The 275,358-nt window shown below is 37.5% G+C and overlaps 10 protein-coding genes, 1 long non-coding RNA gene and 1 pseudogene across 21 annotated transcripts; 7 read left to right on the plus strand and 5 right to left on the minus strand.

The window, feature by feature from the left end:
- The first annotated feature begins 16,101 nt into the window (after positions 1–16,101).
- On the plus strand, positions 16,102–26,842 carry LOC132143556 (transmembrane protein 192-like). 2 transcript variants are annotated; one of them, XM_059553887.1, is made up of 6 exons: positions 16,102–16,325; positions 16,920–17,072; positions 17,406–17,667; positions 18,350–18,487; positions 24,138–24,240; positions 26,138–26,842. In XM_059553887.1, the coding sequence occupies exons 1-6, from the start codon at positions 16,317–16,319 to the stop codon at positions 26,259–26,261; spliced, it is 789 nt and encodes a 262-aa protein (XP_059409870.1). In that variant the 5' UTR covers positions 16,102–16,316; the 3' UTR covers positions 26,262–26,842. The 2 variants fall into 2 exon arrangements, with proteins under 2 accessions (XP_059409870.1, XP_059409869.1); XM_059553886.1 differs by lacking the exon at positions 16,102–16,325 and adding an exon at positions 16,368–16,412.
- An 11,072-nt stretch (positions 26,843–37,914) lies between these two features.
- On the minus strand, positions 37,915–40,592 carry LOC132143044 (uncharacterized). 2 transcript variants are annotated; one of them, XR_009434164.1, is made up of 4 exons: positions 40,333–40,592; positions 40,086–40,148; positions 38,921–39,052; positions 37,915–38,835 (listed from the first exon to the last, which is right to left on the minus strand). It is a non-coding gene; the product is annotated as an uncharacterized LOC132143044 (long non-coding RNA). The 2 variants fall into 2 exon arrangements; XR_009434165.1 differs by lacking the exon at positions 40,086–40,148 and having other exon boundaries at positions 40,333–40,576.
- A 4,830-nt stretch (positions 40,593–45,422) lies between these two features.
- On the plus strand, positions 45,423–59,338 carry LOC132143557 (E3 ubiquitin-protein ligase MARCHF1-like). Its single transcript, XM_059553888.1, has 7 exons — positions 45,423–45,867; positions 53,476–53,525; positions 53,614–53,695; positions 54,940–55,608; positions 55,685–55,865; positions 57,327–57,474; positions 58,688–59,338. Exons 1-7 carry the CDS (start codon positions 45,779–45,781, stop codon positions 58,999–59,001), a joined length of 1,533 nt encoding a protein of 510 aa, XP_059409871.1. The 5' UTR covers positions 45,423–45,778; the 3' UTR covers positions 59,002–59,338.
- Positions 59,339–63,349: 4,011 nt separating this feature from the next.
- On the minus strand, positions 63,350–65,942 carry tma16 (translation machinery associated 16 homolog). Its single transcript, XM_059553890.1, is given in 8 exon segments — positions 63,350–63,889; positions 63,892–64,016; positions 64,161–64,203; positions 64,871–65,019; positions 65,155–65,239; positions 65,453–65,490; positions 65,645–65,751; positions 65,831–65,942. Coding segments are annotated over 8 exon segments (579 nt in total). The 5' UTR covers positions 65,834–65,942; the 3' UTR covers positions 63,350–63,860.
- Positions 65,943–68,295: 2,353 nt separating this feature from the next.
- Positions 68,296–102,050, plus strand: LOC132143565 (folliculin-interacting protein 2-like). 3 transcript variants are annotated; one of them, XM_059553905.1, is made up of 18 exons: positions 68,296–68,551; positions 73,890–74,013; positions 78,471–78,563; positions 78,674–78,774; positions 78,865–78,939; positions 79,027–79,085; positions 82,880–82,942; positions 84,714–84,785; positions 94,906–95,041; positions 95,131–95,332; positions 95,476–95,564; positions 95,951–96,097; positions 96,360–96,529; positions 97,084–97,801; positions 99,537–99,693; positions 99,926–100,126; positions 100,390–100,505; positions 101,277–102,050. In XM_059553905.1, the coding sequence occupies exons 1-18, from the start codon at positions 68,466–68,468 to the stop codon at positions 101,353–101,355; spliced, it is 2,688 nt and encodes an 895-aa protein (XP_059409888.1). In that variant the 5' UTR covers positions 68,296–68,465; the 3' UTR covers positions 101,356–102,050. The 3 variants fall into 3 exon arrangements, with proteins under 3 accessions (XP_059409888.1, XP_059409889.1, XP_059409890.1); XM_059553907.1 differs by lacking the exon at positions 68,296–68,551 and adding an exon at positions 72,839–73,088; XM_059553906.1 differs by lacking the exon at positions 82,880–82,942.
- Positions 102,051–105,636: 3,586 nt separating this feature from the next.
- Positions 105,637–112,803, plus strand: LOC132143559 (zinc finger and BTB domain-containing protein 5-like). 2 transcript variants are annotated; one of them, XM_059553892.1, is made up of 3 exons: positions 105,637–105,796; positions 106,759–107,857; positions 110,538–112,803. In XM_059553892.1, exons 2-3 carry the CDS (start codon positions 106,769–106,771, stop codon positions 111,573–111,575), a joined length of 2,127 nt encoding a protein of 708 aa, XP_059409875.1. In that variant the 5' UTR covers positions 105,637–105,796; positions 106,759–106,768; the 3' UTR covers positions 111,576–112,803. The 2 variants fall into 2 exon arrangements, with proteins under 2 accessions (XP_059409875.1, XP_059409874.1); XM_059553891.1 differs by having other exon boundaries at positions 105,637–105,792.
- Positions 112,804–115,650: 2,847 nt separating this feature from the next.
- LOC132143561 (glyoxylate reductase/hydroxypyruvate reductase-like) lies at positions 115,651–119,303 on the minus strand. Its single transcript, XM_059553895.1, has 9 exons — positions 119,022–119,303; positions 118,274–118,404; positions 118,122–118,194; positions 117,936–118,052; positions 117,772–117,860; positions 117,572–117,676; positions 117,349–117,484; positions 115,922–116,052; positions 115,651–115,845 (listed from the first exon to the last, which is right to left on the minus strand). The coding sequence occupies exons 1-9, from the start codon at positions 119,171–119,173 to the stop codon at positions 115,724–115,726; spliced, it is 1,056 nt and encodes a 351-aa protein (XP_059409878.1). The 5' UTR covers positions 119,174–119,303; the 3' UTR covers positions 115,651–115,723.
- Positions 119,195–138,343, plus strand: LOC132143560 (ubiquitin-like modifier-activating enzyme 6). 3 transcript variants are annotated; one of them, XR_009434259.1, is made up of 34 exons: positions 119,195–119,323; positions 121,744–121,826; positions 121,945–122,039; positions 123,997–124,025; positions 124,285–124,379; positions 124,608–124,719; positions 124,865–124,945; positions 125,020–125,142; positions 125,277–125,400; positions 125,478–125,581; positions 125,663–125,725; positions 125,814–125,890; positions 128,211–128,277; positions 128,367–128,510; positions 128,987–129,054; positions 129,609–129,687; positions 129,841–129,921; positions 130,023–130,100; positions 130,202–130,383; positions 130,465–130,570; positions 130,677–130,766; positions 132,155–132,235; positions 132,331–132,459; positions 133,395–133,446; positions 133,543–133,606; positions 133,697–133,766; positions 133,879–133,950; positions 134,830–134,953; positions 135,066–135,259; positions 135,359–135,486; positions 135,582–135,669; positions 136,804–136,898; positions 137,054–138,028; positions 138,112–138,343. XR_009434259.1 is itself a non-coding variant. In XM_059553893.1 (33 exons), the coding sequence occupies exons 1-33, from the start codon at positions 119,225–119,227 to the stop codon at positions 137,202–137,204; spliced, it is 3,228 nt and encodes a 1,075-aa protein (XP_059409876.1). In that variant the 5' UTR covers positions 119,195–119,224; the 3' UTR covers positions 137,205–138,343. The 3 variants fall into 3 exon arrangements, 2 of the variants coding, with proteins under 2 accessions (XP_059409876.1, XP_059409877.1); XM_059553893.1 differs by having other exon boundaries at positions 137,054–138,343; XM_059553894.1 differs by lacking the exon at positions 119,195–119,323 and adding an exon at positions 120,868–120,972 and having other exon boundaries at positions 137,054–138,343.
- Positions 138,344–141,699: 3,356 nt separating this feature from the next.
- LOC132143562 (amyloid beta precursor protein binding family B member 2-like) lies at positions 141,700–190,810 on the plus strand. 4 transcript variants are annotated; one of them, XM_059553896.1, is made up of 19 exons: positions 141,700–141,787; positions 160,077–160,126; positions 162,640–162,770; positions 163,014–163,059; positions 164,394–165,350; positions 172,573–172,790; positions 172,900–173,091; positions 174,220–174,294; positions 174,554–174,607; positions 176,134–176,219; positions 176,329–176,389; positions 179,116–179,262; positions 181,372–181,499; positions 185,140–185,254; positions 185,484–185,571; positions 185,662–185,745; positions 186,406–186,521; positions 186,658–186,837; positions 187,988–190,810. In XM_059553896.1, the coding sequence occupies exons 5-19, from the start codon at positions 164,396–164,398 to the stop codon at positions 188,156–188,158; spliced, it is 2,670 nt and encodes an 889-aa protein (XP_059409879.1). In that variant the 5' UTR covers positions 141,700–141,787; positions 160,077–160,126; positions 162,640–162,770; positions 163,014–163,059; positions 164,394–164,395; the 3' UTR covers positions 188,159–190,810. The 4 variants fall into 4 exon arrangements, with proteins under 4 accessions (XP_059409879.1, XP_059409882.1, XP_059409883.1 ...); XM_059553899.1 differs by having other exon boundaries at positions 185,665–185,745; XM_059553898.1 differs by having other exon boundaries at positions 141,702–141,787; positions 162,645–162,770.
- Positions 190,811–192,876: 2,066 nt separating this feature from the next.
- On the minus strand, positions 192,877–206,409 carry LOC132143045 (putative methyltransferase NSUN7). Its single transcript, XM_059553208.1, has 12 exons — positions 206,304–206,409; positions 204,768–205,204; positions 203,081–203,139; positions 202,871–203,007; positions 202,332–202,484; positions 202,049–202,232; positions 201,758–201,971; positions 201,505–201,648; positions 201,276–201,377; positions 198,381–198,498; positions 198,037–198,136; positions 192,877–194,334 (listed from the first exon to the last, which is right to left on the minus strand). Exons 2-12 carry the CDS (start codon positions 205,201–205,203, stop codon positions 193,498–193,500), a joined length of 2,484 nt encoding a protein of 827 aa, XP_059409191.1. The 5' UTR covers position 205,204; positions 206,304–206,409; the 3' UTR covers positions 192,877–193,497.
- A 26,718-nt stretch (positions 206,410–233,127) lies between these two features.
- Positions 233,128–235,769, minus strand: LOC132143239 (N6-adenosine-methyltransferase non-catalytic subunit-like; annotated as a pseudogene).
- A 629-nt stretch (positions 235,770–236,398) lies between these two features.
- On the plus strand, positions 236,399–273,947 carry LOC132143564 (neurotrypsin-like). Its single transcript, XM_059553904.1, has 13 exons — positions 236,399–237,159; positions 239,055–239,193; positions 244,388–244,566; positions 244,646–244,796; positions 248,162–248,340; positions 249,824–249,965; positions 250,056–250,252; positions 254,486–254,627; positions 256,143–256,345; positions 259,711–259,789; positions 259,916–260,038; positions 270,248–270,546; positions 272,604–273,947. The coding sequence occupies exons 1-13, from the start codon at positions 236,853–236,855 to the stop codon at positions 272,909–272,911; spliced, it is 2,448 nt and encodes an 815-aa protein (XP_059409887.1). The 5' UTR covers positions 236,399–236,852; the 3' UTR covers positions 272,912–273,947.
- The last annotated feature ends 1,411 nt before the right edge of the window (positions 273,948–275,358 follow it).

Raw genomic sequence — 275,358 nt, forward strand, 5'->3', positions numbered from 1 at the left:
GTCTCTTCAGCTGTTGGAGTGTATGTGAAGAGCAGTGAGTCTCTGAACGTGGTGGCCAACATGGTGAACAGTAACAGAGGAGACGGCGTGTCTATCATTCAGAGCGCTCAGCTGACATGTTTGGTTGGAAACTGTGTCCTCTGTAATGGCTGGACAGGAGTGGCCGTGGACAGAGAGTGTCGAGTAGAGCTGCGTGGCAATGGATTTATGGCAATAACTGTCACGGTGTCTGCTTCCGAGGTGATGGGCTGAGTGTGGAAAACGATGTGGTTGGAAACAATGCTTTTGGAATATGAGTGATGGACAATGCAGATGTTAAAGTGAGTATGCTTCCATACATCAACCATGGCAGTGTCCTAAATAAAGTTGGTCACATCCTTTCTACTAATATGAGAGATTGACAGATACTGTTTTTAAGGCCAATATTGATCATATTATTAATTATCTGAGAACATATTTGCAGAACTGATTTTTAATAGTCTTATCTCTAATTCTTGACAATAATAATGTTAATAAAATAATAATAAACTACAATAAAAATATTGATAGCATTGTTCAGTATTAATAATACTACTACATGTATTATATTAGTAATACATGTGTATTTAATAATAAATATTAGTAATATTATTATTATTACAAAAAAATATATGCTTAGAATATTTTATTATTAAAAATACTTTTGCCTTTAGAAATTCTTGCTGTGTTAGGAATTTCTGTCCAATGTAAGGATAACAAGTATACAAAAGTACTGGCTGCGTAGTTATTGACTGACGGTAGTAAAGCCTTAGTTTCGGACACAGCTCATGTACTGTTGACCTACAGTCCCTGCGATCAGATGCTGACATTTGCTTTGTTCTGCAGGTGTTGAGAAATCGTGTTCAGGCGTTGCGGGGTTATGGGATTTCTGTAAAGAAGCGGGTCCGAGGTGTGGTTCAGGAGAATCTGGTTTATCAGAGCCACTCTGCGAGTACTAAAACCCCCATACGGACAAACAAACAGAACCTGGAGTGTGTTGTACTTAACAACTCTCTGCTCATACCCAGGTTAGATACACTCATGTCATAGGCACAAAACTCTATGCAGTTTAGAAGAATAGGCCAGTTTCATATATCTGCAAAATATACATCACAATATATAGTGATGCACTAAAATTAATATTTTTTTTTTTACCAAAATTAAAGTCATTTTGCTGAAATTGACAATGTTTATTTCATAATCAATTACTTAATCGAATGTATTTAATAATTGACACTAAAATAAGTTGTATATAAACATCTAAATTAAACATTAATCAGCTTTTTAATGATACAATTTTTTTCTACTCCAATCCGTCATTAAAATATAAACATTTGAATGCTGAATGTAAGAAAGTTTTCATGAGAGATTTATTCAAACATACATCAAATAATGAAAACAAGGTTGAGTAATAAAGTGCATATATTTAGCTTTTAGAGTTATTTTAGCTGCCTTCCAAGCTATGGACATTGAAAGGCTTTCCTGAAATAAAAGTGTCTTTACATGACATTGTTTACAAGCTGTTTTATCGATGTCTTTCTCTTCTGATGTTCATTCCTGTTTATTTTTGTGCTGTAACTATAGTAAAGGGGAAGAGATGATTGGTTACATTTCGCCCTTCCAAAACTGTTTCAGGCAAAATGAAAAATTTATTTTCTGCTTGATTTTCTTGACTTTGTGCATCTCTAATAATATATGGCACACTATATTTGATCTGTGTTACTCTTTCTGTCCTAGATCACAAGTGCTTTGGGCCTCGGATAATCCACCTCCTCGTCCTCACAACAGTAACCCTTCTAGTGTCACCCTTGCTAAACTTCCTGCTCACCTTGCCATCACCATGACAAACAGAATTACTGCGTCTGTAGAAAGCGGTTGCCATAACAACAGCAGCATCTTTTGCTCAATTTTCTGAGGTACATATTTCCTGGCTTTATAGCTCCACAACATCAGATGGATATTCCTACAATGTGAACCCTAGGTGAAGGAGGACACAGAGGAGGTGAAGGCACTGCTTCAGTGTTGGATGGATGATGAACAATCAGATTAAGCCTCAAGCACATAACGTTAAAAATTATCAAAAAACACTTTTTTAATATGGTTAACCAAAGGTAGGTAGCTTAGTAGTCCAATAATCACACTTCAAAGAAGTATGACCTCCTTTTTTATATACTTGGATCCAGAGGTGGAAAGAGTACAAAAATATTCTACTCAAGTAAAAGTACCATTACATTAATGAAATTTTACTTAAGTACAAGTAAAAGTACCAGTCTAAAAATCTACTCAAGTAAAAGTAAAAAGTAGCTCATTTAAAATTTACTCAGAGTAAAAATTACTTAGTTACATTTTAACAGTGGGAGGGAGTCAAAAATGGGACAGGCCAAGGGTGTCAAACTCAGTTCCTGGAGGGCCACAGTCCTGCACAGTTTAGATATAACCCTAATTAAACACACCTGATCCAGCTAATCTAATCATTTAGGTTTATTTGAAAACTACATGATATGTGTGCTGGAGCAGGGTTAGAACTAAACTCTGCAGGGCTACGGCCCTCCAGGAACTGAGTTTTTACACCCCTGGGATAGGTCTATTAATCTCAAACTACAACCCGAATTCCGGAAAAGTTGGGACGTTTTTAAAATTTTAATAAAATGAAAACTAAAGGAATTTCAAATCACATGAGCCAATATTTTATTCACAATAGAACATAGATAACATAGCAAATGTTTAAACTGAGAAATTTTACACTTTTATCCACTTAATTAGCTCATTTAAAATTTAATGCCTGCTACAGGTCTCAAAAAAGTTGGCACGGGGGCAACAAATGGCTAAAAAAGCAAGCAGTTTTGAAAAGATTCAGCTGGGAGAACATCTAGTGATTAATTAAGTTAATTGATATCAGGTCTGTAACATGATTAGCGATAAAAGCTTTGTCTTAGAGAAGCAGAGTCTCTCAGAAGTAAAGATGGGCAGAGGCTCTCCAATCTGTGAAAGACTGCGTAAAAAAATTGTGGAAAACTTTAAAAACAATGTTCCTCAACGTCAAATTGCAAAGGCTTTGCAAATCTCAACATCTACAGTGCATAACATCATCAAAAGATTCAGAGAAACTGTAGAAATCTCTGTGCGTAAGGGACAAGGCCGGAGACCTTTATTGGATGCCCGTGGTCTTCGGGCTCTCAGATGACACTGCATCACTCATCGGCATGATTGTGTCAATGACATTACTAAATGGGCCCAGGAATACTTTCAGAAACCACTGTCGGTAAACACAATCCGCCGTGCCATCAGCAGATGCCAACTAAAGCTCTATCATGCAAAAAGGAAGCCATATGTGGACATGGTCCAGAAGCGCCGTCGTGTCCTGTGGGCCAAGGCTCATTTAAAATGGACTATTTCAAAGTGGAATAGTGTTTTATGGTCAGACGAGTCCAAATTTGACATTCTTGTTGGAAATCATGGACGCCGTGTCCTCCGGGCTAAAGAGGAGGGAGACCTTCCAGCATGTTATCAGCGTTCAGTTCAAAAGCCAGCATCTCTGATGGTATGGGGGTGCATAAGTGCATACGGTATGGGCAGCTTGCATGTTTTGGAAGGCTCTGTGAATGCTGAAAGGTATATAAAGGTTTTAGAGCAACATATGCTTCCCTCCAAACAACGTCTATTTCAGGGAAGGCCTTGTTTATTTCAGCAGGACAATGCAAAACCACATACTGCAGCTATAACAACAGCATGGCTTCGTCGTAGAAGAGTCCGGGTGCTAACCTGGCCTGCCTGCAGTCCAGATCTTTCACCTATAGAGAACATTTGGCGCATCATTAAACGGAAAATACGTCAAAGACGACCACGAACTCTTCAGCAGCTGGAAATCTATATAAGGCAAGAATGGGACCAAATTCCAACAGCAAAACTCCAGCAACTCATAGCCTCAATGCCCAGACGTCTTCAAACTGTTTTGAAAAGAAAAGGAGATGCTACACCATGGTAAACATGCCCCGTCCCAACTATTTTGAGACCTGTAGCAGAAATCAAAATTGAAATGAGCTCATTTTGTGCATAAAATTGTAAACTTTCTCAGTTTAAACATTTGCTATGTTATCTATGTTCTATTGTGAATAAAATATTGGCTCATGTGATTTGAAAGTCTTTTAGTTTTCATTTTATTAAAATTTAAAAAACGTCCCAACTTTTCCGGAATTCGGGTTGTAGTTGTTTTTAATTAAAGGAATCAGTTATTTAGAATAATAAAACATTTGGGCTGTTGCCAGGGAAATCTGTATCAACAAACTCATCTTTTAATGCAGAGGAAATGCAGAAGATTCATTGGAAGTGGCATTTAGATGTATTACACTGTTTAGTGCTGGACAAGAATGCATTTAACCTGCAGTTACAAATGCATGAATAATGTTTTGATATACAAGACATAAAATGTTGAATACTCATTTGAAATGATAAGAAATTAATTATTTTAAAAAATCAAAAGATACTTTAAATGTGAAATTAAAATGGCCAGTATGTGTCAGCAAGTCACTGTTAATAAGTGAGTCATTGCGATTGAACCGAGTCATTTAAACGTTTGATTCATTCAGAAACGAAACACTGTCACGTTGCTCAGAGACGCAAAACTGTGCTTTGGTGGCTGTGTTTGGAATTATTTTCTGTTGTAGAAATAGAGCTAAAAAGGCAATATGGTGTCTAAAACGCAAGTCTCTTAATTAACTTGTTTACTGAACTGTTATATATAAGTATGTATATATTCATGATGATTTTTGGAGGAAAAGATGGCATTCTTTGTGTGATTTTGATTTAATATATGAAATTATATAAATATGTGAATTTTCTGCCCCTATATCTTCAATTTTGTGATCATTCTAAATGCATTTTAGGAGACTGAATCACACAGTGAAAGAACGCACTATAAATGCGCGCGCACATCATTAAAACAAAAATAGCACACTCCTCACCACTGTCTTTTTGGCTAATTTGTGCAAAACCTCTTGCTAAAATGTCAAAGCTTCATTTTAACCACCAATGCAACGATGCAATTATTTAGCTTACCTCTACATTCTTGCGCAGGGTTGATGTCTTGTCGAGATTTTATAAGCTGCTAGTTTGGTCTTCCTAAGCAAGTACAGCTCACACTGCATAATAGAGCATACATATGGCCAGGAGTTCACTTCATTTCCTTCAGTTAAACTTCAGAATATGACAGGGTTTCGTTTTCAGCGGTGTCTGCACCACTAACGCCTGTTTTTTCCGTCTGCATCTTTCTTGTGATTTTAGCGCCAGTTTGCCCTCCTGCCAGTGGCGGCTGGTGAAAATTATGTTAGGTGGGGCTGTCATATTCGGTTATTTTAAATAGCTTGGCCTTGGTAACCATGGGACACCAGGTCTTATAGCATTGTGGCTCCCAGGTTGTGGAATGCTTTTGCTCAAGACGTCTGTCAAGCATTCACCCTTTTCTCCTTCAAAACCTTTTTTTTTTTGTCTGAATATTACTCTTTAGCTCAGAATCTTTAAATTTTACCTTATTATTAATGTTTATGTTACTTGCTTGAATCTTTAACCTAACTTTGTAACTGAACTCTGTATATTTATATCTGCCCTTGGTATGTCTATCTTTGATGTTGAGGTTTATTTAGTTCAATTCCTTAACCTAGGCCTATATTGTAAAGCGACTTTGTTGGAAAGGCTATATAAATAAAAAAATCCTATTATAATTAATAACCACCCAGGATACCAGTGCTCTGTGAAAAGTAATTATTTAATGCCAATATTAAAAGGTTGAGGCATTTTTGCACAAAAACAAACATATTGCACAAACTTTCTATTTGCATTTGAAATTTAACTCAAACAAAATACTTAGTCATTAATTAGCTGATTAAATACAACTATTACCTGCAACAATTTTGAGTGATTTCAAACAAATGTGAAAGGGCCCTAGCGCCCTCTATTGGCCAGCCGCCCCTGCCTCCTGCCCATTATTTACTGCCGTTGTTTCCAGGGAGCGATTTATTTTTTTTATTTTTATTTTTTTTTACTCAGTAATTAATGTGTTTTAAAATTTAGCGAAGTACAATACTTCAATCAAAATATACTTAAGTAAAAGTAAAATTACAAATTTAAAAAATTACTTTAAAAAGTATTGGTACACAAAAAAGCTACTCAATTACAGTAACGCGAGTAAATGTAATTCGTTACTTTCCACCTCTGCTTGGATCTGAAATGAATCAGTCCAATCACTCTAAATTGATCAGTGTTTATGAGCAACTTGTTTGAGTTTGGATTTTATCATGTACCTGAAGTCTGTCTGGCCACCAATCCAGCTGAAAGCACTTTCAGGACAGTTTTTTGCTGGAAGCAAATCACTTCAAATCAAGCTTCTGTTTAACAAAATCAATTTAACATGAATCAGTAAGATACAAAGATTTAATTGTCCAGTGGTCCTACAGCCTGTTATTATCATTTTAGATGTGGCTTAATCTCTCTCTTCCCAAAAGACCAGAACTATTGCTGAAAATAGAAGATAAACAAATTCAGTGCACCTTGGTAATTGTAGTCCTGTTGGCTTCTGCTGAGATTCTGTAATGGACAAGAACAAACAGCATGTACTGGGTCGCATTACATCGAGCGGCAAAATTCAACTTTCCTATAAAAACACTCCTGTTTTATGTACATGTGCACATTATTGAAGGGTGAGACTGAAAAGTGCCCAATGGAAAGATGAAGATTTTGCAAGAACATTTTTAGAAAAGACAATTCAAAGATCCTAAAGGGATGGTCTAACCTAAATGTTGAAAATGTTGTCATAACCCCATGTCATTTAAAACCAGTATGTCTTTTTTTTATTTAATTTTTTTTATAAATATGAAGAAACTTAGAAGAATACTGGTAATTAAAAAGTTTTGGTTCCCATTGACTTCCATTGTAAGGAGAAACAAATACGAACAGTTGCAGAGCAACATGAGAGTGGGTAAATTTAAACTTAAAATTATCAGTGAATATCATTGAATCATATATTTGAACTGTAAAGCAGTCAAATGTTTCACTGGGTTCATGTAATGGAAACATTCAGATATGCAGTCACCACCATGATAGCTGTTTTACTATTTTGGAGACTGGGAGCAAGAGTTATATCTAGATTATCATAAATTCACAGCTAAACTCGAGCTTTTGAGCCCTGTTATAGTGTCAAAAAAACTTGGTTGTAAGAAAATAACAAGACTAATGATAAATATGTAACATGTAACTTCAATCAGATTTTAAGGTAGTTATCCTAAAGTAGTCACAAGGCTTAAAAGTGGTTGGATTTCTTAAGAGACCTTGCCTATGTTCAGAATGGAATACTTACAAACTACTAAACTTTGCAAAGTATATACACTTTAAATTGCCTGTAATTCTTTAAAGAGGATAAAACTATAGGTATAATTCTAAATCCACAAACACTGTTGTAATATGACCTCATTGTATGTGAGTGGCGACCAGTTGTTGGCTTGAATTTCAGTCAGTCTGATCAAATAAGATGTAATTTCTGTTAATTTATTATACAGGAATTTCACAAGTCATTGCTTGTAAATGCTGTATGATTCGGTATCGTGAACATTTGCACACTATCCATAGTATATACTGCAGGAATAGTATTCCATTACGAACATAGCCCATCACTAAAATAATGGGTCATGTAATGTGATTTAGTCCCAGAACAATAGACCTTGTTTATCAAAAGGTATCTTCTGTAAGATTTACAGCAGGCTGTTTTTATTTTTGTAATGTTCTCATACCAACTGCTGGTTTGATTTGTAAAGTGCAATATATATCTACTAAAATTTGCCTATTTTTACATAATTGTTTTTAGAACTATTGTGCAGTGTAAATATAATAGCTATCATAGCAAATTGGCTGATTTCTGCTATTTTTGTCTGTAGTTGTATAATGCATAGACAGATTTGATTCTTAATACCAAAGACATTTTTCATAATCCTTGTCCTTTCTTGCTATACAATAACATCAATCTGCATAGGTGTAATTCCAATCTCTTACAGTCATCTCAGGTATATGCAAATTTACTTTCAATTCAATCTTACAAGAACACTGTAATTTTAAAACGTTCAGTTAAAGTTTGTTCCCAGCTTAGAAACGTATTGCTGTCCACAGCTTAGTTCATCCTCTTGTGTTTCCTGTGTTCCATACGTCGATCGTAATGCACCAGCATTTGCATTTGTAGGCCCTCCTAACTAGGAGTGTTTACACACAACACCATTTACAACTAAAAATGGGAAACTTTATTTGGTTTGGCTGTAAATTTACATGACACCAGTGTTTTGGGGGCCTAAAAATGCTAACTTTTGAAAAAGATGGCATCATGAACATTTGTATTATGTGTTCAATCTATAGGTATGTGCACAGAGTTATTTTACAAACTGATATCGCCAACTACTGGCCTGGCATGCATAAGTGTTTTAGTCATTTCGGGGATGCATGAGAACGGAGACTGTTTCAACAACATTATCGCTTGTACACAAAACTTTTCAAAAGTGCAAAGAATTTTTTCCCTATATTTTTAGTATGTTGCTGTCATGTAAACATACCCTATAACAATATACTTATGTACATTTTAATTTAGATTACAGTAACCTTACAATAAGGTTATATTTGTTAATTACAAACAATAAAAACTAATAACTAACAGTATTTTATGGCAACTTCAAAATTTACCAATCCATTATAACATTCAAAAGTTGCATCTGTTAATATTATTTAATGGATAACAACAAACATTTTTAGTTTTATTAACTAACATTAACAAATTCTAATAAATACTGAAAAACTGTGATGTACCGCTCATTGTTAGATAATACATTAACTAAAGTAAACTTGGTTTACTGGAACCTTGTAATTTGTTGCCAAGAATACTTTAATATATTAAAATATTTTTAATACTTATAGAGCAACACCGTTTTAGACCATCACAAGAAAGAAAACACAAATTGTGAATATCTAGTTCCACAATTAGGGTGTATAATAATACATTTGATTTACTTTGCATCACTGATGCCCATATCTCTGTGTAGGAGTGTAAGGTTAGCTGTCTGATCACCCATGTGCAGCAGTAAAGCCAAATAGTGAGCAACCAGTTTCATACGCATAGACGAAGATACAGTGTTCCTGAGGCTGTTGAGACAGGGAAAACTTGCATTTATATATGCCAATTGGCTGAAATTTTTTAAGTAAAAAAATAAAATAAAAAAAAGGCAGCAAAAAATTAAGTCAGAAGAGGCTGCAGGATTGTGCGCAGTTAGGAAAATACACACCTGCCATGGTGGAAACTCTTCACTGTGAAATTCTTCAGCACTTTGTTCATAATGATCCGAGGACATCCATCCTCAATACCAACTGTAAATGACTGAACAAATGCTGTTTTCATAGCTTTTTAAATGCAAATGAGCTGCTGCCCTCTGCCTCCTTTTCCAGAATAAGACTGCCTTTACAGCTTGTAACTCAGATACCAAAAAACTTCTGTTGGGTTTTGATTAAGTCCATCACGCTGAAATCATGCGTTTTAAAGCATGATGCGAATCTCCCATTCCACCACATTCCACTACACCCGGTGTAGTCTTCAGCTGCTGTAGCCCATCTGCTTCAGGATTCGACATGTTGTGCATTCAGAGATGGTATTCTGCATACCTTGGTTGTAGCGAGTGGTTATTTGAGTTACTATTGCCTTTCTATCATCTCTAACCAGTCTGCCTATTCCCCTCTGACTTCTGACATCAACAAGGCATTTTCGTCCACACAACTGCCACTCACTGGACATTTTCTATTTTTCAGACCATTCTCTGTAAACCCTAGAGATGGCTATGCATGAAAATCCCAGTAGATCAACAGTTTTTGAATATATATATATATATATATATATATATATATATATATATATATATATATATATATAATCTTTATTTTCTTCCCCCTTGCATATCATGTGTGAGGCTCTGTACTGATTCTCCCTACCACCTGCAGCTTATGCAAAAACTCTGGGGTAACTTTGGGGCACCATTCATTTTGTGCCTACAATAATCACAGATATGTATATATATATACATGGATTTCTCGGCGACGTCATCACTGCTTGCGCACGCAACCAAGAGGCAAAAGACCCGCGCTCTTCGTACCGGAGTAAATGGTTTAGGTGGTGGCGTTGTCGCTAGTCAAAATGCCAAGGAGTTGTTGCGTTGTCAATTGTACCAACCGAGCCAGTGCTGGGTGTCAGATGTTCAACGTGCCACAGTATGTCCGGATTTTAATTCGTAAACAGTTGGACGTTTTACATAATGTTATATTAATAATATATTAATATGAAACACAAACAAACAGATCCAACTCTGAAATTGCAATTATTGAGTCAACAAGAAATTACAAACAATGCGAAATCTACGTTAATTACAATGTTCTTTTACTGAACTCGGCATAACAGATAGCAGTTTTCTGCCTCCTGGATGCACGCGCATCCGGTATTGTTTGTATACAAGAAACCCGTGTATTTACAGGTCCTTCTCAAAAAATTAGCATATTGTGATAAAGTTCATTATTTTCCATAATGTAATGATAAAAATTAAACTTTCATATATTTTAGATTCATTGCACACCAACTGAAATATTTCAGGTCTTTTATTGTTTTAATACTGATGATTTTGGCATACAGCTCATGAAAACCCAAAATTCCTATCTCAAAAAATTAGCATATTTCATCCGACCAATAAAAGAAAAGTGTTTTTAATACAAAAAAAGTAAACCTTCAAATAATTATGTTCAGTTATGCACTCAATACTTGGTCGGGAATCCTTTTGCAGAAATGACTGCTTCAATGCGGCGTGGCATGGAGGCAATCAGCCTGTGGCACTGCTGAGGTGTTATGGAGGCCCACGATGCTTCGATAGCGGCCTTAAGCTCATCCAGAGTGTTGGGTCTTGCATCTCTCAACTTACTCTTCACAACATCCCACAGATTCTCTATGGGGTTCAGGTCAGGAGAGTTGGCAGGCCAATTGAGCACAGTAATACCATGGTCAGTAAACCATTTACCAGTGGTTTTGGCACTGTGAGCAGGTGCCAGGTCGTGCTGAAAAAACGAAATCTTCATCTCCATAAAGCTTTTCAGCAGATGGAAGCATGAAGTGCTCCAAAATCTCCTGATAACTAGCTGCATTGACCCTGCCCTTGATAAAACACAGTGGACCAACACCAGCAGCTGACATGGCACCCCAGACCATCACTGACTGTGGGTACTTGACACTGGACTTCAGGCATTTTGGCATTTCCTTCTCCCCAGTCTTCCTCCAGACTCTTGCACCTTGATTTCCGAATGACATGCAAAATTTGCTTTCATTCGAAAAAAGTACTTTGGACCACTGAGCAACAGTCCAGTGCTGCTTCTCTGTAGCCCAAAGTGGCTTGACCTGGGGAATGCGGCACCTGTAGCTCATTTCCTGCACACGCCTGTGCACGGTGGCTCTGGATGTTTCTACTCCAGACTCAGTCCACTGCTTCTGCAGGTCCCCCAAGGTCTGGAATCGGTCCTTCTCCACAATCTTCCTCAGGGTCCGGTCACCTCTTCTCGTTGTGCAGTGTTTTTTGCCACACTTTTTCCTTCCCACAGACTTCCCACTAAGGTGCCTTGATACAGCACTCTGGGAACAGCCTATTCGTTCAGAAATTTCTTTCTGTGTCTCACTCTCTCGCTTGAGGGTGTCAATGATGGCCTTCTGGACAGCAGTCTTACCCATGATTGCGGTTTTGAGTAATGAACCAGGCTGGGAGTTTTTAAAAGCCTCAGGAATCTTTTGCAGGTGTTTAGAGTTAATTAGTTGATTCAGATGATTAGGTTAATAGCTTGTTTAGAGAACCTTTTCATGATATGCTAATTTTTTGAGATAGGACTTTTGGGTTTTCATGAGCTGTATGCCAAAATCATCAGTATTAAAACAATAAAAGACCTGAAATATTTCAGTTGGTGTGCAATGAATCTAAAATATATGAAAGTTTAATTTTTATCATTACATTATGGAAAATAATGAACTTTATCACAATATGCTAATTTTTTTAGAAGGACCTGTATACCCCCCCCCCCCCCCCCATCAGAAGGCTCTGTTTGAATAGGTGTGGCGGATTGTAGACTCAGAGGTAAACACCCACTGCTATGACTGGCTAACAGTTGGGTATGTTTGACAGCCTACATCCTACACAGATGGATGCTGCTGTAATTTAGGTTAAACATTCATAAATACTCAGTACATATCAAACAATCTGTAATAACAGACAAAGCAATAGTGACCACATAATACAAAAAGTCACTCACACTTGTGTGTGTTGCGACATTACTGTTGGATCCAAAATAGTCTACACAGCATCGTTTTTTTAGTTTCAATCTTTCTGAAAATACTGTCTCGAATTGTGTCTTGTTTGTAAATTAATCCATGGTAAAATGTAGTGATCAAAGAACCAAGTTCTCATTGATGCTGTCTGGATCTTCCTTAAAAAATAAAGTTTATTTACTCTTTTTACTAATGTTAGGATCACAAGAAAGGCAATGTAAAGATTGTGTTTTTCCACAGCTTGGCACTGCACAGCATCTTGTTGTTTTCGAAGCCATCTTTATAGTTTGGTTTATACGTAGATGGTTTATGGTTTATGCGTTTGTCTCTCGTTATTTACATTATGTGCGTGAATTGGTGGGCGGGCGTTTTTCTTCTTTTGCAGAAGTGGTGTTTAGCCACACTATTACATCACAAAGTGGCACATTCCACAATCTCTCATTTTGGCAGATCAACTTCAATATATGATGTTTTCAGACTAACAAGTTCTGAGTTCTGGAACTTACAGGATGTTTTCATAGTACAATGATCTCTTATGTGTCAAAAGATCAGGGGAATTTAGATTTCTCAGTTCATGATCCCTTTAAATCTGTATTATTGTCTTGTTGTACAAGCACAAAAAAATTATTATAATGTTGTTTATGCATGTGTGTTTTTCAGAATCTGACAAGTTTGGCTATGAAATGGGAATTGCAGCATCAGGAGGCTTTAGCACAGTGAATGAGGAAACCCCTTCACCTGCAAATGGGTACTCTTACTGAATTCAAAAAAACTATATTTATATTACATATACAAGTTGTGTCTTGATGAAAACATCTGTTGATGATTGGTTTACAGATTGTAGATCTTACATGCTTCAACATGCTTATAACACTAACTCTGTGTTTTGAACCCTGTTACAATTAGACAGAAGATGCTGTTTGCCTAGATGAGTGCAGCCTTAGCAGCGACACATCCGAAGATGGCTGTGGTGCGATTGTTTGTGGCACATCTATTAACTGAATGATTTTTGTTTTTTAAGAAAAAACATACCAGTTTGAAGAAGATGAAAGGGATTTCTACATTCTTCAAGAAAACATTTAAGGTTTTAAAGTGGCCCTCCTTCTGCTGCTGCTGCTGCAAGACCAGAGTTGAGCCATTTGTGCCTCTACAAGAGGATTCAGAGCCTCAGAGCCATAGCAAACTACTATATTTTATTATAACATTGTTTTTGTTAGTTTTTTATGTTTTTATGTATGTGTGTACGAATTTTTTTTTTTTGATTTTCGACAGTTTGACTATGAAATGGGAATGATAGAATTAGGAAGCTTTGGATTTCTGTGAAACGATTTCAACTAATGGTGCCACTGTGAAGGCAGCAGAAACCTCAAGCTCACCGCATCAGGATCAGAGGAGCTCAGACCAGCCTTCATTTGCCAGCCTGAACAAATTAATATTAATATTAATGATTTGTATACAGTATATGCACATGCACAAGTAGATTTGAACCTGAAGTAGCATAGTTGTATGGCCAAAGCAGTGCCAAGTTTCTAGCAGTATTTAGCTCTTAATATAATTTTGTTGTAATTATTTTAAAGGTAAAATTTGTTTTAAAGGCAAATTATGATGATGTTTAAAATGTAATAATAAAAATATTTATAAATGTAAAATCTCCCTTTCCCTCTTACTTTTGGCTGCTCCAAAAGGTGAAATAAATCTCACAAAAGTTGAAGTATAGATGAAAAATCAAAATTAAAAAGAGTATAACCATAAATCTATTGAGATGATATTTAGTGGTTTAGTTTAGCAAAAACATTTTTTAGAAATATAACTTTACCTAAATAGTATAAGATGTGGTGACTTTTGCTTACATTTACATTTATTCATTTAAGCAGATGCTTTTATCCAAAGCGACTTACAAATGAGGACAGTGGAAGCAATCAAAAACAACAAAAAGAGCAATGATATATAAGTGCTATAACAAGTCTCAGTTAGCTTAATACAGTACACATAGCAAGGGCTTTTAAATAATGAAAATAAATAAAAAGAAAACAGATAAAATAGAAAAAAGAATAGAGCAAGCTAGTGTTAGAGCTCATATATATGTATATATATATACACACACACACACAAACACAATAATTGCATAATAAATGAAAATAAAATCGAATGCATAAAGATTAGAAAGGTAGTTAGATTTCTTTAGGAATAGAATTCAAAGGGTCAAATAAAGATGGAAGAGATGGGGTTTTTTTTTTTTTTTTGCTTGTGACTTTTGTGGTAGGAATTAAAATGAATTGGAAAATACAGTTTTTATATTTATACAATAATAATACAAACACTGACACTAATCTGGCTCTATTTATTGGATTTTAAAACTTTGTGGTGCTTAACAGAATCTGCTGCGTAATTGTTTATAAATCTCAAAATTTATGGAAGACAATTTATAAAGCAGGTCTGTCTGGTTGGCACAAATCTTATTTTGTGCTACACATCTGTATGAAACTATGAAGAACAACAGACTGGAGATTTTTCTTTGTATTGAAAGCCTGTACAATTTCATTGACTTTCAAAAAATGGGACAAAATCTTTCAAAACACTTTGTCAAAATGTGATGAGGACATGTCCCACACACAAATTACACCTATGAGGAAAAGGATAATAGAATCATAATTAATGCATAGTTTTTAAAGCTGAAAATATATATATTAAATTTACAGTGAAAAACTCTAAATTGACATTCCTAGAATTCTCTTTATGACACCTCACTTTTTTTTTTTCATTGAGATTTTTCTTCACAGTTTTTTTCCCCTACCAGTTACATTAGAATTTTGTTATTTTTCGGATAGTTCACCTGAAGCTTAAAGTTCTGTCATCATTTAGCCTTTTTACCTTCAAGATTTTCCAAGCTTGCATGAAACCCATGAAAAAAATATCTTTAAACATAAAAGAGAATTTGATGAAAAAAAAAGTCTATTAGGGGGACTATTAATTGTTTGGTTACGCACTTTTTATGTTTAACAAAACCGTGTTTCTATGGTGAAATTCTGGCAACCACAGATTTCAGATTTTAAAGTGAAGTGAAGTGACATTCAGCCAAGTATGGTGACCCATACTCAGAATTCGTGCTCTGCATTTAACCCATCCGAAATGCACACACACAGAGCAGTAAACACACACACACACTGTGAGCACACACCCGGAGCAGTGGGCAGCCATTTATGCTGCGGCGCCCGGGGAGCAGTTGGGGGTTCGATGCCTTGCTCAAGGGCACCTAAGTCGTGGTATTGAAGGTGGAGAGAGAACTGTACATGCACTCCCCCCACCCACAATTCCTGCCGGCCCGGGACTCGAACTCACAACCTTTCGATTGGGAGTCCGACTCTCTAACCATTAGTTATAAAGTTCAACTAATTAGTTTGTGCCCTATAATGACCATGCACCGGGTTTAATATAAATAAATAATAATATTATTAATAACGGTTAATACTGAAGCCTGCGACTATATCGGATCTAGAATTGCTGAACAGTGACTATATAAAGGACAACTCAATACTGTAAACTAAACAAGCGAACCGTTCACACAAAAAGCGTTGTTCTTTTTAAAAACGCTAACAGAATAAAAAGATGTTATATTTGTTCAATTCATCATATTATAATTACGTTATTATCTGCTGAACTTAAAACGATACCTGAGGGGCGGCCTAATTGACTCCTCCCCTCAAACACTCGTTTACCATATTAGTTTTGTGTGTGTGTGTGTGTGTGTGTGTTTTGCTTTTGGTTTTTCAGTTATTTACAATCATAAATACTGATGCTGTTAAGAAAGACTACAGGGAAATAATTATTTGTCAGTGCTATATTAATATTCATGAGACATATATTTCGTCACGAACGTAATTAATATTCAGAATACAACCCTTAGGATCGGTCATATCCGCAACCAGGAAGTCTAATGTTTTCCGTGCGTTTGCCTTAAATCTGGACCTTTTGGCTTTATGTGTGATGTTCAGGCAGTGTGATGGAGTCTGTGCGTACGTCGGCTTATGGCGTGCGTATAAACATGTTGCTGTTTTTCTAGTGTAGGAAAACAGACATTTCCAAATGTCCCTGATGTGACAGACTGTTGCTTTTATGTGTACTAATAAGTAACAAACTTGTTTGTCTGTGCTGCTTTGGTCAGGGTATATTCTGACAAACCATGTTTTTGTGTGTGTATATTTGTGTTGTAGGAGAAGAATATACACTGTACTTGTAAACCTCATTTCAGTAACTCTTAGGTCTCTATTTCTAAAGTGGCTGCTATTGGTGTCACCAAATGTTTTGATAATGGCGCCATTCCCTAGGTCGTTTAACTGGTGAAAAGAGCCTTTTACAGAAAATTTGTGAAATAGAGAGTCATTATTAGGCCCTAATAGAGTTTATGCATTAGCACTTTGAAATGTATGACTTCAAAGTAGCATTTAATGCCTGCAAAGCAGCTTTCAGCTAATGGCTGTATGGATGACATGGCTATTACAATCCAACCTGTATGTGTCTGTTTTGTTTTTGTGGCCAGAATAACACAAATGTAGATTTTACACAAAGCACTGACGATGACCCTCTTATTGATGGACCACTGGTTTCCCAAGATGCACTTGTGTCAGTGATCAAGAGAGAGTTTCAGAAATTACCCACTTATTGGGCAGTGAGTGTCATCTCCTTTTTACATGTGAGTATAGCAACAGACAGTTTTCACTGCACTTACTTGTGAAGGAAAACAAGCATTTTTAGATATCGAAAAACAGGACAAAAATAGTAAGTATTGGTGGTGTTAAATGTTGCTCCACACAGAAAAAAATAACTTTAAGCATGACAGTTTTGTTATAATCACCCTCGCGTTGTTCCAGACCTTTAGTCATTTTTGTTTACAACTTTTTTTTTTTTTTTTTACGAATCTTTAAACTTAAATTAAGTCTTTGTACATGAACACTAGCACACACACTACACAAGTACCACATTTACAGTGTGCTTTTTGTGTAATTTCTCTGTTTCTGGTTTGCAGGTGGTTTATGTGGTTATATGCATTGTAATCACAGTATTTTGCTGGATATCTGATGAGCACACTCCTGAGTGCACTGCAGCATTGCAGGGCATCAACTCCAAGACTGTAATCTTACTGGGAAAAGTTGCGCTCTGGGTGATGGTTTTCATATATGATAGATTTGTCCAGCATCACCATAGCGCAGTGAGACGGAGAGGTTATCTGGACTTCTACAGACTGACCCGTGAAATAAAAAACCTTCCTCTACTCATTCACTCTGCAGGTGAAAAGATGTTTCACACTGTTAATATTCCAATCCTGGTTTTCTTTGCCACTTCATAAAGTGAAAAACTTGCTAATGCTTATTGAAGTAGTCACGTCCCCAAATACCTGTTATGTTTCACAAATGACCACTAGATGGCAGGACATAAGCTGTTATCGTAACTGTAAATAAACATTGATTTTGAAATGTCATAACTGATGCACAGTTGCTTTTATTTATAATCATAAATGACTGAATCCTAGTTTATATGTATATATTTCATTTTATAATATGGTGACATTTACTCTTTCATTTCATTTTTTTTACGAAGAAGCCTAAGAAGAAATTAGATTTATTTTTTAAATGCTGCTGTTACGTACTTATTATTAATTTAAGAATCCTAAAAAAGGTATCACACCTTTCCACAAAAATATTAAAGGACACAACTGTTTTCAACATTGATAATTACAATATTTAATGTTTCTAGAGCACCAAATCAGCAGGTTAGAATGACTTCTGAAAGATCATGTGAGGCTGAAATAATGGCTGTAGGAAAATATTCACATATTGATCATTTAGTAAATAAGCCTGATACAAATCCAAGCATAATTAAATATTTACACTTCTAACTAGTGAGTAACTGTAATTGATATTCGTTGCTAATATAATGCAGTATTGATCTCATTTTTTCTCCCTTACACAGGTAATGCATTGACCCTGATTGTAATTGCTTCGTCGTCTCTGCTGGATGCAAACGTGAAGAATCTTTCTGTTTATCTTCTGTGGGCCATCATCTGTTTGGAGCTACTGCTGTCGGTTATATGCTTGCTTAAATATACAGGTACTCTCACACAAGATTTGTTCAAAGTTCATTCTGAATCATATTTTTGTGTCGTAAATAACACAAAAATCATACACAAAACCTTCTGTTTTTTTCTCTATGCATTCATATGCACACACATGGGGTCCAGAATTCTTTTTTACCACACCTGCCATGGCCATTAAGTATATCCCACTGGCCTTGAAACTAGTTTTTGCAATATTTTATTTGAGACATGGATTTTTCCCCTCTTTTGACAGTGTAATTATGTTTTTTTTTCTGAATTTGAAGAAAACATTGGTTATTCTGTAGCTCAAATCATTTTATGTTTTAGTAAACATACCTCAAAACTGCTGCTGTTATTCCTGTTCTTAGCTTAGATACAGCAGATTTCACAAATTATCGGCCAATTTCCAATTTACCATTTGCTTCCAAAATTTTGGAAAAGGTTGTTGCCACTCAGCTACAGTCTTTTCTAGTTCTTAATGATCAGTTTGACGTATTTCAAACTGGTTTCCGCTCACATCACAGTACTGAAACTGCTCTAGTAAAGGCTGTCAATGTTATCTTACTTTCTGGCGACTCAGGTAATCTTTCAGTTCTCCTTATATCTGACCATTTGATACTGTCTGTCACAAGTTATTGCTCTATTGCCTTTCAGAGATAGGTGTCTCAGGTGCTGCATTATCCTTGTTGTCTTCCTATCTTACAGATAGACAATACTACATTGCTATGCACAATTATAAATCCCCCACTGCTTTACTCAGACTGGGTGTTCCTCAGGGCTCTGTTCTTGGGCCCTTACTATTTTTTATTTACATTATGCCTCTTGGACATATAATTCATTGTTAGGGTTTTGATAATCACTGTTATGTTTCGAGATATGCTGCTTGCCATACAGATTGTATCCAACAGACCACAACATTATATATGTGTGATAATGAGTTAAAGACATGGCTAAATTAAAATTTCTAAGTTTGAATTTGAGGTAAACCGAAAATTTGATTACTGAAATCTAACAAAAAATGTAACCAGTGTTCCCAGCTTTAACCTAGATGCTACAATAATTTTTGGGCATTACTCTTGATCTTTTGCTGACCCTGGTTGTTTACATTAGTAAACTTTCTAAAGTTGCATTTCTCCAGCTTCGCCATATAGCCAACTTCGGAATTGTGTCAGTCCAAAAGATGCTGAATCATTAGTGCACACTATTATTACATCGCACCTCATCTACGGGAATGCTGTTTTTGCTGGATTGCCAGTGCACTATATTTGTTGCTTATAATACATTTAAATACATTCAAAATTCTGCTGCAAGAATATTAACTCACTCTAAACAATCTGCTCATATCACAGCATCTCACATTATTTACAATATTCTTTAAAAAACCTTTAAACCAATCAAAGTTCTGATTTTTTGGAAAATATCTATTGCTACCACTCACAAAAATGCACTCATTTTTAATGGCTAAATGCAAGTAATAGTTGCCACAAGTACAGTACATGCACACCTCCCCCAGCATGCATTACAATACCCAAGCTTCTGTCCTTACCCCCTTTAGAAACACACCAGGCAGCTGTTGTCCCTCTTATCCTCTTCAAGTCAAATTTTGTGCTCAATATGATAAAATAATAGTTCTTTGCTCTCCTGTGGTAAGATTTGGAGAGAAGGGGAAATATTTTCGAGAATGTCTAAGAGAAAAGACCATATGTGGGGGTAAGAAGCTTGTTATGGACACATGGCTCATCTTTGCCAAAGGCAACCTGAATGCACCCCACCCTAATACACCATGGCATTGTCTTTAATGTTGACACACACACACACTTACACACATTCTCGTATCAGTGCCTGGATTCCAGAGATGATTAGTGAAGTGAAGCTTGACCACATGTTATCTATAGAGACACACCCTTACTCGCTCACTTTATTCTCAATGAGGTCTATCAGCAGATATCACCTCATGTCTCATATATCACTCTGAATTATGCATGAGGCCAGGTAAATGTTTTTGATGTTTATTTTTATGTTCAAAAGTTTGGGGTCAGTAACATATATATATTTGTATTATTATTATTAATACTAACAATACTTTTATCTTGCAAGGATGCATACAATTTATCAAATAGTAAGAGTAAGTATATTTATAATGTTATAAAAGATTTTTATTTCAAATAAATGCTGCTCTTTTTAACTTTTTATTCATCAAATAATTTCAATGTGTCAACATTTCCACAAAAGTTTTAAACAGCACAACTGTTTTCAGAATTGATAATAATAATGATCAAAAGAAGAAATGTTTTTTCAGCACCAAATCAGCATATTGGAATGGTTTCTGAAGGATCGTGTGACACTAAAGACTGGAGTAATGGCTGCTGAGAATTCAGCTTTGCCTTGAAGAGCATAAGAGACTTTTTTCAAAATCATTTTTAAAATCTTACCAGCCCCAAATTTTGAATGTATTTGAGTAAATGGTCCACAATCTGGAAATAACAATTTTAGGATTGGGAAAAAAATATTGATGAGGATAACAATAATACAAACACTGTGATGTATATTTAAAACTCTGCACGTTTTCTGTTTTTGATTCAATAGAAGCATAAGTTGCTCTTTGGAAAAACTTTGTAAAACGTTTGTAAGAAACCTTCCTGTTCTTTCCCACGTGAGATTATTCCCAAAATAATAACCCCAGGTCTCAATCCAGTGCCCTTTATTTGCCGCACATTTATTGTGCTAACGAGTGATCTCTATCCATTTAACCACCGTTTATCTCCTCCTATCCATATATCCATCTCTCTGTCCCCTTCCTAGAGGAAGGTGCAGTTAGGTCAGAGTCATGCTCCAGGGTCTTTGAAGTGACCTCTGTGATGTTGTATCTCTGCCTTTCTCTCTTCATTTGAACATGAATGTAGCGTTCTGTATGGGCCGTATGCTGCCTCTGCACTTCAAAGGAAGTTTAGGGCTCTTCAAAGGGGGCGAGGGAGGTGATTGGGACCTGCATTGTGTTACCGTGATGCACTGACAACATGCGCTCGGTCCCCGTCATGTCCAAATGTGCTCAAGGATGGCATTAGTGTTGGAATGCAGAAATATGATACTTTGAGGAACTTAAAGAGACACATCATTTTTTAGAGTTCTAGAATCAAATGCCTTTTGAGTTCTAAAAGCTTGGATATGTCGCACAAAAGTGCAGAAAAATTCTATGCATTGAACTTCTGTGCAACATTGTGTTAGAATGCAAATGTCATGAATCATTGACCGTTATTGTAATGGTGTTTATTTTTACGGTAGTCTTTTGTGGAGGGAAACACTACTGTTTAGCGAAGATATAAGGAATGTGACACGTATATATTAGAAAGACTGTCACTCTTTCTCTTTAAAAACATTCTTTAAGGCTTTTCTTGATGTGTGGTAACAGAACTGACAAATTACCCTTAATAACCTTCCAGCATTACATATCTAAACTAACATAAACACTGTATTTGTCTCAAATAACTGCTTTTGCTTCATTTAGTATTATAGATAGTGCTTATATGGCACTTCAGAGCGAGAGAAATGGTGTGCATTATCTCTAAAGAGGGATTGCCTGATCTCCTTCCTGCCCAACTCAATGGCCTGTTGGCCCCCATTTCCTGCAGGTGATTGAAGAAAGAGCAGTTTTATCTGATTGGTGTGTTTGTGATGGGTTGGCCAGGTGTGGGTCAGGAACAACGCTGAGGTGTTTGTGTATGTGCGTTACTGTTTTTGGTGATTATGGTCTAATTAGAATGTATTCAGACACCCTGAGATATCTTGGGATATTTTCCACTTTGATTTGTAGATTATCTTTTGACAGATATGTTTAAAAATGCATGCTCCTAAAGCACAGATTATACTTATCTTACTCATTATTTAGGTGAAGTATGTAATTTATTTAAATATTAGAATGCAGAAACAAGTATAGACTAATAACAATTTGTCATCAGTCAGAACTCTCTGACATATTGTTGCTCTAGACATAAGGCACCTATCAGTTGCTGTCAATTGCTACCAAATTTCAAGTTCAAAGGTTTTTTTTTTTTGTGCAATTTTGAACAGTTTGTGTATGCACTGTAGACCTCAAGTAATATTACATTTAATAAAAAAGTTGAACTGGCTACACAAGTGGATACAACATCTATTTTCATTTGCTGTTCATTTGCAAGTACGGATTTGTTCTTTTGAACACATGGGATGGAAATTGTGCTTTATTCGCAAATTCTATAAATTCAGATTTTTCTCAGATAGAAACAATGCTAATGACTCAATTTGGCACAATTTTGGAGAGATACTTCCCCATTTTGATTGACCAGTGGCAGTAGGTATGTGCCTATAATTAATTTTTATGTGCTTGAATAGAAGAAAAATTGTTGCCTGGGGACACTGCTTAACTCGACCTGCCTCAAAGAGACTTTGTCAAAGCTTTGTTTGATGTTAAAAGTACATCACTAGAAATACATCAGTTACACTACTGTTTAAAAGTATAGGGTTGGTACAATTATTTTTCTTTTTCTTTCTTTAGTTATGCTTGAGGCAGCATTTTATTTGATCAAAGCAATATATAGTTAAAAACAGTAATATTGTGAAATATTATTACAATTTACTTTTATATTTGTATATTTTTTGACAATACAGTTTATTTCTGTGATAGCAAAGCTAAGTTTGCAGTAGCTATTAATCCAGTCTTCAGTGTAATCATTCCAATCATGATCCTTCACAAATCATTCTACTTTGCTGATTTGGTGCCCAAGATGTCTTAATATCAATGTTGAAAACAGTTGTGCCTGTTTTACATTGTTTTATTTAATTTTATTTAATTTTATTCATGTATTTAAAATTTTGACAAGTGGAAAATTTAAAAGAACTGCATTTATTTGAAATAGAATTTATTTGAAAGCTTTTAAAATCTTTCTTTAAAAGCATTTTTTAAAATGCTGTCAATTTCGAATATTTTAATGCTTTTGAAGGGTAATGTGGTTTCTAGATATCCAAACAATTTTCACTATTTATTTATCCCAATCTGGCTTTTTATTTATATAATGCACATATTGTACACTCTAGAGTCTTTAATTCAGATCATGAATGAATTTGCTTGAACTAGCTGTTCTGTTGCAGTGTAGGAAGTGAAAGTTTGCTGATTGAGAGGTACATTAAAGGTGTGAGAGAGGAGGGAAGTGACGTGTGAAATCACACAGTTGCCCTGCGTTCTCAACCTCACAAAACACACACTAGCCATGTGTTTATTAGCACACCTTACGGTGAAGGATATCCGCGCTGAGTGTGACTTCTCCTCACACACGCTGAACGTGTGTCTTTACACACCTGTCCCACATTAAAGCATGTCTTGGACCGTCAGACACACACCACAGCTATCAACATTTCTGTCTGGCACACTTCTGCATGTGTCATTTTTCAATGGTCTAAACTTTCCCTGTTTATTATGTTAAAGGAGGAGCTGGAATAAGAATGAGACTGTAAATGAAACGATACATGAGGAAATTTTCAGGTTGAAATTGAGAAAAAGGATACTAGATTTTCTTGTCTAGACATTTTGTGGTATATTGAAATTATTGTGTAGAAGGAAGAGATAGGAAATTAGAAAACTACATTCTTGTTATTTCGTATATTTATCTCCTCGTATTCTGTGTGTTTTAGTACACGTGGTGAAGTTTAATAGCAAGAAACCACATCCTGATGTAACTGAAGAAGAACACTCTCATGGCTGCTCCAGCGAAGGACATACAGAGACAGGCTTCAGGTACATTGGTAATAGACCCATATATATACAGTATATATATATATATGGGTCATTTATTTTATATATATATATATATATATATATATATATATATATATATATATATATACATATATATATATATATATATATATATATATATATATAAATATATATATATATACATATATATATATATATATATATATATATATATATATATATATATATATATATATATATATATATATATATATATATATAATTTACTTTTTAATTATATCTGTCTTAAATTTTAGATTATTCATAAAATTTGTTTAACAACAGACTTTCTTGAACCATTGGAATATTAAAGGGGTCATGAATTGTCTTTTGTACAGTTTGAGGTCAACTTATAATGTTATCAAGATTTTTACAGAAATAAAACATAATTTAGAAGTAATAGGACATTTTCTGTCCTATTTTAGGACAGAAAATAGGTATGGCGTATTGTAGACTTGGAAGTAAACGCCCACTGCTATGATTGGTTAAAAGTTGTGCATGTTTGATAGCCTACATCTTTCACAAACAGACGCTGCAGTGATTTAGGTAAAAAATGCAAATACTCACATCCAACGGTCTGTTTAATAGTCCAAGCAATAGTGATTACGTAATAAAAACAGTTTCTCACATTTGTTTTTTGCGACATTACTGTCGGATCCAGTATAGCTGGCAGCATCATCTTTTAGTTTCAATCTTTATGAAAATTCCATGTTGAATTGGGCCTTGTTTGTAAATGAATCCACAGTAAAATATAGTGAGCAAAGGACCAAGATCTTCCTGATGTGGTCTGGATCTTCATTAAAAATAAAGTTTATCCACCCTTTCCTAACGTTAAGATCAGAAGGAAGTGTAATGCAAAGACTGTTTCCATAGCTTAGCACTGAACAGCATTGTCTTGTCTTCAGAGCATATTTATCATTTGGTTGCATGTGTAGACCTGCGTTCACCTCACCATATTTACAATAAATGGACGAATCGGTGGGCGGAGCTAAACAGGCAGCGCTGTAGAAGCAGGCATTGATCTTCTTCTGTGGAGGTGGTGTTTAGCCACAGTATTACTTCATACATTCCACAAGCTGTCGTTTTGTCAGACTGACTTCAATATAAGCTGTTTTTAGAAAAACACAGTTCTGAGTTTTGGAACTTACAGGATGCTTTTATAATACACTGACCTCTTATATGTCAAAAGATCAAGAGAATTTTGGTTTCTCAGTTCACAACCTCTTTAAAACATATATGATACTTTAAAAAAATAGTTTTTTAATACTTCGGCAATGATGCTTTAAATTGATCAAAAGTGATATTGAAGACTTTATTATAAAATATAGTATCAAATAATTTATTTTGATGTGCATTTCTTGACACCAAATCAGCAGAGTACAGTAGAAGAATTAATGAAGGATCATGTGACACTGAAGATGAATGAATAATGAATATTTTCAAGATTTAAATAAAAAAGAGTTGTTTACTCCAAGCCTGTCATTTATTTGGTCACACAGGCATTGTTTTTGTTGTTGTGGTATTTATTCGTTAACTTCTTAAGATTTTTTTTTTTAATTTGTGCCATAGGCATGTATAATTTCTTCCTTCCATTGGTTCATAGTAGGCCTAGATTAGTTAAACAGTTGTAATATAATATGGTTTTCTGTACTTGCATCTGTTTTCCACAGTTTTTTTCCTTCTCATACTGATCCATTTATGGTTATCTGTATTCGCCAAAACAGGCTATACTGGGGCATCCTTAAATACAACGTATTTTCTGTGTGACTAGTGTTTTCATAGGCACGCACACACACATACACACACTCACATTTCAATCCCAAGTGCTGTGGACAGATCAGACAGGTGCACATGTGTTCTGTGGTTTATTTCACAGGGACAGCTCCATTCTGGAGGATGTGGTGGAAAAGCAGGCGGACCTGATTGATTATCTGAAACAGCACAACAGTGTTCTGAGCCGGAGAATTCTCGCGCTGACCACTCAGCAGATCAGAGGCTGACACATGCAAACAGAGAGAGGGACTCAGGTCTGTTTGTGCGTATGATGGGGTTTGAAGCCTTGCGTGCGAGGGTGTGTGAGCGTGTCTATCTTGACTGACATCGGCAGCCATGGCTCACTGATCAGAAGGCTTTTGGTAGGAAACGAACCCTGGTAACCTCTCTAACGATGCTCTCATGTTTCCATGACTACAAGTCTGAGTAGACAATAGCTGCAATTAGGAAGTCAGAAACCTCTGCTGCAGAAATGTTCAGTAAATATGCTCATTATGAGTTGGGAATAGTGAGATCTAATCAAACTAAAAGCTTTATAATGTAACTTGTGGTTTTACTTGTCTGTGAGAGCATGGATACGTTGGTACAGCGATAGTTCATTAGTACTTAATTAGGTTTCTTTAGTGCATTTTGTTTTTCTGAGTCAGTGCTGTTTTTGTGTGTAAGAAATGTGTTGGACGGATGTTTGTTGTATGTATATGTTGGAGCTGTACTAAAATCGTGACCTTTTTAGTCCTGATTCTACAGATGTTGTGAACTACTGTCATTTTAAGTAAAATAATGTGAATAAAATGATTGAAACTTCTTTTTGGAATAAAATTTACACAGATTTTATTAAATTGGGTTGGTCAGTTTTTAATGTGCTGTTGGTTCGATGATTAAGAAAGTTTCAAGATAAAGAACGTTTTGATTAAAACACTCATCAGGTTCTTAGAAATATACTTTTTGTATATTAGTTATATACTGTTTTGGAAAACATGTATACCATGTTCAACAAAAATGTGTGTGGTGTAACGAAGTAAAAATTTTTACTTTTTAGACATTCCATGATAGTGTAAAGACTTTCAGTGTAACATCAAGATATTTTGTCACAAATGTTATTATTTTGTAATCATTTTAATTATAAATAATTTCAATAGCGTTGCTGTTCAGGACATTTTACAGTTAATAAAAGGAAAATGTATATTTTAAGACTCCGTAAAATATAACAGAGGGACACTTTTTTTTCGTTATATTTTGGGGATAAGTGTTAAACATTTTGACTAAATATATAAATCTGTTTTTAAGAATAGTAGTCAACCGAAAAGGACAATACATATGCAACACGTGCTGAAAAATACACCATCTGGGATCAGGAATGTTGACCTTTCTGAACACAGTTTTTTTTTCAAATTTGTCAAAACCAATTGTCAAACTGGGCAGTCTATTGATGCCAGTATAACACTTTTCATTCACTTTGCCCCCCCCCCCCCCCCGCCACCTCCCCCAAGGATTGTGACACACGAAGCCCACATGAGAAGACAATACACCTTTTATTTAATCAGGATAATAATAAAACATTTGAAGTGCATAACTTACATATAAACACATTTCATTCAGTTCTTACTATTTACAATGGTTCTGGCAAACTCAAACTGATTGAGCGATGAGTTTTCAGCATGTTTGGTTACAGTTGATGTCCCCATGGCTTGTTCACTTAACATTCATAAAACAATACACTTCCTTTAGAGAAGTGACTAGCATGGCTTGGTTACAGTATACGGGCAAATGAACAGTCCTCAGTGAGTCTGATATCAAACTTCTCTCTCATTTCCCGTCCATCACTGGTCTTTGGTTTTCTTAAGGCTTGATAAGACATCATAGCTGTGGATAGTTGAGGAGTTGTGAAACCTGAAGAAAACACAAACAGAGTTTCAATCCACAATCATTCAAGCCTATAGAATAGATATTTATTGTTCTTGATGTGATCTTTGTGCAGCTTTTCTTTTAGACATTGTTCCTATATATGTGTGTGTGCGTCTGTTTGTGTGTTTTGTTAACTCCAGACGAGCTCTGGCTCATTGTGTGGGGGTCATAGAGTAAAGGTTAAAGGTGACAACCTCTCCAGAGTGTCTGAAAACAGTAGGCGGCTCCGGTAGGGTGTCACAGTGAATCTGTGTCCCCACAAATACAGTGTCACATCATCACACACACATTTCAACACAAACAACCACACAAATTTTGACTATTGAATATTTTGAGAATAGAAAATGTGGCAGTTTATGTAAGAACCAACTATGACTTGGTATTCTTAAGTTTTGTCCTTCAAGTAGCAAAAAGGCCCATCAGCAGCCATGACACACAAACTATATTCACCTCTTTTTCACCTTATGACCCCTTTGTGTGCTAGTTGGGCATTTTTATACTCTTCGAATAGTATTTTCTCTTTACTGTATTTTATTTTATTTTATTTTGTTTTATGTCAGAATAGCTAATCTGCAACACTGCAAAGGTCTTAACTGTTAAACACAAAAATAGAATGGGGAAAAGATATTAATTGATAATCACACAATTTATTCAGTTTAAACCAGTTTTTATATTGATCTTGTATCTTTTCAGTTCTATTGGTAAACCATTCTATAAGTGTAGTACACCCTTCACTGAAATAGCCACCAGGTGCATTACAAGCCGTCCCACCCAGGTTTTACAGTGTGTGTGGCAGATAGTTAAAATGGGTTGTATTTAAGGGGGTAGGGCTTTTCTCGTCCGTCTGTGTGTCTCTGCTCGGGCTATGTAAGTTTCCACTCTTTTGTGTGTGTGTGTGTGGGTAGGTGTGGAGTGTTTGTGTTTACTCCCAGTCTGAGGGAAAGTCGCACGGCTATAAAGATCCAATAATTTCCCAGCTCATTTAGTACAGGGTATTTACCCAAAGTCTCTCTGTTTGTTTCCGCTGTGGCTTAAGGCCACTGAAGATCCAACAGCCGGTTTGTTAATTAATCTGGCCGTCCCTTTTCCAGAGATTACAATGGAGTGGTGCTCAGCTAACAGGGAACGTTCTCAGAACATTCTAACACAGCTCTCTCAGAATTCTTTCAAAGTTAACAAACATTCTTCCAGTAACATTATTAGAATGTTCATTCAAAGTTACCTGGCTTTTAATAATGTTCTCAAAACATTATTTATATGGAGTTTTAGTTGGAACTTTCTTTTAAAACATTACTACTTACTAGTTTCAGATGGTTCAGAGACCTTTATTGCTAAATGATTAAACGGATCATTCTTTTCATATTGTCCCTAATGTTAACACATAACCATTTTAAAACATTCAAAAATGGGATGTTATGAACGAAAAACATTCTTAGAGCATATTTTTATTATGAAAATGTATTTTCTTAAATTGGCTTCTTCTTAAATTGACTGCATGCACTTGTTAGGCAAAATTTGGTGTGTGTTGTCAAGGAGTCAAAAAAGTAATTTGAGGTATTTTGCGATTATTTGTCTGAAAATACTTGCATGGAATGTCAGAATTTGGATTTCCTAATGATGCTCCTCTTTGATAGCACTTTTTCAATATTTGCTCATTCCTTAGAGTAATAAAAGGGAATAAATAGCCAGTGAAGTGAAGTCTTACCTCAAGGGAATGGCACTCTGGAGTGTAAAGGCAGACAGCGTTTCTTTGGACAATTGTGTCTGCGATATTTCCGCCTCAGGTTGAGAAAATCTGGAAAGGGAAGTAAAAAAGAATTGTTAGGGTTATAGACTATTATTAACCTTTATGCTTATATTTAATGCCAAGTCATGTCACATTTGTGTAGCACTTTATACAATACAGATAGTTTTACAGCAGCTTTATAGTAATAAACAAGAAAATAATGTTGCTAAGTTCTTGAATTATGTAACAAACCATTTCAGGTGTAAAGCAGCTCTAAATAGAGTTTAATTCAATAACAGTCTGAATAAGCAAAATTCATTGCTGTGACAATCTACAATTTTATTTACAATTGTAAAACTGACAATTTGATAATTTTGGGGGTTGGGGAGATATGCATGCCTTGCCCCCTTCACCCCTCCCCTGACTTGGGTGTTGCCTGAAATAAACTCAAAATCAATGGTCTCCCCAGTTGGTAACAAACAATCTGGAGGGCAATATAACAATCAGAGGTTCTTGTGATAACGTTCATATCACTTCCCTCCATAAGCAGCTATTAGATCCTCTCCCAGAGGCGCAAGGACAATAGCACGGAGCGCACGGGAGGAGAAGCGGGTGCTTTTATATCTTGCTTTGACTAAAGCAATGCGAACTCCATGTACCTCCCTCTCTTTCTCTCTTTCACCGCAGTAACCCTATGCTAATGCATTACACCATTGTGCTCAACATCATGACTAACAATAAACTCCGGTGCTTGATCGCCCACGGGGACCCGATTAATTGCGCATAGCCGCCACAGCAGCGGGAGATGACAGTGTACACGTAGGCAAAATTACATTTAGTTACAGTATACGAATATAACTGTGTTTGGTATAAACTTAGAAAAACTACGTAAAATGGCGTGGTGTCGTGCGTATTTGTGTGGCGTTAGCGTAAGTAAAAAAAAATACGTTGTTTATATTTAGTTTAAAAGTGCAAAAAAAAACATTTATTCCCAAGTCAAGAGTCAAGTGAAGTCTTTGTGAAACCCGAGCTCGTCTCTGGAGTATGTTAAGATGCTGAGCTTTTCAGAAGCGTCAAGCGCCACTTAAAACCCACTCAGAGTCAGAGCACTGACCCTAAATCAGCCATGACTGAGCACAGACCACTAACCAGGATAGACCTAAATATGCCAACTAGATCCTTCTTTACTAATGAGGGGACGTTTATCAAAAGTGACTCACAGCAGAACAGTTGGATAGTTGAAACCGTTCTGGGGTTGAATTCTACAGGTAGCCTATACGCGAATAAAAAAAAAGATATATAATATATCATCGTAATTTATATATATATATAAATGTATATATATATATATATATATATACATATATATATATATATATATATATATATGCATTTAGTTTAAAACATAGCCTAGACCTAGTTTAATACGAAGTTTATCTTACTAAACTAACTACTTTTAACTTCTAAAACATCATTTCGAGACGATAACTTACAGTTTAGGCTAGTAAATAAATCAGATGTTGATTCAGATACCGCTCTGAGCACTCACTGAGTTCATTGAGGGAGCAATTCGTCAGACTGATTCGAACCATTAAAAAAGAACCTGTTCATAAGAGTGATTTGCTTGTGAATCAGTTGCACTGTATTTTTTTTCCATTACTTGCTGCCCGGAACTTAATGTTCTTTCTTTTGGCCTATTTTACGTTACACTTTTTTCTTATAACATTCACTTCAGACTACAAGCTCACAACTAATGACACACAAATCATGTTAATTATTTTAAGCAGTAAGGTGCTTCACACTCAAGTGCATCACTATTGCTTTAAAATGACCCGTGTAATTCAATACTAATGTGATTCTTTAGAATTTTAGGCATCTTAATAAAGTTGACTTGATATTTTAGGATAAATGAGTTAGAACTGCAGGTCAAGTAGGAGTCAACAAATGCATTTAGCAGAAGAAAAGGTAATTTCACTTTGTTGTAAGGTTTTGTTGCAACCATTTTAATCCAATGCTACACAACGCAACAGACTTTACTTTTTTCCCGAAACAAGCTCTTGAGATTATGTACCTTGTTTTCCGGCGCTGGCGATGAGCAGGAATGTGAGCAGCAGCAGCAGCAGATAGAGTGGATGGAAGAGTCTCATGGTGATGCTGCGTGAGGTTTGGTCCGCTGCAGACCCGTGTCCTGTCCTCCGATGTCTCCGGTATCTTCGAAAGCAAAGTCTGTTAATATTTACGTACAAATCATGTTATGTGTCTTTCGGTCACCGTAATTTATCCTCTGAGCTCGTTATAGTGGATGTGCAGCTCAAGTCAGTTCTCAAACTTTTCCAAAGTTTTAGATGGCGATATTCACTCTCTCTTCTCTCTCCCCAGAGGGATGGATAGATAGACAGATGACCTGATGAGTGTGAATGTCCAGTCGAGACAATGCAGCTTCACCCCCTCTTTATACAGACAAGAGAAAGGGGAAGGAGAGGGCACAACAGAAGGAGAGGTATGGAAGACCAAAAACTGGGTGGGGACATGGGACATCTCTTTCTTTCTCTCACACACTCACACTTTGCCTTGCACATATTGACACCACATGGTTAGGTAACAGAGCAGGCAGAAATAATATTTTTGGAGATCATACTTTATGTGTGCAAAATTTGTTTTGTACAGTGTTTTTCAAATGACATATAATGAGTCCCAAAATCTAATAATACTCCAAATTACTTCTGTTTTGCATTCTTTGTTTACGTTTTCCAATAATATTAAAATTCATACAGGTATAGAAACAAAAAAAAATGTGCATCACATTTACAAATATGATGCCAACAAAAACACACCAACAAGTGTACAGCAGAAATATATTTATTATTTTCAGTGATTTCAAGTGAAATCCAATGTTTTCATTGCAATCTCAGACTTTTGGACCCCACTGTGTGTGTATTTGTGTTTCTATCTGTGTGGATAAATATAGATTATTGAGACATGTTGTCTCGTAATATGTATGTAGTCAAGTGTTTCTGTTTTAGGTTAGAGATTAGCACTGGTCAAAGAGGTGTGTGAAATATTGGCTGGCCTGGTCAGTTAAGTGTGTGTGTGTGTGTGTGTGTGTGTGTTTGTGTGTGTGTGTGTGAACGAGCTGTAAAGTGCTGATATAGTGTAGCTGTTGGATCTATGAACTCTTCTTTACTAATGAGCTACTATTGTACTTGTACCTAGAACAAAACCTCACAACAGGAGAGCCAGACTGACACAAACTTTACACACTGGCCAAAGTCTCTTAGACCGAATGTCCACCTTTTTCATTATAAGTATGGATTTATATGGTTTAATTCTCAACTTGACTTTTAGAGGCATAACATGTTAGTAAATCACCCTGGGAGAAATAAAGGAAAACAGCAAAGCGACAAATCATAATGGCAAAGCATTATAGTTTACAGAGTATAGAGTATAGTTTACATTAGAGTTAAGCTAGGATTTAAACTGAGCCAGTGTTAATTCAGGAACAACCCCCATGTATCATTTGCAAGTAAACATTGCACTGAATGATGTCTATACAGGCTCCCTTAAAGGGTTATTCCACCCTAAAATGAAAATTTTGTCATTAATCACTTAGCCCCATGTCGTTCAAAACCCGTAAAAGCTTTGTTCGTCTTCGGAAACACATTTTAAGATATTTTGGATAAAAACCAGGAGGCTTGAGACTGTCCCATAGACTGCCAAGGCCCAGAAAAGTATGAAAGACATCGTCAGAATAGTCCATCTGCCATCAGTGGTTCAACCATAACATTATGAAGTGATGAGAATACTTTTTGTATGCAAAGAAAACAAAGATAACGAATTTATTCAATTAGTCTCTTCTGTGTCTCTCCACATCACTGTAGCACCATTTTGGAGAAAATCCACTGAACACAAACTGTGTACACTGCATACAAAAAGTATTCTCGTCATTTCATAAAATTCACATTGAACCACTGATGGTAGATGGACTATTCTGATGGTGTCTTTCATAATTTTCTGTACCTTGACAGTGTAATTTATTTGGCAGTTAATGGGACAGTCACAACCTCCTGGTTTTCATCCAAAATATCTTAAAGTGGGTTCCGAAGACGGACAAAGCTTTTACGGGTTTGGAAAGAGATGGGGGTAAGAGATTAATGACAACATTTTTATTTTGGGGTGGAGTATCCCTTTGAGATCAAGTACAAGTGCTGTGAATCTAAGTGCTGGAGATAAAGTTGCAAAGTGTGTTTATCCCAAAACAGACTAAATAATGGAAGAGTTACTTTCTGATGGACAGAAAGTGGGAGTTTTTGCTCAGAATGGCTTTTCTTTGTGTGCATGCTTTTGTTCAGTGATGTGATACTTAACTGGACAGATACCCCAGTGTGTTATGAGTCCAAAATGGTAATACTGTTAGATTTACAGATATCCCATGTGTCCCTTCGCGCATATGTGTTATAATGAGCTGGAGTTGTGAACGGCTTTACTGTGCAAGACAAAGCTTAAAACTAGTATATTATGCAAATAACGTAACAGCCCCATCAAGCAAACAAATGACATAGATATCAGATCATTTGTAGGCATATTTATGAAAAATGCTTGGTTAATATCATTAACTAGAATAAAAAATAAATTTTTTTTTGTTAATTGAAATAATGCTGAGATTAATTATTAGTATCAGGAAAGCTTAGTTAAATTAGCTTAAATTAATTAAACTGTTGCCTTAGCAACTAATTAAAAGTAAGTTAAATCTAAAGCACTAGAATTACTAAAACAATGGAAATACATAAACTAATCTGAATTTAAATTAATTAATGAAACTTAAATACTGTACAAATACAGTAAGTACAAATCAAAATGACTAAAAATAATCTAAAACTAAAATGAAACTAACCATGTTTATAAACAAAAATATATCTATCTTTAGGAAATTACAAAAAAAATATCTTTGCCATTATTTATATATAATATTTATCTTGCATCTTTAGCAAAATTACAGTTTTTTTTTACAAAAACTAAAATTTATATTAAAAAAATAAAAATAAATTCTTAAAATTTAATGTATTAAAATAAAAATTAAATGTATGTTTTATTTAAATATTGAAATGCATTTTAAAATATTAATATAAATCATAGTTAATGAATAATACTAAAACAACACTGTAATGAAGTGGCTTTATAAAGTGTGTAGGGGGAGTTTTAGGGATAGAATGAATGTGTGAGTGTGCCTTAGTTGACCTCTTGGAGTGTAAGTGTGTGTTTGTGTCCATAATGAAGTGCATATGTGTGTGAACCGAGTGTGTGAGCCATATGTGTGTCCACTCATTGACCTTTCTCATGTGTGTGTCCATTTATCTCAATTCTTCTTTGATATACTGGCCTGTCAGGGAGTTTTAGTGCGTGTTTTAGGTTTCTCTGATATAGTGCAGCTGTCATAGATTCTGCCTATCCTTATTAAACATCCATTTGTGCCAGCTGTGTCTGTGACTACACATCCTCTGAGCTTTTTTTTTTTTCATGTCAATTAGGCTTAGAACCCAGCATGTAGCTAATGGATGAGATAGACGGACCAACAACCGGACACTTCAGTCCTAAGACCAGCTTTTCACCCCCATGCCAGTGTGTGTGTGTGTGTGTGTTGACATGTACATATGCATATACACTTTTTTATAGCCTTTATAGCGTTTGCAAAACGCTTTATAGCGTTTGCAAAAATGCTCCTCATCTGTGTCCTACATTCTGTGTGAATATCTTTAATTTTCCCTAGTCATTCACATTGTGCCCACTGCTTTATTCCCTCAATTTGAATATGCTAACGAGGTTGTATTCTTATTCGGAGCCACCTGGTATCCATAGAGACTGATACCTAGAATGCATACGTCGCATACATGAAAACACAGATGTTGGGGTCAGTTTGCTCATTGACTCGTAATGAAATCACAGACGCAGCACGGTCTGGGTGGGTGTATGTCTGTGTCTGTGTGTTGTAATGTTTGCTTTATTAGGGATTAGATGTAATTACTTGGATTAACATGCTTGCTCAAATAATCCCTGTGCTAAGAGACATGAGTTACTGACTCCACCCGCTTTACCGACACAAACGATTTTGAGGAAGAAATTTAGATGCCTTAAGTTGTCATTTAGAAAATGTATTTTGGTGCATATGACACTGATTTGTACTGCAGGATAGAATTTTACAAATTATTAGTTTAAATGCTAAAGCAACAAGTGGCCTATACAAAGGTATGCTGCATGTACATTTGTAAAAATATCTCTGTGGAACACAAAAAGGATTCTTAAATGGAGCTTGTGCTACTTGATCTTTACACACTGGACCCAAGACTACACACACACACACACACACACACACACAGAGGCAGACACACACTGACCTTAAAACCTCCTCATACCAGCAGCCAGAGGTCGAGTCCATCTTTTAGGAGTAAGAGCACATGATGTGTAAATCAGTAGATAGACAGCCTCCCACAAAAATAAATTTTGTTTCATTTATTTTGAAAGAAAAAAAAAAACATTCTAACTGTCAGGATATTACAAAACTGAAAATCGCAAAAATACAGTGAAGTCTGGATAGGCAGTGAAAACCAACAATATTAAAATCTTATTAAAATGATATTGAAAATGTTTTACTTTGGCAATTTTATCTATTGTGTGTGTGTGTGTGTGTGTGTGTGTGTGTGTGTGTGTGTGTGTGTGTGTGTGTGTGTGTGTGTGTGTGTGTGTGTGTGTGTGTGTGTGTGTTGTCAAGGGAGGGTAGTAATCTAGTTGTGGAGAAAGAAAGGTTATAGGGAATGCCACTCTTATCTGCTATTGCAACAGTCAACAAAGCTACACACTGATAACACTTCCTGTTACACTGAACCAATCATATACAAACGCACTTGGCAGCAACAATCACACTCTCACTTTGAACTCAACACTGGGCTTAAAAACACGTGGCAAGAAAAAAAAATCAGGTAAAGAAACTGGACTTTTTAAAAATATATATTGAGTAATCTACTAAATTATTTATAAATAGAATAAAACACATTCACACCACACCACACACACACACACACACACATACACACACAAAATCAAATGTTTAATTATTGTAGTTTGTGTGTGTGTGTGTGTGTGTGTGTGTGTGTGTGTGTGTGTGTGTACATACTATTTCAAATTTTCCACTTTCAGGAAGCAAGTACCACAAATCTGCCTTTTTAGTCCTTTTTTAATTACAGTTTTGTTATAATATTTCATAGCCTAAATGTTTTTCTTTCACAACATTTTTTGGAACACACACACACACACACACACTCATGTTTGTTTTTGTGAAAAGTGGGGACATCCCATAGGCGTAATGGTTTTTATACTGTACAAACTGTATATTCTATCACCCTACACCAACACTAACCCTAACCCTCAAAGGAAACTTTGTGCATTTTTACTTTCTCAAAAAAACTCATTCTGTATGATTTATAAGCGTTTTGAAAAATGGGGACATGGGTTATGTCCTCATAAGTCACCCTCTCCTTGTAATACCTGTGTCATACCCATGTCATTATACAGAGTTGTGTCCTGATATGTCACAAAAACAAGAGCACACACACACACACACACACACACACACACACACACACACACACACACTAAGACAATACCACCTTTCCAGTTTACAACTCCAAGAAGTTACTGCCAGGATGTGCATACCCAAACTACTCCCCCATAATGCTCCCTTCCTCCAACTTCCAGTCATGTAGATTTTTCTCTATACATATACAGCTATACTGCAAAATGCAGACATCTAGAGTCCTCTGTTTTAAAATTCATTGCAAAAACAAACATTTATAATTCAATGCAAAAACAGACATTTAAATTTTTTTTACCCAGAAACAACAACAAAAGATGCTTCTTTTGGTTGTAATTCAATTTAGTTTTGTCTCAGATTGGTAACTGAATCTTACGTACATGCCTGTATTTCTCTGCATTAAGGAATATCACTATTGAGGAAAAGTAAGGAGAGAATGAATTTTTGAGAAAGTTATTGAGAATTACCCTGCATGATTAGCGATTTGGTGTTTTTGCTTATCACCATTAGAGGGCGCCCCATGTTCTGTTACCATGTTTACAGCAGAAATGACAATGGAAGTCTTACTTTTCTGTATAATGTCGATTTTATCAATGAAGATGCATGGAATTCAACACAGTATAGTTTAAAAATGTGAATCATGTAAGTGAACTTTTTTTTTCCTTTCAAACTGTTAAACTTGAAATTAAGTAGCTGTTTAACAATCAGGGCACATGGTCTTGAAACAGGACACTATGTAACCTCACTTTCCATACATAATTAGAAACAGTGTAAAATCTTCTCCAGATCCAGATGAGTGTATCTTAATGCCATAATCCAAAGTCAGCAATTAGTTAGCAGATCTTTTTGTGCAATGTAAATTACAGAAGACTATATGGTAGTTGTCCTGCAGCACAGTGGTGTTAACTGCCTTGTGTTAGGGCACAGCAAAAGGGACAGATTATAACAGAAAATTTATTCATATATATTTATATATATTCTGGACAATGTTCATATTTTGTAATATATAAAAAAAGCCAAAAAATACTTGTGGAAAAATAAATAAAATACAAAGGAAATGCATTATATAAATAGTACAACATCACTATAAATATACTATATGTATAAAATATTTGCACAATATACATTCAACAATATATTTTCCTATTTTTATTGCCAATGGCCACCACCAGCCAGAAACTTTAGAAGCAGTTTATCCACCAAAGCATAAGCTGTGTGAAAAAATAAAAGCTGCTCCAGACAGGATTTAAATCATTATATTACAAATGATAAGTAGATTTAGGCGGGGAAAGGGGAGGGGTTTCGATTTCAATAAATCCTCTTTGCCTTTCTTCACTGGTTAATAAATAGGGTCATGCATTCAAGCCAATCGGAGGCAGCTGGTCTTGAGGCTCAACCTAAAGATGGGCTCGACAGCAAGTCCATTTTCAGTGTCAGAGATCTTCATAAAGTGGTTAGCTGCATTTGGTGCACCAGGTTTGTTTGTGTGTTCATGGTAGCTCCTGATTGGTTTTGGTAATGCCTCGCTGTTTCTTCATTGAGTTACTCTTTTGTTGTATTATCTTCTGTTCTGTTTGAATGTAGTCATCTATGGGACACACACATACAGATGACATTTTGTTTTAGTCATTAGTTCAGTCAGTATTTGGGTGGGTAGATAAAATAGTATTTACCTTGATGATTTGTATTGTATGTGTAGACAGCAGCCAGGCCAAATAAGCACATAATAGTGAAAGCAATGATGATGAAGACCAACTCAAAACCTGAAAACAACAGATCCATAACAAACACACAGAATTCCACCTCTACATACACACACACACACATACAGAGTGAGAGAGAAAGGTGAAAGCATGATATGATTACACAGCATTAAGCAGTTTCTTATTACAGAAGATTTTGTATAGTAACAGAATATATAATAACAGGGCCCTGAAGATATTAATGTAAGAATGACTGAACAGAGAAAGTCCTTTAACAAGCTGCATGTGTCCTGGATCAGTAAACCACATTCAGTTGGAGATGTTTGTGTGTTGTTGTGTTGATGAAAAAAGCAAACGACTGTAGAAGAGCCTTGAAATATAGAGCTAGAAATATCTACCAGTAAATGCAACACTATAAGTGATAATGTACTGCCAGCCGGTTATTATTACAAATAAACCCCAACAGTGATCAGGTACAAAGTGAATATTGACTGCAGATGCTTGAAATATGAAATGAATGCTGGTATGTTACCAGGGCAGGGATGGTAAAATATACAGATGAGTGGCCATTAAAAAAATTATTTTCCATTCGGTGTGTGAATGAGCAATACGAATCAAGTATTTCAGATATTGAATCATATAAATGTATACATTTATGTATCAATGCTAATGCCTGTTAATGTTGCAGGACCAAAATTAGCTGTATTTGGCCCTGTACTGGAGAAATGAAATATAGTATTATATGATGATCAAAACTTTTGAATATGAAACATCCACAAATGTAAATTACAGTGCCATTCAAGGTCATAGACTAAAGCATTGAAACTTTAATCTAAACTAAATATATATATATTACAAAACCCCCATTAAACTTATGTTATTCCTGCTATAGCTGCCAAAAAAACATTAATAAATGTAATTGAATAAAAAAAAAAAAAAGCTTATTAATATTATAAAACAAATTAAGAATTAATAAAATAAAATGCTTCTTAATATCAATACTAAAATGACATCATCCAAACCTTCTATAGACTTTTAAATAGTAATAAAAAAACATTCTTCTGATGTCAGCAATTACTCTTATAGGGCCTTAACGTTGTGTGTAGCCAGAGAAAGAGAAAATGGATATAAATACCTTGTTTTGCTTTCTTTCTTTCAACAGGATTTAACCCATCGATAGTAGATCATTTAATTTAATCTGCACACAGTGAATAAAACATGCTTGTGTGTTAGACTTAGCTCTTACCAGCTTCTCACACAGAGTAATCATAGTCCAATTCTTCCTACTTCCTTACTGCTGGCTATAAACCACGTCAACGTTTAAACCCACTTTACAGACTTGAGGTACCTACAGACATACACTTGCTGTCTTTATTGTTTACCTGAGTTCGCAGCTGGATCCAGTCCAGGTGATGAGGTTTCAAGTGCATTTAAGGCAGCAGTATACAGGTCAGGTCATGTGCAAAGTATCCGTCATGACTGATCCTGGTCCACATCGCATGAAATCATTCTCGAGTATGGAGAGGCCTTTAGGTGGACTCAGACGATGAGTGGCTCCTCAAGTCTTTCTTTGATATCCTCATTGTCTTTTTAGTAAAATAAGAAGAGAACAAACCAAGAATGCCACGTCACTTTTGAAACTAGTTGAACCTGTTTTGTTAGGCTACAGCAATTATAGGCTATATGCAAATATTTGCAGTACTTGTGGATATTTGATAAATTATGATAATGTCCTGTCAGTGTTTTTATTACTTCTGAGTTTAAGATTTGGTTACCTATTTCTAGTATCTAGAATTTTAGAATGTATTTAGAGAATACAAAAATTATTTTGTATGGTTTTGTTTGAAGTACTTTTTTCAAGTAAAAGTTGGCTGTGTATGAAGAAGAAACATGTTTTAAATCGATGCTACACAATTAGAGAAAACAAAAAAGGGCTGAAAAATGAGTAGAACTTCAACACCCATAATGCACTGGGATCGATCACGTTATGCTTGAGCAGGGATACAAAAATGCGGAAGAACCATCTGTATAGTTTTTAAAAAAGCCCTGGAGCTGTTAAAAGTCATTTCACTTTTGCTAAAAAAAAACAAACATCTTGTTGCAGGTAAAACATAAAAAATGTACTTGTACTACTGAAATTGTTACAAGAAGCTCATTAGGTGGACTCAGTAGTTTGGTCCTAATTTAAAAAGTTTATGCAATAGTTATGTTTTGGTAAAGAGTAGGTGGTGTAGAGTAAAGTTACATGAGATGAAGATTATACTCGTACAGTAAATATTTAGATTCTTTAGATAAGCTAGTAGCGCAGTGTAGTTTGGCGATACAGTTACATTTTTTTGTAATTAAATTAAGTCATTCTGTTACATGTAACTAGTTACTCCTCAACACTGGTGAAAACTGGGAGAAAAAAAGGTCTATCTATTTCGAGTCTGTTTTAGTCATATGATAACTTTTTGTGACTAACAAAGCCAAATTAAAACATTATTAGTTATTTACTGATAATTATTTACTGACAGTCTTCTCTTCCAGTGAGCTGGCAGCCATAGCCATATCATTTGTGACACAGAACGATTGACTCATGAAAACCAAATCAGTCCAATTCATGAGTCAATTCACTGGAAAGCCTCACGAATCACTGATAAATTGATCTTTGCCATTTCTCACTATAAGGTGGATGTCAAGATTTTCTGTTATTAAGCACTTACGCTCTATTTTTTCACAAAAAAAAAGAAGCTATTTTACAACTTGATTGCAATATAGTGAGCAAGCTGGCTGTCTGACTGTCCATTATTGAAACATACTGGGATTGGACCTTGTTTGGACCACAGCCCAAGTTCTAAATACAGGCTTACACAATTTTCATATTGGGTGAATTAATAGAGATGTAAAAGTGTTGTTTATGTGTATTACTCATACCTGTAGTCACACATCTCCCCTGTATTAGGCCATACAGGGTAAAAAGACTGAACACTACCAGAGAGAAGAGAATAGTGTACCCCTCCATCTCAGTGAAGGGAGATGCCATCTTCTTCTTTTGAATGAACAAACATAAACTCAGTGCAAAATCAGGGCATCAATGATACTTCAGCACCACTGCGGCAGAAATACTATAGCAACACTGGCATATTATCAAAATAACACAACTGACACATAATCACACAAATTATGACACATAATTACTTACATGTACTACCGCACATACAGGTGTCCACTTTGAAGTCTTTGGCGCTGTACATTATTTTTGATTTGGTTGTGTGTGTGCACCTGTTTGTATACAGGTGATGCTGTAATATGATGAGGGGGTAACTGCAATGAGTGGCTCATATTGCATGGTGAGAGTAACGATGGTTGCACCCTGGATACCAAATACAAATGCAAGTAGACATAAACTCAGTCATGATCATACAAATCCCAGCCTGCCTGTCCCTTATCGAAATAGCAAGCATGCTAGGAATGTCATGTTGTGGAAATCCATGCAGACGGTCTCAGCATGTCCAATTATTTCTGGCCAGACTGGACATGAATATCAATATATATATCAATATATATATTTAAGTATATGATTTTAAGAGGTTTTTAGCCTTATCTTGAGCAATTTCCCTTTTCAATTAAATGTATTGTGATTTTAGAATGTTTAAAGGGGTCAAATGATGCAATTAAAAAATGTCCTTTCTCTTTGGAGTGTTAAAAGCTCTTGGTGGATAAAAAAGATCTGTAAAGTTTCAAAGACTAATGTCTCAAAAGATCTCCAATGAGATATTCTTTATAAAAGTTAAGACTTGTCTTGTTTCTATAAATGAGAGAAATTACATCTCACAGCATCTCTTCTTCTGAGTGTGATAGTAGTTTTATATCCAGGTTCAGTTAAGCATAACTAATGGACTATATATAGGTGCCTTTATTTGTTTTCTGTTTCAGTGTTTGCTCCTTGGGTTGATAATCAGCCATGGGTATAGTCAGATTATGAGATTTTGAGATTTATGTATATAAATTGGTTTCTACAGTAATAAAAACTATATTTAATTGAATATTTAATTAGGCAAGCAATGTTGTTTACAATTGGTTGCCTGCTGTTAAAGCAGACACAGTTTCTGAAAATCTCATGTTAATATTAAGTACCTATAGCATAGTATTGCATCCTTCATAAATCCAAAGACTCTTTAGTTTTATCAGATTTATAAAAGACAGATACAGCTTCTCTACAAAAATAGTCAGGCTACTGAAAGCATGCAATGGGCGGAGATAAAGAGTCACGAGTATGCTAAGCTTTTGCGTAGTAATTGTCTGCAAGGTGTGACATCAACATTAATTAAACAGGAACAAAAGCTTTATTGACTTAAATTAATTATGGCTAAAAATCAAATCCAGCCAATCCTGAATCAGATCCTGATGACTTCTGCAACCCAACTGAAGCACATTGTCTAGCTCTAGTTCTGGATGATGTGTGCATGTCGTGTTTTTCAGAGAGAAGGGTCTATAAGGAATTTACGCCATTTATGATGTCATACAGGGCCACACTTGAATAAAACTTTCCGAAACTTTTACAGATCCTGAAGGAGTGTCTTTGGCACAGAATTACTCAGTTATATGTCTAACTTGTTTTATTAAACTTTGGTCATGTTTAGCATGAGAATCCAATACTTTAACAGTGTAAATAAGTCAGAATACATGAAATAGCATTAAACTTCCCCTTTAATTTATGTGTGCTGTCAATACTTCTACTGACATGCTTCTGTGAGCATTTAGGAAATACGGCAGCTCCATATGTGTGTGTATATTTATATATATTCTCATAATAATTAACATATTTATATTTTCATTACATGAAATAACCCTCATATGTGGCCCTGGACCACAAAACCATTCATAAGAGTCCATTTTTGAAACTGAGATATATACATCATTGTTACGTTCTAGCTCCCTAAAGAGAGGGGAGCCTGACAACCCACTGCTCGGACCCACCGATGCCAGCAAAGGAGGTATGGAGTTGCGGTGCGAGAAAAGGACACAAACACCAAATACCGTAGAAAAACAAAGCTTTTATTTAGCCACGGTAATATTATAAATAAAAATAATATATTGTAAATAATAAATGATTTTTCTGGGAAAAGGGGAGGGCTGGACGGACCAAAACAAAGAAATAAACAAAAAGGGACCCCACCACTAACCTATACTAATCACAAATAAAATAAATACAATCACTATCTGGCACACGATCAGGGCGCCCTAACCAAACTTACAGCTGGTGGTCCACCCAGGTCTAGCTGGTGTTTCTAGATAAAAGTACACCTACGGGTGATATATGTATACCCCGGGGTAGCTCTAAATCTACTCCCCAACTCCCGATAAACAACAGAGAGAAAAGGAAAACAAAAATAATTAGTACAAATTATAAGAATCCACAAACACACAAGTGCTCTGTCCTTCTACTACAAGTTCCAAAAAAAAAAAAAGGAACACAAGTTAGGTTTACTAACACATAGAAATAGTTTAAAACTATTCTCAAATGTTTCAATCAAAAATGTCAGAAAACCACACACACACACACACACACACACAAACACAAACCACAAGCAATACCAGGGGTGTATTCCCGAAAGCAGGGTTAACGTAAACTAAACCCTGAACTCTCGGTTGATTAACCCCAAACCTTGCTTACTCGAGGTATGTGGTTCCAAAAATGCGTCCGGGAGTAAGTTCATTCAACTCAGGGTATGTTCCTGGTTAAGACTCAAGACATTCTCAATAGAGTGTTTCTTTCTTCTTCTTTTGTTCATTAGTTGTTTACATACTTAGTGCATATCGCCACCTAATTGATGGCTGTGCAATCATTTTTTTTCCATTTAATCTTTAATCCTTGAGAATGTGAATTATATTGTTTATTCTAATTATACATTAAGTCATATCAGATATACGTATTGTTGGCTATTGCTAAAAAATATACCCGTGCTACTTATGACTGCATACTTGAAATTACCCCATATCAGATCCATACAGATGGAGCTGGGGAAGGTGGAGGGTTTCTAAAGCACTCTGCAACTGCTACAGCAAGCACTAGCCAAGTATTTGAATGTTGCTCATTGGCTGCTGATGCAAGTAAAAACAATCGGCTCTACCATTTGAATAATGACAATGATTATATTAGAGTAGTTGGGTTTCATGGCAGAACTCCACATGTACATACATACACACACACACACACAGGCTGAGAAAGTATAACTCTCCCCAGCTGTTTTTATAAATTAAGCATTTAACAGTTCAAATGTTAAAAGCTAGTTTGTTTAGTCCAGTGTGTGTATGGTGTGAGTGTGTGTTCCAGTAGCTGAGGTTGTGTGCAGCCCCTGGGGTTGTAAGCTGATTAGCTGGCTGCTCCATCCCACGCTGCTCCTGGAGGGAGGAGATTTGGAGCTAAAATAACCTCTAAGTCCTCTCAGCAACATGTTTACAGGTCAGGTAAACACACACACACACATTCACAAAGTGAGGCATCACTGTAGCCCTCAGGTGGAGTATAATTTAAATTAGTTCTTTCTGTCAGTCTGTCTCTCTCTTTCCCTGTCACAAATCACTCAGGTAGAATGAGAGAGGTTGGCTTCAGCTTTTTTTTTGGGGAGGGGGGGGGGGGTGACGACCAGCTCTGCAGCTGAAGTCCAAGTTCTTAACCAGGATACTTAACCTGATTCATGCATGTGTCTGTAGGAGCGTGCATACGAGCTCTGGAACGGGTCTTATTCTTTGTTTCCATGCCGACCCTCAGGATGGTGTGAGTGTGTTGTCTTTCGTGGGCTGGAGGCAGCGAGGTATCCCGCAGTCCTGAGCACTGCTAGCATGCCTGTGCATCAGATATCCGTTGTGCCCATCGCCAAGGAGACTACCAATAGTTCCAGCCGGAATAGAGACAAGAGTAAAGAGAATGAGGCAAGTACAAAGATTTAACACAGAGAACCTGTGATGTATGTGGAGTTTTCAGAAAAAATAGTTTGTCTGATAGCAATTAGAGTTATGTTTATGATACAGATGTAGCCATCCATGGTTTTCCATGTGATCTGGTCTGAAAATACTAGTTAGTATTTTGATAGCTTCTGTGGAACAATAGCACATCATGGTGACTGTTGTACAAGTTGTAAGTTGTGCATGTTGTCCTATAATAAGATTTGTGATATTTAGTTTGCATAAATCAGTGAGATCTACTGTAAGTGCCAACGCAAGCAAATCCTTTTCAGAAGTGAGGGTAAAAAAATGACTCAGTCTTATGTAGCCTAGAGCAAGAGCTGGGCAGAGTTGTATTGGAAAATAAATTTATGCTATAAATAGGCAGCGTTACATATATTTCCCCCTCTTCAGGGTCATTGACATTTCTTTCAAGTGTATTGTAAATCAGACATGCTTTCCGTTATGTGGCTGCAGCATGTTTGCAGTTCAGTTTGTTTCAGCTGTGTGAGTGTTTCTAATATCCAGGACATTTTCTGATATTTGATGCATTATAGTCAAGATATTCTTAGGCTCAGATGGCACATCCACAGTCTGTTTGCTGACCGCTGGATGCATACAAATATGGCAAGTGCTGGCTAAAATCTCAGCTCCAGTCACTTTGAGGAAGTAATCTCTGGATTAGCAAAATATTTTCATTTTTAAATCTGAAATATATTCAGTGTCGGTTTAGACACTTTTAGCATTACCCATGAGCATAATTGTATAGTTTGTTATATCTGTGAAATAATTATCCAGATCCATAATTTATAGCCACTGAATAAACACAGATTTGTTGCAAGTATCAGAATACATTTCACTGGATTGCTCAGATTTTGATCACTCCTATGCAAATTAGTTTGTATATTGTGTAAACACTTTGTTCACCCAGTGGTCTCTCAGCATCTAAGATGTATTTAAGAAGGTCTCGTCCCAATGACCTGAACCTTTGTGTGTGTTGGTGTGTGTGAGGGATATTCATCACTGTACCCTGGACCATTTATCAACAGTATGGTCATAGATGGATAGTACTGTGAAAACATTTAGGGTTTATCATGCCAATGAAATAATGCAGCTTTAAAGGTATAATGGCCATTTTGAGTTTAACATCATGTGTTTATCATTTGACTAGCATGAAGGACATATTAAAAGATATAAGAATAATACATAAAATTAGATTTGAATGTCCTGAATGAAATACCATGCCTGAAATTGTGCAAAATTCATATTTTAAGAATTGGCTCCCTTAGTTCATCAGTGTGCATTTGAATAGAAATGAACACACTGCACTGAAGGTTAAATTGAAATTGAAGAATTAGATTGCACTGAATTATAATAAAAAAATTCAACACAGTATTCATTAAATAATTGATCATTCATTTAAGAGGTATATAGAAATTAAGTAAAATTAAGACTTAAAATATTTTTAAAGTAAAGGCTTTGTGAAGCCATTTACAAAGTTCATTTCAAATTCTTGAATAAAAATCACATTTGAATTTTAATTCTGCTTCATTTAAAATTCAAATTCAAGAAAAATCAATCTCAGCTCAGTTATGGATGCATTAAAGGCAAGGGAAGGCAAGTTTATTTATATAGCACATTTCGTACACAATGGTAATTCAAAGTGCTTTACATAAAAGAAAGTAAAATAATAATGAAGAAAAATAATAACAAGAATAAAACAAGCAATTTTAAAACTTTTTAAATTATTAAAAAATGTACTTATTTAAAATGAATTTAAAACAGTTAGAAAATGATTTTACATAATAGAAAAAAAAAAGAAAAAATGAATCACTAAATTTCTTTATGGCTCAAATTACATACAAAATAAAATGTGAATATATGGTGTTTGAATATTGAGCAGCTCAAACTCCGTTAAAAAAATCTAGAAGTTTAAGAAAGAAAATAATTGTGGTGCTTACCTGTGCAAAAGTTATCACCATGCTAATATGTTGCTGTGTTGTTACTAAGTTTTGTGGTCTTTATTTCACTGCAAGTGGAAGTCGATCTGGCTAGTGCTTACTAGGTGGTTGCTTACTGTTTCTAAGTCAAAAGAGCAAGTCTATAATATTCTGGCCCCTAAATTTAACTCTGTTCTACTTCAGTAATGGGATTGTTTTGAACCCATATAACAACTGACAGGCAGAAATCTTATCAAATGTAACAGCACACATTTTTTTGATCAAGTTGCTATTTTCATCCATCATTCATGTCAGCAGGCAGCAGCACAAACGATTACATGAAGAAATTACTTCTTAATGTTAGGGGGGTGTTCCCATCCTTAACCCTAAACACCAGAGAAAGTAACTCTGTGATAATAATGCCTTGCAGGCACTGTAACAGAAGAACTGAGTGCAGAGCAAGCACTTGTTCCAGTTCTTATGTTCTTTTGGATAGGGCCTTATTTAACTGTATGGAGACTCTCAGACTCACTTTTAAGTGTGTAAGTATGTTGTCTGAAAGAGTGGGATGTGCATTTATCGTGTTCCATGTCCATGAGTTAACAGCTGCCTGTCTAGCGGGAGTCTAATCCACTGTGCTCTCTGCTGGAAGCGTCATATTCGATCACTCACTAACACACATACTCACACACATATGCACATTCACTTGTGCACCGTGATGGGTACTAAGTGGGCTTCCCTGGAGGATTGTCCTGAACATTGATCTTTGAAACTGGATACCACATACTTCAATACACCAACAACAAAATTTGAAGTGTATTAATTATGATAAATGATATTGCTATTCAAAATTTGGGCTGGTGCTTTTGAAAAAAGTCTTTGATGAGCATCAAGGCTTTATTTATTTTAAGTCAAGAAGTTTACTTTTTCAGTAAGGACACATTAAATTGATCAACAGTGTCAGTTAAGACATTTATGCAATATATAAATCATTACAAAACAATTATATTTTAAATAAATATTGTTCTTTTGAACATTCTATTGATGCTATCACAGATTTGCAAAAAAAAAAAAGGAGAGTATGTGTTTAGTGGTTGGTAATCTGTGCTGAATTTGCATGCATGTGGAATTAGGTTCAGTGTTGTTGCTCTGTTTATATTGTGATTGATGGATGCATGGATATTAATACATAGATTAAGTTTGTCATATCAGGCACTTAACAGGTGATATATGAAACAAATTCAAATGAACAGATTATTGGTTGGTTATTTTAGCTAAACTGATCATGTCATTTCACTGAGTTTATTATATAATTTAGAGTTTTTTTCTAAAAAAAGAATCTGCTCTCAACTTCTATTCAAAGAGTTCTCCTTGTTGACCAGTCCAAATGCTATATAAGCAGGTAATAGCATCTATATGTTACTATCTTTAGGGAGATGTTTATGATTCCATGTGAGTAGTAGTTTGTAACCAGGTGTATCCCGTCAGCACATTATCCCATAATGCACCTGTGTCTATAGTTAGCTTTTGAATGGCAGCCGGAGCTTTAATCTCGGTCGGTGATTGGCTGAATGCAGGCACACTGTCTCTTAAACAAACAAAGATCTCCAGGGATGGTCACTATTGTATGTGCACCTGCATACATAAGATTGTATGAATTCAACACTGACAGGTTTATCTATCACATAACAGCTGCTCTGAAGCAGAATGGTGAGTGTAATTGTACTAAGCAGAACTCCAGATGGCAGAGCTAGAAATCGCTACCTCAGACATCAGAAAAAGATAGGTAGGGTAGGATCCTACTCAGAAACTGTGTGAAGCCAGTCCCTGTGCATCTAAATGAATGCACGATCAGAGATAGACAACCACTCACAAATTATACCTCAGAGAAGCAGCTGAAGCTAATCCAGCCCAGCCTAGAACATAGACATGCATGTGTGAGCTCTCGCATGCATCGCCCTTCAGAGCAAGCAGTGGTGCTTGGCAGATTGGTAGCTCATAGAACACACAGAGGGGGATTTATGGGTAAGTGAATGTCAGTTTGGATCTTTCTGCTTGTATTATTCTATATTTTTGTTTTGCGATTGTGCATGTAACAGAGATGGGTTTGTATAGAGATGAAGGACTTGCAGACTAGTAAACTATAAAGTATTATAGCATGGCTTTAAGTTTTCTTGACAGATAAACTGCTTGACAAAAATTGTAAATCCATTTAAATAGCCTAGAATACATCCTTTTCTGTCATTCAGAATTTTTGGGGTCAAATTTAATTTATTTATTTAATAAATGAACACTTCTATGCAGCAATGACACATTAAATTGATAAATAGAAAGTTCAAAATACATTTCTTTGAAACAGAAATCTATTGTAGAAAAGCGTTGCCTTGGAATTATAAGGTTCTATCTGACATTTTTGTCAAAATGGAGTAATTCATATATTCTGTGACAACTACATAATGTGATGGGTTTTTTTTTTGTAAGCTGTGTACATTTTGGGCCTTTTTTTAAGAAAACAAAAAGGGTTCTATCTACAGAAATCTATGGAACGCAAAACTTTTGAAGCTCAATATTTCAAAACTGTTCAGAATGCAGACAGAACCTTATAATTCCAAGGTGGCAAAGTGTATGTACTGTCAGTTTTGATCAAAGAAACCTGAAAAAAAATCACTTAAAATATTAAGCAGCATAACTGATTTCAACATTGAAACAGTAAGAAGTGTTTCCTGTGTACAATTAATCAGCATATTACAATTTCTGAAAATTCAGCTTTGTGTCACAGGAATTGCAATATTATTTCACAATATTATTGTTTTTGCAGTATTTTTGTACAAATAAATTAAGCATTGATGAGCATAAGAGACTTAAAAATATTGTCTGACTCCAAACCTTTGAATGATAGTGTATGAAATCTTAACTGGTTGAACGTTTAAATCATTATGAGATGTAAACTACCCTTATAAATCTTTCCTATTAAATTTGGACTATAAGGCAGTAAGGTATTATAAACATTAAATAAATTATGAATTACTGTGTAGCTGCCTTGAATCAACGTGAACTGTGAAAAGAGCTATACAAATAAAATAAAACTGAAATTGATCTTCCTTCCAATACTCTATGTCTGTATGCTGTATATGCTCTGTAACTGAGATTAATAAAAGTAAATCTTGTCAATGGTCAAATTTTTCATAAGTGTTTCAAAAATGTTTCAGTGTGATGAAAACAAGACCTGAAAATCGTGTTTTACTTTTTGTTTTACAAGTTCCCCGTTCATGAAAAGTGCCAGCAGTATTTACTTGCCTGCTGATCAAAATGACTTTTTATTTATTTTAAGTCGTTTTTTTTTTGTAATGATATAACACATAGTACCTTTTCATTTAGATTTGAGAATTTTGACAGAGACAAACAGTGGTGATGACCTTTGAACCTTGATCTTAGAACACTGACTTGATCTTTGACCCTAACTAGAATTAAGAGTCAAGGCTAGTATCATGTATATGTGTATTAGGACTTTCTATGTGCCAGAAACTAGACCTCAGCCTTTACAGGGATTTTAGAATGTTCTAGATTCATTCTGGTCAGCATTTACAGTGACCTGGATTCTGTAAATTATTCAAATTCAGGAAAGGAAAGGTTTAGGAAAAAGTAGTCCTTTGATGATATGTGTGGTTAGATTTGTTCTCAGATGTTGAAGCTAGAAATAGAAATAGAACCAGATATGACCACAGTTAATGCTCCCTGTTTCAAAGCTTCATTGAGATTTATATTAAGATACATTTGTTAAATAGAGCTCTGTGATAAGCAACCATATATATATTATTTTGAATACGACAGAAAATCAAATCAAACAGTCGAAAGAACGGTGATGCTATTTTACAGAGCAGACTGCATCAATAATGAGAAAATATCAATAAAAAGGTTTTTTACATGTATTGTCAGAGTATAGAAATTCTACACTAGATGAACGAGCGCTATTTTTTTCCAGCGAGGAAGTCATGTTATCATTCAGTACAGAGGCTGTGAAGAGTGAAAGACTTTTATGTAGAAAATGAATCCATAAAGTGCATAACACACCATAGCAAGTGTTTGAATCTAATTCTAAAGCCTGTGGAAAAGCATCCAGAAGAGTGTTATTTCAGATGGTTCTCCAGTAATGTCTATAAAAACTGACAGATATAAGAGACAACTGTTGACCGAGTAGAAATATAAAACTATAATGAATGTGCACTTTGATGAGAAATTTCAATTTCATGTGAGCACAAACATGATTATCATATGGTACTGATGTCAAACAATTGTAAAACCATGTTTATAATAATATAATATAATTTTCTCACAGAGGATGCAGTTGCACCTTATGCTGGCTAAAAGACACACAGTGGGTGTATAAAATATTTATGAGCTGATCAGATGTTGGTGTCTGGCGGCTTTCACATCAATAATTCAGGGTTATATAGTGTCACTTCAGGAGAGAGAGAACAGAGCTCAATACTGTCCTAACTAACTGCAGCTACACAACATATACATTTTTCAGCAAGGTCTATCGTTAAAAATATAATAATAAAAAATAAAATAAACATTCTATGTGTGTGCTTGCAATAGCATTCCTTAGCATACACCCAAGAGGATCATTTGTGTGTGTGCTCTTGTATGTTAGCTTACAAGGAATGATAGTTAAGTTAATAATGGGCCAGGTGAGGACCAGAGGCAAAGGTGGACCCACCAAAAGCCCAGAAGGAATCAGCTCTGCCTGAGGCACATGGAGGCAATAAATGCTAATACAGATCAGTCTTCACAAACTCCTGGCAAAACAAAGCATTCAGCATTGTTAAAAACATCAGGCAAAGGTCACCAATTCCCTTTTAACTAAAAAAAGTTATTTAGTTATTGGTTAATAATACTAATAACTTGTTTAGCAAGTTCACAAAAGAAGATACATTTTTGATTAAAGATTACTAAATCAAATGTTTTTATTGAGAATAACATTCACAGATGAACGGTCCACAATCAGACTTGTTAAGTATGGCATTTGAATGAATGAAGACCATATGTATTCCCTCTCCTTTTGTATTGCCATCTAACCCAGAGTCTTTAACAATCTTAAACAAAGTCTTTGTGTTTATTGGTTACCATGAACACGCACGCAAACGGGTCTTAGGATCCGGCCGTTATTTTTAGTAATAGGATTGGTTTGTCTTAAAGCCGCAGTCACATTAAAGATCTAATCAAACATGTGACAGAAACACTGCTTCAAAAGTCAGTTATTCTCAGTTGGTTTGAGTGATATGTAAAAGAGTGCTTGTAATTTTTGCTCTACTAGCATCATCACACTGAACAGCAAAAATACCAAACAGGTTTCCCTGTCTGCTGTTGGTCAGACAAACTAACAGACAAGTTATTGGTTGAGCCCAAAGCAGAGCAAAGTTTCAGATGGGTCATATAGTTGATTGTACACTTGAAGCTAGGATAGAAGAAGGTATTTTGTAGTACAACTAAGGTATGGCTTCAGTGTGTGTGTGTGTGTGTGTGTGTGTGTGTGTGTGTGTGTGTGTGTGTGTGTGTGTGTGTGTGTGAGAGAGAGAGAGAGAGAGAGAGAGAGAGAGAGAGAGAGAGAGAGAGAGAGAGAGAGCATATGATTAATCTTCTATGTTTGCTTTTGGGTGAGAAGGCACCTAGACGATCAGGGAGTCGATCCAGCAATATATCTATGCTAACACACCCACACCATCATTATTCAAAGCAACCATAATGACAAAAAATTGCATATTATTTTGTACGTTTGTCACCTGCTGTTTCAGGCGGGCAGTTCCACTCCAGGAGCCGTGCTGAACAGTGTCTCTCAAACATCAGTTACACCGTCCTCACAGGACATATGCAGGTGAGTGTGGTCATAGGCTGATGCTGTGGGTCACCATGATTGTGTTTGGTGCTTTGCTCATCTATATGTTTGCACATCATATGATTTTATGGAATGAGTTGTGGAATGTCGGTGTCTTTTTTCTATTTATAATCAGAAAATAAACCGACAGAGGATTTTGAACAATGAAAAGAAATGTTTAGCAGAAAACTGAGATTATGATGCATAACATTTAATGAGTTCAAATCCATTAGATTAAAGGCAGCAAAATAGAATAATGCAGTTTCTAAAACATTTGGTATTAAATTATAAAATTTAATTAAAGTACAAATACAAATAAAGCAATATAATTGATACAAACATTTTGTATTCAATTATAAAATTTCAATCAATTTAAATTACACATTCAAAATAAATAATATAATTTATAAAACATTTGTATTAAATTAAGTGTGTGAAATTGAATATAATTTATTATGAAACACTATTATAATAATATTATAATAATATAAATTAGAATAGAATAATATCATTTATAAAAGATTTGGTATTGAATTATAAAATAAAATTATGCATGCAAAATAGAATAATATTATTTATAATTATTTTATTAAATTACTATTTAAGAGTGCAAATTAGAATATAATGTTTTGAAATATTTTGTATTCAATTATTAAATTAGAATAGAATTATGATTTATAAACGTAATTAGGAAAGCAAAACAATATAATTTATGAAGAATTTTATTATAAAATTATAAAAAAATTAATTAGAACAGAGTAATATAATTTATAAAACATTTTCTAAAAAATTAGAAACAAAATAGAACAATATAATTTGAAATCATTTCTATTTAATTGTTTGATTTAAATGAAATTTACGCAAACTGGAAGAATAATATAAATTATTAATCAGTTTGTATTAAAATAATTCTATAATGCAATTTTTTTTTTTAATTTTATTAAACTTTCTAAGACTTTTATGTATAAATTTGATGCATACCTCTTAAGGTATGTTAAATTATTTGAAATTACATCTTGAATGCCACATTTTCTTCCTGGTTTTATGTATTAAAAAAATGAATGAACAGTGAATTGTTAGGATAAATGAGGCAAATGAGGGGATAAAATCCACCATTCAATAAAAATTAATTATTTTAATTTTATTTGTCCATTAAGTTTTTTACTCATTAATCATTTCACGCTCTGTTGTGTCTTCTTCATCCCTTTTGTTTTTATACGTCTGTGTGTGTATGTGTTGTGCAGCTCTAGTGGTCGAGCTAAACTTGAAGTAGATGGCTCAGAGCAGACTACACCTGTCATGCCCATAAACCCTACCTCCGACTCCGCCCCCACGGCAAAACGGCAAGTCAAACGCCGTATCCGTCGGCGACGGGAGAGCACCGGAAACGTTGGGTGTGCAACAGAGTGTGTGGACCAACCGAGACATTTACGGTTGCATAAGCAAACACACACACACTCTGACTCCTCCTCAGAGGACGAGCAACGCTGCCGAGAAGCTCGCTCCTGGAGCCGCCAGAAAGCACGACGGAGACGCAGTGGCAGCCGACACATGCAAGCACGTTCCCGTGGGGAACGGGACACCACTAAACTCATGTCTGTAAACTCAGATGAGGAACAGAAAGAGAACCAGCCACCACTGTGCAAGCGCCCCAACACCAGGGCCCATAAAAAGATGTCAAAATGGGAGGAGCGTGGGGGCCAAAACCAGGCAGCCAATCACAGAAAAGGGAATGAGCTTGGTAATAATAGGACCGCCAATGAGGAGGAAGAGCCTATTACAAAGACGTATGAGGAAAGAGGTTCAGGAGATCAAAATATGTCTGTCCCATCCCCTTGTAAATGCACTATTCCTATCAATCAAAATGGTGCCACGCAACAAGCATGCACTGATGATGAGCTAGAGGTGTGCAGGTGAGAGAGCGTGATAGAGATGGATGAGCGCGAAAGGTTAAATGAACGAGCAGCTGATGGGGTTTTGTTTGTGCAGGATCTGTCACTGTGAAGGTGACGAGGAGTGTCCGCTCATCACCCCTTGCCATTGCACAGGAAGTTTGCGTTTTGTGCACCAGGGCTGCCTGCACCAGTGGATCAGGAGCTCCGACACACGCTGCTGTGAGCTGTGCAAATATGACTTCATCATGGAGACACACCTCAAGCCTTTGCGCAAGGTAACACACACATCTCTGAACAGCTCAGATCCTGTTTTATTAAACATCAGTGGCAGCAGCATATATATATATATATATATATATATATATATATATATATATATATATATTCACCCTAAAAATGAAAATTTTGTCATCATGTACTCACCCTCACGTCGTTCCAAACCTGTAAATGTTTCTTTCTTATGTTGAACATAAAAGAAGATATTCTGAAGAATGCTGGTAATCAAACTGTTAATGGTCCCCACTGACTTTCATAGTATTTCTTTCCCTTCTATTGAAGTCTAAGGAAAGTCAACAACTGTTTGGTTCTTCAAAATATCTTCTTTTGTGTTTAGCATAGAAAGAAACTGGCCCATTATTAAAAAATACAGGTTTGTAACAACATGAGGGTGAGTAAATGATGACATCATTTACATTTTTAAGGTGAACTATTCATTTAAGCAGCAGCTATTTTCAACATCGATAATAACAGTGAAACATTTAAGAATATTAGAATTATTTCTGAAGGATCATGTGACACTAAAATTGGAGTAATGGCTGATGAAAATGCTGCTTTGCCATCACAGGAACATTTAAAAAATAAAATAAAATATAATACAATAAAGTTATTTTAAAGTATAATATTTCATAATATTACTGTTTTACTGTATTTGTTGATTAGACTTGGCAAGCATGATGGTTTAAAAAATCTTACCGACCCCAAACTTTGAATGGTAGTGTTTAATACGTAAAATGAAAGGAACAAGAATGTGATACTGTCCAATATTAATGATTATTTTAATGGCTTCTGATTTGAGGCATTATAATATTGGAAATACATTAATATGGTATAAACATGTTATTATAGAACAAGCTTAAAATGCAAATCTCATTTGAATACAATTTGTAACAGTTCTCCGGCTTGAAAAACAGTTTGATGACCCCTTCAATAAGACATTTCAGAATTTCAAAATATAAATAAAATACCCTTTGTATTTTGAACAAAAATAATTAAAAACCACATATAAAAAAAAAAACACATTTTCATCTCTGCTTCCCAAGCTTGATCACAACCTACTGTGCTGTGTTTCCATAGCGACACAGTGTATGGCGTGTATGGCTTTCAGTGACTTTCATCATTTTTAAGCATATTTATAGAGCACAAAGCTATAATTTAAAAAAGAAAATTAGATCATTTATTATGCCTACAGCAAAAATGATGTTTGAGTTACACACCAACGTTTAAATGATTAGGGGGTTGTTCAAAAGGGAGACGAGCAGCAATAGAAGCAATGCTTACCTTAGTCACTCATAATAACTCTGTTTATTGAGCAGATTATTCTGAATGTGGATGTATTGTGAAGGTCAGCACGCACATAGCCTGTGCTGCCACATAGTGGCTAAAATAATAATTTCAGGAAAGGAATGCATTCATAAAGCTCTGGACCCTTGTTGGTTTTTGTTTTGTTTGTTTTTTAGTGGGAAAAACTACAGATGTCTACAAGCGAGCGGCGGAAGATCTTCTGTTCTGTGACTTTTCACCTGGCTGCTGTGGTGTGTGTCATCTGGTCACTCTACGTTCTGATTGACCGCACCGCTGAAGAGATCCACCAAGGCAAGGACAATGGTAAACACACTCACACAGAAACCTATATTTATGCATAGGTTTTAACATTTGCTAGAGGATCCACTGTTATTATGTCATAGTTAAGTACAGCTGGAATGTTGTATTGAACAAAAATAATTTTTGGTCATCTAAATGAAGCTTAAACAAAATAAAATATAAATATTCAATGAAAAGATTAAAATTTTGCCTTGGCATCTTACTGAAATAAATCTAAGCTGATGTAAACATCAGTTTAAATTACTAAAACTAAAACAAAAATAAAGTTATGAAAAACAAAACTAATAAAAGTGACAAAAGCACTTAACAAAATTACTAGAATGTAAACTACAATTAATATTAACATTTAAAATATAAAAATTAAAAACTTATTTGAAATATGAATAAAATACTATAATAGATAATATAATACACAAGCAATAATAAATAATACTTAAATAACAGTAAATATATATATTAAAACTATTTATTTGTTAGTTGCATTCAAGTTAAGAATGTTAAGATGGTCAGCATCTAAAACCATTTTATTTGAATGAGACACTAATATAGTTTTGCTTAATGTTTTGAATTAGTTTTATATGGGTTTTATGTTATTTTTGTTACCATCTATTTTATTTAAAGAAAAAAAATGTTTTAGTTAACCCTGATCTGAGCTTAATTTATTGTTTACATTCAAATATTACTAGAATCATTTTCATACTTCCTTTCCATTGCACCAAAAATTTAATAGAACTTTATTTGCATAGAATCCAAGACGGTCCTTTTTTGGTAAATGCTGATCTAAAGAGCTGTTCAGTCATGAAATCAGTTGGTAGGCTGACTTGGTAGACTATTTTACCATGGGTGTCTAGTTTTTAAACAGAATTTATATTTTAGGTGCAATTTGACTGCATGTATTTCGTTCTAGAACAAAACTTATAAAGTCTCATAAAACTGAAAACTGTACAGCTATTCAATGTGAAGCAGCAGCGATTTACAAAGAATGAATTCATCTAGACCAGCAAGTATCAATATATAGTCCAAGACAAATGGAACAAATAAGACGCACCAAAAAAAATAAAAAATTAATTACTGCAGCTTTTAATGCAATGATGAAGTAGGCTACTGTAATTTTGGGACCGTATAGCCATGTGGTAAGTAATTCTACTTCAGAGTAGCTGTAAGATAATATAATATAATGCTGTAATTCCATGCCATGCTGTCATTGCACACACAGCCTTGGTGCGTTTGTCCACTCTCAATGCCGTAGGGGTGCTGGATTGGCCGTTCTGGACCAAGCTCATCGTGGTGGCGGTTGGCTTTGCTGGAGGACTTATCTTCATGTACATTCAGTGCAAAGTCTACCTGCAGCTCTGGAGGAGGCTGAAGGCTTTCAACAGGATCATCTTTGTACAGAACTGCCCCGATACCATCCGCAACGGAGAGAACAGGCCGCCCCCAGTCACCCAGAGCAACGGCACGCACGGGACAGCGGAGGCTCCCAGTCCTCAGACAAAAACAAACACAGGAGTGGAAATGGCCCCTGTTTGACTATGGATGCTTGCTACTCTGAATCTCAGTAGCTGAAAAGTTTAGGAAAGGGCTTCTGGTGTATTTGACCAAATTGATGTGATTTACATAAAACAAAACAAAATAAAACTTTTAAATTTTTATTAGAGGGTGGGTAAACTTATGTAAAAAGTTCATATAGGGCTGTCAAATTATAACATTAAAGGAATGGCTCAATGACAAAATCTTTATTTTGGGATAAACCATTCTTTTAATTGTGAGCAATTTGCTATATACAAAACATTATCACATTTGATCCATTCTTAAATAGTGTAATAAGGGATTACCCTATTATCTGAGCCATTTAAGCTTAAACAACCTTCAAGTTTTTTGCGAGTCTGCAGTCAAATCGTATCAAGTCGATTAAAAAGACAAGACACTATAGTCAAAAACATTTTTCAAGCACTGATCAATGCTGAGATTTTAACCTATTTGGCTTTCCATAATGTTTCAGAATAGTGTGACATCTGAAATACACAGTTCAGTGTTTATTGCACTTCCAATTACAAAACATATCTTTCAAGGCCTTTCAAGTTTTTTATGAGTTACTACGGGTTTGTTCATGTATCATTTGCCTGTATTTATACAATAATTTACTCCTAAAAACATGGTTAAAAACAATATTTTTCTGACTGTTGACAGTGTTTTCTGATTTATGAAGTGATAAATAGAGATATTCAAAATCCCCCCTGTAATCTTGTGTCAACAAAATGAAACAAGAACTTTGAACCTGGTTTTAGCTAATGTTTAGATTTCTATTCTGTATATTAGTTCATATTTAGTTACATTTGTATTTTCAAACATAACATTTCAGAAAACTTATTACAAAACATTATTTTTTTTTATGTAAACAATCAACGAGAAGTTTGGTGATATCTGTTTACAGCAAAAATTTACATTTAGTCACTCTCGGGTTATTCAAGATGTAGATTAATTTGTTTCATTATCAGAACATATTTAGAGAAATTAAGTGTTACATCTCTTGCTCTGCAGTGAATGGGTGCTGTCTGAATGAGAGTTCAAACAGCTGATAAATTTCTCCAAACCTGTTTTGATGAAGAAACAAACTCATCTACATCTCAGATAGCCTGATAATGAGTAGATTTTCAGCAAATTTGTATTTTGGGAAGAACTAATCCTTTAATTGTGTTATCCTATTCACCTGGGGTATCTTGCCTTAATCAATTGGCAGCCCTGTTCTAAAGCCTACATACTATATATTACTGGTAAAAAAATTGTATAACTAGTTCTGAAGTATTTTAGCTGTTCTCTCCTACTCCATAGATTAGTAAAATCTCAGTGACATTTGAATGTGACAGGAGACCAGGGGTGAACATGGCAGTTACAGCAGTGATTACTCAAGCTGTCTTTTCCTCAATCTCTTAAACTCTTGGATCAGGTAAAGATGAGGAGAGTCGCCTTACAAATGAATAGATTTAATTAGATTATCCCCCGGTTTCACAGACAAGGTTTAAACCTAATCCCGACTAAAATCTAAATCTGAGCTGTTTCAACTGAAGGAAACTTGCTTTGACTTATCTTAAAAAATATCAATGCCTTTATTTTGTCTGAAAATGCACACCTGTAATGATTTGTTTTCTAGAAGGCACGTTTATAAGAATTACTTAAATGTCCTAATTGAACTATGGCCTAATCCTGGCTTAGTCTAAGCCTTGTCTCTGAAATCAGGCCTGAAAGTCTTCAAGGAAACCAAAGAGACAGGTGTTACAAACTAGGAATCAGACAAGCACTGGTAAATAGCTTGTATTCTTTAATCATGTTAACATCATTCATTTTGTACGAAGCCCCGCACATGACATACAGGAAAAAATAGTAGGCTAAATCGTGCGCACAATTTACTAATTCGTTCCCTCAGTGTACTAAAACATGCACACTTACTATTGCGTTCCCTCGATTTACTATTTCGTTCACTAGATAGTAGTAATAGTGTGCACGATTTAGTACATTGAGGGAACGAATTAGTAAATCGTGCGCACAATTTCTTTATTTTTTCTTGCATATCATGTGCGGGGCCCCGTAATTGTGTTTTCAGTGATCTGTAAAAAGTTTTATAGTGTGTTTACAGTTGGCAAGGAAAACACCATACATCCATATCCTGGTTATCATAATTTCACCTTTTTATTTCAATGGGATATGATGAGATTTCAGATAGATATGGTGGCTGTGATGTGTGAAAAATATATATTCAGAATTATATATATATATATATATATAATCACTAGTCTCACTAGTCAACATCTGAAATGGATCAAAAACTTTCATCAAAGTTGTCCTAAAACCAAAATGTTTTCTTGTCTTAGAACAACTTTGAACTTTGATTAACTTGTTTGATCCACTTCAAATGCTGAAGTGTGTGTGTGTGTGTGTGTACAGGTGCTGGTCATATAATTAGAATCTCATCAAAAAGTTGATTTATTTCACCATACAAAAGTGCAACTTTTATATTATAGTCATTCATTACACACAGACTGATGTGAAATGTTTATTTCTTTTAATTTTGATGATTATAACTGACAACTAAGGAAAATCCCAAATTCAGTATCTAAGAAAATCAAAATACTAATTAAGACCAATACAAAGAAAGGATTTTTTGAAATCTTGGCCAACTGAAAAGTATGAACATGAAAAGTATGAGCATGTACAGCACTCAATACTTAGTTGTGGCTCCTTTTGCCTGAATTACTGCAGCAATGCAGTGTGGCATGGAGTCGATCAGTCTGTGGCACTGCTCCGGTGTTATGAGAGCCCAGGTTGCTCTGATAGTGGCCTTCAGCTCTTCTGCATTGTTGGGTCTGACATATCGCATCTTCTTTGTTACGGTCAGGTGAGTTTGCTGGCCAATTAAGAACAGGGGTACCATGGTCCTTAAACCAGGTAGGCCTACTGGTAGCTTTGGCACTGTGTGCAGGTGCAAAGTCCTGTTGGAAAATGAAATCTGCATCTCCATAAAGTTTATCAGCCCCAGAAAGCATGAAGAGCTCTAAAACTTCCTGGTATACGGCTGCGTTGACCTTGGACCTCAGAAAACACAGTGGACCAACACCAGCAGATGACATGGCACCGCAAACCATCACTAACTGTGGAAACTTTACACTGGACCTCAAGCAACGTGGATTGTGTGCCTCTCATCTCGTTCTCCAGATTCTGGGACCCTGATTTCCAAAGGAAATGCTAAATGTACTTCCATCAGAGAACATAACTTTGGACCACTCAGCAGCAGTCCAGACCTTTTTGTCTTTAGCCCAGGCAAGACGCTTCTGACGCTGTCTGTTGTTCAAGAGTGGCTTGACACAAGGAATGCGACAGCTGAAACCCATGTCTTGCATACGTCTGTGTGTAGTGGTTCTTGAAGCACTGACTCCAGCTGCAGTCCACTCTTTGTAAATCTCCCCCACATTTTTTAATGGGTTTTGTTTCACTATGCTTTCCAGGGTGCAGTTATCCCTATTGCTTGTACACTTTTTTTTTTTCTACCACATCTTTTCCTTCCCTTCGCCTCTCTATTAATGTGCTTGGACAGAGAGCTCTGTGAACAGCCAGCCTCTTTTGCAATGACATTTTGTGTCTTGCCCTTCTTGTGCAAGGTGTCAATGGTCGTCTTTTGGACAACTGTCAAGTCAGCAGTCTTCCCCATGATTGTGTAGCCTACAGAACTAGACTGAGAGACCATTTAAAGGCCTTTGCAGGTGTTTTGAGTTAATTAGCTGATTAAAGTGTGGCAGCAGGTGTCTCCAATATTGAATCTTTTCACAATATTCTAATTTTCTGAGATAGTGAAGTTGGGATTTTCCTTAGTTGTCAGTTATAATAATCAAAATAAAAAAAAAAACATTTGAAATATATCAGTCTGTGTGTAATGAATGAATGAATATAATATACAAGTTTTACTTTTTGAATGGAATTATTGAAATCAACTTTTTGATGATATTCTAGTTATATGACCAACACCTATATATATTTAAGGATTCAGCTGATACAAGCAATAAAATGATGATGATATGAGACAAACATTCCTGGGTTACTTTATTTATAGGTGTTAATTATCAATACATCAGTAATTTACTGTTATTACTATAGTAAGTACATGTAACAAGGACAATGTAAAATAAAGTGTTACCCATTCTTGTTGTATCTGACTGAAAAATATATATATATCTCACACACAATAACCCTTTGGCATATTTATCGATTTAAAATGGCTAAATCTATAAGAAATGAATAGATAACAATGGTAACCAGGATTTGTTTTCCTCCATGCTTTATGGCATGAAGGACTGGAATTTTTATTTTTGTTTAAAAAAAAAAAAAAAAAAAAAAATTCCGCAGCTTTTAAGGATGTATGTTTTGGCTGGTTTATGGAGAATTGTGTTTATTTCTAAAACAGAGATTTGTGTATTTGAAGGTTTGGAGTTGATCAGGTTTTGCTGAGTGGTAATCAGAAAGAAATCGTCTAATTTTTAAAATATTTTGTATTGTGATTTTCTGCAGTGACTTCATGTCTTGATATGTGAAAATAATAATAATAAACAAAATGTCCATAGGGCCATGTCAGGAACAAGTGAGATTTGGTGATTAACATCAGTGTTCACAATTCAAATGCAATTCTCAAAGAAACATGCGCAAATCCGTCAGTGCATTAAACCAGTGAATGTATCAAACTGTTTCAAAGTCTCTGTTTATTTATGGGTTAATAATACTGTTACCTGGGTGACTAAGTAACCTACTTCCTTACGACACATTTTTGCAAGCAGCCCAATACACTCTGGTCCTTTTCTTCTACAGTAAACCTTACTGTAGTAGAGCTGCAGGATTTCACAGTACTATAAGTCTGTGTTAGAATTCAGAGATGCTCTTCCTTATTCTCTTCTCCCATCTGTTTATCTTGTGAAACTGCAGGCGGTGCGCTGTCAGAGCCTTTGGCTGAAACCTTTCTCATCTTAATGTTAGGGAGTTTCTTGAGGTCACCAGTCCACTCTCTGTTAAACAAATGTGGCTCAAGGTTAGAAAAATTTGACATTATGTAAGGATTGAGTTGGACTTTACATGGTACTGTGCCAGAAGTTCTTTGAATCTGACGACTTGCTATAAAAAGTGTTTACATGCTTTTATATAGTAATTACCTAAATATTTTCAGATGCTTAGAATTGATGATATCAGGGATTTCTGTAAAGTGAACAAAGACAGACAACATTAAAGCATCTAGAACATGTTGCCTAAATGTAACAAAGGAGAAGCATAATTAGCCTTTTTATATACATTTAGTTATTTCGATCTTTTGCTGTAGTCTTTTTTCCAAACATTCATTTTGCCATTAAATGTAATAATCCAGTGAGATTTTTGTTTGCACAAGGAGTCTAACAGCAGCCAGTGCTCCATACAGTGATCTGATCTCACCATCATCAGTCTGTCTGGAATAACATGAAGAAACAAAAACTGAGACAGACTAAGTCCAGAAGAACTGGGGCAACACCTCCTTCTCACTTCTATTAACTAAATTAAATCAACATTTGGTGTGACCACCCTTGGCGTTTAAAGCAGGTTTTGCCCTAGGTGCACTTGCACATAGTTTTACAGGTAACTTTGCAGTTAGATCTCTTGAAGCATCTTGGAGACGTTGCCTCAGTTTTTCTGGATTTAGTCGGTCTCAGTTTGTTCTGTTTCTTCGTGTTATTCCAGACAGGTGTTTATATTTTCAGAAATAGTGTCTAATTATTGCAGGAAACATTTTATTCAAGCATTCTTAAACTTATCACATAAACCTTTTATAAGGCAGGAAACAAATAAAGATAAGAGACCCACACACAAGTTAATGTGAGTACAGGAAACATACCAAAGACATTGCCTTCATACTGAGCTCTCTCTCGTTCTATTGTTTGTTTGATGACAGCCTCTCTAGAGCCATACTGACGACCCTGGCGTCCTTTGATACTGTTTGCTAATTCAATTTGCTCCAGCTCTCTGTCAAACCGGTGAAGGTACCTGCGAAAAGAGGATATGAGCCAAGATGCCCGTTTTTATTATTGTCAATATACAGATTTTCAACATTTCAAGACAGTGCTATGTATGCAGAACCTTACAAGTCATAACAACATGTTTGCTCAGGGCTTGTAATACCTCTCAATTATTTCACAAGCATCATGTTTAGTGTATTCTGCTTTGTCAGGGTCCAGCTGGCTTTGGAACCACAAAAGTTTTTCACCTGCAGAAAATAAGTGAAGACAAGAAATAAGCTAACAGGGAACATTCCCAGAATTTTGGCTAACATTGTGGTAAGGTTCTCTCAAAGTTATGAACAAACACTTCACTAGTAAAGCTCATAGAACATTTGTTCAATTTCTAAAACATTATCACAAAAATGCTGTGGGATGTTTATCAAACGTTACTAACAACTGAATAAAAATGCACGACTCACCAATCAAATTTAGACGATGTGCCTTCTCACCTTTTAACCTAAAAGTGATTTTACAAATACTACATTTACAGATGTAATAAAAACATATAAAAGAATAACGCATAAAAATGTAACCGTGGCAATACAAAACCTTATTTATTCTCCTTTAAATGACATGAATAAGTATAAAAGTGGAGCAGAAACGAAACTTACTTTTCTTTCCTCTGTTGTTTGATGGCAGCGCTCGCTAAATACGCCGCTTTCCTGCTGTATGGGTGAATGGCCTTCTCCGTCTGTCCCTTTCCTTTGGCTGCCTTCGGCTGAAGTGACAATACGAATTATTAAACAAGCCATTCAAAAGTAATTCTTAATTAAATAAAGTTTTTAAACAGGATTTACCATATTTGCTGATATAAGTGAATGTCTGTCTGTGTGTCACACGTGTGACTAGTGAGGGGTAAAATTTAACGCACGGACCGCTGAGACAGTTCGACGGTATTTTTGTTCCGTGTATCATAGACTTTAGTCAGGAGTTCCGCTTATATATCATGTCGTTTTCTGTATTCACACGATTTAAGAAAATGATGTTTCATATGTTTCATTTCTTACAGACTTGTACAATCACTTTATGACAATGGAAACAATGTATATATAACTGCATTTTACGTATTAAATATAATTCAATATACTTGTTTTCAATAAAAACAACTTCACTGCCACAACAACTTCTATTTCACTCTTTTTTGTTTGTTTTAAATTTCTCTTTTCTATTAAATTTTTTATATATTAGTTGTCATTAATGTATTAATGTTTTTTCTAGTTAGAAGGTTTATTTTCGGAGAGAGAGAACAATATATATACAATGCATTGAAGAAAAAACATATTTAAACCATATCCTTTATTGATATAATCTTTAATTCAAATGTTATATTTAAATGGATTTAATTGGGGGGAAACAAGAAAAAAATAAAACTGATCAAAATGCTACTGTACAATCGTCTTTTTTTTATACAAATGACTATTTTATATTTCTTCCTTTTCTTGAAATTGTACATTCAGTATAACTTAATATACCTAAATAAAAACAATTAAGCTTTTTAATGTTAATTTCCCCCATTTCACTCTTTCTTTTTTTTCTTTTATCCAACTTTTTATTTTGATTAATTAATTCCGTTTCATCAAGATATTTTGTTATTACAAGGGTTAATTAAACTTCTTTTTTTTCTCAAAAAGAGAATATGATTCATTAGGCTACATTTGAACACTGTTGGGAACGTTACTTTAAAAAAGTAATTAGTTATAGTTACTCACTACTTGTTCCAAAAAGTAACTGAGTTAGTAACTGAATTACTCTATAAAAAAAGTAACTCGTTACCAGGGAAAGTAACTATTTGCGTTACTGTAAAAAAAAAAAAAAAAGTTGCTATATGTCAAAGAATTTTTTTTTTTTTTAGCAGTTTTCACAAGTCAGTTGAAATAAGTAGAACAGACAGATGTTCGTACATAACTTTCGAGATTTATTGCACGTCAACAGACAGCAAGAGTTTTATCCTGCACTCTTTGTAAGAAAAGTGTTTTTTATGGAGGTAAATCAGTAGCTAAACTTGAGAGGTTGAAGATCTGAATGTGAGAACTTGTCATATTAATATTTGTATTTGTAAGTTAAAATTTACACTCACAGCTCTGATGTGAAGAGTTGAATCTTTCAATTTGCACACACAGACAATGATCAAAACACCCGTGTTTTGAATTGGAAGTTGTAGATTAATAGTTACAAATGTGTAGAATGACATTCACACAAAGAAAATGACATATACACATGTTTACGACATATTTACTTTTGCACTTTACTTCAGTTTCGCTGCACAACGTATAAAATATAAAATATGTTGCATTATTTGTCTACCAGATAATACCTGAATGGCAAAATGAATGCAGTGTCTTAAAATCCTGTCAAAGCTAAGGATATTCAGTGAAAACAGTTGGCGTTGTTCATTGGTCGGGCATCGACCAATAAAATGTTCTCATTCGCACCAAAGCCCCGCCCCCAGCTCTGCTCTCTCACATCTGCATATACAAGTGCACAAGTGAGTTTTGCAACAGAATACCGCAAAAAGAGTAGCAAAAGTCAAAGCGCTAGGATTTGAACTTGTACTTCCAGATCTGAGAGGTTGTAAGTGCCGACTTGACGTTGTGCAGCGAAACTGAAGTAAAGTGCAAAAGTAAATATGTCGTAAACATGTGTATATGTCATTTTCTTTGTGTGAATGTCATTCTACACATTTGTGACTATTAATCTACAACTTCCGATTCAAAACACGGGTGTTTTGATCATTGTCTGTGTGTGCAAATTGAAAGATTCAACTCTTCACATCAGAGCCATGAGTGTAAATTTTAACTTACAAATACAAATATTAATATGACAAGTTCTCACATTCAGATCTTCAACCTCTCGAGTTTTGCTACTGATTTACCTTTATAGTTTTTGGCCACTAGCTTTGTAGATCCGTGTGTCACACATTACATGCACGTTCTTGCGTGTAACGTGTACGTTCAGTAACGTTAACGGCGTTGTAACGAAGGGAAAAGTAATTAGTTAGATTACCCCGTTACTGAAAAAATAAGGTCGTTACCTAACGCCGTTCTTTTAAACGCCATTATTCCAAACACTGCATTTGAATAAGCTATACTCAAACCACATTCTATATTGATATCATCCACTACATTTATTAAACGAATGATGTGTATTTTCAGTGTAAACAGCTGATATATGTGGAAATGACCAAAACGAAGAAAGGAAAGAAAACACTAGGCACGTCAAGACAAGCACGTGCCGCACGTTACTTGGACTGTGACGCCTGTGAGTCCGCGTGCGCTCAGTAGAGAGCGCCCGGGGGTTTCTGTCGTAGCTCGGCTCAGCTGCTGCAGATGTCACGTGACTTCAGCATGGAGGTCTGCAGACATGAGCGCTCGCTCGCGCTGATGGAGAAACGGGAATCCCAGATTGTGTGTTTGTGAAAAACAGCGCGCGAGCATGCCGACGCTGCTGCAGAAGCTCTTCAGTAAGAGAGCCGTCGGTAACGGCAACGCACGGGACTGCTCGACGGCAGCGGAGCAGTGGTAAGACCGTTAGCACGAGCAAATACTACACTACTCTCTGCGGCACAAAGCTGTTTTTGCTGCAGCAGGTGATGCAAATATGTGCGAGTTTATGATCGTCATTTTATTGTGTCATCTCTTGTAGGCCGTAGTGTTATTTGATCTATATGTGTGTTAATGGTGTTGTGGACACACACACACACACACACACACACACACATACACACATACACACACACACACACACACACACAGTTCTGGGTAGCTCGCGTCCAGTCAGCTGAGCCCAGGTCCGGATGTTATGTAACTCTTTCACTGCGTTAATGCGTGCACAGCACTTCCAAGTTTTGACAGGTATTAATTTGAGAGTACATCTATTCTATATATATGGCTTCTGCTTTGTTATGGGACAAAGTCATGTGGTTTACTGACACTACTTGTCTCATGTCAGGAGTAAACATTGGGAATGAACGGAAGTGAAACATTTATATAGAAATTGTAAGATGAAATGTTATGTTTCTAAAAAAGATATTTATTATACAACTCAATAGGCTTTCTAAGAAATGTGGAAAGTACTAAACCTTTTTTATGTTGTGCTGACACCAAGTCAGTGTTCTTTTAGTGTCATTTATATATTGACATTTATTAATGTTATGATTTATTTTGATTTTATTTTCATTTTTTTTATTGTTCTTAGGTTATTGGTTTAGTAATTTTGATGTTCTTTTAACATTTTATTAGTTTGGTTTTTAAGTATTTTTATTTAGTTTTAATTTGTCAGTTTTATTAAGTTTAGCACTTAAAGGGTTAGTTCACCCAGATAGCAAAATAATGTAATTAATAACTTACCCTCATGTCATTCCAAACCCGTAAGACCTCCGTTTATCTTTGGAACACAGTTTAAGATTTTTTAGATTTAGTCCGAGAGCTCTCAGTCCCTCCATTGAAGCTGTGTGCACGGTATACTGTCCATGTCCAGAAAGGTAAGAAAAACATCATCAAAGTAGTCCATGTGACATCAGAGGGTCAGTTAGAATTTTTTGAAGCATCGAAAATACATTTTGGTCCAAAAATAGCAAAAACGACGACTTTATTCAGCATTGTCTTCTCTTCCGTGTCTGTTGTGTGAGAGAGTTCAAAACAAAGCAGTCTGTATACCCGGTTCACGAACGAATCATTCAGTTCACCAAATCGAACTGAATCGTTTTAAACGGTTCGCATCTCTAATACACATTAATCCACAAATGACTTAAGATGTTAACTTTTTTAATGTGGCTGACACTCCCTCTGAGTTCAAACAAACCAATATCCCGGAGTAATTCATTTACTCAAACAGTACACTGACTGAACTGCTGTGAAGAGAGAACTGAAGATGAACACCGAGCCGAGCCAGATAACGAACAAAAGACTGACTCGTTCACGAGTTAAGAACCGGTTGCATCGGTTTTCGGATCACCAGTAGTTCTTTCGGACAGTTTGGTTTAATAAACCGGTTGAAGAAAACGGTTCACCGGTTCTTTTGCGCTTGACGTAATGACGTCATTGGCGATGATTGCCCTTGATTCAAGCCTTCGGTTTACCCGCGCTCATAACACTAGCACAGAATCAGTTCAGAACCAATCACCAAAAGAATCAGTTCGGTTCATGCGCTCTGTGTGTCAGTCTGTTTCACGCTGAATCACAAATGCGCAGTATCATCAGCTCCTCGATTCTTCTTATCTGGCTCGGCTCGGTGTTCATCTTCAGTTCTCTCTTCACAGCAGTTCAGTCAGTGTACTGTTTGAGTGCATGAATTACTCCGGAATATTGGTTTGTTTGAACTCAGAGGGAGTGTCAGCCACATTAAAAAAGTTAACAGCTTAAGTCATTTGTGGATTAATGCGTATTACAGATGCGAACCTAAAACGTTTAAAACGATTCAGTTCGATTTGGTGAACTGAATGATTCGTTCGCGAACCAAAGGAAGCATATGACTGTCTGTTTATTTGTTGCAGCATGCATGCTTAGTGTTAGTAAGGGAAATATGTTAGTTTGTTTGCTGAGGTATGCTACTTTGGCCATTGAGTGTCCTATGACTGTTTGGATCACAGGCTTTGTGAGAGAGAGAGAGAGAGAGAGAGAGAGAGAGAGTGTGTGTGTGTGTCATGTGATGTTTGAGCTGTATTCAGTCAGTCATCAGATAGATAGAAGTAGAAAGCCCTCAGACTTTGAACACATGCTACTCAAAAATCTCTCTCTCTCCATCATTCTGTTTTATACTCTTTTGATTTCATACATGTCGTTTGATTTAAAAAGCTTACTTCTAGACAAAGTAAGAACTCATTTTTAGAGAAGCTGGATGAGTGTATATGTGCACGTATGCATACACACACACTCTCTGTAGCGTACTGAGAGGAATATCTGTGAAGATGAAGATTAAGAGTCGCAAGAAAAACACTGCAAGGTGGTTGCTCGTTCCAGAGGATGCTTCATGGAACAGGTACACTGAGTGTGTGTGTGTGCACGTGCGCATACATGCACTTTTTGGGCCACTATACAAATACAGGAACCTTTTACTTTGCTTATGAAATTAATCTGCTCCAAGTATTAAGAGTTAAGACTGCTTTTAGCAGACTCTGTGACCTTTTCATATTCTGTATTAAACATGAACAAAAATATGTACTACAATATGCAGCTCTGAACCCAGACCACATTAGCTACTATCCAGAGTTATGATGTGGTGTCGCTTCTGTCTAGATAAAATGCAGCATCAGAGCAGCCTTAAATCAAATACATATATATAATAGTTTTTATAGTCAATTTTTATATTATTTTCATAAGGTATAATCATAAAATCTAATTTATAATTGTTATATCTATAATTTATATACATTTTAAAACAAAACAAATTTCTTTAATCTCTTTTTGAACTTTATTTCAGCTTTATTCATTTACTTCTCTCTATTTCTTATGCCAACTTAAACAATAAATTGATATTTTTATGGTAAATATGCTACTTCAGATGCAGTTTCTGTGCTGTATAGGTCCTTCATTTATGCTTGATCTTGAAGCAGTAATGTTGACATGAACATGCTAGAAAATGTTTAGCATATATATTGGTATAAACCATGTAAGTTATTTTTTTTAAATCTATATTGTATCTTTTCCTGCTTCAACTGCTGCTGAAACTGCCTGATGTGACCTTTGCATGGGGGGGGGGGTGTTCTACACGGATTGATTTTTGGAGGGAGCAATAATATAAAAAAAGTAAATGAGTTAAAAACCACTAGCATTTTTCTACACTTCTACAGTAAATGCATTATCAAATTAGTCCAAATATGTCCAATCATCAAACATGCAAGGAATGGTGGATATGTAAAATTTGTGAATGAGTGTTGACAGATTTCAGTCAGCCCATCTGAAATGGTTTTATCTGTCAATCAGTGTGTGTATGTGTACTACAGTGATCATATGACACAGCGGTTGCTGTTCATGTGACCTGAAGTATCAGGAAAATCCCAAAAAGGATGTCTCATAAAGGCTAATTTATTATTTATGAGTCATTGTTTTTTGCTTTTTAAAACTGGATTACTATTAGTTAAATGTGTGTGTGTGTACGGGTTTGGCTTCACATATGAGGGTCAAATGTTTGAAAAAGTCCTCAAATATACAAAAACTTCTTGAAACTGCTCTGTGAGGATATTTGAACTGGTTTTCACTTTTTAATAGGTTTATAATTGACAACTCTAATAACATAATGGGTTTCTGTGAGGTTTAGGTTTAGTATATAGAATTATTTTAGTATAAAATATCTAGCCTCGGTTTGTTTGTCAATGTGTAGTGGCAGTACCACCCCAAGAAAGTGTTTTTCTCACTCTTTCCCTCCATCCCACTGTCTCTCTCTTATATACAGACACACACACACACACACACACACACACACACACACACACACACACACACACACACACACACACACTAATGCAAAGTCTCAGTAGAAGAGGATAAAGAGAGCTTGTGCTCTCAATGTGTGTAACTGTGTGTGTAAAGGATAAAGAGACCCTGTGCATAGCAGTGTATTGTTCAACAGCTGTGTTAGAAAAGACTGATCAACATCAGCTATCGTCTAACACACAAACATTCTCACATTAACACTTAGCAGTCCATATACAAAGTCCATAAAATCACTGCAAAAAGATGCATAATGATTGCTAACTCACACATGGACACCGATTTAACAAACACACTGCATCATCTATGCAGTCATAGAGAAGGGGCGCTGCCGACACTGTGTGTGTGTGTGTGGTTTTGTGTGACTTGTGCACTCAGAGCTTGGACAAGCGGAGATGGAGACTGTGTGCCTGGGTTTTCTGTTGTTAGATTATATTGATCGTCTGATGTTTAATAGAAGAAACATGCAACTGTGTAAATGGTCCACTTTCCGTGCCTTCCGCCGCTCTCTTGGCCAGTTTCGGGAATCTTGTGATTGTTATTCATACCTATTTTGGATGTATATGTAGTGCTTGGAGGCTAGAAATGAGTGTCTGATCACTTTATCATACATCAGCATGGAAAGCAGGTAGGGTATGTCTATTTGTGAGAAGAAAATGTATTTTTGCCTATGGTGCAGTTATATGTGTATGGCTTTATTGAAAGTTCCTGCCGTTTTGGGGGTTTGATGAAAGGAATAGTTCACCCAAAAATGAAAGTTGGCATTCTTTACTCATGCTCATGTCCTTCCAATTTTTTTTCTGTGCAGCAAAAAAAGAAATTTTGAAGAATGTTCATGCTTCTCTTTTACATGCAATGTCAGTGAATGATGAGCAGGGAGTGCCAAGCTCAGAAATTACAAATATAGATCTATAAATATAGTCCAAAGGAGTCATGTGCTATATTCCAAGTGTTCCAAAGCCATATGATAGTTTTGTGTGAGGAAAAAAACTAAATGTAAAATACCATTCAAACGGCTTGGGTCAGTAAGAAAAAGAAAGAAAATAAATGACACTTTTTTTTCAGCAAGGATGGATTAAATTGACAAAGTCAATTTTTTTTTTATATTTTAAGTGAAACCTTTCAAAATCATTTAAAAATCATTTAAAAATCTTATAACCCCCAAACCATAATGGTAGTGTAAGATGTACTTCACTGAATATTCACTGGAACAGCATGTGGGTGAATAAATACTGACGGAATGTTTCCAGAAATTGAAGTTGATTTTTTTTGTCATAGAATTGGAAGTTAAATTCATTTTCAGACAACCAGAAGTCTTTTTTTTGGCTCATAGTTAGTTTTTTGTGACAGTCTAGAGGTTGAAGAGTAAGTTTTATTTCCTCTTTTTGAATGTTTTGATCACAGTGATCTGTTTTTCTCTCTCTTTTAGTTGGGCATCTGCTGAGTTTGATCTTGCTCAGATCAGATTGATCGTGTATCAAGACTGTGAGAGAAGAGGGCGCCAGGTTCTCTTTGACTCCAAAGCAATACATAAACTGGACGCATCCGAGCTGGTAAGTTGCTAATGGTGTGTGTTTGGGGGGGGGGTGTCTATGAGCACTGTTTTGGGAGGAGTCACATGCTCTGTAATCCAGCTTGCTTGGATCTCATGACAGGTGTGACTGCTCAGCTAACTGGGTCAAAGCGTTTAACACTCGTGTGTGGGTTGTATCTTGGATTGGTACTGTTTACCGACTTATGATTTAATATGAAGTGTGTGTGTGTGTGTGTGTATATATATATATATATATATATATATATATATATATATATATATATATATATTAGGGGTGTGCACGGATAGTCGAACATTCGAATATTCGTTCTGCTCTAATTATTCGATAAGGCCTAAAAAAAAAAAGTTTGGTTCCGGTTGGTTGTCAGTTGAGGTCATTGGTCGGTAGGGATTTATATATTTTTTAATTTAATTTTTTTTTTTTCTCCAGTGGCAGTTTTACACACACACACACACACACACACACACACGCGCGCTGATTTTAAATGTGTGTACCGGTACTTTTACGACAGTGATTCTGTATTCCCGTTTAAAGTCTGTTGTTGCCATAGACACGCAAAACGCACACACACACACACAAAAAGCCTTCGCGGAAGTTTGACAGGCGATCTCATAGTAGATTAACATGGAGGATTTGAACTTGAAAAACGGAGTGTACATACATCTTCATGATCTAACTTACAGCGATCTGTTCGACACATTCAAGAGCCACAAAACGTTATTTATTGTTTACATTTCTTTAAAAAATGACCACATTTGAAAGGTGAAATAACCAAATGAGACTTTGTTTCATATTAAAAGTAAGCTTAAACCTTAAGTTATAGCTCACTTTAGGAATTGACAGTTAAAGGGTTTTGATGCAATACTTAATGTTTTTTAACGGATTACTTAAGTGTAAAACAGCATTTAAAGGAAACTGTAATTTAATTAACGATGTGTGAAAGACCGTTCTTCCCCAGTCTCATAAAATAAATTTGGGTCGCACATAAATTGACAGGGTCGGTCGGAAACCGGAACCAAACAAATTTTTTTTTTAGGCCTAAGTAAAAATGAAAAAAAAAAAGTTCACAATAAAACCTAATTTGGTCACTTTCTGTGATTCTCCACGGCATATTTGAAGATGTATTCAAGCAAAAAATAATTCATGAATGAATAAGGGGCTGTTCACATATCGCGCCTAAAACGCGTGGAAAACGCTAGGCGTGCCGCTTTCTCCTTCTTTCCAAGGCGCTCGGGCAGAAGCGCTCCTGGGGCATCTGCCAATGACGCGCTCTCTCCATGAAGACTCAGAAATTTCAGCAAAGGATAAATGGATTTGCAGCACAAAAAAATCACTTTTAGTAGCTCTGCTACTAAATTTATTTCAAAATGGCAATCCATATACATCCATATATGATCAGCTGTTCCTTCATCTTGGCTGAGCTTTCAACGTTGTTACAGGAAAGGATGAAGCTGAATGTTTAGTTCTTGTCACATGACCTGCGGTACGCTTGCGGCATTCTGAAAAGTTGAGATGTTTTTAACTCGATGAAAAAACGGGCGCATCGCACCGCGAGCGCATCGCACCGCGAGCGCATCGCGACCGCGTCGCTTCCATTATGAGTGCGCATACCGCGTGCCTACATTGGAAATAACGAACTTGAGCGCGCAAAAGACGCGATAAGTGAACGGACCCTAAAGCCTGGAACGGAAAATCACGCGCGGTCCGGCGCCTGCCTGTTTACACCAGACGCGTATTCTCCTTGGCGGTCGACAAGCGCTTGCTCAGTTGTTGTTTATTCAGAGCACATCATGGGTAATAAGTAAATAACCTCATAAAATGAATACACCATGTTTCTGTAACCAAGAAGTTATGAAGTTAACCATGTGCGTGCGTGTGTGTGTGTGTGTGTGTTTTTCATCTTTCTAGTCTGTTTAGATACACAAATATGATCGCATTTGTCACTCGCGGTATTTTAATTTGAAAATTGCTTATATTTTGACAATTGACCGGATTGTCTTGTGTTTCTTGGTGTGACTTCCTGCCGGAATTGATATTGATTCAATTCATAATTTGTTAGTTTATTGGAGGTACAGAAAACGACACAGCAACTCTTCGACATGATTGTCCCGTGTATTTCAATTGGCGCCAAGGCAATGTTTTCCCCCACGGGCTAAATTCACATCACGTGACGGGGCGTTCCCGGGGGTGTTCCCAGACCAACCGTCTGTATCTATTGAAATACACGGGACAATCATGTCGAAGAGTTGCTGTGTCGTTTTCTGTACCTCCAATAAACTAACAAATAATGAATTTAAGTTCTACATCCTTCCTAATAAACATACAGAGCTGGAAAGGATGGCAAAATGGCTACAAGCAATAAGTTGTGAGGATGATCAAGGGAAGTTGTGGAATCCCAAGACTAAGCATGTGTATGTGTGCAGTCGGCATTTCATCACAGGCAGGCTATATTAACATCGTGTTCATTATTAACGTTATCAAAACTGTGGTTGTTTCAGAAAGTGGCATGCATATATAATTAGCCTTATCATTCTACCTGAAGCAAAACTGTGTAACGTTAGCCTAGTGTCGAACATAAACCCACTTAAAAAAGCGTGTGGACACGTAACAACTTAGTTTTTTTGTCAGAACTTTTACACTTTCATTTCATGTGGCACAGATAATGGCTTCAAAAATGAATAACAGACAAATAAATTCAGAATAATTCTGCCTGAATACTCGGCTGAAGCTGGCACAGTCCGGAGTTTGCTAGATAACAGTTGAGTCATGGGATCAGCGCAATATCATACACAGACTTCTAAAGTCACGAGTGTGAAGTGAATGAATGTAAACTTTATGAATGAAAAGAGCGCAAATCAAACACAACATTGCTGTTGTCTCTCTGTGCATCTCTCAGAAATCAGAGCTTTGCAAGAGTAATATCACCTATAATAATACATCATACACGTTCTAATATTTGTATATGTTTAATAGGCAATGATTTAAACCTTAGGCTACGATATGACACGAAAAGCCAAACCAGCTCTAGCAGGCTAATAATCAGCTTTGATACGGATACATTTTCTACTTGTCCTACGTGTTTGCATCTTTATCTTTTGCTGGTTTGCGTGGCACACATACATTTGTTTAGTGAAGTTCACTAAACTTGTTCAGTGATAACTATGAAATGAAAAAGATAGCCACAACGGTCTTATCAACATTGTATCAGAATGCAGATACAAAAAATGTTGTGATTGTTACAGACACACATACAGATACAAATATTGGCTGTTACATGAAAATTTAAATATTTTTTTAAATATTTATTTTAAATAGTTTTGACAATTTACATATGTAATTGTTGCATATGGCTATGAATTAATAAGCGTTTATTGATAAAAAAAATGATTTAATGTCTTTTCATTTACAGTAGCATGAACCACAAGTAGTCGAGTAACTCAAATATTTTTTAAATAAAAAATCGACTAGTAGAAATAAGTAGTCGTGCAACCCCTAATGTATATGCACTTCACGTTAAGGGTGTTTTAATGGGGTCATGTCTTTAGAATTTTCTTTAAGAAATCAGACTTTCAGACAGAAATCAGACAGCAATTCAGTCACAGTGATGTAATAAGGACATAGGATGAATTCTATAATAAGAACCTATAATAAGATTAAAATATGGAAAACCTTGAATTGTTTCTGACTGTGTAGCACCTGAAGCTCTGCCTGCCCTTCTGAAGAATGCCATCATTAGGAATGTCCTGCTGAAGTTTTTTTTATGTCTGCGATCACAACGGTTTGCCTTTAATGGTTTCTGCACAGCTTGTTTTATGATAGTGTCACAAGATTTAGCAAAAAGGCTATTAACAAAGAAAATGGTTCTCAGTTCACATGTGAAGGAAAATGGTCAAAAACAAGTCATTACATTTTGGCAAAATTACTTACTGCAGAATAGTTTTCTTGTGGAAACTGTTTTCTTCACAATATGCATATATTTTCTATATTACTATATTTTCTCTGTAGAGATATAAAATCAAAGCTTAATATTATGTCAACCCATCTATACTCATCCATTCTAGACAGTTAAATTAAATGTCTCTGGCTCTCTCTGAACAGAGTGTGATTTATTGTCAGTACGTTGTCACATGATTGGTCTGTTTATTCAGCTATTCAGCTTTTGTCACAAAGAAAGAGACAGAATAACAGTGTGTGTGTGCTCGTGTGTATTTCTATTGAATTGTGTCTTATGGTGGAATATTGCTGTTGCAAACCACTTTTATACACCGAATGCATTCTTGCTGAATCAATGTATTAATTTCTAAGAAAAAAATAATCTTGCGGACCTCAAACTTTTGAACAACAGCTAACATTAGTTTTTAAATATGGGTAAATGGTAAACATTTAATCCAATCAAATGGATTTTATAATCTAATTGATTCTGTAATGACCTGGAAGAATCTTTTATCTCATAGACTGCTGATGAAACCAAAACTCCCCCCAACCGGAGTGGTGCTTGCCATATCGGCAGCCAAGCAAGCGAGAAAGATAAGCCTCCTACATATCAGGTTTGTGTTTTAGCCGCTATCGAACTTTATCATCCAAAAATATGCTAAAGCATACACTGTGTGTTTATGGGTAATTAGAACACTTTTTTTTCACTTTGACTTGTGTTTAGTATACCAGACCGGCTTCGGATGTGAATATGCTTGGAGAAATGATGTTTGGCTCAGTTTCCATGAGTTATAAGGGCTCAACTCTTAAAATACACCACATTCGGTGAGTTTTTTGTGCAAATGTAATATATTTAGCAGGAATCAGGACCTTAGTGATGTATTTGTGCTAACAATTTTGCTCTGTATGTGACAGGTCTCCACCACAGCTGATGGTCAGTAAGGTTTTTTCTACCCGGTTTGGAAGCAGCACCTCTGGAAGTACAAATACGTATGTGTCATGTTTCCTCTCATCTGCAATCTGCTGCTACATGAGCCTGCTCTCTATCTCTCATTGTCTCCATTTTATTTTGTACAGGCTGCAAGACAGTTTTGAATCAATGAGCCAAACCTTTCCTAGTCACACCAGCAGCATAGGTAAGATATTATGTACAAAAACTTCTTCCTCCTTTGTCATTTTTGCACACCCTTTTCCAAAACATAATGACCTGCTGAGTGGCCGCTGTACATTTTAAGGCATCATAGCTTTACTCTTGCCACTTAAGGCTGTTCTAAAGGCAGGTATCTTACTGCTGTTTTAAGGCAGGATTTCATGTACCTTTTACAAAGTCCCCAAACAGTCCCGGAATACACTGTACCAAGACTAATAATGCCACTAACCCGCATTATTTAAACTTGTATTATTAAATAATTGTTTACCAGCAGAATTCTTTGTGAAAAACTATATCACCTATGATTTAAAGAAGAAATGTCCATGAATTAATTGCGACAAGCCAAAGTCATCCGCTGAAACGCCACTCTCTGAACACATAAACGACAGTTAGCGGAAGCTAGAGGTTTATAACAGTTTATAAAGTTGTAAATATGGATATTTTTCTTACAAAAATGCATCAAATCACTGCAGAAGGCCTTTATTAACCCACCGGAGCCATGTCGAGCATTTTTTATGATGGATGGACGCACTTTATTTTGCTTTAAAATCTGGACCAGTGCCATTATAGAGCTTGGAAATTATAGGGTGATTTTCATTTTTGGGTGAACTATGCTTTTAAATGTAATCGGCAGAAGTGAAACGCTAAACAACTCTTTCAGTCTGTATTTAAAAAAAAAAAAAAAAAATTCCTCAAAGATTGAGTTGGAATAGTTTGCAGGAGTGTGATTATAAAAACAGTGAGGCTGTGAAAGCAGACTAGTAAGTAGATGAGGTTTCCTGTTTGGTGTACTGATGTTTAATGTCCCTGAGAACATTTGTAGTCTCATTCAGTGTTGCGTGTAACGTGTTACTAAGTAACGCATTTCAGTAATTAAATTAAATTACCTAAAAATGAGCAATAATAAGTAATTGCCATTATTTATAAAGTACTTGCCTTACAGTAAATAATTTCAACAGTTTAAAATCAATATTGAATTTGAAATCTAAATTTACCTAAGATATTTTGGACTTAAACTGGGAGGCTTGAGATTGTCCAATAGACTGTCAAGTAAATAATAATGTAAAGGTCCAGAAAAGTATGAAAAGCATCGTCAGAATAGTTCATCTGCCATCAGTGGTTCAAACTTAACGTTATGAAGTGACGAGAATACTTTTTGTACGTGAATAAAACAAAAATAACTACTTTATTCAACAATTCCTTTGTCAACAGTCTCCTCCGTTTCTCTCAATATTATCATATCACTCAAATTGCCTAAGCTCTTCTGTGTCAGCTGCGCCACAAGGATGCGCTGTCTTCTTTCAAATCAAATCATAAATACACATAGAAACCGGGCATGTGTTTTATTCACATACAAAAAATATTCTTGTCGCTTCACAATGTTACGCTTGAACCACTGATGACAGATGTACGGAGCCCCGCACAAGACATGAAAGAAAAAATAAATAAATTGTGCACAGTTTAGAAATCGAGTGAACGAAATAGTAAATCGAGGGAACGCAATAGTAATCGTGTGCACGTTTTAGTACATTGAGGGTAGGGGTGTGCACGGATAGTCGAACATTCGAATATTCGTTCTGCTCTAATTATTCGATAAATAAAAATATTCGAATTTCGCAAAAAAAAAAAAAAAGCGCTCGGGCAGAAGCGCTCCTGAGGCATCTGCCGTTGCTTAGCAACAATGACGCGCTCTCTCCATGAAGACGCTGAAATTTCAGCAAAGGATGAATGGATTTGCAGCACTAAAAATCACTTGCAGTAGCTCTGCTACTAAATTTATTTCAAAATGGCAATCCATATACAGCTATGATCAGCTGTTCCTTCATTTTGGCTGAGCTTTCAACGTTGTTACGAGAAAGGATGAAGCTGAATGTTTAGTTCTTGTCACATGACCTGCGGTGCGCTTGCGGCATTCTGAAAGTTGAGATGTTTTTAACTCGATGCGGTGCGGACGCACCTGGAAAAAAAACGGGCGCGTCGCACATCGCTTCCATTATGAGCGCGCATACCGCCTACATTGAAAATAACGAACTTGAGTGCGCAAAAGACGCGATATGTGAACGTCCCCTAAGAACTGTAGTCTTCTACAGTACTTCAAATATGCCGTGGAGAATCACAGAAAGTGACCGAATTCAAGGACATTGTTGCGGCATCTCTTAAGCAACGAATAAACACCGCTAACTCAAAGAATGCAGTGAACACTCCTCTTCTCGCGTCTGCCCTAGACCCTCAGCACAAACATCTCAGGTTTCTCAATGAAAACATGAGAGAAGTAAGAAAAAAAAACTTTTTGGAACATTATCAGAACATTTTCCTTGTTGCTAGTGGTGTGGATGCAGCCGCTGTCACCAACGATGAAGAGGATGCAATGCCCACTCGTCAGAAAAGGCTGAGCCAGTTCTTCAGCGATGATTACACAGAGTCCAGCCGAGACGAGTGGGGACAGTTCTTGATGGAGCCATGTATTCCCCCAGATGAGGATCCCATTCAGTGGTGAAATGAAAACACGAAGCGCTTCACAAAACTTATTCGCTTAGCACACCGTTATTTATGAGTCCTGACCACGTCTGTGCCGTCAGAGCGAGTTTTCTCCGCGGCCGGCCTTATTGTTAACAGACTAAGAAGCCGACTTTCCCCCGATCATGTTTACATGCCCGTATTTCTTAACAAGAACATGTAAAACAATAGAAAAAAAAGCAATAAAAATAAAGATTGCTGACAGTTTAAAAGTTTCAAAGTTAATTGTAGGCTACCTTCTACAATAGCCTAATTGCTGCAGGCTGCTTTACGTTTTTTCTTTGTTCACTTTTTTTTTTTTTTCTTTTAATCTGTACTTTTGTTTGTTTGCACGCATCGTTAAAGGTTTTTAGCTACAAAACACGATGTGTAATGTTCAAGCTTATTGTGTCTAAGCTTGTTCAAAATGATGGAAACAATAAATGTTGCTGAAAAATAACGTCTGTCTCATCAAACTTAATTTAAATAAACGAATATTCGAATATTCGTTTTTTGTGAGCTCAAATATTCGAATGTGATATTTGCGGAAAACGCCCATCCCTAATTGAGGGAACGAATTAGTAAATCGTGCACATGATTTAGCCTACTATTTTTTTCCTGCATGTCATGTGCTCCGTACAGATGGAATATTCTGACGATGCTTTTCATAATTTTATGGGCCGTTACAGTGTTATTTACTTGGTAGTCTATGGGACAGTCTCAAGCCTCACAGTTTTCATCCAAAATATCTTAAATTGTGTTCTGAAGACGAAAAAAGCTTTTACGGGTTTGGAACAACATGGGGGTAAGTGATTAATGACAATTTTGATTTTGGGGAGGAGTATCCCTTTAAGCAAATGTCTTTATAAAGACAAGTAAAAGCGTCAGTTAAATGGCGGTATAACTGATGTATTTTGAAAAATCTTAAAATATCTTGAGTCTGACCACAACTTATTTTAGGCATTAACCAAAAACCCACTGACTTCAAGATGATGGAACCAGAGGTGCCAGAATGCTAACTTATTTCCAGGTGTTGGCATACAAAATACGTCATCCTTGCAGCACACTTGTTAGTGTGAGGGTGCCGTTTTCCAAACTGGTCCCTAATGAGCTTCCATTTTGGTCAGGATGCTGCCTTAGTAAGCAGTTGCCTAATTAGGCAGCACGGTAGCTCACCAGGTTTCCTGAACAGCACTTTCATCCGTTTATATTCTAAAGTCTTTGTCTGACTTTCATCCAAACATACTGTTTCTCAACCTTGCCATATACCACTCCTCTTTTCAGAAGTCTGCCGCGTACCTAGTGCTCCTCTGCTCTGCCTGGCTCGGAGCGCGTCTTTCTTTGCAGGTTTGTGTGGAATGCTGAAGCCACATGAGCATGTGTTGATCTCACATGCACACATTTCTTTTCTGACTGACAGAATGTTATTTACACCTACAACTGATATGCATCCTGTGATCGGATCGTGAAATATTTTGTACCCTATTCACATCTGTATTTAGCACTGTACACTTGTGATTGGATTAAATGGATGTTAGTACTAAGTGTGAACAGAGTCAGTGTCATTGTGGATCAGCATTGTTTTTACGGATGGGAATGCAAGGTTTCTAGGTTATGGAGTTAACTATAAGCTTTCAGATGGGTGCACACTTTGCAGGTGTTTAATGTGTGTGTCTGTCTCTGTGGGATACTAACCTGCATGCTCTTTTGAAATGGGCTTGGGAACTAGGGTGACCACCCGTCCCGCGTAGCGCGTGTGCGCACAGCGTTTGAAGCCCAATTCATGCGTCCCGCAAATTGAGACTGTGTCACGCAAATTCAATGCTTGCTCAAAAAAAGTTGATGGCTCTATATCCTCGAGCCCCAGGCAGCCAAACGAACATTACTTGTCAGTTCAGCACGCTACTGCGAGAGCGGGAGCGAGCGAGTTTGAATGAGAGATGAAGTTTACATCTTTATTATTTCTGTTTTAACGTTTTTCCTACATTATTTATATTAAAATATGTTATGTAGGCAATAACTCAGTTTACTATTTGACTAATTTACTGAGGTGGCATCGTTGTTAACTTACAAAAATGATAATTTGGTGGATAATTTACATTTTTCCATTAATAACAGGTAGTGTATTCCGATGTAAAATTAACAGTCGCCTGTGGACGCTCAACAACCATCTTATCTGAGCTCAAAACGCTGCTTGAGCAAGTGTCAAGATACTAAAAGTAATAAATACATAATTATGAACGTTTATGTGTGTTTATTTTTGTTCTCAGTACGTTAGTTTAATTTTAATATTTTGATTATGAACATAAAAGCATTACAATATATATATATATATATATATATTATTATTACTATATACTATCGATGAAACCACAAAGCTGACGCGGGAGGTATGTATAACTGCAATATAAAGTAATTTTGAGTATTATTGCTATTAGTATTATTTTCTAAAATTAGGTAGATGTAATATAAAAGTACACATGGCAATGTTTTTGCAACAGCTCCAAGTCTCACGCGCAGTGTAGGTTATACGTCACTGTCCGAATCTGTTCACTTATTTATTTATTCACTCCTTCCTGATATAGTGAACTCAACTGCCATACACTATATAGGGATTAGTGAATGAGTGAATTCCCTTCCCTTGAGTTGTGATGTCAGACTTTTTTTTTTTTACTTTTCCTGTGGTGTTGAGCAACTACAATTCATTTTAATCCTATAATTTTATATTATAATTTATTTAAAGTGAATAAATTGTAATGAAAAATTAATTAAATAGCTAAAGTAAATCGTAAGTGGAAGTGCATCTGTCAATTCTGTCATGAGCATACATCAGCAATTACACATGTTTAGGGGAATAGGGCATTATTAATATACCATGTAAGGTGGTATGTGCTAGAAATGGGTAAACCACTATCAGTGAGTCTGCCCATGGGGTGTCCCACATTGTCCCTCAGAAACGTACCCCTTGTCCCCCCTTGGGCTTATTAGCAGGTGGTCACCCTATTGGGAACCCAACACCTTCATCAAATCATCCACAATGCAAAGCAATGCAGACACACTTCTTAACATTTATCAGAATGCGGTTGAATGTGAGGGTGTAATTACTCTCTTTTTCTAGCCCGCAGTAATCCAGTGGACATGCCAAGCAGAGGACACAGTGAGGATGGAGACAGTGGCATCGCTCGCTCAGGTATGCACACATTTAAAAAGGACAAAGTCAGGACATACTTAATGCAGATTCAGATTGTCCAGAGCATGGCAAGTGAATGGTCCCTTTGAGCATACCTTACCATTCAAAGATTTGGGGTAAGAAATAATTTGTATTTTATAATAAATATTTTTATTTAGCAAGGATTTCTGTTTCAAATACATGTTGAAATCATGCAGCCTTGGTGAGCATACAGGTGCATCTCAATAAATTAGAATGTCATGGAAAAGTTCATTTATTTCAGTAATTCAACTCAAATTGTGAAACTTGTGTTTTACATAAATTCAGTGCACACAGACTGAAGTAGTTTAAGTCTTTGGTTCTTTTAATTGTGATGATTTTGGCTTACAATTAACAAAAACCCACCAAGTCACTATCTCAACTAATTAGAATACTTCATAAGAACAATAAAAAATAATTATAAGTGAATTTTGGCCTTCTGGAAAGTATGTTAATTTACTGTACATGTACTCATTACTTGGTAGGGGCTCCTTTTTTTAATTACTGCCTCAATTCGGCTTGGTATGGAGGAGATCAGTTTGTGGCACTGCTGAGGTGGTATGGAAGCCCAGGTTTATTTGACAGGGGCCTTCAGCTCATCTGCATTGTTTGGTCTCTTGTTTCTCATCTTCCTCTTGACAATACCCCATAGATTCTCTATGGGGTTCAGGTCTGGTGAGTTTGCTGGCCAGTCAAGCACACCAACATCATGGTCATTTAACCAACTTTTGGTGCTTTTGGCAGTGTGGGCAGATGCCAAATCCTGCTGGAAAATGAAATCAGCATCTTCAAAAAGCTGGTCAGCAGAAGGACACAAAGTTTTCCAAGATTTCTTGGTAAACGAGTCCAGTGACTTTGATTTTCAAAAAACACAATGGACCAACACCAGCAGATGACATTGCATCCAAATCATCACAGACTGTGGAAACTTAACACTGGACTTCAAGCAACTTGGGCTATGAGCGTCTTCACCCTTCCTCCAGACTCTAGGACCTTGGTTTCCAAATGAAATACAAAACTTGCTATCATCTGAATAAAGGACTTTGGACCACTGGGCAACAGTCCAGTTCTTCTTCTCCTTAGCCCAAGTAAGACGCCTCTGACATTTTCTGTGGTTCAGGAGTGGCTTAACAAAAGGAATACGACAACTGTAGCCAAATTTTCTTAACACTTCTGTGTGTGCTGGCTCTTGATGCCTTGACCCCAGCTTCAATCCATTCATTGTGAAGTTCACTCAAATTCTTGAATCGATTTTGCTTGACAAGGCTGTGGTTCTATCAGTTGGTTGTGCATCTTTTTCTTCCACACTTTTTCCTTCCACTCAACCTTCTGTTAACATGCTTGGATACAGCACTCTGTGAACAGCCAGCTTCTTTGGCAATGAATGTTTGTGGCTTACCCTCCTTGTGAAGGGTGTCATTTAGGGCTGTCAAAATAGCTGAAAAACTAAATTCGAATTTTGTACTTAAATATTATCAAAATTCAAATTATATTCAAATTTAAAATGTATAATTTCAGTTAGGGTGAAGAAAAGCTTTTGGCTTCTCTCCTGAGGCCACAAGAGGGCGCATCGAGCAAAATATTACTAATGCACGTTTATTCAAAGCATAAGAAAACATGACTGTGAAAAAAAAAAAACCAATATTTAAAATAATGTTTATAAACCAACAGTGTCCCTCTAGAAAATGTGCAAAATAATACGTGTTCTGTGTGAACGGCTTGGTTTCAGTTTTGATGTAAACAAGATCTTCTCCACATTATTGTTCTCTTTTATTTATTTTTTCTCTAGTGGCTTCAACTGAATAAGCTAACATAAACCTTTTAATGCAATGACACTTACATCATCATTGCATCTCATGCGCCGGTGATAAAGATCAAGTATACTTCGGCCGCCCGCGCACCGCCCGCATTGTCATTTTCATTATCCGCTTGAGGGCAATGTTTTGAGACAACGCGGACGGTGGTCGTACGAGATCAGACGAGATCTTATGAAGTATTCTAATTTGTTGAGATCGTGAATTGGTGGGATTTTGTTAAATGTCAGCCAAAATCATCACAATTGAAAGAACCAAAGACTTAAACTACTTCAGTCTGTGTGCACTGAATTTATTTAATGAGTTTCACAATTTGAGTTGAATTACTGAAATAAATTAACTTTTCCATGACATTCTAATTTATTGAGATGCACTTGTATGAGACATCTTTTAAAAACATCTTAGCACCCCCAAACTTTTGGATGGTAGTGTACTATTTTGGCATTCATTATTACATTGTGGGGGTAATACACTTTAAAATGTCTCTGCTATTAAACCAGATATGTTATTATTTAGATCGCTATAAACATGGCTCAGTATCTCTGTATCATACTTTTGTTATTTATTGCTTTTAAAGATTCATTGATAGTGGATATTTTATTGTGCATGGTAATTTTCCCTATTTATATATGCAAGTATATACTTATAGTATATGTGTGTGTGTGTGTATATATATATATATATATATATATATATATATATATATATATATATATACTATATATACTGTATATACTGTATATACTGTATATGTATTTATATATATTACATACATACATACATACACACACACACACACACACACACACACACACACACACACACACACTAGACTATATTGGAGTGATTAATATGCACGATATTGTTATCTTGGCCACTTCTAAATACCGTGAATAAATATACATTACAAATTATTTAGAATTTGGAATGCATTTTAAGAATAGTATTCCCATCAGCTGCTTAAAATGCACAACACCTGCTGTATGCTGCTTGAAGGAGCGCATGCGCTCTGATGTAAACAAGCGGCATGAGAAGCACATGGAGGAACACGTGAGAGACGCGCTGAATGAAAGCACATTCACTCTCTGACAGCAGATAGCGCTAAAATGCAGCCCTTACCCTGTAAACATAAAAATAATCTTAAATAACCTGAATCTAAAATAATCTGGACACAGACTGGATCTGGTGGCCACGGTGACCTCAGAACAAGAGAGAAACAGACAAATATTAGCGTAGATGCCATTCTTCTAATGATGTAGCAAGTACATAGGTTGTTATGGGAAGTGTTTCCGGTTCCGGTTTACCTAATTAATGCAGCCTAAAAATCCTTTAACGGATTTGGATAATAAAAGCATATTAGTATGTTATGTGTATGCCAGGTTAAAGAGATGGGTCTTTAATCTAGATTTAAACTGCAAGAGTGTGTCTGCCTCCCGAACAATGTTAGGTAGGTTATTCCAGAGTTTGGGCGCCAAATAGGAAAAGGATCTGCTGCCTGCAGTTGATTTTGATATTCTAGGTATTATCAAATTGCCTGAGTTTTGAGAACGTAGCGGACGTAGAGGATTATAATGTAAAAGGAGCTCATTCAAATACTGAGGTGCTAAACCATTCAGGGCTTTATAAGTAATAAGCAATATTTTAAAATCTATGTGTGACGAGTGGGGCGGGGCCGAGGGACATGGGAGCGAGGCCGGGGGAGTGATTGGAGATGAACTACACCTGTTCGTCCCACCGGTCTCGAGGCCCATGGAGGAGATGGAAGGATATAAAACTGGAGCGACGACAGTGAAGGACGAGAGAGGACCAGGCCTGGGCTTTTAGTTGTGTTTTGGGTTTTATTTGCGCGCACCAGTCGTCCGTGAGGGGCTGGTGCGCTGGTTTTGTGTTTATTTTGCTTTATTAAAATGTTGTTGATTGTCCGCCGGTTCCCGCCTCCTTCTTCCGGATGAATATGAAGGTTGATATCATTACAGTGGTGCCGAAGCCCGGGAGAAGGAGGGACGCGCTGCTGAAGATCCCTCGCCGCTGTGGTGAATCCGCGGTGCCATCGAGCTGGCGAGGAGTGTGCCGCCATGGACGCTCGAGGCGGTGGACTGGAGCGAGTTGCCGGGGACGGGCGAGCTCGCTACCGGCCGCCCACGATGTGGAGAGACGGCTGCCGTCCGTGAGGGAGCGGAGGAGTCGGCGCCGTTCGCCAGGTGGCCGGAGCCTGCTGCCTCCGCCGGAACGGGGAGGAGCAGGGAACGGGGGACTCCTGCCGGCTGCCCAAAACCGGAGGAGCCGTCGCCGTCCACCGGGCGGCGGAGGAGTGTCGTGCCGTCCGCCGAGGGCCGTCCAGTGCCACCGCCAGGCACCGCGGAGGAGATCACCCAGCTGGTGGAGGGCCGAGCAGCGGTGCGTCTGGGAACCGGAATTTTTTTTTTTTTTTTTTTTCCTCTCTCCCCTCTCTCGTCTCTGTCGCTCCTCCTTCCATCTCCTTTTCTCTCGCCTCGCCTGTCCTACCCCCAGGTTCCCGCAGGTCCCCGGGAGCGGCCCCCCGGAGGGAGGGGGGGGGGGGAGTAGAGCGCAGTCTCGGGAGTACCCCCCGGCCTGCGAGGGGCGATGGGGGTATGTGACGAGTGGGGCGGGGCCGAGGGACATGGGAGCGAGGCCGGGGGAGTGATTGGAGATGAACTACACTACTGCCCAGGCCTGGTCCTCTCTCGTCCTTCACTGTCGTCGCTCCAGTTTTATATCCTTCCATCTCCTCCATGGGCCTCGAGACCGGTGGGACGAACAGGTGTAGTTCATCTCCAATCACTCCCCCGGCCTCGCTCCCATGTCCCTCGGCCCCGCCCCACTCGTCACACTATGCAATGCTTGATAGGGAGCCAGTGCAGTGTTGACAGGACCGGGCTAATATGGTCATACTTCCTGGTTCTAGTAAGAACTCTTGCTGCTGCATTTTGGACTAGCTGTAGTTTGTTTACTAAGCGTGCAGAACAACCACCCAATAAAGCATTACAATAATCTAACCTTGAGGTCATAAATGCATGGATTAACATTTCTGCATTTGACATTGAGAGCATAGGCCGTAATTTAGATATATTTTTGAGATGGAAAAATGCAGTTTTACAAATGCTAGAAACGTGGCTTTCTAAGGAAAGATTGCGATCAAGTAGCACACCTAGGTTCCTAACTGATGATGAAGAATTGACAGAGCAACCATCAAGTTCTCTTTATGTATTGCACTGCATTTTATGTAAAATCATTTTCTATTTTTAAGCTGTCTTAAATTCATTTTAAGTCAATTTTTAAATCATTTTCAAGTTCCTAAATTGCTTTTTATTTTTGTGATTATTTTTCTTCATGACTTTTTTTTTTACATTTCTTTTTGAATTACCATTGTGTACGAAATGTGCTATATAAATAAACTTGCCTTGCCTTGAATGTTAATGCATTAACTAAGGTTAACTAATGAGGTCTTATTGTAAAGTGATATCTATTGGTTTTTATAGTTCTTTTGCACTGTAATGTGTAAAACATTTAACTTTTATATATTTTTCTGTATTGCTTTGTTTTAAATGTTTAGTTATAAGAAAAAAGTTATTTAACCTGTTATAATGTATTATGACCACTTTTTTTAAAACAAAATTTCAATACCGTGATAATACCGTATACTGTGATAAAAGCATTATCAATTAACCGCAACAGGAAAATTAGATACCGGCATATCCCTAACACACACACACACACACACGTTATAAATTGTATGATAAACTGATAATTAATAATTTAATATTACTGTTAAATGTAATCTGTATCATTTTTCATACTGCACGTTAGGGCTGCAACTAACGATTATTTTGATAATCGATTAATCTGTCGATTATTTTTTCGATTAATCGGTTTATGCACTTATATTTTAGTTTTTCCAATTTTCCCCCCAAGTAAATTATTAATAAAGGGTCTTTATCATTCAGCATAGATTTTTAAGAGATTTTAACCATTTTGCATTGTCATATCCTCATCAAAAATATACCTGGAGTTGTTTTATTATGTGTTAGTAATCCTTTTGTTGAACTCTTCTGCAATCAAAACACTGACCCATACTCTAGCATATTTCACAAGGATATTTCAAATGTTTTCACCATGTCAGTCCTTAGGGCTCCTAAAGTAGTTTAACATCCCGAACAAAGCTTAAGGAATCTTTCAGAACATATTTTCACGAACAATAAGGATAAAACAGAATAAGATTGCAGTGTGTTGTATTTTATTATTTACTGGGAAACAGCTTTATAGCTTATGCTGTGAAATTGTAAACAATCCTTCGAATAAAGTGACAATGGCATGAAACCTGAATGGAACTCAATATTTAAAGTAAAATTCATCAATGTTGTCCAGAAAAAAAAAAATCGGACACACACAAAAAACCTGCTGTGTGAAAAAAAGCAGTGAATACTTAGGAAAAAAAAGTGCATTTCAAATATCTTTAAACATTTACCTCTCTCATTCAGTCATAATTAGGCTGCACGACTAAATTATGAACTGGTAAACGACAAACTGATCACAGAACATGTTTGTAAAGCTTTAAATGTTAACTGTTAAAAAGCAATGTTATCAGCTTTTACGACTAAACATTTGCAAACAACATTGTACTGGAGAATCTGCACAAATAAAAGTCTTAGGGGCCGTTCACATATCGTGCCTAAAAACGTGTGGAAAACGCTAGGCGCACCGCTTTCTCCTCCTTTCCAAAGCGCTCGGGCAGAAGCGCCCCTGAAGCGTCTGCCTTTGCTAAGCAACCATGACGTGCTCTCTCCTTGAAGACGCGGAAATTTCAGCAAAGGATGAATGGATTTGCAGCTCTAAAAATCGCTTGCAGTTGCTCTGCTACTAAATTTATTTCAAAATGGAAATCTATATACAGCTATGATCAGCTGTTCCTTCATCTTGGCTGAGCTTTAAACGATGTTACGGGAAAGGATGAAGCTGATTAGTTTTTGTCACATGACCCGCGGTGCGCTTGCCGCATTCTGAAAAGTTGAAATGTTTTTAACTCGATGCGGTGCGGACGCGCCTGGAAAAACGGACGCGTCGCAAACGCGTCGCTTACATTATGAGCGTGCATACTGCGCGCCTACATTGGAAATAACCAGTGTTGGGGAGTAACTAGTTACATGTAACGGCGTTACGTAATTTAATTACAAAATTATTGTAACTGTAATTAGTTACAGTTACTAAGAAAAAATTAGTAATTAAATTAGTTACTTATGAAATTTTTTACGATTACAAAGGGGATTACATTTGAATATTTACACACATCCACATACAGATTTAACTGATTTCTTTCCCAAATTACACTGACTATTCTTAGACATACCGCCCTAATGATTTCCGGGATGCGGAAATACAGTCTGGTTCGTAGAATCCAGTCATAAAAACGAAATGCCTAGCGAGGACGGAATATGCCACATTTTGGATGACTAAATCAAAAGTAGGTCAGTACACTTGAATCAAAACATGACATCGACTAGTGTCTGTGAATATAAAGCCCCAAAAATGCAATATATGACTTGCACATTCTGCGTGTCTGTGGAAATCAGGCGCGGACTGGACACCGGGAGAACCGGCACAATTCCCGGTGGCCTGGCAGCCGATTTTGCCCCACTATTTAATATCATTATTGTGTAATTGCCTGCCGAATGTACTAAAGCGATCATTTGCGAATCCGCCATTTGATAATTAAATCTCTAATAAGTCATGAAGTGTTAGTCATGACTCGCGCGCTCTCCGCGCCTCCGCCAAACGCTTTGGATCAGACTCCGAGTAATCAACGCGAGAGAGAGAGAGAGAGAGAGAGAGGGGGGGAATAGAGTGATAACTCTGATGGAGTGTGGAAGCGCACAGCTGGAGCAGAGAAGCAGAACTACTGTTCAGGGTTTCGGGTCAGTTTCATCTGTAAAGATGCTTTTTTTGTCTTTGTTTTTTCATTTATTTAATCAAGCAGCAGTACGTTGCTCATCAGTCATCACTCAAAATACTATATAAAGGACATCATTATTATCAGTTGTAATGTTACAGTAGTAATTTAGCTGAAAAAAAAATCAGATTTTTTTATAGGTTTAGGGGGAGCTACGACAGACAACAACACAACCCTTACGAAAATTAACATTTTAATATTTGACTATAAATGAAAATGGTTACTATTGTTTAACTGTGATAACCAAAAATGTAAAATTATTTTACAAATGTATTTATTTAAAAATAAATACAAATCCATTTGCAAAAAAAAAAAAACAAGGTTATTTTACTTTTATATAGGCTAATAAAAGCACGGTAATTTTTTGTAAGGGAAAAACATGACTTGTGTTCAGTATTAGGATTTTTCTATAAAGATATTGTAGTATTGTAGAGTATTGTATTGTAAAGTATAGTTTTGTTCAATCTTGAGTATTAAAGTCATGAGAGAGATGGATAACAGGGCAAAATAAAGAGACTGAAGAGAAAAATGGAAGTGAAGGTGCAGTTCAGGAGAGAACTTTTAATTATTTTGCATGTCCCCAAATTAAAGATTTAAACCTTTTTTATGTCAGGTCCATACCAAAAAATAGTTTTGTCCATGAACTTGTTTGTATGAGTTTGAATTTTCCAGTCTGATTTTTATTCCCAGTCCGCCCCTCCTGTAAATTAATGGCAAAGACATGGTTTCATTTACTACACATAAGCCTACTGAAGCTCGCAGTGTTTTCAACCTCTGCCATCTCAATATAGGAGTACACGAGCACATAAACATAATTTCTAGAACTGCTCTGTGTCACTTCATGTGCATTTTACTTATTTTGAGAAAACTATCATCATATACAGAGACAGCAGTTTCAAAAAAACACCAATGTTTCAGGAGTTTATTACACAGAATACGTCACATGCTTATTAGATAACTGTATTTAAGTTGATGTATATGCTTTTATTTATTATTCTTTAATTTTCACAAATTTAGAAAAGTAATCAAAAAGTACTCAAAAGTAATTAGTTACATTACTTTAATAAAGTAATTGAAAAAGTTACACTACTATTACATTTTAAACAGGGTAACTTGTAATCTGTAACCTATTACATTTCCAAAGTAACCTTCCCAACACTGGAAATAACGAACATGAGCGCGCAAAGGACGCGATATGTGAACGGCCCCTTAAACAGTTCAGTAGTGCAGAGTTTACAGGTTAATCTTCTTTTTTGAAGGCTCAAAGTAAAGTACTCCCACATCCCGCTGAATGCTGCAGAGACGCTGTTTCGGGAAGCACGTGACATAAAACGAGGCCAGCTATTGGCTATTCGCTGCTTTTCCTGCTGTACTGGCTGAGTACAACCTCCGGTGGCTCATTACTGCCACACTTTGGTCACCGCAGATTTGAAATATGCACGAAATGAGCCGCTTACGGCAAATAAGTTATTTAGCAACGAATCGATGACTAAATTAGTTGACAACTATTTTAATAATCGATTTTAATCGATTACATCGATTCGTTGTTTCAGCTCTACTGCACGTTGTGATGTCTAAATTCATGTGAATCATTTAAAATTATTGATTGTTAGTATTGAGTGTTTTATTGTAAATTATTTAGACAAAGATATCAGGGTGATGTTGGCCATTTAGCAGTTTTGTGTTATGACATTAAAAAAATCGCTTTCACTTTATTTTTCACAAATATAGTGTTTGTGTGTGAATGTTGTGTTAATAATAATAATAAAATTATAAAATTGTTAATAATAAAAAATTCAAATGTTTATATAAATGTAAATAATCTGGTGTACTTTTTATTTGCCTCAATTAAAAGTATAGTTACGTTTTGTTAAATATGTCCTGACCTTCAGGCTATCCAAGATCAGTTTGTTTCTTTATCAGAACAGATTTGGAGAAATTTTGTATTACATCACTTGTTAAGCAAGGGATCGTATGCATTAAATGGGTGCCATCAGAATATAAGAAACAAATCCATCTTGAAGAAGTTTTTAACTTCAAACTGTCTTCAAATGATTTCCAGCTCTCATATGAGCCCTCTATCCATTATATTGCTTTCTCCAGTGAAAGCTGTTTGGTCTGAATCAGGAGATAAATATGCACAGTTTAAGCAGCTTTTACACACTTTTAAACAATATGATCTAGTGATGTAATGTAAAATTTCCCCAAATCTGTTCTGAACAGTTAATTTAGGCTGTGTTTGTCACATACCCGAAATATTAGTTGACCGTTATTATTTGCCTCATAAATGTTGCCTATGAACTCCCACTTTTCCATTCTGCAGCATCTCTGAGCAGTCTTTTGGCCACTCCCCTCCCATCACCTGGATCCTCCTTCTGTAGTGGCTGTGCCAGCAGTTATCAACGCCGATGGCACCGTAGCCAGGCCACCAGTCTTCAGCATGGCCCCATCCCTCGCTGGTAAGCGTAAATATTTGTACGAGTAAGAGAGCGATTCAGAATACAAAGGGGAGATGTTAGATATGTTTTTGTGTATGTCTGTGCATCAGGAACACTGAAGAAATGTTCAGCTTATCTGACGAGAGCTGCAGCTCCAACCCTGCGATGATCCGCAGGAAGAAGATTGCCATCAGCATCATCATCAGCCTGCCAGAGAAAGAAGAGGAAAACCACAATTTTCAGGAGTTTTTCTTCTCCCACTTTCCTCTGTTTGAGTCTCACATGAACAAACTCAAGACTGCCATCGAGAGGGTAAGTGTTGAAGTGCAGGAGAGGGATTTGTCATATTAACCAGTTTTAACCAGTCTTTATATATATATATATATATATATATATATATATATATATATATATATATATTTAAACCGAGTTTGAACTGTTGGTTTGTATTTCAGTCAATGATTGTGTGCAGAAGGATAGCAGAGTCCAGTCAGCGAGTACAGGTCTATCTGTGTCGAGTGATGGAAGCACTGGGAGAATTCAGGTGCTGAAGTCATCACATTTTGTGTATATTTGATCTCTTAGCCTTCAGTTTACTATTTTTGTAGTGGTAAAGAAAATGCCTATTTTGTTCTGTGTGCATTAAGCAAGGCTCCGTGGCATTGAAAATATAAAAACATTACAGTAGTATTAAAGTGTTTTCTTGTTCTGACACTTTAAAACTACAGAAAAAATGAATCTCTAGTAAGGAGAGTAAGGAGAGCTGATAGAAACCTAGAGGAAAATGAAAGGATTACAGTATTAAACTTCCTTTATGATTCATGACCAACTGGGATCAGAAGATATTGTTAAAAGAGGCACTCAAGTTTGAGAGATACGAGTCATAAGAGTCTTCGGTTTGAATCTCATCTGGTTCCCTGTTGGATGTAGGATGACGGTGTGGAACCTGTACATGGCTCCCCGCATCAGCGAGCCAGTCTGGCTTTCCATGATATCCCAGAGTACCGAGCGAAACCTGCTGTGTCAGCGCTTCCTGAAGGAGATGAGTTTGCTGATGGACCATGGAGCCAAGAGCCAGTCAGTGATCTTTAACCTTTCAACTAAACCTATTAATTCAAATCTTTTACCCTGTTCTTTTGCTAGTACTATGTAATCAATATGATAATTGGAAAATCAGTAATTTGTTTCCATCACCATCCCTGATCCTAAACGTGTCAGGAAACACAATTGGCCAGGTGTGTCTGTGTGACAGCCAGTCATCATGAGTAACTTCCTCTTGATTGCCTTTTGTTGAGTTCTGATGGGACACCTCTGAACTATTCCTTTCATTTTCCTCTAGGTTTCTATCAGCTCTCCTTACTGCTGTTCTTACGCATCACTTAGCCTGGGTTCCTACGGTGATGCCCAGCAGCCTGCCACCAATCAAAACTACCTGCCAGAAACCTGCCTCCCAGACAGTGGATCTTTTGGCAAAATCTCACCCATACAACCCACTGTGGGCTCAGTTAGGTAAGAATGCAGACAATATAGAAATGTGTAGTCCTACGAATACTGGTACAGTATTCAAGTAGGAATGCAGGTGGGTGGTATGATCAAATAAATGCATTTTGTATGTTTATGATGGACATGTTTGAAAAGCTAATATTAATCTTATTAAATGAATCATGAGTTTGGCAGCAGTGCAAAAAAAGTTTTATAGTATTAAAAAAAAAAAATATATATATATATATATATATATATATATATATATATATATATATATATATAGTGGGAGAATGAATATTTAGAAAAAAGAATATTTTCATTTTTACAAAGACAAGTTTGAGATGAGCCTATAATTGACAGATCCTCTGTTTAAGACAACTGGTCCACTTGCAGTTTCATTTTCACTGTGATTGCATTTCCGTTAACGACTTAACTTGACTTATTTTGAACTTTCAAATTCAAAAAGTCTTTCTTAAAAAATGTTTCAAAAAGGAACTTGATTAGAATGATTGGTCCAGCATTTGTTTTCCTCTGCTCTCCACCAGGTTTATTACTGTATTATATTGTTTGTTGTTTAGGTGATCTGTATGGTGCTTTGGGCTCTCCGGTGAGAGTGTGTCGAACGGTGGTTGTGGGACGCAGGAGGGAACTGGTCCAGCGAGTCTTGTATATTCTGTCCTACTTCATTCGATGCTCAGACCTGCAGGAGCATGTTCAGCCACAAGGACAGATGGAGAATCCAGCCAATCCCTGCAGCTCTCAAACCACTGATCCCACCCCTGAAAAAACATTTCCCCCTAAACCAGACCCATTAAAGCCCACTGCTTGTGTTATTGACAAAGCATTGAACCCTAAATCTTTTCCAGGCACCTCTGTAGAACAAAATAATCACACACTTTTGACAGATACAAAATCAACCAATCCATCCTCCAGTCTGGAATCATTCACTGTCAGGCCTGGATGTACAGAAATGGGACAGGAATGTTTTGGAGAAGACAGCGACTCTGTTGGGGGTGGATTAGAGCACATTTTGGCCAATCAGAGTCCTCTTTTGCATCGGGTACAGTTTCACATTGGCAGTCCAAGGGAGACGGAGAATGAAGGACAAGCTGGGGGTCTTAGTGAGGCGGGGTGTGGACGAGGATTGGACCGAAAGTTACATCAAAGGCTTTTGACTGATATTCGGAGGAACGAGAGCTCAGATAGTGCTCTAGGTTACAGTGATGATGAAGAAACATCACCGCGAGAACTCTACATGGCTACTGAACAAAAGGAGTATGAGTTACCACTACCAAGGTAAGTGCAAAATAATTTCAATATGAGTACTCTACTAATTTAAAGTGGTCGTATCATGAGGTAACATTCTCCCAAATCCAAAAAGACCATTCGGAGAAACTAGACTGCAAAAACAGCATCAAACAGAGAGAAAAATAACTTTGAACACATGATTGTTTTCATCTACATGTCAATGTTGCCTATTTAGTGTTCAGAATCTCCTGCAACTCCGTATATTCATAAGAAGGATGCCAAAATTAGAGATGAGCATGTTAAATATGTTATCAGCAAAGTTCCTGATATGATCATAACTGTTCAAATTAAATCATAAAAATGCTTTTTTTAATTTAAGTTTTTGCTTTTACTGATTCTAATTTGTATATTTTCAGCACCTTGTATTTTGTTGCATATTAATTTAAAACGTTCATCAATAGGATTAGGATATTTTTCGATGATATGACCCATTTAGTTGTAGGGAAAAAAAATCTTCATATATATTTCTAAAATATTTAATCTAAACAATGAATTAAAATAATTAAAATAAAATAAATGCATGCGCATGGTGCTGCAGACGTAGAACATGCATGTGCTGCGACTTGTTTATATGCAGAGGAACTAGGGAAACCATTCAAAACACCCCTACATAACATGAAGTCTAGACTAGTGCGAGTGCACATTTAGAGTGTGTTCTTTCACTGCATGATTCCATCTTTTAAAATGCATTTAGAATGATCACAAATTCAAGACATGATGGCAGAACATGTATACATTTATACCACATGATATAGTTAATAAATATCACTCAGACTGCCATTTTTTTTTCTCCAAAATTACTATGATTTCAAATGTGATGTAGATTTTTTTATAAGTTCAATAAACTATAAGTTAATTAAGAGACTTACATTTTAGACACCATATTGACTGTTTTTCCTCTATTTTGCCAAGAAAAAAATATTCCAAACACAGCCATAGCAATGCTTGTCTGATCAACATGAGTGTTTAATTCCTGAATTAATCAACTGTTTGATTGATTTGGTTTAATCGCAGTGACTCACTTATTAAAGTGACTTGCTGCCATCTACTGGCAGTTTGAAATTCACATTATCTTTTTATTATTTAAAGGGTTAGATCACCAACTAAAAAAAATTAGCCTGTGTTTTACTCACCCTCAAAGCATCCTAGGTGTATGTGACTTTCATCTTTCAGACGAATCCAATCGGAATTATATAAAAAAATTGTCCTGGCCCCTCCAAGCCTTTCAATGGAGGTAAGCGGGTGTTGGTTGTCAGCAGTTCTGAAGACATGAAATTAAGTGCTTGCATCCATAATAAAACGTCTTTCAAATGGCTCCGGGGGGTGAATAAAGGCCTTCTGTAGCGAATCCATGCATTGATTTTGGTTTCTCATAGCTTCCTAAAATTGCGATTGAACCACTGATGTCACATTGACTGTCTTACCAATGTCTTCACTACGTTTCTGGACCTGGGAACATTTCAGTTGGGTTGCTGTCTATGGTCCGAAAGCTCTAGAATTTCATCAAAAATATACTAATTTGTGTTCCGAAGATGAACGAAGCTCTTACGGGTTTGAAAAGACTTGAGGGTGAGTAATTAATGACAGTATTTTAATTTATGGGTGAACTATCCCTTTAATGCAGCATTTATTTTTGGCCCATAGCACTCAGTAAAGTTAGGCTTTTTTGCCCTTATTAGTAAAAGGACAACTGCAATAACCTAACATGTCTGTTTCTGTGTAGTTGTCAGGTAGAGAGCCGAGCCAGTGTTAATCATTTTGGGCGTTCTTTGCTGGGTGGTTACTGTCCTCAGTACATGCCTGACTTTGCCTTGCATGGCATCAGTTCTGATCTCAGGCTCAAACAATGCCTTGTGTCCGACCTGGAACACACTGTTCTCGTAAGTACAATTACATTTACAGTTATTACTGCAGATAGTAAATGATTGATGTATGTTGAGTGTCACAATCATGTGACAATTTTAGCTGCAGTTTTTAATGTCTAATTAATTAAATTAGCTTTCTTGTTTAAGGCTTTAATTTTCTTGCAAAAATGTAATAAAAAGAAAAGGGTTTTTTAGTTGTTTAAATACCCTACATTAGGGTAAAGTATGTACCTGTGTGTTTGTGTAGCATCCGGCGCTGGATGAACCAGTGGCAGAGGCTCTTTGCATTGTGGCAGATACAGACCGGCTGAGTGTGCAGGTGGTGACGAGTCAAAGGCGTGTGTGTGAGGGTGGGCAGCTGGGCAGAGACGTGATGGTGTCCAACCTTGTACACACACTCATCACATCAGTTCTGCAGCTGTATGCGCTCAATATTGCATCTGACTTTGTAAGTCCCCTTAGCAGACACATAAAAGCACATTTACAGTGTAGTGTAAAGCCTGTTTTCTACACTCAAAATTTGGGATCAATAAGAGAAATTTAATTGTGGTCTGTAAGAGAAATGATTTTAATTTCAATATTTGACAATATTACTTTTTTTTTTTTTTTAACTGTAAAAGCATAAGATTTTTTTTTTAGAAACCTTCTTACTGAGCTGTAGTGCAGATTCTGAATTATTATCTTTTTTTTATGTTTATGCAAACATCTCAGTGTGTGATGCATCTGGAAGACCGGCTACAGGAGTTGTATTTTAAAAGTCGATCCTTGGCAGAATATCTAATAGGACAAACCAGGGTCCATGTAAAAGAACTGGGGCTGGCACTGGGGTAAGAGCACACTTACCTAATTCTTGCCTTCTGATTCTACCTGAATCAACCGCATGAATGTATTTTTGCTTTATAATATCGCTAAGCAAATCATTCTGATAGTACACGGACTTAAAATAAGGTGAATAGGTTCTTTTTCTTTCTTATACTAAGTTTGGTGAGTTTTGATGCCAGTTTGAGTGAGCAAAATTACATGAAAATGGTGCTTTACGGCTGTAATTATGACAGTCCATTTCTGCCACATAACAAAAAGAAAAAAAAGGTATTGCAGCATAACTCAATTTTTTCCCCCCTTGAAATTCCAAGTTTACATCTCACAAGATTTTATAGCTCTATTTTTTTCTCAGAATGCTCTTATATCTCATAATTATGAGTTAGTTTTTTTTTTTTGTTTACATCTCGCAATTATGATTTTTTTCTACTAAGAATTCTGAGTTTACATTTCTCAATTCTGAGTTTTTATCTTCTAAATTCAAAGTGTACATCTTAAATTGGTTTTGCTTTTTGTTTCCACCTCCTGATAAAAAAAAACCTTTTCTCACAACTCTGACCTTTTTCTTACATTTCTGCGAAAAAATAAGTCAGAACTGTGAGAGAAACTCTCTCTCTTTTATTTTTTTGAATTTCACTCATTTAACTGTGGGGTTGTATAAAAACACAAAACATCATACACTTTCTTTAACAACAAACATTATGCATTGCGGTCTTTTTAATGCAGAAAGTGTGAGAATAAAACTGCATAATTGTAAAATGTATGAAATTGTTTTTCAGGATTGAGTCCAGTGACATTCCGTTACTTGCAGCGGTGGCCAGCACACACTCGCCCTATGTGGCCCAGATCCTTCTTTAAATAGACCAAGTAAGATTTATTACAAATTTAAGGACCAATCAGAATGTGTTCCTGTTCTGCATGGACCAGCAAGGATCTGATCATGATCAGATGACCACACCAATCATGATGCACTGTGCTCGACATCCATTCAGAGCCTACACCCAGCCTTAATATGCCAATCAGAATGCCTCTTTGTCCAGCTGACAGTCTTTTCTTATATGTGTGCATCTAACTGTCTATAGACTGCATCATGCACCAAATTTGGGACACTTGTTAATGCTCTACTTATTTTACAGTATCTCATGTCTTTTCAAGTCTTATTTGAAAGGGAAGGCAAGAGAAAGCACATGATATTGATGAAAAACATCAATATGAGCAAGAATATGGAGAAGCATTTGATCCTTCCATTGAATAATCTCTCAGCACTATATCTGAATACACAGTAGTGTAGTTCATTAAGAATGAGAGCATATCTATAAAATGTAGAGCCTCTCTGTGAAGAACATAAGTTTACATCAGGAGCCATATTTTATAGCTGGCTGATCTCGGAAGAAATAGTTCCCCCAAACATAAAAATTTGCCATATTTAGTTATCCTCAAGTCGTTCCAAATTTGCAGGACTTACTTTATGCTATTTGGCTACTCCTTATTTATTTATTTATTTATTTGTTTATTTATTTGTCTAATAAAAGTAAAAGGTAAAATGACATAAAGCATAAATCTTTTCTTGTGATCCGTACAATTCTTATTTTCTATGTTTTCTGAGTTGAAGACGTTTTTTTTGGAGCTTGATAGAACAGCATGTTAATCTTATATATATATATGTAATCTATATATATATATATATATATATATATATATATATATATATATTTAGTTTAGAACAACATGAGAGTACATTTAAAATCAAATAATTGTCATTTTTGGGTGAACTGTCCCTTTAAAGTCTTGAATTGCAAACGATTGGCTCTAGCAAACAGCTCTGAAACCATATTAAAGGATATTTTACATTTATACCAGATTTTTTTTTTTTTTTTTTTTAAAAAGCATCAGTTTTGTCAGTGTACGTTACAATAGCTTTTACTTCAATTTGATCAAATCAATCAGTTTATCATAGTTTACTACCCCGTGTAATCTTACATTTATTTTAGTCTGCAATTTATTCTCCAGAAAACTGCTTTATAGATATTATTTCTAAATATGTTTGTATGGTACAAGTGTGTGTGCTTCAATCTCAGAAAGATGAGAGAATGTTTACATAATTGAAGGAGATGTAAACTTGGTGTGGTATTAAACTGTTACTCTTAATTACTGGTCAGTCCACAGATAGTGGATTACAGTATTAATCTGGTGCTACTCTTGTGTCAAAGGCTTACTAAAGCACATGCACACTTTCTTGAGAATGCTTTATATTTCTTTCAGTAGTGTATTGCTCTGAAAGACAAATGTCATATAACAGAACCCCAAGTTTGTGACACTAGAAATTAAAATGCTTTTTTTGTGTGTGTTTGTGTTTATTGTTCCACTTTAAAGACTTGGGAAAAGATGATTATTTTTGATATTTGAACAGAATATTCTACCTCAAGTAAAAGATATGAAAGTGGTCTGTTCTGAATTTATGGGATTGATCAGTCAGTATTACATCAAGAATGCAGTGTGCTGATATCTTCAATGATTATACACTTAAAGCCTGCATTTCAGATTGAACCAAACATCTTTTACATTTGTAAATGTCTCTAGTGTATTTCTGTACTGAAAGTAAAAGTAAAATTGTCTTGCTTTTTTATCATTTTTTGTTGAGGTTGAACTTTGAACGCTAAGGTTTTGCCACTTTTAGTAGTCTCTTTTGAGGCTAACCAATGTAATCTTATTTTCCTTTCGGTCTGTTCTGTGTATGGTGTTTACACACAAGCTTGAATGCGGTTGGGTATTTTGTCTGTGACAATAGGATGTTGCTAAGAACTGAACTAGTGATGAATAAATTTTTAAGAATTTGACAATTTTGTACTTATGTATCTTCATTTGCATTGTCCTGGTTGATATTAAGTTATGAAATTATAGCACCCTTATATAGAGTTAAAAAAATAATCTGTTCGTGAACAATTATGACTTAGTGAAACAAATTGTTCTCGTTCACTACTGTGCACTAATCATATATTTTGTTACAGAGGTTTTAAACTTCACTACTGTTCTTAAATAGTTTCTGGAAACTTCTACTTGAGTATAAAAGTTGACTTGACTAAATGTTAAAGAGAAAATTGGTACTTCAGGATATTTCTCCTTTGAATCAGTATTTTTTTGTGGGCATTAAATAAAGTCTTAGATTGTTACCCCCAACCCCTAAAACAAGGAAGTGCAAGTTATATTGATATTAGTTTATATTATTTTGTGTCAAAAATATAGTGATATCTATAGAGACATTATCATAAAGCAATTGGTCATGAACTGAATTTTGACATAACCTATATATGATCCTAATGGAAAGATTAGCTGGGTATTAGTACTACCAGTTTCTATAGTAATAATATATTTCTACTTCGCATTAATAAAATAAAAAAAAGTATAACATTTCAGCATCAATTATAAATAATGACAGTATTTGGAATTACAAGTAGGCCTATATGAGTGTATGAATACAGATTCGATAGGCACAAGATGTTAATTCACTATTAAAATAAAATGATATAGCTTCATGATGAACAAACATGATCTAACATTGAAAAAATGTATATTGTTTGATAATGTTCATGTTTATATAGCTCACAGACACAAGCAACCTATTCAGCTATCAGCTTTTTTTAATATACATCGTAAGTTTGGCCTGATATTAAAAGTATTCATAATTATTATTGGGGGTTTTTTCCCCATTTTGTCTTTCTTTTTTTTTTTTTACGAGATGGGTTCTTTGCATTTTGACCTGCAAAGAAACGCGTGCAGCCATCATTGTGTTGCATAAAAATGGCTTCACAGCAAGGATATTGTGGCTACTAAGACTGCACCTAAATCAACAATTTAAAGGATCATCAAGAACTTCAAGGAAAGAGGTTCAATTCTTGTAAAGAAGGCTTCAGGGCGTCCCAAGAAAGTCCAGCAAGCGCCAGGATCGTCTCCTAAAGAGGATTCAGCTGCGGGATCGGAGTGCCACCAGTGCAGAGCTTGCTCAGGAATGGCAGCAGGCAGGTGTGAGCACATCTGCACGCACAGTGAGGCCAAGACTTTTGGAAGATGGCCTGGTGTCAAAAAGGGCAGCAAAGAAGCCACTTCTCTCCAAAAAAAACATCAGGGACAGATTGATCTTCTTCAGAAAGTATAGTGAATGGACTGCTGAGGACTGGGGCAAAGTCATATTCTCCGATGAAGCCCCTTTCCGATTGTTTGGGGCATCTGGAAAAAGGCTTGTCCGGAGAAGAAAAGGTGAGCGCTACCATCAGTCCTGTGTCATGCCAACAGTAAAGCATCCTGACACCATTCATGTGTGGGGTTGCTTCTCATCCAAGGGAGTGGGCTCACTCACAATTCTGCCCAAAAACACAGCCATGAATAAAGAATGGTACCAAAACACCCTCCAACAGCAACTTCTTCCAACAATCCAACAACAGTTTGGAGAAGAACAATGAATTTTCCAGCACGATGGAGCACCGTGCCATAAGGCAAAAGTGATAACTAAGTGGCTCGGGGACCAGAATGTTGAAATTTTGGGTTCATGGCCTGGAAACTCCCCAGATCTTAATCCCATTGAGAACTTGTGGTCAATCCTCAAGAGGCGGGTGGACAAACAGAAACCCACTAATTCTGACAAACTCCAAGAAGTGATTATGAAAGAATGGGTTGCTATCAGTCAGAGGTCCTGAAAAAGAAGGGCCAACACTGCAAATACTGACTCTTTGCATAAATGTCATGTAATTGTCGATAAAAGCCTTTGAAACTTATAAAATGCTTGTAATTATATTTCAGTACATCACAGAAACAACTGAAACAAAGATCTAAAAGCAGTTTAGCAGCAAACTTTTTGAAAACTAATATTTATGTAATTCTCAAAACTTTTGTTTGGCCACAACTGTATATATAACTTTTTTTCTGAGTAAGATTAAGTAAATTAAAATATTTGGATAAAAGTGGGTGGTTTGTCCATGTAATGTAAGTTAACACCAAATAAAAGAGAGAGGGAGAGAGATATTTTGTGTTCTACAGCAGACAGAGTCACATCGCGTGATTCATAACTCTCCAGTCCAGTAGGAGGCGGAATGGGATTCGTGTTCACATTCAATCCAGATTTGGAGACGCGCCTGGGCACTGGGCAGCTGATGACCGTGTCTATTGTACTGTGTGTGTGTGTGTGTCGGACTCTAAAGGCCAATGCCTGACTGTCATGGACAGATTTTGCATGAATTTCTGGATGCTATCAGAGGACAATCCCGGGCTCTCTGAAGACGACTGAGAGACGATTGAGAAAAAGTAGGTGTGTTTGAGGACTATGTGAAATAACTGAGCTAGCAGCTAATGTTAACAGTAGCTAACACATCTACTTCCTTAATTTATTGCTTATTTTAATCAACGAGCTGATATCAATTTACTCTCAAATACACACATATTTCGTTTTTCTGTTTTTATTGTAAGGCCATACAGAGTAGGTTATTATGACACCCATACAAGCTTTACATACAAGTCGTTCTTTGTCTTATTTGCAGTAAAAGCGGATTCATGGCGTTAACTAATTCTTTGTGTTTAACAGATATATTTGCGTCATACTAGATTTTTGAAGTAAATGTTTCTCTCAGGTTTAGTTTAACCAAACAGCTACTGATGGTCAAAGATGTGCAGATAACTACTTCACCATGGTAACCATTGCTTCCGCTCTACATTTGTTACCACCATAAAATTGGTAATAGCCACCACTGTTATAAAACACAAAAGAAACAAAATACCAGACACGTTATCAAATCTTACGTTGTTTGTTAATGAGATGATAAGGTAGTCCCATAATGTATTGATTTACTGTAGACCGTACACGTGATGTTTTGCTGAAAACGATTGTTAGCATGAAAATGTTTTTAAGCACCATTAAAAGTAAATAAATCCTTGACTAAAATTTATATTTTAATTAAAAACGCATAACCATGTAGTATTCGATAAAATTCTACCAGTACTGAATTAAATCTATTAATCAACGGCAGAGTTATCGGATCTGATGAAGATTATATATATTTTAGTGAATAAAGTATCATATTTCGTTAGGGTACACCAATATAAAATGCGGGACGCTATTAATTGGTTATTCTACAATTAATTGTACGACAAATTATACGACAGCTGGAAAATACTATAAATTGATAAACGTGATGACGTTTAATGTCTCTGACAGCGTCTGTAGTCTCTGTAGTATTAAATAGTTCCTCTTCTTATGTATATATTATTCGTTAGTTTTCAGGTCATGGATTTCCCGGGGCATTTTGAGCAGATCTTCCAGCAGTTGAACTACCAGCGTCTGCATGGACAGCTGTGCGACTGCGTGATCATGGTTGGTAGTCGTCATTTCAAGGCTCACCGTGCCGTCCTGTCCGCCTGCAGTACACATTTCCGAGCCCTGTTTACTGCTGCTGAGGGAGACGCCAGTACGAGGATGATCCACCTGGACTCAGAAGTGGTGACCGCTGAAGCATTTGCTGCACTCATGGACATGATGTACACGTCCACGCTGATGCTAGGAGAGAGTAACGTGATGGATGTCTTGCTGGCGGCTTCTCATCTGCATCTGAACGCTGTGGTGAAAGCCTGTAAGCACTACCTTACAACTCGTACTCTACCCATGTCTCCTCCGGCAGACCGTAGTGGTCAGCATCACGCCGAGCAGCAACAAGCAGCAGCGGCTGCGAACTCTCATCTCCAGCGTTCATTTCTGCTTCAACAGCTCGGCCTGAGCCTGGTCAGTTCTGCCCTGAGTGGCGCTGAAGACGGGGGAACAGGGACCGGGAGGAGAACGGGTTCAGCGTGTGGTAGCGGGTTGGTGGATCAGCACGGTTCTCACCCGGGACGCCGTTTCCTGAAGCGCAAACAGCCCTTGTCCCTGATCGCTTCGGAACGGGGGAGACCACGGCTCTCCACACAGGTGGAGGGGATTGTGGGGGAATCGGGGGGCCGAGAGGGTGGAGAGGAGCTTCTGTCTCCAGATTCCCATAGTAAAATGGTGGATGAGGTCGTCGCTGGGGTCATTCCAGGGGATGATGGAGGTTTACTAGAACGAGATGGGTACCGCAGGGGACTGACCCATGAAGACATGCAGCTTCCCAGTCAGTCGGATGGAGGAAGGGGACCAGGACCTGAAAAAACATTGCTGCTGCCATGCAAAGAGGAGTACCCAGATGCGAGCCGTCACCATACTGAGGGGATGAAGATAAAGAACGGAGGTGAGGAAGAAGAGGAGCAGCACATGCAGGTCGTGGTGAAGAGTGAGCCACTGAGTTCACCCGATGCTGCTGATGAGACTAGCGATGTTACATCTCAGGCAGAAGGGAGTGACCAGGTAATTCTTTTTGATTTTGTATTTAGTTACTGTTTTGTTACCTAACACTAACTGATTCGTGAGTGTTTCACCAGATTGTCTCAGGTAAGTATTTTGCTCTTTGAAACAAACTGCATGCCTTTCCAATCTAGAAAATTAGTAGTCAATTTCAATCCATTTCCAAAAGGCAGTGCTGTCACGATGTCAAGCTAAGATCTAGTTTTATTTATTATAATTTTCCATTTTTTATATAAATTGTTCCTGAAAAAAGTACACCACCACCGTTTAAAAGTTTGAGGTAGGTAGGATTTTTCTTCTTGATAGAAATTAATATGCAGCAAGGATGCATTAAATTGATCAAAAGTCAAAGTAAAGACCTTTACACTGTTATAAATATATATATATATATAAAATGCTGTTCTTTAGAATTTTCTGTTTAACAAAAAACAAAGAATAATTTCGACACTGCTAAAAATTGTTCTTGAGCCCCAAATCAACATACAGAGTGAATTTACATTTATCAGAATAAAAATATATTTTTGAATAGAAAAATTATGTAATAATATTTCTAAATATTTCTATTTGTGAATATTTGTGATCAAAATGCAGCATAAGAGAGCTCTTTTAAAAACGGCCTAAACAAAAGCACAAAAAAGTTACAATATATTTGTCAGATTTCCGTCTTTTGTCGTCGTCTTTTTTTAAAACAAAAGCAGCAAAAAAAAAATTGTGATACAATTTTGTTATATACTTGCTAGATTACTTTCTTTACTTTTTTTAACAAGAGAAGCTAAATTTACAATAAGATCGTTGTTTTATTTTACTTCTGGATCAAAATTTGTTGCCATGCTTAAGCATATTGCCTATGTAGAAAATAGTTGCCTGGTCGGCGACAATAGCCTTGTGGGGAGTGCGCCAACATGAAGCACCATTGAGGTACGGGCGTCCTGATTTCGAATCCTGACTGAGGAGCTTTCCTGGTGCTGCCCCTCATATATCTCTCCCACTCAGAGGTGGGTAGAGTACCCAATAACTGTACTCAAGTAAAAGTAAAAGTACTTCTAGAAATATTTACTCAAGTAAAAGTAAAAGTACTAGTCTTGAATAGTTACTTGAGTAAGAGTAAAAAAATATCGGATAAAAATCTACTCAAGTAGTTAGTTACTAGTTACTTTGGGTCATATATACTGAGCCTATTTTTATTTAGATATATAGATAAAATGTATGTAATGTATGTGTGCGTGTATAAATGTATATATTTCATCAGCCTTTACTCCAATTTATGTAATTTATTATAAAACCCTGTCTGTTTACTTAAGTAACAGATATAGGTGTCATGCCATAACATATTTTTAATACGACTGACTTTATATTAAATGTGAATTTAACATTGAAAGTTAATGTGATATAAATATTGCTACTAATCTTTCATTGTTCAGAAAGAGAGCAAATAACATTTACATTATTAAAGATAATTTTCACTGACAGTCTAGATTTCAATCACTCTCAGAAACTCCCATTAAAATCACTGAAACTGTTAACACTATGAAATCAATATCTTAATTAAAGATTCGTACACACATCTGCACTTTGTTGTTCCTGCGAGAGAATTCGCCAGAAAGAGGTATTCAGTCAGTGAGCGAGTGAAGGAAGCACCGGTATTTTAGCGATGACTCATCTGAACACCTCTGATTGGCCAATGCTTTAATAAGCTCAAAAGAATCATGTGTGATTGGTTATAATGCGCAGCGCTGTATAAACGCATCTATCTCTGGCTCAGCGCCAGCAAGCAATCACAGATCTGAATTTAGCAGCTGATAATATGACTCGCTGAACGTACTTGCACCAGTGAGATTGTATTAAAATTAATAAAATCTTAATCGGCTATGTTTTGTCTTTTGGAAGCTGCATTCAACTTGACTCCCCTCTGTTATAAGCCACACACGTACAACAAACTAATGTCACAGTGGTATCGTGTACTGTAATCGAATGTAGCCCAAGTTATTACCTGTTAAACAGTAGACAGCACACGCGGTGTTCATCTAATAAGGATCTCCATCGCTAGCAAATAATAACCTTTGCAGATTTCAATTCAGTGCAGTTCCAGCCACGTTTTCAACGCTCTTTCTGTTCTTAAACGTTACAACTCCGAGTGAACCACTTCAGAGGCTCAGCGCGTGCGGCAGGGAACTGAACGACTCATTCAAACTGATTCATGAACCAATTCACTCGTTTGCCAATTGGTTTGATCAAGCCTTTGAACAGAATTGACTCAAAAGAATGAATCATTCGCGAATGGGCATCGCTCATTGCCCAGAGAAAAGTAGACGGCGCGTTTGGAATAAACTGAAGCATTTATAACATTTATTGCATTAAGATAAAGTAACGAGAGGAGCGTCGCCCACAGTAACGAAGTAAAAGTACAGATTTTTCCCCAAAAATTTACTCAAGTAAGAGTATAAAGTACCCATCTTTAAATATACTCCGAAAAGTATTCGTTACCCCAAAAAATTACTCAAGTAAATGTAACGAAGTAAATGTAACTCGTTACTACCCACCTCTGCTCCCACTACACTTCCTCTCTCTTATCTACACTGTCCTAAAGGCAAAAAAGAAAATAGTTGCCTGGGGTGTTACCAAGATGTCCAACAACTGACTTGTATTAAAGGGACTGTAAATAATTAGTATGATGTTTCTACAGGTGGAGCCAGTTGGAGAAAAGCTGGAATTGAGTCCTGAGGGCAGTGAGCGCAGCTACTCCGACCCCCAGCCCAGCTCTGGGCCGCTGATTAAAGGAAACAAGGGGTTAGGAGCAGCAGAAGACCGAGGAAGAGGAGAGGAGCTCTCCTGCAGTGATGCTCTAGAGTCCTCCTCTGGACTGCACATCTCCAGTTTCCTCAGCGCGAAGGCCTTTGCTGGCAGAGGGACATCATCTAACCCTGCTAACAGTCTTGACAATGTTCCCAACACAACAACCGGAGAGTTTCAAGCAGACCACGATTCCTCTCGCTTCTTCCTCCCAGCCGATTCCATCAACACTTCATCTTCCTCTCTGCAGCTCCTTCCAGGCGAAGCACAGGTCTGCTCTGACCTGCAGCCTGAGTCCCTTTTTCTGCGGCCAATGCATGATGGGATGGCATCATCCTCTTCATTAGCAGCGTCCCGTGGTGGATCGGTGGACCAGCTTGCACTAGAGTTCCAGCGAAACATTTTGGGATTACAGACCTTCCCTCGTTCTTCCAGGGGTGGAGCAGGAGGGTGCCAATCATACCGGCGCATCGCTCCCAAAGTTCCACCAGGAGGTGCTTCAACACTTACAGACAGCCCTCAGCAGCTTGATGCTGCCTCCTCATCCTCTTCCTCCTCAGTGCTTCTTAATGGAGTGAACTTAATGGAGAGTTCTGTTACCGTAGGTCAAAATGTTGGCAGCTCCAACTTGAACCCGCTACCCCAGTTGACAAGAGCCTCTGCAGATGTTCTGTCAAAATGTAAGAAGGCACTGTCCGAGCACAACGTTCTAGTGGTTGAAGGCGCCAGGAAGTATGCCTGCAAGATCTGCTGTAAGACGTTCCTCACTCTAACGGACTGCAAGAAACACATCCGAGTTCATACGGGAGAGCGTCCATACGCCTGTCTGAAATGCGGCAAGCGCTTTAGTCAGTCCAGTCACTTGTACAAGCACTCGAAAACAACCTGCTTACGATGGCAGAGCAGTGATATGTCTAACACCCTGCTCTAATTCAACCGCAGGCACTCCAATAGCACCATACAAGGAGTGAGCAGATCTGTACACTGTAATCTCACATCCACCATTATAGTAGGTATAGGAACTTTTTTTTAGGTGTTTCATGGCTGTGGTATGTTGTTAACATGCTTCCAGTTAACATGCCGTCGATGGTACAAATTCCAGAGATAGTTCACACAGAAATGTTCCAAACCTGTGACCTAGAAAAAAATGAAAAAAAGTATTTTGCGTTCCTGCAGAAGAAGAAAGTCATACAGGTTTGGAACATGAGGGTGAGTAAGTGATAACAGAATTTTCATTTTTGGGTGGACTGTCTCTTTAAGTTTCACTGTGAAATGTTTTCAAAAGAACTGAAATCAGACAGAACCTTAGAAGACCAATCCTGTGTCCTGATGATAGAAGCTTGCTGTGGAAGTCAGAATTGTATTGTCAGCTGTGTACTGTTGATGTATTTTAGCTTCTGAAGTTGTCTGCATATTCTGAACTGAAGCATCAAAAGGAGATTCATCATTTTTCATTTAGGTGCACCTTTAGGCCAGTGGATCTCGACCATGGGCCCCACTAGGTGGCCTCGGCAAACATCCAGGAGAATCCCAATAAGTCTTAAAATTATTTAAATTTAGATATATTAACTTAATCTTGATTCAAATTTTAAACATTTAAAAAATCACAACATTGAACTGACATCATATTTTTGACTTTATTATGATAGAAGTGCATATCAACTTTGAATATTGTCTTAAGCTTAAGTGGGGTCCTGGAGTCAAAAAGGTTGAGAAGCACTTAAGTTCCAGTGGTTTAAGTTACAAAACTATGTGAGCTGCCTGCCTGACTGTTTACAGTTTATTTTGGCAGCCACTAAGGCAGCATACTCAGAACTCAAATGAAACCTCACATTGGAACATCTGGAAAGAACATGGGCAGTTGTACTTTTATGTTTCCCCACGAAATTTGCCTTAATTTTTAATTTGTTTTTGGCAAACTTATATATTAGTAGTTTTGCCTTTGCTAACACAAAGTTTCTCAGGTGAACTGATAAAGTTTTTAGGGCGAACATAAAACTCAAAAGCTTTGAAATCTAATTGGTCCTCCCATCTCACTTTATCCCACTTAGGGGTCCTGTATAACTTAGTCTTGCGTAACCAGACCTTCTGACTTTAGCCAACGGTCTGTGGGAGAGACGTCTGAGGCTGAGACTATGTATAACGTAGTTAATTGCAAAGGAGTTTGACTCAAAGTCCATTTCAAGCCTACGGTCAGCTATTTTGGGCATCCAAGACTAAGTGCTATTTACCTTCTAAGTGCTAAAAACTTTCCACACAACATATTTCAAATCGGCAACCGAGTCTGACATTAGCTGTCTGATAAGTTTTTTTGTTCTACTCAAAAAGCTTATATTTCTGATTGTCTCTATGGCAGCTGGAGATTTTATTCAGAAGGTGGGAATTATTCCACCATATTTTGCATTGCACTTTCTCCCATTTATAGTAATGAGTGCACCTTCTTGGTTTATCTAAAGTATGGGTGGAAAACTCAGTTCCTGGATAGCCACAGCCCTGCAGAGTTTTTTTAGTATTACATTCATTGTGTGGGATACATGTGATGCTGCTTTCGAGAAATGTCCTTATGGTTCAGTCTTCACAGCAAGATAATGTCTGAGATGTTTTAAATTCTGTCTAGGGCAGGCTGTCTATGCTTACTAGGTTTTGGAACACCGCAAATATGTAGAAGAATAACCTTGCACAGTCACTACTGTTACACTTTTACTGTTACAAGGTCAAATAAATAGATTTCTATAATAAGACAAATCTTTTGACCACACGTGGAAATATGAGCAGAATTGACCTTGTTGCCTATATTTCCCTGAACTAACAAACACTTTGTTTCTTGACTGTCGATTAACACAAAATGATTCTTGTTTTCTGTGAACAATAATCATTATGTTGTATTCTTGAAAATATGAATGCGTTAAGACAAAATATGTCCCCTTTGCACAGAAGAGGTAATTGTAAGGAACATTTTTTACTAAAGCATTGTGTATTTGTGCCTGTTTATGTTGTATTCGGATTTCTTACACTAAATTGACAAATGCAGACAGAAATCATGCACCGAGCACTGCATAAATGGACATTTAGCCTGAAATCCTGAGACCATCCTCTGTTTTGATTCTGTTGATGCCCCTGTGGCTGAAATTAATATTCGCACTGAGAGAACGTTAGACTACAGTGTTTATAGGTACACATTTTCCATTTAAACTAAGATACTAAAGAACCTGCTTACTGATTAAATTCATGTTGACGAATTTTAAAGGAAGCTATTGGTGATGAAGTGGTCACTTTAAAAAAAGGCTGTTACAGTCATGTGTCTCTTTTGACCTTCCAGTGCACAGAGAGAAAACCATTATGTAAAAATTGCACCTTCCGTCTTTAAGGCTTTAATGTTTTACGGTTTGTGGAGTAACACATACTAAACAAATAGAACATGCTGTAAATTAAAATAGATGTTCAGTCATTGTAATAGTGGTTGTTTATGGATACTTTTAGGGGAAATATAAGAGTCTTGTCCTAGTAGTTTGTGAGAAGTCTTGTCTTTCTGTGATTTGTATGATGTTGTACTGAGAGGAGTCCTTAAATACTCTTAAGTATAATCGTTAAGATTAAGAAGCTGCTTCATTAAACACATTCCAACCTGTAAATAAGCTGTTACTGCAGAACTTAGCATTTTATTCATGCCATCTTTTATTTAACCGTAGTAATGTTTTTTTTCCCCCTTTGTGGTAAATATTGCATCTATTTGATTGGATGGACTCAGAGATTCTAAATATGAAACATCATCACTTAACCCCTCATTAAATACTAAATAAGACTAAATTTAAAGTAAAATGGAGACATTTCAGTATAAATTATTGTCCTTTGTTAATATTTTTTTCCTTCAAATTATTCATTAAGAATGTATGATTACACGCCTGTGCCCGAGTGTTTCAACATTCCTAGTATAATCAACTAAATATACTGGGGATGTCCAAAGTCCAAAACGTGGTTGAATTTATACATTAATTGTCAAGCAACAGTTGACCTTAAGTGTATGTACATATCATGTGTTAAATGTAACTAATCATACAGTATTTTTTTCTTTAAATGACCTGAATCACAGTGGAAGTGAAACAACTGTCTAATGTGATTTATTATTATTAGTATTATGAATCTTAGACCTAGAAATGCCAAAAGTGAAGGAATTATTGTAATGTCGATGTAATGGCTGTTAACTGCACATTGTTAGAGCACTCCTTTGTTTTTCTACTGGTTTAAAAAAAAAGAATTAGGTGAATAAAATCATAAAGAATGCTATACATTCAGTCTGTCTTTTCATTAAATGTGTAACCAGATGACTCAGAAGTTCTAAACTGGCAACGTATTTAAGTACAGAAAGACTTGCATGGATATTGCTGGTCTTAGCTGAGTTTGCTCTTTGTAGATCATTAATCTCAGAATGTGAACCTTGCCTGTGTGCTCACAAACACTGGGCTTTTGATGTTAGAGAACAAACGGGAGTTCAACATTGTTGTTGGTTTTTTTTTATTTAAAGAAATAGTTCATCTAAAAAAAATTAAAATAAAAATCTTTACTATAAACAACGCATATGCTTGTATTTTACCCAGCTAGTCCATGTAGTCCAATTTGCTGCTCATTTATTTGACATTTATGTTGTACTAATGACATTTTTAGACTTATTTTATAGACTTTTTAGACATTTATAGACTTATATATATATATACATAAATTATAATATATAATTATAATTTTCTTTTGTACGTATGTACGATGTATAAATTATCAGCCAATTTTTGCTTTTTTTAATTATTGGTATCAGTCAGCTTATTATTAGCAATTGTGATGCACATTTTCTATATTTTTGCTTTTAGATTACTTTTGCCATCATCTTATGCAACAGATAAACACTTGTATTCAAAAACACTAATATTAAAAAACACAAAACTTACAATGAATATCCATTTTTTGTTTTGAACATTGTAAATGTGAACCATACTATGAAAAATAGCTATGTGGAGATTTTTCAGAAATTTTCTGTGTCCTAAAGTAGATTTTCCATTTTTGTATGAACTATTATTTAACTGTCTAGTTTTACAGTTTCAGTTCTTTAGGCATGGGTTCTCCCCTGAGTCCAGCCAGCAGGTTGTTGGCTGCAAGAGCAGACATGGCGTTCCGTGTCGTATATGAAGCACTGGCAATGTGGGGAAGAATCACTGCAAAAACAAACGTAAACAGAATATCAGACCTGTCAAATACTTTAATGAAATCCATGCAGACATGAATGCTTACCGCAGTTTTTGAGTGAGAAAAGAGGATGGTTTGTGGGCAGTGGTTCAGGTGTGGTGACATCCAGCCCGGCTCCAGCGATCAGATCGGTGGACAGGGCTTTATACAGATCCTCCTGATTAACCACTCCACCTCTTTACAATAACAACACGATCAGAGTCGTGCACGGAAGTGCCTTTTTAGGAATAGAGCCACTAGTATACACCAGTACTGTGGTTATGTTCATCTGAAGTTAATGCTATAAAGAGTCTATTTTCTGCCGCATGATCAGTTAGGATTACAGAATTTCCTTTCACCCAAAAACACAATACAATGCAAAATAAAAATGTACGTTGTTCCCCAACATGCACATATGAGTTGCACTTCAAGTGTCAAATGCTCAATTTCAAGTGGTATTTGCTGCAAAACAGCACTACTTATGAACGGTGTGATGCTCATTTTCATAAACCTTTAGCAAATATTGTTTTTCGCCTCTCAAATGTAATTTTCTTTCTCCTGCAAAAATAAAATCTATAATTCTGGTTATTGCAAGATCAAAAACACCTGAAATTTGAACCAAAGTAACAAATATATCCCTAACCAAGCACTAGAATATGTTATTTTTTATTTCATAACACTTTAGATATATTAGTTATCATGAACTAACAATAAACAAAATCTTTGCAGCATTTTTTTCATTTAGGATACTGTTAATGTGTCAAAATACCATTGTTTACTGGTAATCCATATCTGTTCATAATACATTAATGTTAATTAATACAACTTGAAATGTATTAAAGATGTAGAAAGAAGCATTGTTATTATTTAAAATATTGTTTTTGTTAATACAAATCAAATCAAATATTACAAGAAAAACTTTGACTAGACTGAAACATTCTGAACTAAAATAAGTACTTAAAAATGCATTAAAGCTAAATAGAAATATTAATAAATACTTTTATTAATTAAGGTGAAAACAGAAAATATGGCAATAAAGCTACTTCATTATATTAATATATACTACAGTAATATATATATATAAATTCTTCTAAAATTAGCATTTTTTACCAGACTCCTTTGTGTAGTTTCAGTAATTTAACTGATTTGGCTTGGTTTATTTATTTATATAGCACTACTAAAGAACCCCAAGGGTTACCCACAGTACATAAAAGCAAAACACCATCACACACATACTGACCAAACTAACAATCACAAATAACCTCCTATATAATTTGATTCACATAAGCTGCCACCTCAAAGTGAGCTTTCAGCAGTTTCTTAAACATTGACAGAGATTTAGCAGATCTGATATGTAACGGTTCTTTTCATTGCCACTGAAGTGAAATAACTGAACATAAACAAAAGAAAACTTCAGACAGCACTTCGAGGCTTTTACATCTGAACTCTTCAAATAATACTAAACTAACACTGGAAAGAATGGGTTTGTGTACCTGCTTGTGTTGATGAAGATGGCGTTTCTCTTCATCTTGGAGAAGAGATTCCAATTGCAGATCCCATGAGTCTCTGGAGTCAGAGCACAGCATACAGCCAGGAAATCAGACTGCTTGGCCAGCTCATCAAAAGAGACTAAAAACACACGCACAGGTCATTTGTATGCTACCTTGCAATTCCAACTCTCATGTAAATTCTGTGAAGGTTCTGAGATCTTCCCACCATATTCTGCCTCTATCATATTTGCGAGCTCCACTCTCTGCGCCACATCTGTGTAGATGAATTTCTTCACCTTAAATGGCTTCAGACGCTCGGCGATAGCCACACCTACCGAGCACACACATACACCACACAACCTTAACTTAATGCAACATAATCCCCAACTTCATTAGCTAGAGTCATAAAGACATCCTATTCTTTACCAATCCTCCCAAGTCCCAAGATGCCAACTGTGCTGTTTGCAAGTTCATGACCACATAGCCATAAAGTTCTCCATGTTCCCCAGCCACCCCTAAACACAAGTATGAATCAGTATGGATCAGTACACGATTTGTTAGCAAATACGTGAGTGTTCATAGTTATTTACGTTTTAGCCTCATGTGTGGCCTCAGTGAGTCTTCTGGATGCAGCGAGTAACAAGGCAACAGTCAATTCAGCCACACAATCGGTCAGAACATCTGGAGTATATCCTACACGGATTCCCCTGGAAAACACACATGAAAATCATGACACTTTAAGAAATTCAGATCTGAAGTTTACTCACACAACTGACCTTTTCTTGAGCTCATCCAGAGAAAGATGATCAAAGCCCACTGACATAGTGCTGACGACTTTCAGATTTGGACCTGCATTATTGAGACACATTCAGTATGTCACTGCACATGTCCTGATTTGTTTCAACCTGATCATGCATCGCAAGCTTACCTGCAGCTTCCAATAGTTGAATATCAATCTTCTCTGTGAGTACACATAGAATTCCATCACAACCTTTGACCTTTTTCAGCAGCTCCAGTCGCGGCACAGGTTCATCAGAGTCCCACATCTCAAACTGCACCCTGGGACTGTGTGGGTTGAATTAGTGAGAGAAAGATGTGGAAAAAAAACAGTTCAATTATTTACAGTAAATGTATTTGTCTAAGGAAATCTCCTTCAACTGAACTACTGAAAAGCAGAAGCCCACAAAAATCATCAGGATGCATAGTTTTTGTTTTCTTTGACCCCCCAAAATTGCCTTTTTATTCACTAATATGTTTGTAAATCTAAATTGAAATGAGTCTGATATCCCAGATCACTAATGTTCATAATGAGAATGCTCACAAGTTTTTTTATTAACTGTTTCTTGCAGTATCTTCAGCTGAGCAGAGGTTCTAGTTGGAAGACGGTGAACAAATCTTCGGTTTAGAAAATATTTACCTTATTATGGTCTTGATCGGCTAAACTTGCCTGTGCCCATCTTACATGTTATTACTGTTAATATAATTAATTAAAACAGAAACTAGATTAGAGTAGGCCTACAACATTTTATACAAGAATATTAAATTACAAGATTTTAATTGCGATATCTCGGGCAATAACAAAGTTCAAATAATATAGCTACTTAGACAATACACTTAGGGCAACAATAACCGTGGAACACATTTCATGAAACCAGTTGGTGACTCCTTCAACTTACTGTCCGGATTTGCGGAGAATGTCCAGTCCGTCCGGCGGCACCTTGCGCGTCACATACACTTTCGGTAACGTGGACATTGCGCGGTGAAATCCGGTGACGGTACACGGGGCGATCCTCCGCAGTCTCCCGAGCGCTGTTCTACTGCACCACATCACCGAGCTGTATCAGTCAATGACGGGATCTGTGAGAAACGATGACAGAAGATGGAAGCGCCAGCGGGTTCTGTGTGTGGACAGTTTTGGGGGAGGAAACGAATGGGTGGTCTGTCTCTCCTCGACACAGCCGAAGAGCAACTAGCCTATGTAAGATACCTATGTTTTTTGTTTGTTTATTTGTTTCACATTCCAAAGTACCATAACTAATCACAGCACACAGTTCTGATTCGATTTTGTTTCAGTCAATCATTACACAGGGAAGTCGTGGCCTAATGGTTAGAGAGTCGGACTCCCAATCGAAAGGTTGTGAGTTCGAGTCCCGGGCCGGCAGGAATTGTGGGTGGGGGGAGTGCATGTACAGTTCTCTCTCCACCTTCAATACCACGACTTAGGTGCCCTTGAGCAAGGCATCGAACCCCCAACTGCTCCCCGGGCGCCGCAGCATAAATGGTTGCCCACTGCTCCGGGTGTGTGTGTGTGTGTTCACTGCTCTGTCTGTGTGCATTTCGGATGGGTTAAATGCAGAGCACAAATTCTGAGTATGGGTCACCGTACTTGGCTGAATGTCACTTCACTTTCACTTTCACAGGGTCACAAGTGTTGTATTGAAAAGCAATACATATTGAAATACACAAAAGAATAGTTTATGAGTTTAAAACAGAATTCAAATAATCTAGATCATAGATATGAAACACTTTAGCAGACATTGATGTTCATCAAAAATAACAAGATGAAATAAACAAACAAACCAAATTTAGGACTTAGGCTATGTGTATTTTCCGTAGGCTATAGGATTATGATATTTGCAGGATTAGCAGTTCAAAGCTCCTCCAATGTAACTATGAGTTAGAATGTGTGTGTGTGTGTGTGTGTGTGTTCATCTAAAGGTTTCTGGTCAATGTTTGATAGGTCTCTTTGTTGACACAAACACACTTTTTTTGACTGAACCAAATGGTCTCATGAAACACCATGATGCCGAGGGTAAACTGAAGAACAGTAACGCAATACACATGAAACAACAAGAAAACAGTGCAAAACCTTACGAGCAATAAACTTTATAAAAGAGGATTATAAATGTAGCCTATGTGGTGCTTGCAAAAAGATTGCAGCAATTTTTATAGAGGAGAAAGACATCTACTGGGGTTGTGCTTATTTATTTCCTTGATGTTTTTTTAAAGGTTTATTTTGGTATACTTCATCATATCTGGTCCTTGGGCTTTAACTGTAACCATATTCCCAGTCTAGTTACATAAATAAATTATCTAATTTAATTACAAAATAAATATGACTGTAATCAGTTACAGTTACTGATAAAAAAGCGTAATTAAATTACAGTTGCTTATGAAAATGTTAACGATTACGAAGGGGGTTTTCATTCTTTTTTCTTCCTTCTTTCTTCTTTTCTTTTTGATTTAACTGATTTCTTTGATAAATTGCAGTGACTGCTCTAAAAGTTTCATGCTTTTTTCGATAACTGTTTATTTCCTATTTGGGTTCAAAATAAAAAGAAATAATCAAATGTAATGTTACATTACTTTAATAAAATAATTGAAATAGTTACACTACTTATTACATTTAAGGGTAACTTGTAAATAATCTGTAACCTATTACATTTCCAAAGTAACCTTCCCAACACTGTTCCCAGTATAGTACTTCATTCCCTTCATGTCCTGTTGCTTTAATGGCCGAGCAATCCACTCCACGAGGTGGCGGTCGATAGTTTTCCATCACGAGCCCCCACTGCTCACGCGCAGTAGAAGAAGTGTGCTGCTCCCGTTCCTCGCGCACATTGACAGGTAGCTAATTCACACTCTCTTTACTACAGACTTCACATTAAACCTCATCTCACTGAAAACAAGCCACCACAGCCATAAATGCACATTAATCAGAGTCGAGTCTGCAGATATGGGTGATCAGTTTATAGTTAAACAGATAGTAGTCTAATTTAGTGAGCAGCTCAACTAGCCGGTGTGCTAATGATATACAGATATGAGTAAGCAATATGATAAGTTAATGGTTTTATGACAACGTTCTTCGAGTAAATACGAGATGTTTTTGTGTTGATGTGATTCGGTTTGTGTTATAGGTTTTTAATGTAAGATACTGTCGCCTTTAAATAAAGGATATTACATGTAGGATGTGTGATTGCGTGTCAGTGCTCAGACAAATTGCTTTTTTAAATCTATAATGTGTGGATCATATGATAAGGATATGTGTATTTCATGTGAAACATGACAATGCATGCAACTGATAAGGCACTGTCAAGTCATTCAGGGCTCTAATGCTCATGAAAAACATTGACATTTAAAGGAAAATGAATGCAGTCTTAAAAGTCATGGTTTCAGTTGCGAAAAAAAAAAAGAATCTTTGAATGCATCAGTCGACCTGATTTAGACTGATTGGTTTGATAAACACCGGAGATGCCGGTCCTGTGTTTCTTGTGAGCTGGGCAGGTTGATTTAGGACTACTGTAGATTGTTTGGTCAGGAGGGTCTGACAAATGTCATGCCTGACATACTGAGGAAGTTTGCAGCTGTAAACTCAGATGCTCTTGATCTCTCCGACAGGATCTTACAGAGGCACGCCTGAACACCCCCTCTCCCCCTCCCACTATGGCTGACTCCATGGATATAGATGACTCTCTTTACAGGTACACTGTAAATACTGACGCTTAAATGCTTTGAGGCTTACCTTTCTGTCATGTACAGACTCTGATTAGTTAAGGATCAGAGATGTAATCCACCGTTCCTGTGTTTGTGTGTGTGCAGTCGGCAGCGGTATGTGCTGGGGGACAGTGCTATGCAGCAGATGGCCCAGTCCACTGTGTTTCTCAGTGGAATGGGAGCTCTTGGAGTGGAAATAGGTACACCACTCCAGTCCTTTTAACGCATTCATATTTGTAATTCATTGTTTTACCATTCACTTGCTTTTACAACCTCTATAAATGACCTTTATAATTGTTCCTGTAGCTCAATTGGTAGCAAGGTTGGGGGTTCGATTCCCCGGGAACACATGATAGGTAAATATTGATAGCCTGAATGCACTGTAAGTCGCTTGGGATAAAAGCGTCTGCTAAATGCATAAATTTAATTTAATTTTTAATTTATAAATGGCTAATGGCTATACTGTAGAAAATACAGGTACATCTCAAAGGGTCTATTTTTTGTGTATCATTTATTTCAAAAAGTGAAACTTTCATATATTCTAGATTCATTACATGTAAATAAAACTTTTTTTATTTATTTTTTTATTTGTATGATTGGAGTTTACGGCTCTAGAATTAGAGCTCTAGATTAGAATATTTCCTAAAATCAAATTATGTAGATGAAATGCACCAAGGCACTCACATGGTCAGATAAAAAGCCTTTAATAAACTGGGCTTAAAGGGATAGTTCACCCAAAAATGATCATCCACAGGGTATCCAAGATGTAGGTGACTTTGTGTCTTCAGTTGAACATAAACAAAGCTTTTTAACTCAAACAGTTGCAGTCTGTCAGTCATATAATGGAAGTGAACAAGAATTACGGCTTTGAGGGTCAAAAAAACATACACAAAACAAAATTTGTGTAAACACTGCAGTTTGTGACAATACATTATTGTATAAAGAAACAAAATGGTCAGTCTGGCAAGAAACTGAACTGTATTTATATTGCTTTTTTATTTCTGATTCACCACAATGTCCGAATTCTCCTGAATGCATTCTCAACAGCTGGTGTGTTGTGTCTTCTTCTTTTTGCTTCATGGCAGATCACTTATAAGTGCATTATCGCCATCTATCTCTCAAATGGACCATTGACCTCTGTCTACAATCTCATATAGGAGTGTCAATGGTCCATATGAGAGATAGATGGTGGTAATGCACTTATAAGTCTGCGATCTGCCGTAAAGCGTTATACTGTAATGCCTTGCCATAGGATACAACAGATTTTTTACACAAATACCATATTAGTGTTCAGCCACTCTTGAACGAAAATATCCTCTTTGTCTGACCAACATAAAAATATCAACACTCACATTCTATCCTATAGACTACATATGAGGGATTGCAATTAATAAAAGACTTAATTGGATATATATTTCCCAGAAGACACATCTGTAAAAATATTATTTCTCATCATATTATCACAATGTAATTTTCCAATGTTCTAATTTTATTAATTTTATTAGAATTTATTATACGCTTAATTTGTGTTGCTTCACGGCTGTAAGTTGTTGAAAAGAACTTGATTATAATCATAAGAGCATTGTTGCACTTTTTTCACCTTACACAATAGTTATTTCCTATCTTTTGATTTAACTTTCTCTGTGGCCCTGGTTAAAACTTTAGAGTCATAACCTCTCTGTCGAAATCTATTGGTCATGTCCGGTAATTGAATTTAATAATTGTTTCAGTCTTTGAAAATGGCCATGAGGTATGTTTTCAATCAGCCAGGGTGGATGAAAACTGTTAACTGTAAGAATCATATTTCGATCAGTTGGTTTCCTAAAGATCGAAGTATGTAGCTCACCACTGGCCTCCTTAGTTATTTTCAGATCAAGAAAATTGATTTTAGAAACCTGAATATTCAAGGCTCAATTTCAAACTTCTGTTTGTGCCATTAATATACTGGTGAAACCTGTGCAATTCTCATTCTGAACCAGACCAAATCATCAGGACATCATCACTGTATCTACAGCACATAACAATTTTATCAAATGTATTATTTCAATAGCATGTACATGGTCTACAGCCTCGATTGAGCCTTTTTTTGTAATTTTTGTTGGGTGCTGTAATTTACACCACACCAAGTACTAATCAAAAATCTCTCATGTTGTGCAGCAAAAAACATTGTTCTGGCAGGAGTGAAGGTAAGATAAATATTTAGACATATCATTTTCCTCTGTTTTTCTATATACAAATTTTTTTAAGTAGATGCCACTTTTGATCGATTAATTCAACATTTTTTAATAAAAATATGAATTTCAAATGATTCATTAGTTTGAACACTTAATGTATGTAGTATATTGTGAACTAATTTGTATCATTATAGGAGACTTGGAGTATGCTGATTAATTACTGTTCAGTTTTATGGCTGTGATATGAGATTTTGCACATGTGTGTTTGTAGGCTGTCACTCTTCATGACTGTAAGAGAAGTGAAGTTTGGGATCTTGGCACCAACTTCTTCATCAGAGAGGAGGATGTGCATAGCCAGAAGAAGAGGTGAACTGTGCTGAATTCATTCCCTTTTTTGATCGTTATTTTTCTTCTTTTACAAGAACAAAATTGTGACTATAATCCTTAATATAAAATTCCTTTTTAATAAGACTTTAGTCATATCTTCCCCCAATAATAAAGTTAAAATCCTACATTTGTGTTTCTGTGGCCTTATCAAACTCGTTATTTCTGTAAAGATGTGCAATAATCACAATGATTTTCTTTTTCTATTAGGGTGGAGGCTGTCCATTCTCGAGTGGCTGAGTTAAACCCATATGTTCAGGTCAGTGTGTCCACTGATGTCCTGGATGATAGCACTGACCTCAGCTTCCTAAAGAGATATCAGGTTGGTCTCCACTAACAACAGCACATATCTTTATATATATTTAAATTCGTCTAACTTCATTCCAATCCGATTACTTTTATTATTTATCTTATTTTGTGTGTTCATATCATACTTAATGCCTCTATTCTTGTACTTATCTCTTCAGTGTGTAGTGTTAACAGAAACAAAGCTGAGTTTACAGAAACGAATCAACCATTTCTGCCACTCTCAACAGCCCCCTATTAAGGTAAAGACGTTCCTAGACATACTACATAGATATAACTCTCTGTTGGGATGCTTTAAAATACATTTTTGGTGCAGTTCATTGGCTGTGATTTGTTTGGGATCTGCTCGCGAGTATTCTGTGATTTTGGGGAGGCGTTTGAGGTGTCAGACCCTACGGGAGAAGAACCAAAAGAGCTCTTCATCCAAAACATCAGTCAGGTAATGAGAGCGCTGAACTGTCAAACCTTCTCATTTCTTTTTGCATTTGATGCTTTCTTGTCACATTTAGTCTGAGTGCTGAACTTGCTCAGTTCTGTGATTTGGGTTGTTTTAAACTTCCTGTTTTTTGGCAGGGGAATCCTGGTGTAGTGATGTGTATGGACAGCCGAACACATGGCCTCCAGACAGGGCAGAGTGTGTGTTTTAAAGAGATCAATGGCATGATTGAACTCAACGGTACCACTCACCAAGTTACAGGTATAAACACAAACACTACAGTGATCAAGCACAGTGATGTTCTCTGCTCAGATATTTAACTCTGTTTGTGGATTTAGTTCTGTCTCCATACAGTTTTGCAATTGGTGATACCTCATCATTCAAGCCATTTGCTCATGGAGGAATTTTCCGCCTGGTCAAAACCCCCAAAACCTTCAACTTTGTATGTTAACACCACCTTCAGCTGGTCGGTTTATTATTGGTGGAGTATAATGATTAACTCTTTCCTCTATGGTCTGTGTAGGAGATGATGGAGCAGCAGTTATGTGACCCTCAACTTCTTACTCCAGACTTTAGTAAACCAGAGGTCAGAAAGACAGACTCTTTCATTGTTGAAGTACATTTATTATTATTGACCTGAGAATCAGTCACATTCATTGTGTTTATCCAATCAGGTCCCTCTGCAGCTCCATACAATCATGCTAGCTTTGGATGCTTTCCTGGAACAGCATGCTAGACTCCCTAACATCGGGTAATCTCATCTTCAACTTTTCATCTTTTAGGCAGTGTCTCAAGCCTAGTAAGCTGCTAATAGAAGATCACTATTGAATAGGTTTGTCCTACATTAGGAATGGCATGAAGGTTTATTTCTATTAGTGATGCACCAAAATGTCAACAACCAAAGGAAGGCCAGAATCACTGACAGGATGGAACAGTGCTTCTCCAGAAATATTTTGAATATTTTTGATGTCAGTGTCTGTTTCGTGCACACATCATGCCTAAGTAATACGACCATATGAAAGCGGTTTTATTTTTTTGCCAAATTCGTTTTTTTTTTTTTTTTCCAAGATCTGTTTAAGTTAAATTGTAATAGTTGAAAACCATGTCTAATTATTTTAAATCATGAACCATATACGATTTAAAGGGTTAGTTCACCCAATAATCAAAATTGTGTCATTAATAACTCACCCTCATGTCGTTCAAAACCCTTGAGACCTCCGTTCATCTTTGGAACACAGTTTAAGATATTTTAGATTTAGTCCGAGAGCTCTCAGTCCCTCCATTGAAGCTGTGTGTACGGTATACTGTCCATGTCCAGAAAGGTAAGAAAAACATCTTCAAAGTAGTCCATGTGACATCAGAGGGTCCGTTAGAATTTATTGAAGCATCGAAAATACATTTTGGTCCAAAAAAAAAAAAGCATTGTCTTCTCTCCGGGTCTGTTGTGATATTTCAAAAAACTGAAGTGTAGTGATATCGTTCACTTGTTCGTTCGTTGTTCGTTCGTTATCTGGCTCGGCTCGGCTCGGCTCGGTGTTCATCTTCAGTTCTCTCGTCACAGCAGTTCAGTCAGTGTACTGTTTGAGTAAATGAATTACTCTGGGATATTGGTTTGTTTGAACTCAGAGGGAGTGTCAGCCACATTAAAAAAGTTAACAGCTTAAATGATTTGTGGATTAATGCTTATATGAACCGTTTCAAACGATTCAGTTCGATTCGGTGAACTGGTTGAAGAAGATCCGGTTACATCAAATGATTCGTTCGCGAACCGGATATCACTAAACTGCAGTGTTTTGAAATCTCACAACAGACCGGAAGAGAAGACAATGCTGAATAAAGTCGTAGTTTTTGCTATTTTTGGACCAAAATGTATTTTCGATGTTTCAAAAAATTCTAACTGACCCTCTGATGTCACATGGACTACTTTGATGATGTTTTTCTTACCTTTCTGGACATGGACAATATACAGTACACACAGCTTCAATGGAGAGACTGAGAGCTCTCGGACTAAATCTAAAATATCTTAAACTGTGTTCCAAAGATAAAATGTATTAACATTTTACCTAAAATTTAAGTTTTAGGGCCTTATCAAATCCATTTTCCCCCCAAAAATTCTGTTTTATTTTTCCCAAAAGAAGGCGTAAACATTAACATAACATGTCAAAAGCTTCCTTTAAGTTAATATAAAATTTTTATCTTGAAGTGTTGTTGTGAAGACATTTGAGTTTCTATGTGTATTTCCAAAAATTGTGTGTATTGGGGCTGTCCAAAAATGCAAATTTCAAATATTCTTCGAATAAAATTAAAAAAATCCACATTCCAATGCAAAAATGCTGCATTTGAATTCTAGTTCTGCGTCAGCCTTCACTTGCATCTCGCACAAGAGAGTGGTATGTTTAGAAAGCCATGTAAAATTAATGTCAGTTCAAAAATATGTCTCAATTTAATGGCGGTTCATCCAACTGTATCTCATGTTTTTAAATGAAGAAAGCAGACTACTCTTTGTGATTGGTTTTTGGTCCTTTATATTAAACTATACATACACTATACATACATGCATAGTGCTGTTTTTTTTTTTCTAATTGTTTGAGCAGCTTCGAAATTTAAATTTAGTTTTTCAGTCATTTTGTTTGTATGTGATTATAGAAACTAGATTTTATCAAATTAAATTTGTTTATCTGACAGATGGCTCAAACTGTTTATCACCTGTGAACCTAACACCCTGAACAGTTGAATTACCCAAATTTAATTACTAAAACTTTATTAGGATTAGTTTTTGGCTAAATGAAAAATGTTTCATAAATGTTTCTCTTTCAGTAAAAATTAATTTTGGTGTATCATTAGTTTCTATTTACACAGCATTGTGCGGAATGGTCTTGTCCGCTGTAAAGTTTTAACGGTTTAATGAATGGCTTCTCATAACTGTACTTTAAATGTAACGTCAAATATTGTGTCATTTCTCATTGAGTGTGGACAGCCAAATCATCTTTAATTTCTCTCTCTCTCTCTCTAATTGTGATTGACACGGATGATTTAAATTGTGATGGATTATTTTCCTCTGCTTTGTGTAGTTGTTTGCAAGATGCTGAGCTGCTCCTGCAGTTCACAGAGGAGATCAGCAGAACACTTAAAAACAAAGTCAGTTTTGTACAATCATTCACATAGTCACTTCCTGTTGCGCACATCTTCAAACTTCCGTCTTTTAATTTAAATGTGTTTGTTATCAGGTTTGCATAAATCAGGAGCTGGTGAGGTGTGTGTCGCGCTGTGCGAGGGGATGTCTCTCTCCTCTAGCCGCAGCGGTGGGTGGTATCGCTAGTCAGGAGGTTTTAAAGGCTCTCACTGGAAAGTTTTCCCCTCTTCAACAGTGGGTAAGTCAAAGCCCAGATGTTTTTTCTTTCCTGTATGTTACCATTCAAGGGTTTGGGGTCTATACAATTTTTAAATGTTAAATACTCACCAGTGCTATATTAAAAATAATATATATTTAAAATGAACTTATTACATTTGGAAATATAAAGCCACATAGTCATTCTAATGTGCTACCTCTGGTGCTTAAGAAACATTTCATTTTATAGATGCCTAATGTTTTTGTGAAAACCGTGATACAGGATTCTTTAATAAATAGAAAGTTTAAAAGAGAAGCAATTATTTATTTTATATAAAATAGTAAATATTTAAAAGTCTTTCCTGTCATTTTTCCTGACTTGTCATTAAGTTAAAGCAAGTTTTAAATGCCATCAGAAAACTGATTTTACTGACCCCAAACTTTTGAATGTTAGTGTGTGTATGTATGACATTGATATAAAGAGATGCTATTTATTCTTTGGTAAATGTGTTTATACAGTTTTATCTCGACGCGACAGAGGTGGTTCAGCCCCTTCAGTGTCTTCCTGCTGAAGAATTTGCCCCAAGGTGAGCTTGACGCCAAGTGCTGAGCTCCACAATCTTGTTTTGTTAGTTCATATGTTACTACAGCTGTCATTTATTGTTGTAAGATGTTGTAATTTCTTTAAATCAGTGGTTCTCACCCAGGAGGCCTCAGCTAACTTCCAAGAGGGCCTCAAAATGACTTAAAATAAGACAAAGCAAGCATTAAAATGAACTGAAACAACTGTTTTGTTAATTAAATAAATTAAAACAATTGTTTTAATTTATTATTTATTTTGATTAAACTCAGCAACTCTGTTTCTTTCTCCAATAAATAAGTTTCAACTGGAAATATGCATTGGCCTAATTTTAAGTGTCATTTCTAGACCTGGCAAAGTAATGTTTGATAAATATTTTACAATGACTATAAAGTTTTCTTAAAAATTAAAATTTTTTGTGAGATTCTAAGAATTGTGAGAAAAAAGTATTTAAAAAAAATGTCATCAAGTATTTACCTACAAATATCGTTGCGGCCTTGTAGTCAAAAAAAAGAGTTGAGGATCACTGCTTTAAATGTTTATTTTGATGTGTGTTTGTAGGGGTGACCGGTACGATGCGTTGAGGGCTTGCATAGGAGAGTCAATGTGTTTGAAACTGCACAAGTTTCGGGTTTTTATGGTGAGTCAAAAGTATAGTTGATACAGTAGAACATGAACCGAAATGTCAGTTTAAAAGTTAGTATCACAGCCAAACTTGAACCAGATCAAATGTGTGATTGAAAACATAGTATATATTGATTTGCTTATTTGCTTACTTAATATGTGAATGTAGGTGGGCTGTGGTGCTATTGGCTGTGAGATGCTAAAGAATTTGGCACTAATGGGTGTCGGATTGAGCAGATTCTCAGGAGAGGTGGGGAATAATACATCACTACAGAACTTCTTTTTTTAATTTTATTTTTTAATCCTCAACTGGTCCAATTCTTAAAATCCTGTTTTAATTTTTGTTTTTAGACATGCATTACTGATCCAGATTTGATTGAGAAATCCAACCTCAATAGACAGTTTCTTTTCAGACCTCAGCATATACAGGTATATTTTTTATTTGATAGTTCTTCACTCTACTTCATTCATGAAATACTAATCTCATGAGTTGGATTTTCTCTAATTTTTTTCTGTTACTCTGTCTGTAGAGGCCAAAGAGCACTACAGCTGCAGCAGCTACATTAGAAATAAACCCAGAGATGCAAATAGATGCTCATCTGAATAAAGTGTGTCCTGCTACAGAGGATGTGTATAGTGATGCTTTCTTCTCCCATCTTAACCTGGTGGTCACAGCACTGGACAACGTGGAGGCACGGAGATATGTGGATAGGTAATTCATGACTAAATAATTGCTTTTCGGTGTATGACATGTGGGCTTCAATTCTTCAGAGGCTGTTTTGTGATCTTGCAGTCGGAGTGTATCCAATCAGAAAGCTCTGTTAGACTCTGGTACCATGGGTACAAAAGGACACACTGAGATCATCATCCCATACCTCACCGAGTCCTACAACAGCCATGTGAGTGTGTATGTTTATTATGTACATGTGTGTATATATAGGCTGTGTACCAGTTTACACATCTTTTGTCTATCTGCTTTTTCTCATCTGTGATTGTGTTTCTTAGAGAGACCCACCGGAGGAGGAGATTCCGTTTTGCACTCTAAAATCTTTTCCTGCTGTTATTGAACACACCATACAGTGGGCCAGAGACAAGGTTGGTATTTTATTGTATTTTATTGATCACTGTACCCATTACTGCTGTCAGTACCATCATATTTATTTCAGAGAATAGTTTTTATTTGATTATAAATCAAATGAGAAGTGACAATAGATAAAATATTTAATCTATAAGGCAACAGTGTGATATTTTGAAGATAAGAAATTTAATTTTATTATATTATTTCACATATTTTGCAAGTAGCTTTTATTCAACGGATTTACCAAACTGGATAGCATTTTGATTTAGAAGCCATCCGTTTCTGTGTAAGTTTACAGCTATTTTAAATTTGATTGACTGCTAGCTTCCTTGTCGTGTTTTTCCAACCTTTTCTCCAAAAAGCTCAAAATGTCATTACCATCACACACAATATAAATAATACACCACCACAAATACCAAATATCAACTTAAATGCTAATCAGAGACATGTTTGGATCTTTATTTTAGAACATATGATGCATGTTTTAATCTAGACATGAATCTAGACAAGAAGTAGTCAGAAGTAGCCCTAATTAAAGAATCAACCCTCATTTGTCAATCTTTTACACTCTGGATGTTTTGCATTCTGGCTTTGAAATCCTTAGTTTCTGTGTGTGTTTGTTCAGGTGATATATAGATTATATTTAACAAATATTAAAAACGGATGCTCTGTGTTTGCATCTTTTCCTTGCATTTCCTATGTTTAGTCAACTTTTACCACAATCAGCCAAGTTGTGAATTTAATGACCACTTAAATTCCTTTTATTGAATCGTTTTTTGTTTGTTTGTTTGTTCAGACTGCACATCTAAAAAGGATGCCAATTTTTGACCACTCAGAATTTGTTTTAAAGGGACAGTTCACCCAAAAATGAAAATTTGATGTTTATTTGCTTAACCCAAGGGCATCCAAGATGTAGGTGACTTTTTTTCTTAAGTTGAACACAAACCAAGATTTTTACAGTTTGGACATTGTGTGAATCAGAGGTAAAAAAAAAATATATATATATATATACTGTTCAGTTCCTTGCACAGACCGATCGTTTTGTGTCTTTACACATCAGTGTATTGTCTTGAGCCACAGGGTTTAATTTTGGTTTTGTTTGTGTATGCTTTTTTTTTTATTGTATGTTTTAGCTGTTATTCCCATTGACCTCCATTATATGACTGACAGACTGCAACAGTTTGTGTTAAAAATCTTGGTTTGTGTTCTACTGAAGAAACAAAGCCACCTACATCTTGGATGCCCTGGGGGTAAGCAGATAAACATCAGATTTTAATTTTTGGGTGAACTATCCCTTTAATAATGAAAAGAGGCCAGAAATGACCAAGTTTGTGGTTTGATTGTCTCTAGTACTTCGAGATGTTGTGAGTGTTCTGATTAGTGATCTTGTTTTTGTTTTGTGTAGTTTGAGAGCGCTTTCTCCCACAAACCCTCCATGTACAACATGTTCTGGCAGAGTCATTCATCAGCTCAGGATGTGTTACAGGTAAAGACATATTACCACATCTAAACTCTGATGGACCCATGTTTGGTGTTCACCAAGCCTGGTTAGGGATCTAATTCCAATGCTTGTGTGTGCAGAAGATGATGGCCGGGGAGAGTATGGAAGGATCGTTTCAGGTGATTAAGTTGCTGAGTCGGAGACCCACTCATCTGGATCACTGTCTAGCTCTCGCTCAACTCAAGTTTGACAAGTACTTCAAAAGAAAGGTACTGGAAGGGTTGTGCGTAAATCTTTAGTAATAATATAGCAATTGTCTTGTAGTAATGACCACTATAATTCTAACCCGTTAAGAGTATTTATAGAATAGTAATAATATTTTTCAATGATTTATAATATACTCAGGGGTGCTCATAAGTGGTCCGCATGCACGACCAAAATAAAAAACGTGTTATATTAATATGTTCTGACAGCGCATTTGCATACATTGCGTACATGGTTGACAGCTGTTAATACACAATTACCATTTTAGATCACAAACTGTACTATATAAGTTTTATTTTCAACCTGAAAGCATAAATCTAGGCTATGCCCTGCCGTTTTCAAAGCACAATGCAAATCTGTGTCATTCATCCACTGACGCTCTTTAATAAGCAGCGCTAAATCCGGAAGCATGTATACTTACTTGCCGGCAACCCGCCAAAATAAAAGCCTGCTGATTTTAAGTTTGAATATGATGAAAATGCTTTTATTTATTTATTTTTAGACGCTTTTATCCAAAGCGACTTAAAATTGGGGAGTACATAGTGATTCTTCTTAAAGAGGCAAACAAAGAAAGTAGTAGTAAATATTAGCATTTTAGTTTTAAGTTTACTATAAATAAATGTATTTGTATTTAATACTAGGACTGCCTTTTATTTTTAATAATATTATCACACACTATTTTTTAGTTTATTTACTATTATTTTTATTTTAAAAAAACTAAATAAATAAAGTGCAATAATATTATAACTATTATTAATTCATTTTCTATAGTTATATTTAATGGGTCACGCTATATGCAGTGTGAGGACCAAAACAAATCTCCAGGTTCTCCTATGAGAACCAGGCTGAAAAAATTATGCGCACCCCTGAATATACTAATACATTACCTTTTTTTTTTTAGATATGTTTATAGTGTGACATTTTTATTTTAATATTTCAGGCATTACAACTACTGCACTCATTTCCACTGTACACGCGGCTAAAAGACGGCAGTAAGTCACGCGCTTGACTCCCTCATGCAGAGATGCTGTATTAAAAGCCAAAAGTCTTGTCTTTGCCCCGCTGAAGTGTTTTTCCTCTGTTTTCAGGCCTGTTCTGGCAGTCTCCCAAACGGCCGCCTTCTCCCATAGAGTTTGACCTCAGTGACCCACTGTGAGTATCTGAATAAATATTCTGTCGGTAGAATGTGCAAAGAGATATTCAAGCAAAGAAATCTCAAAATGTCTTATTTTCCTCCACCAGGCATTTCAGTTTCGTTGTCAGCGCAGCTCGCCTTTTCGCTGACATTTACAATATCTCATATTCAGAAGAGGTAAAACTAATATTGAACACATAAATCTGGGTCTTTATTTTTATTTTTAAATTTTTTTTTACTTAAATACAATTCTTTTTTTAATATTTTGTTGTTGCTGAATAATTCTTAGAAACTTACCTACGAGGCTGTTTCAAGTGTTTTAGCTGAATTGAGGGTTCCTGAATACAGACCAGCTGAAAAGGTATCCGTTCTTTCCCTACTTCCGATATGTATTCAGTACTCGGCAACCAATGAAAATGTAACTGAATTAACTATAAATTTAACACAACATAATTTCGAGTTGTTTGTGAAATGTGTATCCGTACCGTTGTTTTTCATCATGCCAATTTTTTCGCATAACTATACACAATACAGGGTTGATGAGAATGTACCGTATTTTTCGGACTATAAGTCCCACCTGAGTATCAGTCGCATCAGTCCAAAAATACGTCATGATGAGGGAAAAAACATATATAAGTCGCACTGGACTATAAGTCGCATTTATTTAGAACCAAGAACCAAGAGAAAACATTACCGTCTACAGCCGCGAGAGGGCGCTCTATGTCTTCAGGGGAGACTACAGGAGCACTGAGCAGCATAGAGCGCCCTCTGGCGGCTGTAGACGGTAATGTTTTCTCTTAGTTCATTTTTTTCTTGGTTCATGTCAAGTTAATTTCGCAGTCGCAGGACCAGCCAAACTATGAAAAAAGTGTGACTTATAGTCCGGAAAATACAGTAAATGTAAAATGTAAATAATTGTAGAAAAAGAAACAATATTATGAAATATTTAAATAATAATTTAAGATCTTTGGGGGTATTTTGAGGGAATACTTTAGGTTTTTTGGCTGACAAAAACGATTTAGAAATAAAATAGAAACAAATAGAATTGCAGTATTATTGTATCATGACCAGAATATTGATTTCAAATCTTACCACTAGGATTTCTGTCCTTAAGAGCCAAAGACACCATTTGATGCATTTGTTCATAGATTAAAAAATGAGCCATACACTTAGTGGTGCTGAAATTGCAGACTTTTCTTTTAAGAAAGGAAAGATTACTAAGTGTTTGTTTGTGTTTTAGCATATAGAGACCGATGAGACTGTTAAGAAGCCTGATCAGTTGAAAATGACAGTGAGCAGTGAAGAGGAGAGAGAAGCAATCTCACAGCTACAGGAGGCCATCAACTCTAACTTTGTAACACCAGGTGTGATGATCCACATCCACTCATATAGAACACATAACAGCTGTATGAGCTCAACTATGTCTAACCTTTTTCATACACTTTATTTTCCTCTGTCTATTTCTTTTGTATTTAGAGAGGCTACACATGAGTCCACTTTTCTTTGAAAAGGATGATGACACAAACGGACACATGGATTTCGTAGCATCGGCGTCAGCTCTGCGAGCTCAAATGTACGCCATTGAGGCCGCAGACAGACTGCAAACCAAACGAATTGCGGGTAAAATCATCCCTGCTATCGCCACATCTACAGCTGCTGTTGCAGGACTGGTGAGAGAAACAATCCTGTTCAGAGAAATCGTTTTCTATGGTAATTCCTATTGTTTTCAGTCGATTGCATTGGTTTTTATTTTATTATATTTTCTTTAGGTGTCATTGGAGTTGATTAAAGTGGCTGGTGGTTATGGATTTGAGTTATTTAAAAACTGTTTCTTCAACCTGGCCATTCCAGTCATGGTGCTCACAGAAACAGCTCAGGTCAAGAGAACCCAGATCAGGTAACAGCAACACTCGTGCACCAACTGGCACTAGTAAGAATGAAAAATTGTGTGTTTCTTGTCTTGGAATAATTTGGTCCTTTTGTTTTGACCAGAGATGACATCTCCTTTTCTATCTGGGACCGTTGGACTATCTTTGGTCACGAGGACTTCACCTTGTCTGATTTCATGAGCGCAGTAAGGGTGTGTAGCATTTGAGCTTGAAGATCAGTGATGTAAAGGGTGCTTTAGCCATCAGAGACCAACTGCACTAAAGAAAAACACAGATATGGATTAAAACAGCTGCTCATTCTCTGAATGTATAATAGCAGCAAGTTTGGAAGAGAAATGTAAAAAAAAAATTTAATCGAGCAAATTTAGGTGTCAGCACAACTCTTTTAAACTGATAACATTAAGAAATTTTACTTGAGCACCATATCAGCATTGATTGGTTTCTGAAGGATCATGTGACACAAGACTAGAGTAGTGACTGCTTCAGAATTGGCATCTAAGGAAAGTTTTAAAATGGTTAAAATAGAATTTTACTTTTTTTTCTTCACTATTTGTTCTGTGTTTTTGCCTTTTACTTTTTTAAAAAACATTTAACCCTTACCAGTCTCAAAATTATGAATGGTCATGTACCTGAACATGATTATTATCATTTATTTTTAAACCAGTGGCCTTCCTAAAAACAAGTTTAAGATACAGTACAGACCAAAAGTTTGGACACACCTTCTCATTCAAAGAGTTTTCTTTATTTTCATGACTATGAAAATTGTAGATTCACATTGAAGGCATCAAAACTATGAATTAACACATGTGGAATTATATATGGAATTATATACATAACAAAAAAGTGTGAAACAACTGAATATGTCATATTGTAGGTTCTTCAAAGTAGCCACCTTTTGCTTTGATTACTGCTTTGCACACTCTTGGCATTCTCTTGATGAGCTTCAAGAGGTAGTCACCTGAAATGGTCTTCCAACAGTCTTGAAGGAGTTCCCCGAGAGATGCTTAGCACTTGTTGGCCCTTTTGCCTTCTGTCTGCGGTCCAGCTCACCCCTAAACCATCTCGATTGGGTTCAGGTCCGGTGACTGTGGAGGCCAGGTCATCTGGCGCAGCACCCCATCACTCTCCTTCTTGGTCAAATAGCCTTTGATGCCTTCAGTGTGACTCTACAATTTTAATAGTCATGAAAATAAAGAAAACTCTTTGAATGAGAAGGTGTGTCCAAACTTTTGGCCTGTACTGTATTTTAAAAATATTTTAGCATTAGTTAAGAATTAATTAATTATCCAGCATTACATAGTAATTAGCTTTATGCTTAATTTCAGGAGGACTATGGAATTGAGCCCATCATGGTTGTTCACGGAGTGAAAATGCTGTATGTGCCGGTTATGCCAGGTCATAACAAGAGACTCAAGCTGACGTAAGGCCCAGCAGTAAAGTAACCCAATCTTTAAAGCTGTGTCATTTCTCTGTGATCCAACATGATTGCAAAAATAATAACATGCTTTAATATAAAATTGCCTTTTTGGTTCTCTTATGCATTTCCATGACAGTACCCTTTTTCTCTTCTTACAGAATGCATAAACTGATTAAACCCTCAGCAGGCAGAAAGTATGTTGATCTTACCGTATCATTTGCCCCCGAGGTGGATGGCGACGAAGACCTGCCCGGTCCCCCAGTGCGCTATTACTTCAGTCGAGACAGCAAGAGCGGAGAGAAGGCCTGATGTACACACTCACTCTCTCTCCCCTTTCTTGCCCTGTGGACCACAAGTGGAGTAGCACTTGATTTGACTCATTGTACATAGTGAATTTTTGTTTTCTACTGGTTTATTATTTTATTGCACAGCATTGTCTGTGCAGATGCCTTAAGATAATTATATTGTGCTTCAATGTGACTATAATAATGATTAGAATATTAATACTCAAAGTAAAACAAAAAGAAAGTGTTTACATGACTTCCCCAGGGCTTATTATTGTCTGTTAGTCTCTTAAACTGGGAGAGGACTAGGTAAAAGTCAATAGAGGGCTTGTAAGAGATGAACATTGCTCACAAATCGGCAGTTATCTATTTGCACACGTTTTGGAAGGATATTGCAGAAAAGTTGTCACTGTAAGCAACACAAACGGCAAAGATTTTGCATCTGGTTTAAAATGTTTATCATCGGCATTCAGCGAGTCATCACATTTCTCTGAATGCGGCTGTCAGGTCCTTTATGATCTTAGCTTTCATTAAAGAAAATTGCATTTTAAAATGGCAGTTCAAAATGCATTCTTGGTAGTGACACTAGGGGGCACTATAGTTAACAGTATCCTTCTACCCATCTGCTACTATTAACTGCTTGATGTGCTGAGATTCATGAGTGAAGAGGTTTAAAGGATGAGACAGTGATATAGGCATAATCCCATACATGAAGGTATATTCATATCACTAAGTCTAACCTGCATGCTGACATCGAAACCAGGCTTTTCACAAGTTCCTTGCTGCATTTTGCAGTCTTGCTGATGTCATTGACTCATCCTAAAGTGGCCTTTAGGCAACTGGCTGTTGGTAAGCACATATTTGATTAGCAGTAGTGATCAGAAGTTACATACACACACAACCTGATGTAATACTAAGCTTTGTGCTTACAGTGGACGTGTTGGAATGCACACTGAGCCGGAAAAACGCAGAAAAGGTTTCTAGTTTGATCCCTTTAAAATGGTAAAGATTCCCTCTCATGATGTCAAGCATTTACAGTTTATAGGAAAATTATATCTGATGATATCTAAATGAGCTAAACCAATGATTGGAAAATATGATGTCGTTGTGACTACAGTATTCAACAGAAAGTCTAATAAAAACTTTTAAGTTAGAATTCATTTACCTTTTTTTCCTCTCCTTTCTTGTTCCAACAAGAAGGCAGTTTGTTGTAGTGTGCGGAAAATGTATAACACTGACATAAAATATATACACCACTGTTCAAACATTTGGGGATAGTGATGTTCATTTGAAAATAAATTAATAGTTTTATTCAGCAAGGATGTGTTAATCCTGGGGGAAATTGATCACAATTTAAAAAAAAAAAAAGAAAAATAGCTTTGCTATCTCAAGAAAAATTACAATTTACAATGTATTTATTACTGTATTCTTAATAAATACAGCCTTGGCAAGCGTAAGACAATTAATCATTTTTATCAACCTCTAACTTTTGAATGGTAATGTATAATTGAATTAATGTTGATATGCTCTTTTTTTATTGTTATGTTTCATATTGTGAATAATTTATATAACCCCACGTTTATGATACTTTCATGCTACTCTGTGACTGGAAGTTTGGATCTATAAAAGTGTTTGATTCGTGGCACTGCTCTCTCCATAGAACACATGAAACAACTCGCCTGTGTCTGTTCTTGGCACGGGTGCTGCTTTGAGGAGTGGAGATCGACCTCTGGGTCACTTGGGACAGCATGTCTGAGCGTGTGCTTTCAGGACACATATTCCTTCTGTTGTTTCACGCAGCCACTTCAACAAATTCTCATACATGGGCTGGGTTGAAATCAATATGAAATGCCTTTATATCTACCTATTTAATACATCACACACAAAAAGAAAAGGTCTGTTTTCTTAACATTTAAACAGATTTTTTTTTTTTTTAATTTTTGAGTGTAAATTACATACCCTAGATCAGACAGAGGAGGAGGCCTCAGGAATTCAATTTACCCTGGAGTGTTAAATGAACTGCTTGCTGCAGTCTGCTGGGTCAGAGTTCACACCAAAAGTCTGCACCCTCCCCCTATCCCACACACACACACAGCCAAAGACAATTGTGAGCACAGATGGTTAATGGCTATCTTGTTTAACATGAATGGCTACAAACTTCTCTTTCTCCTCCTGTGCTGCCTTCTCCCAATAAAGATAGTGTAACAGTATAATATAACAGTCTAGACACTGGACAGCTGCTAGCTCCTGAACCCTTGTCTTATGCAAACTCATTAAAGTTACGGGATCTTTTCTGAAATCCATTCATTAATTAGACCTAATTTAAACAAAGATCTTTTTTACCTTTATAGAATCTTTATTTAATTGCAGTTTACCAAGTTTTTAACTGCACCATTAAACTATCTTTCAAAATGAAAAATCTTTTTGAGTGCATGTTGACATAGTATTTATTATGAGATTTGAATTATTGTTTCTGAGAGCTTCTGTTTTCAGCGGTACATTAGCTCCAGTTTAATCCTAATTTAAATTGATTAAGGTTCTCTGTCTCTCAAAAACTTTCCGTCACGCTCTCTCTCCTCTCCGGGAATGTGTTTCCTGTGGTCCGCTGGCTGATTGGTCCGCTGTCTTCCGGGGAGACGCGGATTGGAAGCCTGCGCTCGACATCTGGAAGGGAGGAGAGCAGTGATGGGAAGTCCGACTCGTTTCTGCGAATCGGTTCTTTCGAACAGTTGTTTGTCAATGAGCCGGTCAAAAACAACTCACTGGTTCTTCTACATCATCGCCTTGTATCTTACATCTCGGCACGACATATTATTTGCTATACATGTTTAATAATATATTGCTTCCAGTAAGCTATAAACTTGCAAAGTTTAAAGACAGCAACTGCTCCTTTTGTGATCATTTAGAAAAACAGTATAAACAATATTATGTAATTGTGTTTTGCATTGAGCTTTCTAATTTTGATAAAAATAATTTAATGTCTACATTTTGTTTACTCTTTGAAAAGCATTTAGAGCATTATCACATGAATATTACTATTATTATTAAAATAAATACATCATAAATGTACATTTATATATATAAAATAGAGAAAATTAACACAAAAGAAATGTGTTGGTGTATATTTGAATTATTCAGAGAACTTAGTTTAATAATGTGTTTTATTTCATTTCATAAATTAATAAAACCCAATAAGAATACAGTGGGGTAAATATTTATTTGATCCCCTGCTGATTTTATAAGTTTGCCCACTTACAAAGAAATAAAGCATCTGTAATTTTTATAGTAGGTTTATTTTAATAAATTATATAAAGGTTATAAATTGATTTGCATTTCTGTGAGTGAAATAAGTACTTGATCCGTACCAACCAGCAAGAATCATAAGAAAGGTGAGGGATGCAGCCCCGAACTACATGGGAGAAGCTTGTTAATGATCTTAAGGCAGTTTGGACCACAATCACCAATCAAAACATTGGTAATACACTACGCCACAGTGGACTGAAATCCTGCAGCGCCTGCAAGATCCCCCTGCTCAAGAAGGCACATGTACAGGCCTGTTAAAATTTTGCCAGTGTACATCTAAATGATTCAGATGAGGCTTGGGAGAAAGAGCTGTTGTCAGACGAGACCAAAATTGAGCTCTTTGGCATTAACTCGACTTGCTGTGTTTAGAAGGAAAGAAATGCCGACTATGACCCGAAGAACCCCATCCCTACAGTCAAGCACAAAGGTAGAAACATTATGCTTTGGGGCTGTTTTTCTGCTAAATGGACGGGCCATGTACTATAAAATCTTGAACGAGAACCTCCTTCCTTCAGCCAGAATACTGAAGATGTGTCATGGATGGGTTTTCCAGCATGACAATGACCCAAAACATACCACCAACAAAAGGGTGGTTCAAGAGGAAGCTCATTAAGGTCATGGAGAGGCCTAGCCAGTCTCCAGACCTCAGTCCTTTAGAAGATCTAAAGAATATCTGTGGAGGGAGCTAAAACTTTGAGTTTCCAAACGACAGCCAAGAAACCTTAAGGATTTAGAAAGGATCTGTAAAGAGGAGTGGACCAAAATCCCTCCCTCCTGTATCAAATAATTATTTTCCCCACTGTATGTTACTTACTGTCTTTTTTTGTCTGAATGCTTTATATATCCTGGTTGCAAAAAAGGGCATATATTGCCCTTTTTGATTATTATTATTAACAATGATGTTTATTGCAGGCCTAGTTAATGTACCACAGTTAAACTCGTTGCAGTCATTTACCAGCTTATGAAAACAAAAATTTAGGCTAAAAGTAATGTATCTTAAACAACAGTAACATTAATTTGCATCACTCATCACAGTTTTTGGATGTATTAATGAAATGTTCCACTCCCTGTTGTTTTTCGGCTCTTCCCATGAAAGCCCAGCTGAAGGTTCTCGACTCAAGAACCCCACGGACCGATTTTTCGTGAACGAATCATCCAGAAAGGCCTTGCGAACCGGTCAACTCATTCAAAAGATTCGACTCAAATGAACGACTCTTTCGAGAATCGGACATCGCTTGAGGAGAATAGACGAGAGAGGTAAAGAAGAAAAAAGGAGGAGAACGGGAGAGGGTGCTGAAATCTGAGGTGAGTGATGTGCTATGCCAGAACATTTAACCTGGACATAAGAGCAGCTTATTTACGATTCGAGAAGATTCAATTCTTTCCGTTTGCCACTTTTGTTGGTAATGGCTTTGAAAGGTTGGTAAAATGAAGTTGTAGACGTGCTTCGCACAAACAGCTCTAACAGAAGGCGGATAGACGCCTCCTCGGCAGATGGGCTTCTGAATAACTGTTTCCAATATGATCGTTACATTATGGGAACGCTCGAGCTTTGCCCCAGTAACAAACACGTTCTCGCTTGATTCACAGTATTGATATGACGCGCATTTGCTGCTGTTATATCCAGTTCGTTTCAGTTGCGACGGAATGGTGTAAACGGGGGTCGCTGCTCTGCTTCTGAATGTCGCTCGACTTAACCGCTCACTTTATGCTTCGCTGTTGATCCTTCAGTTTTACAATTAATGTCACTTAAACATTAAGATGTGTGGTATTTAATAAGTGCCATTTGGGAGGTTTATTTCGCCACGGCTATTTTTACGCGCCTCGCCCCGCGGGTCTATGGCAGGCTCCGGCCCCTGTTCAAGGCCAGGCCAATGGAAAAGTCAAAGCAGATGGAATCGATAGTCTCTCATACAGTGTTGAGGCAAACGCGCTTGTTTAAGTTAAAGCACCCAACATGTGTGTTTGAAAGAATCGTTAGTATGAGCCCGTAGGCCTGTGTCTGCTGTAGGTGCGCGTCGCGTCGCGTCGCAGTGGCGATCTCTCGTCTTGTTTCATGACGCCCGTTCTGCTCCAAGAGAAGACATGTTCTCAATAAGACAATTTCACGTTCTCCGCTGCTTCCAGCCGTGTGCAGAACCACAACAGAAACACAACAATACTGTAGAAATCTTTCACATTAAGGCGTTTTTGATCATTAGCTGTCCTATAATTCATGGGTGAAATGCAGAAGGCATGTGCAACATTGAGAGCAGCTTTGGGAATTGTTGTTACTTCAGAGCTGGTTGCTGGATGTCTGGAAAGCAGTTTTGTTGCCAGATGAAATGGTGGTGGTGGTTGTAAGAATGACCCTGTTTGTTTATGATCTTGCTAGTTTGTTTTTGTAAACTATATGTGGTCATTTCCACTTACAGTAGTTGCATCCCTGGGCCTTCCACCGTAATCCAAGAGATGTGGGGTGTGATGGGTGCGATTGCTTCATGGGTTTGACTTTCCCAACATTGCTGAACTGTTTATAAGCTCTAGAGTTGGGCATGAATAAATATTATAAAAAATCTGATACAGAATTGTATAAAATAAATGCTATTAATACATTCATACATATTAATAATATATAAAACTGTAAGGCCCCAGTGAAAATGTTGTAAGCCATCTAACATATTTATAGTTATATATATAGGGATAGTTCACCCAAAAATTTAAATTCTCTAATTATTTTCTTTACAAAGCCACTGGCTTTTCTTCATCGTTGGAATATTATTTTGTCATGTTTCTTACTTCAAATTTCAGAAAGTAATGAAGGCATTATAACAGTCATATAAATATGAATTGAGCAATTATACCAGTTTTTTCTGAAGAGACACAATCACGTTATGTGATGATGTTTTTAGTTTAGGTTTTTGTTCGAAAGGCTTCATGATGATCTAACCCTAACAAATATCCTATTAATAAGTATTTCGTTGTTTGTAGGAAATAAAAACTAAATATGTTTTATGTTGAAGAACTATACGTACATTATCTCTAACAGTGGATAGAAAAAAGAAATACTGTCATCTTAATATAGGATAATTATTCTCTAGATAATCTTACAATCATATTCTTTCACATCACAACATAAAAGTCAGTTATTTAATTTTGGAAACAACATATTGTCTTTATAGCACACTTTTTTACGGAAATGCCTGATTTAGCCTATATGATAATCTCCGTTATTTGGTATGTTTCTGGTTGGTTTTAATGTGTTTAGAATATATGGTCTGAAACTTTTGGACCCCACAGTAGTTGCCCCATATATATCTATAAAAGAGTGTAAAAATTGTTACTTTGTGCCATATTTTAGATAATCTAATCTAAGATTTTGAATCATCTTGTATTCATAAAAACTGTGAGCTCATAGTATAATGGAGAAAATCCTCTGTCTTTTTCAGTGGCTCTCGTCTTTTTTTAAACCCAATACTTGATCTTCTAAAGTTGACTTTTATCCCTTCACTTCGTGCCTGTCTGTCGTGCAACAGCAGCTCAGTTCAGTCGGATATAGTGAAAATATATCCTTGTTAAGGATTCAGATTTCCTTGGGCTCTGGTTGGGATAAGGTCACTGCTTTAGGAACGAGAGCCTTCTGGAATGTTTTGCTGAAGGCTGTTGTTGTCATGAAGTCAAATTTTCAGAGCCAGTGCTCGTCAGGATTTGTTGTATGATGCAATGCTAGTTATAACATTTTGGCCAACTGTTAGCACAAAGCCATTCCATATTATCGTGTTTCTCAGTGCACACTTTGCCTGTCAGGTCAGTAGTGGCAGTATGACCCATTTTACAATTTGAATGTAGACTATTTAACATTTCAGTCATTTCTTGGTGCACAATTCCTATACACTCAAGAGTATTTGCAGAAACATTTAAAAATTAAAATGTGTGTAAAATCAAATACATTTAGTGCTTGTTAAATCTTCAAATCGCTACCTGTGATGTAGACTCTCTCTACTGTTTTGACTTTGACAGTGCTGACTATTGCCGAATCTCATTATATTTTATAGATCAATGTTGATCAGTCTTTTTCAGACTTTCAAAATGAAGGCCTGCTAATATTTTGTAACAATAGATTAATCTAAATTTTTGATATTAAAAACAAACTGAGCTCTGTCAACTTCCTTCGTAAATGCATTAGTGTAAACATTACTTTTGCCCATTTTATAAACAAAGGGGCCAATTATTTTCTGTTGGCACAGATGCTATAGATAGCATGTGTTAAACCAGGAACATTCCTTCATATGATACTGCAGCTGCCAACGTGTTTATATTGCTCAGCCTGCAAATTTCCATTTTTACATTACTTTTGATGTTTTGATTGCATGGCCCAACAATAGATTTTTATTTGCTCTTCCCATATTTTCACTTGCATTACTCCAAAAATGATCAGTTTTATCTCCAGAAATGTATTTTAATGTGTGCCAGGAAAGCAGTTTTTCCGCAGGCACTGAGCTTCAGCCTGTTGAAGTGTTCATTTAGGATTACATTATTACAGGCTTTTTATTATTATTATGACTTTGTCAGTGTATTGGTAACCATCTTCATACAGGATCTGGTATCCTTGTTGCAGCCAGTGTGTTTTTTTTTAGGTAAGCGATGTGATGTCACTGCTAATAGCAGCGTCCTCTGGGCACACTCTCTCTTTGTGTGTGTGTGTGTGTGTGTGTGTGTGTGTGTGTGTTGGTTTTCTATTCCAGCAGGCTGCTGCACTATGTCTCTGTCTCCCTCTTTAAGGGTCTGGACTTGCTGACTGAGGAAAAAGTGAGTCAGAAGGGGATAGAGAGAGAGGGGGGCCGAGAGGGTGGTGCTATGGAGAAGCTGCAGCTGAAGGCTGAGAGGGGGGTGTATGTAGTACAGGGGTACATCTGCACCATTGGGTTATTGCTCTGTTATATTGTTTTACGGGAAGGTGCTTTTACTGCAGGCATTGAGCTTCAGCCTGCTGAAGTGTTCTTTTAGGATTACATGATTATGGGAAACTAAATGAAGGCTGTAAACTTAGAGTTTGCAGGCTACATTTTACATTTTTATTGTGAAGCTGAAGTAGCCAAAGGCTGCTTTGAAACAGCTTCATTTTGGTCAAATTAAACATTTAGCAGCCAAATGAATTTTTAGCTGACAAACGACAATCACTACAAATCTCTGTTGCAAAATATGTGTACATATCTTTAATCATTTCTGTTTCATTTAGAATCAGACAAAACGTAAAAATAATTTGATTTCAGCAATGAAGCAACACACTCTCATGGTATCTTGTAACTCTGTAATATTTTGGAAAATGTTGAGTTCATTCAATCATATTTATATTATTGAGTAGTTGTCCATTTTAGATCCTGCCCCCCCCCCCATCTCTCCCATCAATTTTTTGTTCCCTCTCTAACTGTACTATTTAAATAAATGTAAAAACACCAAAACATACATGACTGGATTGTGGTGCAATTTATGGAGCAAATGTACGCATTTAATGTGTCTGGTTGTGTATTTGTCCCTTCTGTGCAATCAGCATATGTGGCATTGTGTTGTTTACTGAATGAAAGTTTGGATCATATCCTAGAAATGAGGCTTCGTGCATCACCTCCCGTCTGATTCTCGAATGACTGAGTAAATAAAGCTTACGACCGAAAATCTGCTCAAAAACTGTCTAGCGGGACGCTGGCCTCAGACTAACTTTAGAGAACTGAGAAGGGGGAGCAACCAGACTCATCATTCATCCTTAATCAGTCCTGCTTTCCACAGAAGGGGGTGTAAGATCATACCACGATCCCACTGTCATTTTTAATGTGTGTGTGTGTGTGTGTGTGTAACATTATCACACTACTCTCATCTGACCAATAGTTGCCTTGGGCTTGACTCAGGATTATGAAAGTGCTGTTTCATTTCCACTATGTGTGTATGCATATGTCCCAATCCCTCTTTTCCATCCTGGCCTAACAATAGGAGGCTTGTATTGTCATTTCTTGCTCCCTATTCTCTCCCTTTCTTGTTTCCTCTCTGTTGGGAGCCGACAGCTGTGTGGTCTATTTTCATGAAGAAAGATAAACTGTCTTTCACGTGGGTGAAAATATATGGATCTGCTCCTCACCATTTACACCAAGTTTGTATGTATGAGTTGGATTGCAGTATTTGAAAGGCATTAAACAGAAAAATGCTTATTTGCAGGGTAATTCAATTCACCGGTCACTTGAAATGAAAGGTCACTATTATTGACAAGCCTGACATCACTTCCTATTTCCTGTGGATGTTTTCACAGAGCCTGAGTACACACTCACTCACATTCCTCTGTGTTTGCTCAGAGTGATTGTGTATTGGCATGTCAGTCGAAAGCCAGTCAGACTTATGTGTCTTCATGCTTTTCTGAGAAATGCAAACATATTTATGCTGTTTTTCTGAATGAATATTTATTTTATTCTGTCTGGCTCTCCTTGCTCGACCTTTCATCTGTGCAGTACCGAGATTAAATCGTGTCAGGCTTGTCTGGCTCAGAGACGTAAAACGCACAAACACAGGAGCTGCACATTAACCTTCTAGAAAGTTCCTCTACCTATTCAATCTCCTCCTGTCTATGAACTCTGTCGACGTCCATCTTGTTTTTTTTTTTTCTGACAGAATGATGAGGTGAGATGCAGGTTACATATGCACATGAAAGTAAATGTACAATTACAGTATTTCTAGCTGTGTGTGTATATGTTTTTTCAAGGCTGCCTGTCAGTTGCAGATGGTAATTTTTATGCTAATTTTCATGCCTCAAAGCAATGTATTCTCAAAGCTGACAGGTCCAAAGGTATGAGTCTATGTGCGTGGATGTTTCACATCGGTCATGTCAGCTGCTGTAATTTCATATTCACCTATCATGCCACAAGCAAACAGATCACTGAATTATCAAGATGTTTTATTAATGCTGGGTGGTTGCCAGTGTGATGTTTTGCAGTTGCTAGGGTTTCTGGGTAGCTTTAAACACAAATAAGTAAAAAAAAAAAAAAAAAAAAACTGGGATATGTTAAAATCCCAAACCCTTAAATATTGAGCAATCGTGAGCAATGTCATTGTTATTTCAGTGATGGAATTAAACGACTTTTGCAATCTGGGAAATTCCTATACAGTGATATAACTTGCTTAACTACCATAATATGATGGATCATTGAAGACATTAACTGGAGATATGGTTTCTAAAACTAATGTGATATTTAAAGCAGAAAGTATTTTAACTATTTGGCCATTTTTGAGACCCCCTTCATGAATCAGGCATACATTTTTTACTGTACAAATAAATGCAGCATTGATGAGCAGAAGAGACTTCTTTTTAAACATTAGAGAATATTACAGATCTCAGTTTGAACACTATGTGTGAATGTTATAAATGTATTAATAGAGCTGTTCTATTATTTTATTTTACAGAACAACATTAACTACAAAATAATTACTGTAGTCTACAGAAATTTACTATTATTGTAGTAAAAACTACAGTAACATTTATAAATGTTGATGGAGTTCTTTCTTCTGAGCTTTTATTTTGGAGAAACCCGCAGGAAGTCCTTAGTGCTTCTTTTTGTTGACAACAGCAGATTTATTTTATAAATGATTCTCATGAATTTGAGAAGATTTTTGTCACACGTATCACATTTTCACATCCATGCCTTGTAAAAATTAATAAAAATGTTACATAGCAACTGACGAGTAACAGTGTTTCAGTGCAGATTGTCCTCTCACTGAACCCAGGCTAACAAGCAGGTGCCGCGAGTTGTTCATCGCTGTCAGTATACATGCAATTCATGTGTGTATTAAAAAACAAAATATTCTGCAGTTTATTTTTCTAATTGTTTAAAGCCATTTCGCAATTTCAGTCACAGTAACCATCATCAACCACCCCTTCCTCTTCTCATCAGAGACATGAGATGCAGTACTAAACAGTCTTTTGTTGTCAGTGCTTGTAATTATTTTCGCATCTTTCTCAGACACCTTGAAATACTTCCACACTTATTCGGCCGAACATAGAAAGAGCATTTTTTGCTATTTTCGGCCCAATAATTTTGATTGTGAAACATTCGGTGCATCCCTAGTTCCAACCACACAGCTTTGCAATGCTCTTTGCAAATGTGCATTGGAAGTTTCATTGAGAGAACACTGAATCATTGAGCTAGCCTATGTTGCTAATGACAGAACATGCGACTGTAGTTGGCTGACTATGCTTTTGAGAAGCACACCCCTGGGTAGTTGAATATGGTGTACCACACTCCCTCTTTGTATAATCTACAGAGTGGTCTGAAAATCTGTTGACCAAAGGCCTGTTAAACTGCAGATTGCTGGTTTTAATGGGTATTAGCACAAATACAGATTGCTACACAATCTGATCAGGAGTTACAGTTTTTCACAGAACTGAAATAGAGAGAGAGGGAGAGATAAGCCCTGTGTAAGCTGTTTTATGTAATATCGAGACTGCTGTGATTTGTCAATGTTTAGTTTTAAATTTATGTGTACAGGTCAACACACAGTTTTGCAGTTATTTTAAATGTTTTTCAGAGGAAATGCTGGGAACAATGGACTCATCCTGCTTGCTATTATAGAACATGACTATTTCTACACCCCATCCACACACACACACACACACACACACACACACACACACACACACACACACACACACACACACACACACACACACACACACACACACCAGCCAGCCAGCCAGCCAGCCAGCTCTTTTTTGTTTTTTTTGTTCTCACACTCTGTGTCGTGTCTAGCTGAAGTTCCTTTCAACCTGCTTGTTGTGTGTGAGGATAAGGAGGTGTGTGTTGATGTTGCTATAATGACTTGTAAGTCATGTTTATTGTGGGCCATCCGCTCCGTTCATTGTTCTGGGATCTGTCTTGAGGTCACAGGCATCCTGCAACTATATTTCTGAAGGGGCTTTAGGTTTATAAGAAAGTAACAGTACAAAAAAAACACTTCAGAATCAGAATCAGAATCAAAATCAGAATGAGCTTTATTGCCAGATATGTTTACACATACAAGGAAATTGTTTTCATGACAGAAGCTTCCGCAGTGCAACAGAATGACAGCGACAGAACGAAAACACAGTAAAAAAAAAAAAAAGAACAAGTAAATAAGGAATAGCAATATACAAATTTACAATTGTATGTGCAGGTATATTCCAATAGACAGTTTTATATTTACAGGTAAATTATTAGCAAATTTGAAGTGTAGACTAAGTTTGTTTTAGATAAATAAGTTTATGAGGGTATAAATAGTGTTGTGTGTTCCACAGTTATTGTCAAGTTTTCATGAGATAGATTGCCTGAGAAAAGAAACTGTTCCTGTGTCTGGTCGTTCTGGTGCTCAGAGCTCTGTAGCATTTACCAGATGGCAACAGTTCAAAGAGGGAGTTTGCTGGATGTGAAGGGTCCAGAGTGTTATTGCCAGCCCTTTTGCTCACTATGGATGAGTACAGTTCTTGGAGAGTGGGGAAGGTTGTACCAATGATTCACTTAGCATTCCGGACTACCCTCTGTAGTCTTCTGAGGTCAGATTTGGTAGCTGAGCTGAACCAAACAGTTACTGAAGTGCAGAGGATGGATTCAATGATGGTGGAGTAGAACTGTTTCAGCAGCTCAAGTCAAGTCAAGTCAAGTCTGCTTTATTGCCAATTCTTCCACATGTACAGTACATACATACAGAGAATCGAAATTGCGTTACTCTCAGACCCTCGGTGCATACAGATGACACTAACAGTAGAGCCTAAAAATCTAGATCAAATATAAAATATAAGATACAGCCATACAATAAGGGAATGTAAAAAAAGACATATAATAAAATAAAAAATAAAGCAGCGCAAGGCACATGGCAGATAGAGTGCAAACCAGTGAAGTGAACAAACAGTGTGGATAAAAAGATTTTTAGTGCAAAAAAAGCTTATTCAGTCTGATTAAAGTGACTAAGGGCTCAAGAGCAGTTGTTTTTATTTAACTGACTGATGAGGTGGTAGAATGACTTCAGTTCCATTGAATGAAGTAGTGAGCAGACCAATGCTGCACTAAGTGACTGGTGCATGTCATCGTATGTTAGTGGGAGGGGGGAGTGGAAGGATCTGGGGATGTGGGATCTGGGGGGGGGGGGGGGGGGGTCTGGGTGGGTCATAGTTCAGCGGTGCCTGGGGCAGAATAGGGAGCGAGTTCAGATTCATTACAGCCTGATGGATGAAGCTGTCCTTCAGTCTGCTGGGTCCTGGCCTGGATACTCTGCAGTCTCCTCCCTGATGGCAGCAGACTGAAGAAGCTGTGTGATGGGTGAGTGGGATCACCTGCGATGCAGAGGGCTTTGCGAGTGAGACAGGTTCCATAAATGTCCTGGAGGGAGGGGAGAGAGACACCAATGATCTTCTCAGCTGCTCTCACTATGCGTTGCACTATACCACACAGTGATGCAGCTAGTCAGGATTAGAGGTCGACCGATATATCGGGCCGATATTTGTCATTTTTTTAATATATCGGCATCGGTCGATATCCGTGTTTAATAGCGCCGATTTAAAGTCAGGCACGTCGGCGGGCAGCCCCGTGTTGTTGGTGCAGTGGAAGGTGCTGCTGCTGCATGTGAAGCACCCCAAGCCAAAACTTTTGGAAGATTCAACAACAGTCCTGGCAGATAAAGGTAGTCAGAGAATTTCACTCTGTAAATGGGGTGGAGAAGTTGGCAGCTCTTACAAACACTGCAGCGTGATTGAGGGCTACGTTACTCCGCCGCTCACAGACAGCAGCGTGCTCGGAGAGACAGCTGTGCTGGAGCTGCCCAGAACAGTGAAGGACATTTGTTCGGAAGCATGGTTTGATGCAGACAATAACCAGTTTCCATCCAACTCATTTGTATTTAGGGATGTCAATATTCGATAATTTCCATGATCGATCGTCATTTAAATTAACGATCAATTAATAAACTTAATGCTGCAAAATGCGTCTGCAGTGGTATTATTATGTGCAAAAGCCACTTTCTCACCCAAATTAAAGGGGTTTTTGTCTGAATAAAATGCTAGTAGCACGACTGTAAAATGAATTGATGTGATTATGATCATTTGATAAAATGAAGAGACCGCGCCATACGTTTTAGATCATGTTACTTTGTTGATTGTTTCCCGTCAAGGAGACCGCTGAATGCGCCTCTTTAAATGGTTTCGTGGTGCTTGTTGTTGTATTTTAAAATGCAACTGCAATGTTTTCAAGTGACACTATAGTAGTGGTGCAACGGATCATCATTGATCCGTGATATGTTCGGATCAATATCTTCGGTTCGGCACACACGTGACCCGCGGATTGATTTATGAAAAAAAAAAAAAAGTTGCGCATGTTCAGTCCACACTCAGTGGTCATGGCAAGCGGAGGAACGGAGGAGCTTGAACGCCCCGCGCATTTTGGCTTCCCTGTCAGATATAATGATGAAGGAAGGAGTGAAAAGATTGTGCCAGATCTTTATGAACAGGAGAAGAAAAAAGTTGTGGATGAACTATCCCGAGCATCCTCTGTTGCGCTCACGACAAAAGGGCGTACGTCCAGGGGGACGGAGAGCTGACGATAACTGCTCACCATTTAGATGATAAATCCGGTTATTATGTTAAAAAGAAGATATTATGCCATGTGCACTTTAAGTTGATTTCATATATTTTAATTTAATAATTTAATGTTAATAAAAAAGACAAAACGTATGTTTATTTGTTCTTTGCCTTTTTTTTTTTTTTTTGCTGATCCGAAAAATGATCCGATCCATACGAGGACGAGCGAGCGCGGGTTTGACTAGATGTATTTGGAGGTTATTGCTCACGTCTCGTTCTGCACATATCCAAATGTTTCCATATTCGCAATGTATCTGAATGTTAAACTATAATATATATATATATATATATTTTTTATTTTTTTTTTTTTTTTTTATTTATTTTTTTTATGTAAACTAGACGGAAAAGATCATCCTCTTCACATGAGCAAAAACGTGCATAACAGCAGAGTGGACCGGTATACTACGGTCTATTTAAACTGACCAGTGTAACCTTTTAAAATGTTTGGTTGACTGTACTTTATTTTAATAATGAACAGACTGCGATGTACGTTTGAAATTAGAATGCACTTTAGATGTTCTGTGTCATTTATACCAAACAAAAATGTTGCTGGATGCTAGTTCGTTTGCAGCACTACTGTTATTTATTTTTTATTTATTACATTTTTTGTATTTTTCAGTTTAATTGATTTTTATTTCTAAAATTGTATTTATTTAAATGTATATTTAAGTTTACATTTATGTTCCAACAAACTTGAAAAATTCTACTTGATAAATGCTCTAAATCTTTTATGTAAATGATTGACATATGTATATATATATATTACCTGTTTTATTTATTTAATACTTGGTCAGTTTATTGATTTGTTTGGTTAACTTTGGATACATTTTTTATTTTAATACCGTGCAGTGCACAAAATTAAAATTCGAGAGATGGTTCAAGTCAGTGCTCAAAAAATCATGATAAGTTTAGAAATGTTGTGCATCCACTTATTCTCAGTGTTTCATTTTAGCATGTAAATGAAGCGGAAAACTTCAAGATATCGGCCCTAAAAATCGGTAGCACATATCGGCCATCGGCTGACCCTGACCTCTAAACATCGGCATCGGCATCGGCTATAGAAAAACCCATATCGGTCGATCTCTAGTCAGGATGCTCTCGATGGTGCCTCTGTAGAAGGTGTACATGATGTGGGGCTAGGGTGACCAGACGTCCCGAAAAATTCGGGACAGTCCCGAAATCTAAACAGTTGTCCCGAATCCCGAATCTGGCCCTAATTGTCCCGAAAATCATACTAAAGCAAAATCTTGAGTAGTTATTGTCTGATAAACATTAAAAACTGTCTGCGGAGGTTGAGTCGTCCTGCAACCAGCCCCCGCCCGCTGCTCATTGGCTGCAGCATCTTTTTTCTAAGTTCTAAAAAAATACCGTAGGCGGCTAGGCACGAATTTAGATATTCATTTATCTAATTAATCTATATGCACAAAGACAATACAACCTTTTTGTCCCCTTTTTGTTTTAAAGCTTGATGAAGAGAGCGCAAGTTGCTGCAGCTGCGAGGAGGACAGTGATGCACGCCTACAGGAGTGATTGACAGTTCAAGGCACTGTGTACAAAAAAATACTCCGCTACACAATTGTTTCGTTATTTTCGTTTAAGCTTATTAGCGTTAGCGTTACAGAAATGTCTGATTTACGCACTGTTACAACAGTCTTTTTTTTTTTTTTTTTACAATGACATTTGAGTTCATGATTTTAATGTTGTTGTTTCTTGTGGCAGACTAAAGAGTAATGACAGACGGTTGATCTTTGAATAAAAATGTGTTAAGGTTTGAAATTCATTATTTTTTATTATAGGCTACGAAGTCTAATATCATAAGCCCCCCATCCTGTCACCCAAGACCACAGACACCCCCCTTTTTTCTCTATATGTGTGAGTGCTGAGTGGACGGCAGTGGAGATGCCATCATCGGTCGACCGGTTGGACCGATATGCAAACTGGAATGGGTCCAGGGAGGGTGGGAGGGCAGACTTGATGTGGTGCATGACTAGTCGTTCAAAGCACTTCATGACAATGATGTGGTCTGAGGCTCCGAGATGGGGGAGGGCTTTGTGAGCTCCTCTCTGTGTGGTGTAAACAAAGTTTAAAATGTTATTACCTCGAGTTGGAAAGTTAATGTGTTGGTGTATTTTTGGAAACACACTCCTGTGGCAGGTTAAACTTTCTCAGCTGGTGAAGGAAGTATAACCTCTGCTGGGCCTTTTTAAAAATGGCGTCAATGTGAATGTCCCACTTCAGGTCCTGGGAGATAGTGGTGCCCAGGAACCTGAATGACTCCACTGCAGTCACAGTGGGGTTCATGATGGTGAGTGGGGGGAGTGCAGGGGGGTTTCTCCTAAAGTCCACAATCATCTCCACAGTTTTGAGTGTGTTAATCTCCAGGTTGTCATTTTTGCATGTATTTAACCGTATTATGATTTATTCATAAAATTATGAATAAATCTAATCAACTTAAATAAATCAAGGATGTCCCATTTTGCAAAAGTTTCAGGATTTACTGATTTGATTCATTTTTTTTGGAGGAATGAAAGCACACCGCTGGAAAGGGGGCAGAATGGGACGCAATAATAATTTTCTCTTGATTATTGTATTTTCATAATCGTTGGTGGCCAAAATTGAAACCGAAACTAAATTTTGATTAATTGCACAGCCCTAAATGTTGTGCTTTTAATTTTTCATTCATCAAAGTGTTGAATGAAAAGTCTCACAGTTTACGCTAAAATATTATTATTATTACAACTGTTTTAAACATTGATAATAATAATAAATGTTTCTTGAGTACCACATAAGTAGATTGATTTCTGAAAGATCATGTGACACAGAAGACTAATGACTAGAGTAATGACTAATGGAAATTCAGCTTTGCCATCATAGGAATACAATGTGAATGTGAAAATGTGATGTAATACTAATATTTTTTTTTTAAATATATTAAACTTGAAAAATGTTTTGCTGTGTTTTTGATTAAATAACAAATGCAGTCTTGGTGAGCACAAGAGACTTCTTTCAAAAAAGGCCCCAGTCTGTTTGGACATTTAGAGTTTGCCTTTGAATATATTTACATAAAGAAAGTATGTTGGCCAAGTCTAATACTCAGCTCAGTGCACTTCTTCTTGCGGCTAAAGAAAATGTTGTTGAAATGAACCTAAAAAAAAAACCCGATCAGCACTGCTTTAGCTTGAGCAGTGGTAGAAGTGACTCTTTGGGATATTGAGTGTCTATTGAGTATGAGTTGGCTTTGAATATGACACAAAGATCATGACATCACTATGGAATGTCACCTCCATCATCATGACATCACTGAAACATTATCCAAAGTGCTGTGGGGCTGTAATAGTTGCATGTTTTCATGCTCTTTGTGTGAGTTTGTGTGTGTGTGTGTGTGTGTGAGAGAGAAAAAGCCCACTCCAGATGTTTGGCAGTGATCGTGTTTGAGGAGGATGGACTGGTTTTTAGTGACGCCCACCATCTCCCTCCCCCAATTCCTGTCTGCTGCTGGAACAGGAAATGGGTTTTGGGTCCGGTTCAGCTCCTGTGCTGTGCCTCTGGCTCTCTCACACACATTGTGGTTGTGTGTTTGCGTGTGAGAGGGACAAGAATGCTCCACCGTGTGTTCCTGAGCCAGGCTACATGCCTTTTATCTTCGGTTGCTTTTGTGCCCTAAATCATACACTTTTCTCGTATACCTAAAGGGGTAGGTCACCCAAAAATGAAAATGATGTCATTAACTTTACTGTTGTTTCATGTCTGTGTAATACAGAAATTAGAAATTTTAAAGAATGTGCTTGTTGCTCCACTTTTCTATATATTTATGTCTATATAATCAAGAGAATAAAAAAAAAAAAAACATGATGATCACAGAAATAAGTAGTTAAGTAAATAATAATAATAATAAAAAATCTTATTCTTATGCTTATTAATTTAGGCGAACATTTTGTTAAAAAAATGTCTTATAAAAACAGAATTCCCATCATAGCAAAGTCGGTCACGAATATTCCTTTTTTGATTTTCACATAACCCCTAGCTGTGTGTTTGTCTGGCGTGACAGCATTGATTTATGATGTTCCATCATGTTCAATCTTATGGTGGTTATTAGGGAATGATATAATCTATGCATACTTGTCTCTCGTCATATGAGCAGTATCAGAGCAGACTGCATCAGACAAAACAGCCTCCATCTCAGTTGTATTTGACTTACGTCAGCAGTTTCTTCTCTGATCAGCTGCAAAACAGAAGATATGGACTATTAGCTGAATTGCTGTGCGTGCGTTTCTGACCTAGCTGTATTTTTGGGACAGTATTTCCAAAACTTTTCCTACAACTGACTATCTCCTAGTCATTATAAGTAGCTTAATTTCAAAACAATAAAAGTATGGACTTAAAAATAGTTCTTTAATGATCATTTACAACTTTGTCTCAGACGTGTTTCCTAAAATAGAAGTAAAACACCCAAATGAAAGATTTGTTGATATAGAGTAGGAGTAAAGATTCACAATTTACAGTAACGTTCCATTTGTTAATATTTGCAAAATTACAGGAACTGGAGACTTAAATGTAGTTGAGAAAAAAAATCTTGCAGCAAAATTGTGGTTAAAACAACCTGATTTAATGCAATTTCAGTTAAAATTCTACCCTACACATTGCTCAATCACATGCACACAGCACACTGCTCACTGCAGGGCTATTGAGGCCACACCCCCTACATGCACTGTGCTTTCCCCCATAATATGAACAGATCATTTCTTGAACCCTGCACACAAAATAACAACATGTCCATATTGGTAAGTATTCATGTAAATTACATGAATATTACAAAAAAATGTTTTAAACTTGTGCTGTGTGTAATATACTGTGACACTACAATTAGCCTATACCATTGTAAAAACAAATACACTGACTGAACAAACCATAGACTGGAACAAAAATTTAGGTGAGATAATAATAAAACAGAAGTCTAAAAATGACCCTCCCCCCACACACTGCATTTTCTCTGAAGACACACTTGCTGCATTTAAGCCCAAAGACTTCTTCTAAGTTTTGATATCTTAGATTTATTTAATCTATGGGATTCAAGTTTAAATACCAAAAGGTGTTTATACAGTAGCAAGCTAGCCAGTAAAATCAAGATATGACAAATCTGAGTTAGCAATTTTTCATTGACAATTTTTGAGATATAAACTAGCTCAAGCTGTGATGCTCTTTCTGCTAGTCAGTTTTCTGTTGTCATACAGAAGGACAGTACTGGTCAAAAGTTTGGAAACATAAATTTTTTAATGGTTTAAACCTTGAATATCTTTTGCTCATCAAGCCTTCATTTATTTTATCAAATACACAGAACAAAATAGTAATATTGCGCAATATTACTGGTATTACAATTTAAAATAATGTTTTTCTGTTTTAATACTTTAAAATGTAATGTTTTTTTCTGTGACTGAATTACATCAGTCTTCAGTTTCACACGATTCTTCAGAAATCATTCTTATATGCTACTTCTAATGTGCTTATTTATAATCTTACATTTTGGAAACAGTTGTGCTGTTTAATTTATTATAATTTTTTTTATTCTTTGAAGAATAAAGAGTTGAAAAAAGAACAGCATTTATTTAAAATAGAATTCCTTTTTTAACAATTACCATTCAGAACATTTGGGGTGAGCATTTTCTCTTTTTTTAAACAAATTAATACTTTTAGTCAACAAAGATATGTTAAATTAATAAAAAGTAAAGAATTATATTGTTAGAAAATATTTATATTTTGAATAAACACTGTTCACTCATCATTCATCAATAAATCCTGAAAAAAAAACATCACAGATTTCCCTCTAGAAATTCAAAACATGTTTTTTAAAATTAAGATTTGGATTATTTTGCATGCATGTGAGCCTATGATCAAACAAAATGTTTATATATATGTTTGTATATGATCTAAATTAGATTTCCAATTAATTTCCATAAATTCCCCAAAATACCTGTAAAGTCCCAAAAAATTCCTGTAAATTCCCACAAATTCCTGGTAAATTTCTAAATTGGAATATATACGAAGTTCCCATGGAAAGTTTCTGGATATTTACCACTCCTTTACCACTCCTTTGCAACTCTACAAATGATGAATTGTGTTTTTATTAACTAACAAACAAAGAATAATAAATGCTGTAAAAATGTGGTCAAACTTTATTTTAAGGTCCAATTCTCTCTGTTGATAATAGGTATGCTAATAAGCAAGTAGTTAATAGTGTGAATTGGTCCATATACAAAAGTGTTAACCCCCCCTACCCCCCCCCCCCCCCAAAAAAAAAAATTCCCATGAAACCCTATAGTAAGTTATGAATATTAGCATATCTCAAATAATTTGGTCTTGGGAAACTTTGATGAGAAATGTTTGCATTTACCCTTACATTGGGTAATTTAGCAGACGCTTTTTTCCAAAGCAACTTACAAATGAGGACAACAGAAGCTATCAAAAGCAAATGTTTGAGATATGATACTGAAATCTCAGACTTTTGGTTGCAGAAGTAAGCATTTTGGCAAATCTTTTTGTGACATTGTTGAAATCTCTTCTGAATCTCACATTTGGGGATTACTGGAGTCTTCTTCTCTAAGCAGCAGAAGACTTAAACAAAAGTCCCCATTTGTTCTCCATTTGATCTCATTGCTGTCTAGGAGAGGCAGTTGGCATATTAAAGAGATCTCGTTTGTGATTTTCCTTTTGTGGGCCATTTCCAAAAAAAACCCCTCTCCATATTCAGAACACAGATCTAGGTTCTTTTGTTGGCTATATGATTCTTTTCAGTTTAAAACAGTTTTCCTGTGATCTTTTTCTTCCTAAGTTCTTCAGATCAGTGTATTGGTTCTAGATTCATTCTAGGTTTTTTTAGGTTCTTCTATGGCAGTGGTTTTCAACCTGTGGTCAGCGGTCCCCTAGTGGGTCGTGGTGGTATTGCAGGTGGGCCACCAATTATTTTCTGTTCATTTCCAGTCCATTCTAGGGCTGTGCGATTAAAAGAAATCGTCATAAAATCACGATTTGAGCATGCACGATTTCTAAATGGCACGATTTTCCGTGGCCCTGACCTCCCGTAGTATGCTATCCGATCCAATCAGAATGCATTGCGCCTAGCGCGAGAACAGAACAGACTGGGCATACGTTTTGAAAGAAGCATAAACTTGGACCAACTAATAAGTGTGTCTCAAAGCTTCTAGTATGCACATGGATTGTTTATACAGATGTTGATGGAAACCCATAGTGCTGTGGGTTGTCCCTTTCTTCTTTTCCTCTCTGTTGCCTTTTGCACTCGTTCTCACCATCTCCCTTTCTTTTTCCTCCCTCTTTTCATGTCATTTGCCAGCTGTTTTCACAGTGCAATGTGCTGGAAAGCAAGTCTTTGATATAAGGCCTTGTGCGTGTGTGTGCAAGATTTCTTCTTTCTGAAATATGATCTTGACTTGCCTCTTTCCCAGCATTCATCTGCGTATTTGTATGCATGTTTATGTGCCTTTTATTGTTGTCGCTTTCTTCCATGATACTGACTGGATGCACTTTTATGGCATGAGCAGAGAGATGTGCAGTTATGAACAGCAGTCAACTCCGACTATACATGTTCCTCCCTGTTTTTGCAGCTAAATAAACCTCCTTTAATCTAACCAGTCCGCCTGTTTGTGAGCACAAGCGTCTCTCTCTCTCTCTCTCGCGCTTTCTCTCGCCCTCAGTGGGATGTGCTTCACAGAACTGTGCCCTCTGTTTCTGATTTGCACAGTTGGATTATTCAGGTTGTGTGGTTTGTTTAACGTTTTATTTTCAGCTGCTAAAACTGTCAGTCAGTGTCTGTGTTGTATATTTAGTTATTAAAATAATTCTTTATGTATTCTTTGGTATTTCTGTCTGGTATTATTATTATTATAATTACTTAAAGTGACACTTTTAACACACACACACACACTGTTAATTCACAAACTGTCTGTTTCTCTGTTTTTGCAGGTAGGAACCTCATCTGAATGTGACAAGCACCTCTACTTGCAGAGATACAGGTATATTTGGGTGTTGTGTGTGTGTATATATGAGTGTATATGAAAGAAAAGTGATGTGTTTTTCTCAGATGGGTAATTAAAGCCTTCTGAAAATGACATGCCAAGAATTCTTCAGTTTTACCTCACATTCCTTCTTTTTTGCTCCTTGTAAAGACTCCAGTGGATTCTAGGGTGTGTGTGTGTGTTATGATTATAGCTGTTGTATCCAGATGGCAAACTCTGTCTCTTCTAAGTGCTGCAGAATTCATTTCTTTAAGTGAAGTTTGGAGTGGAAAAGAGCTGAGCTATAGAAGTGTATTTCATTCTGTTGTTTAGTGTGTGTAATCTGGCTGCAGCTCTCTGTGGATAGATTCTGTCCTCTCTGAAGTGTCAGTTGCTTCAATAATATTTCGTAACGCACATTCCAGGGAACAACAGCAGGAACCATTTTCCAAACAATAGAGCTTTGAAAGGTTTTATTTTATAGAATGTGAATTACAGTATTGTTCTGAAACAAATAGTTTTCGCACGGAATGAAAACTGGCATCACCATCTGCCTTTGTCATTATTTTATTCTCCAGCATAAAATGAAATGTTAGGCAGGATACCAGAGCTGCTCTTTTATACAAGAAAAGCGGCAGTGATTTATACTGTTAACCTCTGAAAAGACAAAAATACTATAACGGCACTATAAAAGTATTCAACATGACTCTTATACTAAGTCTTCTGAAGCCATTCCATAGCATTGTCTGAGAATCAAACAGATATTAAAAATGTTATTATTTGAAAAGCAGTTTTGGTTAGTTCACCCCAAAATACTAATTATATTATCGTTAACCATGGAACCATGAGCTATGATCATGGAACCATGTCATTTCCAAACCAAAAACACTTGCGTTCGTCTTCAGAAATGAGACTATTTTTTTATATTTTTGTTATTATTTTTTCCATCCATTTAAAGTCCATGCAACCAAAAGTGTCATGCATCAAAAAGTACAAAACAAAAAACATTGTATAAGCTTTGTGTATGTGTGTTGATCAATGTTTATATATGATCATCATCTATAAATATATAAACGACATCTGTTCAACCTATAAAGCGACCATGTCTCATAAGAAAGGTTGTAAACAGGTCAATTCATATCGATTATTTTTTGTACTTTTTGATGTGTGAACGTTTTGGTTGTGTGGAGTTTAAATGGATAGACAAAAATAATGAAAGAATATAAAAAATTATAATAATAATAAATAATGACAGAATTTTCATTTATTCTGTGACCTAGCCCTTTAAGCACTTTCTAATGATACTTTTTCTTTGACTGTGATAAGTGTTTAGTAACATTACTGTGTGGTCTAATGTAGTAAAAAACTTGAGCAGATAAAATATTACTTTGCATTGTCACACTTCATTCCAGCTTAAATACTTTATGAGCACATTTTACTGAAATCCATACTGCTCACGAAAAATCTCCTTTTCATTCTCATGGGTAGTTGCCTACAGTGGGCAAGAGGTGCAGAGCTTAGCGGAGGGTCAATTACTGTGGTCAGATTTAATTCATGTACTGTAACAGACACACACACATTCTTTAAGGTCATAAGCGTGGCAACCTCCTGAGTGAGAGAGAAAAAGAGCGATGCATGGTTCTGAAAGAGGGATCTCAGGGAGGTTAGCCACCAGTCAGACATCTCTAATTAAAGCTCACCACACTCTCACACACACTGATCTGCTCTGCTTCTGTTTGATTTCTGCTCTAGGTTATGCATGGATACAAAATGGCAAACTGAATCAAAATCTCAGTGCTTATATGTCTGCCAGTCAAACCCTATTGTCTTTTTTAACAGCTAGGTTATACAGAATATCTTAATATTTTTTATGATATTCAGTAATCGAAAAATATTTGTATTCATGTATTTGCTCTGAAAGTACCTAAAGAGTCACTTTTTCAGTAATATTTTTATGATTTTCTGATTTTCAGAAAATGAACTTAAGAAAAAATTCTGTTGAACCTATACTATATGAAAAGTTTGAACTGATTCATGGAAATCTATTTTTTATTTTAAATAATTACATAATTTTTTAAAATATATATATCATTTTTTTTTACTTAGATTTAAATGAAAAATGCTCAAGCTGTCACTCATATAACTCAAGTAATGGGTTATGAAGCTATTCTAACTTAAGTTAATACTTGATATATGACATAGCGTTAGTTATTTTTGGTTTTAATGTTTAGACATGTATGCCCTTTGATCTGTGTAGTGTAAACTCATTTCATTCTCATTTACTACCCAGTTAGGTGATTCCTCTTGAGATTGAGTGTGTGTTTCTGTTTGTGCCTCCATCCTGACAGTTATTTTTATCATTGTGCTCCAGATGCATATTTCCACCCCATGCTGTTTACACGCACAGCAGGAGATGTCCCGGAAGATACACACACACTCACACATCACTGACCTTAGTTGAGAGAAAATGCATTAAGTAAAAATGTCCATATGCTATCTATTTTCTAATCATAATTTTTTATTGTGTTCAGAATAGATTTCTTGAGTGCTTCCATGGTGATATACACAGCTAGTGCTGATTGGCTAAAACCTTGATGAGGCTCTGATTCTACACCATGGCCCAGGAGGCTCTGTGGAAATACCCACAATCCTCAGATCCCTGGTGAGTATGACTGCCTGCTTGAATGGAACATGTTTATATTAACCTCTGCTAGATATGATACTGAAATTTAAACTATACATTTGCATTTGTGAATAAATACATAATTACAGCTCTGATTTACTATTGCATGAATGGTATGACTTCATACTATTTGCATTTGCATGCATGTGTGTTTGTGGTTGTATGTTGTATATTATGTTTGTAGATTATGAAAGAAGGTAATTGTATTATTTTTTGGTGCAGATTTACATTGGCAGCAACTCCGACTCAACGAGAAAACCTGTACAAGGTCAGACAGCCCTCTGTGTCAGGATATGATTTGTGCAGGACTGTACACTAAAAAATCTACATTGGCTTTTAAAATGAACCTTTTAGGAGATTAATTGCTTTTGCTATTTGCCATTTTTCAGAACTGCTTTTTAGATGTTGTATAGATCCAACATATCAACAGTGTTATTTTCAAACAATGTAAATTCAGCCTAACAATCAGATTTTTAGTATGCTAGACAATAACCAATAATATCAAATAGTAAATGTGAATGTTTTTAGAATACCATTTATTATTTTGGTGACATATTACAACGAGGTCTGATTTGGTTAACATTAGTTAATGCATTAACATGGACTAACAATGAGCAATATGTGTTAGCAGTTAATAAAATGTTCATGGTGTTCACAGTGCATTAACTAATGTAATCAAATATTACTAAGATTAATAAATGCTGCAAAAGTATTGTTCATAATGAGTTAATGTTAACTAATATTAACAAATGGAACCTTGTTGTAAAGGGTCTGCATTATTTTATTACAGTGAATATCTGTTGTGAATATGTATCTTTAAATAAAAATTAATTTAATTAACAAGTCAGCAAATTAACTAATATAAAGGCAAACTTAAAATACACATTGCCGGTTCTCAGTAAATTTTAAATCAGACACAACTGAAAAATGATTAGCAGTTCTGTAATGAAATCAGCTGTGAATTCAGTAACAGCTCTAAATGATTCACTGGATAGGTATGATGCTTGACTCATCACAATATGTTATTTGGTTAAATTAATATGGAGGCATATAAAGTGTTCTCTACTGTTGCCAATGGTGACTAGATTTTAAAATTAAATCTCAAATTTGTTTTTTTTAACAGTCTGGAGCCCTGTTTGTATCCATCTGTCTTCATGTAATATGTTGGATTATTGTTTGATTGGATACATCCTCTTTTCTTTTTGAGTGTTAGCAAAAATCAGCTCATCTTTTGGCATGAAACAAATTACATTTTCCACCCGATCGCATCATAGTATGAAGCACTGGGTTGTATATCAGCTATAATCGCATTCAATTCCCATCAGATTAAGTTGATTTTAAATATGGTAATGCAGTTTGGTAACAGCGCCAAGCCACTCATCTGTCAATCAACCACTGGACAAAAACAAGAGCTTTAAATTTGACCAAAATGCTGATTTAGTATGTTAAATTAAATAATAAATCAATTATATTAAATGAAAAAGTTAAGAATATATTAGAAAATACATTTTTTTTTAAAACGTGTTAATGTTTCTCTCTTGTATTATTTAAAGTGCTGTTTATGTGTGATATTGACAGGTTTTTCACTTTTTCTAACTTTAGCCATGATGTCAGTCTGCGTGCCCTCGCCACGTAACCCCTCCCCCTCTGTGGACGTAGCCAATCACAACGGGCCCTCTGCAACTCCACCCACTTCCCTCAGTCTGCGTTCCTCACACAATCAACTGCTTAGTGGTGATGTCATTAAACAGGGCCAGGCCACGCCCCCAAAGTGCCGGAAGAAGTACGCACTCACAAGCATTCAGAGCGCAATGGGACTGGGCGAAGGCATGACACCACCCTCGTCATCTTCAGCGACAACTGCCAACCCTAAACTGGCCAAAAATGGTGCGAATCAGTTACGCAAAGCTACAGAGCGACAGGATCACAACAAGAACACCACCGAAGAAGACGAAGATGGAGACACAGCTGAATCAGAATCAGAGCTCAACATCGATGATGAGTTGAGGAATGTTGAGGAATTAAGCCTCGACAGCGAGTCTAACGTTGACGATGTTCACAGCGACTTTGACCTGAACAACGAGCTTGTTGACGAGGAAGTGAATGAGTTAATTGACGAGGACACTAATGAAAAGGATCTTGTGGAGAATTGTGGAGACGACCTGCTCATTCTGTCTGAGAAAACAGAGATTGTTTCAGACAGGAAGTCACCTGAGGAGCTTAAGACCAAGGGTTACCTGGAGTCATGCCTGGATGACCAGTCATATGAACTGTCGGACACGCAGGATGAGGATGTCACAAAACCTTTGCTGGAGAAAGAGAAGAATCCCTGTCCCTCGTCTCCAAGTAAACCGCACAGCCCTGAGGACACGCCCCTCCTGTCTGTCGGCTCTTCATCTTCTTCTTCCTCACCGGAGACGAAAAAAGACAGACCACGGACGGGAGCCAAGACAGACCGGGCACTAAACCGCATCCAGAACCTTCCACACAGTGACGAGGAGTCCAGCTGGACCACATTGTCACAGGACAGTGCATCACTGGGCTCACCAGAAGAGAGCGGTCAGTAGTACACATTCAAAGTGTTACGATGCTTGCTGGTCTCTTCAGTGTGGTTTTGAGTGTGTGTGTTTTGGCTCAGCGTAGTGGATATGGTGCACTCATGTGGTATGTGTGGTTTTCAGTTTGACTGAAGTGCGTTGGCAGAGAGGCGTTTGTGCGTTTGGACTTTTCACTTCACTGAAGTGTGATCTAGGTAAGCGCAGCACAGTGTGTGTCTGGTTTGAGGCTGTGGAGCAAAGCTTGTTAAAAGCTTCTTTACTTTTGTGTGTTCCTTTTTTAATTTGTAAATTGAAAATGTAGTTTTAAAAAGGTAGAATTCATCCAAAATTTCTAATTGTCATCATTAACTCTCTGTAATGTTATTGAAATCCTTTCCACCAAAACTTTAAAGCATCAAAAAGTTCATGAAGCAATTGTTAAAATAATCTTCATGAATCAAGTGGTTTGTTCTACACTAAAGTCTTTTAAAGAGACATGATAATTTTATATAACAGATTTGATTTATGGCTTTTATTGAAATGTAAAGATTGATCAACTCACATACACAGAGAACATCAAATATGGTAAACAAAAGCACAGACATGCTCACTTGACAAGCCTGAACAAAAGTCTTTTGGGTTTGGAATGACATGAGCAAATAAACAGGGGTGCACATAATTTTTTCAGCCTGGTTCAGCCTGAGAACCAGGAGATTTGGTTTGGTCCTCACACTGCATATAGCGTGAACCATTAAATATAACGATAAAAGATGAATTAATAATAGTTATAATATTATTGCACTTTATTTATTTATTTATTTATTTTTTTTAAATACAATTATAGTAAATTAACTAAATAACAGTGTGTGATAATATTATTAAAAATAAAAGGCAGTCCTAGTATTAAATACAAATACATTTATTTTATAGTAAACTTTATAGTAAAAATAAAATGCTAACATTTACTACTACTTTCTTTGTTTGCCTCTTTAAGAAGAATCACTATGTATTCCCCAGTTTTAAGTAGCTTTGGATAAAAGCGTCTAAAAATAAATAAATAAAAGCGTTTTCATCATATTCAAACTTAAAATCAGCAGGCTTTTATTTTGGCGGGTTGCCGGCAAGTAAGGCTTCCGGATTTAGCGCTGCTAATGATTAAAGAGCGCATTGTGCTTTGAAAACGGCAGGGCATAGCCTAGATTTATGCTTTCAGGTTGAAAATAAAACTTATATAGTACAGTTTGTGATCTAAAATGGTAATTGTGTATTAACAGCTGTCAACCATGTCGGTACGCAAATGCGCTGTCAGAATTATATTTATATTTATGTAACACATTTTTTATTTTGGTCGTGCATGCGGATCTGCGGACCACTTATGTGCACCCCTGCAAATAAATTATGACATAATTTTAGTTTTTTCGGGGAAGTATCCCTTTAAATTTGTCAGTTCCTCATACAAATTTATTGCAAAACTATACTGTAGCTGCATCTAAAATCACATACTTTCAGTCTCCGACTAGGTACTTTGTGACCATTAGTATGTTATACTGTGTATATGTATATACAGTGTAGTATGAATGTGTGTAGTGGTTCTGAAATCTGGATGTACTACATCCACCATGTTGCCCTCTCCTGTTGCCCTGTGAGAAAACAAAGATCCCATGAGGCCACAGGAGTGCACTTTGAAATCTAAGTGGAAAAAACCCATCTGGGTACTTTTTGTTGCTTCTTTTATGATTACCGGTACTATGCATTTGTACTTATTCCTCAATGAAGGTAGCCATATTTGGATCCAGAAGTCATATGGACTACTTTTATGGTGCTTTTTGACTTTTTTTAAAGATTGACAAGCAGTGGTTACTGTTAAGTGACTGATTTCAGATATTAAAATGGATTAACAGACCTAGATAATGCAACTGTAACCAGTGGCTGAAGTGAAGCATGATGTGTATTTAATCTGTAAAATATTCAATTACATATTTATTACAGAATATGTATGCTTAGACAGAAGAAGACTATAGCTTGACTATACAGCTGTAGTTATTATAGCTGCATGTTAATGTGCCTTTACTGTATGGAAAAGAGCAGCATCATCATTCTTCAAAATATCATTCTTTCATGTTCCACAGAAGAAAAATTATACAGGTTTGGAACGACATGAGGGTGCTTAAATAATTGTATTTTTGGGGGGGGGGGGGGTGTCCCTTGCAACCTACCTGCAACATGAAGTTTATGCCGAGGATAAATGGTGCAGAGTTTTGTGTGGTGAGTCAAAATGGCTGTGTCTGTGGTAAGAAGTCTCCTCTCTGCCCCCGGACTGTCACTCAAACTAGTCTACCATTGACACAGTGTCTGTCAAAATCTCTCTCACCAGACAGGAAAACCTCACAGGTGTGTGGCAGGTCCGTTCGGCCAGCATGGTGGGTATTGGACAGCTGCGAACTGGTTTTACACCCAGATGTTAGCAGACATCATCACAGCACACTAACTCTTGCACATCCATCCCTCTCCCACTGTTTTCTTGTATCTTGTCATACCAAGGTCACGTGACCACACGTTAGGTGACACTGCAGGAAAAATGATCTCAGGGTTGCCGGGGTGATGGAGCGTTCGGCGAGGGCGGTGGCTTTGCACGGCTGCGTGACCAATCTGGTGTCCCGGATGGACAGGAAGCTGATATCTCTCTTCTTGAAAGATTTGGATAAAAAATATACAGCAAATAAACAGAGTCTGTTGCTCTTGCCTGCTCACCCACCCCGTCTCTCCCTCTCCCTTTCTCCATCAGTCGCTCGCCCCCTCTGTCCCGCTTTCCTCTCTCTTCTCATGTCATCCTCTCTACTTGCGGCTGCTCAGTCATGATGCTGGGTAAAGACTACATGTTGGCCATTGTTATAGTGAATTACGAGGGTAGGTACTGTGCGTCGGTGTGTCTGTGTGGCTGTGAGTCAGTGCTGCGCATGTAGCTACGCGTCTCCATTGCGTGTGCATGCTCATAAATGCAGGCGGAGAAGAGAGATAAGGAAGGTGGGAAGATGCAGTGAAGGGTGTCACGAGCTGTGTGCTGAATACTAAAGTTGTGCATATGTTCATGGCACTTGGGTCCGCGTGTGTGCGTGAATTTAACGGCTGTCCCAACCCCCCCCCCGTTCGCCACATGCTTAATAGACTGCAGAAAGAGAGGGATGTTATCAAAAGTGGGTCGGATGTTTAATTCTAGGCTTAGGAGAGTTACTATATGCTAGCACGCTGTATAATTGCTGAAAATCCAGACCATTATTAATCATCAACCTGACTGTTGTCTTTATTTCTTTGTATTTGAATCTGTATAAGGGTTTGATTGAACTTTAATGAGGTTTTCAGGCAGCTGTGGTGACCCACTTATATATTAGGGACTACAAGTCCCATAATGCACCTCATCATGATGATTCCCAGTATTAAAGAACACTAGAGTTCCTGTACTGCAGTGCCTCATAATCTTATTGAAAGAGAACTTGGGTGCAGGAGACGTCTCTAATAAGAACTTGTGTTCACTTTGCATGCTGGGAGAATAGATCTGCTGTACATGACTAGTGCTGGCTAATAGCTGTTTCACTCATTTAGTCAGTTCTGTTGGCTGATTATTAAGTCTCATTGAAGTGAGACATGCCTTAAAGCGACTCACGCTTTCTTCCTCAACATGCTATTTACAGGGTTATTATAGTTAACTTAAACTAAATTCATAAAAACATATTTGTTACTTTAAAGAAAAAACAAAACATGAACTGAAATAAAATTAAATACAAAAAACAAACAACAGTGAAAATGGGGAAAATCATTTAAATATTGATTAAAAAGTACTATAGTATCTCAGAGATTCTAAAATAACACTTGTTTACTTGATCATATAATTTGGTGATTTTATAGACATTATTTAATTAAAAAAATTTACTGGATACATATACCGTGTAAGTGTCAGTAATGTAGTTATGTATGAAGCACAGCTCATTTTCAAGCAAATTCCGCTTGCAAAAGTTTGATAAACAGAAGTAAATTTGACCAAATTTTTTAAATAAAATATCAGAATTTGAATGTTTTCTTTGAACTGAAATCTTTTTGATCGATATTTCTTTTTCTTATCCAGACAAAGTTCCAGCCAAAAGTTACTTTTATATTGACAATTAAAGTGAAATCACAGCCAAAATTTGTGCTATGTGGAGCTGGATTTTAGACTAATGAGATTTCATTATGGGTGAAGTAACCCTGAGTGATTGTCAGTACATCCACCATGTTGGCATTTTCCTTTGACCTGTGTGACCTTCAACAAGTCAAGACATAAGTAATTTGTTGACTTGTTGAAGGTCACACAGGTCAAAGGAAAATGCCAACATGGTGGATGTTGTTTAAGAACACCTTAAGGAACACCTTTCTTAGTACCTATAGCATGTACACTTACACTTTCCTGCATTGTTTTTAATAACTTTTTGAGTTGAATAGTTGCTGTGACCTAATGGGATACAAAATGTCCATATTCTGTATAGTTAAGGATCTTAGCAGATGCAGCTGTATACAGCTGCATCATGACTATTCGGTCAACTGTCTCATTTGAAATACTGATTTTACATATTGTGCAGTCGGGATATAAAGGGAATCAGCAGGAAAGCCTAAAAATCAACAGTGTATCAGCTTAGAATATGAAAGAGATTTTATCACTTATTTCATTACACAGTGTTAGATCTTTTTTTTTTTTTAAGTGTCATTCACTATATTCATTTTGTGGAAGTGTCATGTAGATTGACACAAAGTCCTCTGTAGAGTTGTTTTAAACACACACACACACACACAGACTGAATGTCACGGCTTCATGGTTTTGGTGAGGACGTGTTTCCTGGCTTGAATCTGTTCAGCATATGTGTGAGTAACAGACTGCAGTGGTTTACTCTGTATATGTGTGGTTTTCCTCATCCAGATAGCATTGTGTGAATAATGCTCTTACTTGCATCTGAAACATGAAACAAACATTCCCAGCTGCTGAGTGAGGACAGACAGTACAGTAGCAAGTTCATGTGAGAGAGACAGAAAAAAAAGCTAATTGTAGAATCAATGTATTACAGGGCACTCATATCCCATAGTGACTCCTTATCTAGACTTTGGCGGTTTTAATTATTTGGTTGCTGCTTGAAACATCAATTTATTGGGAGACTGGCTGGGCAGTTTCAAATATTAGGACCTTTTACTTATAAAGTATTTAATTAATTTGATTTCCCATTACCACATGTTCAGTCATTAGCGCTCACATACTCTGGTCTGGAATACCATGAACTAATGCTGTCACAAAATCAGATTTTACTACACTTATATTTTGTGGACAAAGGAATTCACAACAATGATATTATCTATATTGTGTATAGAAATTTTGATTGAAAAAAAAGCTATCAGTCCAATTCTTCTTTATAAAATTTTCTCCCATCAAATAGCAAAAAATCCCATTTAATTGGGTCATATGATGCAATTTCAACTTTTCCTTTCTCTTTTGAGTGTTACAAGCTGTTCGTGAATAAGATCCCTAAAGTTGCAAAGACTAAAGTCTCAAACCCAAAGACATATTCTTTATAAAAGTTAAGAGGGCTTTTACACTGAGCTCGTTTGCTGCGGTCCGAGCCCGAGCGCAATTGTTCCCGCTGCCTGTAGCGTTGGTCTGCTTTCACACTCAATAGTTGTATAGAACCCAGGTGCGTTTGCAGTCACCTTATGTCATCTCAAACGCACACAGAAAACGCATGAAGAACACAACGCGACTAAGCATAGTTGTAATTTTTTTGTTATTTTGATGCTATTATGCACAGTATAATAATTTATTTTAAATATTTTAATTATTAAATTTTAATTAATTTAATTTTGATATTGAGGAGTGTGTGGAATCAACCTCGGCTCTCTCGTGTTTTGAGAAAATAATGATATTGACAGTGTTACGCATGCCCGGGATACTTTACTTCCTGAACAAGTGCGCACCCGAGTCTGTGTTGCTTGCACATTCACGTGAACCGCAGACCACCTCAGACCACCTTCTCCAGGTAGTCTCGGGTTCGGTACCCCAGTGCGCACCAGGGTCCGATGACAGCGTTCACATTAGCGATTTTTCATGTGCCCTGTTCCGCACTAAACTGCCAGTGTGAATATAACGTATAACATAACATTTCTGTCACACTCTTGAGGTATTCGGCCAATCAGAGCACACCTCGCTTTTCAGAACGATGAGCTTTGTAAAAATCTACGTGTTTCAGAAAGGTGGAGCATAGAGGAGAAACAATAATGTACAGTATGTACAAAATAATGTTTTTTTAATCTTAAAACAACATAAACATATTGCATTACGCCAAATACCCCAAAATAATGTTCTTTTTTAGCAACATCATATGACCACTTCAGAATATTAGAATGTTAGAAGCAGTGAGTTTATATAACTATGACTGTACAGAAGCGTACAAAAATTACTTACTGTTGATCACCCCCTTTCTAAAGACTGAGGTGGCTAACATCCAGGATCCAAAGACTCTCCCACAATTACAAGCTATTTTTTTTCCGGGTACTGGTAGAGTTAAAGTTTTCATCATCTTCACCAACATGATTTTGTGCAGCAGTAGCAGCTACACACTTCATCCATCTTCTGATAGGTGGTAACCAGCATTACAGGGATAATTCACCCAAAAGTCTTTAATTATTCACCATCATGTCATTCCGAACTAGTAAGACCTTTGTTCATCTTCGGAACAGAAATAAAGATATTTTTGAAGAAATCCAAGAGCTTTTTTGACCCTCCACAGATGTTGTGGTACTCTCCTAATGGCAGCAGATGGTGACTTTGGGTAGGAGATATGTTGGATAAAGTCTTTTTTGTTTTCTTTGTACACAATTTTTTTTTATTGTAGATAAATAAAATTAAGGTTGAACCACTGATGTCACATGGACTACTTTACCAATGTCTTTACTGCGTTTCTGGACCTTGAATGTATAGTTGCGTTGCTGTCTATGCAGGGTCAGAAAGCTCTCAGATTTCATCAAAAATATCTTAATTTGTGTTAAAGATGAACAAGGGTCTTACAGGTTTGGAACGACATGAGGGTGAGTAACTGATGGGTTAACTATCCCTTTAAGGTAATTTTTTTTCAATTAATCATGTCATCATACAAGGTTTCGGTCATAACACCCAATCGTAGGAGTCTTGAATATCTTGGTTGACCACACCTGACCTGTATTTGTGTTTACAGATATCTGGGGGGAGCAGTCATTTCAGACAGACCCTGATTTGCCTCCAGGATGGAAGATGATGACAGACATGGCTGGTATTTATTACTGGCACATTCCAACGGGCACCACACAGTGGGAGAGACCCGCCCCATGCCATCCGGTGCCAACTGGACCCAGCCATGCCAGCCGCAAACACTCCCTGGGCTCCCTGTCTCCCTCGCCCACTCCAGATCACGAGGTAGCCCTTTGAAACCATGCTGTTACACAAACTGGACATAAAACAAATCAAAAGTTGACTTATCCACATTGACCAATAATTTTCTTTGTACCTCTTTGTTGTCCTTTAGTCGATGTCTCATGCCGACATATTTTTCGGAGCTTCGAGTCGTTCAGGCAGCACCACTTCCGACAGCTCATGTGACCCCGCCCCCATCCCATCTTCTTCATGTCTGGACCCTACCCCTATCCTGTCCTCAAACACTTCCTCATCCTCTGACGGCAATGTTCCTTCCTGTGGATTTGTCAACAGCTGCTACTTTGTAAGTCTTTTCATAAATCTCCAATTTTACGGTATGGACAATACTTTATTGCCATATCCTTCCTTTCTTTGGGCGTTTAGCTTTCACAGTGAGTACAGTTTGGTTGTGGAGAAAAAATGGATATGACACAAAGTTCACAAACTGTTCATAAAAGAAACAGAACATTCAGGGAAATGCCATTACAGATGTGACAGTACTTCATTCGCCAACAGAGCTTGCTTAAACAGAGCCGGGTAAATGCTTAATTTAGTTACAGGTTGCTATGACTGTATTTACCATGCAACCAGGGTGGGAAATTAATCTTCTCGCCCACCAGACACAGTGGCTGGTGAATGGCGAATTTTATCAGTCCTTACTATTTTATCAACTATTTTTTTTCAGATGTATGAAAGAACTTATTAGATAAATGAAACTGAACAAACATGCATATCAATGTATCCTAACAGTCTGGTTCTTTTTTATTTAAATTACTGTCCTTAAAAATGGGCTTGAATTGAGTTTGTTTGTTTCAAAATGGCAATGTGCTTCTGAAAAACTGAACAAAAGAAGACATGCATCTTGTTGTTTCGTCCTGTTCTTTTCAGTTGACTTCTTAAATTCAAATCAAATCTAACTAGGTTAACATGACTTGTTTTTTTGTGCTTCGTTTGTGTTCACAAAAATAGTACTTTTTTGTCGCTGTTGGCGAATTTCTAGCAAATGTAATTGGAATATTGTGAAAATACCATTCAAACATTTGGCAGGCAATCGATAAAAAAAAATATTTTGACAAAAAAATACAGCAAAATTATATTATAATACAAATGTTGTTACATTTAAAATAACTGTTTTCCATGTTAATATTTATTTATCTATTACATATATTTAATATTTCTTTAGATTCTTTGATGAACAGAACATTGTTTATTTGAAACAGACATTATTCATGTCTTTACTGTCACTTTTGATCAATTTAAAGCATCCTTGCTGAATAAAAGTATTAATTTCTTTAAAAACATTTAACTTGACTTTTTGAAGTGTTGTGTATAATGTATTGTCAAATGTAAATATATTCAGAAAAGTTGTACTGATATTGGTCATACATAATAAAGCTAAACTATGTATATGTGTGTGTGTGTGTGTGTATAGCCCCGGTCCTCATCCCTACAGATAATGCCAGGGAAGGATAGACACTCTGAGGCACGCCATCGGGAAGAGGACAAGGTAACTACAACACTTGTTTACTCTGAGAACGCAGTGGAAAAATAGTTTGTGCTATCCTTTGATTCTTCCAACAAAGAGTCAGATATCAACATCCATACTTCATCTAATCAAATCACAACCAAACACTGAACATCTACTGTACACACACACACACACATGCTTGCCGAGTGATCTAATGACCCTGTCTTGTCTCTCTCCACCCTCCCACCCTTGACCCCTCAACCTTGTCTCCCCCTTTTATGTGTGAATAATGGTGCAGAAACAGCCATGGAGTGATTTTGCTGTGGGAAAGATTGATAGTGAGATCTGGAAGGTTAGTATCTCAGGCAGTTTTTAATTGAACTGCAGAGACAAATACACAGTAGAATGTCTCAGAAAACTACTGTGGAAACTTGATGTTCCTCACAGGGTTCAAAATGAATTTTTTGCCCATTGGCTGGTAAATATTGAGCCCATATTTATTAAATAAAAATTTGAAAAAAGGGCGCTCTACCTGAAGATGTTCTACTGGTGTAGTTGTGTTCTGAGATCCTGTGCTGCTTCATACCTTCCTTACCTTTTGACCTTTAACCTTTCTTCTCAGCGTGGCTTTTGTTATTTTGTCTGTCTGCAGTCTGCACTGCAAAAATCATTTATCTAACTAAATGTATTTTTCTTACACTTTTGGCAAATAGTTTTTTCTTGATTTAAGCATAAATCTAAATTCAGAAACAAACAAACGAACAAACGTAAAGGGCCCTATTTTAACGATCTAAATGCAAAGTGTAAAGCGCACGGCGCAGGTGCACTCAGGGCGTGTCCAAATCCACTTTTGCTATTTTAATGACGGAAAATGGTTGGCGCGCCCGGGTGCATGGTCTAAATGGGTTGTCCCTATGCTCTTAATGAGTAATGGGTGTTTTTTGGGCGTAACGTGCAATAAACCAATCAGAGTGTCATCTTCCATTCACTTTAAGAGCCAGTTGCGCTCGTGCCATGACAGATTTGCTATTTACACGGCAGAGTTTGGCAAGCGCAAAGACAGAACGCGTCTCCGAGATGAAATGGAGCTACACGTGTGCGAGCAAATAGATAGCCTAATTCTGATACATGAGATGACTATCCATCATATATATATATATATATTTATTTATTTAGCCTACAAAAAAAATCTTATGCATTGCAATCCTTTAATTTTTTATATTTGGCATGTTTATGTGCTGCTGTGTGTCCCTGTGTTTAATAAGCAGCCTGTAGGTTCTTTATATAACAAAGAAAAAACATTGCGCCAGACTTTAGACCAGGTTTGAGTTGGTCTATGGCGCAGTCTATTTTCAGCTCCTTAAAATAGCAATGCGCCTGAACACACCTCTTTTTTAGACCAGCATTCCCATGGGCGCAGAAATGAGCGCAAATGCATTTGGTAATTAAACGACGTGGTGCTGGACGGGAAAATGCGAACGCCGCCGGACTGAAACTAGCAAACACACTTGAGCTTGCGCTTTGCATTGCATTGCTCCGGGAGTATGATAGGGCCCAAAATCTAATACTTAAACTTCATTTATTAATTTAGATATTTTAATACTGATTAAGAAAATGATTTTTGCACTGTATGTTGGTTATTGATCACTTTTCATTTCTTTTAAATCTCTTGATCAATCTCTTTTGTAAAATACGCAAGGTTCACACAGTGTCTGTTTTAAAACTGGTCAGTCATTTTGATTTCAGTTTGTTTAATCACTTACCGCAGGAACTGTGCTTTCCTGTTTTGTTTGGCGTAATCTCTGCACTGTACATTTGTGGGTTTGCTATATGTTTGTGTGCTCATGTTTAAGCAACTCTGCTTTTTCTCTGCTTCAGGATCTACAGGCAGCCTCAGTAAACCCTGACCCCAGTCTGAAAGAGTTCGAAGGCGCAACTCTCCGCTACGCCTCCCTCAAGCTTCGGTGTGTGAAAGCAAATAAATACAAATAAATGAAAGAGAGAAAAAAAATGACAGTAAGGTGAGATGAAAATGTATATACCTCTTCTGAATGTGTGTGTGACTGTGTTTAGAAACCCTGCTCCCGTTGAAGAGGAAGATTCCAGCAGCATTAACAGTGACCCTGAAGCCAAGGTGAGGGCACTTGAGTTTGTTCTGCACATACTGCACCTATTCAAAGATAACAACTCTGCAGAGAACTTATTTTAGTCTTGAAGGCAGGATCCAAATCATCAAGTTCTGAAGCAAATATATATATATAAATACTATACTGTATAATATAGTTGCACGCCATTTGCCTGGTGTTTGTTTAGGAACTGCAACATTATGTGGTTTAACATTTGCTGTTGTAAGAGACAAACATGAATCAAATGAAAGATATACAAACGTCTACTAAATATGTTTGTTGCAACTGCGGCAACACCTCTTACCTCACTGGAAACAGATAAATACTTTTCCATTCTCTTAATGGAAAATAGGCCATTCTGTTTACCTTCGGTTGTGTGAAAGAAATAGACATTTTGCTTCCCGTTTAGAAGTAACAAACAATTTATTTTGAGGCCTAGTTTTGTTAGCTTTTTATTCTGGAAAACAATTTATTGTTTTAACCTGTAACAGATTTGGCGCAAATGATTTAGTAAACGCTGTTGTTTGCTGTTTGGTGGCGCTGACAGGAGTCCAGCATCCAGTGTAATTCTAGATAAACATTGCCATCTGCTGGCTGCTCAGAGAAATGCACATGCACGTCATGCTTGGAGATGTGTAAAGAATATAATCTAAAGCAAATTTGTAGATAACATTTCTGATGTTTTTATCTAAGATTGAGACATATTCTTAATGGATCAATAAGGAACCCTAATGTTAACATAAAGACTAAACAGACCCCTCTTTGTCAAAAGACTGAAGCCCTGTATGGATGGTAATTCTTTCTCTTGGTGAAGTAGGGAATTTACAACATTTACAGGGGTTACTCTGTGATTTTAATGCTTTCTGAATTCAGTTTCTTTTTTTCTCCCACCATGTAAAAAAATTGCCATCCGAATGCACAAGTTTTATCACTGATGTGCCATGTAAATTTATTTTTACATGCATCCTCATGAGAAACAATTACAGTTTAATACATGTGTAGTCACTTGCATTTGTGCCACAAAACGCAAAATGTGAAACATTGTTCTTCAGCTTCTAAAGAAAATGGATGTTGGCCATGGCTGTCAAGATAAAAAATGGTCAAAAAAAGTACAATAAAAGTAGTCCGTTTGCTTTTTGGTGCAAAACATTAAAAAAATAAAAATAAAAATGAATCACATTCCAGTCCATTTGGAATTCTGCAGACTGCATGGTCTTCTTGTTGTACAGTTGCTACCAAAAAAAAAAAAAAAAAAAGAGGTGATGTCCAATGTGTATTTAATCTTTCAAATATTTGATTACAGAATGTGTCAAATATGGTACCATTTAAAAGTTTGATGTGTGCAAGTTTTTGAAAGACATCTCTTATGCTCACCATAATCATAATATTCGATCAAAATTACAATAAAAATGATAATATTCTGAATTATTGTTACAGTTTAACATAGCTTTACCTATTTTAATATTTCCTAAAATGTTATTTAATTCTGTGATGGAAAAGCTGAGTTTTCAACACTCCAGTCTTCAGTGTCTCATGATCCTTTAGAAATCAGTCTAATATTCTGATTTCGTGCTCTAGAACATTTCTTAATATTTAATCAGTGTTGAAATTATTTATGCTGCTTAATATTTTTTAAGCAAGCAATGTTAAATTTTTGTATTATTTGATGATAATAGACAAAAATATGTCTAAATTGAACATCTGACTTTTCTTGAAAATGTTATCTTTATAGTCTTGTATGGTATATCATTGAAAAGTTCTTAACAAGCAGAATGCGAAATAATTGTTCCAAGATACCAAATAATGCTAGATATCCCACTGATTGGTGCGCTTTACGATTTGTTACATTGGATTTAGGCTATGATGTATATCACCTGATGTAACAAATCAAAGGCATTGTAGATTTTGAACACTAAAATAACTGTTTGATGAAAGATATCCTAAATGAATGTGTCTTATTTGATTGGGTGGACCAGCTGAATGGGCTAGTGCCACCCCGTAGCTTGATTTTAACCGTTACTGTATTTTTCAATTGCAGTTAGGTAATCAGATGAAAAATCATCTGCCATTTGATATATACTTCCCCTTAAGTCCTGCTCTCTCGCTTTCTTTCTCTAACCCCTCTCTGCTTGTTTCACACTCTTCCACTTGAGGATCTGTTCTTTCAGTGGCAGTTGAAATCAAACTGAAAGAGCATGACAACATTCTGCGAATTATTAATCTCTCTCACATACAAACACTGTCATAATGGAGGTGCATCATCACAGATGGTCAGAAAAGAAGAGAGACTGAATGATGGATGATTTTGCTCTCGGAGTGCTGGGAGTGAGAGAAAGGAGGAGGGATACAAGTGGAAGATGAAAGAAAATATCTTCCAGTAAAAGGGGCCTTCTCTTTTGATCTCAGCACCCTGTTGGGTTGTGTGTGTGTGTATGTGTGTGTGAATAATAACGTATGTGTATGAATGCACTCTTTCCCTTTCTCATTTATTTTAGCAGCAGCTATTCTTAGATGCCATGTGAAAATTTGAAGAGGTGTTTCCTCAGTTTAGTCTCTATCACTAAAGAGAAGTAGGAGGATTTTGGATATGAGGCATAATAGAATATACGTATGTAATATCTTATGTTTTATATTTGCTGTGCTCTTTATTTGTTTAAAGTGTGTAGCAGTTGCCCTGTAGTTATTGGTCAGAGTGTTTGTGCTTAATCAGTGGGATTGTGATATTTTATTACAGTGTTTTGCTGTGCGCTCTCTTGGCTGGGTAGAGATGGCTGAAGAGGACTTGGCTCCGGGTAAAAGCAGCGTCGCTGTTAACAACTGCATTCGTCAACTGTCTTACTGCAAGAATGACATACGAGACACTGTGGGCATCTGGGGAGAGGTGAGATATGGCTTTCTCTCTCTCTCTCTCACATACCCACACACACAGACACACACACATTCACACTTTTTAGCAAGGCACGTATGCATATTCATAAAAAAATATACACAGTGTTTCTAAACATGCCTTGTGTTATCTTGAAAAAGGGAAGGTAGAATTAAGGGGATAAAACATAAAAAAGCAGAAAGGATAAAACAAGAAGAGAGAGAGCTGAAAATGTCATGCAGAAAAAAGCAAGTGAATAGAAGAGGAAGAGGAAGAAAGAGAGTTTAATGTGTTGTGACAGGACACAGGAAGAAAGCCTCTGTTCTCCTCCTGCCTTTTATTTTCTGGTCTGATCATTTATTCATTACTTTCAAGTTCACACATACAAGCATAAGCATACTAAGACCTTATAGTAGCCTGTGACATTGATTCCAAAAGCTGGTGAGTTGCCTGTGTAGGCAGTATTTTAGGGAATCATAGGGGCCCTTCCGACTGGTTTCAGAAGGCTTCTTAGATGCCTTTATTTTAAAAATACTGAAGCATTGCATTTATCCTTTATGGAAGGATTCTGTGAAAATGTGAAGAGAAATATTAGTTATAATTATATTTTAATATTGAAAATCATCTATAATTTAGCAATTAAGTTTTTACCCAATATGTCTGTCTTATGCATTTTTGAAAAACTAGCAACATGCAACCCGCCTCGAACCAGTACTCAAGCTATAGTGCGTTTTGTTTGAAATGACATAGATTATGAAATACATTTCATTTAGTACCAAAAAGCACACACACACAAAAAATGTATGTAACAAATGTCTGTTTTACCCATTATTGTGTATTTAGGGAATCACTTTTTAAATTAACATGATGAAGCTTTTGTGTGCTCTGTTTGAATTGTGCTGTTTGTATCAAATTACATGGATTACAGTGTGCTTCTGTATCATTCGATACTAGGGGTTTAATGGTACACAATCATGGCGGTTCGGTATGTACCTCTGTTTTAATGTCACGGTTCGGTATGGTTTCAGTACAGCGGGTGGGGGGGGACTAAACATAAAATTGTTTTCTTTGTATTAAACAATGGTTTACTGAACAAACAAATTACTATTTATTTTAAATAAATAATTTTAAAATCAATTTTAATAAAAAATTTCTTAGGGATAAAAAAATTATAAAAATTTCCTCAGCTTGTGCTCTAATCTATAGGGAGCACTTTTACATTACTATAAGGCTACAATTAACAACAGAGCCCAAAAATAAATTCAATAACTATTTATTTTTGAAAACAAAATTGTATGCAAATGTTTAAATTGCACATAATTAACTTCTAAATTTGAAAATTTCTATTTGTTGTTGAAATATAATCATTTACACAATGCGTTAGATAATTATAATAACACTAACAGATAATGTAAAATATGAGTATGTAGTCAAAAATTTCACAAAATGCTGTTCTCTAGACTTTATTTCTCTAGCGGACTAATGAGCTGTGGACATTGATGACTTGCCTGAGGTAAATGAAATGCCATGTGACATCTTGTTTACAAGCTGTTTTATTGATGTCTTTCCACGGTTGAAACACTGATTGAGTGATTAAATGAAGCATGAGATGTTCGTTCATGTTTATTTCACATTAAAGCTGGAAGTAAAGTCTGAGGTAGAGGTAGAGATGATCGCACTCCGACCAGCTGTTTGAACTGAGGCTTTTATACGGCGATCTCTGGTGCCACATCATAAAGTGTCAAAACAGCATTTTTGTTTGAATTTCCTAAAAAAAATTGACATAATTTGAAAGATGAGACTTTGTTTCTAATCAGAAGTAATAATATTTAAAACCGGAAGTTTCCAATGAAGTTATGCTCATGCAGTGTTTAATCCAACACTTTATTTGTTCGGTACAAATGCACACCGGACCGAAAGATCCGTACCTAAATTTATGATACAAATACGTGTACCGTAACACCACTATGAGAAACCAAAAGGCATAGTTCATTATTAATCAGCACTATTCATATGATGCCTTAAAAGGCAGCTGCCTATGTTTGCATTGGACAGCAAGGAAGCTCACTAGGTTGTAAAACTAAACCCTTATCTTGTCCTCCGACATTGTACTTGTATGTCCAGGGGAAGGATATGTACCTCATTCTGGAGAATAACATGCTGAATCTGGTTGACCCAATGGATCGTTGCGTTCTGCACTCTCAGCCAATCGCAAGCATCCGCGTGTGGGGCGTCGGCCGCGATAATGGAAGGTAAGCACTGGTTGAGTATTTTTATGGGTTAGTTAAGGAGAAAATGTTAAATGATGAAGGGTTTATGAAATGTTTAATAAATGACAAAGATAAACTGAACAAATTAAACTGAATGATTAAAAGCTCACTCTTTATTTATGAAAATGTGGGAGGTGTTTCTAAAATTCTCTTGGAAGCCGCACAGATGGGGCAAAAAAGGATTTTATATCAGTTAAAACTTTACTGCTCTCAGCTGCCACAAACATAATCAGGGTCTTATTTACGAGGAGCTAATTTTCTACTTTGCTGATTCTGTTCGGCTGACTGGTCTTCTACCAACACTAATAATGTTTAATCTCTGTGACCCACTGAATGTTAGCTCAAAGCTTTGCATCTTTTTGAATAAGCAGTTTATGCCTGGTTAAATCAGATAAAGAGCATTTCAAAAACTGAACTGACCCACAAAAGATATCAAATGGATGTAAATTTAAACATTACAATACTTTTTTTGCTAAAGGTAAATGGTATATATCAAATAATAAGCAATTACATCTCAGTATTTTCAGGCTTTTTACAATTTGATATATCACAATATTAATCATTTTAAAGGGCTTATAAAAATTTCATTTTTCCAGCCAGTGTTGCCAAGTATTTTCAGAATGTTAAATGCGATAAATTAAATGTACAAAAATGCTAAAACATGACAAATATATTGTGACTATTCAGTGTATATTGCATGTAGCGTAGCATGTGTTCTGTGATTTCTTCACATTTAATTATTCTGCAAAGGTCAGCATCTGTGCACCTGTGACTTTCCTCATGCACTTATTATCTGTAACACTCAAGAAATTCATTTAATGTGTCATTTAACAAGACACTCATCCAAATTCTTCATGCAAGGTCACTATATAAAGATTCTGGATCGAAAAAGTCATCCCAGTGAAAGCAGGACAGAAATAAAAGATTGATGAATGAGAGACAAGTGCTAATGAAAGTTTAATCTAGTGTTAAAGGGGCTGCCCGTATGTGTATGTGTAGAGTGATTCTGAGGTCATCCAAATGCTTCATATGAATCTCTCACACAATGAAGAGCTTTACTTTTCTTGTTTTAGTCCCTGAAGAGCTGACTGGTATGTGTGTGAGTATGTGTGAATGATGCAGGGGTGGAATGCAGCATACTTCATCTGGGATGCTGAATCACAGTTTTGCCTTACTAAGTGTAAGCAGTACCACACTCTGACCAGCAGATGGCATGATGGCAGGAATTATACTTTGTCTTGGCTTTTTGGAATGTATTGTGTAGTCTGCATATGTTAGTATGTCTTCACATGTGATCATTGTGTCCTCCTATGCTAATACTATACTAAGCCCATCAGTAACATTTTCCTCCCAAGACCCTGGAGGAGGTTACCGTAGCGACAAGCAAAACGGGAGGGGGAGGGTAGAAGGAACGCTGGGATTGGATGGAAGGAGAGTGAGCGAAAATGAGAAGGGGGTAAAAAAAAAAGAGAGATTTTTAGTGTAGAGAGGTGAGCTGCATGTTTTTAACAGAGCAGAGGATGAGACGAGGAGGTGAAAATCTGTAGGAGAGGGGTATGGCATAATTCTATAGCAGGAAAAACACATTACTTAATAGTGAGTATTTTTCTCTTTTTATATCCAGCATTTTTTATTATTTACTCTATAGGTCTCCTAACTTTACAGTAGCCATGAATAAATGTAAGCCATTTTTTTGTACAGTACAGCATTTGTTGTTAAGTAGTTTTCAGGTGAAGTATTTGCTGGAATGAGAAAGGATGTATAAGTAGGACTGTTAGAAGCTGGAGTGGGTGGAATTTCTTCAGATGGTGTGAATGAGGAGGAGATTTCAGTATTAGAGAATTATGGATGAACTGTATGTGTTGTTATTTACTGTGGCGAGGATAGTATTGTGGAGTACTGCGTGTTCAGTTATTAAAGTAGGTCACGGCAAGATGTTCACGTCACTAAATGGGTTACATTTGAAAGAGACTGCAACTTCCTTGCGTGTTCCCTCAGATCAGGCCTTCCCTCTGATACCATAGCACACATCTACGCAAACTAGAACACATGAATTTTTTTCAAATTCCTTAGGGGAACCTCAGGGTTCTGTTCTCTGTACATTTGTGTTGTTCCCTTTACCTCCTTGTAAGGTTTCTCATTCACCCTCCAGCACATTTTTCAGTTGAATCCTGCTGAGGTACAGTAAAACTGCCCATTTTTAATAGGTTTTACCAGCTTGGTTGTTTATTCTAGACATTATTAAGTGCACTGGGTTCACCTGGTTTATTCTCTTACCCTCTCAGTCAGTCAGTTAAATCTCTTGTTTAACATCTCTGTTTAAATCTCTGTCTGTTAAATATGTATCACACTGTTACATATTCATGGTTTTTACTGGCTGCACACCAAGAGCCTCATGTTTTGAGGTGTCACATACATTGTGACAAATGTCTGAATTCTCGTCACACCTGCTGGTCCTCGTTTCCTATCTCTTCCCTCTTATGTTCTCTTCATACATAACATTGGGGTTTGGAAAACACAATGCTTCCAAAAAATTTATATTTTCTTGAAATAAGAATCTTCACAGCAAGTTCCAGCAGTTAAAATATGCATCCTGGCATAGCCATTTTTGTGCTCTATTTGTAACGCACATGTTCTAAAATATCTGTACACATTGGAACCCTTTTAGGAAATATAAACAGAACATGTTTCTGTGTCACTCCTTCATAATACAAATACAAGTTGTTGCACTGAATTGTGTGACAGTTTTATGTTAAAAAGGTTTTGTGAATGATTTATGCAGAAATTAGTTTTCCTTGTGTTTCATTAATGGGCTTTATTTTGTGTATTTTCTCATCATGTTTTTTTGTATCTTTTGCTTGACTGCTTTCCGGGGCTCAGAGAGAGGTAAATTGATTTACCCTTTTGTTACTTGTATTCTCATCATTGCCTGGTTGTAGTCTCTTGCAGGCCATTGTGTTCATAATAGTTTATTTTTAGCGGAAATGTTAAAGAATGTGTGTTATACAGCTGGAGGTGTAAGTTTAGAGACACTCATTCATTAGACAGCCACGTTCACCTGCTTATAGTAGGTGAAGTGTGTGCATTTTATCCAGTTATATTTTACAGAATTTTTTGTTCACTTGAAATGTGGGTGTGTTTCTTTAAGTAACTTTTTTAAATTGATTGTTTCTGTTTAAACTAAAGGGCACATCATCCATCAGGGTGTTTGAGGGCAGTTCTTAGCACATTCACAAACACAAAAATACACATTCACAACTCTTTTTGTTTATAATCAAGTGTCTGCTCATCTGCACTGTTTATTGATGTAATATGGTTGTTGTTGTTTTTTGATAAAGCAGTTCAAATTTTTGCTTTTTTTAATTATTGCACATTCCTGGTCTAAATTTAAATAAAAATATAATATCTCGACCTGGATCCATTCTGGTATGTACATTTTTGGTGTCCAATCATTTCCCTATGGACAAAATAAAGTGATGTCCTGCATTTTTCTAGTACGGTATCCTTTTTGGAAATATGACAGATTATGAGTGAAATGGGTTGTAAAATGTGTTTCATATCGATTTGAAACAGCTGTTTACATATGATTTAATCTTGTTTGATTTTAATTGTGTGCAAACAGGGATTTTGCATATGTAGCCCGAGATAAGGACACCCGGATATTAAAATGTCATGTGTTCCGCTGTGACACCCCTGCCAAAGCCATCGCGACGAGTCTGCACGAAATCTGCTCCAGGGTGAGAACTAAATGCTACACAAACAACATCCAACACGAAATGATCCTCAATGACCCATTCAAAACAGCGTCACATAAAAATGATATTATATTGTAGTGAAAACCACTGGCAGTCTCAAGTCTGTGTGCAAGGGTAGAGCACAGCTGAGAATGAAGAAATAGGGTTCACATTCTGTTTAGGCTGCTGATTTAGGGCAGCGAGTTTAATGAGTTCGATTTCTGTGTAATAGATCATGGCAGAGCGCAAGAATGCCAAAGCTATGGCTGGAGGATCCCTACAGGACAGAACACATGCTGGGCTCGATGTCCCGCTACAAGGTAACACAGTATGCTTACAGTATGTGTGTTTCTTCTCTGTTGAAAAATAGGTTTGTGTGTGTTAATGTGTATGTTGTGTGTTAACCTTAGCAGAGTTCCCCACACCAAAGACTGAACTGGTACAGAAATTCCAGGTGTTATATGTTGGCATGATACCGGTTGACAGACCTATAGGTGAGCAATCACTCATAGTCTTCCTCTTTTTTTTTTTCTCACCTACACTCGTGGCTTGAACAAACAATGATTTTTTTTCTATACATGTGTTTATTAAAATACAGTGTAAACATTAACAGTGCAAGGTGGAAACTAATGAAAAACCTTATTTAATAGCTGGTTGACCTTCTTTCAAATTAGCCACTTATGACTGTCAGACGTTTGGAACTATTCCTCCTTACCAATACAATTTCAGTTCAGTGATATTTTTGAGATGTCTGGTGTGCATCCTCTCTTCAGGTCATGCTTTTGTAACCCATTCCAGCTTTATGCAAGACAACAATTCTCCATCTTAGATGTTCTGAGATGTCTTTTGTGGGATGGTTTACATCAGACAAAAGCGTCTTGTGAATAGCCACCTTTGTAATTGTTTTTTTATAGGGCATGATGACTCTGACCTTGTCTCATTGATTGTACTCCAGGTTAGATGACTCCTGACTCCAGTTAGTTTTTGGAGAAATCATTTCCACCCTACATAGTGTGTTATGGAAAGCATCATTGTTTATTTCTGTGAACATTGTTGTGACTTAGTTCTTATGGCTATTTGATGTTGAAAGCCATAACATACTTTATCCTGGAACTGTACATGCAATTACAAGGTCAGATGTTTTTGTTTTCTAGGCATGGACATTCTCAATGGTGCAATAGACAGTTTGATAACATCATCAATTCGAGATGACTGGATCCCTGTGATGTTGAATGTAGCCGATGCGACAGTCACAGTCATCAAAGAAAAGGCAATTACACATCCTTTCACTCATTAAACCCCTTAAAATCTTTATAGAGTTTTACTAAAGTACAACATTTTGTGTTAACAGAGTTGTTCAAAAAAGTTTACTCATGTATGATTCTTGGTGTCATAACTTATATTAGGAGGAAGACGAGGTCCTAGTGGAGTGCCGTGTGCGTTTCCTGTCATTTATGGGAGTTGGGAAAGATGTGCATTCATTTGCATTCATCATGGACTCTGGGAACCAGCACTTTGAGTGTCATGCGTTTTGGTGTGATCCCAATGCTGGCAGTGTATCAGAGGCTGTTCAGGCAGCATGCATGGTGAGTTATAACACCACATCAAATATAAATGGGCATCGGGCACTATAGCTTAATAGTAAAAAGAATATAAAATGTTGTCATTAATCACTAACCCCCATCTTGTTCCAAACCCGTAAAAGCTTTGTTCGTCTTCGGAACACAATTTAAGATATTTTTGAATGAAAACTCTTGTGTGTCTTGTGACCCATTGACTGCCAAGTTAATTACACTGTCAAAGTCCAGAAAAGTATGAAAAGCATCGTCAGAATAGTCTATCTGCCATCAGTGGATGAACCATAACGTTATGATGCGACGAGAATACTTTTTGTATGCGAAGAAAATAAAAATTATGACTTTATTCAACAATTCCTTTCCTCTGTCTCTCTCCACTTCATCGTAGTCCATTTTGGAGATTATGAGCTGAACACAGGCAATGTACGCACTTCTGTGTTAGCCAGGACACAAGAATGTGCTGTTTTCTTTCAAATCAAAGCTATTTTCAAATCAGAGCTATTTTCTATGTGTATTTACGCTTTGATTTGAAAGAAAACAGTGCATCCTTGTGCTACGGCTGACACAGAAGAGCGTTCAGCTCATATTCTCCAAAATGGTGCTACGATGATACGGAGAGACACAGAGGAGAGGAATTGTTGACTAAAGTCTTAATTTTTTTTTCTTCACGTACAAAAAGTATTCTCGACGCTTTATAACGTTACGGTTAAACCACTGATGGCAGATGGACTATTCTGACAATTTCTTCCATACTTTTCTGAACCTTGACAGTGTAATTTACTTGGCATTCAATGGGACAGTCACAAGCCTCCTGGTTTTCATCCAAAATATCTTAAATTGTGTTCAGAAAATGGACGATGCATTTACAGGTTTGGAACGACATGGGGGTAAGTGATTAATGGCAAAATTTTCATTTTGGGGTGCAGTAACCCTTTAACCATTGTAAATGTCTGATTTATCATCCACCTTTAGTCCAGATGATCAACTAATTAGATCAACAACCCAACCAAAGCCTAACCCATTCTATTGAAATTTTTGTTATTTCATAAAGTTTAATGTCACATTTCATAACCAGATCTTATGTTAAACATTAAATTCAATACATGAATTCATCCACTCACTGTTTCTTCTTGTTTTCTTTGTTTCTTTGTCTATGCAGTTGAGGTATCAGAAGTGTTTGGTGGCACGCCCTCCTTCTCAGAAAGCCTGCTCACAAGCACCCCCTGCTGATTCAGTCACTCGCCGCGTCTCCACCAGCGTCAAACGTGGAGTTCTTTCCCTCATCGACACGCTCAAACAGAAGAGACCAGTCACTGAGCTCCCCCAGTGATCTTACACACAAGCACGCATTCTCACCATCACGCTCTGCATGCTAATAGCTATCAGAACGTCCTGTACATATCTGTCCAGTCACTTGATGGAGACGAAGCAAAACTTGATGATTAAAAATGTTGGAAATTCTGATAGAAGTAATTATCAAATGAGCCGATGCCAAGACAAAATACACCCTTCACTCACACACCTAATCCAATATCTACAAGCATCTCTCTTCCGTCTCCCATATGTCAGTCATGTGTATATCTGCATGGGAAGCCACGCGTCTCCAGCATGACTGTAACCAGCAGGCTTCGCCTATCTATAAGCACCACCCTATCTGGACAAAGCCTGCTCAAAGAGATCATTTGTTTAATTTGAAAAGAACAAATATGGCTGCTTCACTCAACTGAGCTTCTTCATATTGTCACAGTTCATCGCTGTCGCATTACCATATGTGTGGTGTGTAGAGTAACTGGATGCTGCTTCATTCAGTGTCGTAAAAGCTATTCTTTATTATCCTGATGAACACAAAACAAGAATGGGTGGATGAGAGGAACTGTGCACTGTGTTCCATTCAAAGTCGGATGACGGATGTTCTTACTTGATATCTTCTGACCAGTGTGCTACAATGATCAGTGCTCAAAAGATGATGTGCAAAAGTGCGGTAACAATAGCGAGATTTTTGGTGAAAATTTGGACCATTGTTAATTGTCAGTAGTGCAGCGATGTATGAAGCACAACTCATGCAAAAGTTGCTTTCAAACCAAGTATATTTCTGTTGGTCAGTGCAGTAAAAAACTTAAACCCGATGAGAAATCTGCATGGGGAAATCGTTCACCCTCAAGTGAAATGACCATTCACATGGATTCCTATTGACACATTGGTAAACGTGACCAGGCCTTCTGGCAACAAATCAACAAAACTACATTACATTAGCATTGCATTTGTTCAGTGTTAACAATGTACAAATTGTGGGGGAAGAATGGCACCTCACAATGGGCAATTTGGAAATTCAAATTCAAGTGAAGTTCCTTTGCACTTTCCCAAGTAGGAAGACGGAAATCGCAACTCTTTCAGCTGAGTGAAACATCAATGTTGAAATATGTCAAAGATTTCACCAACTGATTTTGCTTTCTCCAAGAAGCTCTGCTGACACGTTCATCTTCACCAGAAGTTGATGAGGAGGCTCGGAAAAGATGCCAATATTAATCAAACAGCTGATGAATCAGACTTCCCATAGACTTGCTGTGCATTAACACAGGTGGAAGGACATTACCTGTTCAGTTTAGTGTGTACTGTAGATGTAAAGTATGAATGTGCTTTTTATATTTCCAAAGTGAAATTGCCTTTTTTCTTTTTTCTTTGAAAGAGAGAATGTTGTGGAAGAGAAGTGAATTACTCATGGAGCAACATACAGGAGGCGGCAAGAACTTTGCCTAGAGTCAAACAGTTCGTGTCAATTCTGCTTTGAACCCCAGTGTAGTGCTTACTTCCTCAAAAGGTTCTCCAGTGACTGAAAGAAAAAAATACCTGACTAATAGGAGCTATCTGCAGCAGATCCAAGTTAGTGAAAAAACTCCAGAGCTATTTCAGTTCCAGCATTCATTCCTGACGTTTGGATGGCATTAGTGGCTCTACATGTCCTGGTTTCGCTTCACGAACGTTTTTTATTTTTTATTTCCCCGCACGTACCTACATGGTCTTGCTGTACTCCTAGACTTACCCTTTCTTTCACAAGGGTTTAGATGAGTCACTTATGTGTGTACATATAGTATCTATATATAGCAAACATCGTATCATAAGGCTTTATTTTTTGAATTTCAGATACTTTTATTTTGTCATGTTTTATTTGTTTTGGTCATACTTGCCTTGGCATGTCTTGGGATCCCGTATATTCTGGCCATACTGTAAAAAACAATCATGTATGTGTTGTAGATAAACCAACTGACAAAACAAAAGAAAAGAAGAAGAGTGAAAGATGGTAGAGATTGTGAATATGAATTTATTTTATGGTCCTTTTTAGGAGAGCTAGCTCTAGAGGAGGAGATGTGAACTGTAAGTGTCTATCTATGCATTCTTTTAGCTCTGAGGAAGATTTGAGAGGAAAAAAATGTCCTGGGACAATTTAAGAAGAAAAACTGTACTAAACAGAAATGATATTTTTTATTTTATTTATTCTATTTTATATCGGTATATACTGGTTGCATTGTTATGTATCATAAGCTTAGACATTCTTTACCCTTATACAACAAATCAAACAAATTTCAATTCAAATCACTGTACAGTTACTCTGGAGAGCTGTTTATCTCAGACGCTGACTGCCATGATAACATAAGATGTAAAAGGCTTTGTACTATCTGTACATTCTGCCCAAACCAACATTAGATGTAGGTATAGCTTCAGTCTGCTTTAGAATACGCTATATGGACAAAAGCATTTTAAACCTAACAAGTGGCTACAAGGTTGTAACCGGTGCATAAAATCAATCTCAGACAATCTCATTTGGGACCCTTCACTTAAAAATGTGTTTGAGACTTGAGATGCAGTGCAGGATTTGGTGAAATTGGTGCCCAATGCAGGGACTCAAAACACATTTTTAAAAGTTTTAACAAGATTTGTTTTTAAACATGGCACCCAACATAGGATTTCAAAAGACATGTTTTTTTTTTTAAAAGGCTTAACTTCATAACACCAACGCGTAGGGTCTGGTGACACATTTAAAAAAGTTTAAACTCAATGCAGTTTAAAAATGTGGCGCCCAATGTAGGGTCTCGAGACCCTTTCAGATTTATTTTAAAAGCAACAAAAATCAAAGACGTCTATCTATAATGCATAACACATAATAGCAAACCATTAAAAAGCCATGCAGTGAAACAAAATTTCAGCAAATTAGGACACAGTTGAAGCTGGTGTATCAGCAAAAAGAAGGACTAGTGTCCTTTTAATGATTTGTATTTTATTACACATCCATTTGGTAATTTAGTGTATGTTTCAAAATGTCAGTTTAAACCTGATTATCACGATCAGATTTTTCACTAAGACCAAAATTAGAGCGCATTTGTTTGGGCAGTATTTAGATGTTTAGCTAGCTCTATAACCATTTCTCTTGTATATTGACGGCACGAGGCCTCCACTTTCATCCTGCAGATAATCAGTGTTAAAATGACCTGAAACAAAATCAAACTGCCTGTGTACTGCACCCCTTCGCTTTTCCTCTCTTATTATCTCTTGCAGTTTTGAAGTGCATATTGGTTTTTGTTGTTTTTGTTCATGTCACTCTGTGATGTTGGGTCTTATACAACTTAATGTTTTCTTTTGGACTTTTTTTTATTCCCTCCCTTTTTTTTGGGGGGGGGGGGGGTGAATAGGAATCAATAGGAATCAATCACACTTTATGTTTCAAAATGAATTCAGTGGCAACTGTCAAAGTCAGCTGATACATGCAAAACCAGAAAGAGGGAGGAGGCTTATGGGTAGTGTAGTCCAGTTCAATAATTCAGCGTAGAATCATCATTCTCTTTTTAGTCAAGAGTAGTGTGTTTGACTCTCGTGTTCTTGAATGTTGAATCACTCTGATTGGCGATTATCAGGGGAAATCTCATCAGAAGGATTAACAAGCTAAGAATTAACACTACTGGTGAAGTACACTCAAAAACACGTTTTTGTGGAAACGTTGGCTTCTGTGCTCTACACTACTTTGTACACCATATAAATGTAAACTGTCGTGAAAATAAATGGCATATCAAAAAATACATCAAAATGTTTCTGGCTGTTAATTGATTTCATAAAATACAGTCTGTGGTTAGTAGCAAGAAATGTCCTAATGAACTAATGAATGCAACTTTTAAGTTTTCAAATTGTTGTGGCAATGTGTTTGATTTTTAGGGGTGGACCTTCATGCTCAACATGTCTAAAAAAATCTAAGCCAAATAGTATACATTCATATGACATTGCCAACTTGTAAAATAGTTTTCTAAGATGGGGTTGGATATTAATAAAATACGAGTCATTAAAGTTTTAGGGGCATAATTATTAAAGTCATAAAACATTTTCTTCTGTATTGTGACATATATCTGATTATCAGAAAATGTAGGGCAGACACTTGGTTCTAGATTTCTGAATATTTATAGTTGGTCATAAGAAAGGGCCAAGGTTTAAGCAGATAAAATTATGGATGTAGTCCAACATTTGTCATCAAAATAAATAAATTAATAAACAAGCTGACTTAACATGATTAAACTGTATAAAATAGTTACATTGCAGAAATAGTTAAAATATGGTGAATAAATGAATAATGTAAACATTTTATAGAGATACAAAATCTGGTTTCAACTGATTTAACGAATAATTGAGATATAAATTGGTTACATTAATTTAATATAAATGTGGTTTTAAGTAATACAACACTCAGTCAATCAACTGTGGTGCATATTACACTGAAAAAAAATGATTAGTTGAATTTACTAACTAAATTTATGTTAAGTGGTTGCAATCAATTTATTTTAGCTATATTTAAATAAACTAATTTATTTGATTAACTTTAAGCAAAATTTGTTTATTTGAATGTAAAAAATTTTTTTTTTAATAAAATAAATTGATTGCAACCACTTATCATAAAAAAGTAGTAAATTCAATGAATCATTTTTTTTCAGTGTAATGAAAATCTGTTTTTTCATATTCTGACATATAGTGCAACACACAAAATTAGAACCTTAGGTTACAAACCACAAATAAAATAATTTATTTAACACAGTATACATTATACAGTTACAGTGTTGCCAAAGTACAACATACACATTAAAGGGATAGTTCACCCAAAAATGAAAATTCTGTCATTAATTATTTACCCACATGTTGTTTCAAGCCTTTAAGACATCCATTCATGTTTGGAAAACAAATGATTAAAGATATTTTTTATGAAATCTGAGAGCTTTCTGACCTCTAAAGTCATAATTAAAATTTTTTGCGCACAAGAATATTATCATAGCTTCATAAAATTACGGTTGAACCACTGAGGTCACATTGATTATTTTGTCGATGTTCTTGGTACTTTTCTGGGCCTTGACCATGGTAGGACCCTTGCTGCCTATGGAGGGTCAGAAAGCTCTCGGATTTCATCAAAAATATCTTAACTTGTTTTCCAAAGATGAAAAAATGTATGAGTTTGAAATTACATGTGGGTAAGTAATTAATGATAGCATTTTTGGGTGAGCTATCCCTTTAATCAACCATAGTTGATTAAATAGTTATGAGATCAGTACCTTGCTTTCAGTGGTGATAAACTTGTTTACTACAATTCTTCTTTTGCACGGAAGCACACAGGATGTGTATTTCTGAACAACAGGTTGTAGCTCAATGCCAAATGATGGAGTCTCTATCTTTGGCAATGCTGCTAGAAGAGGAGAGACTGCTGGAGAAATTAGAAGACATGGAGGAGCACAATCGATAGGGGGATGAAGAGGGATGTGAAGGACTGAGCGGATACACAGGAGGAAGACTAAACTCTCTTGACCGGTTTTCCTCCCTGTCTAGCTTGAAGGCTTCTGATTTGATCATTTCCTTTTTTGGTTTAACGGACTCTCGTTGAGACAAATGTCTGAATCTGTGTGGTGACACTGGGGTTCTGGTTGCAGGTGGTTTGCTCTGAGGTGGAGTTGGTTTAATGGAGGTAATGGTTGTGTGTTGAGATGGCCGAAGGTGCAGGAGCTTCTTGCGTAGAGGACGAGACCTGCTCTGACGTTCTTTACGAGTGCGGGACTTAGACTTTTTTCTCTTAGACTGCTTAGTAACTTTAGCTCTAGGCTTATGACCTTTTGGTCGCTTCTGCACAACAGAAGGCTGATTTCTATTGTTGGATGAGTGGTCTAGAACACTGGAGTGATTTGTAGTGCTAGATGTGGCATCCATAACTGCAGATTTTTGACTTGAAGCATGATCTAGGATTGTGGAACTGTCATTCAGGACTATGGAAGTGTTATTTGAATCGTCTGCTGTTTGACTGATCATCACCGATGCAGGAGGCTCAATCAGGGAGGAAGGAGGAAGAATTGGTTTAGATCCTTTTCGTTTTTTTCTCTTTTTTGGTTTCTCTCCATTCATGGGGTCAGGAGGGAGCAGTCCGCCCAACAAACCTTTAGCAGCAGCTCGTGCTAAAATATCCTGCACAGTTTCTACCTCTGCTGGGTCTTGCTGTTAGAAAGTAAAACACACACACATACGCATAGATAGAGCAATATTACATATAGGGAGACAGAGGCTAGTTGTCACAAATGTTTTATCTCAACAGTCTTAGCCACGATACAATCACAGTCTGCCGATCATATGATTTATTCTGCTCACAATCCTGGAAAAGTCCTGGTAAACTCTGAATTAACTTCTGTCAACAATAAATAGAAGTTAGATTTTAATCATAAAGTTAAAAACGGTGTTCTTGGGACAAGGGTTCATGTCAGGTTGGGGCAAGTTGTCTTGTGTTTTCAATGGATTTGATAAATTAACATTTCTTATTATTCAATCTATGTTGAAAACCGATAATCACTTTTGGATGACTGATCGGCGTTCCCTAAAAAGGCCGATCTCATAAAACCAATCTCAAGCTGATGATGCGCCTGCCGTGAGAGGTTTGGCATGACATGCAGCGGCACTGTCTCAGTCTCTGTCCGGTGCAGGTGAAATGATTATAATGTTGAAGGTGAGGTAACATTTATATTTCTTAATTTAATAACTGATTAAGTAATTTCAAAAGGTTTCTGTGAGACATAATTTCACAAACAGAGTGAATCACCTCATGCTCTCTCTCTGATTTACTTTTTCAAATCACATGCGTCTGCAGTATAAGTGAGCTGGACGCTGCACAGTTGACACAGGAACTGTTACTTGCACTATCAAGGCAGTGTCGCATCGTCACAATTTTTATTTTTATTTTTTATTCTTGCCAGTGTTTAAACCATTCAACGTTTGCGCGCTTTCCTGGAGACTGTGCACTCATGCACACTTGCAGCGCACACACATAATGGCAGGTTCACATTACTTTGTTTGCAGTGTGTATGTGGTGCGTTTTTTTTTTCGTGCCTATGTTAAAGGATTAATGTGTTCACACTGCACAAACGGTTGCAGTCTGACAGTGCGTTCCAGGAACGGTGCGTCTGCAGCAGTGCAGAGATTGTTTCCGCACTGAGTCTGTTTTTTTGCTGTGCTGCATGCTGAATTAAAGGGGTCATATGATGCTTTTTTAAATATCATTATTTGGTGTAACAGATTATGTTGACATGCTTTAATGTTAAATAGTCTCTCTCTCTCTCACACACACACACACACACACACACACACGCACACACACATACAAAGCTCAGCATTTGAACAGTCAATAGCAAATGCTTAAACTAATAACAAAACATACAGTAGCTGATTCAGAAGCACCAGATTGTCGTAGCAAAGTCAGAATTGCCTCCTCTCTTAGGTTCATAAAACAGTCGTCCATAAAATGCATTGCTGTTCTGTTGTATATAATCTTAAAGATTCCTAAATGCATATACATTCGGAAGGCCAAATAAAGTGCTTTTGCTTTCGCCTAGATACACACTATATCTCTCTGACATGGCTGCTTAAACACTAACTGTGGTTACTGAAACCATGCCTTCTTAGTTTGTGTGAACATTTGGGCAGCATTACGCAAATATTTCCACATAGTGATGTAGACGTGTGGGGGCGTGTTTGAATGAGCAGCGGATTTGAGACTTTAGTCTTTGCAACTTTACAGATCTTTACAGATACAAGAGTCACCTATGAGAGGAAATAATTTTCAAAAATGAAATTCAGGGCCTGAATAAATGTCTAAAAATCTTGATTGGCTCGTTTCCATAAATAATTCTACATGATAACAAGAAGGCTTTAAAAAGATCGGTATCGGTGATCAGATTGGCAGATACTGTTTTCTGTGATCAGCGAGCATCATTTAGGGAAACAGTTGTGCTGCTTAAATTTTTTAAGCAAACCATGATACATTTTTTGAGGATTCTTTAATAAATAGTAAGTTAAAAAAGCATTTATTTGAAACCAAAATCATTCTAAATGTTTATACTGCCACTGTTATCATTTTAATGCATCATTGTCATCAAGTGTTAATTTCTTTGGAAAACATTATCTCACTGACATAAAATAAAAAAAATAAATAAATAAATAATAATAATAAAAAAAAAAAAAAAAAATATATATATATATATATATATATATATATATATTGCATTATTATCAGTGATAAATAGCAAATTCCTGTAATGATAACTTTTGGAGGATTATGTTATTAATTTCAGTTGACCTGTATATTCATTATAGTACAAAAGTAACAACTAACCCCAGTTTATATGCAGTATTAAGTGCAAATGCAAGCTTATATACACACACACACACACACACACAGAAAAGAAGCTACAGGCATGTTTCTCTTGCTGTATGTGGTCTTGTGTGGATGCTAATGTGATCAGACACATGTGTTCATTATTTAGTGCGAACCGGAGCTACACTGGCAGTATTTAGGACAGCAATGCATCAAGCTCTGCATGAGAGTGGTGTATGTGTGTGTGTGTGTGTGTGTGTGTGTGTGAGCTCTCTCACCAACTCTACTCACAGACACTGCTTCATGCTTGTTTAGATATAAACACAGCATATGAATCACAGCAAATCATTATGGCTGTAAAAGTCTTATTATATACAGCGGGTAAAATAAGTATTGAACACATCAACATTTTTCTAAGTAAATATATTTCTAAAGGTGCTGTTGACATGACATTTTCACCAGATGTCGGTACCAATCCAAGTAATCCATCCATACAAAGAAAGCAAAAGAAATAAGTTCAGAAATTAAGTTTTGTGTAATAAAGTAGATTGACACAGGAAAAAAAGTATTGAACACATGAAGAAAGGAAGGTGCAAAAAGGCATGGATAGCAAAGACACCATTTGAAATCTATCGGTAATTAGAAAGCGATCCTGCCCATTATCGGGGGAAATTAATATTAGTTAATTAATATTGGTTCAGTCCTAACTGATGGCCTATAAAAAGGTATCATGTCACATGACCAAGTGTGTCACACAAGAAACATTTCATGATAGGTGAACGCAAAGAGCTTTTTTAAGACCATAACAACCACAAAAAACACGTTGAAGTTGGTTAAAGTTTGCTGCACACTGGGAGAATAGTCTGGTCAGATGAGACAAAAATTTTACTCTTTGGATGCCATAATACAACACACCATGTTTGGAGGTCAAATGGCACTGCACCAAAACATCACCCCAAAACATCATGGTAAAGCAATGGTAAAATCCATATAATTGAAGGAAGAATATGGAAAAATGTACCAAGACATTCTTTCATAAATATCTGCTGCCATCTACCAGGATGATGAAGATGAAATGAGTTTGGACATTCCAGTGAGACAATGATCCCAAACACACAACCAAGGAAACTCTCATGGAACCTTCAAGATTTGAAGACTGTTTGTGTGGAAGAATGGGCCAAAATTACACCTGAGCATATGACTAGTTTCCCCATACAGGAGGCATCTTGAAGCTGTCATTACCAACAAAGGATTTTTTTTTTTTTTTACAAAGTATTTACAAAATTTCAGTAAGTGTGTTCAGTGTGTTTTCTTTGGTTCATTCCATTTTATTACACAGAACTTAATTTCTGATCTTATTTGTATTTTCTTTAAATTTTTTTGTTGTTAAGTACGGATTACTTGGGTTGTTCCTGACATCTGGTAAAAATTTCATGTCAACAGCACCTTTAGAAAAATGGTGATGTGTTCAATACTTATTTTATATGTTTTATATATATTTTATATGTTATAAAACCTATTAGTCATTTGATTTTCTTTCGTTGCTTATTTCTCACCTCTCTTTTCATCACACAGAGGAAACAGTCATTTGTGACGTCAGATGCTTGAGTTCTGAAAAACTTCTCTTCCTCATCATCCCATCCTGCACTGACCAGCCTGAGAGAAACATGGAGAGAGATGTTTTGTGTTGTAAATTCTATCCAACTCATATCCATTTTTTCATAATTCAAATATTCACATAATCCTTCCCCCACTTGCTTTTCTGTGGATTAACTGCTGTTTCCATGGATACACCAACTTTAAATCTTTACAGTTAGTGGCGTGTGACAGGAAAGACTTAATGCTTGGACTGTGTGTGTGTGTCTGTGTGTGAGAGCGAAAGAGAGAGATGTGTGTGTACCTGAAGGGCACAGCTTTTGCTTTGCTGTCTGCATTCTGAAGCGCTCTCTTCACAAGTCTTTCATTCTCCTCTGGATATACTGAGCATGTGGAGTACACCACAGCTTTCACCTTAGGAACTGCAGTTAATCAAGTTAGGTCACTATAACTCAGATGATGTGCATTAGTCAATATGTGATTTATAAATGAATTTTATAACAAAAATTTTGGGTCAGCAATATTTTAGTTGTATTTATTTGATAAATAAAAAATCATAAAACAGAAATATTGTGAAAGATTATTACAATTTAAGATAACTTTTTTTTATATTTTAAAGGGGTAATGAACTGAGAAATCAAAATTCCCTTGATCTTTAGATATATAATGCTATAAAAACATTCTGTACGTTTCTTATTAGTCAGAAACAGCTTATATTGAAGCCAATCTGTCAAAATGACAGCTTGTGGAATGTGCCACAATGTGAAGTAATCATGTGCCTAAACACTTTCCTTGTCCAGATACCCACATTTGCTGTCTTTGCACTTGATCAGTTGACTACTTCTATGACGTAATTAATGTATTTGGCCCAAGTGTTTAAGTGAGGATGAAGATAAGTGAGTGTACAACTTTTACCTGATGGGACACACTTATAGTGTTGTAAATACACAAGTGTTTAGTCTTTGCATTTTAAATAAACTTTTAAACGTTATAGTCCCTATAACAGATGACACAATATAATTTTTAGTGCTTCTAATTAAGTGAGGAAAAAGCAGTTGCAAATGATCAAAATAAATATAGGCTACTCACCTTTGCACATATAAAATGTGTAGAGCACTTTGTTTAACTACCAAATTATATGTACTATCTAATTATTATTAATATTTACCTTACATTGAAAAAGTTTCCATGACCTTTCGCGATCTTGGCAAAAAGGCACGCAATTTATTTCCAGAACATGATGCATGATGAGATACACTAAGCCTTGAATACTGCTTTGGAGTGTGGATTTAGTGTGTGTTAAGGGCACTGCGCTTTGGTGTTTTGAAGAACTCGGACAGTCTTGTGCACTTACTTCCAGTCGTGCGCACACGCTCTCAAGTAGCCAAGATCGCAAGTGTGGGTATTTGGACAAGGCAAATGTCTCCACAGAGGAAGATCAACACCTGCTTCTACAGCGCTGCCTGTTTAGCCCCGCCCACCAATTCGCGCATGTAATGTAAATAATGAGAGAGGCAAACACAGGTCTACGCAGAAGCCAAATGATAAACTTTATTTGATGAACTTCCAGATCCAGACAGTGTCAGTAAGAAACTTGGCCCTTTGTTCACTTAATTTTAAGGTGGATTCATATACAAACAATGCACAATTTGACGGAGGATTTTCAGAAAGATTGAAACTAAAAGATAATGCTGTTCTGACTATATTGGATCACAATTGTGAGTAACTGTTATTATTGTGTCACCGCTATTGCTTTGTCTGTTGTTACAGACAGTGTGAAACGTACTGAATTAGCAAATCATAGCAGTGGGCATTTATTTACGAGTTTACAATTCTTCATGTCTGTTCAAACAGAGCGTTCTGATGAGGGGGGTCAAAACATGACAGAAAATAGCCTATTACTTCTAAATTATGGTGACAGTACAAAATAATAAAAAAGGCAGTTCATGAACCCTTTAATATAGTTTTAAACATTATTTAAGCAGCCATTACTAGTGTCTTTTCTTGATCAATAATTTTGTCTTTTCTCTCACAACATAAACTTATGAAGGTGATGCAGAAAAAACGATTTATTTGTTCTTGATAGAACGGTTCAAGATGTATTCTCTATATTGTATTAATGCAACATTTTTAAAGAAAATAAACAAACATATTTGTAAATGCTATGAATTATTAATTATTAGTAAATTATTTTTGTATTATAGTGAGACACAAATGAATAAAAATCAGGGGTAGGCTATATTAATTATATTATATTAATATTAGTTATATTAGGTGGCCTTAACAACTATGTAACCTACATCAAAAATGAGTACAATGCACTTTGTGTTCATATTGTATTGTAAAACACTTTTACTGCTATTAAGGTGGGATACGGGTTAGGGGTAAGGTTAGGGACATGTTTGGTGGTATCGTAAGGTTTAAAGTAGGGATGTCCCGATCAGGTTTTTTTGTCCTCGAGTCCGAGTCCGAGTCATTTGATTTTGAGTATCTGCCGATACCGAGTCCCGATCCGATACTTCTATAATACATAAATAAGAATAAAGAAGAGCGAAAAAACAGATCCAGGATGTTCAATAAATTACATTTTGAAATATATTCAAATATAAAACAGCTATTTTAAATAGGCTAGTAAAAATATTTCAAAATCTTACTGTTTTGCTGTACTTTGGATCAAATAAATGCAGGCTTGGTGAATAGAAGGGACTTCTTAAAAAAAAAAAAAACCTTAACAAGCTTACTGTTCAAAAACTTCTGACTGGTAGTATAGGCAACTTTATTTTTTCTCTAATTTCTAGCTTTTAATTGGCTTAGAAATCTATAAATGCTGGACAATAACAAATAATAATGATTTGTTTATATACTACAAACACTGTTTATCACATAATAATGCAGAATAGTTTCTATACTGTAATAAATACTATGTCAATCAGCACTGCATTGTTCATACTTTATTTATCACCTGCTGGAGATGACTTGAAGAAAACCGCGCATCCTTGTAAGTACATAGTAGTTAAGGCCACTTAATATACAGTAAAGTGGGACCAAATTAGGTTCAGTAAAGAGGGTGGAACAAATTAACAGAACCGCATATTGTTTTTGCATTTTCACTTAGAAGGAGTATTAAAACTACTTAATGTCACAGAATCAGGTAATAAATGAATGCGTGTTTGTGCGTGTGTATTTGTGTGTGTCTCACAGGTGAGTGCATGGTTGAGGTCTTGTTTCTGCTTGGCAACCAGTGCCTCCAGTTTACTCTCAGAGACAATTCCTTTAGATAAGCCATGCAGCAGCCCTCTGTCTGAATAAGAGCAGTATTCATTATTTTGAAATGTTGTATTAGTTTGTATTTATTCAATGCTCACCCAACTGCCACAATGGAAAAGAGAATGAGAATGTCTCAAATGTAAAATCATGCATTGCTCTACCTCCACTCTCCTTGAGGATAAACTCAACAGGGTTACAAAGTGCTGACGCAGAACACTTTGGGAGGAACATAATCACCCGAACCTTCTGAATACGCAAATCCCATTCATTAAGTTCACTGAAGTACTCAGACATCAGTTTCACATCTATGGGGGAAAAAAAAAACCTGAGAACCAATACTACACTACTGGCCTAACAAAAAAAAGGTAATTTTTATTATCACTCATGAATAAGGCTCAGCAGAATAACACTTACTTTTGCAGGCAGTAGAGGGGAGGATGGTTTGTAATTCATTGTTGAAGGTGGAGAAATTAAGGACCCCACATACATGTACACAGCCAGAACAGGCAGCAGCCTGGACAGCTACATGAGCCACAGTCAGAGCAGAGAAAGATCCCACCATGAGAACGTCTCCACGCTCCACCAACAGTGGGCGAATCGCACAGGCGGCCAGACTGCGAGATCTATCCTGTATTCATACACGCAAATTAAACCTGGATATGGATTTGCACTGATGATGCTTGTTTGTGTGTTTATCTTTACTACCTGTATTATGAGTGTGTGTTCTGACACTAAGTTGGTTTTTTCCAGTTGTTTTGAAAGCCGTCTGGGAAACAGCAGTACATTGGAACAATGTTTGTCCTTACAGAACACATTTCCTACCAGGGGTGTGTGTGAGTCGACCTGAGTAAGGCCGGATGTCTTCAGAGTCTCACACACATTTTCAATGCTGAATATATTGGAATGCAAACATAATATGAGAAGTGTACATATTAAATAAGGAAAATACATGTGTGTATACATAAATACATACACAGACACACACTACCTGGCTTTGAGGGTGTTGACCCAGGCATAGAGTGGTAATGTTTGTGACCTTTGTTGTTTAACCCTCACAACTGGTGGCAGGAAACTGTCAATTGTCAGCAAATTCTGTTTTATTCTGTAATGAGCCAGTGAAGCTTCCAGTTTGGTCTTGAACCTGATATGTATACACAAACATACAAGCACCATTTTTAAGGTCCAACAATTATGGAACATCACCAGAGGATTAATTTAATTTAATTTAATTTTCAGGACAATATTGCAGCCCTGAAAAAATAAATGTAGGGAAAAAGGGAAATGAAGCTGAAAAAAACAAAAAAAACAAAAAAAACAATGCCATTTGTGAAATGAGGTCATATTCCAAAATTTAATAAAAATGATTTTAAAGATTTTTAAAGGTCTCAACCTGCTTTCCAATTAATGTCATTGCTGTCTAGGAGACATGGGTGGGATTTTTCGTCCCATCATGGGTTTCAAAGAACATCATTACTGTAAGTCTAAAGAATGAATGCATTTTCACAGGGCAGACCTGCTCGTACTGACCTACAAAGGCTGTCCTCCACCTGTCTCACTTCCTTTATTAGTCCCTCCTCTGTTCTTTGCATTGGCTCTCTGGGCTGGAACGTCCTGTCCAGGAGGTCACAGAGTACGACCACCACAAGAGCCATAAGATCATCTGGCTGAACACACACAAACTCAAAGTCAATCATAATATCAAGATAAAAGGGCAGATGTCTGTCATAACAGACCCACCATTTGCTGAGAACTGTAAAAGTAGCTGTCAGTCAGGATCTCCTCCAGTAGATCTTGGTCTGTGATTGCAGGAGAAAGCAATACTGTACTGTTGCTATTCTGTCACTTCTATACTGCAGTAGATAATTCTAATAAAACAGCATAATATGAAGAGTTAACGTGGGAAGCAAAAATCTCTACACCAGAGATCCTAAAATACTCAACCTCATAGCTGATGTGTGAGAGTTATCTATTTAGCTGAGATATTAATTTAAAATAGCTAAATGTGAACTGAAAAAAAATTATATATATATGTGTGTGTGTTTGTGTGTAAAAACTGAAAAACAGAATGTGAACTGATATATAAATTTTAAATTTTTATTACAATTTCTATATAAATTAAATTTGATAAACTTTCGTTATTTTTTTTTATATTCCTCCTTTCAAAAAATATAAACTGACCTCATGATTACAGTTCAGCGCAGCCATTAAAGTGCTACAGCAGTCAGTTAACTGATGTCTGACTTGTGCACTAAAAGCAAATAGATGTCCTTAAAAAAAAAGTAAAGTCTCCCCTAAGCAAAATTATAAGTAAGTGAGAGAGCGAGAAAGATTGAGCGAGCGAGAGAGAGAGAGAGAGAGAAAGAGAGAGAGAAAGAGAGAGAGATGAAGGCAGTAGAGGAATCAGTCAGAGACATGTGTAGGGAAGATAAGCTACAAGAAGACACTCAACCAGAATGTGACCAGACATTCCCAAATGACTGATTCAGGAGCTCAGTAATGGAAAGAAGAGGTCTGTGGAGAAGAAATGACAGGAAACATGGAGAGCATGCAGCTTTGCATGAACCACAACCCAAAAATCTTTCTATTATCTTTAAATTTTCTCATACAAAGCTTTGAAAATAAAAATTACAACAAAACATGGTAGCATCACATTATTAATTAGAATGAGTTAATACATAAGAGACAAACCAACAATAAGCAATATTCATGTTAGCTCAGGTCCATTAAATATATACATTAACAGGTGTAAAAGTAAATGTTGAAATTAACATTAAATATAAATACTAAGTATATTAATATTCAATATTAACAATATGCTAAAAAATATATTGACATAAAATATTGTTTTCAACTCAATTTAAGATTCAATTTGTACCAAGCAGGGTTATCGTAATGTTTGTTACATCAGAGACCACCAAAAAAACAAAAAAAAACAAAACAAAGAATCAAGAGTTACATACAACCCCAGTCGTCTCTACAACATTATAAAGTAGAAGAAAAAAAACTCTCTGCTGTACTAAAAGAAAGGATAGGATGAAAAATGGAATTTGGGGTACAGTAATATACGTTTATGACTCTTCATCTGTTTCCAACTAAACCTTTGAGTCATGAGGGACTGAATAATTGATGTTAAAAGTTTTGTAGGCCACAAAAAGAATGACATCAGTGACCACAGGGACGTTATCGGCAAGAACAATCAAGATGAACTGGACACATTCGATTCTTGTGCCCTCTAAACAACTTCTTTATCATCACTATCTTCCTGATATTTACACTCTTACCCAAGGCTTATTTTGCTTCTTTATAGAATTGACCCGATCAGGCAGGTAAAACCAACTTGAATGCTAGAATGTTGAAATTTTGAATGGAAATGTAATGTAATACTTAAAAATCCATTTTGGCCTGGCTTGATTTTGTCACTCACATTTCAGAGTATTGAACGCCAGCTCATATGCCCAATACTCATTCTTCTTGGTGTCGACATCACCGTCATTAACAATCCCAGGATCTTCATCATCGTCACCACCAACATCGCCTTTAGGACTGGTGCACCTATAGCGAATGAGTCGGTGCGCGAGATCTTTCTCCACATGAGTTTTCTGGAAAATAGCTGCAGCATGAATGTACACAGAGTCTGGGAATCCCAAAGGCATCCCCTCTCTCTTCAGATTGTTCCTTTCTGTGGACACTGCAGTGACCCTCTTTTTAAGGGACTGGATACATACTTTTCTCATTGGGCCCTTAGGAGAGACTGGATGGTGTGCTTTATTCTTGGGAGCTGATTCTTTGTCAAGCAAGTTCAGTGATGTGACGTCTGGTAGATCTGAGTCCAGTGTGGAGCTGAGAGTCTGTTTAACCATTCTGATAGAGCCAAATTCTGTAAAAACACACTGCATTTGTGATTATCATAGATCAGCTTGAAGTATTATTTTACATATTTTATATAGTTTAGAGGCTTTCAAATAGGATCAGTAAATTGACAATATTAAAGCCAGTTATTTAACTTGTAAACAACATGTTTTCTCACACAGTATAATATAGTCTTTAAACAAATCAAACTACAGGCATCAACAAATTTGGGGGCCCTTGGCATCTGAATTACTCTATTTGAAAATATTTTTCTTATACATAGTATTCTGACCGTTTATGTTAAAGAATATGCAGTAATACAGTTATATATGAATATACAGTTAGGCACAAAAGTCTGACACTAGTAGAACTTGTGCATAAAAACCTTAAATATTTCTTATTTATTTTACATAACAACATTTCTTTATTTATTTCTGTCCTTACTTTCATTCTTGCAACCGATTAGATCAGAATTTTAATCCAAGATTGTAGACTTTTTTTGAATCCACTGTACATAAATTACTTTCCAAAAGTTTAGGTTCTGTGTAACTTGATGAAAAGTAATCAGAAGTGACAGTGCAGACTGTCCTTATGAAATTTCTTTTCATCAAAGAATCCTGACAAAATAATTGCGATATTAAGAAATTTTTCTTGAGCAGCAAATCGGCATATTAAAATGATTTATGAAAGACCATGGGACACTGAAGACTGGACTAATGGCTGCTGAAAATTCAGCTTTGCCATCACAGGAATAAATTACATTTATTAAAAGAAATAAAATAGAAAACTAGAAAATTCTAATGAGATTTTTTTGACAATATTACTATTTTTAGTACATTTTTGTTTTTGTTGCATTTTGTAAACATACTATACTGCTTTCAAAAACATAAAGAAATCTTACTTTTGAACAGTGTGTACAGTCTCAGAACAACCTGTGACATAGCAAGAGTGCAGAAACTTAAATATTTCATCTTCATTTTCACTATAACTTTTTATTTATATAATTTTTTTTACATTTTTAAAATCCTGTAATTTCCTAATTATTTCCAGTTTAGAATTTGAAATGCACATATTCAAAATCTAATTAGTCATAACTAAATTGAATACATACCTCTCCTAATGTAAGTGCAGTCAGCTCGCAACAGGTTTGAATATAAGAAGAGAATGTGAGAGTTAGGAGTCTCTCGTCTCTCTCTAGCTCTGAGATCTTCTGTCACTACAACAACAAACACATTTGTTCTTGTCAACAGAGTGTGAATCTTTTCTCTACAGATGTAGTCACTCAGCTATCACCAGCTCATCATCACTTCCCTACTCTCTCTCTCTCTCTCTCTCACACACACACACACACACACACACACACACACACACACACACACACACACACACACACACACACACACACACACACACACACACACATGTAAGTTAAGGAAGAGATGTTAAAGAAGATAGCACATATAGTATCCTATATGTTCATTTGTAAGTGTGTTTGCTGTATTTTTACCCACTACTTTATAAAACTGAGGTGGTGTTATTCACTGGAGTTTAGTTAAAGAACAGGCTACTGGCTTTAAGGGTAAACAGACTCCAGAGTATCGCTTCATTTCTGCTCATCTGAAACCCTCTCATGCCTAACGCACATCGGCTCCAATGAGACGCAAATACCCTGACGTTTGCATTCATCATGCTAAATGATGCATTGATTTGGGCTCAAATCTGAACTAAGCAGTCTGCCTCTGTGACCCCCACATTAGCACCGAAACAAACTCAACAGGTGTTCTATGCCAGAAGCTTCCAGTCACTTCAAAGAACTGATAATGGTTTTATTCTAAATGTTGACAGCCAGTCAGCTGCTGAGTCTAATTAAGCCCCACCCATACATCACCTGATTGGTCTATGCTGTTATCAGTTGACTTTTATTAGTGCTGAGATCTGCCAATCTCTTTGAAAGTAATCTTTTGTTGCTTTAACTCCAGGTTAGTGGAACAAACACAGTGGAAACATGAGAGACTACCTTATTAATAATGTGTGAGTTAGGGGTGTGTATACACTTCCGTGTGTCTGTGTGCTGAATAAGTAATGTGAAGAAATGCACGGCTTCTTTTTTTTTCATTAACCCACATGTCAATGCCTCAGGGGCAGATCAGTGTGTTCAGTGACAGTACAGGTCATCCAGTTTCAGTGCTATTTCTGATTATGTTGTTTAAATATCTGTACTACTTTTTGTTAAGCTTTTGAATTAGATTTTTATATTTAATGTTTTCACTAGCATTTGGACCAATCAGACACACCATTTTTCATTTTCCAGGCTCATTATTTTTCAACTTTTACTACCTAAAAGTATGTGGAGAGGATCTTCCTCCTACTAAGTTCTCTCTGAAACATACTGCTATAAAAAAAGACTCTTCTCTAATTAATTAATAGAAAACCCTTTCTTTGAATGAACACATACAGGTGCTGGTCATATAATTAATCTCTTACACCTTACACATATAATTGACTCTTACACCACCGAACCTCCAAACCATCAAGACTTTGCATCCAGACGCTCATTCCAGGCCAAGGAAATGCAAGTATCACACATTTAACTAAACGAAACAGAGGTTTAGTATAAGCTATAGACCCCATTATAAATGGCGCTGATGGTTTTACTCAGATGGTTAACTGACTCCTTTCACAGCTTCATTCTTTGGTTTTCCTGATGGTGTCATCAATCAAATCTCATTTGCCCTTTTTGCTACATGAGTGTTTTATGTATGTTTGTTTGTTTATTAGACTAGCTTGCATTAGTGTTTAGTTAATAAAAATCTTGGGCACAAATTACATGAGTTACTGATTCTGCCTTACAAATCAATGTCCCTCTATCATTCCAATTTCGCTCTAATGCATTAATACAGAATGAAAATATTTTCTGTGGCCACAGAAATATAATTTCTTAGAGTTGATCTGAAATTGCGCTAAGGGTTCGCTGGACGAACAGATTAGTTGATGGCAATTTAATTCTGCTACAGTTACTACTGGCAGCTCATATAAATAATTGAAATGAATCATAATTGTAATTATTTATATACATTTCTCTTTTGAGCTTAAATTTACTACATCCCTTAAACTTTAAAGTTTCTGTAACTTGTTGCATTTTTTTAAATCTCTATTCGTTTTTATTAATTTTTTCCCCCAGTTTTTTTTTTTTTTGCAAGTAACATTTGAATGGTTTTAGTTTTCCATTAGATGTACCAAACACACCAATAGTAACTCCACAAACCAATGGCGCTTTAGCCAGCCAGAAAGGGTGAGCTGTCCCTTATGTAAGTTGGCTCTGAACGCAATTCATTAGGAAATTTGACTGAAGCAACAGTCATCGAATTGCATACAGCTTATAGTGTGCCAAGTGATGCAACGCTCACTTCCTTATCTCAGGGAAGATCTCCTGAACTTTGAACAGAGTTGAGAGCACTTTAGGAACATAACCATGTCTTGGTTTTAGAATGACTTTACAGTCATTAGGCCCAAACTCAAGACAAGGTACTGATTGACAGCGCTTGCAAGTCACCCAATCACTTAACATGTTCATTTGTTGAGAAGGAAGCCGTTTTAAGAGATAAAGGTCATAAGTTGGCCCAAATGAGCAGCTCTAAGGGAGGCCGATCGTAGGGCCCACAGGGCTATAGACAAATCCCATGATGACACAGTCTGAGGGTGAGGAGGATTCAGCCTCCATGCACCTTTCAAGAACTTAACCATCAGGTTGTTTCTGCCGATTGATTGGCCAGCTTCGAGAGAATGATTCACTGAGATAGCTGCCACATACACTTTGAGCGTAGGGGGCATGCCCCTTATCCAACAGCTCTTGCAAAAAGATTAGCATATGGGACACATCATATGATATCGGGTCCAAACTTTGTGCAGAACACAAAAGGAAGACAAAATTTGGAAAAAAAAAAGTGTTTTATTCAGAAAATATCTAGGCTAAAGCTTTTAAACCAATGATCCTGGAATGGTTGCCAAAATGTTACTATTGGTTTTATGTGTTTTAACTGGCATTTACCATGTTGCAATATTATTACTAGGGTTTTCTGGGTGATTGCTAGCTGCGTCTGATAGCAAAGTCAAAAATCGAATTTCTTTCTAATAAGTAACATGATTTGATGTATAACTCAACTCGGTGGCAGAAACAGTAGGATACAAAACTGAATACTTAAGGTTTAAATTACAAAAATCAAGCATTATCTGCGATATGACTGTGGAATACCAAAGCCGTTTAAATCTACTTGTAACAACGGTTCTGGCAAATGTGTGCTGGATATTCATGAGCTAATAACATCAGAACATGCAACTGACCCACATTTCTCTTGGCCTAGATCAGGGGTCATCAGCTATATTTGTCAAAGGGCCAGAATTTTTCTCTGCAGACACTGTATACTCGTAATATAAAATAAAATTCGAATTGTATCCTAATATGTTATTATTTGATATAGTAATTCTAATTCCAAATTTATGTTATTTTTTACATCTTACCTGTACTGCAGCAAGCTACCAGGGGGCGATAGCGATATTTTAGGCTTCATATTTGTGAGGCTGTCAAGCTGTCCACCACTGTCACATGCAGGTCGTAGTTTGTGGAGAACACTAGAAGAAAGGCCTTCTGAATATATTTGATAGAAAAATGGCACTCTCAAAGAGCCTTAAGCGAAAAGTTGATTCATAGAACCGTAGTTTTAATGAAGAATGGACTGATACGTACGTATTCATAGTGCCTTCAGTTAGAAATGCTGTACCTGTGTTGCTTTTTTCCCCGTTAGATTTAAAAATAAATAAATATGGAACGGACCTGAATATTCGTTCGGTGGGTTGGTATTCGATTTGAAAATTTGACAATCGAATATTGTTTTTTTTTTTTTTTTTTTTTTTTTTTGCATACTGGGATCCCCCGCGAAACGGTTCTCATTCCCCCTTGAATAAGTCCGGTGAGACACTGGCTGTGTTAGCGTCTCAGCTGCGTGGCGTGTCCGTTTTTATTTCGGCTCCCATATTTAACAGGTTGGAGTTTGCACACTGAGACACGCGTCTCAGGCGCGCTCGAGCCACGCGGAAAACGCACGCATGCTAGAAATAGAACCGACGCGTTTCCAACGGGAGTGTTCTCTGGCTAGAGCGCAGAACAGCGGAGTTTGTATGGACCGAAGTGCATGTCTGAGCTTGTGTTTTGTTGCTTTGACATTGTGGAAAATAGAGTAGCTAATAGAAACAAAATGTATTAGCATTTTTACCCGTCTAAATTAATCTCGTTTTTCTTTATTTAAATTTCGTTTTTTCTTTATTTAAATTTCGTTTTTTCTTTATTTAAATTTCGTTTTTCCTTTATTTAAATTTCGTTTTTCTTTATTTAAATTTTGTTTTTTCTTTATTTAAATTTAGTTATTCTTTATTTAAATCTACCCTTACTGTGCCAATTTGTTAGTCAGAAAAATATTAGACTACCTTAAAAGTATTGCTTAATTTAACAGACCTGTGTGTGTGTTTATATCACTAGTGCAGTGTCCGTTCTTGGAGCATAAGCCCTGCCCGCGTGAGGTGCGCCGCTTCCCGCTCGCGCTGTTCTGACTGTAGTTTACTAAAAGTTTATTAATTCTGAATGTGTCGCGTCTAGCGTGTCCATCTACAGGTCCTTCTCAAAAAATTAGCATATTGTGATAAAGTTCATTATTTTCCATAATGTAATGGTAAAAATTAAACTTTCATATATTTTAGATTCATTTCACACCAACTGAAATATATCAGGTCTTTTATTGTTTTAATACTGATGATTTTAGCATACAGCTCGTGAAAACCCAAAATTCCTATCGACCAATAAAAGAAAAGTGTTTTTAATACAAAGAAAGTCAACCTTCAAATAATTATGTTCAGTTATGCACTCAATACTTGGTCGGGAATCCTTTTGCAGAAATGACTGCTTCAATGCGGCGTGGCATGGAGGCAATCAGCCTGTGGCACTGCTGAGGTGTTATGGAGGCCCAGAATGCTTCGATAGCGGCCTTAAGCTCATCCGGAGTGTTGGGTCTTGCGTCTCTCAACTTACTCTTCACAATATCCCACAGATTCTCTATGGGGTTCAGGTCAGGAGAGTTGGCAGGCCAATTGAGCACAGTAATACCATGGTCAGTAAACCATTTACCAGTGGTTTTGGCACTGTGAGCAGGTGCCAGGTCGTGCTGAAAAACGAAATCTTCATCTCCGTAAAGCTTTTCAGCAGATGGAAGCACGAAGTGCTCCAAAATCTCCTGATAGCTAGCTGCATTAACCCTGCCCTTGATAAAACACAGTGGACCAACACCAGCAGCTGACATGGCACCCCAGACCATCAGTGACTGTGGGTACTTGACACTGGACTTCAGGCATTTTGGCATTTCCTTCTCCCCAGTCTTCCTCGAGACTCTGGCACCTTGATTTCCAAATGACATGGAAAATTTGCTTTCATCCGAAAAAAGTACTTTGGACCACTGAGCAACAGTCCAGTGCTGCTTCTCTGTAGCCCAAAGTGGCTTGACCTGGGGAATGCGGCACCTCTAGCCCATTTCCTGCACACGCCTGTGCACGGTGGCTCTGGATGTTTCTACTCCAGACTCAGTCCACTGCTTCCGCAGGTCCCCCAAGGTCTGGAATCGGTCCTCCTCCACAATCTTCCTCAGGGTCCGGTCACCTCTTCTCGTTGTCCAGCATTTTTTGAAACCCTTTTTCCTTCCCACAGACTTCCCACTGAGGTGCCTTGATACAGCACTCTGGGAACAGCCTATTCGTTCAGAAATTTCTTTCTGTGTCTTACCCTCTCGCTTGAGGGTGTCAATGATGGCCTTCTGGACAGCAGTCAGGTCGGCAGTCTTACCCATGATTGCGGTTTTGAGTAATGGACCAGGCTGGGAGTTTTTAAAAGCCTCAGGAATCTTTTGCAGGTGTTTAGAGTTAATTAGTTGATTCAGATGATTAGGTTAATAGCTCGTTTAGAGAACCTTTTCATGATATGCTAATTTTTTGAGTTAGGAATTTGGGGTTTTCATGAGCTGTATGCCAAAATCATCAGTATTAAAAGAATAAAAGACCTGAAATATTTCAGTTGGTGTGCAATGAATCTAAAATATATGAAAGTTTAATTTTTATCATTACATTATGGAAAATAATGAACTTTATCACAATATGCTAATTTTTTGAGAAGGACCTGTATATTGCACCAAATGCGACACTGCATTCCCTTGTGAAGTCGATTGAATGATCGGTTCTCGAAATAATAAAAATGTAAACGGACATACAGACACAGATTCCTGCCTTTATTAGAGAGAAACATATGTACAGCCCCTCTCTCCGAAGCTTCGAATAGTCGATGTTCATTACTACCGAAGCTCAAAAAATGGTATTCGGACCAGCCCTAAACTTTTTCCTCTTACAATACCTGAATTCAGTATTATTCTGGGGGCCGGATGGAAATCTCGTGGCCTGCGGGCCGCCAGTTGACGTTGCATGGCCTAGATGATGCTGTTACATTAATGCAAACTGGAAAATCCCACACTTTTTGTAACGTTGCAACCAAATCAGACCAGAAAACAACACTAAAGCTGAGATAACATCTCGGTTACGTATGTAACCATGGTTCCCTGAATAGGGAACGAGATGCTGCGGTGACGTCACCACGTATGGGAACACCTTCGGTGTGACGAATGTCTGAAGCCCTATACCATCCCGCCAATCCTATTGGCCAAATAGCGCTTGGCACCGCCCCGCGCATGCGTACGCATATATACCTGGTGCCGCGCGCCATTTCACTCAGATTTCATGACTGAAGAAGAAGAATGCTATCAAGGTATGGCACGGCCAGGACCGCAGCATCTCGTTCCCTATTCAGGGAACCATGGTTACATACGTAACCGAGATGTTCCCTTTCATAGGTCACTTCGATGATGCGGTGACGTCACCACGTATGGGAACGCTATACCATAACGCCTGACGTACCTGATAGCTGGGATCCAAGGAAGCATCTGCTCAAGCGGAGAGAACCGGGAGCCAGGAGCCATCCTCACGTCCAGACTGTAAGCCTTGATAAAAGTGCTCTGTGAGGACCATCCTGCCGCAGCACAGATATCATCCATAGAAGATCCACTGAGAAAAGCTTGAGAAGAAGCCACTGCTCTCGTGGAATGAGCTTTAACTCCTAAGGGTGAAGCAAGCCCGTGCGCCTCATAGGCTAAAGATATTGCCTCCACCAGCCAATGGGACATGCACTGTTTTGTAACCGCATGGCCTTTATTCCTTTGTCCAAAACAGACAAACAGCTGGTCAGACTCAACCATGGGGCAGTACGATCCACATAAGTCTTTAAGCTCTCACAGGGCAAAGACTTAGTTCTCCAGACTCCGCCACAGCAGGGGATAAAGCCTCCAGGACCACCTGCTGAAAGTGAAAGGGATTAGATGCGACCTTAGGGACATAATTAGGCCTTGGTCGCAACAACACTCTCACAGAGCCCGGTGCAAACTCCATGCACGAGGGTGAGACAGAAAGAGCCTGTAATCCCCAACTCTCTTGAGAGATGATAAAGCCATAAGAAGAAGTGTCTTCAAAGTCAGGATTTTATCCGATACAGTTTCCAAGGGCTCAAACGGATGCCCTGATAAACCATGCAACACAATGGATAAATCCCATGAAGGAACTCGCACGGGGCGGAAAGGCCTCAGCCGTCGCGCACCCTGTATGAAACGAGAAACCAGTGGATGACGGCCCACTGAGGCACCAGCTATATATTCGTGGTAAGCTGAAATGGCTGCCACGTAAACCTTTAGGGTAGCTGGTGTCACTCCATCCGAAAAACGGTCCTGAAGGAACTCCAGTACTGACGCCACTGGGCAGTAAACTGGATCCATATTATGAGTTTCACACCAGGTCGTAAACAGTCTCCACTTGAAAGCATATAAGCGTCTCGTAGAAGCTGCTCTAGAATTCAGTATAGTCTTGGTAGTTTCAGCAGAAAGACCGGGATATATTAACTCACTCCGCTCAGAGGCCACGCCCACAGATTCCATAGATCTGGCCTCGGGTGCCAAATCAGTCCCTGTGCTTGTGATAATAAATCCTGTCTGAGGGGAATCTCCCATGGAGAGCCGCTAACAGATTGATCAGATCCGCAAACCACGGCTGTGTGTGCCACCGCGGAGCCACCAGCAGCAGCTGTTCCACTCTGTCCAGCCGTATTCTGCATAATACCGCCAAAATCAGACGGATTGGGGAAAACGCATACAAACTGGTCCTGGGCCAGTTGTGGGCTAATGCATCCAAGCCCAGGGGTGCTGGAGGGCATAGGGAGAACCAAAGCGGGCAATACGTAGTCGTGTTCGACGCGAATAAATCCACTTTCGCTTCTCCGAAAATCTGCCATAGGAGATTCACCGTTTGGGGGTGCAATCTTCATTCCGCTTGCTCCAGAGTCTGCCTGGATAGCAAATCCACTCCGAAGTTCAACGTCCGGGGACCTGAACAGCTCGGATCGATAGAAATTTGTTCTGAAACCAAAAAGAACATGTCTCACCAGCCTGCACAGGGGGCGAGAGCGTAATCCTCCCTGATGATTCAGATATGACACAACCGCTGTGTTGTCCGATCTGAGCAGTAAATGACGGCCGATCAGCAGATTCGAGAAATACTGGAGAGCCAGAAAAAAACGCCAGTATTTCCAACCTGTTTATGTGCCAACTGCATTGTGCCGCTGTCCACACTCTGTGGGCTGGGCGCCCTTGACAAACAGCTCCCCAACCGGTCAAAGACGCATCCGTCATGACAGTCTCTCGGAAAGCACAAATCCCAGCCGAACCCAGGTCAGGAGAATTCGGTTGACATTCATAGTTTTAACGACATCACACACCGCCGTGTCACCGGAATCGTCCGATGCGGAAGACAACAGGGTGAAACATTCTGTCTTTTCGTCCACCAATCTTGCTGTCACTGTGCGACCCGCCTTGAAGCGCCGCACGCATGTTGCAATCGACTGAGCGCGCGGGAGAGAAAGCTTCGCTGTCGTCGCGCGAGAGTCCAACTCTAATCCCAGAAGGTTATCCGTTGAGAGGGGATTAAAACACTTCTCTTGAATTTCATGCGTAAGCCCAGGCTGTTAAATGATTCAGCACAAGATCCCAATGAGAGTGTGCTTGAGTCTGCGATTGCGCTAACACCAGCCAATCGCCTAAATAGTTCAAACACGAACGCCCTGGAGCCGCAACGGGGCCAGAGCTCCATCCATGCACTTTGAGAAAGTACTGATATGCTTTGCCCTCTAAAGCGAATCTGAGGAACTTCCTGAGTCTCTTGATGATCTGAATATGAAAATATGCATCCTTCAGATCGATCGTGACAAACCAATCGTTTGGTTGAATCTGAGACAAATAGACTTTACCATCAACATCTTGAATTTGCTCGGCCTGAGTGCAAGATTCAGACGGTGTAAATCCAGAATGGGTCGTAATCCGCCGTCTTTTTTTTTTTTGTACCACAAAATAACGGCTGTAAAAACCCTGCCTCCATCTGAGAGGGGTGTACTTCCTCTATAGCCCCTTTGCTCAGCAGAGTTGACATCTCCTGTCGCAGCACCGCTATTTCCATCGGTTTCGCCACCATGGAAAGAATTCTGCGGAAAGGAGGCGGGCCTTATTGAAACTGAATAGTGTATCCGTGACAAATTGTGCGTAACACCCATTGAGAAATGTCGGGCAAGCGTTCCCACACGGCCCGAAACCATACTAGCGGTCTCAAAATTTCCGCTTCCTGTAACGCTGTCATACACGTTAAAATGTCCGGGCACGAAAAACTCGTGCCGTTCGTGCACAGGGGAAGTGTATGCGTAAGAGCCGTTGCGTTTCGTTGTGTATAATCCTGAAACGTGTCCACGGCAGGAATTAGGCCAACAGATTGAACATCGGGCTCTGCCGCTAGCGAAAAAGCGGCGGCTGTGCGAGCCGTCATAAATGGGTCATCTGTGCAGGACTCTTGAATCGCCCCTCGAATTCTGAAAGCTGGATTGCGCAGGGCGTCTGAGGGAACGTTTGGCGTTACAGCTCAATCCAATGCTACTCGAAGCGCTGTTTGCTGCGAGGCAGTCAATGTTAGAGTGTGGGGACTACAGTGAGAGGGTTGGATGTGCATTAGCAATCCAACAGCACTCTCTGGTGGAGGGCACAGTCCCTGGCAAACATGAAGGAAAACGCATGCGTCAAACTCGCTGCGTTTCGTTGTGTATAATTCTCAAGCGTATCCACGGCAGGATTAATCCAACAAGATAAACATCGGGCCACGCCGCTAGCGAGAACGCGGCAGCTGTGTGAGCCGTAATACACTGGCCATCTTTGCCAGCCTCCTGCGCCGTCCCTTAAACTCTGAAGGCTGGATTGTGCAGAGTGTCTGAGGGGGTGCTCAAATGATAGCTCGGTTCAATGACGCTCGAGGTGCCTTTGCTGCGAGACAGTCAATGTTAGAGTGTGGGAACTGCAGTGAGAGGGTTAGATGTGCATTAGCAGTACAACAGCACTCTCTGGTGGAGGGCACAGTCCCTGGCATACATGAAGGAAAACGCATGCGTCAAACTCGCTGCGTTTCGTTGTGTATAATCCTGAAGCGTATCCACGGCAGGATTTAATCCAACAAGATAAACATCGGGCCACGCCGCTAGCGAGAACGCGGCAGCTGTGTGAGCCGTCATACACTGGCCATCTTTGCCAGCCTCTGCGCCGTCCCTCAAACTCTGAAGGCTGGATTGTGCAGAGTGTCTGAGGGGGCGCTCAAATGATAGCTCAGTTCAATGACGCTTGAGGTGCCTTTGCTGCGAGACAGTCAATGTTAGAGTGTGGGGACTGCAGTGAGAGGGTAGATGTGCATTAGCAGTCCAACAGCTCTCTCAGTGGAGGGCACAGTCCCTGGCAAACATGAAGAAAAACGCGTGCGTCAAACTCGCTGCGTTTCGTTGTGTATAATCCTGAAGCGTATCCACGGCAGGATTTAATACAACAAGATAAACATCGGGCCACGCCGCTAGCGAGAACGCGGCAGCTGTGTGAGCCGTCATACACTGGCCATCTTTGCCAGCCTCTGCGCCGTCCCTCAAACTCTGAAGGCTGGATTGTGCAGAGTGTCTGAGGGGGCGCTCAAACGATAGCTCAGTTCAATGACGCTCGAGGTGCCTTCGCTGCGAGACAGGCAATGTTAGAGCATGTGGGTTGAGGACGAGAGGCTTCCCACACGTAATCCACCATGCGGGTAGCCACATAAATAGCTCACTGAGGAAGGAGAGGCGCGTTTCTCCTGTCCGCTCGGAGGGAGAGAACCGCGTATGCCGGCCAGAGCCTACTCAGAGTTCGAGGCCGCAGTTGGACAAACATAGTTTGAAAGAGCAAATCTGCTGATTAACGCGCTCGAGTGGGGGAGAGCGAGCAAGCGGAAACTCCAGTGCATCACTGTATTCATAGTCAAGCCGCACATATCGCCCCTAACCAACACCTCGTGCGGGGCCTCGGCGACCGCAGAAGCGAAACGGTGGGGGTTGGACGCGAGGTGACTTAAGAAATACACTCCAGAGTGCGGATACTTTCTTTTATATATATACATATTTTTTTTTTTTTTTTTTTTTTTTTTTACTGTAGCCGTAGGCTATCACGGAGAGAACCTGTAGAGAGGCTGCTAACAAACCTCTCATAAGTGCCTCCTCGTGATAAACCCATTATACGGCTCTTACCTTTCGTTGACTCATCGCGTCCGCGGAGAGGAGTAATGTTATACTTCTCTTAAGAATCGCTGGAGAACGCGAGATGGATTTTAAGGGCACAGAAGATTCGCCTCATTTACTGAGTGAAATGGCGCGCGGCACCAGGTATATATGCGTACGCATGCGTGGGGCGGTGCCAAGCGCTATTTGGCCAATAGGATTGGCGGGATGGTATAGGGCTTCAGACATTCGTCACCCTGAAGGTGTTCCCATACGTGGTGACGTCACCGCAGCATCGAAGTGACCTATGAAAGGGAACTGGTTATCGCATGACTGGATATTGATCAGTTTATGAATAAAAGCATAAAAATAGTCTGCTACTGTTTGTGAAAATATGGTCTTACTATAGTGAGATTTCAAAGTAATTTTAAATACTCTTCATTACACTTAAATACTCAGTAATTTCTTGAAATTACTTCAAGAAATCTTTGATGGAAGATTCCAGCTCAATATTTCTCAAACTTTGACAAAATATTTTGAAGCTTGGCATATAAAGAAAAATGTATATTCATTTTAAAAATGCCCATACAGATTTATTTTCCAGTTCTTAAAACAAGTGACACAGAATTAGGCTTCTTCAAACACCCAGTGGAAACCCTGGCTGTGTTCTTGTCATTTTAAAGAATTTTTGGCCCGTCACCCAGCATTGCACAATTAATGTACAGATCTTGTGTTTTGGTTGCAAACTCCAAGCCTTAATACTAAGGATAAATGGATGCAAAGTGGTCTAAAGTTAGACAAACTAGACTTTAAGAATTCAAAAATTGTTACTTTTCTAATGATGCAGCTCTTCGCCACAAACTAACCACCTGTTAAACTGAAAACATCAATTAGGTTGTCTTTATTAACTGCAAAACAGTAAATTCTACATTAATACTGACAGAATAAATTATTAACTATTTGGACACTGATCATCAAACCTAGCCTTACTGCCCTCCACAGGACACACAGGAAGTACACAAATGGCAGGAGAAGTCCTCAATGAATTTGCCAATGTTAAAACACACTAGGGCTGTAGCTATCGAATATTTTAGTAATCCAGTATTCTACCAAAAATTCCATTGATTAATCGAGTAATCGGATAAAATGTGTTTTTGCTTAATTATTTTGACACTATATTGATGTGCGCATGTGTAGTGGTTGTTCCTCTGCATTGTTATTTTGATGTTTGTAATAAAAGATTTTCCACACAAATCTGGTCGTGCCAAAGGTGATTTAATTGCAATGCCTCTCCTCTCTCTCCTTTCTGTGTGGCAAAACACACAAACAAACAAACAAGCACTGTTTTCAGCAACTTTTCTCTTTTGCCTCTCCTCTCTAATGACATTGCAGGAAAGAGGACAAACACACGCTTTACAACACGCATACACATTATATAGTATAATAATACAAAGTGTAAATAAGAATAATTGTGTTAATTAATTAACATGTTATCCTTATATAAAATACTTCAGTACAGCATCACAGTGTTCTTGGATGTCAATTAACATACCTGTGTGGCAAAACACACAAACAAACAAGCAATGTTTTCAGCAACTTTTCTCTTTTGCCTGTTAACCACAAAATACATTAAGTACACCAGGTAATCATCACAAAACACACTGATGCATTGTGCATTATACCAATAAATCAAAATGTCTTCAGTATACTTACAAAATATATTCAAATATATACCTATAATTATACATGCACTTCTATACATTTTATTTAAACAGTGTTAGCCGCTTAGTAACACATCTCTTACGCATGACACACACACACACACACACACACACACACACACACACACACACACACACACACACACCAGGTCGCCATTTCATGCAATATGCTATCCACCCAATAATAATAATAAATAATAAACTTCGTTTAACATATTTACAACTCAAACTAATGGTCAACTATAACATCACATGGAATACTTTTTCCACAATTGATCTTTTAAACAAGAAATGAACACCTATAGAACAATTTATTATCGGATGAACGGAGCTCAAGAAACCGTACCTCTCCTCTCTAATGACATTGCAGGAAAGAGGACGAACTCCGATTGCGCTGTGATTTGAACCTCTCACCTGCGCATGACATCAGAGCGCACAATAAGAGCGCACAACAGTCTTTCAAAATAAAATACCCCTAACAAACAATTAAAACAAATAATAAAATAAAAATAAATGTATAATCTGGTGTAACAACATACCCCTGCTACACATGCGCAGTAAACCCGGGTAGGAAAATCTGACGGGTAGGATAAAATGTCAGGACACTGGACTTTTATTTTGACGGGTTGACGTACCTTTACATTTCTGTGTATGTGATGATGTGCTAGTTTTACTTAATTCAAACGTCAAATGCTCATGAAGTGACTGTCAGAGCAGTTCTGGAGATGTTGTCATGTGTTCACGTCCTTATTTAGTGAGACAGCAGACGCTGAAATTACCGCGAGCGTCACGCGTGCTTCAGTGTGTGCTGGTGACACACTGGCTGCGTGGCGTGAGTGTGGCGTTTCTGCTGCGTGGCACCAGATTCTTGCCTGGCGCTGCTGCTGCTGTAGGTGACATAGAGTTGTCTATTTCAACTTTTTTTTTACACACCTACACCTTCATGTTAAGCATAAATATAAAGCCTACTGATAAAGGACACCAAAATAGACTATGTTTGACAGGTGCAATATTTGAAAATCGATAATTATTATTTTTTTTTATTACATTTATATCTGAATTTATGTCAACCTGCCACCCGGCTCTGTGGCTGCCGACGATGGGCCCAGATCTCGTTCTTCCTGGCGAACACAATACCAACATTCATCAGCAAGGCATGGACGTCTGGAGAGGGCATCAGCGTTGGCATGCTGCCGCCCTGGTCGGTGCTGAACCTCGAAGTCGTACTCTTGGAGGATCTCGAGACACCTTGCCACCTGACCCTCTGGTTGGCGGAAGTTCAGCATCCAGGTCAGGCTAGCGTGGTCGGTCCTCAGTGTGAACCTGGTGCCCAGGAGGTAGGGCCTGAAGTGACGGACTGCCAGGACCACAGCTAACAACTCCCGTCGGGTGACACAGTAGTTTCTTTCAGGACGACTGAGGCTGCAGCTATAAAAGGCCACCACTCGCTCTCCAGTCTCCCCCTTCTGGGAGAGTACGGCGCCAACCCCCACGTTGTAGAGCTTAGATTCTCTGCCCGAGCCCGAGGCCGACCCGACCCGCGGGCCGGGCCGATATTTCCCACCACCGTCCTCGGGCCGGGTCGGGTCGGGCCCTTGATAAAGCACGTCACGTGTCATGCGCAGCGTCTCGTCCACTCGCAGTCTCGCATGCATGATGCATCACACCTGCTGTGCGTGCTATACTATTCAGTAGAATAAGTGCAACATGGAGCTTGAAGAAGCAAAGAAAAAAATTGAAACAGGAGAATTAACTTTGAGCAAGTCTGGAGGAAAATCGGAGGTATGGAAACATTTTAAACTAGTCGTGGGGAGTGACAACATATGTGTTGGCTTTGTCTCGTGCATTAAATGCGGCACGCATATATATATATATATATATATATATATATATATATATATATATATATATATATATAACTGCGCAGCTCCCCCGTAGCCTAAATGATCTAGCACAGCAGCACCTGCGGTAAAAAAAAAAAATAAAAATCTGGCGCCGCCCCTGGTTATAACGGCCCACATATTACAAATGGTCAGGTTTAAATCGGTCTCGGGCTCATAATTACAGTGAACGTGTCGGGCCGGGCCGGGCTCGGACACAACGTGCTCGGGCTCGGGTAGGGTCGGGCTTGATTTGTTGGGCCCGATCTAAGCTCTACCACGTTGCTGGCATCAGTGTCCACCAGGAAAGGTTGGTTGGGGTCAGGGTAGGCCAGAACAGGAGCATCTATAAGAGCGGCTTTTAGCTGGTGGAAGGCTGCCGCACAGTCCTCGGACCACCCGAATCGCCAACCCTTATTGTCAGCTGATGCAAGGGCCTGGCGATGGTGGCAAAGTCTCTGACATACCTTCTATAATAGGAGGCCAGGCATAAGAAGCTCCGCAACTCAGTGATGTTGGTTGGTGGGGACCAGTCCCTCACTGTGGCCACCTTTGTTGGGTCTGTGGCCACCCCGCTCTTACTAACAACGTGCCCCAGGAACTGTGTTTGGCGGGTGAGCAGGTTACACTTGGCCGGGTTCAACCGCAGCCTGGCATTACGGATGGCTGTCAGGACCTCCCTTAAATTGTGGACAGCGTGGTCAAAGTCTCTGGCATTGACTAACAGATCATCCAAATAGACCACACAGCGGGTACTGGGAATGTCTTTAAGGACCCGCTCCATCAGCCTCTCAAAGGTGGCTGGGGCATTACACAGCCCAAAGGGCATCACCTTAAACTGCCACAGTCCTTGCCCTATGGTAAACGCAGTTTTGGACTGGGCCTCCGCCGCCAGCTCCACTCGCCAATACCCACTGCGCAAGTCCAAAGAGCTGAACCAACAGGATCCAGCAACATAATCCAATGCGTCATCAATGCGTGGAAGTGGGTATGAGTCCTTGCGGGTGACCGAATTTAGCCGCCGAAAGTCCACGCAAGGGCGCCACCCCCCCGTTTTCTTCTGCACCATGACCATAGGTGCAGCCCAGGGACTGTCTGACAGTGTTGTGCCAGTTCATACTTAAAAAGAACTAGCTCAAAGTTCAGTTCACACAGATGATAATGAACTAGTTCATGTTCATAGTTCATTTTTTTTTTAAAAAGTGAACTAAGTTCACATATCTAAAAATGAACTAGTTAACGTTCATTTGTTAAATTCTTTTTAAGATAGGCCACTATCTTACTCAATAGAACCTCTTTACCATCCATTACCAGCTGCAAATCACTGCCACTCCAAAACTAATCAAAATTATTGTACCAATAAACAAGAGACAATTATTATAGCCAGGAGAAAAATAATGTTCAGATAGAGAATATATTTACCCCTTAAATAATTTGTAATCATGATATGTAGAAATTGGAAAATACAAGGTCATAAAATCTCAACAAATAGGCTATGCTATGTACAAAAAATCAGATGAGCCCATAATATGAACGGTTAAGCATTTTCCTCCCATAGAAAACAATTATAAGAACGCTTAATGTGGCTTAATGCAGATTAGAATGTTCCCTTATTATGTCGAAATAACAAGATATCGATACTAGGCTACTGTGTCCACCGTGGTCTCCTTTTTGATCAGCGGAAACGATTTTTGCTTGTTTGGGATCTGACTGTCCAGCGTATTTGAAAAAGTTAAGCAAACTTTCCTGTCTTTTTGACATTTTTCCCCTGCGTGAAACGATCGAGGCTAACAGCAATCTCATCTAGTACAACAAGTGCGCAAGTCATGTGTCACAAACATTGAACATTACACAAACAGTAATTTTTTTTTCATTTAGGCAATTAATTTTAGTGACACAGGAGGTGCCGGATCCAATGTCGGAGGTGACGGAACATGTTTCGGCTCAAATTAAGCCCTGGTAAAACCTGACTTTTCAAATGAGCGTGAACGTGAACTGCGCGTGCTGTTCATTCCTGCCAGAGTGAGCGCCGCTCTCATTCACGTTCATTGTATGAAAAGTGATTCATTCAGTTCAGCGTTCGGCAAAAATATGAACGCGTTCAGTGAACGTCGTTCATTGAACGCGTTCATGCAAAACACTGCTGTCTGAGGGCTCTATAATGCCGTTAGCTGCCATATCTCGGATCATTTCTTCAGCAGCCTGGCACTTGGCGAGAGGCAGTCTGTGGGGCCGCAAGCTAATGGGGGCAGCGGGGCCAGTGTCAATGTGATGCTGCACCAATTGTGGGCAGCGTGGTCAAAGTCTCTGGCATTGACTAACAGATCATCCAAATAGACCACACAGCGGGTACTGGGAATGTCTTTAAGGACCCGCTCCATCAGCCTCTCAAAGGTGGCTGGGGCATTACACAGCCCAAAGGGCATCACCTTAAACTGCCACAGTCCTTGCCCTATGGTAAATGCAGTTTTGGACTGGGCCTCCGCTGCCAGCTCCACTCGCCAATACCCACTGCGCAAGTCCAAAGAGCTGAACCAACAGGATCCAGCAACATAATCCAATGCGTCATCAATGCGTGGAAGTGGGTATGAGTCCTTGCGGGTGACCGAATTTAGCCGCCGAAAGTCCACGCAAGGGCGCCACCCCCCCGTTTTCTTCTGCACCATGACCATAGGTGCATCCCAGGGACTGTCTGACAGTGTTGTCCCAGTTCATACTTAAAAAGAACTAGCTCAAAGTTCAGTTCACACAGATGATAATGAACTAGTTCATGTTCATAGTTCATTTAAAAAAAAAAGTGAACTAAGTTCACATATCTAAAAATGAACTAGTTAACGTTCATTTGTTAAATTCTTTTTAAGATAGGCCACTATCTTACTCAATAGAACCTCTTTACCATCCATTACCAGCTGCAAATCACTGCCACTCCAAAACTAATCAAAATTATTGTACCAATAAACAAGAGACAATTATTATAGCCAGGAGAAAAATAATGTTCAGATAGAGAATATATTTACCCCTTAAATAATTTGTAATCATGATATGTAGAAATTGGAAAATACAAGGTCATAAAATCTCAACAAATAGGCTATGCTATGTACAAAAAATCAGATGAGCCCATAATATGAACGGTTAAGCATTTTCCTCCCATAGAAAACCATTATAAGAACGCTTAATGTGGCTTAATGCAGATTAGAATGTTCCCTTATTATGTCGAAATAACGAGATATCGATACTAGGCTACTGTGTCCACCGTGGTCTCCTTTTTGATCAGCGGAAACGATTTTTGCTTGTTTGGGATCTGACTGTCCAGCGTATTTGAAAAAGTTAAGCAAACTTTCCTGTCTTTTTTACATTTTTCCCTTGCGTGAAACGATCGAGGCTAACAGCAATCTCATCTAGTACAACAAGTGCGCAAGTCATGTGTCACAAACATTGAACACTACACAAACAGTAATTTTTTTTTCATTTAGGCAATTAATTTTAGTGACACAGGAGGTGCCGGTTCCAATGTCGGAGGTGACGGAACATGTTCCAGCTCAAATTAAGCCCTGGTAAAACCTGACTTTTCAAATGAGCGTGAACGTGAACTGCGCGTGCTGTTCATTCCTGCCAGAGTGAGCGCCGCTCTCGTTCACGTTCATTGTATGAAAAGTGATTCATTCAGTTCAGCGTTCGGCAAAAATAAGAAACGCGTTCAGTGAACGTCGTTCATTGAACGCGTTCATGCAAAACACTGCTGTCTGAGGGCTCTATAATGCCGTTAGCTGCCATATCTCGGATCATTTCTTCAGCAGCCTGGCACTTGGCGAGAGGCAGTCTGTGGGGCCGCAAGCGAATGGGAGCAGCGGGGCCAGTGTCAATGTGATGCTGCACCAATTGTGGGCAGCGTGGTCAAAGTCTCTGGCATTGACTAACAGATCATCCAAATAGACCACACAGCGGGTACTGGGAATGTCTTTAAGGACCCGCTCCATCAGCCTCTCAAAGGTGGCTGGGGCATTACACAGCCCAAAGGGCATCACCTTAAACTGCCACAGTCCTTGCCCTATGGTAAACGCAGTTTTGGACTGGGCCTCCGCTGCCAGCTCCACTCGCCAATACCCACTGCGCAAGTCCAAAGAGCTGAACCAACAGGATCCAGCAACATAATCCAATGCGTCATCAATGCGTGGAAGTGGGTATGAGTCCTTGCGGGTGACCGAATTTAGCCGCCGAAAGTCCACGCAAGGGCGCCACCCCCCCGTTTTCTTCTGCACCATGACCATAGGTGCAGCCCAGGGACTGTCTGACAGTGTTGTCCCAGTTCATACTTAAAAAGAACTAGCTCAAAGTTCAGTTCACACAGATGATAATGAACTAGTTCATGTTCATAGTTCATTTAAAAAAAAAGTGAACTAAGTTCACATATCTAAAAACGAACTAGTTAACGTTCATTTGTTAAATTCTTTTTAAGATAGGCCACTATCTTACTCAATAGAACCTCTTTACCATCCATTACCAGCTGCAAATCACTGCCACTCCAAAACTAATCAAAATTATTGTACCAATAAACAAGAGACAATTATTATAGCCAGGAGAAAAATAATGTTCAGATAGAGAATATATTTACCCCTTAAATAATTTGTAATCATGATATGTAGAAATTGGAAAATACAAGGTCATAAAATCTCAACAAATAGGCTATGCTATGTACAAAAAATCAGATGAGCCCATAATATGAACGGTTAAGCATTTTCCTCCCATAGAAAACCATTATAAGAACGCTTAATGTGGCTTAATGCAGATTAGAATGTTCCCTTATTATGTCGAAATAACGAGATATCGATACTAGGCTACTGTGTCCACCGTGGTCTCCTTTTTGATCAGCGGAAACGATTTTTGCTTGTTTGGGATCTGACTGTCCAGCGTATTTGAAAAAGTTAAGCAAACTTTCCTGTCTTTTTTACATTTTTCCCCTGCGTGAAACGATCGAGGCTAACAGCAATCTCATCTAGTACAACAAGTGCGCAAGTCATGTGTCACAAACATTGAACACTACACAAACAGTAATTTTTTTTTCATTTAGGCAATTAATTTTAGTGACACAGGAGGTGCCGGTTCCAATGTCGGAGGTGACGGAACATGTTCCAGCTCAAATTAAGCCCTGGTAAAACCTGACTTTTCAAATGAGCGTGAACGTGAACTGCGCGTGCTGTTCATTCCTGCCAGAGTGAGCGCCGCTCTCGTTCACGTTCATTGTATGAAAAGTGATTCATTCAGTTCAGCGTTCGGCAAAAATAAGAAACGCGTTCAGTGAACGTCGTTCATTGAACGCGTTCATGCAAAACACTGCTGTCTGAGGGCTCTATAATGCCGTTAGCTGCCATATCTCGGATCATTTCTTCAGCAGCCTGGCACTTGGCGAGAGGCAGTCTGTGGGGCCGCAAGCGAATGGGAGCAGCGGGGCCAGTGTCAATGTGATGCTGCACCAATTGTGGGCAGCGTGGTCAAAGTCTCTGGCATTGACTAACAGATCATCCAAATAGACCACACAGCGGGTACTGGGAATGTCTTTAAGGACCCGCTCCATCAGCCTCTCAAAGGTGGCTGGGGCATTACACAGCCCAAAGGGCATCACCTTAAACTGCCACAGTCCTTGCCCTATGGTAAACGCAGTTTTAGACTGGGCCTCCGCTGCCAGCTCCACTCGCCAATACCCACTGCGCAAGTCCAAAGAGCTGAACCAACAGGATCCAGCAACATAATCCAATGCGTCATCAATGCGTGGAAGTGGGTATGAGTCCTTGCGGGTGACCGAATTTAGCCGCCGAAAGTCCACGCAAGGGCGCCACCCCCCCGTTTTCTTCTGCACCATGACCATAGGTGCAGCCCAGGGACTGTCTGACAGTGTTGTCCCAGTTCATACTTAAAAAGAACTAGCTCAAAGTTCAGTTCACACAGATGATAATGAACTAGTTCATGTTCATAGTTCATTTAAAAAAAAAGTGAACTAAGTTCACATATCTAAAAACGAACTAGTTAACGTTCATTTGTTAAATTCTTTTTAAGATAGGCCACTATCTTACTCAATAGAACCTCTTTACCATCCATTACCAGCTGCAAATCACTGCCACTCCAAAACTAATCAAAATTATTGTACCAATAAACAAGAGACAATTATTATAGCCAGGAGAAAAATAATGTTCAGATAGAGAATATATTTACCCCTTAAATAATTTGTAATCATGATATGTAGAAATTGGAAAATACAAGGTCATAAAATCTCAACAAATAGGCTATGCTATGTACAAAAAATCAGATGAGCCCATAATATGAACGGTTAAGCATTTTCCTCCCATAGAAAACCATTATAAGAACGCTTAATGTGGCTTAATGCAGATTAGAATGTTCCCTTATTATGTCGAAATAACGAGATATCGATACTAGGCTACTGTGTCCACCGTGGTCTCCTTTTTGATCAGCGGAAACGATTTTTGCTTGTTTGGGATCTGACTGTCCAGCGTATTTGAAAAAGTTAAGCAAACTTTCCTGTCTTTTTTACATTTTTCCCCTGCGTGAAACGATCGAGGCTAACAGCAATCTCATCTAGTACAACAAGTGCGCAAGTCATGTGTCACAAACATTGAACACTACACAAACAGTAATTTTTTTTCATTTAGGCAATTAATTTTAGTGACACAGGAGGTGCCGGTTCCAATGTCGGAGGTGACGGAACATGTTCCAGCTCAAATTAAGCCCTGGTAAAACCTGACTTTTCAAATGAGCGTGAACGTGAACTGCGCGTGCTGTTCATTCCTGCCAGAGTGAGCGCCGCTCTCGTTCACGTTCATTGTATGAAAAGTGATTCATTCAGTTCAGCGTTCGGCAAAAATAAGAAACGCGTTCAGTGAACGTCGTTCATTGAACGCGTTCATGCAAAACATTGCTGTCTGAGGGCTCTATAATGCCGTTAGCTGCCATATCTCGGATCATTTCTTCAGCAGCCTGGCACTTGGCGAGAGGCAGTCTGTGGGGCCGCAAGCGAATGGGAGCAGCGGGGCCAGTGTCAATGTGATGCTGCACCAAAGCTGTTCTTGTACAGTCCTCCTCTCGAGCGGCAAAAATGTCCACAAAGTCTTTCAATAGGCACTGCAGCTGCTCCTGCTGCAGCACGCTCAGATGCTCACTGCTTCGCCGCCCCAACTCCTCAACAGCAGCAACAGTCTCAGGTTATGGATGGGTGAAAGGAGCGTGCGGTGTTAATGACTGGGATGCACTGGTCTGAGCTGCAATCCTCCCCTGGAGCACCCCTTGAGTCTCTGCAGATCTTGTATGGCGGCCGGGGGCCGGAGCCAGTGAACACTGGTGTCTAAGCGGTGGCTGCGGGGCGGCAGCCTCTCCATGATGACTCCGACCCGACCGGAGTGGCAGACTCTCATTACCTAAGCACAGTGCGGGCCCCAGCACGTCGACACATGCTCCCCAGTGGGCCAACAAGTCCAAACCAACAATGCACTCATCTCTGATGTCAGCGAGCCAGAACTCATAGCTTGTCTGGCTCATCCCCACCACTACAGACAACAACTTCTTCCCATGTATTACTGTCTTTTCACCTGTGACGGTGAGGAGTTCGCTATTGGTGGGGGTCCAGTCCCCTGGAAGAGGACCGGCCGTCCCTGGCAACAATCCTTTTCGTAGCAAGCAAATGGTGGACCCCGTATCCACCAGGGCGCTGCAGGGCTGTCCGTCAATAACACAGTCAAGGTACAATCCTCTGATAAGTCCACAGCGCCCCACAGTAGGGCAGTCATTTTGGAGGGGTGCCAAAGAACGGGGTGAGGGTCCCCTCACTGCCTCACTCCAAGGTCGTTTCCCGGATGTTGCCCGGGGCCGGGGATTCGGGGCAGGGCAGTCCCTGGCGAAGTGCCCCGGTTCTTCACAGTGGAAGCAGCAGTCTAGTCTCGACCTCCGTCGGGGGGTCACTGGTTGAGCCCGGCTGATCTCCTCCTCCTGAGACTGGACCCCGTCAAGCTCTCGTTCTACTGCTCTCGTCAGCTGGCGCTGGAGTGGAGATCGACCCCTGTTGTCGGCCCAGCCTGCAGCACTTCCTCAGCTCGCTCAGCCTCTCTCAGTGCCTCACTCAGATTTTGGGGTGTTGACAAGCGGACATGCTGACGTAGCCGCTGAGGTGTAAGGCCCCGCAGGAAAGCGTGGAGGCTCAGCTCTTCCCTCGCTGTGGCTGGGAAGGTAGGGTAGCCTTTTCTAGCATGGACACATATGTCAGCGTCGAATGCACCCACACTCTCTCCTTCACGTCGATCTGTTAGTAAGCTCTTCCCTGCTCTGCTCTGCAGAGGTTCTCTGCCCGAAGCGGCTGTTAAGGGCAGCGGTGAGGGCCTGGATATCACGCCGCTCTTCCGGAGACAGATCGATGAGGACCTGAAGTGCAGGACCCTCCAAGGTGAGGGCAAAGTGAGTCGCAGTCTCCTCACGGGTCCATCCATCGTGGAGAGCAGCCTGATCAACCTGGGCCAGGCAGGGCTCCAGGGGCGTCAACCCGCTGTATCGTGGTAGCTTGGCGGGTGATCGTGAGACGAGGCCAGACTGGACACTGATTTGGTGTATTGGTGTGAGAGTCGCAGGTTCATTCTGCCCATGCCTAGGAGAGCAATACACAGTCCGGGGAACGCTGGCGCCATCAGGCCAGTGCGGAGCCCTGTGTCTCCGCGTCGCCTCATTTGTCAGGCACTCTAGCGTGATACGGTTATCTCTGAGAGCACGCTCTATTTCGCCTATACTTTGCTCCATAACTGCGTCTTCTAACCGGCCTAAATCCCACTTCTGACACCAATGTAACAACGAGCAGTTTTTCTATTACCATGGGCTAACTAGAGCTAAGCTAGACTGTTTATTTTAATCTAACTGCTAGCAGAGTGCTAGCACCTATACATAACAACTTACTTTCGCTAGCGGGCAGAGCGAGCACTCGCATCCCATACACCGCACGACTGTGAGTGTCTCTGTGAGCAGAGTTATAGTGATGTTTCGTTCGTGAACGAATCGTTCTTTTTGAACGAATCTTTTAGGTGAACGAATCGTTCTCGTTCACGTAATCAACTGACTCGTACTTCTCGTTCAGTGAAGTTCCTCCCTCCCTCCACAGCAGTGCGGCGCTATAAGCAGCGCATGCGCAGCTCAGTGAACCGGGTAACAACCATTTCATCCTGTCAAAGAATTACTCAACCTCGAGCCAATAGCCTTCGAGTATGAGATGTGACAGAGTATGTGATTTGTTGAATGTAGTGAACGAATACGCCCTTAATGAACGAGTTTCATATGAGTCTGAACTAGATCTGGAGATCTTATCGTTTGTGAACGAAATGACTGAACTGGTACCCATGTCGTTCGTGAATGAGTTGAATGAGCTGATACATGTCGTTCGTGAATGAAATGACTGAACTAACAGACCGTTCTCATCCCAAGGTGTCATATACTGACACTCTTGACATTTCGTCAACATCCTACGCACATGGCACCCTCTAGCGACAATATTAGAAGCAGATAAAAATGGGACAGAAGGCGCCTCCTAGCGGTCTAACCCTAACCCTAACCCTAACCCTAACCTTAACCCATAATCTGTGTCTCATATTGACGCTAGAGGGTGCCATATGCGTAGGATGTTGACGAAATGTCAAGAGTGTCAGTATATGACGCCTTGGGATGAGAATGCGTTAGAACAAATACACATGTCGTTCGTGAATGAAATGACTGAACTGATACACATGTCGTTCGTGAATGAGTTGAATGAGCTGATACATGTCGTTCGTGAATGAAATGAACTGGCACATAGCTTATCTCGTTCGTGAACGAAATGAATGAGAGTAAACCGGGTTAGTCTGCCATTTAGCATGTCAATCTCGCAAAAATGCAAAGCGCAGTTAAGTACTGTAATGTGCACATACGCTTGTTTTGATATTTAGCAACTCCACATTTAATCCACGATTTATGAATGTGAATATATAATATACAAACTGTCTGACCAAACAATTAAAATGCTAATTAGGCACGAAAACCTTGTGCTTTGTTCATCTGAAAAACTTAATTAGACTTTATATATTGAATGTGATTATACACACATTTTAATAAAGCCAGATCAGTTTTTGTAACAAGTGAATACGTTCGTTGACTTAAGACATAACACATAATACACTCTTTTTTTTTGCCATCTGCTGGCATATTTTGTGTAATACGAAGAAATTGTCACTGAACGAATCATTTTGGTGAACGAACTGAAAATGAACGAATCTCTAAAAAGAATCATAATTTCCACCACTACAGAGTTACTAACACACCAGCCAACAGGAGACAGTATGTTACTCTTTAATTCAGAACTCAATATTCAAAACTACACAGGAAAGGCCATATCACAAGTCATTTCCCTACACATCTCTCTCCATGACGGTGACAGTCACCCTTTCTTTATAACATGGCAGGAAATGAACTCAAATTAACTTAGACATGAACATGTATAACATTACTAATACAAGAACTCAACCATCTTGCTTAAATAACCCATAATTGAAAGTTAAACAAATACCCATAATGCACCTGGCTGCCAGTGCTGACTTCCGGGTCATTACAATATGTATTTGTGTACAAAATGAAATAAACATATTTTCCTATTCTATTTTGCCTGAAAACGCTTCCAACAAGCTTGCGTGTCACGTGAAAAATAGGCGTCGGTTCTATTTCTAGCATGCACGCATTTTCCGCGCGGCTCGAGCCGCGCCTGAGACGCGCGTCTCACGCAGGCAGTCTGCAAGCTCTAACCTGTTAACATGGGAGCCGAATTAAAAACGGACACGCCACGCAGCTGAGACGCTTGCGCCACGCAGCCAGTGTGTCACCGCGCTGATAAAGGAAGTCGCGCTTCTGCTCCATTCATTAACAGAGACACGCAGAACATGCAGGATTCATATTTAAATAGACTGTGATTTGATGTTAGTACAATGACCCATTTTTAATTCATTCATTCAAAATTTGGCAAATTCCGTGCCATTCCGCGTTAAACTGTAAATTCTGTTTATACAGTATGACTGGATTCCGCGATTCCCTCCCCGTTTTCTGCATCACCGACATCATAGGGTCCTAGTTGTGGTATGCCAACTCTATCTTGCAATGGACACATGCCACGACGTTCTCTTACGTTTGCCCGCGCCCACAAATCAAAACACGGACTCCTTGCAGTATGCGATTGGCGCTTGTGTCTCCTTCCGCTTTGTGGGTGACGTAAACGCGTTGTGTCACATAAAAAAGAAAAATAATAATAATTGCGAAAGAACCTGACGTGAAATTTAAAATAAATTAAAAGAGTAATCGAGTTACTCGAGGAATCGTTTCAGCCCTAAAACACACAAATAAAAAAAGTAAAAAATACCTTACAAATATTTTTAAAAACAAGGTTTAAATTAGGTTGAATACATTATTTTACAAATATTTCACATGTGACTTGTATTGTGACAAGTCATTCAGAATTAGGTCTGTATGTCACAAAATTTTTTCCCGCTCTTAAACTAACAAAACAATATGATTCCTATTTAGAGAAACAAATATTATTTTCTGTTTTCAGTCCCAAAGTTGTCATGTTGTGCACTGTCATCGGGGAGGGAATCCACGATGTGGACCTCCACGGCCTCTAAATCCGTCTCGCTCTCCACGGAAGTTTGGACGATTTCTCTCCCGACCCTGATCTCCTCTTCCCACAGCGGGACCACATCGTCCTCCACGCTGTGCACCCCCACCTCTCTCTGCCATTGATTTAGGAGGTGGGGGTTTGGGACAGAGTATCTCAATTTCTTCAGTACAACCAGACAAGTAAGAGTTGGGTTCACTGAAGTGGGCGGCATAAGCTTCAACATTAAAGTTACTATTGGTCAGCGTAGGGCCCACAGTCAGCCAACCTGAAAAGATGCATAACATTAGATCAGAGTAACCATACATGCCATTCAAAAATAAATCTTACTGAGCACAAACTTTTTTGTGGTAATAATATTTTACAACAATGGTGTATAATGATATAACATGATAGAATTATACTGCCTTTCCTGTCATACTGCATTGTCGCTTTTTAACTTTTGCATGCAGAATATCACATATAAAGGTAAGTAAATAATGATCATTTTTAGGGTGAACTATTTCTTCATTGGAAACAAGCCAATGTCTAACCTGGCCTGATAGTGCTGTCCTTGCCAAACAGGTGCAGCCGTTGACGGCCCAAGCAGAAATGTTCAATGATGTGGAAAATCTCCACTGGCTTCTCAATATTGCCCATCTCTGGCTCCTCTGTAATGATCAGGTCTATATCCACATTAGCATGAATGAAATCACCATCTGTGCTGCGTCTAACTGTGCCTTTGATACCCATTAAACAGTGATCCTGAATGCACACACAAAAAGACAAAAAATGGTTATTAGTTAGTAGCGACATATTATTATGGCAGGCCCATTGTTCTAACTAGTTAGGACAGTGTCTCTTACCTTAGTTAACGTTGTAATTAATGTTCAGTTTCTTACATAGCCCAATTATTTCACTTCATAAGACCTCAATGAAACGCCAGGAGCCTTACAGGTGTTAAATTTGTGTTGCCTGATATGCTTTTTATGACCAAAAACTATCGTTTCAGTTAAAAATCTTCTTTTCTGTCTATAGTTAAAAACATCACCTAAATCTTGGATGACCTGAGGGTAAGTAAAATAAAAGCAAATTAAAAAATTTTTTTAGATTAACTATCCCCTAAGATTATGATTAGGGCGGGTGATATGTACAACAAACAGTAATATGCCACATTGTGAGATATGTACCATTTGGCCGAGATCAAGGCCTTCTCCTTAACCACACCACAGGAATACAAAAGAGCGAATAGATGAGATTTTACTCTATATTCAACTTCATGATCGATACCAGAAACAGATACAAATGATAAAAAAACATATCATATATGAAATCAACTTCAATTGTTTTCCAATGCACATTTTGAGAGACGTTTGCAATAACTCACATTGTCCCAGGTCCAGAAGCGCTTGTTGGCAATGATGCCCGATTCTCTGTAATACTCCTCCAAAGGAGGCTCTATCAGAATGACATCAAACTTACACTTCAAATATCTCAGATCAAGTGTTTATAGATCTGCCTGAAGATACCTGACATTTTACAACATTTACCTGTTATTTAACAACAGTACAAGCCATTGAATGCATGTACTTCTATCCTTGATTTCATCCCTATCAGAAATTAAATATGCCATTACTCTGACTAAGGTATATAAGATGGGTCTTAAGCATCTGCAAACAAATCTGTTCTATTTTTTTCTCATTGCCTGACAGCAAGTTCTCTTACATGGGTGGGGTGTTGGTGGCAGCAATAAGCTCATCTTTCAGTCGGATGAGCTCTCTTTGTTTTGGGTACTCCTCTAATCTGTCAGCCAAACCTGAAGCACAGCAAAGCTCACAGTTAGCTGGGCATGAAAAAGGAAGAAAATTAGAAAGAGACAGGACCATTTACCTCCATCTCTGATAAAGTTCTGGGGTCTATGACCTGTGTCCACAAAGTGCTGGCAGTAATCATTTAAACTCTGATTTAAACTCTGAGTGCCCTGTGAAACAAAAAGTGATACTATCTTGAGAAAGCTTGTAATAATTGAATGTGTTATTTAAAAATAAAAATCTATCAAAATAATGTACAATTTTACATGTAATTGCTATATGTAAATATAATATATAATTTTTCGTTTAATTCTACCTTCAGGAAAGTGCTGGAGTCTTTGTACACCTCTTCATATGGTCCGCTCTCCTCCTGCTGCTGGGGCTCGACATCTTCCTGTAACCCCACACAGCAGATCCAAGATCAGTTATCTACAGCCTTGACCTGATCGAATCTAAACAGAAATCTGAATTAAAGCTGCTCAGTGCTCACTCCCTCTCTGCTCCTCCACAACCTCCTCTGGGTCTTCACCGTCATGAGACACCTTTTAGCACCAGGAACTGATGTGTCAAATAATGTCCTGCAGTAAACATAAGACACACCAGAGTATAACTTTATTGAGTCCATCTTATTGTCACTGGTTTGACTAGATATTGAGAGTAAAAGCATTTCATTTAACCTATGCCTACCATTTCATTATTATTCTACTTACGTAACGTTCTATTATTTTCTACCTGCACGTCTCTCTGGTCTCTTCGATCTGTTTTTGTTCATCCAACAACATAAGGCACATCCACTATAATATACAAAAAATTCTACATAAATAATAATTATTATACTCACAACAGTAAAAGCAACAATGAAGAGAAAAACACAAGGAGTAACAAATAAAAAATATATATATTAAAATAAAAAATAGGCTATTTTAAGATCGAGAGACAGAGTTTTAGTCTTTCTATTTCGTTATTTTTCTTTTTTAAAGTAGACTATTTAAAGCTCCGAAACATTTTCACAAACTAATATTTTAAATGGCGGCTTACTTTTTTTCCATTTGCATGTATGAATAGCCTATGATATTTACCCAACAATAAAACAAAGTTGACAACATCCGAAAAAAAAGAGAATTTAAATCACACTTAAAGAAAAAGATAACTTGCAAAACAAATAGAGGAATTGTTCCAATGTTTACTGATAACCAACTATGAATAGCCTATTAAACCAGAATTTAGAAATAACCTCACAGTAAGAAGTGTGTCATTTTTATTTAGCATATAGCTACAAAATGAAACACAGAAAGACACGTGTCGCGGTTTTACCGACACAAGAGGGCAGACATGGACCTTGTTTCGGCTGTTGGTCATTGCGATCATCATTGAATCCGTGATCAGAAGATTTCACACTACAGAGACCCGGAGAGAGCAAACCCGACGACCAGATTCTCACTGAAATAATGCCAGCGCTGTGCACTCTCATTTAAGTGCAGACTCTGAGAGGTTCCGCGCGCTCCTTAGATCATGGAACGTCCCACAGAATCTTATGTGGTGCCGTGACTATTTTGGAAGTATTTTTGAACAATTTATTAGCAATATTTTGGTTATTCTGCACCTTGACAACTTTGACTTAAGACCGCATATACTCATTTTTTACCTTCTTTTGCAAAACTTTCAATCTCTGGTGACTCAGTCATCAATATGCATGAGTCATTAAGCCCCGGGCTTCTTAGCGTTCTCTTTTATTGATCCACGTCTGAGCTGCTCCGATAACAGCCAAATACAAGATATGAGACAACTCAAGGGCCATGTCTCCACATAGAGGAACTGTTATTGTTATTTAGGTTGTGGTGACACTGACAGACAGGTTGATCGTGATGGATGTGAGATGTCGATTTCTCTTCGTCTGCTCGCTGCTCGTCGCGTGCAGTGACGGGTCTCCGTTCACCGACTGCATTCAGAGCAAAGGGAAAGCGGGGTTTTACGAGGGACCCATAGACTCAACCGAATCAGGCGTGAAGTGCATGAACTGGAGCGATGTGCCGGGTGTCATAGAGCGGTATTCGGGAAAAGGGCTCGGGGATCACAGTTTCTGCCGGAATCCGGACGGAAGAATTCGGCCCTGGTGTTTCTTCCAAAACAGCCGAGGACGCATAGACTGGGGGTACTGCGACTGCAAGCAAGGTAGGCTATATACCAGATAAAAGTATCTAATTTGCAAAATCTGCCTTTTATATTAACTTAAATGAGGAAAGACTGAGCATCAAGCAGGTTTCATTTTCTTGAAAGAAATCTCCACGCTCCTTAGTTGTTCAAGATGTGTAAGATTAGTGTAATGTTTATTCTTAAATATTCTGCAAAATTTATGATTCAGGATTAAACCATAGACAGGTCAAAAATAGTGCAGGGCACGCAAACAAGATAAGACATGTTAACTTGAATGCATCCACGCGTGGGAAAGGTATGCGCGCCCCAGGTAGCCTTGAGAACAAAGCTGCCACGCATAGGCCTATATCATATTCTTAAAAGACAGTAAATCTCCAACAGCAGTTTTTGTAATTTTATACATATTCGGCTGCAGCATTGGCTCTTTAGAAGTTATTAATTGTGCACGAGCGCTCTCCCAATAGGATCGCTTGGTTATTTCTGGAGCGCGAGAGAAAGAGTTAGCGCTAATGATGAAGCCAGTATTATGTAATTTGACAATCACTCAGTATTTGAAATTATAACCTTTGTGACAACGTGAGAAATTAAATAGTTTTGAGACGTATGTATTTTGCGGGAGTCAGGGGCAATGTGCCACACCTTTTACCTTAATGAATAAGGTGAGTTTGTTTTAAAAGGCAGTTTCAGTCTGAAAGTCAATATGACAAATAGCCCTAGTCTCCCCTCTGTCATCAGAAACGATGAACTGTTTGTGGTAGGCAAAAGCTGTGGTAAGTAGGTGCATTTTAAGGATAGGAATGTGCATCCTCATAGTCTCTGATTTATCATGAAATTTTCATCAAACTATTGTCTTATAATATCCCTAGAAAATTTGAAGAGTCTGCTGATGTAACCAACAGGTTCTAATATGGGCCATGGAAAGAAAACATGGGGAAGATGCCTAAAACTATGGGCTGAGCTCCTCCATAATCTTTCTGTATTTATTATTTTTGACATTTGTTTACAACCTTTTCAATTATATTAGTTAAAAAGTTATTTGCATGTGTACATTTAATCAATGTTTTAATGTGTATTATATGGGAACTGGATGAGTTTATTTAAATATGTTTCCAGCACATCAGCCGCCTATCAATTTCCAAACATTCTGTGAATGTTTTGAAGCGCTGAAATGTTTGAAGGGCATGTGCTGCCTTCATGTGTGTACTGTGTCTGATTTATAACTGCTCTGAATGTGTAAACACTTAATGCATGAAAAGTGCTTTCACACACAGACATCTGTTCCAGTAGCAAGTGGATATAAATGAATACTGTTGTGGCAAAAGTTTGACCACAATCTCAAAGTCTTTTTAATGCAAGTTTACATTATTCTATTTTATGTCTACTTTTATGTAGTATTTTGGGTAACTCTAAGGTTAATCTAGGTTTGCCCAAGTTAATTGTAATTTGATAAGAGTCTATAAGAGAACTAAAATATATTTTTAGCCACAACTGCAAATTAATATACTGTAAATCTGTGACTATTATGTCCAGTTAGAATGGAAATATGTATTTTAATAGTAAAGTAATGAACTTCTCATCTCTACTCACTGGCTTTATAATAGACCTGATTGTACTGCTTGTACTCAATAGCTTACATTGTTTCCATGACATATTATAGTATCAGTATCACACACACAAACACACACATTTATTATAGAACTGTCGAGAATTCATGTGGAGGTTAAAGCATTCCTCTGTCATCACATAAAGCAAGTCATGGATTTATGTTTTCTTTCTGCGTACCTGTGGAAATGTATCAAAATTACAGAGACCAGCGGAACCAAATGTTTGCAGAACATTACATTTTATCACCTGTCTGAGGAGGGTCAACAGCACTCTCAAGTTTATCTCGCAAACTTTGTTTGCGTTTGCAGGTTCTTTGCGACTGCATGGAGGCAAATCCAAGCTGGATGGAACAGTAGAAGTGTATCTGAATGGTGTGTGGGGAGCCATCTGCAGTAACGGATGGGATGACCGAGATGCCGCTGTGGTGTGTCGACAGCTGGGACAGGGGTAATACACATACACACATATACATATAGTATGTATACCATTTGCTAATATTTGCAGTATAACAGTATACCACAGAGCATACGTGCAGAAAGTCTCATAATGCAGTGCTTTGGACTTGACTTTCTAGTTCAGAGTATTATCACCAGCAGTGCAGGGCTTGATGCTTACTTTTACCTAAAGGCCTGGGTATACTTCACTTTCCGCTTTCCGTTCCATCTCGCACACAGCCGTCTGCACAGCTTTCAAAGTATAGCCTACTCAACCAAGGGTAAGTGCGGATGGACGAGCTCATAACATACGCAGTACCACCTACTTTACTTGCACTTTGTCTCAACATTCACCTTGCGCATGCCATCCGCGCAGTCTCCAAAAATGACCTGCATGCTTACGGGGTGTGCGGCTGTCCGGGAGCCCTCCTGATGATGAAAATGACGTAATGCAGATGGTGCGTGGCTGCGGACAGCCGAAGTATACTTTGGCCTTAAGGAGGAACACATGTGCTCCTAAGTTGAAATTTTTTTTCACTTAATAAAGGGATACAAAGATTTGATTCATAAGAATACAAAAACTAAACTACAACAGGTTTTTAAACTTTTCTGTTTGAATTGTACTTAATAATGATGTAATTATTTAAAGGCCTACTGTATATGCACAACACAGGACCTTTAAATATAAATATAAATACATTCCTGTTTTTCTATCCCCAAAGTTAAGACGTCTTAAAATATTAATTAATCTTTTTTAAATATATTTTTATGATCTTAAATTTCATAAAACTGAGGATAAATGTTCTTTTTTGTTTGCACACATGGTTCTAAATACATTTTACAGAACACACACATTTCTTTTTAGTCGCAAATGATCATCAATAGAGTCACTTTAAATATCTCCTTCTTGATTTATTCACCAGGACTATTAAGAGTTGAAGGAATAGTTCAACTAAAATTAAAAAAATCCACCATAATTTACTCTCTCTAATGCCATTCCAAATTATTTTGGGAAAAAAGCAATTTAATACAAATGATAAATTATAAAGTACCATCTTTGAGATTCTAACAGGATGCCAGTTTCTGATTTAAACATGCAGTGTGCTGAGTTCATATGACAACAATGTCTGATATATGGTGTTACTAGTAAAATGCATACGGTTTCACATTAAAAATAGTAGGCGGTATACTTAGGCGGAGTATACCGCTGTCTATTTAGGCGGAGTGTTAGTTTATTTTTTTCCCAGCACCTAAATACAAAATGGACAGATCATGCACTGCTGAAATATTCAGCATTCATTATGTCTGTCCTCTGAGAACTGTACAATAGTAAGGGATGTGCAGAGAGACATTCAAAATACATCACTTGTATTCAGTTTTTGAAGCTCATTGACGTCACTACTGGGATAGTTTCTGTGTTCTGATGACCATATGCTGCCCATTTGTTTATTACCTAACCACAAAACAACCTTTGTAAGGTTGTGCATGGAATCCTTTGGTATTTGACCCCAGTGGGCCGAAGGTCAAAGGTCAATTTTTCCCCTTTAAAATACGGCATATGCTTAGTAAGTTGTCCAGCAGTAAATGTGTGTGCGGGTGTTTTAAAAGATTGCTGATTTCTCCGGAGAGTTCTAATCTTTGTCACGAACACACCCATGAGGTTTGTGTGAGAATCTGAGAGCATTCGTCTGAATGAGCGTGCTCAGAGAGAGGTGACCGCAGGGTCTCGTAGATCACATGACACAACAGTGACAGTTATAAGTCTGACAAAAAGTATTATTTTACCATTAAAACACAAACGGACACATACACATGTGTGGACCTGTCATCATTTGACCTGGGGAGCTTAGAACCCATTTGTCATGAATAATTCATTGGGTCTCTCAACTTTGATAGATGAATAGACATTAATTATTTAAAGGCTAGGGAGACAGATAGACTTCACAGACTTTGATTTATGTCTTCTATCTGTCTGTCTACCACAGGGGTTCTCAAGCTTTTTTGGTCTCCACTCCACCCATGTAGCAAAAGCCATACACATTAAGATCTCATAGGCAGCAAATTATGTTATTAGGAACAAACATATATATATATATATATATATATATATATATATATTAGGGGTGTAACGGTACGTGTATTCGTACCGGACCGTTTCGGTACAGGGCTTTCGGTACGGTGCACGTGTGTACCGAATGACCGAATGCAATATTTTGTATGCGGAACATAGGTACATTTTCGTGTTTCCACACGAACATATTAAGTGGCGGAAGTCTCCGCGTTCAGCGCAAATCCCGCCCTGCAGCTGATTCTAAGGCCGGTGACACACTGGCTGCGTGACGTGAGCGTGGCGTTTCTCCTGCGTGTCAGTTGCGTGACGAATGCTTCACGTTTTCTGAGTCTTTACAGACCAGAATCGTGCCTGAAGCGGTGCAATATCTATACTTCATGTTGAGCATAAATATAAAGCCTACTTATAAAGGACACCGTCAACAGTATTGATGGCAAAATAGACTATGTTTGACAGGTGCAATATGCCAGTGTGTCACCGGCCTAATGTTTTCAAAAGGCATCACGCGAGTATGAACATCACTACAACTAGAAAAAAAACGACCGTAATTCAAACGCAGCTCCCGTCGGCATTTAAACAGACCTTTGCTATTAATTCCGATCGGTTCAACGCAAAAACGAAATCTGAGCAGGTCTAAAAACTGAAACTGTTGATGCTGCATTTTACACTTTGAAAAAAGTTATATATATATTTTTTAAATATGAGCAGGCCTACAAGCTGGGATTGGTAATGCTGCACTGTAATCATAGTTATTTATTTATATTTTTCATTATATTTTATTATATGATATTGGTTTGAGACTGAGAATATTTTATTTAGTGGAGAACTTTGCAGCAGTATTTTATTTCTTATTCTTTTTTTTATTTTATATATATTTTATTAAAAAGTATTTAAAAAAAGTGTAAACAAATTGTTTAAAAAAGTTTATAGTAATAAACAACCTGCAGTTTAATGTTTGCATTTCTTTCCCTTACTGTACCGAAAATGAACCAAACCGTGACTTTAAAACCGAGGTACGTACTGAACCGTGATTTTTGCGTACCGTTACACCCCTAATATATATATATATATATATATATATATATATATATATATATATATATATATATATGTTTTTATGTATATTATAATTAGTGGTGGGCCGTTATCAGCGTTAACGTGTTGCGTTACTGTGAGACTCTAATCAGGCGATAAAAAAATATCGCCGTTAATCTATTCTCTAATCTATAAATTGGGTTGGGAGCTGGGTCTATACTACGCGAGTTATGATGACTTTCACCTTGATATTTTAGTGTGGATGTGCTCGAGCGCGAGTCTCTCTTCTCGCGCACGGAATATAATGTGCGGAGCGCAAATCTCTTTTACACGTCTCTTTTTACGCGCTCTCAGATACACGTTGTGTTGATACACAATTTTCCCTGCAGTATGCCTGCACTTAAAACGTGTTCAGTGCAATCGCGAATCTCTCCTCTTCGCTTAAAGTAAGCGTGTATGAACATGTTTTAAGTGCAGGCATACTCTCTGAGCGAGCCCAGAGAAAATTCTTACAAGAGCAACGTGTATCTGAGAGCGCGCGCCCAGTTCCCGCGCGCAAGCAGAGAGATTCGCGCTCGCGCATTATATTAATGTACTTTCGCGCTACAATAATGTGCTCTCGACATTTGACAGGGAAATACACACCATACAGTTGTTTGCACCTTGTGCAATGTGGAAATAGTTTACAGCTTTCTCAAGCAGTTTGTGATGCATTTTGGAAACAGGAGATGAGCCCCTTGGTCTAATGCACCACCTGTCTTGAGAAACCCGTTCTCAAAGATTTAATGTTACTTTTAGTCATTATTTCATTTGGGCAACACACATATTCTGAATGCCTTCGGCAGATTTCAAATGAGCCATTTTAATCTAGATTAATCTAGATTAATTCCAAGATTACAGTGAGATTAATCTAGATTAAAAAATGTATATATGCCCACGGTCGGTCCACCACTAATTATAATATATATATTAGGTGTTTAACGGTACACATATTTATATCTTTGTCTGTCTTTGTAAGATCTGATTGCCTTTCATCCCTTCCTTTTTACTACCAGTTTTAATGAGAAATAAACATGAATGAACATTTCATGTCTCATGTAATCACTCAATGATTGTTTCAGGCACGGAAAGACATCAGTAAAACAGCTTTTAAACAAAATGTCACGTTCATTTAACTGGGCATGTCATCAGTGTCCACAGTTCATTAGTTTGCTGGAGAAATGAAGTATAGAGACCAAAATATTAGACTCATGATATTTTACTTTACCTTTTAGTGATTTTCTTATTCTTTTTTTATATGTTTAAGTAAATCTGTTATGAAACAAGTTATGATAGCCACTCTGCAAATGAATATATTTAAACAACATATAAAAAAGTTCTAATTTAGAAGTTAATTTTAAAAAACTGCATTTCGTGCAGTTTGCATACAATTTTTTAAGTTGAGTGTTGATTATTATATTTAAAAATAATTATAAATATTATTTAAGTTCGGGCTCTGTTGTGATTACCTTATATAGTAATGTAAAAGGGAGAGATTGTAAGATTTTATACTTAAGAAAGTTTTAATTATAAATTTATTTATTTAAAGAAATAACTATTTTTTTACACTAAACCACCTTCTAATAAAAAAGCAATTTCAAGTTTAGTCCCCCCCCCATATATATATATATATATATATATATATATATATATATATATATATATACATATACACACACACAGTACACACTGTACTTAATAGTAAAAAAATAGTTTCTATGGTTTGCTTAATGTATGCTGGTGATTTAGTTGTTTTTTTCTCCAAGTAGTATTGGCTTTCAACAGCTGCTAAATATATGTTCTGATTATGGGATCAGATATGATGTGCAATTTAAATAAATTCTTAACTTTACAGATATGTGATGCCATCAGCATCTCTTGCAACCCAAGTGGGGTTGTGGCCCCAGGGTTCAGAACATTTGATCTACCATTTACTGACTTTAACAAAGGTAGATGAATAGTTGAAACACCATAAACAATAATTAAATGCATAGCTGAGAAAAGACTCAGGTAAAGAAAGCAAATGAAACAATAAACATCCTATTGTGCTTTTCTGTCTCAGCTATAGAGCGCGTGCACGTGTGAGTCCTCTGTCACGTCTGGTGGTGTCTGTAGTTCACTGGCAGACTGTGGGCTGTGATGGACAGGAAGAGGACTTACTGCAGTGCAATCACACCTTCTGGAACGGGGGAGAGTGTGTTAACCGTCACGCGGCTGCCGTCTCTTGCACGCCAGTGGAGGGTATGTACACGCTCATTCACTTTTTAACATAAACACTCTCAAGCTAAGAGAAAATTATTTGAAATGTGTGTGTGTTCAGCTTCAGTGTTTGTCCCAGTACGTCTCTCTGGTGGGCCATCAGCGTATGAAGGCAGAGTAGAGGTGTATCATGCAGGACAGTGGGGCACAGTGTGTGATGACCAATGGGATGATAATGATGCTGAGGTGGTCTGCAGGCAGCTGGGGTTGGGGTAAGACACACACACACACACACACACACACACACACATAAATGTAAATGAGTTGAATTTTACAAATTTGTTCACTTGTCATGTGTCCAAATCCCATTCAGTTGTTTGGCTGTAATGGAATCAGATCCATTAAGATGAATATATAAGAAATATAATAATTTAATCTTATTGTAGTACTGAAATCGGGAGACGCATCAGACAGCTCAGCATTCATGTATATGTTTACTTGTCATTCAATGCATAGTGAATGTCACATGAGAACGAATGAATTCAGACACAGCTGTAGACACCACGGAGCTTATTACATTACATTCATGTTATGTCCCATATGACGAAAAATACTTGAAATCTGATCTGACTTGGACTGGAATGCACTGAATCGTATTTCAAATCTCATATGCATGTGGTTTGGATTGGGTTTGTTTTTTAATCAAATGAATCACACGGTATGATGATCTTTTGATCAGAAAAATCACAATTATAAACAAATAATTATATTTGTACTAAATTATATTTGTATATATTCATATATTTTGTTAATATGTATCTATTTTGATTTTCAGATCTGATTCAGTTGTTTTGTAATTGAATCAGATCCATTCAGATAGTAAATATCTCAGTAAATAATTTAGTCTAGTCTGGTAAATCTACATCGGTTGCGATAGTAATGACAAAAAGAGATATAAAAGGAGAGGAAATTTCATTTCTTTCTATCTTGCCATGGTACTGAAGTTATTACATGCATCAGACAATATTCATACAAAAGCTTATTTGCCATTCAATAACATGGTGAATGCCACTTATGAGAAAGAATGAATTAATTCATAAGACACTAATGGTGGTGGATGAGGAGATACATCCTGACAATGTAAAGTGCTTTGAGTGCTTAGAAAAGCGCTATATAAATGTAAGGAATTATTATTATTTATATTACTGAGCTTTGTGAAGGCCATTACATTCATGTTGTGTCTTATATGACAAGAAAAAAAACTTGGACTGGAATGTGCTGAATCACATTTCTAACTATATATTTTGGTTTGGACTGTTTTTTAATCCAAATAATTACATTAATTTCATGATGTGCTGATTAACTGATCACAGCTGAATCATAATTCTAAACCAATATTTATTTTTTTATTTTACATTTTTTATTAATATTATATATTTCATTCAAAATTAATTCATTATTTTTAATTCATTATTAATCCATTAATTGACAGCCCTACAAAAAAAATCACAAAACAAATTCTGCCTGTGTGAACAAAGCCATAGAGGCTTGACCTGGTTTCTTGGGAACAAGCTGTCTATTTAGAGGAACACCAGGGCGTTCTTACAACCAAGATGTAAGTGTGAAAATAGAAGGAAGATCGAGAGGAGGTAGGAGTGTTAGATGGAGAGAGGGGAAGAGAGGAGTAGAGTGTCTTCTCTGCATAAAAATGTGAAGTATTTTCTTGGGAGGTTCCTGACACACAAAGCCAAAGTGTTCTCAGTAAGAGAGTGAGAGTGTGAGAGACAGACAGAAAATGAAGATAATGAGAGGATGAGAGCCAGAGGAGCACAGAATGAGAGGGCAAAGAGGCGTAAAGGGTGATTTAGAGGGAGGGAAGGAATTACGGAGGAACGGAAAGAGAGAATGGAAAGATCAAGATGTGAATCAGGTTGATTGTTTCAAGCATTTCAACTATATTATACTGACGGGCGTAACAAATGGTGCCCAAAAGTGAGTTTTGCAGGTGTGTGCGAGTTTGTATAATAATCGCTCATGTGAAGGGCTCTCTGTTGGATGGAAAAACTGCTGTGAAATAAAACACGTGGGTTCACGCACATGTTGGAGACTGCAGTTCCACTTCATTTGCCTCTCAACTTTCACTGATTATTGACTGCTGAACTTTGTGCTTGATCGCCTATTAATCACAGAAAGAATAAAAAAATATAGAATCTTATAGCACACTCTTAATGCGGCCCACTAGTGTACTTGAATTTATATTGTTTTGGACATGAGTGTTGCATCTACAGTATGTTTTCTCTTTCATTTCCTGTTATGTAGAGGCCCATTTTTACTGAAAATCAATGTGAATCAAAAAAGAGGTATCATATTAACATAAAAAATTGTAATAGACTGAATCAAGGAGTAATTTTATCCTTTAGGGCTGTAATATATATTCATGTGCAATTTCAGTAAGAAAGAAATTCCCGTTCATTAAACAATAGACTGTTCTGCTGTCACTTTCCAAACTTTTTATGTCATTTACTGCATAAGTGAAAGAGAACAGCCTCAAAAAACAAAAAAGCACCAAATTACACAATTACCATGTTTGCGATAGGGTCTGTAGCTTTGCGTTTGCAGAGTGAAAATGTATTGTCTGAGCAGGCTGTTGTGATGAAGTACATATGAGTGTTTATTTTGAAAATAATATACTTTAAAATAATATACTTAAGAACAAACTGAATGAAATTTTTCTGGACATTTAATTACATGTTAATTAAATAATAATAAATGCAATTAGCTGAACTATATTTGAACCACTTATCTTTTAGATGTAATTTCATATTTACATCAGTTGTCTTTGAGATATGTTTATATTATGCATGAATATTGAAACACTGTTAAAACTTATCATGTTTTTAAATATATTTGTAATTACACATTTGTACACATGGAACTTGCAATTGAGAACATTTAAAATACATGAACTATAATAAAAAATGTAATTTTAATGTAGACTACAGTAAAAAAAAAGATCAAGTACTTTACATGTGCTTTACTATGTTTTTATTTCTACAAATCAAAATACATCTACTTATTTAGAGGAAAACAAAAGATTATTAAGAACATAATTAGACATTATTAGAAAGTGCAATTTTTAAATGTGTACTTAATGTGTGTTAAGATACTTTTAAATGGGTTTTTCTCTGATTAATATTATTTCTACAACTACAGTTTTTGCTAACTACTTTTATCATTTAAAGTACACTACAAGTGTACATTCAGCACAATATCTTATTGCACTTATTTTACACAAAGGATGTTATAATTTCCTCAGTGTGAGAAGAAGCTCATCTGAATCATAGTATCAAACATACTTGATATTCTTCTGTCTTCTGGAGGAACTTAGCAGGATTCTGAAGAGCTGCAGCCACCTGCTGTGAGATGCCTAACACAAACAACTCCCTCTGATTGACTATGTAAATGAATGACTGTAAATCAGCTAGAAAATCAGGTTGTGGGATGTCAGCTCTAATCTTTATCCACACAATGATTGTTTCTCTTTCTTTGAACTGTTAGGATCTTCTGAATTTTATATTAGTATTTATTTCTTTATAAGTATTGTTTTGTTTATTTTTTTTCTGATGTATGTGTACAGGGGCATTGCTAAGGCTTGGGTAGGAGCATATTTTGGCGCAGGCTCAGGGCGAATATTGTTGGATGAGGTGAGCTGCACAGGAAATGAGCTTTCCATAGAGCAGTGTCCAAAAACTGCCTGGGGGGAGCACAACTGTGACCACACAGAGGATGCTGGAGTGTCCTGCATCCCACTTACAGGTACACATGTACATATATATATATAAGTATGGACAACACCTGTGTGAGAAACAGACTTATAATTTTAATATACTGTATATATATATATATATATATATATATATATATATATATAGACACACATTAGGGGTGTAACGGTACGCAAAAAATCACGGTTCGGTACGTACCTCGGTTTTAAAGTCACGGTTCGGTTCATTTTCGGTACAGTAAGGGAAAGAAATGCAAACATTAAACTGCTGGTTGTTTATTACTATAATTTTTTTTTAACAATTTGTTTACAATTTTATTTTAAGTTTATTTTTTTAACTACTTTTTAATAAAATATATATAAAATAAAAAAAATAAGAAATAAAATACTGCTGCAAAGTTCTCCACTAAATAAAATACTCTCAGTCTCAAACCAATATCATATAATAAAATATAATGAAAAATATAAATAAATAACTATGATTACAGTGCAGCATTACCAATCCCAGCTTGTAGGCCTGCTCATATTTAAAAATATATATAACTTTTACAAAGTGTAAAGTGCAGCATGAACAGTTACAGTTTTTAGACCTGCTCAGATTTCGTGTTGGCCCGATCGGAATTAAGAGCAAAGGTCTGTTTAAATGCCGACGGGAGCTGCGTTTGAATTACAATCGTTTTTTTTCCCTAGTTGTAGTGATGTTCACACTCGCGTGATGCCTTTTGAAAACCTTAGGCCGGTGACACACTGGCATATTGCACCTGTCAAACATAGTCTACTTTGCCGTCAATACTGTTGATGGTGTCCTTTATCAGTAGGCTTTATATTTATGCTCAACATGAAGTATAGATATTGTTGTCGTGAAGACAAGATCCTGGTCTGTCGGCGGTCTCCCTCTATGTCATATTACAGTAGCAGCAGCGCGTCAGGCATGATTCTGGTGTGTGAAGACACAGAAAATGCGAAGCAGGTGTCACGCAACTGACAAACAGCAGAAACGCCACGCTCACGCCACGCAGCCAGAGTGTCACCGGCCTTAGAATCAGCTGCAGGGCGGGATTTGCGCTGAACGCGGAGACTTCCGCCACTTAATATGTTCGTTTGGAAACACGAAAATGTATATGTTCCGCAAACAAAATATTGCATTTGGTACGCACTTGCACCGTACCGAAAGCCCTGTACCGAAACGGTCCGGTACAAATACACATACCGTTACACCCCTAAAATATATATATATATATATATATAAATATATATATATAATTATCATTCTCTGTCTCAATCTTTGTCTGAAATGGTCCTTTTAGGGGACATTTAAAGACGTTTTTAGAGTTTGGTTAAATAAATGCTCCTTTTGTACCTGGGAGGATGTTTTATGCTTTGAAACTTGCAGGATGTTAATGGCACAAAGACCTCTTACAGTACATGTAAATTTTTTTTTGGTTTTACATTTATTGTCTCACCTGAGATTGATGATAGAAGCAGGTTTAAAGAGAGCATCTCTGTCTCTGTCAGATGGTGCAGTGCGTCTGGTTGGGGGTGTGAAGGGTTATGAGGGAAGACTGGAGGTTCATTACAGAGGTCAGTGGGGGACCGTGTGTGATGATGGCTGGACACAAACCAACACACAGGTCGTCTGCAGGCAGCTGGGCTTCAGGTATTATTTTTTAATATGTATTTTTGATTTGATTGTCAGCATGTTTATTATTGACTCCTTTGCTTTGCTTATTGTGTTGTGTTTATGTAGGTCAGGGGAGAGTGTGTCGGCAGGGCGGTTTGGGGTGGCGGCGGGTCCCATTCTCCTGGATGATGTTAAGTGTACAGGAAAAGAGCCCACAGTAACACACTGCAGCCGGAGAGGCTGGTTCAAACATGACTGCACTCACAACCAAGACATAGCCGTTGTGTGCAACCCCCAACGCTCCAGACACGGAGTGCCCAACAGTAAGAGCTCTGACACACTCATGTACACACACTATTAAACTGCTATTAATGTTAGATTTAAGAATATTTAAATATATATGATTTGTTTTTACTTATTATTAAACCACTGTTAATGACAAAATACACTCTTTATTGCAAGTAATTTTAACTGATGAGTTGTTTACACAAATTAGACTCAGAAATAAGATCCATTTTGTAGAATGGCCCTTAAAATACTCTTATGTGCACTCCATATGGTTCTGATACAGTATGTGAGGTAATATACTTTTATATGACCACTTCAGAGTTATGCTGACTATAATGGGGAGGTTGTGGTGATGCCTCTACACCTGTAGCTCATGTAGCACCCATTTACGCACATATAAAACCTGAATTCCCCGTCAGAAGGCTGAACGTTATATTACACACACTACTACATATACATTTATGCAAAATCCAAATGGAGAATTATGATCTAACAGATCTTTAGTAAAAATGTATCTCTGATTTCTTATTTGGACTCAGCTTTGATTTAGCATTGTGTAAAAACCACCTCAAGACAGACAGAACGAATTCTGCTAATGGTCAGAGGGCATGAAGTCATACGTTTAACAAGTACAGCTGCCACCAGCCTTATCATGGCTGACTCCTGCTGAGCTTCATAAAGAGCTGATGATTTTACCGGATCCAGACAGACTTAGTTAAACGTACATATGGAAAACACTCGTACACATCCAGATGACAGAATTCACAGAATTCATGAACATTAATTAAATTAACCTAAATGAAAACAATGGTAATTAGCACAATACAGCAATTGCATATATTTTTTTATTTAATATTTATTTATTATTTAAAATATAGTTAATTTTAATTACGTAAAAAAAGACATTAAGAAATTTCAAACCCAAGAACATAAATCAGTTCGGCAAAGACCATGTCAATTTTGTTGTAATATTTACAAAATAATAGACTGCTAAATATTTGTATGAATGCTTCTATACTGCAAGATCACAATTTTCCTGCCTTAATGTTCTTTTATTTTTGACACGGGTTCTTATTTTTTAGAGAAGTTTACCCTTCACATGCTTAACTACAAATTAAAAATCTGGTAACACTTTATTTTAAGATGTCCTTGTTGCATGTTACATGTACTTATTATAATAATAACAATAAATTATGTATAATTACATGCAAATAACCCTAAGCCAACCCCTAACCCTAACCATACAGTAAGTACAAGTATTTAATTAATATTACTCAGTACTTAAATTTATAATTACACTGTAACAAGGACACCTTAAAATAAAGTGTAACCAAATGTCCTAAGTGCGACTTATACATATTTGTTAAGTATACCAGTACTTTCACATTATTTTGCTGCTTTTCTCTTTTTCAAGCTTTCCACTTTTCCCCACAATCCTAGAACCCTTTTGTAAAATGAGGCATATACAGAAAAGAATATGTGTGTGTGTGTGTGTGTGTGTGTAATAGATCTTTATGGGCAGCAGGCCAGTCAGAGTGTGAGTAACAGTATGAGTGACAACACTGGAACTGGGAACCGGTGAGGAGTTTGTCAGTTGCATACTCACACATACACACATTAGAAACTATGGTTTGTGTGTAAATGCCCTGCTGCAGTTATTTTTCCTGCACTCTCTGGCTGATTTAACTTTATTGACTTTGGACAGAGTAGCCGGTGCTTTCAAGAGACTTCAGTATAGAGCAGATCTCCCTCTTTAATTCATCTTACTCAAAGGGATTTAGATGAGTGTGTTTTTGTGTATAAACTTAAGACTAAAGAAGTCTCCAGTTCTTAGTATTCTCATCAAACACATTTCAGCATTCTTTTTAATGGACACACACACAAAAATCTAAAGTGAAAAAGAAAAACTAAATGGCTTTATGTGATAGTATATTTCAGAGTTAAATATAACATTTTTGTTTAGGAATTCCATTTTCCTATAGAGTATGTACCTGGATGTCTCCAAATTGATTTTTTGTGAAATTTAGCTACCTTCTGGAGACATTTTTGTTTTGTATTGCTGTTTGTTACTACCCTAAGTGTTTCCTCCTGATTTGCTTCTTAAATTCATCTTGCATGCACACACACAAACATACTGGACTTCCCCTGTCAAGTTGATGGTTTTATGAAAATGTGGTGCATGTAGCTCTATGGGAAACTCTCAGAGCTTTAATAATGTTTCCTTTTTACTGATTGAGCTTAAACGTAGTTCCTACTTGCCTGTGAGCCACATGGAATCCATCTGTGGTCTGTGCTCACAAAACTCAGATCTTCACTGGACCGGAACACCCGTCCTTCACAAAGTCATTCATTTCAGTTAGTAGTACTCTCAGCTCAATTTAACTAATTTGATCATGCTTAAAAGCTTTCTGCAGAAATTAACAGATTTCTCTACTAAATCAGCAAAGTGATGTCTGATGTGATTAACAGGAAATATTCTGTCAGTTATGCTGCTATTGCGACTCCATCGACTTAATTTTTAATGGATGATTACTCAATATCTATATCTGGGTCTCTTTATCTCTCTCTCACCATATAGTGTACACTACCATTAAAAAGTTAGGATCCGTAAGATATTAAAAAAAGCAAGAACAATTTAAATTGGTCAAATATGATGAGTAAGACATATAAAGGATTCCTGTTGTACTTTCTATTTATCAAAGAATTCTGAATATATCGCATTTAAAAAAAATATCAAGATTGATAATAATAAGAAATGTTTCTTGAGCGCAATATAAGTATATTAGAATGATTTCTGAAGGATCGTGTAACACTAAAGTAATGGGTGTAAATATCTAAAAAAGTATTTTATAATATAACTTTTACCGTATTTTGGATCCAATAAGTGCAGCCTCGGTGAGCATAACAGACTTTATTTCATTAAAAAACCTTACACTCTAAAAAATAAATGTGCTTCACGATGTCATAGAAGAACCTTTTATTCTAAATGGTTCTATAAAGAACCTTTAACATCTGAAGAACCTTTTTGTTTGACAAAAGGTTCTTTGTGGTGAAAGAAGGTTCTTTAGATTATAAAAAGTTAAGAAAGAGATGGTGCTTTAAAAAACCTTTGACTGAATAGTTCTTTGTGGAACCAAAAATGGTTCTTCTATGGCATTGCTTGAAGAACCTTTTGAAGTACATTTATTTTTAAGAGTGTACCGACCTCAAACCTTTGAATTGCAATATATAAGAATGAAAGATGGCCAATGTATATATACAAACACTCAGGTTCTCGCTCAGCAGAATGATGTCCAAATAAATAAAAGCTTTCTAAGAGTGCTTTTTGGAGTGTTTTTCATGATGTCTCCTCAACAGAGCTGATGAAGAGTAGAGAACATCTGAATAAAACATTTCAGCATGGATGGTTATCACATGTGAGTGTGTGTGTGTGCTGCTGGTGCTGAAGGCTTTATGAAGAAAATTTTATTTAATAAAAAGGTCCTTGAGTAACCGCTGACAGTGAGACATGACTGTGAGAAATGAACTTCAAGCTTTAGGAATGATTAGTATTGCAGATGTTCATAAATGTGTATGTTTTGTTAACATAGAATATGTAGCAAAGCAGTAAGCCATGAGAAGCTGTGCACTAAGTACTATAAATTGACTCAGGTGGTAATAATAATAATCAAACTTGTAAATCTAAAATAAGGCTGTTCATGGTTGTAACGCAATAAAGCAACTTGGCACATTCATTTGTTTCAGCTATATTGTGCAGTCATGCCTATGCATAGATTACTTACTTTATCCAATCAGAATTTAGAATCAGAACTATCAGTTTTATAAACACATTTTGCTATATATTAATTTTGGCTGCAAATGTGTATGAATGTGTGGTTAGTAAGTCATGTTTTCTTTTTCTTGCACAGAGAGTGTCACTGATATTGCTGACGGGTCTGTAGCTGCTGATTGATTGTGTTTGTGTGTGTGTCTGTGCGTCTCTGTGTTATGTGTAAGTGGAGGCAGGTGTTCCATGAGTGGAAACCTAAAACTGTCCCTCCAGCACCAAGTGTTTTTTATTCCTCTTACTGTGTTACATGCGCGCACACACACACACACACACACACACACACACACACACACACACACACACACACACACACACACACACACACACACATATGGATGCAAGTTGTCCTTCCATAGCCTCCCTCATTTCCTCTATTGTTTAAATTAATTTCAGATAGTAAATTTAAGTGACATTCATTGTATGGACACCTTTCTATCAGGTATGCCTGTGAGACTGGTGGGCGGAGAGAATGAGAGAGAGGGGCGTGTGGAGATCCTGGTGGCTGGCCAGTGGGGGACGGTTTGTGATGACGGATGGACGGATCGGGATGCAGAGGTGGTGTGCAGACAGCTGGGTTACAGGTGACATCAACATTTCAGGGTCAGCTGAATAGCCGTCTATGTTGAGTCATGTTGTCATGTCATATAATGCCTGTAAAATGAAGGTAGAATAATGTAATGTTGACAATGCCTGAAATGTTAAATTTTATGTATGCACACTTAAATACACACACTAAAGCAATAAACAAAATAAATGAGGTTTGATGACAAACTTTGATATTGGCTTGACAAAGCCTGGTTTGAAAGTATGAAATAGTTTTAAAAGTTTAGGTTTGAAGGTTTTATTGTCAGAAAGAAAGTCAGATGAAAACAATTCAAATCTCACAAAGGCCATATTAGACCATTTTAGGTCCCATTTAACCCCATTAAAACATATCAAATCAGCTCGGTCCCCAGTAAACCTATCCAGACCCAGTTAGATCACTAAAAACCACATCAGACCACAATTGCACTGCTAGCATGATCTAGATACTGTAGTGTTTCTTAACAAGTGTTCTTAGGCATTGCTATCATGTTAAGTAGTGTTAGCATGATGTAACATTTAGCGAACATGTTTTAGCAATGTCCTAAAATATGACTATTTTTCATGAAAAATTACTAAAGCATTTTGATAAAGAATTTAAAACCTTGTGCTTTATTGTGTTTGAGGAGAATACGCCCAGGAGAACGGAGAGAGAGAAAGAATTCACCTCCTTCACAATAGACAATTCGTTTCACAATAGATTTATTTAGCAATAGGTTCTGGTCTATTTCATGAACAGTTTAGTTTTTTGTTTGGAAGTTGTCTTATAAGTTCAGTTGTGAATCATGCATATATGTTATTGTTGAGTTCGGGTTACAAAACTGAGAAGACCGTCAGATTTACACACACTAATGTGATCAACACCTTCCCTCACGCACACCTCCTGAGGGGGGGTCAGAGGTCAGGTTATGACACTGTAACTGATTCTCATATCTGATGAGCTCACTTTTCTCTGCTGGAGTTGGCGACACTTTGCTCTTGTTATGTTTGATATTCTGTGCTTGCCTGTGTATGTGTGTGTGTGTGTCACAATATATGTTCCTCTTGAGTGAATACACCCAGAGCCTACACAGATCTCTTATTGTTTAGTGTTTGTAGGTTAGATTGAGAAAGGAACTAAACCTAGTTTATGAATGTGATTCTGACTGGTAAACCAATTAATAATTAATTTGTTTTGGTTAATTGAACTTTATACAACAGCAGTGTTATTTTAGTATTATTTGTGTAATATTATAATATTTTCTTTTTTTTGAACTTTTAATATATTTTCAGTTCTTATTTTTATTTTATTTTAGGTTGTAGTAGTGAATTTGTTATGTGCTTCTGTAAATATATATATATATATATATATATATATATATATAAATATAAAAAAAAAATTCTTTTTCTATTTAGTTACATTTTTGTATTACTTTTTATACTATTTTACCTTTTTAAAGTAAAAAATAACAACCTCTTTTGAAAGGTACAAAAATTTATTACAATGTATCTTTAACTGTCATTTTTTTTTGCAGTGGGCTGGCTAAAGCTCGTGTAATGGCGTATTTTGGAGAAGGTGAGGGGCCAATTCACTCTGACAATGTAAAGTGCACAGGTGGGGAACATTCGCTGATTGACTGTATCAAACAACCATTTGGGACACACAACTGCCGCCATAGTGAAGATGCCGGTGTTATTTGTAACTATGGGTTACAGAAGGATTCTCCTGAGGTCAAAGGTGAGGTCCTTCATCTTCTCATAGCTACAGCATTCACATATTTGATACTGGCAAGGTTTAAAGGGATATTTACCCAAACCTGTATGAATGTCTTTCTTTGATGGAACATAATTGGAACATTGGAGTAGTTTATTAGTATCAGAAAAGTAGTCCATGCTGCATAAATACTCTGTTTAACAACTCATTTTGTGCTTTTACAAGAAAGAAATTCATATGGTTTTGAATTGACATGGGGAGGAAATGATGACAGAATTTTCATGTTAGGATGATCTGTTTCTTTAAAGGGGTCATATGATGTTGCTGAAAAGAACATTATTTGGTGTATTTAGTGTAATGCAATGTGTTTATGTGGTTTAAGATAAAAAAACACATTATTTTCCACATACTGTACATTATTGTTTCTCCTCTAGAGATTCAAGATTCAAGATTTTTATTCGTCACATACAAAATTATATATAGCATATATAACCAGCAGTGAAATGTGAGTCAGGTCCGCTCCATGGACAGTGCAATTATTAAATATACATAAATATAGCTATGTAAGAATGAAATAAAAGTAAACAATAAAAATATAAGAAAAATTAAAAAAAAAGATGTATATTGTAGAATTAAATATAGAACGCAAAATAATGTGCATGAAAGTAAACTGTAGTCTTAAATATTAAGATATACAGGGATGTACAATGTGCATTATACTGTAGTCTTAAATATTAAGATACACAGGAATGTACAAGAAGCAAATGTGCAAACAGGGTGACACTGTCAGTGTGTCTATGTGAGGTAGTGAATGATGAATATCTTACTGATAAAGTGTACATTAAGTTGAGGCATGAGGATGTTAAGAGGCTGGTTTTGAGTTTAGGAGCCTGATGGCCTGGGGGACGAAACTCCTCCTGAGTCTCTCGGTTTTTGCCATCAGGCTACGGAAGTGCTTACCAGATGGCAGCAAAGTGAAAAGATGGTTACTGGGGTGGGTGGAGTCTTTGATGATTTTAGCAGCTCTGCTTCTGCAGCGTTTGAGATAGATGTCCTGCAGAGAGGGGAGAGCAGACCCTGAAATGCGCTCAGCTAAGCGCACAACTCTCTGCAGGGCTTTGCAGTCTTGACTGGAGCTTTTTCCATACCACACTGAGATACACTGAGTCAATACACTTTCTATATCCCCAGAATAGAAAGTTTTCAGGATTGCTGGTGAGACCCTGAATTTCCTCAGCTGTCGCAGATGGTACAGTCTTTTCCTAGCTTTATTAAGCTGTGTTTGAATGTGAGTAGTCCAAGTCAGGTCCTCGGAGATGTTTACACCAAGGTACTTGAAGCTGCTCACCCAATCCACAGGGGTCCCGCTGATCATAAGAGATGTATAGGGCTGAGGCTGTCTCTTCCTGAAGTCCACAATCAGTTCTTTAGTTTTGCTCACATTCAGAAAAGCGTCTGACTGGCCAAGTATCCCGTGTGTTATGATTAGCCGAATGACCTCTAATGTGTGACGGAAATGTTACGCCCCTCACCATACTGTGATGCCGTGTCCCGGTCAGAACACCTGGGTGACAAGACAAAAACAATAAAACCCATTATAAACGAAGCATTTGTTTCATCCAGTGGGGACATAATTTACTGATTATAAAGACTTATTCTGTCTTTTTAAATGTGACGTTGCACATTGCGCCGCGTAAACAAAATCATGCATGCATTTTGTGCAGTGCTACTCTACACTGCTCAAAACTTGTGTTTGAATCATCAGTGGCAAATCTTTTAAATATGAAAACATACTTAAATGCTGTGAGTCAGAAGTGCCAGACTGTCCTTGCAAAGTTTGAATTGCCCTCCTTAATAGAGACAACCTTCATGCATAGCCTTCAGGAAACAGTCATCTGTAAAATGCACTGCACACAAAGTAGGCCAATCAAAGTAGTTTTGCTTTCACAACGGAACACACAGTGTCTCCACGACATGGAGGCAGCGGCAACAATACTACAGTGACCTCATCCATGCATGAACAGCTTGTAACACTCCAAAGAGAAAGGAAAAGTTGAAATTGCGTCATATGTCCCATTTAAGACACATTAAAAGAACTGCAATTAAATGACCATTGTTGGACTTTACAAGACTTGCATATAAATCACTGACTTGATTGTAATTGATGTTCTTTAAGATGCAGGGAAAATGTGTATTTTGCAGCAACATTTAAATATATAAATATAAATAATCCTGGAGCCTCATTTATAAAATGTTGTGTGGAACCCATTGTACATTTGATCTAAGAATATAAAATATTCTTACGTGTGATTCAGGGAAACACCAAAAACCACGCATACACCTTTCTTCCAGATGTGAAATCACAAATGGTCTTGAAACTGTGCCCAGCTAAATGGTTTCAGATCTCATCTTAGAAAACGGCCCCTAATTAATGTCATGAGCATATAAAAGGGCACCAGTCAACATCCAAATAATTTACTTGAGAATGTTGCAAGTGGCAAGAATTAGATTAATTATTAATTGATTAATTAGAAGCATTACTTCAACTCTGCTCTGAGGAAACTTGTGAATGTCTGCTTAGAACCTGGAAAAGCACTTTTCCATGTCAAAGATCATATTTATAAATCTGAACACTGGCGTAGATTTTAGCATATGCACACTGTAAGATCAAACGTGTGTATGTGTGTTTTATAGATGAGGCCCTTGGACAGTGGTTTTGAAGGATAGATTTAGGGATCCTCACACCTGTAAAAATACTTGAAACCACCTAAAGGAAGAGTGAAAGATGGAAACTATCACCTGAGTAGGATGTGCTCTACTTTGTGCTGACATAGAGTGTGTGTTACGTCTGCTCTAGAGGATGTGGTTTGGCTCGCCATCTCATGATCACCGACACTTAGGCTTTACTTATGTTTTGTTATTCTTATCAATCTAATAACTCTAATGCAAGGGAATCCGGCCTGCTTTCTCTATTAAACCATAAGGACAGATAAGCTACACATACAAACACAATCTTTCTGTGTTATTATTTTATGTAATACCAGCCTACATTTTTAGGTCCTTCAAGCACATCTGTATATACGCACAAACACAGATGAACGGTCTCTGAACTCTCACAGATCCATGCAGATGAATGCCTTATTTCACAAATCTAAAATATATGTTTTGCACTGCATATAGAAAATTGAGCCTATTTTATTTTATTTTTATTTTGTAATGCTGTAATACTAAATAATATTGTTATTTTATGTACATCATTTTAATACATCTAACAAAAAATATGATTTCTCATTTGCTGTGAAATAAGACCAAGGCAGATGTTCCTAAGAGATTTCGTGAGATTCACCCATAAATTCTTTATAGAAATTTGTGTTTGTGTTACATTGCAGAGGCAGTGGGCTCCATGTGTGGTCTAAGACCCTCTCATATCCGTCAGAAGAGAATAATAGGAGGAGAAAACTCGCTACGGTATACAAACATCTTTGACATAACAAATTACACATTTTAGAATTATTGTTTATGTGGTCGCAATGAGAAAACGAATGTGCAATGCGGTTTAAATGCAAATTGATAGTGTTTGTGTGTGTGGTTTAGTGGGGGCTGGCCGTGGCAGGCAGCTGTGCGCTTACGGGGGTCTCAGGCAGACGGACGGTTGGTATGTGGAGCCACTTTGATCAGCAGCTGCTGGATCCTCACCTCTGCTCACTGCTTTAAGAGGTACTCACACACAAATATGGACAGGGACAACTTCATTCTCTCACACATCTGAAAGGCATAAATAAAGTCCACCCATTCACACACAAATAAATACACACGCTTCTTTGATGCGTTTCCAATTTTCCACTTGTGACTCACTTAGCTAACACAAAATAGTCTGAAATACAATCAAAACATTTCTAATTGTCCATTTTAGACAATATACCTTCTTCCCACACTTCCTCTGTATCCTGTGTCTAATTATGTGACCGTTATTTGTGACTTGCAAATAAACACTCTTCGTCATTCCAGCTGCAAAACAAACATAATTAAATTATAATTAAAATTCAGTGAGCGAGGCAAAGCAATCAAACCAAAGTATTCTTTAATGAAAGTAGATCTATATAAGAAATCACCTTTCTTTTAAAATACAAAATAATACCCTGTTCCTCTTTTCAAATAAAATGTCAAAATCAACAATGCAATATATACAAGCGAGGTGTAAATCAATGTACTTTCCTCTGATGACTCTCTATTGAACAATTTATCAGCTACCTCTTTAACTCCACAAATTATTCAAGGTAATTTTTGTGAGAAGAATAACAATATGTAATATTAATAATTTCGACAGAAGCCTAAATTACAGTGAGAAGCTAAGTTCAGCTGGATACTTCATATTCTCTCAATGTCTTAATATTTATTGCAGTTTAGTAAAAATGTAGCTCAAGTAATTTGTGTGGTTGGCTTCACACAAAACATCACTTTTACCACTGCTGTGCCAAATATTTCTTTATTCCAACAGAGTCAAAAACTGCAAACTACACAAATGTGGAGTGCCTTTCTTCAGCATATATCTTATTGTTTTTTAAGCACTTCGGGCAAACAAAGTTATTTGCTTACAGTATTTGTAGAAAAAAAGAACCCACACTTGACTGTCAATGGAGTTTCACTGATGTTACATTTGTAGATCCACAAAAACTAAATGCCCAAAGTAATAGTTTTAAATAAATGAATAATAATAATAATAATCAATGTCTTTAAGGCAAATTTGTTCCTCATAAGGACAAACTCTCATGGGAAATATGAAAAAGCCTCTAGAACAAACAGGGTTGCAGGGCTGATATTTTAAAAATGAAAAATTAGACTGCTTGTTGCTAGGCAATGATACATCCATCCATCCATCCCAAAATTAGCCACAGACCCTTCATGCATCGTTTGATGAGTTTTCACCACAGGGATAAAACGTTATAGCTGTTTACATTAAAGAAAAATAATAATAGTTGGCCGGAGGAAAATGAATAAAAACATGTTCACACAAACACTTCCCACTTCCCTCAAGGATCAGACTTGTAAATGATCTGCCTTCAGTTCAGACCTGTGCTGCATTTCCACATTACTGTCAAGAATGTACATTAGTGGTAGTTTCCAGAGCCATTTAGTTTTTTTTTTTTTTTTTAAATAGCCTCGGTAGAGATACTATGGCAGCGTGAGAGGTTTAAGTAATATTGGATCTGTTTTTTATCAACCAGTCCAAGCACTGAGCCTTCAAAATATGATCCATGACATCAGACTACTGCTAAAGTTACACACACACACACACACACACACACACACACACACACACACACACACACACACACACACACACAGAGCTATAAATCTAGATATCTTTGTGGCCCCCACCCTCTTTTTCCTCAGACACGTACACTCACTTTTTCAAGAATGCAATTGATAGTGTGCAGAACAGCATAACAGTTGTTTTAAATCATTTGAGATCATTTAGCTCTAGAGGACTAAAGTTAGTCTCTCACTTCCGAGTTTACGGAGGGTAGCATGACATTTGTGCAAAAATAGCATGTACAAACACACTCACATTAGCGTTAAACTATTTTCATGCTGCGTGCCCAGTTGATGGCCAACGTTAATTGAACTTTGGGGTTACAACCGGCGTGGAATTAAAGGATTGAGAAAGCAATATGCTAAAGTCAGCCCTAATGACGGAACTGCAGCCATAATGTACAACCTAAGAGTTTGAGAGCTGTCAACAGATCCAGCTTCTGGAACTTGGTTAGACTAGTGAGCAAATGTGTGGTGAGTTACCAGTCCATAGAGTACTGAACTACTTCATCAGTTATTAACACTCTTTACGGAGATTTTTCATTGTCATATGAAATTAGATATTTACTTGTCAATGCTAATTTTCCCTATTTCTATATTTAAATTACATTTGATATTAGATTAACAATACTCATTTAAAGTTTATCTTTAATAAATTAATAACTTAAAGGAGAAGAAAAGTCATATAGTCTTATATATGTACACTCAGTTAAATGGTTTTATTCAAGTCAAAATAATATTTATTAACACTGTATAATTAAACCTAAATACATAAATGACAATGTATAACAATAAAACTACATTTTGTTATATTGAAATGCCTTTTAATTGCAGGTCACTACTTTGGGGGTCAGTAGGTTTATTTTTTTTTTACTAATGCTTTATTTAGCAAGCATCCATTAAATTGATTAAAACTGAAAAGAAATGTTTCCTGAGCAGCAAATCAGAATATTGGAATAGTTTCTGAAGGATCATGTGACACTGAAGAGTGGAGTAATGGCTGCTGAAAATTCAGCTTTGCTATCACAGGAAAATAACTTTTGAGGATAAAATTATTTGAAATTGAAACAATATTCGACAATATTACAGATTTTACTGTATATTAATCGAATAAACCCATAACTGTAAGTAATTAATACCTGAATATTTAGTATTATTAAAATAAAATGGATTTTATAATAGACTACTGGTTAATAAAGTAGGACAGTGGAGAGGCAACCGTAAACTATAGTGAGAATGGGTGGTGGATGTTACTGGAAAATGATCCAGATTCAAAGTTAGGTTCAAGTGCAGCATGCCAGAGCACTGCCCACTAGGCCATGTCTCAGCAGTAATAACATTTTAATAACCTCATTGAGATCAGTACTACAGTAAGGATTAATGTTGATTGCGAGTCTTAGAAGCTTAATATATACAGTGTCAGGCTCAGAACTGCCCTTTCCAGAACGAGATTTTGGGAATGTGGTGCTGATCCTGCTGCTTGACTACTAAGAGTGTCATTCCGGACAGGGCAGATCCTTTTTCCAGAAAAGACCTGACCGTGTAACGGGACACTGCTGTCTCTCTCTCTGGCAGCACTTACATATTTCCGTTACACAGCAATGGTTTCAATCACTAACAAGCAGAAAGGAGTGCACACACACACACACACACACACACACACACACACACACACACACACACACACACACACACATACACACACACACACACACACACACACACACAAACACACACACAGTCACTCTTTTTTCTTCTGTTTACCACTTTAAGTCAATTAAGATTCATATTGATCTTTAAGGTTTTATTTGTTAATGTAATGTTATACTTTGAATATTGAATATACATTTGTAGGACTTTCCCTTTTAGACGCAACATCTATGGGAGGAGAGTATTAAAATGAATCACGCAATGTGATTTACTAACGTTTTTGTGCTCGCCAAATTACTGGTATTTGCGCCATAAATGAATGCCCCAAAAAAGCACGTCTTACAATATCTTGTGCTTGAAATAGCTTCAATTGTTGTTGCTAGGAGAGGCACTGCAGAGAACAGAACAGAAAGTGTGCCAGAAGAACACATTATATATACTTGTTTGTCAGTTTACATGTAACAAGCTGCGCGGGTGTCATAAGTAGATCAAACTTAATATATTGCTTTATGTAAATGAGATGTTGTGTCTGTGTTTTGCACATTGTCAGTAAATCACCTGCAGAAATTTCCACACCCATCGGCGCTGTGTTGAAATTGCACTTGCATGATAATTTGCCCTGTTTGGTAAATCTGGCCCATTGTATGTTTTTTTTTCTATCCACCATTAGAGCACTATTATATGTATAAACCTGAGGAGAAAAATACTGTAAATGGCTGTCAATTAAATAAAATAATTGTAATTAATCTAGAATATTTGTACATTTTATTTAGTATTATTATTATGTGTTACATATATAATTGATTTTATTTTATAATTTTTTCCCCTTTGTTTTTTTTTACGTTTCCGTAGGTCCCCTTGTGACCCCTTTGGGTTCCTCAGACCCCACTTTGAAAACTTTCTTTGAAGAGATATGTCAGTCTCACCACAGTAAAGAAACCTTATAGTAGTCTATATTAAAGACTGGCAAGCACAGGAGACTTTCCGTTTCATGCGAAGACCTTTGTGAGTGTGATGTCATGGTGTTGGGTTTATGGAAAAAGAAAACTTCCTGTATATCTCTGTTTTCACCAACTGACCGCGAGTGTGGTTTTGTAAGTGTGTGTTTGTGTGTGTTAGTGCACATGGTTTGGCTTTGGGTCCGTAAGATCGGTTGACATGAACTTCCTGAAAAAGGGACCTGATTTGTCATGTGAGGGAGTTTGTGAGTGGCACATAGAGAAGTCATAAATCATCCTCTGATAATGAATTGAAAGCAAATCTGCAAAGGCTATTTGCTAGAGATGAAGATCTTTATTAGATGAAAACCGCGTGTGCTGTCTACTGTTCAACAGGTAATAACTTGGGCTACATTCGATTACAGTACACGATACCTCTGACATTAGTTTGTTGTACGTGTGACTTATAACAGAAGAGAACCAAGTTGAATGCAGCTTCCAAAAGACAAAAAATAGCCGATTAATATTTTATTAATATTAATACAATCACACCGACGTGAGAACGTTCAGTGAGTCATCAGCTGCTAAATTCAGATCTGCGTTCGCTGGCTGGCGCTGAGCCAGAGATAGATGCATTTTACAGCTCTGCACATTATAACCAATCACACACGATTCTGTTGAGCTTATGAATGCAATGGCCAATCAGAGGCGTTCAGATGAGTCATCGCTAAAATGCCGGTGCTTCCTTCACTCGCTCCTGACTGAATACTACCTCTTTCTGGCAAATTCTCTCGTCAGAAACAACAAAGTGCAGATGTGTGTACGAATCGGTAAATAAGATATTGATTTCACAGTGTTAACAGTTTCAGTGATTTTAATGGGAGTTTTTTGGGAGTGATTGAACTCTAGACTGTCAGTGAAAATGATTTTTGATAATGTAAATGTTATTTGCTCTCTTTATGAACAATGAAAGATTAGTAGCAGTTTTTATATCACATTGACTTTCAATGTTAAATTCACATTTAATATGAAGTCAGTCGTATTAAAAATATGTTATGGCATGACACCTATATCTGTAAAGTAAACAGACAGATGTTCTGTAACTTAAGGGTCATGTGAGGAGTTTTCTCTCTTCTCTGTGTCAGAGGTTATTTATACATATATAATACATACTTTAAAATATAATTTATTTCATGATGCAAATTCGAATTTTCATCAGCTGTTACTCCAGTTTTCAGAGTTATGATCCCTCAAAATATAAATCTAATATACTGTATTTTTTCGGACTATAAGTCGCACCTGAGTACAAGTCGCATCAGTCCAAAAACGTCATGATGAGGAAAAAACATATATAAGTTGCACTGGACTATAAGTCGCATTTATTTAGAACCAAGAACCAAGAGAAAACATTACCGTCTACAGTCGCGAGAGGGCGCTCTATGCTGCACTGTTGTAGACTTCAGGAGCACTGAGCAGCATAGAGCGCCCTCTGGCGGCTGTAGACGGTAATGTTTTTCTCTTGGTTCATTTCTCTTGGTTCATGTCAAATTAATTTTGATAAGTCGCACCTAACTATAAGTCTCAGGACCGGCCAAACTATGAAAAAAAAGTGCGACCTATAGTCCGGAAAATACAGTATTGATTTATTACCAGTGCTGGAAACAGTTTTGCTGCTTAATATTTTTTTGGAACCTGTGACATTTTGTTTAGGATTATGATAAAAAGAACACCACTGATAGTAAATCAACATATTGGAATGATTTCTGAAGAATTATGTGACATTGAAGACTTGAGTAAAGGCTGATGAAATATATATATTTATACACACACACATACATACATTTTATCTATATATATAAATAAAAATAGGCTCAGTATATATGACCCAAAGTAACTAGTAACTAACTACTTGAGTAGATTTTTTATCCGATACTTTTTTACTCTTACTCAAGTAACTATTCAGACTAGTACTTTTACTTTTGCTTGAGTAAATATTTCTATAAGTACTTTTACTTTTACTTGAGTAAAGTTTTTGGGTACTCTACCCACCTCTGACTGCTGTGCTGATTCAACTGCATTCAGCCTTTCTGAGTCCTGTTTGTATGGCCTCTTTCTTTTTTATTGTTTTTCTTGGGTGTTTTGCCTTAATTACAATCATATAGCAATGTTAATGGCCTACTGTCACAGTGTCTGGGTTGTGTCCCTGGGTTTCCACTAGATGTCCTCCTTTCTCACGGTGTCTGTCACCTTATCACTTCCTGTCTCCTTATTTGGTCACCTTCCTCCTTGTTTAGGTAATTGATTGTTCCCCACCTGTCTCCTGTTTCCCCATCATCCTTTTGTGTATTTATACCCGGTCTGTCTGAGTCTGTGTCACGGAGTCCTTGTGTATGTTTCATGCTTTCCGTAGTCTTGCCCTTGCCGTGTGTTATTGTCTGTTTTCATGTTGTTTGGATATTCTGGTTTTGACCCTGCCTGGACTGTTTATGCTTTTTGGATTGCCCCTAAATAAACCGCATACCTGCATTTGGATCTCTCCGTGTTTCTTGAATCCCCTACGTGACAGAAGGACTCCGTCGCACTGAGATCCAGCGGTATGTCTTTTTCCCGTTCCCCAGCCAAGATGGCGGAGCGGAGAGCTAAGTATCTCCGGCTGATCGCTCTCCGCCAAGAGGGCAATGAGGTGGGTGCCCTGGCACAGGTGTTCTGGTCCCTGGCCGAGGGTATGGGATACAACGATGCGGCCTTGAAGGACTACTTCAACGGCGGGCTGGATGATCCAGTGTCTCAGGAGGAGATGGTACATTTAGAGACACTGGACTACTGGGAGTTTGTGTACTATGTGCAGCATCGGCTTCTGTGGAATGCCCCAGCCACTCCGGTCTCTTCCGGTGGGGCGGTCCCCAGCCCAGCACCACTGCTCAAGATGGCCGCCAGCCCAGCGCCACAGCACAAGATGGCCGCCAGCCCAGCGCCACAGCACAAGGTGGCCGCCAGCTTGGGGCCACAGCACAAGATGGCCGACTCAACGCCTGAGTCTCCAGATAAGGTGTCACCGGCTCGCCAACATAGAGGGCGGAGGAGGAGGAGACAGGCGTCTACTGTTCCTCAAGGCCCAGAGGACGTTCCCGAGGCGGTGCCCGATGCTGTTCCGGAGACCGAGGCGGTGCCCGATGCTGTTCCGGAGGCCGAGGCGGGGCCCGATGCTGTTCCGGAGGCCGAGGCGGTGCCCGATGCCGAGGCGGTGGTTCCGGAGGCCGAGGCGGTGCCCGATGCCGTTCCGGAGGCCGAGGCGGTGCCCGAGGCCGATGCTGTTCCGGAGGGCGATGCGGTTCCGGAGGGCGAGGCGGTGCCCGATGCGGTTCCGGAGGGCGAGGCGGTGCCCGATGCTGTTCCGGAGGCCGAGGCGGTGCCCGATGCTGAGGCGGTGCCCGATGCTGTTCCGGAGGCCGAGGCGGTGCCCGATGCTGTTCCGGAGGCCGAGGCGGTGCCCGATGCCGAGGCGGTGCCCGATGCTGTTCCGGAGGCCGAGGCGGTGCCCGATGCTGTTCCGGAGGCCGAGGCGGTGCCCGATGCTGTTCCGGAGGCCGAGGCGGTGCCCGATGCCGAGGCGGTGCCCGATGCTGTTCCGGAGGCCGAGGCGGTGCCCGATGCCGAGGCGGTGCCCGATGCTGTTCCGGAGGCCGAGGCGGTGCCCGATGCTGTTCCGGAGGCCGAGGCGGTGCCCGATGCCGAGCCGGTGCCCGATGCTGTTCCGGAGGCCGAGGCGGTGCCCGATGCCGAGGCGGTGCCCGATGCTGTTCCGGAGGCCGAGGCGGTGCCCGATGCCGATGCTGTTCCGGAGGCCGAGGCGGTGCCCGATGCCGATGCTGTTCCGGAGGCCGAGGCGGTGCCCGATGCCGTTCCGGAGGCCGAGGCGGTGCCCGAGGCCGATGCTGTTCCGGAGGGCGAGGCGGTGCCCGATGCGGTTCCGGAGGGCGAGGCGGTGCCCGATGCTGTTCCGGAGGCCGAGGCGGTGCCCGATGCCGTTCCGGAGGCCGAGGCGGTGCCCGATGCCGTTCCCGATTTGGTGCCCAAGACCGGTCTAGAGTCAGGGCTAGTTCCTGTTGACCGTCCAGAGTCGAGTCAGGTCCCAGGGGACTCTCCAGAGTCAGGGCCAGTCACTGATGACCTTCCAGAGTCAGGGCGGGTCACCGTTGGACGTTCAGAGTCAAGTCAAGTCACTGGGTGGGCTGCTGCTCGGGCCTGTTGGACTCCGGCATCGACCACAGGGGGGTGGTGGTCATCCGCTCCGCCCTGGGGGACTCTGGCGTCGACCACGAGGACGTGGTGGTCCTCCGCTCCGCCCTGGGGGGCTTCCGTTCTGACCACACGGACGTGGTGGTCTTCCATTCCGCCCTGGGGGGCGTCCGCTCTGACCACGAGGACGTGGTGGTCTTCTGCTCCGCCCTGGGGGGCTTCTGCTCTGACCACACGGACATGGTGGTCTTCTGCTCCGCCCTGGGGGGCGCTTGCCCTGACTACACGGTTGTGGTGGTCTTCTGCCCCGCCCTGGAGGACTCTGGCCTCGACCACAAGGACGTGGTGGTCTTCTGCCCCGCCCTGGGGGGCTTCATGTTGTTTTTTGTTTGTTGTTTTTGTATTTACTCCTGTCCCTGTTCCTCTCTGTAGTCTGGCCGTCCATCCCTCCCCCTGAGCCTCCACCTGTCCGCCTCCCTCCTGGTCTGTTTGGTGTCTGTCGTGGAGCGTCTGGGAGCCGCTCCGTAGAGGGGGGGTTCTGTCACAGTGTCTGGGTTGTGTCCCTGGGTTTCCACTAGATGTCCTCCTTTCTCACGGTGTCTGTCACCTTATCACTTCCTGTCTCCTTATTTGGTCACCTTCCTCCTTGTTTAGGTAATTGATTGTTCCCCACCTGTCTCCTGTTTCCCCATCATCCTTTTGTGTATTTATACCCGGTCTGTCTGAGTCTGTGTCACGGAGTCCTTGTGTATGTTTCATGCTTTCCGTAGTCTTGCCCTTGCCGTGTGTTATTGTCTGTTTTCATGTTGTTTGGATATTCTGGTTTTGACCCTGCCTGGACTGTTTATGCTTTTTGGATTGCCCCTAAATAAACCGCATACCTGCATTTGGATCTCTCCGTGTTTCTTGAATCCCCTACGTGACACCTACACTATTTTTTTCTAAATAAATGAGAAATAAAATACTATTACCCAAATTCAGTCATTTTAAATGCTACGTGTGATTTTAAGCAGCACAAAAATGACGTTTAAACAGTGGTAGAATTTATTTTTAAAGATATACTTTAATTCAGATCGTTAGATTATGACAGAGGTAATCTAAATTTACAAATCAAGAATATTCGGTAACACTTTATTTTAAAGTGTCCTTGTTACACATTACATGTACTTAATATTATAATAACAATTAATTATGCATTCTTACATGCAAGTAACCCTAAACCAAACCCTAATCATATAGTAAGTACATGTAGTTAATTAATATTACTCAGTACTTAAATGTATAATTACACTGTAACAAGGACACCTTAAAATAAAGTGTAACCGAATATTCTTGCTTAATAACAGTATTAATTTCTTTAAAAAAAATAAATAAATCTTGCAGGCCCCAATCTCTTTAGTGTGTATATGAACTTTAACAAAAAAAACAACCTCTCTAATATTAGCTACTAACTAACATGGCAACTAATATGTGTAAGTCTGGACCACAAAACCAGTCATAAGTAGCACGGGTATATTTGCAGCAATAGCCAACAATACATTGTATGGGTCAAAATTCTAGATTTTTTCCATACATCAATGTAAAGCTTATTTATTCATTTTCCAGATGTATAAATCTCATGACTAGTTTTTTTTTGGTCCTTGGTCACATATTATGCATAGAAACAGTTCTGTTAATCACCAACAACCAGTCATGATTATTGGGCAATTAGTGAGGTCTGACCAAATATATCTGAAAATCACTAGTCTGAGGTTTAGTTACAGGTCTGTTATGTGCTCTTTCCTAGGTATGGTAACAGCACTGGGCTGTATAAAGTTCGTGTGGGTGATTATCACTCTCTGGTTCCTGAGGAGTATGAGGAAGAGTACGCCGTGGAGAAGATCGTCCTTCACCCGCGCTACCGCACTGACAGCAATGACTACGACCTGGCACTGGTGCGTGTGTCTGGCCACAGAGCTCAAAGGGGTGTCACGGGCGTCTGCGTCACACTGAGCCGCTTCGTGCTGCCCGCCTGCCTGCCAATGCGGAGAGAGAAAGTGACAAAGGGCATTGCCAACTGTTACATCACAGGCTGGGGAGACACAGGTTAGACAAGCCATGAAACACACACATAATCATTCATGCATTCACAAACACTCCATACATACTTCTTTGAAATGAAAGAAATGCAGATCTGATTCAGAAACAAATATAAAAGACTGCCGTACAGCCTCAAGCTGTCATTCTTGAAATGAAGGGTGCTATTAGCACAATCAGAGCAAGAACTGAGGCTGTGTGTGTAAAATGGAGGTGCTTTTGACTCTATTGAATAGTACAGGCTGACAGGCATAAGATGTGATCAGACAGTATGAAAGCAGAACTGACAGCGATAATCACACACTATGAGATATCAGAATCTTTGTTCTGTGTTCTGTCTGAAACAATCACTCTCTCACTGTGCCACTCTCATGCACAGACAGGCAAACAGGAAACACCAGTTCAAGTTTTGGTAAAATGGTGTGATGACATTTTCAATTTAATTATTTAACAGATGCTTTTCCCCAAAAGATGTACAAATGAGGAAAAGAAAAATTACTAACATGCATTGCTAAAACTAGCATACTATAAAATAGGGCACTTATTACCGAAATAATATCCTTTAAAATACTTAAAGTTACTGCAAACTGCATGCCTTTGCTTTTGGAAACTTAATTGCATGTTAATTTATGTAAATGCATTATAATTTTAATTTATATTCAGTGCAGTTTAGCTGAACTTTAGAGAGTATTTTGATAGACTCAAGTACATCTTTAAAATTATATACAGTGTTTTAATTGCTTCTGGTTAAGTGGTTAAAGTGTACTGGCAAATGTACTGACAAGCATTTATGGTAAAATAAAATATTTTATACACTGCTCATCCATTAAAAATTTAGATTTTTTTTTTTCTCTCTGCCAAAACATAATGTAATTAAGGACAGCTATAGCGGATGTTCTTATAAAGTTGTTTAGAGGGCACCGTTCGGTGTTTTGAATGGAAAACCACTTGCTTCACTTAAATGTGAACAATACACATCTGTATTTAGGCAAGAAGTATAGAAATATTTAAACAATTAAACATTTGTCAGCATTTGTAGCAAACTGCTTAATACACAAAACAGTTTTTGTTTGCTGAAAGTAGTTAATTTTATCAGTAAAACATCTGTTTTTCTGCAACAGTTAGGCATCATCTATCTCAGAAATGTACTAATTATTTGTACCGTTGGCCGTATTTGCAAACAAGGTTATGTATTTGCTTAAGGATATTTGTAAACGCTGGTTTATGTACGAGCACATGGCGTGAGTGCCATTTTAACATGTTCACAATCACAAAAGCGTGTTTATTAGTGTTCTGTGGAATTATGGGGCTGTGATGTCATTTGTACATTTTTCCAACTAAATGTCCGGTGAGAGAGAGATAATAAAAAAATACTAGCAGCTTGTATCAGTTATACATATTCATTAACACATAATATTGTAATTTATTATATTATAATAACACTTAATCATGCACAATTACATGCAAGTAACCCTAATGCTAACTCTAACTTTATAATAAGTACATATAGCTAATTAATATTACTCAGTACTTAAATGTATAATTACACTGTAACAAAGACACCTTAAAATAAAGTGTAACCTATATTTTTAACAAAACCTTTTTATTGGCTAAAATTCCTTTAACTAACATATTTCTTTATCACAAGGATATACACACACACAGACGATACCTACAGCCACATCTGTCCAGCCGTCTGGTCTCATCAAAAAGGACATACATGACAGTAGTAACATCCATACGAAGCTGTAATCAGAGAACATGAGGAAATCATCAAGGAACTACACAGGGTGTAATTATGATGTCAGTTTTAAGCAGCTACACATTATCATGTGACATGCTGATAGCGGGGTTTCATTCTAATGGTTATGTTGTGTTGTAAATCACCTGTGTCTTGTCTCAGTCAGTGGATTTCAGTATTCTTAACAGTCTTCTAAAATGTGTTGAATGAAGCGTTTGATGACATTGAAAGAAAAGCCACTACATGCTCCATTGAATACATGTAAAGTTAAGTGATCACTTCCAGACTTCAAGTAAAACCCGTTGGATTTTTTTTCTTTTCTCAGGTCGTGCATATTCAAAAACTCTCCAGCAGGCCTCCATTTCGGTGTTGAGCAAGCGTCAATGCGAGCAGCGCTATTCTGACCAGTTCACCAGTCGCATGCTCTGCGCCGGCTCCTCCCATGACAACCACCACGTGGACAGTTGCCGTGGAGATAGCGGCGGTCCGCTGGTGTGTGAGAGGCCAAGTGGAAGTTGGGTTGTATATGGGGTCACGTCTTGGGGTCACGCGTGTCGACTGCAAGATGCACCCGGCGTCTACACCAAAGTCTCTGCCTTCGTGCCCTGGATTAAGAAGGTCATTGGCAAGTAGGGCCCAGAAACATCAAACAGTATACGACAGTCTGTCTGTGAGGGCAGAAAAATTAAGCACACTTTTAGGGTAAAAGCTTTTAGAGCTAAATATGTTATAAAATAGATAGTTTTCTTAGAATATATGTTGAACACTTAGGCATAAAGCTTTAAAATCTGTGAGGTTTAAGCTTTAAACAATATAAAGTTGCTTCAGTAACTTTATCTGGTTTAAACAATGGTTAGGTATTTTTACTGAAAAACACACACTCTCTCTCGCTCACTATCTCTCTCTCTCTCTCTCACACACACACACACACACACACACACACAGGCCTATGATAGTGACGTGTGGATTGGTCTTAAATTGGCAGGTTAAATTATTGCAGATTTTCTTTTTTTTTTTAATAATGAAAGCACTTCTAGGTTGAAGAGACCACAATGCTGAGTGTGGAGTTATTATTATTTTAAATTTTTTTATTATGAATTACGAATACAGTAATGAAAGCATATCTGTGTGACTATGTACTTTATGCCATTAAGAGACAGAAACTATGTGAGCCTGTAAAATGGGACGAAAAATGTTCCAGTTTGATACTGAAGAACGTTCCAATGGCTTGAAATCAGATCAAGATTTAATGCTGAAATGAGAAGATTCTGGATTTCCTGCTAAGAAAATGTATGGTAATTCTAAACTCCTGGGATATGGTTACCATGCCATTGCTAAGTAACTGACCACATCACCTCATCGACACATTAAATGACATCATAATGCTCCACAGGAACCATGACATCATTTATTATAGCACAGATGTTTGTGATGATAACTGGACTGAGGTTTTCTAGATCTCAACATCAGGACAAAAAGCACATCATATATTTGCTTATATGGGAATTATGTGCAATGCAAAACTGTTTATACCTCCTTGTTTTAGTGTTGTGATAATGCATTTCATTTCAGCATAATTAACTTGTGTTTGTTTTCTGTGATTTACGTCTATATTACGTATCTGTGAGTATGATTTATGAGAGTAGTCTTTATACAAACGACACCCCTTTTTTAAAAACAAAAACAAAAAAACAACTGGTCTGTGTATAAAAAAAGCTGACCAACCACGAACTCTTATTTTGCACAACTAAGGTGTTGCAGTTTAGACTTTTGTAAATTTGTTTTTCTAATGCATCATTCAGTCATATTGTAATCTTCTTTTAATTAATTATACTATGAAAACTGTAAAAAGTGTTTATTTGTTCACACATGGTCAATAATTCTGTGTTTTGTATTGCCTTTATATATGTTTAAATATTTGGCATGATGCTTTTATTATTGCCTAAAAAATTAATGTCAAGTCATGTAAGGGCTGCAATGTCATTAACAGAAAAACAATCTCAAAAAGCTATATACAGTTGTCTTACAACTTCAGTTTGGAGCATTAAACATTTCACAGTTGGTATAAAATTTGTCGCTGGAATAAAGTACCTTTCCTTAATTTGGAAGATTTGATTAGAGAAAATTTGAGAGGAAAAACAGTATGCTTTATATTTGTATTTAAGGAAGTTTCTGACAAAATGGTTAGCTTAAGATTTTCCGAGTACACAGGCAAGTCAGGCTGGCTTTGTTTTGTTCACACAATGGTCATTGTGTACAGATCTGACAGTGCAATGTTAGTGCTGTCTTTTCAGAGAGCCCTTTGTTTACATAGGTCCATTGTGTGTATATGTGTGTTGACACTGCATTTTAAATACACCCCTCCTTTGAGCTCATCTCTATGGAGACAAGTTGACTGTATCATGGCAAAGACTTAAATACATTTTCAGAAATGCATGCAAGATTGTTTTTGTATTCATTCACCACTTCCTGAAGCAGAAAACATGAAATTATCTAATTAAAGTAAATCTGAACGAAAATGCGTTAGTTTTGCCACAAGCACAAATACAGTAGCTTAAGTAAATATAATATTGGATCCATGAGAATAACTCTGCAGTTATACAGGCAGGAGGGGGAGACGTTTCTCAATGACTCTTTGATTTAGTGAAAAGTCAATTCTGATGGCTCACCGAGAGAGGGGGAGATGTGTTACAGTGATTGAGATTGAGTGCAGTGTTACAGCGCCATCTAGAGGATACTGTTGAATTCAATCGCTTATTATGGAAGAACTGAGGAACTATCGAACTTTAACTTAAGCATTTTCGCAGCTAAGCTTTTTATTGGGATCATAGATTATGACAGAAAACAGTGATCATTTACTTCATTTACTTTATGATAATGTATCTAATATAAGATGAAACTAAAAAGTAGTGATGTTGTATCAATACGAAAGCAGGATCTTAGAAACAGACATTCAACCAAACGATGATAGTATTATAACAGAAGTTACATATTAAGACAGAACACCAAAATATTCAATGTACAACAATTTGGATGAATTAAAATTAAAATTGTGTATGCACAATGCAAATGGGTTTGTG

This window comes from Carassius carassius, chromosome 7 (assembly GCF_963082965.1).
Source record: "Carassius carassius chromosome 7, fCarCar2.1, whole genome shotgun sequence".
Classification (NCBI taxonomy): Eukaryota; Metazoa; Chordata; class Actinopteri; order Cypriniformes; family Cyprinidae; genus Carassius; species Carassius carassius.

What these genes read in the sequence shown, in the direction of transcription:
- LOC132143556 (XM_059553886.1), top strand. Translation starts at nt 16,383, where the DNA reads ATGGAGTCTGTGCGTACGTCGGCTTATGGC. An exon ending in TGCGTACGTCGGCTTATGGC is followed by an intron (nt 16,413 to 16,919) that starts GTGCGTATAAAC and finishes TTTTGTGGCCAG; the next exon opens with AATAACACAAATGTAGATTT. An exon ending in ATGCTTGCTTAAATATACAG is followed by an intron (nt 18,488 to 24,137) that starts GTACTCTCACAC and finishes TGTGTGTTTTAG; the next exon opens with TACACGTGGTGAAGTTTAAT.
- LOC132143557 (XM_059553888.1), top strand. Translation starts at nt 45,779, where the DNA reads ATGCCTGTGCATCAGATATCCGTTGTGCCCATCGCCAAGGAGACTACC. An exon ending in GACAAGAGTAAAGAGAATGA is followed by an intron (nt 45,868 to 53,475) that starts GGCAAGTACAAA and finishes ATGTTTGCTTTT; the next exon opens with GGGTGAGAAGGCACCTAGAC. An exon ending in ACCTCAAGCCTTTGCGCAAG is followed by an intron (nt 55,866 to 57,326) that starts GTAACACACACA and finishes TTTGTTTTTTAG; the next exon opens with TGGGAAAAACTACAGATGTC.
- LOC132143565 (XM_059553905.1), top strand. Translation starts at nt 68,466, where the DNA reads ATGCCGACGCTGCTGCAGAAGCTCTTCAGTAAGAGAGCCGTCGGTAAC. An exon ending in TAGTCACACCAGCAGCATAG is followed by an intron (nt 79,086 to 82,879) that starts GTAAGATATTAT and finishes TCCTCTTTTCAG; the next exon opens with AAGTCTGCCGCGTACCTAGT. An exon ending in GAAGCACTGGGAGAATTCAG is followed by an intron (nt 95,565 to 95,950) that starts GTGCTGAAGTCA and finishes TGTTGGATGTAG; the next exon opens with GATGACGGTGTGGAACCTGT.
- LOC132143559 (XM_059553892.1), top strand. Translation starts at nt 106,769, where the DNA reads ATGGATTTCCCGGGGCATTTTGAGCAGATCTTCCAGCAGTTGAACTAC. An exon ending in AGGCAGAAGGGAGTGACCAG is followed by an intron (nt 107,858 to 110,537) that starts GTAATTCTTTTT and finishes ATGTTTCTACAG; the next exon opens with GTGGAGCCAGTTGGAGAAAA.
- LOC132143561 (XM_059553895.1), bottom strand. Translation starts at nt 119,173, where the DNA reads ATGTGGTGCAGTAGAACAGCGCTCGGGAGACTGCGGAGGATCGCCCCG. An exon ending in ATTCTCCGCAAATCCGGACA is followed by an intron (nt 118,405 to 119,021) that starts GTAAGTTGAAGG and finishes ACACAGTCCCAG; the next exon opens with GGTGCAGTTTGAGATGTGGG. An exon ending in TTTCTCACTCAAAAACTGCG is followed by an intron (nt 115,846 to 115,921) that starts GTAAGCATTCAT and finishes TTGTTTTTGCAG; the next exon opens with TGATTCTTCCCCACATTGCC.
- LOC132143560 (XM_059553893.1), top strand. Translation starts at nt 119,225, where the DNA reads ATGGAAGCGCCAGCGGGTTCTGTGTGTGGACAGTTTTGGGGGAGGAAA. An exon ending in TACCACTCACCAAGTTACAG is followed by an intron (nt 125,401 to 125,477) that starts GTATAAACACAA and finishes TTGTGGATTTAG; the next exon opens with TTCTGTCTCCATACAGTTTT. An exon ending in GCTAGACTCCCTAACATCGG is followed by an intron (nt 125,891 to 128,210) that starts GTAATCTCATCT and finishes TGCTTTGTGTAG; the next exon opens with TTGTTTGCAAGATGCTGAGC.
- LOC132143562 (XM_059553896.1), top strand. Translation starts at nt 164,396, where the DNA reads ATGATGTCAGTCTGCGTGCCCTCGCCACGTAACCCCTCCCCCTCTGTG. An exon ending in GGGCTCACCAGAAGAGAGCG is followed by an intron (nt 165,351 to 172,572) that starts GTCAGTAGTACA and finishes TTGTGTTTACAG; the next exon opens with ATATCTGGGGGGAGCAGTCA. An exon ending in CTGTTCAGGCAGCATGCATG is followed by an intron (nt 186,838 to 187,987) that starts GTGAGTTATAAC and finishes TTGTCTATGCAG; the next exon opens with TTGAGGTATCAGAAGTGTTT.
- LOC132143045 (XM_059553208.1), bottom strand. Translation starts at nt 205,203, where the DNA reads ATGGTTAAACAGACTCTCAGCTCCACACTGGACTCAGATCTACCAGAC. An exon ending in GGCGTTCAATACTCTGAAAT is followed by an intron (nt 203,140 to 204,767) that starts GTGAGTGACAAA and finishes CTGCAATCACAG; the next exon opens with ACCAAGATCTACTGGAGGAG. An exon ending in TATCCTCAAGGAGAGTGGAG is followed by an intron (nt 201,378 to 201,504) that starts GTAGAGCAATGC and finishes GCTCTTATTCAG; the next exon opens with ACAGAGGGCTGCTGCATGGC.
- LOC132143564 (XM_059553904.1), top strand. Translation starts at nt 236,853, where the DNA reads ATGGATGTGAGATGTCGATTTCTCTTCGTCTGCTCGCTGCTCGTCGCG. An exon ending in GTACTGCGACTGCAAGCAAG is followed by an intron (nt 237,160 to 239,054) that starts GTAGGCTATATA and finishes TTGCGTTTGCAG; the next exon opens with GTTCTTTGCGACTGCATGGA. An exon ending in TGCAGGCAGCTGGGCTTCAG is followed by an intron (nt 249,966 to 250,055) that starts GTATTATTTTTT and finishes GTGTTTATGTAG; the next exon opens with GTCAGGGGAGAGTGTGTCGG.